General features: G+C 47.9%; 1 protein-coding gene across 3 annotated transcripts; it reads right to left on the bottom strand.

Annotated features, from left to right (window-relative positions):
- Window positions 1-86872: 86872 nt before the first annotated feature.
- NQO1 (NAD(P)H quinone dehydrogenase 1) lies at window positions 86873-269695 on the bottom strand. Of its 3 annotated transcripts, none has more exons than XM_069635519.1 (6): window positions 269430-269695; window positions 173672-173836; window positions 173461-173591; window positions 154320-154433; window positions 88356-88457; window positions 86873-87268 (listed from the first exon to the last, which is right to left on the bottom strand). In XM_069635519.1, the coding sequence occupies exons 1-6, from the start codon at window positions 269434-269436 to the stop codon at window positions 86954-86956; spliced, it is 834 nt and encodes a 277-aa protein (XP_069491620.1). In that variant the 5' UTR covers window positions 269437-269695; the 3' UTR covers window positions 86873-86953. The 3 variants fall into 3 exon arrangements, with proteins under 3 accessions (XP_069491620.1, XP_069491622.1, XP_069491621.1); XM_069635521.1 differs by lacking the exon at window positions 269430-269695 and adding an exon at window positions 191623-191646; XM_069635520.1 differs by lacking the exon at window positions 269430-269695 and adding an exon at window positions 191536-191557.
- Between the last annotated feature and the right edge of the window lie 18663 nt (window positions 269696-288358).

Raw genomic sequence — 288358 nt, 5'->3', positions numbered from 1 at the left:
AGTTGCATCCCGTGGCATTTTGGTCCCGCAAATTCTCGCCTCCTGAAATCAATGACACTATTACTGATAAGGAACTTCTAGCTATCAAGTCCGCCTTTAAGGCTTGGCGGCATTATCTTCTGGGGGCCCGACACACCGTTACTGTGATTACAGATCACCGAAACCTGCAATATTTGAAAACCGCAAAAGCTCAATCCTCTAGGCAACTCCGTTGGGCACTATTCTTTGCCGAGTTTGACTTCATAATTACCTATCGACCTGGTACAAAAAACGGTAAAGCTGATGCCCTTTCTCGGATGGGAGTGGAAGAACATTTGATCAATCCTAAACCGTACCTATCATTCCCGAACAAAGAATTCTAGGTGTATTCGCCACACAATCCATAGAGGAAGTTAAGGATAAAGCCAGGCTACTGGTAACTCCAGCAGACATACAGAATTGGCATCTGCAGGGAAAGGACTTTACGGTGAAGGACAACCTATTATATTTCCAAGAACGGTTATACCTGCCCAGCACAGATTTACAGAAAAAGGTAATCTCTTGTTATCACGATTCTTTAATGGAAGGACATCCCGGTATGACCAAGACCTCGGAAAAGATCAAGCGCTACTTCTGGTGGCCGTCTTGGAAAAAAGATATCAGAGACTTTATAATGTCCTGTGGAGTATGCGCCCAAAACAAGAGTCAAAAGGAAAAACCAGCCGGCCTCTTACGCCCTATTGACATCCCGCCTCGCCCTTGGCATACGCTTTCTATGGACTTCATCACCGATCTACCTCCATGCTCCGGATACAATACGATTCTAGTAATCGTGGACCTATTCTCCAAGATGGCGCATTTCATTCCACTTAAAGGCTTACCAACAGCAGCAACTCTGGCCCGAGAATTTCTCGAAAACATCGTCCGACTGCACGGTTTTCCTTCAGTTCTAATTTCGGATCGAGGTAGTCAATTTATTTCTCATTTTTGGCGAAGTTGCTGTCGGTCGGCTCAAATTGATGTGAGACTTTCGACCAGCCACCACCCTCAAACCGACGGACAAACCGAGAGGACCAATCAAACTCTGGAACAGTATTTGCGCTGCATGCTACAACAAACTGAAAAAACTTGGAAAGATATCCTTTGGATAGCCGAATATGCCTACAATAACTCTGTCCACTCGGGAACTGGGAAGACCCCGTTTTTTCTTTTATACGGTAGTCACCCTCGAACCTCGGAGTTGGATCCACTCCAAGATCTTGGAACACCAGCAGTAGACCACCTGCATTCTACAATCACCCAAGCCTTTAAGGAAGCCGTTTCTCACCTTCAAAGGGCTAAAGAACAATACAAGAAAGGAGCAGACCAACATCGGAAGGAAGCCCCCGAATATCAAGTAGGAGATCAAGTCTGGTTATCCACCAAATATCTACCTCTAAAAGGACCACGCACATTCAACCCAAGATACCTTGGTCCCTATTCCATCACTACCATAGTAAATCCAGTAGCGGTCAAGTTGGACTTGCCCCCTCACATGAAGATACATCCGGTCTTCCACGTCTCTCTATTAAAACCCGTGCAACCTCAAACCCGACTAACTACATCTCCAAAACCTATTCTAGTTGATGGAGAACTCGAGTTTGAAGTCAAAAGCATCCTGGATTCCAAGATCTCCAAATCTAAACTATTTTACCTGATTGACTGGAAAGGCTACGGTCTCCAAGAAAGATACTGGGAACCTGCAGAATATGTCCACGCGCCTCGTCTAATCAAAAGATTTCATCGAACATTTCCTAACAAGCCCAAACCCCCGGAGAAGCCCGGTTTGGGAGGGGCCTTGAGGGGGGGTGCTGTCATGATCTCTGCTTCCAAAAGATCAGGACTTGCCCGACTCCCTTGGAAGCAGACCCATAACCCCGGTTCCGATTGCCAGCCAGTCCCAATTGGGACCTTTTGGACCCTGTCCTGGTGCCAGTGGCACCAGGCTCATAAAGATGCCCAGTCCCAGCGCTGGAAGCGCCGGGCTCATAATGCTTGGGTGGACTTACCTGCAGCAGACCATGCTGCTTACTTACCTGCCAGTTGAACCCCTGATCCTCTTCTGTTTGGGACTACTTTTCCTGTTGGGTGGGGCAGGAGCCACTCCCTAGGTTCAGAACACTGGAACTCTTCTGGAAAGCAGGAACTCTTTTCTTACCTAGGCGTGGCTGTGGAAGGAGACACCTAAGCACTACAGGAGGCTATTTAAACCACACCCGATGGATGAATCTTGCTTTGCGTTATTCTGCATTCTCTGCAGCAGAACGCTCATTGTGTCTTCTGCTTCTGATCCTGGGCCTAAGGGAACAAAGGCTTACCATCCTGGAATCCAGTCTTCAGCAGCACCTGTAAAAACAAAGAAAGAACAGGTTAGCACTACGGTCTTCAGTGGCAGCGCATCTCTTACCTGGTCCATCGGCTGTCACCAATGCCTCGCGCTGCATTCCGGCATCTGAAAGACAAAGGCTTACCTACTCTTCGCATGCTCCGGAGGTCTTCGCACTGCATTCCGGCATCTGAAAGACAAAAGCTTACCAGCTCTTTGCACGCTCCGGAGGCCTTCGGCGCTGCATCCCGCATCTGAAAGACAAAAGAAGGTGTGTTTAAAGACATTGGGCAACTTTATTACTCACGTGCCATTACTCCTTCCCACGCCGAATCCAGTGGGTATTCCAGCACCCTTCAGCTTCTCTAAAGCTCCGAACTTGTACCTGCAAGATAAAAGGGACAGTTAGTGCGCATCGTGAAGCAGGCTACAAGCGCTTACTTACGTGCTTCCAGGCGCTTCTATTCCTCACGCGGGTTTGATCCTCAACTCTCATCAGCCCGCCATCCGCCATCGCCGGAACCCTGCAAAACAAGAGATATCATTACAAAAGACTTTTAAGACATTTGAAGTGCCCAGAACTTACCGTTCGTGCAGTTAACGACAGACAGCAGTCCTCTGAGGTCAAGAGGCCTGCACCCTTATCCAGTGAAGAAACTGGTTATGGCACCCTGCCCCGAGGCAGATGGAGAGCTCGGCGTTCACTTACCTAAGGTGAGGGCGTTAACCTTTGGGGTTCTACAGGAGAAGAGAAAGGGAAGAGGAGAGAGGCACCCAATAACCCCAGTTCATTAATCCCATATTTTCTATCTGCAGACATCTTACTCTTCGAGTCAGACATACAGTGCACAGAGGTCCAGCCCAAAGAGCCAACCGTGTGTTACACATCACCTTTGAAGATACGGCATTCACCCAGTCAAGACCGGCGCCTCTGCGGGAATCAGGTGAGCGTTACAGCATCTGCACGGACAATGCAGTATCCATGTTTTACTTCAACAAGCAGGGGGATACCAGGTCACCTCCCCTTGTAGATCTAAACATTCAGATTTGGGAATGGGCCATTCAGCAGTGTTTGGCTGTTGGCGGTACACATTCCCGGCCAGCTGAATGTAACGGCAGACTCTCAGCCAGCGAGCGGTGGTCAGCTACGAGTGGGAGCTGAACATGGAGATCCTCTCTGAACTTTTTCGCCATTGGGGCACTCCAGAAGTGGACCTCTTTGCGACTTCATTGAACAGGAAACTTCCTCTTTATGCTTCCAGGAACGGGCTTGGAACCTCTTCCCTGGGGGATGCTCTTGAGATTCCGTGGCACAACATGAGGGCCTACGCCTTTCCGCCTCTTCCTCTGATTCATCAGGCACTATGCAAGCTCAGGAACACATCAAAATGCACTCTCCTGTTCATAGCCCCGTGGTGGCCAGCCAGATTCTGGTTTTCGAGCTTCAGCATCTGTCAGTCTGCTCACCGATCAGGCTTACGCTGATTCCCGACCTGTTTCACCAGAGCGATCAGCAGTTGTGGCACCCCTCCCCACAATCTTTCAGCTTGGCGGCCTGGTTCCTGAGTTCAAATCTTTAGAGAGTTTCAATTTGTCTGCGGATAATATGCGTATTATCCAAGCAGCTAGAAAACCTTCGACCAGGTCTCAGTATAGGAACAAATGGCTCAGTTTCCGTCACTGGTGTTTAGCAAAAAAGCTGGACCCCAGAGAAGCTGCTATCGACAAGGTGATGTCTCTCATTTCTCATCTGGCAGCTTCAGGCATGCATGTTTTGTCTTGTAAGACTTATTTGTTGGCTATTGCCGCCTACCTGTCCACAGACTTTTCTTTGACAAACCCTGTCATTAAACGGTACTTAGCAGGTCTGTTGCATCTGAATCCACCTGTGCGCAGCCTGCATCCTAAGTGGGATCTGAATGTGGTCTTACTGCTTTATGTCATAAACCCTTCGAACCCATGGCTACGGCAGACTTGAAATTCCTTTAATGAAAAATGTCCTTTCTCATTGCGGTAACTTCGGCCAGGCGTGTAAGCGAGCTTCGTGCCTTGTTGGTAGAACATCCATTCCTCACCTTTCACAAGGATAAGGTTGTCCTCCGGACCAATCCCGCTTTCCTTTCAAAGGTGGTATCTGAGTTACATCTGAACCAGTCTATTTCCTTACCAGTTTTCTTCCCAGAACCGGCTTCAGATGCTGAGAGGGTTCTGCATAATTTGGATGAAAGGCGAGCTCTCAAGTTTTATTTGGACAGAACATCTAATCTTCGGAGCTCTTCCCAGCTCTTTGTGACCTTTGGAGACCCAAAAGGAAAGCTGGCATCGAAAGCAACAATCTCCCGATGGATTGCTTCCTGTATCTCTGAAGCGTGTTCCGTTCAGGGCCTTCAACCTCCAAAGGGAATTCATGCCTGTCTTGTGAGGGGCAAGGCAGCTGCCATTGCCTTCCAAAAATATATTCCCTGTGGAAACCATTGCCAAGGCAGCCACGTGGGCTTCCCCATCAGCTTTTGTGAAGCATTACTGCTTAGACCTGAGCTCCAGGGCTGATGCTCAGTTCGGGCAAGCTGTTCTTAAAAACCTCTTTCAGTAAAGGCGTTCCATCCACCCGTTATCCTGTAAGGAGTGCTTGGTAATCTCCCAAAAGTATGGAGGAAAGGGGACGGGACGTAGGAGTATAATAAAGTTACTCACCATAGTGACTACTTTACTCCTAGTCCATAGTCCTCTTTCCTCCATACGTCCGCCCGCCATCCCCTCTAATAGGTATCCTCTATTATTCCTTAAATGGTCTCAGACCTGGCAATAGAAAAGGACTGAAGGGCGATGCGTGATGCGGAGCTAAGGAGGGCGGGGTTACAGCCGCGTGCGGTACCCCGTGTAAAAAGAGGACACATTTTTCAATTTGATGCTTTTTTACAAAAAGTGCTCCGGTTGTCCCAAAAGTATGGAGGAAAGGGGACTATGGACTAGGAGTAAGGTAGTCACTACGGTGAGTAACTTTATTAGAATAAACTAAAGGAATTGGAGAAAAGGAGAGTTTTAGACAAGAGCGTCATCCCATAAGATACAAACACATAGTAATACACATTAAATTCAATGGCAAAACAAGACAAAAGGAAAAGTAATTTATTTGTTGTAGTGTGAACAAAGCATATGAAATGTAAGCAATCTGAGTGCTAATTGTCATGAAAGGAGAGGGAGAAACGTTGTTGCTGTGAAATTCTTGGTCAGCCCTCATTAAGTTCGAGGTTTGCAGGTGCAAGCCTAATCTCCTGCCAAATCCAGTACCAAGAGTAAACAATCGCCGTAATAGCCTGGCTCTTCCTTTGACAGCAGGCCATGGGCAGAGATCTTCTCAAGAAGATGATGAGCAGGCACAGTTCTAGCTGCACTCCAGTGCATGCACTTTGTACCTTCACTTTGGAGTATTGGATCTTGTTGACATGTGCATCACTTGATGCCAATGGCCTGTCACGTAGCCAGGTAGCAGACAGAGGGCAGAGTTCCTCTCATGAAGATGATGAGCAAGCACAGTTCTAGCTGCACTCCAGTGCATGCACTTTGTACCTTCACTTTGGATGCTTTGGAGTATTGGATCTTGTTGACATGTGCATCACTTGATGCCAATGGCCTGTCACATAGCCAGGTAGCAGGCAGAGGGCAGAGTTCCTCTCATGAAGATGATGAGCAGGCACAGTTTTAGCTGCACTCCAGTGCATGCACTTTGTACCTTCACTTTGGATGCTTTGGAGTATTGGATCTTGTTGACATGTGCATCACTTGATGCCAATGGCCTGTCACATAGCCAGGTAGCAGGCTAATGGCAGAGTTCCTCTCATGAAGATGATGAGCAGGCACAGTTCTAGCTGCACTCCAGTGCATGCACTTAGTACCTTCACTTTGGATGCTTTGGAGTATTGGATCTTGTTGACATGTGCATCACTTGATGCCAATGGCCTGTCACATAGCCAGGTAGCAGACAGAGGGCAGAGTTCCTCTCATGAAGATGATGGGCAGGCACAGTTCTAGCTGCACTCCAGTGCATGCACTTTGTACCTTCACTTTGGATGCTTTGGAGTATTGGATCTTGTTGACATGTGCATCACTTGATGCCAATGGCCTGTCTCATAGCCAGGTAGCAGGCTAATGGCAGAGTTCCTCTCATGGAGATGATGAGCAGGCACAGTTCTAGCTGCACTCCAGTGCATGCACTTTGTACCTTCACTTTGGATGCTTTGGAGTATTGGATCTTGTTGACATGTGCATCACTTGATGCCAATGGCCTGTCACATAGCCAGGTAGCAGGCAGAGGGCAGAGTTCCTCTCATGAAGATGATGAGCAGGCACAGTTCTAGCTGCACTCCAGTGCATGCACTTTGTACCTTCACTTTGGATGCTTTGGAGTATTGGATCTTGTTGACATGTGCATCACTTGATGCCAATGGCCTGCCACATAGCCAGGTAGCAGGCAGGGGGCAGAGTTCCTCTCATGAAGATGATGAGCAGGCACAGTTCTAGCTGCACTCCAGTGCATGCACTTTGTACCTTCACTTTGGATGCTTTGGAGTATTGGATCTTGTTGACATGTGCATCACTTGATGCCAATGGCCTGTCACATAGCCAGGTAGCAGCCAGGGGGCAGAGTTCCTCTCATGAAGATGATGCGCAGGCACAGTTTTAGCTGCACTCCAGTGCATGCACTTTGTACCTTCATTTTGGATGCTTTGGAGTATTGGATCTTGTTGACATGTGCATCACTTGATGCCAATGGCCTGTCACATAGCCAGGTAGCAGGCTAATGGCAGAGTTCCTCTCATGAAGATGATGAGCAGGCACAGTTCTAGCTGCACTCCAGTGCATGCACTTAGTACCTTCACCTTGGATGCTTTGGAGTATTGGATCTTGTTGACATGTGCATCACTTGATGCCAATGGCCTGTCACATAGCCAGGTAGCAGGCAGAGGGCAGAGTTCCTCTCATGAAGATGATGAGCAGGCACAGTTCTAGCTGCACTCCAGTGCATGCACGTTGTACCTTCACTTTGGATGCTTTGGAGTATTGGATCTTGTTGACATGTGCATCACTTGATGCCAATGGCCTGTCCCATAGCCAGGTAGCAGGCTAATGGCAGAGTTCCTCTCATGGAGATGATGAGCAGGCACAGTTCTAGCTGCACTCCAGTGCATGCACTTTGTACCTTCACTTTGGATGCTTTGGAGTATTGGATCTTGTTGACATGTGCATCACTTGATGCCAATGGTCTGTCACATAGCCAGGTAGCAGGCAGAGGGCAGAGTTCCTCTCATGAAGATGATGAGCAGGCACAGTTCTAGCTGCACTCCAGTGCATGCACTTTGTACCTTCACTTTGGATGCTTTGGAGTATTGGATCTTGTTGACATGTGCATCACTTGATGCCAATGGCCTGCCACATAGCCAGGTAGCAGGCAGGGGGCAGAGTTCCTCTCATGAAGATGATGAGCAGGCACAGTTCTAGCTGCACTCCAGTGCATGCACTTTGTACCTTCACTTTGGATGCTTTGGAGTATTGGATCTTGTTGACATGTGCATCACTTGATGCCAATGGCCTGTCACATAGCCAGGTAGCAGCCAGAGGGCAGAGTTCCTCTCATGAAGATGATGCGCAGGCACAGTTCTAGCTGCACTCCAGTGCATGCACTTTTTACCTTCACTTTGGATGCTTTGGAGTATTGGATCTTGTTGACATGTGCATCACTTGATGCCAATGGCCTGTCACATAGCCAGGTAGCAGGCAGAGGGCAGAGTTCCTCTCATGAAGATGATGAGCAGGCACAGTTCTAGCTGCACTCCAGTGCATGCACTTTGTACCTTCACTTTGGATGCTTTGGAGTATTGGATCTTGTTGACATGTGCATCACTTTATGCCAATGGCCTGTCACATAGCCAGGTAGCAGGCTAATGGCAGAGTTCCTCTCATGAAGATGATGAACAGGCACAGTTCTAGCTGCACTCCAGTGCATGCACTTTGCTGTGCACTACATATCTCCACATATGATGCTTTGGCGGGTTGGCTCTTGTTGACATGTCCACCACTTGATGCCAATAGCCTACTGCAAGGCCAGGTAGCAGGCAGAGTTCTTATTATGAAGGTGAGCAGGCACGGTTATAGCTGTAGTCCAGTACATGTAGTTTTGTTGTGCTATTCATGCATCTCTAATGAATACTTCTGAGCGTATGATCTTGTTAAAATGAGCCTTGCCTGAAGCCAATAGACTTGCTTGCCCTCCGGTACCAAGCCATGGGTAGGGTGTCCCTGTTTTAGCTGCAATCCAAAGCAGGTGTGCTTTTGTTATGCCCCCCTTTCCTCCACTTAGGATGATTTAGAGTACGGAATCTGGTTGGCATCAGGGGTGCTTTAAGCATGTAGCCAGCAACATGTACATGTACCAATGACGCGCATGCTGTGCTATATCTACAATCCAGTACTTGCACTTCGTTATGCACTGAATGCCACCACTTTGAATGCTTGAGTGTGGGATCTTATTAACATTAGCAGTGCCTGAAGCCAATAGCCAGTAGCATGTGCAAGTAGCAGGCCAAAGGCAGAGTTCTTCTTTTGGAGATGAGCATTTAGGCCTGCTTTCAAGGCTATCTGTTTTAGCCCTGTGACCATCATCCAGGAAGGATGGGCCCCTCATCATCTGGGAGCACTGGTTGCACTTCACCGTTCTTCAGATGCAGACCTCGCTGTCTTTAAGATGGGCGCCGCCTTTTTGTTGGATTTCCAAAGACCCGAATTGCCTGGTGAGAGTGGAGCACCTACCTACATGCAACCGCCTGATTGGCCGCTTTGTTTAACAAATACCAAGGCGCGGCTGAGCTGTGAGGCGAAGCCGGCCCGGCATTTAAGGCCCGCTTTCAAGGCCATCTGTCTTTGCCCTGTCCTTGGCCGGGAATTGCCAATTGCCCGATGCGTTAACAGCCGCCGTCCACTACCTGCGTGTGCCTTGGGGCACCCTGCTGTCTCCTAGGTAATATGCGTGCATTTCTAACCATGTCCTCTACTTTCTTGCGAAAGTTTTCTAACCATCCTCCTCCCGCTGGCTTCTGTGCCCATGTAGCACTCTTGCCTGCCTCGGCACGTGACTCTGTAGCTGCCTACTCTACCGCCACCTTATCCATGATTGCCCGTAAATCTTGGAACAATTTCCACCCGTTCCAGCAACATTGGCCGATAAGGCAAGCTGCAACTATTTTCCCCTTTCCTTTAAACGGACTGCGTACTGTGGTTGGTCTTTTGTGTTGCGTTACGAATGCCGATGTCGGCCTTCACTTACTAATACAACCGCATTGTCATCTCTGACGGATCCGGCCCCACAGGACGTTCCCTTTTCTATACTGGGTCACCTATGTACCATTACCTTACCTAAGCCCGTATCCATCGCTGCGCGTCTTAGTCACTACCAACAATGCAACTGTCACATTGCGATGCCAGCCGTTTGCCATTGCTACACCTTGCAGGTCTGTCCCTTCACTAGCACGCTTCATTTGACTCAACGGTAACCTAAACCATAGGTTTACTGTGTTATACTGCAGTCAAGGCTTAGCACTCCGTTTCTGTTTTCATGCATTCTCTACCGTCATACTGGCCCTCGAATCCCAGTTTGCGCCTTTCTATGTATGAATTTCATCGCGTTTAACGTTATTTCCTACATGTAGGCAAGTCCCTCATATGTACTCTGACTTAGTTCTGCGTAATAAGAGGTGAGCTGTCCTAAGTATGTATTCGTTGCTATGCACCAACATGGTCTTTCATATGTACTCTGTTGTAGTTCCCTGAGTCAAGAGGTGAGATCTCCCAAGTTTGTATTTTACGTATCTACTATGTCCCTCATATGTACTCTGACATAGTTCCCTGTTACAAGAGGCGAGCTTTCCTAAGTATGTATTCCTTGCATCTATGTCCTTCATATTTACTCAGTTTACTTTCCTTTAACAAGAGGTGAGCTTTCCTAAGTATGTATTCCATGCACCTACCATGTCCTTCATACATACACTGATGTACTTCCCCGTAACAAGAGGCTAGCTTTCCTAAGTATGTATTCCATGCACCTACCATGTCCTTCATACATACACTGATGTACTTCCCCGTAACAAGAGGTTAGCTTTCCTAAGTATGTATTCCATGCACCTACCATGTCCTTCATACATACACTGATGTACTTCCCCGTAACAAGATGTGAGCTTTCCTAAGTATGTATTCCATGCACCTACCATGTCCTTCATACATACACTGATGTACTTCCCCGTAACAAGATGTGAGCTTTCCTAAGTATGTATTCCATGCACCTACCATGTCCTTCATACATACACTGATGTACTTCCCCGTAACAAGAGGTGAGCTTTCCTAAGTATGTATTCCATGCACCTACCATGTCCTTCATACATACACTGATGTACTTCCCCGTAACAAGAGGTGAGCTTTCCTAAGTATGTATTCCATGCACCTACCATGTCCTTCATACATACACTGATGTACTTCCCCGTAACAAGAGGTGAGCTTTCCTAAGTATGTATTCCATGCACCTACCATGTCCTTCATACATACACTGATGTACTTTCCCGTAACAAGAGGTGAGCTTTCCTAAGTATGTATTCCATGGACCTACCATGTCCTTCATACATACACTGATGTACTTCCCCGTAACAAGAGGTGAGCTTTCCTAAGTATGTATTCCATGCACCTACCATGTCCTTCATACATACACTGATGTACTTCCCCGTAACAAGAGGTGAGCTTTCCTAAGTATGTATTCCATGCACCTACCATGTCCTTCATACATACACTGATGTACTTCCCCGTAACAAGAGGTTAGCTTTCCTAAGTATGTATTCCATGCACCTACCATGCCCTTCATACATACACTGATGTACTTCCCCGTAACAAGATGTGAGCTTTCCTAAGTATGTATTCCATGCACCTACCATGTCCTTCATACATACACTGATGTACTTCCCGTACCCTTCATACATACACTGATGTACTTCCCCGTAACAAGATGTGAGCTTTTCTAAGTATGTATTCCATGCACCTACCATGTCCTTCATACATACACTGATGTACTTCCCCGTAACAAGAGGTTAGCTTTCCTAAGTATGTACTCCATGCGCCTACCATGTCCTTCATACATACACTGATGTACTTCCCCGTAACAAGATGTGAGCTTTTCTAAGTATGTATTCCATGCGCCTACCATGTCCTTCATACATACACTGATGTACTTCCCCGTAACAAGATGTGAGCTTTTCTAAGTATGTATTCCATGCGCCTACCATGTCCTTCATACATACACTGATGTACTTTCCCGTAACAAGAGGTGAGCTTTCCTAAGTATGTATTCCATGCGCCTACCATGTCCTTCATACATACACTGATGTACTTCCCCGTAACAAGAGGTGAGCTTTCCTAAGTATGTATTCCATGCACCTACCATGCCCTTCATACATACACTGATGTACTTCCCGTACCCTTCATACATACACTGATGTACTTCCCCGTAACAAGATGTGAGCTTTCCTAAGCATGTATTCTTCTGCACTATCCATGCCCAAAGTACGCCTGTCATGCTATTATTGTAACTTGGCAATTACTGTAACCATTTCCTTAAGTTAAAGCGCCTAGATGCCTCTGGGCTTGGTGCGCTATATAAATAAAAATAAATGCGCATGATCTGTTATGATATTTATAACGCGCTTAATAACCAGAGGTTTCTAAGCGCGGACAAGGGATCGAACCTGTGGTGCTCCGTGTCGTCTTGCTTCTAAGGCAAGCGTGAGGCCCCTGAGCTATCCTCCCATGTCGATAGCTGCAATACATTGCCTGCCCTTTTGTTATGGACTGCTTGCCCCCAATGTTGATGTGCTTCCGAGTGCAGGATCTTGTTGACATGAGCAATGCTTTAAGCCTTTAGCTTTGGTATCTTGGCCATTGGTAGATTTTGTTTCATGAAGATGAGTAGGTTATTTTACAGCTGCAATCTAGTATATGCTCTTTTTATGTATTGCATTCCATTGCTTTGGATGCATCTGAGCGGAAGATCTTGTTGGCATGAGCAATGCTTGAGGCATGCAGTTTGGCCCACGCTTCGGTAGCAGGCAAATGGTAGGGTTGCTCTTATATAAAAATGATGGCTCTCCATCCAGTGCATGAACTTTGCCATACAGGCCTCTCCTTTAGATACTCCAGATTGCACGATCTTGTTGACAGAAGTAGTGCTCTCCCTGCACTAGCTGGCCAATAAGAGGGTCCCACTATTAAGATGATGAGCAAGTGCTGTCATAGCTGCAATCCAGTACATGTTCTTGGTTATGCACTATATGCCTCGGCTTTGGATCCATCAGAATGGAGGATCTTGTTGCTTGGAACCTGTAGCCATTAGCATGGCTAGATAGCAGGCCAAAGGCAGAGTTCCTCTTATGAAGATGGCGAGTGGGCTCTGGTATAGCTGCAAACCAGCACATGTGCTATTTTTAAGGACTACATGCCTCAAATTTGTATTTTTTGGTGTGTGGGATCTTGCTGAGAGCAACAGTGCTTGGGGCATGTAGTCTGGCTCTCCATTCGATAGCAGGTTAATGGTAAAGCTCCTCCTATGTAGATGAGTTGTTTCTGTTATAGCTTCAGAACAGCATTTCGATTGCACTATTATTATTCTATTGTATTTATTTAGCGCTGACCTAGATTCGGAAAGCACCAGAGCGCTTTACAGAGTCTAGGGATTGCTTTGCCACATCATCTTTCCATTGCATGGCATCATTGGGCCTTGGGCGTCTGCTTAGATTCACCGTAATTTGGTAATATGGGCCTATATACGCTGATATTAATGCTACATATGGTGATCCATTCTTGTATGAAATGTATATCCTATTACAGTGATTTCGTAACCATATTTTTCTGAGTGCACTGAGGAACAATGCTATGTGATGCCACTTCCTGTTTTGTCAAGGGGTCAAAGGGTGGGTGTCATCACTTCCCGTGATGTCACTTGGGGTGGGGTCAAATGACATCACTTGTGTTGATGTCATCTGAGATCAATTGTCATGTGATGTCACTTCCGCTACCACTGGCATTTTGGTGAATTTGTGTCCCTGGTGAAGTCCTGTGGTGATTGAGTTTTGAGTGAATGGCACTACAACCAAGAGACAGACATGGGCAAGAATCAGTCAGAACAGACGCCGATGCCACTTAAACGCTTGCCTGCACACTACACGTTCTCCAATGACAGTGCCACGTGCAAGTTTCTCAACTCTAAAAAAAAAACCTTTCATTTGGGATGGTCGGCTTGTTTGAGACACGTTTTGGAGTCAAGTAAAGAGAAGATGGGTCCAAGGGGGCATTCAAGAAAAAGAGCAAAATACTTGGAAGATACACAGGACAACGGAAATCGATAGTGTCCTTATTAATCTGCCCTCAAATTGTATGTAAAAAAGAGGCTGAGACTGCAGAAGATCTGATAGACTTTTTCACGAACATGCAGGTGCTTACTCTTCTGGGTACCTACCTGGTCTCTAGTGGCTGTTCCAACTTCACCTCTACCTCCACTGCCTCAGGCGGCACCAGTACTCGTAACGTCTAAGCCTACAGCAAGCACTCAAGAACCTTGCGGGTGGGGGGCCGCGGGGTGTGTGCTGTAGGTACTAGGTATGCACACATACTCATTTTACCTCCCTCTTACACTGCGTCTGTGAAAAGGGGTGGCAATGGGTATCAACAAGAGAGGTCAGTTTTTCAAGTGCACTTTAGGCATGCCCCTGGGGGCAGCCGGTGATGACAGATCTAATAATCAGTTTGTCACTGTCCATGTTCCGTGGACTCCTGGTGATCTGAGAAACTTGGCCAAAGATTTTTTGAATATACAGCTGGGAGGATAGCTCGGGGGCAATGGATTTGTCTTGGAAGCAAGACGTTACCGGTTTGAAACACTATTCCGTGCTTAGCGGCTGCTCTCTAGCATTATGTGCGATATAAAAGCTCAAATAGATTTTTTTTAACTGTGAGGAGCCTTGGCTTTTATCGAGGACCTCCAGACTGTGATCCAATGCTATAGCCCAGCGTGGTTTGATATGAATCAGCTCAAGTGTGGTTGTGCCCCAGGAAGACCAATTGAGACGAGGTAAGCATTTGTAGGTAGAACCGGGGAGAATCCCTGGCAGACAACTTAGACTGTTTACAAATAGTGTTCACTCAGAATTCATACATTGCTAAACCTGATCAGACCGCCGAGGAGGCGATTACCAATGCTTTGTCTCAGTCTAAATTACAAGCATATTTGAAAATCATCAGCATAGGGTAGAAAACAAGCTTTTGCCAGAGCTGGTGTTGGCATTGAATCACTGTGTTGCGTGCCAAGAACAAAAGAAGGAAAACCTTGAGAACAAGCGCCTAGCATTACAATTGCAGAACCTGTAGGACAGAGGGACCCTCAGCAGGTAGGGGCTGTATTAGAGGAGAATTTGGTCGCAGAGGGGAAGAACAGCCCCAGCAGGAAATTTGCCGTAGCAGCATTTGGAGTATGTAGATGCCATGGCTTTGAATATTTGCAAACTGGTGGAACTCTGGAAGAATGGATGCCTGTGCCAGATCTCCATGAAATGACTCTTCTCCACCTCCAAAACTGGGTTCATTCCCAAAACAGAGTGTGCCAAAGTTTGCTGCGAATAAGCTAGCCGAGCCCCTGAATGAGGCCAACACTGTTGCGAGTGAATAAGGGCAGAGCACCTTTAAGGAGAAGAGGTCACAAGACAAGGGGAGTGAGAGGGAAGAGGGAGGAAGGGGAGGAGCAGAGGAGGAGGAGGAAGGGCAGTAGGCAGAGAGAGAAATAAAGAGAAGGTTGAAATGTGTATGGTACGGCCGAAAGAGGGGCCAAAAACTGGCGACGAGGTGAAACGAACACCTGCAGTGCCACGAAGACAGCACCCTGCAATGAGGAGCCCAGCGGTAAGAACGCAGCAGAGAAATGAAGGCTCCAGCCAGAGGAGACACGCCGCATAAGAGGTGCAGTGTGGAACGGAGCCAAGGAAGAGGACGGGAAACAGCTGATGAGCCCACCTAAGCAGTATGGAACAGGAGACACTGTCATGCCCTGCAGTGGAGCGCAGCAAGAAGGTCTACACGACTAGCAGTGATGGAAGGACGTTATGCCCAGCAGTGAGGATCCGGCGGAAGTCTGCCCAACCAGCAGTGAAGAAGGGACGCTTTGCCCAGCAATGACTAGGTGAGCCGTACGCACCCAGCAAGAAGAGGAACGAACAGGAGAACATAGTAGGGCAGCGAGAAAGGTGAGCCCTGCTGTACGGAGCCTAGCAGGACACGCCACGTGTGGAACACAGCGGAGGAGCAGGGAGATTAAGAGCCCAGCAGTGCGGCACCTGGACGGTCACGCCGCAACTGAGGGAGCAGTGGAAGGCGAGGAGTGCCCAGCGCAACTGACACCAGCCTGCGGAGAGGATCAGTGAGTGACGCAGGCCCAGCAGAGTGACAGGCAGAAGGTGCGGGATGAAGACCTGTGCCATACAGGACGTGCGGCGGAGAAGGTCAAGACAGCAGCCCGCACCAAGGAGGAACCAGCAAACTGAGACAACCCAGCCACGAAAACACTGGACCAGGGAGAGGGCGAGAAGAGCCCAACAACACGTGCTGCAGCAGCAAGGCAGCAGATGAGTGGAAGACAGCAGCGCCCAAGCCCTACCCAGCTGCCAGAAACAGCAAAAGGCGCCGACAGCCCTTGCAGCGTAGCAGAGCATCCCAGACCCGGGAACAGCGAGAGACATTATGCACCACCTCCACCAGCACGAAGGGGTGGAGAGGGCACTGTAGACCAGGGACACCCTGAGAACGTGAACCGGCCCTCATTAGCACACAAGGGAAAGAGGGGCAGCACAAAAGGCTAACTCACAGAACTAAACCTGCCCAAGACCATACACAATCCGGATAAGCCACAAACGGTGGCCCACCTCAAACACTACCCAAGTGAAGGCCCACACACAGAGCGGCACCCGAGGATCTGCACCCAATGCCACATACCTCCGGCAAGGACACAGGAGCACATGCAAGCCTCCGGCAGAGCCCAAGCCACACCACCAACAGCCTGCGCTCCAACCAAAGAAACAAATACTGCCAAAGAGCCACAACCAACTGGTATAGCCTCAGGCACCACACTACGTGCGTGCAGAGGACCATGGAAAAGGCGCCGTGCACCTGAAGTAGAAAAGGATACGCTGCACAGGATACACTACGCACAGACAGACCATGGACAGCAACACCATGCACAGACCTAACGCACAAAGTGAACATCCACCACAACCCACCCACGTGTGGACCATGACCACGCCATAGGAAGACCAGAAGCGATGACAGACCACGTCATCGCAAGGACCCCTCACACAACCCCCCAATCAATCGAGCGCAAGTGTCTGCGGACGCAGGAACACCTGCCCTGGCCAACCTAGGACCCGTCTCACACACCATCCTTATGCAACGGCCCAACCCATTCGCATTGAACCCGCATCACGACCAGGAACAAAGATGGGAAGACTGCGTCGAGGACTTCCTAGAAGCAATTGGGGGGCAAGATTTACCCAACAAAATGAACATCTTCACCAACCTGGCAGGAAAAGAAATAAGAGGCATTATCAAGAAGATTCCAGCACAAGAAAGGACCACGTACCAACGCCTTCTCACTACAGTCAACGACAGGCTGATAGTCCCAACAAGGACTATGAACGCTACGCATTCAATCAACACGTGCAGCTTCCACATGAATCCGTTGGAGAATTTGACATCCGCCTCCAGAAGAACACTATGCACTGCGACTTCGCCAACTTCAATGATCAGGAGGCAATACGGCCGAGCATCATAGAAGGATGCACCTCGTCAACGCTCAGGACACATCTTCTCAAACAGCCCCTCCCCCTACTGAAAATACTCAAACTGGCAAGAACGTACGAGCAAAGTAGAAGCACAAAAAGCCGCCATCTTAAACAAACACAAGTGTGACTCCAATGTGGCCCTCACGGTAGGACGGACGGAATGCTCCAGGTCCCTGGAGGAGAAGGTGACTCAGACGCCACTGGCACCCAACCCTGAGCAACACCTGATGCCGCAAATGCAGATTTGAGGTCCCACACAGACAGTCATGAACGGCCTTAGAACAGAGATGCCGGCAATGTGGCCAAGAAGACCACTTCAAGGCAATATGCAGAGGGGACTGCCAACAAACTTTGCATGCCAACCAGCACCACTACCAAGCCTGCCCAGACGACCCGAACAATTAAATGGGCCCAACGAGTGGCCACGGTACTGGAGGATCCAGATACCACCACCCAAGGAAACTAGCAGATACTACTGATACGGCCGGATGTCAGGATGACCATCGAGGACATGGACACCTACCCAGACGGGGCGGGCATGGACACCCACCCTAACCAGAACTAAGTTGCCCACGGAAATATGGACCGGGGCAAGTACACGGCACACAAACTCCACCCGTCCTGCGAGAAGATCACATGTAATGCAAACACCCAGGACCCTACGGGATGTCGTACTGGGGGGGGCAACGAGGGGACCACAGTAAACATCAGCAACAGACAATGTTACCAGACAGGAGAGGAAGCACACCCCCTGGACAAACACCAAGCCTGCGTAGTCCAGCGAGGAACAACACAGCCGATACAGCCAAAAGGGCAGTCACATTGCGACCCAACACAGAAAGACTGCAGAGTACCCGCCGCCATCCACATGATACCAAGTCCTGCCATAGGGAACAGCCGTCTCGGCCATCGGACGGCACTACAGTGCACCTCCATCAACGTCCACTATAGATCATTTGAAGTCACCCAGATGAAGGACCACACGCCTGAGCAAGACATAGGAGAGACAAGGAGGGGCCAACAAACACTTCTGCAGGGTTCTAATTTGCCGGGTGCTGAGCGGTAATTCGCTCCTGCTGGTACTTAATCAGCTCCTGGCAATCTTTTTTCAGTGATTACGGGCGCGATTACCTGTGCCTGGTGTATTGCAGTTTTTTAGGCAGCAAAGCTACGAGAGAACTGAAAAGCATAGGCTTGCGCTGGATCTCTGGAACGCTGCTGGTGCCTGAAACCTGGTTGCTAAGCACTGTTGCTTCTGAATCCCACAGCAGCCTTACTCTACTGAAACCATGGTTGCCTCTGACTGCTTACTCTTCACATGCTAATGGGGTTGAGGGATCTGTGGCCAGGGGATGTTGTTACCAAGATACTCTTCGTGAACCACATTGCCCTGCACCAAAGAGCAGCTGCGGCCCTGAAATCCGCATTAAATGATGTGTTTCCCCCTCCCATGACTTCGCATTTATTCAGAACACCTATTAAAAAACATAAGGAAATTTTACAAATACCGTTTTGTGACAAATTATTCATTGGGCACTAATAAAAATCGTTTGGCAGAATAATTTATTTTCCCTTAAAGCAAAATCGGGCATGTTTGCATAATGTAAATACATTGCGTCTTGTAGAAAAGTCGACTGTGGATAGGCGTGCATGCACAATATTTAGGAAACTGTGTTGAATACCATGCCATTCAATTGTCTCTTAGTCCGATCTTTAAATGTTGAATTACTTTTGCAAACTGTAGTGGGCACATTCATGACTAAGAAAAAAAGATTATCACCTCGATGCTCTTATGGTAATGTGCATAGAAATCTGATTACATCATCTAAATTTGAACTAATGATTGAAAGGAAAAAAGGCACTGCTCAAACTTCAAAACAATAACCGTTTCACTCTACTTTTATGGTTTTGGTGTGTCTGCACGTTCTCCGAGATTTATGGTGCTAATTAGCAGGTCATTGCAAAGACATCATGAGTGACTCACCCAGATCAACTCTGCTGATTACCTGTGCCGTTGGAATCGGCAGAGTGGTCCAAGTGGGCGGGAGAGGCGCGCTTCTACATTTTTTAATGAAGCTTTACTGCTCCTATACTTTTATCTTAAAAAGAAACCGCGCAGACTGGTTGCGTTTTAAAATAAGTGTAGGAAGCAATTGAAACTTGTGCTTCACTGCACTGCGCATTCCCTTAAACAGCATGTGCATGTGATGTGTGCCCACAGCAGGGACTGGGCCTGCCGGGCCTTTGGAGCGCAGTGCGGGCTGGCGCGGGTCAAAAGGACACTGATATTCTGCAGCTCGGAGGTCCGAGCGGGAACTGCCCTTCACAGGCTTTTCTTGCACCTTTATTTCCTTGCCCACGTGGCAGGTGTCACGTGGACATCACATCCCTTTCCAGCTTTGGATGAACAGAACACACAAACAAATTAACAGTGATTGCTTCTCTCTCTTGTGGTAGTCTTTCTCTGCTGCTTCTCTGCCAACCTTCTTGGGTGCTCGGCTTTCTGCCCGAGTGTAGATGCCGTTCAAGACGTACCCTTGGAGGCGAGTGCACGGTGCTGGCCGCTTCCGGAGCAAATAGCATTCCCCTCCCTCCCGGGACAGGGTGTGTGCTTTAGGCAGGCTCCTGTCTCTCTCCATCGAAGTCCGGGATCTTTGAGTAGGTTCCTCCCCTTGTGTTTCATCTGGTGCTGCACTCTCCTCACTTGCAGGTAGAGTTTCTGCTGAGTTCCGGTTCTCTCGTGACTCCTCCCATAGGGCCGGAGTGGTCTTCTGGAAGTGAGATACGTTGTGTTTCACTGTTTCCCGCCCTCGGGTGGCAGTTGCTAGGCCATGTTCTTTGTAGTGATGGTCCACGGGAGCGACCCGTAAGGGAGCGGTATCTTCCCTTTCTGCGCTCTGTTCTTCATGAGTGCCGTGTCCCCTACTTGCAAGTCACTTGGCCGTTGGTCTTACCTTCCTAGCTCTGTCTTCCCTGGCATTGTGCTCTCATCATCGGCGTTCCATCAGTTCCAGGTCCACTGGGGGGGCCTCCATGAGTGGTGTAGGGGCAGGCCTGACTGGATTGGTACACCAAACATTCTGGCTGCAGGGCTGACTTGTGTTGCTGAGTGGGGTGTTAGCCGGTATGTCCGGAGGAATCTGTAGAGTTCGGGCAGCCATGGTTGCCCTTTGTTTGTTTGTTTTTTGGTATAGCGCGAAACCAAACCCAAAGGGTAGCTGGGTGCAGACAATACAAGAATACTTAAGAACTTAGTTACAGAAAAATACAGTTATACAGTTAACATTAATAACAAAGGTGCATGTACAAGCAAATGCAGAAATACAGTTAAGGCTAGTTGACCAGAAACCAATTAATCTAGTTACAATCATCAAAGGGTCTCTAGAGCAGGTGGCAATGGGAGAGGTCGAGCTAAGTGTCATTGGAACGTAACCAGGTGAGGACTTTCCGCCTGAAGCTAGGGTAGGGTTGGTCCATTCTGAGGTCCAGAGGGAGTCTGTTCCAAGTTTGCGCAGCTATGACTGGAAAACTGGAGCCGCCAGCTGTGCTCTTTTTGTATCTGGGCACCACTAAAGTATAGGCATTAGTTGATCTAGTGGGACAGTTTGAGATTCTCTTGTTGACTCTGTTTACCAGGTAGGGGGGAGCTATGTTGTTAAGACATTTAGAGGTAAGGGAGAGGTTTTTGAGGGCAATTCTGTCTTTGATTTTTAGCCAGTGGATATTTTTCCTAGAGGTGGAGATATGAGCTCTGTTAGGAATATTTAAAGCTACTCTAATAGCGTTATTTTTCAGAGTTTGGAGTTTATCAAGGATATACTTGTTAGATCCTGCATATCGAGCATTGCAGTAATCCAACTTGGATATGATGAGTGCATTAGCTAGTGTAATGCAGCTAATCTCAGTTAGAAATGGTCTACATGCTCGGATCAATTTACAAGTATATGCAGTGGAGGATGCTAGTGAGTTAGTATGTTTCTTGAATGTGAGCGCTGAGTCGAGATAGACCCCAAGGGTTTTGACTGCAGGCATCACTTTGATGACATTATTGTCGATGTTGAATGAGGCATAGTTTGGGTCAAGTTTTTTGATGGCCGACTCTGAGCCGAGGATCAGTAACTCAGTTTTGTCGTCATTCAGGCAGAGGCCGTGAGATGCCATCCATGCCTGAATGAGGAGATATATCTTATTTACTAAGGCCGTGTCTTCCAAGAAGTTAGTCGAAAGGGGGATAAGGATCTGAGTGTCATCTGCGTATTTAGTGTAGATGACACCGAGTCTGTCCAACTTGTCAAACAAAGGCTTAGTAAAGATGTTATACATCGTCGGAGATACACATGATCCTTGAGGGACACCGCATGAAACTTGTGTGGGATCAGCGGCTGCTAGGGGGGAGAAGACTCTCATTGTCCGGTTAGCAAGGAAGGATTGTACCCAGGTTATGGCATCACTTGAAAAATGAGCGGCAGAACTGAGGTGATTGCATAAGACTGCGTGATCTACCAAGTCGAAGGCCGCCAATAGGTCAAGGAGGAGTAGCATAGCTGATTTGCCATTGTCCTTCAAATCATCAATTTGGGTCTTAAGGTCAATCAGGGCTGTTTCAGTACCATGAAGGGGACGGAAGCCAGATTGACGTGAGCCTAGTAAATTGTTAGTTTCTAAGTAGTCCTGAATTTGCAGGTAAGATACCCTGTCAATAATTTTAAGCAGAAATGGGACGGTGGTGATGGGTCTGTAATTTGTCGGTATTGCAGGGTCAAGTGTTTGTTTTTTTAGCAAGGGAAGCACCCAAGATTGTTTTAGGTTATTGGGCACTAGGTTAGATTTAAAGGATGCATTGATGAGTTTAGAGATGAAGGGGGCTGGGTCTAGAGCTGCATCTTTTATAATTTGGGCAGGGCAATCATCTCCTTTGCAGTTGGATGGCTTTAGGGATAGTATGATTTTTTCTGTCTCTATTATAGATATTTGTCTGAAGCTAAATGGGTGAGGGGTGTTAGGCTGGTTTGGAGGAAGCTGTGGCTGAGGTGTAGGCTCCGTTGTCAGGAGCAGGGAAGCTTTTTTATTGGCAATTTTGGTTTGGAGCAAGCTAATTTTACCCACCAGGGCATTTTGTATATTAGTGCGCCAAAGCTTATTTTTAGGAATGTTATCAGTCGGGGGTATGGGTGATTCCATTTCACGGAGGATGGAGAATAGCTCCTTGGTATCTGATTTAGCCTTAGATATTCTATCATTAAAGGTGTTTCTTTTAGTGCTTATGATTTACTTTTTATACTGTTTGGCGAGAGTGGCTAATTTAATTTTGTTCTCCTCAGTGGGTGAGTGTTGCCAAATTGACTGCAGCTTTCTTTTTTGAATTCTGAGGTCTTTCAAGTGTGGTGTGAACCAGTTGTTTAGGTGACAAAGTTGTTTGCTTTTGCGTATTTTGGTAGGGGCAATCAAGTCAAGTGCCTTAATCATCGTGCTGTTGTAGGCTTCCACAAGCGATGTGCGGTCTGTACTGTTATCTAGATTGTTGAGAGTGGGGAGGAGGTGGGGTAAGAGTTGTTCTACTGTGATATCTTTTTTACTTCTGGTGGGAAGTGGCGGGCCATACGTATAGTTTTGGGTCGGATAAGGTAAAGTGAGGCATTGAATACAATTAAGTAGTGGTCAGACCAGGAGTGTGGTATTATGTTGGTAATGCTAATGTTGCAATTCCGATCAGCAACCCAGTCTAGGGTCCTACCTTTGGCATGAGTAGGGGAGGAGACTTTTTGTGTTAGGGCATAGTCATTCAAAAGTGAGGCGACAGAGAGGGCGTGTTTGTCATTAAAGCCCAGGTTAAAGTCTCCCAGTAGTAGAATTTGAGCGTGGTCTTTAGTGTTATTAGTTAGGATACTAGTTAGGTCATCTTTAAAGGTTCCTAGTGGTCCAGGTGGTCTGTAGATGACATACATGGTAAGGGTGCAGTTACAAGAGAGTTGAAGTTTAGCAGTAAGGAGCTCACATGATGGAAATAGCAAGGTAATAGCTAATCTGATAGGTAAGGTGGATTTGTGGATGATAGCTAGGCCAACTCCTTTGGTGTTAGGTCTGTCGACTCTTAGTATTTGGTAGCCATCAGGTATTGCTAGCTTGATGGCAGGGCCAGCCGCCTCATGGAGCCATGTTTCGGTTATGACCAATAGGTCTAAGTTCTCATTGGTTAAAGTGTCAGAGATCTCTGTAGCGTGGGCTACCATGGATCTAGCATTGATGAGTGACCCAGTTAGTGATAGGGTGCTAGTTGGTATAGTGGAGGGAGGTTGTTTATTTTTAGTTAGGGTGACTCTTTGTGAAGGTGACTGGTTAGTTGTTATGGGGACAGGTTGGAGAGGGGCAGATTTGAAGTATTGCGAACGTTTTTTAGCTAGGTCGATATAGCCTCTATAGTTGTGGAGGGATCATAGTTCATGGAGATGGAACAATCTTGCCCTCAGTCTCATGTTTCTGTCCTTAGGAGGGAATGAGGCAACAGATGCAAATGCCATGGTGGTGTGGAGGCTCAGTACAAGGTGTAATGTTTGGTATTGGGTGATTTTCATTATGGTCATGGGCAGGGAGGTGTTAATGATAGGCAAATCAAGTTTGGGCTATAGGTGTGGACTGATGCCGTGTGCAAAGACGTGTAACTATATAGGTTATGGCAATTCAGTCGCAAGGAAGTCTAAGCAATTTAGTAAGAGACCGTATACTGGTAGTTGGATAATCTAGGCAAGTACAAATAGGCTAGGACCTAGGTAGGCAGGCAAACTAGGCAGGTACAAGTAGTGGCAAACTAGACAGGTACAGATGAGCTAACTAGGGCAGTGTTTCACCTAGATGCGAGAATCACAGCGCAGCCAAAAACACATTGAATACATAGAGTAACTCGGGCAGTGTTTCACCTAGATGCGAGAATCACAGCGCAGCCAAGAACACATTGAAAACATAGAGTAACTCGGGCAGTGTTTCACCTAGATGCGAGAATCACAGCGCAGCCAAAAACACATTGAATACATAGAGTAACTCGGGCAGTGTTTCACCTAGATGCGAGAATCACAGCGCAGCCAAAAACACATTGAATACATAGAGTAACTCGGGCAGCGTTGTCTTTTGCTATCCTCACCAATTTGTTTATGGAGGCCATAAACCGTTCAGCATCTCTGTTGGCTTGTGGCCACTATGAGGTAATGTGGTAGTGCCGTATCCCTAGGCCCTCCACGAACCGTCTGAAGTGTTTGCTCCTGAAGGGTGGGCCATTGTCACTTTTTATGGAGGAGAGGATGCTGTAAACTGCGAATTCTTTTCTTTTTTTTTTCTCCCCATTGCAGTGGTCACTGACGCTGCGTCTTTTGAGTTGACTTGCTCCACTTCGGGATATCGGGTGTACTCGTCAATATCCATAAGGCGGTATGCTTTGCTCGCAATGGTGCAGCAGTCAATGCTTATGGCTTCCCAGCAGTGCTCACTCCTTGGGGGGCATTCCATGGGCTCAGATGTCCTGGCCGGCCAGTTGCCAAGCATGCGTTGCATGCTTCTACGAGTGCCATAACCTTCTGCTGGATTTGTGGCAGCCAGATGCAGAATTTCAGGAATGCCTGTGTGTGCCAGTTTGAGCGCTCTCTCCTGAAGGGCGGCGGGCAGTACTATACAATGGCATTTGAGAATGAGGCCTTCAAGCGACACTGATAGTTTGTGACGTATTCCCAACAGTGCTTGGAGCATTTCCTGCGCGTGTGGCGTCTTGTGGGAGACCGATGTGAGGAAGGTCTTCCACTCTCCTGTTAACATTGCCCTTTTGGTGAGCTGTAGGCAGGGGTCTCTGTCCGTTTCCTCAGCGATTTCGTCGATTTTCATGGCTTTGGGCCTCACGCAGGCAATGCCTTGGCACATGTGCTCCTCTGTCTCCTTTGCTGCTTCGCGTTCTGTGGCGGTGGCCAGTCGGGGGTGTCGTGACAGAAAGTCTGCTGGATTGTTGGCTCCTGCCCGGTACTGCACCTCGAGATCGAATTGTTGCAACTGGAGCATCCAGCGTTCGATCCTGGATGGGGGATGTGGCGCCAAGCCTTTGAAGATGGGGACCAATGGCTTGTTGTCTGTCAGCACCTTCACTGGGTGCCCCAGGATGTAGACATGGACGTGCTTGTATCCCCTTCTGATGGCTAGTGCCTCCTTTTGGATATGGGCATAGTTCCACTCATTCTGTGTCAGTGCTCTGCTGGCGAGGCGATCAGGAAGATGGTGCCATCTTTGTCTGTCTGGGTGAGCACTGCTCCTAGCCCCACTGGCCTGGCATCCACCAGCAGCTCCGTCGTTCGTGAGGTGTTGAACGCCATGGTGGCGTCACTGGAGAGGGTGTCCTTGATTTTTCGAAAGGCATTTTCTTGTGTTTCTCCCCACTCCCAGGGTGTTTTCGTAAGTTCCCGCAGCAGGATGGCGATGGTTGCTAAGTCGGGGATGAATCGCTTGCAGTATGTAGCCATCCCCAAGAAGCTCCGTACTTTGGTTGCTGTCGTTGGGGCTTGTGCATTCTTGATGTCTTCGAATTTTCCAGGGTTGGGGGGACACCCTTTTCGTTGAAGACGTAGACGAAGAAGCTCAGCGTCAACTTCCCGAACTCGCACTTTTCTTCATATAGCGTTAGTCCGGAGTCTTCCAGACGTTGCAGTGTTACTGCAAGCCTGATGTTGTGTTCTTTCTCAGTTTTTCTGTACACTAAGATGTCGTCACTGCCATTCGTTACTCCTGGGAGGTCTTGGAGGACCTTGCGTATCTCGTGCTGGAAGACTTTGGCCACTGATGATATGCCGAAGTTGAGACGGCAGTCCGTTCTCAGTCCAAGATGTGACGAAAACATTGTGATGTAGCGTGACTCTTTTGATAGGCGTATTTGATGGTAACCTGATCGCAGGTCCAGTTTGCTAAAGGCCGTGGAGCCGGTCAGGTCTGCGATCAGCTTGTCTATTGTGGGGGTTATGTGCCTTTCCCTTCTGATTGCCACATTCGGGAGGTGCATGTCGTTGCATATGTGCACCGCCTGCGGTTGTTTTGGCTTTGCCTTTATTACCATTGGTGAGACACAGGGCGTGGGGCTGGTGGTCTTCTCAATGATCCGGAGGTCTTCCAGCTTGTTTATTTCTGCTTCTACCGCTGCCCTCCTGTGGAACTGGACTCTCCGGTGTCGTACTGCTTGTGGTTCTTCCCTGGGGTCAATGTGGAGTTTCACTGACCTGCCTTTGAGGCATCCGATGCCCTTGAATAGTTATGCTTTGTTAGCAGGTGGTCCATGTCCTTAGACTGGATGGCGAAGTTGAATTGGATCTGTTCTAGCCGTTCTGCCATTGGGCAGCTCAGCAGGGTTTCTATCCCAGCGTCTACGACGTGGATCCGAGTCTTGCAGCTCATGCCATGATGTGTGATGATGGTCTTGAAGTACCCCAAAACTGGGAGGGGCTTTTTGCACCCGTAGGCATATAGTAGTTCGGATGTTTGCCGCAGCAGGGGGTCGGGGTCAAGTTGGTCAAATCTGGTGGCCTGCATGACATTTACTGTCGCCCCTGTGTCAATCATCATGGTGACGGGGATGTCATCTACTTGTACGGTGCAACGGCGTGATTTGTATTTGCCAGTTTTTCCGCCGTGCCTCGGCTTGACTGCCGATATCATGTGTACTTTTTTCCACTGGGGGTTTCTGTGTCTGTTTGAGTAGGCCGGGACTGCTCTCTGCTTGACTGTCTGTCATCACTGCTGTTGCTGTCTCCACTGTCTATTGCTCTGGCCCGTCCTTTCTTGCTTTCATGTGCTTTGCCATACTGCTTCTTCTGCCAGTGGTCGCGCTGTTTCCAGTGGTCTTGTTGTGCGTTGCGGTGCCTTGTGTCTTTGTTCTCGTCTGGAGTATATCTCCGGGGCGAGTGCTCTCTAGGCTTTTTTGGGAGCTCCGACACACCGCTGCATAATGGTTCCGTTTTCTGCATTTGAGGCACATGGTACCATATGCCGGGCATGGTTCGACTCTATGTTGCTGACCTCCGCATCACATGCAGGTTTTCTGTCTGGTGGCCCTTGTTGGGGTCTGTGCTGCTCTATGGCATTGACTGTGGACATGCTAATGTGTGACGTTTCGGTGTCCAGCGTCAGTCGGCTGATTATCCGCTCCATCTCCGACACGTGTTTCTCGGTTCTTTCGCGCAGTCGCCACATGGATAAGATGGTGTCCAGTGGTAGATCTGTCTGTGATAGGATGGACTGCCAGAGCTTGTCTCAGGACAGTCCATGAATTACTTGTCGCCGCGCAAACTCTTTGTTCAGGAAGTCGCATCCGAGGGCCATCTCCCGCAGTCTGCTGTGGAAGTCGTCGATGTTCTCTTGCGGGCATTGTCTGGCCTGACTCATTTTAAATCTTTCAAAGTCAGCGCTCACTTTTGGTTTGAACTTCTTGGTGAGGACGTCCTTTGCAGTCTCCTAGTCATCCGCGGTGCCCTGGTTTGGGAGTGGTTTGAACAATTGCAGGGCCATGGTACCCAGGTTGAGCATGAGGAAAGCACTTTTCTTTTCCTCGCTGGTGATATCGCGTGTCAGGATGCACAGCTCGAACGTCTGGATCCAGAGACCCAGCGGAGTCCTGTGCATGGCCCGAAGTGTTGAAAAGGCTGCATAAACGTTCCCTGTGTGGTGTCTAGCCATGTACTGGTGTCCGGGTTTCGTCTTTGTTGCCTCTGTGGCATCGTGGGGGGGGGATCATCCGCCATGTTTTGATGGGCTTGGGTTGTGCTTCTATGCTGGTGTTCCTCTGCGTGGCACTGGCCGTGTGTCTGGCGTGTGTGGGGCCTCCTAGCTGGTGTGGACGCTTGCTGGAGCGCTTGTGCTTCGTTCTGGTGGGCAGCTGCTTGCTGTGGGGGTCCCCACTGTTTTTCCCGGTGCTATGTTGCTTCCTGGAGCGCCCCTTGTTAATGTCAGCTGCCACCGCGAGGCTAAGGGGTGCGGCGAAGGGGCATGCCTACCTGTTGCAGGTTCCGTGTAGCGCTGCTCAGGCACCTCGGGGGTGGCCGCGATTTGATCAGCAGGTCCTGGGGGGTGCCTGGCGTGCAGCGCCGGTTTGCTCTGCCTCGCTGTGGGCAGGGGAGGCTGTGTCAGGTGGGCTTGTGGATCCGGCCCGTCGCCAGTGTGATGTGGGCCCATGTCAGGGTCTTGGCCTGCCGGTCCTTTGGAGCGCAGCGCAGGCAGACGCAGGACAAAAGAACAGACACCCTGCAGCTTGGAGGTCCGGTTCGTGGGCTTTTTTCGCACCTTATTTCCTTGCCCATGCGACAGGTGTCACGGGGACATCACAGTGCATTTGTGTGGGGATTTGTATTGTGCGTGGGGGGGAGTGTGGCAATGGGCTTTGTGGGGAGCTGGGCAGGCCAGCAGGGAACATCGTTCCAATACTTCTTTTCATGCACTTCAGCCAATGGTCATCGGCTGCAGCCTCCCTCCATGGCCACCACTCATGGCTATCAGTATAACATTTCACTCAATGTCTCCTGCCTGAAAGCTACTTCTATTTGCTCATCTAGGCAGCATTCAGTAATTGCAAGATCTCACCTAACGGGGCACTCGCTACACAGCTGGATTTGATATCCCTTTATGAAAAGTTGGCACGAAATGTATAACCGAACAGTATCATGAAGCTGAATGATCAGAAAAACGTGCTTCTAATTCAATAGTACACAGTATAACACAATTCATGATGCAACCACACACCTGCCTGAACTCTCTCACTAATTTCCACTACAGTGAAGATAGATGTTGTTTGAAATCCATGGAATATGTACAAGAATTGTATGGCCCCTGTCAAATCATTTTGTCATAACTATCATAGCACTATTGTAAAATACTTGCTAAAGCTTGATTTTGACACCTTTCAATGAGAACATATGTTTTGTGGATTTGTATTGATACTCTGATGGCACAGTAACCTATTTCCATAGGCCGCAGAACTAGGGGCAGACATGCAGCTCCTTAGAAATGCGATAGTGTCTGTACAGAACCATGCTTGCTTATGCTCACAGAGCCTAGTACAACATGGCTTCTGTATTTGTTTCTTGCATTTAATGCAGAAACTGTTAGCATTCAGAAAGTAGGAGTCCCTCCAAGACACCTACAAACGCCTTTCAATGCATATTTAATGGCTCCTGGCTAGAAGAGATGGCGCCTAAAATCCTGATGCCCAGGACCTTCTTTCAGCTCCTTTCCATCCCCTGCTTAGTAGACAACGGAGCTAGTAGGTCAACCATTCTAACTGACAGTTTACAAGATATCCTTGTGTCCTCTGAAATTGTGAAGTCAGTAGGTATATCTAATATTTCAGTTCTCCATAGTGGTTCTGAACTGAGTTAGTTTAGGTTCAATCATTGATATACACATGCTTTCTTCCTCAGTCTGACATCTCCTGATAATTTGCTTGGGAGAGATGTGTTCTACAAATTGAATTGCACCCAGATAGAGTGTTTTGAGCATCCCTAGTAAAGAACGCTGCAGCTGTTTTAGCCACTTTGCATGTGCTACAGGAGAAGCCGATTTTACACACAATTGGTAATTGGTCACCAGGTTTGTAAGGATTGATTGCTGTCCCTGCATCCCAATGGTAATTGCACACAAATGAAGTAGGCTGTATCAGAAATGCTGAACCAGTTACGGTTAGGATAGATCAGTCTAAGCAATTATCCCACATTCCCCAGTATCTTTTGAAAGCAAAAGAAGGCATAGCACCAGTGACCGAATCTCGAAACAAGAAATTCTAGTACCTACTACTACTCACTATAATATCTAGTTTTTTTATAGCGCTACAAGCCTGCAGGCATCTGAGCGCTGAGGTAACAGTTGATATTATTATGCCAGATTGTGGTACTCAATGTATCGATCCCGGGAGGATGAAAGGTTGAGTTGGCCCTGCCGGGATTCGAACCTGTATCAGCAGGCTGCACACAGATGTCAAAAATGAGCGCTCATCTCGCTATGCTCTCTGTAGAACTCTGATTTGTGACTGTCAAACTATCTGGAAAGTTTACATGCAGGTTTGAACACGTGGGGAATTTAATAATTATCCCGGCATTTCCAGTGGTATCAAATGCAGCTACGATCATGCCTTGTATCCCACCACCTGCGACATCTTATTGTAGTCAATGTATGGTCTGCATTCTTTTCAGTACCAATACATCCTGAGAGCCAGTTCCTATTCACGTTTTCCTATTGCATAATTCAGTACATGTGGACTAGACTTCCTGAGGGGTACACAATCACCTACAACTTAAGAAATAAAGAAATAAAAGATATCCATTTCCCCGGAATATTAGAGATGGATCAACATATAAATGACCTGTTAGCCTTCCCCTTTTGTGAAGTATGTAAGCAGGATGCCAATGTACTAACCATTCTAGCTAAGAAAGACATAAAGCCCCAGCTTTGTAGGGAAAGGGGGCGCTATTTGGGATATTTTATGATGGGCATAGATGTATTGCTTCTTCTAAGGAGGAAGGGGTACACAAGATTCCCAAACTGTCACTCAGAGGACAGCATTCTTAGATATGCTAGGTTACTGGAGGCAATGGATATGAAGGCCAACAAAATAGTACCTCTCTAGTGACATCTTAGATGGAGTAAGCGTTCAAAACAGTAAAAAAGAAGATGGGTGAAGAATCTGCTTTATATGTCCCAGATATATAAGGATCTTCACTCTGTTTTGTCATGAGAAGAATGGGTTTACATCTACAGTACGAACACAAACACATAGCTGTTGTCAGAGACCCATTGCATATTAATGTAGGGAATTTGATCCTGTAGCTCCTGGAATGCCTCCGCTCAGTGGTAGCTGCAGCCATACTTTTTGCAACAGTATAAACATATTGTTTTGAATCTCCCTTTAGACGTTGTAGCCCCTCGTTCAGTGGGACTGCAAGTATCACATTGTAGTGATCCTCCATCCAACACATATACAAATCCCCCTGAACATATCTTATTCTGAGGTCTTTGAGCAATGGTTCAAGCCATTTGTTTCTGTGCTATAGTGCACAAGGGACATTATACTAATGTTGATCCTCTTCAGAATTCTCAATGTGGACACATCTTAAAAACAACCTCTTATGAGCTATTGACAGTTTCCAAGTGTTGCATTTCTAGGTGATATTTCACAAATAACTACTACTGATAAAAAAAATTACATTTTGTTCAAATATTCTTTGATGCCCATTGCAGATTTAAGTTCTAAATCCTCTGTAGAAAACCAAAACCCAGCAGATGTCTTGGCAAATAGGTATGAGGTGTTGCTCCTGAAATCCCCCCCCACCTCATATATTACCCCGACTCGATGTCCTGTGTTGAATCCAGCATCCCTACTCCCACAACCATTTGATGGTGAGCCGCATAACAATGAAGCCACATGACTTTGTGGCAACTACAGATTTTCTCCTGACACCTAGGAATGTCTTGTCTACCAACCCCATAGACAATGCTGATTTTATATACTTTGTGGATGACTCTTGGTATGGTGATGTAGAGGGTTTGATGGTGGGCTAGGCACCATGTGTCCCTTGAGATGTGATAGAAAGTGGAAAATTACCGAATGTTACTTCCAGACTAGCAGCACGGATATGCGTGCGAAATGGCAGAACAACAATCAGTAAGCATACATACAGAATCGCAATGTGCATTTGGAGTTGCTCACACTTTTGGTCCATTAAGGAAGCTGCATGGCTTCCTGACATCATCTGGTTCCCCTATAAAGAAGCATGCTTATGTAGAAGCTTTACTGGTGACTGTTATGCTGCAAAACAAAAAGCCATCATCAAGGGTGCTGCGCGCCAACCGTTAGATTGTGAGATCAATTGTGGAAATGATTTTGCAGGCTGAACTACCAAATTGATGGTTGTTTCTGATACTGAGGCTGAATGTGCGTATTAAGAGTAAAAAAGGGTACATAAGCGGTCCCCTTTCAAAGCACTTGAGGAGCTTACACAATTATAAAAAGCTGTTCATTCGATAGAAAGACTTCTGGATATGCAAGGTTGTCATTTACACGACGACTCAATGGAGAGGGGAACTTGGTTCGCGGGTTTCTCCAAAGATCCGTTTATCCCTTGTGACTAGGCTGTACCATGGGTTGATTTCAAACTTAAATCCAGACGGATTTGCTGCTGAGGTCCCTCCCACGGCCAAGGATACAATGCAAAACAATACTAGTAAACCAGTGTGTAACGCACAGGGGGTGTATCCGCCACTCTATGTCCCTTCGTCAACTTGCAAGTGGACTTCATCCAGTTGTCCCATACTTGGGGTCCTGGATGTTTTCTCTGGCTGCATGGAGATATACCCAATGCGGAGGGCTGACACAATCTCAGTAGAAAAAGCTTTACTAACGGCTTTTATACCCAGGTTTGGGGTACCAGCAAGCATAAATAGTGACAGGGGGGACTCATTTTGTCAAACAACGCATGTAAGAGTTAGGTGCAGAACCAAATAATCGCCACTGTCCCCACCACCTTCAGCCAGGCGGAGCAGTAGAGCCTCAGAATGGGCGGATCATAATTATTCTAAATTACTTACAGGGACTGGACTCAAGTGGCCTGAGGCCCTGCTACTGCTTTGTATTTGGAGCACCATAAAGCGAAATACTGTATGAAGCCCCAGTGAGGTCTTGTATGGACGACCAATGCATCTGCCCTCATCACTGCCTGTGAAAAATGCATATCCCAATCTTCTTCTCACTGGTGACTGTTTCATTGCCTATTGTAGGAATCTGATTTCTGACATCAGGTCTATTCATATGCAGATGAAAGACTCTTTGCAGAATTTTTCACAGCCGGGTGATTTTGTTTTGTTCGATATTTACAGTAGAAATCGGCATTGGTGTTCCAGTGAAAGGGCTCCTACAATTGTTTGATCCCCGAAATCACTTCAATCTGGACATCACCGGTTTAAACTCTAATGAAGCCAAGAATAGGATTTCTTGATCTCAGTCAAACATAGATAAATATACTACTTTTATGATAAAACACTTGAAATGTACTTTTAAGGAGACCACAAGCATTAAAAAAATAATCATCACCATAAAACTTTATTTTGATTAATCAAACATAAAAGTACATACGAATACAGGAGATTAATTTATTATTAAACCGAACTCGAGCATAATAAGATCAACATATCAAATTTGGCATGTCCGCTAAAAGCATTCAAAGCCAACAAGACCAAAGGTAGAGAAGTGTGTGTGCTTAACATGTTCGAATAATTTTTATACAGCTACAACTGAAGGAGAGTAATCTCGTAGCCCCATCCACCAATGACTCCTTTCTATTTCAGGGGATATCTATAATACATGAGGTTTTGCCTGAAGCATCCATGCTATGTGGATGTAATGAGCTGTTGCCAGAACCCCCAGCATATCTGTGCACCGCCTCAAAAACCTCACGGCACTGACCATATGCCTCACCTCTGAATATTGGTTTCAGATACATTTTCCTCAGATTGAGGGTCCTGTTGTAGAGCAACAGAAAGTGTACGATTGACTCGTTGCACAATGGGCCCTTGCTGGTGTTAATTGGTAGCCGTTTTCAGTAAAGGAGGCCACCAGGAGAATCCCCAGTCGGAATCGCAAATACAAAGCCTTTTCATAGGTTGGATAAATCACATCCAAGTATGTTTTGTAACCCTGTTGATACCTCCAGTCAAGGTAGCCTGGCCCTAGTTACAGACTTGAAGCATCAATCAATAGGCAATCATCACTTTTCTGCTTGGGCCTTTTTAAAAAAAATATTCTCAATCATGGACAGCCTTAAAAAAGTAGGGTGCATCCACAGGTCAATCATATCGAGGTCCTTATACAGTAACCTATGTGTGATGCCCATTATTTACCCCTGCCTCCCACCATAGCTAGGAGGTGAAGAGCTGCATTGTGGTAGCCTGCCAAACCATCCTGTTTCTGTAGTCTAGCCCAACAAAGAGCTGGTCTTGCTCGGATCTGGTCCGCAACCGGAGTGCCACCCAGCTCCAGGAAGCCCAATGCTGTGGGGGAGTTGGCAGGGAACAACAACTATTTCTTCAGGAATGTATGTTGCTAGTACTGAGCTTCTGGAAAATCCCCATAGATCGGAGCCATATAACGCAGCAGGAATGGCTCGCTTCTGAAATAAGTCCAATGCAGGGGAAACTGTACCTCTACCATGCATTGCATGAAATGCCAACACAGGTTTGATCCCTGGGTCAGCACTTAGAAACCTCAGGGTATTAAGCACGTTATAAATAGCACATTGCATCACATTGCTCCACCTACCTTTTCCAAGGTGGCAGACGCTTTGGTAATCTGAGCAGCCCAGCTGCCAGAATCCTTAAATCAAACCTCGAAATAATCACAATACTTGACCTGTTCAAGCTCTGAGCCCTCTACTTCGATCTTCAATGCTCTACGTTTTGTTGATTTAGGGCAGAAAACCATCACCTATGATTTATTGATATTCAGGCTGAGATCGAGCTCTCTGCACTTCTTCAAAAATACAGACAGTGGGCCCCATCACGAGTTGGGCGGTAACGCCGGCGCTAATGGCACTGGCGCTATCTGCCCTACCGCCAAACCCACCGGCGCTATTAGCGCCGGATCACGAGTTTGGCGGATTTGGAAATCCCCATTCCCCATTGAGCCCATTCCCCATTGGGCTCTATGGGGAAATTTTGCGCTCATACCGCCGGCGGATTTCCCGCCGGCGGCATGAACACAAATTTTCGGCGGATTTCCCCCCAGCTCAGAGCTGGGGAGAAATCCGCCGAAGCCCTGATTTGGCGGACCCTTAAATCCGGCGGTAACAGCGCTACCGCCGGATTTAAGGGTTACTGCCAAACTCGTGATGAAGCCCAGTGTCTTTTTCAAGCCTTGGGATGAGGTACGGAAAAGAACCGCATCAACGGTGTAAAATAGGGCTGGATATATGTTAGATTCTATTTTAGGGCAATCTTGACATTCCCTTAGAACTGCATCTAGGATTTCCTGTATGTAGATGTTGAAAAGGAGGGGGGCCAAAATACAGCCCCATCTGACCCCCTTTTCAACCTCAAAGGGCTGTGTTAGATCGCCTCCTAGCCCAAACCGTATGCATGCCCTATTTCCAGTATATAACTGGTGTATTGTGTTAATCAAAACTCCTGGGGCTTTCCGTGCATTTAATATATGCCACAGTGTTTCTCTACAAACTGAATCAAAGGTGGTTTTCAGATCAACAAAAACTAAATAAAGGGGCATTTTCTTTAAAACTGTATATTTCTGTAAAAGTATAAAAAACATAAAACATTGGTGAATTGTGCCTCTGTTTTATCTAAAACCTGCCTAAGGATAGTGTATTATTGAATCTTTTTCATCCCAATCGTGTAAGCGTTTGAGGATAACTTTCCCGATAGTTTTACTTTACGATCTAAAAGCGAGATTGAGCTGTAATTGCCCGGATCATCTCTGCCACGCCTTTTATTGATTGGAATTATTACTGCCTGCCTCTAAAATTCTGGTACTTCCCACGTGCATAGAATAGCATTAAATACTCTACACAAGACTGGGGCCCAAATATCCACCTCATCTTTCAGAAGATCAATTGGAATGAGATCTGGGCCGGCTGCTTTACCACCTTTGAGAGAGTTTAGAGCTTCTTCAATAGATACTGTCAGAGCAGCAACATCCAGGGGAAGCTTTATTAGGAGAGATTGACGTTGCACATGCCACTGGAATACAATACAGGTTTGCAAAATGCTGGCACAAGCAATTTTCATTAATATGGCAAATCAGTGGTTGCGCACCTCTCTGGTTTTTGGCCAAAGCAAGTTTCCAAAACGGAGAATGATCCCTGATTACAGGGCAGCATGAGATTGTTCCATTCGTCCCGAATAAACTCCCTTTTTTTATTTTTTTTATTATTAGCATCAGATTTTTGTATTTTGCTCGGTGCTCACGAAGTTTCTGTCTGTCCAACTCCCCACTGGATTTTATACAATGGAGAATTCCGGCCTTAGCCTGGCAACATTCACAGTCATAACACCCTGATTTTTTTCAATGTTTTTTGAAAATATCTTTTACAGGCACTGAAATGTGAGGGATTGAATTTGTTGTGAGGAGCCTAAATTCCTCCAAGATCTCTTCGGCATCGGTTTTGTCATCACAGCTGGCTTCCTGGTTCACCAAAATTGAGTTATAAAGGTTGGGATTGATATCGGGCCTCATGGAATCAGACCACCAAATGGTTTTCCTAGCATGTCCGTTCACCATTACTGGGTGGAAGTGGGCGTTTGCCCTACCAGGGCCCTGAGTTAATTCACTACCCCTCATGCTCTGTGTCAATGGAAGGTGGTCACTTTCCATTCTCTCGACTACTTCAAGCCCTCAAATATAGGTTTGCAAACATACTACAAGACTCCAGGGCCAGGTGGTGCAGCTTGTTCGGGTTGGTAGCCATCAAAGTTGGGATTCCCCAAGCTAGTTCTTGATTTCCCAAGCTAGTTCTTGATTTCCCAAGCTAGGTCTTGATCATCCCGTAACTCCCCAACTACATCACATTGGGGGTTGATATCCCCCACGACAAGAATGCTGCTTTTAGAAAGCTTTGATGTTGGTCTATTGCTTTTGTGCTCTTCAAGCAATGGCAGTGTGGATTGGCCGAATGACGTGGACGGTCGATTGTAGATGATGTATAAATATATTAAATCGTTGGTATTTGTCTGAAGCAGGAGTGCTAACAAATCCACTGGGCTAAAATGTAAGAAAAACCCACTAACCCAAACTAGAAAACCTCAACTTTCCATACACAATTCTCACATATAAACCCACACAACCACTTCTCCGCACAGGAACCTGCACTTCACCACACCGCAACAACACACAAACAACGCATAACCGTACCAACAGCACATGGAACCTCTCACCGATCCGATAACCACACTCAAGCTCAGCGCATGGTGAAAACCGAACTGAAGCTGCAAACAGAACATCAGAGCTCTCGCTCTCCTACTCCAACTACAGCCTACTAACTACCCAGCCCCTCCTTTCTCAGATCCGTCAGAGCACCTGGGGACAACTTCCAGTGGGGACAGTGCGCAGTACAAATACCTTTAACAAACCATATATGCAATCACGTAAAGATATCACTATTGTTCTCGTGTATGGACATATAAACTGCCAATTACATTAGAGGTTCGTTTCTACACACAGGGGGCACCTTCTAAAGGTGTGTGCTTCTATAATTAACAGGCTAGGCCAAATGTTAATTCCCTCATAAAATGGAAGCAAGCCATTTTCTAATCATAGAAGAAAGACTGCTTAAACGGGACAGAAGGCCTCTGGCCTTCTTCAGTGTGCAGCATTGCAAGCATGTGAAACAGCATGGGACAGTTTAATAAACTGCAAACAACCTCTGCACTATAAAATCTTTCACCATTATACAAAGGTGCAAGACCCCGTTCTCTGACCCAGAAAGTCCAACCATACGTTGAAAGTCATTTTAACCAGGTAACATCTATTCAACACTCTGGTCTCCGCATGGATTAGAATCTGGACAATCTAATTGATTTGGTCTGCCAGAATCCAGTAAAAATAAACTGATGGTCAGTGGCCCCTGAAAGTACTTTTCCTCGGGGACCGATTTTACATAACATCTGAAAGGCATTATGAACAATCATGGCCCGTTTGTTTACCACTAGAACTGAGTCTTCGTTTTGAGGGCGATTAAAATTGATTGACGAGATGTTCCCCTGCGAAGCTGACTGAAATCTCACCCATAAAGGAAGAAACTACCAGTGCATCTGAAAGTCTTAAGTGCATTCCATTCAACAAATGGTGTCTGAGAAAAATGCAATACAAACTTCAAAAATAGACCTACGCTTAGCCCTAGGACACATCATTTAGAAGTGGCCGTAACTTTCAGAGATAAATGAAGCAGAGAGGATAACGAATAATAGAAGAAAGGTGTACGATGCTAGGAAGGAACCCATTTCTGCTTTCTGCATCCTAGGAACATAGCAATTATGTATATTTCCCAAGTAGCATGCTGTTACTTACACAGCTGCAATGATTTGTAAATCATGCTTATTAGGCAGTGGCTTGAACATAAATGTTGGCCTGATGAGGTTACTACAACAGGGAAGGGATTTCCTGGACATACAAAAGAAAGGGAAGTTTCAATAGCCGAACCCAAGCACACCGACTGCAGCCTCCCAAGAAATTAACCAACTGGGCGGTGATTTTAGTAATATCCCCCTGAAGGCCCCATCAAATCAGAAAAGGCAACCCAATGTATAACTATCCTACAGCACAATACCCCTTTTGCATCCAGCTTATTTTGCATGCACAGGAGAGGGCTTTACTGAGGGGGGTCCCCCAGATTGATCAGTCTGCGCAGAGCCCTACTAAATACCTACATAAACTGAGGCACTTGAAGAAACCAAAATGTTACATAGCGAAAGAACCCAAACTATAGTGCAGGGGATAGTTACTTAACTCTGCTAATTATAAATTCATAAATAAATTCCCCAGTCCACTGAAGAAGCCGAGGGTCCAGCCTGGGGGATCTGCAACCTTTTGCACTCCAGCTGTTTCGTACTGCAACTTTTGTCAGGCCTAGCAACCAGTCAATGGTGAGATTTCACGGGAGTCCTAATGCAGAACATCTGCAGAGGACAGGATGCAGAGCCCTGATCTTACCAGATGTGTGACCTCTGATCAGCAGCAGCATTAGATGTGATGCCCTCTAAATGCCTTAAATCTATTTTCTTTTTTTATTATGTTTTTAATGGTTGTATACATTCCAACCTTTAAACATGAGTTCACAGATGAAAGCAGAACTGAACTGACTTTTCTTTCCTTATTTGCAAAAGAACATTATCAACTTTCAATCATTTCTCAAGAAATTTCATAGCGTCAATTGTTTGCCCTATTTTCGTGGCCGACAAAATTCTCTCCCAGGTGAAATCTTCTCCTTATCGGTCAAGATCCAACTGTAGGAACTGTAGAGCCATATGTCTCATCAATTAATTTCGGGCAAAGCAGCAACATATGATTAGTTGTTTCAATCGACTCTGGGTCTGCACAAAAGCAAAACACTGCTTCTTGGGTCGTTATCTGCTTCCTTGCCAGACATTGGGGCTGATTCATGGAATTTATGCGCTGAAAAACGGGGATTTGTGCGCCATTCCGCCCGCAAATCCCTGTTTAAAAAACGGGGATTTGCTGTCATAATGGCGCACAAATCCTCGTTTTTCGGCGCACAAATTCCATGAATCAGCCCCATAGTTCCTTTGATGGTAAGATGTTTAGCCTGCACCTCAACAATAAATCTCTAAAGTATAGCGAGGGAAATTTTGTCAGGTAACCCGGCAGTTCGTTGACCTTATGATGTTCCCAGTTGATATTCAGACACATCTTAGTCTGTCATTTTAGTTCAATAGTTTCTATACAATCTCTTGTCAAGAAAGCCTTTTTTATCTTATTTGGATTATTCTTCAGAGTATCACAGTCAGTTCCTAAGTTTACCAAGAGCTCTTTGCAATGATCTTTCCATCTTGAGAGGGTTTTATTTTTGTATGCTACCATCCCTTTTAATATCTCGAAAGGGCCAAGGGATTATCAATGATACATTTCCAGAACATTGATAAGGTCTTTCAAAGTACGACTGACGTTAAGGCTTGCAGTCTCAGCTCATATTGTATTACCGCTGCAGAAACAGCATTCGGTAATCTTAGTATTTTCCTCTAGAAGAAGGCCTCACAAATCTCCCAGGTTTTCCAACACAGAGTTAGGAGTGCTTCCAATCCAGAGGTTATCACAGGCGTGACTTTATGCTTGAAAAAGATGGCAATCAGTTTTGCAAGTTTTTTCCTAATTAATGAATAATGAACCAATGCATTAATATATGTATATGATATAGGATGGACTCTACTGATTCCAGCAGACGATTATCTATTTTCCATGTAAAGGTTGCTCCTCTTTTTTTGTTGGTTCCTTGGGCTGATTGCATAATCATTATCTTTGACTTGTTGACATTTATTTTCTTGTCATATATATCCAAGTATATTTTGAATGCATTGACCCTTCGTTGCAGTCCGATTGGTGTTAGATCGACAAAGACTATATTGTCTCCGCATAAAATCCAATGGATTATGTCGTCTTCTGTTGTTGGAGGAAAAGCTCTAATTTGATTCTGTGAGCTAATCATGTCCGCCAGGTAGAGCATGAACAAGAAAGGGGCGAGGGTACATCCTTGCTTGAGTCCCCGAAAAGTTCTTATTTTCTTAGTAAGAGTTCCATCTTTAGTAAGTTGGATTTGAATGGAAGTCTCTGAGCACAAACCTTGGATTGCTTCCGGAATGTCTACTGGGCACCCCTAGTTCTCCAATTTTTCCCATAATCGTTTTCATTTATATAGTCAAAAGCTTGTTCGGGGTCAATAAACCCCAAATATACCTTGCTCTTTGTTTCCAGTGCCTTTGCTTTCAACAGGTTCAAAATGAATAAATTTAAGGAGGTGCCCACTCCAATCATGAAGGCAGATTGTCTCTTGTCTATGATATTTTCTTGTGATGCCCATTTCTTCAAGTCACGTAATAATATTGAGGCGAAAAGCTTCCCCATAGAGTGCAGAAAGGCTATGGGCTTATAATTCCTGGGCTCACTACGATCTCCCTTTTTTAAAATGGGTACCACAACGGCTTCTTTCCATGTTGATGGAATAGTTTTGGTTTTTACTATTTGTTCAAACAGTACATTGATGAAGTCTGCCCATGCGTCTCTTTTCTTTTGGAACTTGATTGGAGGTCCCGTCGGGTCCGGCTGCCCTGGATGAACTTAGCTTTCCAATCAGTGTTTAACAAGCCTATTTTTGCCTAGACCACTGTAAAGGGGAAAAAAGCTCAAAGTACTACAGCAATAAAGGCGCCAACAAGAGGTCACCACCTTAATCCCCAATAGTGAGCTGTTTGTAGATGCTTTGTCACTTAACATTTCACAAGCGCATGGTTTCACTGACTTCAAAAATCATTCAAAGGCAGAATTTTGATATTTTGGATGCAACTTTTTTAATGCTGTAATAATTAATTGCGCAAGTAAACTGTACTGAATTATTGGCAGCAAACATTACCGATTGCTGCAAGGTGGGTGCTTGTTTTGAATAAAGGATGTCGATTACATGCTGCATGATTCATTACGAAGATAAACCCAGTTACACCATCTTGTTTTTGGTGTGAATTCTATTGTGAAATTGTATGTGTCAAGAGTCTATAGCTGTAATTTTCTTCTATTGGGAGATTTGGATAATTTTATATTTTTCATAGAAATTACAGCATTTTTTTCTCTAAAGAGTGGGATGCATTTATATACGTCTTTTGCATGTGGCTGGATTCTGATATGAAAAACTAATAAAAAGGACAGCAGGGATGATGATAAAGATGGGCTGACTCCTCCCCCACTCAAACTATCCTATTCTGAGAATAGCCCTTGGGTGGCGGGGCAGGGGGGAATTACCATTTGAACACCAAGCATTCAGTTTATTCACCCGCTAAATTCCCTTTAGTCTCTGTAATTATAGGGCCTGGCTGTGTTTTCCGCAGCACGAGTAAAAGGGCCAAATAAAGGGTGCTGAAATACATTGAAGCAACACGCCACCTGCAGAGCCCAGTTTTACTGTTCTGTCCAGTGGCAAATGGTATAGTCATGTGGATCTTGCTCCTCCCTGCCATTGCCCCTGTATGTGTGGTCCTGAGGGAGTGATGTCATGTTGCGACACGCACGCGCTTCCCAGTGTTTTGCAGATCAGTTACCTGGGGGTTGGGCGCAGGTGGGTCGTACTTGTACACAGCTATTTGCAAGTTGTACCTAATAAAGTACTTACCTAGCAACCTATTGGAAACGTGGGGAACATTCGAGTAACTGCCTGCTGCGTCACTAAGGCTTCTTTCATAGTATATTCAATTCGGATTTTCCATGAACAATAGCTAGATCACGCATTTAAAGCAAACAAATACAAAGACAGTTCCAGTGACCACCACCATTTGATAAAACCTTGTGTAAACACTCCTCCCTACCATACGTTTGATAACTTTGTTAAATCTACCTAAAATCAGTACAGAAACTTAGCATTTCATGTATCTTGCTCCACGGGTTAACCCACGCCCAACATATTCGTACAAGTTGTAAATACAATCTACATTGTTGCAATTATATATAGCACCGCCTAATGTTATTCCGGATACAGTGCGGTTTCTTGAGCTGGTCCACAAAACAGTTACAAATCAGTAGAAAATGGCCAAGGCCATGTGGGACGGCCATATGACACAGTCAAGCATTAGTAATTGCGTGTGCGTTTAGAGGAAGCACATTTAGGCAGGTGAGCAGAACTATTCTTCTGCAATCAAGGGACATAACGTTACACACTTCAACTCCTTCACCCGAAGAGCGGCGTGCAACCGCAGGGATCTGAGGCTGCACGCCATGCTCCCATCTTTCTCCAAAAAAACATATTTGGCTCTTTGCTTTCAAACAGATCTTAGGTGAGCATAATTAGTTTGCTTCAAAATATGCCCATCTACAAAACCCCACTTTATAATGTACACCCCGAATTATACCAAGTGTATCTGTTTCATGTGGGGGAATTTCCCATAATGCTTTTTGGATATTCAGGTTCTCAGGCTCTCTCATTAGAGTATTGTTGACAAATCTGATACTTGTCCATGTTTCAAATTTTTGACACACCCAATTCCAAAGCAGATCACTATTAAGACTGCCCAGTGGGAGTCCTGTTAACTTTAAAAAAAATGTATTCTGTATAACGGTAAGTTTAGGGCATTTGAGTACCCCCAAATCTCGTTTCCGTGTAACAATGCAGTTCCCACCTTGATTTTGTAAACATTTAAACACTTATTTAAAATGCTCCCTCCAAATTTATAGTACAATCTTAATAGGCCTCCCATCCTTATCTGGGCTTTCTTGGCTACCATATCCATTTGTTTTGTCCATTTCCCATTTTTTTGCAAACAACAAACCTAAATTACAGAAGGTATCCAGAACCTCGTTTTTCGCACCATTTAAAAACCAAGAGTAAGTTTTTGCCTCTCCCGAAAATATTCAGCTTTAGAATATTAATTCTGAAATCGTTTTCTGCATAATTCAGACTTTGCTGCAGTCCTCCGGGAATTACATTAAGTAGGGCCATATCATTAGCATATCCAACAGGCATATTTTCCACCACTGGTAATGGCACTTATCATGGGGTTACAATCTGATCAAAATAGTATAAATAAAAGAGGCGCTAAAGAGCATTCTTGCTTAACCCCACTATTTATGATAAAATAAATAAGCTCCCTTTTGAACACCTAAATGCTATGTGAGTGGTCTTAGAACTTATTAGTTGTAGTAGGTAGGCCACCATCATCTGCCACATGGCCTCCCCGTCTACCAAATTGAAGGCTTTCTCAAGGTCTAAAAAGGGCTTCGTAAAACCTACCCCCCTCTAACAGACTAGTATTTAAATTAAGGGAATGATTGATGGTCGAAAACCACTTCCTGAACCCTGCTTGTGATGCTTTCAGAATGTTATTTGAACACACCCACTCCTCCAATCTATTTTTCAGGCTCTTATTAAAGATCTTGCTCGGTATATCTAAAAGAGAAATGGGACCATAGCCATGAAGAGCATAAATACAGCCCTTTTTAAAAATTGGGACTATTATGGCTCCTTTCTATGAGCTTGGGCTTACACCAGACCGGCTGATAGCATTAAAATGTTGTTTGAAAATCAACACACACCAATCTGGGAACTACTTAAAAATCTCACCTCAATTCATCCGGTCCAGCCATTTTCCAATTAGGCCTTAATGCAAGCAATTATTTTCTCCTTAGTGAAAACAATGTCACCAATTCTATAATCTACCCCTGTAGCCTTTTCTACCCTATCAGGGTCGAAAAGAACTTTATGGAAACGGTTTACCCAACTAAATGGGGGAATTACACCTTCATCTTGTTTGTTACGAGGTGCAAATCCACTTACTACCAACCTCCAGAAAAGCTTGCACTCTTTCAAAGACACAGCCTTCTCCATCAGCTCCCATTGCTTCATAGCATCTCTCTGTGTGTCCGTGGCAGCATTTTTATGTGATCTAACTTAAGTGTGTGTAGCTGACCTGCGTTCAGTCCCCCTTCCTTGACAGGGGGACTGAATGAAATGTTTCCCATTTCGTCCGTCTACACTCTTGGTCAAACCGATGTACACTTTTGACCCTTTCCCTTTATTGGTGTCTTGTGAAAACTATTACTAACATTTGTACTTTCCTAGCAGATTAGCTAAGAATTCATAACATTTGAATCGCATCAACACAGCAAATTTCAATTAGTCGGCAACAACACCAAAATTAGCTGAGAAAATAATATTTCCCAATTGTTCCTGCCACGACCCATGTGGTGTTATGTAAGAAACTTTGTATATCCACTTCGGGCTATGATAACTGTAAGGTACTTGATCTCCAAAATGAGTGGGAAATGATCGAGGTCAATGCACTTACTTACGAAAACATTTACCACCATTGGGAACATATAACCATCCACCAAGCAATCAATTATTTTTTATTTTTTAATTTTATTGGTTTAAATTCAAACCTTTAAAATATTACAAATAACAACAATCCCCAGCACAGCTCCCGCCCGACATCCATCCCTTCCTTGTCTCATTTTAATCTATATGTCCTGTTCATTTGGCTATTGCATCGATCTCTTATCCTGCTGTTCTTCGCCAGCCTTTAGCCTTACGTCAATCACTGCTAGGAAGGATGTCAGCGGCAATATTAGTTTCATGTCCCTGCCATTCCACATACGCCACCACCATTCTTCCGCGCATAACGTCGGATGGTCCTCATTCCAACGTGCCAAGTGAATAGAGCGCTCATCTTTCAATTTTGGACAAAACAATACCAAATGTTTAAGCGATTCAGTCTCACTCTTACAGAATCTGCACGAGAGATTAAAACCAGCATTGCAAGCCCAATGGCTGGACTGCTCTTTGGTTTGTAGAGCATTTAGTCGAAACAGCATAAACAGTCTTCGTGCCTTGGGGTTTGGAAATAGCTGCAGATATTTTTGTTGCACATTAAAACCTCTTGCTTCAGCTGGAGCATGCTCCATTGATCTCACAGCTAGTCATTCTTTACATGTAGCTTCCCAATCTGATCTCCACATCTTTATTTTTACTGCTGAGGGATTTGCATGGAGAGTTTCTACGCTGATGTCATATTCCAACAGCAGATCTTCACAGCATTTTAACCACCGGGCAACAATGTCCTTTCCATCCGATGAGGCATTGTGTAGAAAACGGAACTGCAAAATTCCCTCGTTAACTCTAGTTTTGCGATACAAAGCCAATAGATTCCAGCTAATCCGAGCGTGCAAAGAAATCAAAGCTAATTCATATCTTATACATGCTGTTGATATACCTGGTGGCAGACTTTAGTCCAAAACACATGTTCTAACGAAGCCCACTGCTTAGGTGAACATCCAAAGGCATTCTCGGCACCAAAAGTTAGTATTGGTGAAACTTTCTGTTCATAGAAGTCTCGCACTGGTCGCATTGAACATTTTTCCAAACTTTCTGTGCAGAAGTAATGCCTGACATGATAGTTGGCCACATTTCCTTTTAGGTTCAAGTACCCATGGTGCGTCGCAAATGCTGGAATTTAGCGTCATACCTAGGTACTTCGCACTTTTTACTGTTCGAAGTGACTCCTGGCCTAACTTCCATGCATACATACAACCCTTTGCATTTGGTCTCTTTCTCAAGTTATGCAACACCAGGATTTCGCTCTTAGCTGGATTTAGCTGCAGGTTGTTTGTAGTTACATTATTATGGACTGCCTCAAGTTTTCGTTGTAACCCGATCGGGGTTACATCCAGAATAACTAAATCGTCAGCATACAAAATTCAGCTTATTTTGGATGACTGGAGCTTAGGTGGAAAAGACCTCACTGAGTTTATTTACTCACCAATGTCTGAAATAAACAAGCTGAATATTGCTGCAGCCAAGGGGCAACCCTGTTTCACCCCCTTGTGTGTCCTAATTTGAGATGGCAGGGTGCCTGTGTGATCTAGACGAATAGAAATAGATGTTTCTGTATGCAGTTCTTTGATAGCCTCTATTAAACCAACAGGACAGCCCCACACCTTGAGCTTTTGCCACAAAAGCTCTCTATCAATCGTGTCAAAAGCACACGAGAAATCCAGAAAGGCAAGGTAAAAGGGGGTATCCATACAGATAGCTTCCATCTTTAATAGATTCAGGATTAATAGATTCAAGGAACATCCCACATATTTCACAAATCCTGTTTGTCATTCATCAACTCTATTTGCTGATTGGGCCCAAGCAGTTAGTTTTTTTTGGAGTAGTGCAGCATATATCTTGCCCAAAACATCTAACAAGGCCACGGGACGGTAATTTTTTGGAGACGTTCGATCACCTTTCTTAAATATTGGGACAATTATCCCCGTCTTCCATGAAGCCGGCGATTGTCGGTGTAGAATCATTTTCCCAAATAAATCAAAGCATAAGTCTGTCCAGACATCTGGTAGTTGTTTTATCGTGAAGTTCGTTAACCCGTCGGGACCAGGAGCCCTCGAGTTTTTCGCATTCATAATAACTTCACGAATGTCCTCTCTCGGGAACTGCAAATCCCATGAGATTATCTCATTCACCTATGGGGGGTTAAAACTCATCTTTTTGTTGTAAAGTGTTGTAAAGTGCCTTACCCACTCTATCTCTGGCACCGGGCATTTTGTAAGGCTCTTTGTGATGTTTCCATTTGATTAATGATGCGCCAAAATTCCCCACTGTTCTTATTTGAGAGAGTTTTCAGCATCACTTCTGCATCTTGTTGTTGTAGCTGGTATTTATGGCTCTTTAGCCAGTTTTTATAGGCTTGCTTACTGATTCTATTTTTCGATCTTCAATCAATTATAGAAGTGCTCATCCCACGTTGGAGCGCGCTTCCTGGCGGGCAGTCGCCTGCACATCTGCTATTTTACTCCGGTAGGGAGAACTCGTTCATCAACGGATCCAATGCCTTACCTCTCGCAACATACTTATTTAGGTGATTCCACAGTGTTGCCCAAACAAAAGTCTTTCTCTGCAGATGCTGTTCGTTGGGCACGGTTTTGCATTGAAGTCCCCCATCAATATAACATTAGTGTGATCGGTTTGCTTGAGGGTCTCCTCTAACCCCTTCTTCCATGTATCGCAGTCACTGGTACAATTTTTTGGGAGGCAAATGAACATTCACCACTAGCAGACTGCGTGTGTTAGTAGCTGGTTTAATACTATTGCAATTGTGTATTCCATTCCACCCTTAACTCTTTCAATCAGAAATGGGAGAGACTTACTGACCAGACACACACTATCATCGCCTTCAATGTAATTGACACACACTGCGTCAATGGCTTCATCCTGAAGTCCTGCCATATTCCAGGAGATCATCTTCAGGGCAGATGACCTACTTCTCACAGTCTTAACTAGAGGCACCCCAGGGTCGATGGTCTTATGCACCCAAATACTGGGCCGTTACCCCTTCTGAGAATATCTAGAGCACATGTTCTTTTATTAAATGGTTGCTCTTTGGGTGAAATGTCAATTAAAGGTGGGTAAAATAACTATTGACCACCTCCTGGGACTTCTAACAATCTCCCTATTATAATTAGGGCTATGCTTAAAACAATAAGTGTCATGAAGGTGGCATGCCTTGGTATCCAAGAAAACCTCTATGCCCATCTTGGCCATTATATCTCTAGAATGTATAACACAGTCCCTTATATATGGATTATTGAAACCAATTCTCAGATTGCACCCCCCCACAGAACATACAATCCGAAAGTATGTGTTGAGAAGATTTTAAAGGAAATATCAATGACCAAGAATTGAACGCAAGACATTTATAAAAGGATCTTGTTTTTATTGCCATGTGTTAATCCTTTAAATGTGCATATCAGGTTAATTGTATCTACCCTTCCAGTGGGTCCTTGATGTTGGCATTGATGTAATTCTGTGGGTGCTTCCGAGACTCCTGACAGGCAGCGACCTGAGGTACCAAATTAAGAGCCCAGGAAGCAGAATCTGCAATATTGCCCAACAGAGCACCCTTGTTGGTGTTCTTGCTTTTAACTGTGAGAAACCGGAGGGTATTCTCCCAAGCAAAACTTGAGAATCCCTTATTCAGGTTTCCTGGGAAGGACCGACGCTCTCAGACCCCAACCCTAGGGGCAAACGAGCGTGAAAGGATCACCTGGATGGGGGAAACCGGGGTTTTGCTCGGGGAAATACCCCAGTTGAGACGCGGTATTACACCAGGGAAGATGGGGTGGATGATATTCCATAAGACCTTTGTAGGCTGTACTACATCTGCCTCCCTTCCTCCTATGGACTCTCTCTTGCCCAGATCCAATAACCCCTCCGTATATAACAAATCTCCTGGGATCCCAAACCCTGTTGGACCCAGAAACTATCTCTCCCAGAATCCATGTTTTCCTGTTTCCTTTCGAAATACTCCCAATCGTTCTTCTTCACATCCCTCTGATTATTCTTTCCTGAACATCCAGTCTACTTTAACAAAACACTACTGTTCCCACAATCTCCCCGTTCATTTCACGATAATAATCCCGGTCATTCCCGTTTGTTTCGCAAACCCTATCAATCTCATCCTTCTGAGTTTACCAACCCTAGAACGAGGGTTGAAATCCCATGTAACACCATTTTCCCATCCTACCACGTAGGACACTCAGATACCCTAACCCCCTGCTCCCCTTTCCGACCCAAACACTTTCTTACCCCATGAAAGATAACAGACTAATACCAAAACTGTTTACCTGACATGTCCCAACCCAATGGTCAGGCAAAGTCAGGCAATTGACCAAAATCACACTCACCTGATGGCCCTTACCTCTCCCCACAGGGATAAAAGGTGGAACACGAGAGCCCAAGAAGAGAAAGGCAGACCGCACAATGAGACAGGTATCCAAACACAGCAATTCAAGAGGAAAATGGCGGGGAGAATCGAGAGGGTGATCAGGAGAAAAGCGACTCTGCCCTTTCCGACCCAGACCCGCAAAGCCTCTGTGGAAGGAATTGTAAGACCGCGAACAATGGTCAGCATGAGTTGCAGCAGATGTCAACGGTACACGGAGCATGCCTATGCTGATAAGCAGGATAAAGAGAGACAACTGCAACTGTGGTTCCGTCCTTGACTCCAGATCAAGAAAAGCCAAGCGGTTCATTACAGCCGGTGAGTCGAGGGGAGAACCAATATGAAACCAAAATGTGTTGAACAAAAGACACAAAGTGGCAGAATAAGGAACGTTCAAAGAACTGTTTACATTAAGGGAAAACCAGCTGCAGAGGGGTCCAGCACCACGTGGGTGCTCACTCGAAAGACTCTGGTTGATCCTGCGTTTGTAGAAACTACTGATACCAGAAGGCCTTAGGAGAGCTGCAAGGAAATTGTCAAAGTGGTCATACAGGGACCAGCAAAATCCTTTGTACAGTCGAAAGTCTTTGACCGACAATCCATTGGAAAGCTAAGGAAAATGACTTCTGAAAGGTGAGAAAGCAAAAGGAACATGGTGTTGACAGGAGTGAACCTGGAAGAGGGCGCTCCACAGTTAATTGTTTAAAAAGACATTTAAACTTGTGAATGCAACAGTTGAGATCGTTTGGAAAAAGCCGTAGTGAACCCGACAGAGGGAGGCTAACATTTGAGAGGGGTCTGAGCCCGGAAGAGGGGGAATCCAGGGGTGAAAAGCCATCACCCAACGACACGTAAAAGCCATAGTGAATCCGGCGGAGGGAGGCAAACAGTCGAGAAGGGTCTGAGCCTGGAATCATCACCCCAAGTGCAATCCGAAAGGAACTTGTGTTATTTTGAGCATACCAGGCCCTCGGAAGCAAGATACTTAAACCGTGAAGATCCTGATATCACAAGGAACATTTTGTGGATCTGAGCCCAGAAGACTGAGATCCAGGGGTGGAAAGCCATCACCCAAAGACAAGTGAATGCCGTAGTGAACCCGACGGAGGGAGGCAAACATATGAGAAGGGTCTGAGCCCGGAAGAGGGGGACCCAGGGGTGAAGTCATCACCCAACGTACACTGGAAAGGAACCTTTTGTTTGTTCTTTTTTTGAGCACATCAGGTCCTCAGAGGCAAGAGACTTTTTGTAGAAAAGAGACTTAACCACCAAAGATCCTGATACCCAAGAACGGAACTGTGGTATCCTGCTGGGAAAGCTCGAGCGTGTGCAATGCTCAGGAGTCCCGCCTTGTCCCGTGCTCAAGATGTGGGGAAGGGAGACACCCGGCTACCACATCCTGACTTATCATTTGTGAACACTTCTTTCTTACTTTCTTTCTTTATTATAAATTCTATCCCACACTCTTTTTGCATTTAGTTTTAGGGACTGGCAATAGTTTTTATTTTAGTATAGGCCCTTTTATATGACAAGACGCCACTAGGACTGCCTTATTTGATGGTCGTAGCTTGCTCCCATCTTAGATTTAGGTTTATATTAGGCGTTTTTCCAACCTGCATATACATTTTAATAAACACCCTTGAACTGTGATCACTTGTCTGTCTTTACTGTTGCCACCATGAGTTCCTTACATAACTCCCAATAAACGTAAGTGCTATTTTTGAATTTCCGAGGCAAACTAAGTGTGAAATCCTTCCCTTATTGCATAGCGCCTTGGTTAGCCACATTCTGCAACATTGTGCTGTGGTGGCCATCTCCTTTCTTTGTGGTAACTTCCCAAAGGCAGATGTTTTCATCTTCTGATTAATCCTTATGGCCATCTTTGCTTCCGCAGGGCAAACAATAACATCTTTTGGCTCAAGTGGGCACCCTTTTCTTATGCCTTGGTCTGTAAAATGAACTGGAAATTGGGTAGGATCTAGTGATGCCTCCGACTTCAGTCCTGTCGGATACTGCAGGGCAAGCATGTGTAAATAACAACAGTGAAGCCAATTTATTGATAGCACCCAGACATATTTCAAGGGTGGACTGTTAGTTGGATTTTCCAGTCTCAGAGCATAATAATTTCTTGATATCCACCAGAGTATCTTCAGTTGCTGAGAGTCGCGTCAAAATCAGTGTAGTTTTTGGCCATAAATACTCTCTGAAACAGCTCCTTGGCTCGGACTCCAATGCTCCTGTTACTGCCAAGAGGCCTCCGATTCAATATGCTTGTTTTCATTTTCAGTACCCCTTTTGGGTTTTGGTGAGCTATTGGGAACTTTTGGCATATGGGGTCAGAGAATCTTGAATTGCAGCCCCTAGTTCTGGGGGTAAAAATCATCACAGGCCGATGTTTACTCTTGTTCCAGCTTGAATAGGCCGCTCGCTCAACGTCATGTTCCCCTGTATCACAATGGGGGACAATCTGCCATGTTCTTCCTCTGCAGCAGCAATATCTTCTGGGATAATTGGACTGGGTGGTCAGGGTTTCTTTCCAGCAGTGATCTATCAGACAGCTCTTGAGTCAGCGAAGTCCCTGCTGTTATAAGGTTTACAGTATTCACCTTCTTTCCAGGCAACTCCTTAAGTGTGGAAGTGGAAATTGTGCTATCTGTGCCCCCTGTAGCGTCTCCCACATCAGGGCCCATATTTGTTATGTCATTCCTCCTGGTCAAGCCTTTAACGCAACCAAGTAAATGATCAATGATTCCTCCTCTCCTCCCCGGCTGCCATGATTGCTGGTTCCTGCAGCATATCAAGAAGTGTGAGAACATATTCCTCTTACTACACATAACCACTTGTATGGGTGGGTCATTTCTCAAGCCTGCACCACCTGGATCTCAAATGTTCGGCTGCCACCGTCTCTGGCGGCACCTAGTGCATCTCCTTGGTAGACTAACTAATCAAACCTTTGACTGCTTACAGCCCATTTTATTGAGTATTGTGGCAGGCCTCGAGACAAGCTTGTTATTGCTTTGGCCGCGTTTCTTGTGGGTACCGGATTTGTTCCTTAGCGGGATATTTGATCTCATTTCGCCACATTCCTTTCCTCGCCTAACCAACCATGAGCAAATTAATGGAAGCTGTAATAAACTTTAGTAGTTTAGCACAACTGCAATTCTAGGAATAGCACAAAGTTAATCACCACCCGAGGTACTTGGGGAATTAGAAGCCTAAAGTGTGTACCTTGCTGTTAAGTGCTAACTGGTGGGGGTGTATTGCCAGGTGATAGTAAAGGGAAAAAGCAAAAAGGGCTACTTTGAAACAAGTATACCCCCCACTAGCCTAAACAGATAAATACTGTCCGAATTGCGCATAAATAGAGGAGAGTACAGGAAAAACAAAATTATTGGGCTCCCATAAACCACCTCTAAGTGATTGAGTGAACAATAATAACCTTGAGTGAGAAATTAAATTGATTGGTGGCTCAAAAAATGTCTTAATGCTGCAGCCAGATCTCCCTTGTATCATAACAGAAAAACAGAATTGTGGGTATCCCAGCCCCACTAATCTAATCCAGCTGCTCACTACCAGCACCCCCAACCGACTACCTCCAGCCCTCCGCCACACCACCTTACTCGTTGCATTGAGCAGAGCAGTCAGGTAGATCAGTCTGGGGAAACCAGCAATGCTTCTCGTCTGGCCAAGTAGCTGCTCACGCAAAATGGCAAAAGCAGTAGCCTGGAACCCAGCCTGTCTCACTGCCGCTGGCAACTGCAACCCAGCCCTGCGTGCCAGCACTGACCAGCTCAATGCCCGAAGACCGGACCGAACGCTAGATGCTGGAGACTAGAGGAATGGACCTCTCAGCGGGAGCTCGATTGCACGCACAGTACACCGCTAGAGAGCTGTCAAGTGTCCAGCTGCATAGTGAGATCGGTGTCAACACTAGCAGTCACTCTTCAAACACTTCTAGGATCTGTAATGGATGGTGATCTAAGGAATTCAGGCTGAATAGGTCTTGGCATTTATTGTCCACAAACTAATTTACCAAAAATCCGTGAGATAGCAGACGTGCTATGTGATCATTGTAATAAATATATAGAGCAAAACATATTATTAGGCTTGGACAAATGCTAGTAGCGTAACTCTATTTTGGACTTTGCCAGGACATTTACGAATTGTGCCAACGCCTTAATGGAGCTTCATCAGACAGAGCATTTCATGTTTTCTTTTATACAATTGAAAGAACATACATAGGCCCTCATTACGACCCTTGCGGAAATCGGAAAACGATGGCGGAAATGCAATACCGCCATCGAATAGCGCTCGGTGCGACTATGACCCGTCACCGCAAAGTACGAAGCCATTAGCGACACCGTAGTGAACGCCAACGCTAACTGCAACAAGCACGCGCGCCATGCGAAACCGCAAACACCACCATGGCGCAACGGTACGCCAATTCCGACCCTAGCGGACATGTACCTAACGCCATCAGGCATGGCGTAATGTACCATTCCGCCATGGTGAGAAGTACGGCATCGCGAATCAACCGTAAACGGCCCCACTGAGTGCCTGTACACCGCTCCCTGCCCACAAAGTACAACTCCCCGTAGGTGCAATGAAGCCACAATGCAACCATTGAAATGTACAAGTCACCCATGCATGGCAACGAACAAAAGAAACACAAGAGGGGCCAATGGGAGCTGCAGGGCACAGATGGCACGAATACAGAAGCCATCCCAATGGACATGACCACAGTCCCCCACCAAGAAACGCACGCAAACACAGGCACCTGTGACCAGCCATATTCCGAGAATCACATCATTCCACCAGTCCACCTGGCTGACCGGCATCTGTTACACAAAACCCAATCCCCCGCCCCTGAGCATGACAACATTCAAACTGTCATATTGGCAGCCCCCATCCCTGACCTCACGGGCTTAGTAGGCAAACGCGCCCAGTACAGTACCACGCAACTAAACTCCGAAGCTGGAACCCAATGCAGATCTCCTCACAATACATCGCCCCCCAAATAGGCATATGCCACATCACTTGCAAAGAAAAACGCTACACGGGCCAAATCAGAATAGAAATTTAATGCACATCAAAGTCACCAAGCCCATACAGCCATCAGGCCATGAACTCCTAAACACCAATCACCATTGTGGGCTGCATCCGCAAGAAATGACCAGCCACTACTTGTGTGTCGTCCTGTTCCCTCATGGTACACAGAGCCACATTCACGTACGAAAAGGCAACATGGAAGCGCACAGAACCGCAGGGCCGTCCCAATGGGGAGGCACTAGTCCAGCTGAAAGGCCGAAATGTTGCTCCGAGCCACCAGTACTGCGTAAGGGCATGTGGGCCATTGGCGATCGTCCCATAAGATCGTAATGCTGCTCCACTGATTAACACGAAGCAGCAGGTGTCGGGAGTAAAACCCATCTGCAGGAGTGGCATACAGATGGCAGTGGCAAAAGGGGAGGAGATACCTGTCAACCAAAAGAAAAGAAAAAGAACAGAATGGCCATCAGAACTACATTCCAACAACTCACTTCAATGATCACACGAAATCCATAGCCATATGCATGCTAGCCCACTCCAAAGGATCATCACCACCCCAAAACCACTTGCGACTCCTAACCATCTATATCGAGGTGCAAACACCATCACAAACGAGTGTACCTGTGCATGCGTCTGTCAAAACAGAATCCATCAGATGGGAATGTTAATGTGCATGGACACAAGTGTCTGAGGGCGTGTCGAGACAGGGAGGGCTCAACAAGGCCAGATAGACGATGGTCCCACCATGGCAGCCCTGCATCACATAGCGTAGGGGAGGCGGATAGATCCCAAGAAGCCCTGTACATGGCAAACTCTGTATCAAATCACCTGCCCATGCATCCATTCATCATTCCCTCATCCCGGAATCAAAACGCCTGAATAATTACTCACATAACATTAGAAACATCCATTGAGTCTGTGCGTTATGCAGCCTGCAAAATCCACAGTGCCCCAGCCCGTAATTCCAGTGTTGTGAAGTAACATGTATGTGGGAACGGCCGGCCTCATCGCCCACGTAGCAATTGCGCATCCCAAACTATTCATATCAATCATTGCTTCCTCGCCATGGGCCCTGTCTCAAGGACATTGAACAACAGAACGTTATATTTGCAGTCAGACCTGTGGGCATCTCCTCGCCGCTAGCTGGAAACCGAAAGCGCCGCCCTTGGAATTCCACATTTGCAACATCACGCCGAAAAGGCATCTGTGGCCGTTTGAAATCACTAATTATTCCATCGAGTGCGGCTGTGTGTGAAAATGGCAACTGCCTTCACCCACAAATGGGACGCCCCGCCCGTCATTGCAACTCGGTACAGTGATGCATGAGGGCCCACCGTTACTCGAGTACTACGTTCCACTGACCCTTCACAAGTCTGTTCGCGACTGCACAGATAGTATGTGCAACAATGGGACCACAGCAGAATGAACATGTCAACCAATGTTACACGGCCATCGGGTACAAATACATGATTGCAATAGCAAGATGCCATTCCCAGATTTGCAGCGTTGTGCGCGGGACGTGCTCGGCCAAAGGGGAGAGCAGCTTGCACAGGTGGAATTAATCACCACAGGTGGAGGCCATACAGCCTGAAAACACATAAATTGCACAGCCAGTCTCCTCCCACAACCACACCGAAATGCTACCGGCAGGACTCGCGATGTTGGCCCTGGGGGACCTGATAGCACTGCAACTACTCCAACTCCAAGAAGAAGACGAACACCAAGTGCTACCGGCCGCACGAAGGAGACGCAGGAGGAGGAGGAGGCCAAGGCAGGGCCAGCAAGGGCCGCCAGCACAGCCACTACCACCACGCAGGCAGCCCGCAATCCCACGCCTCCGAGCACATCCGTTCAACCTCACTGATGAGCAGATCCACACCCTCTACCGTCTGGACCGGGACACCATAGCCGCCATTGTGGACATGACACAGGCTGACCTTGTCAGCATGATAGATAGCCCAACCGCCATCCCACCCCTACTGAAGGTGGTGTCTGTACTCCACTTCCTGGCCACAGGCACCTACCAGCACACAGTCGGACAATTGCATGGCATTTCTCAGCCACTGTTCTCACGGACACTATTGCAAGTGCTCGATGCCCTCCTGCAGCACGCAGACGACTACATCTCTCTACCACGCTCGGAGCAGGAAATTACCAACACAAAAGTGGGATTCCATGCACTTGCCGGCATACCGGGTTGCATTGGTGCCATCGACTGCACCCATGTGGAATTGGTCGTCCCACATGCCATGGAGGCCCAGTACCGCAACCGAAAACAATTTCATTCCCTGAATGTACAAATGGTGTGTGACTCCAACAGGATCATTACACATTGTTGTGCCCGATTCCCTGGATCAACCCATGATTCTATGGTCTTGAGGAACTCTACAATACCACGCTACATGGAGCGACACGCAGGGAACAGATCCTGGCTACTCGGTGAGTCTCATTACATGCATGATTATGTGGGGAATGTGATTTGGCAATGACCTGGCAGGAAGGGGGGGGGTGTGCGTACGTAGCAATGGCATTCCACATCATACGTTTCTCGTCCACATACAGGTGATGCTGGATATCCACTGAAGAGATGGCTCCTCACACCAGTCCGGAACCCACGGGACCAGCATGAGGAGGACTACAACCATGCCCACTCACGTACCCGTGTAGTCATTGAACAGGCATTCGGCCTACTGAAGACTCGTTTCCGCTGCCTCAGCAGGTCTGGCGGGGCACTCCTGTACCGCCATGAGAAGGTTGCAAAGATGGTCATGGCATGTGTCATGCTCCACAACATGTGCGTACGTAGAAATGTGCCCATGCCCCCTGACGCAGAACTGCAAGCACATGATGATGGTCATGATGAGGGTGGGGATGTGGCAGCACCTCATGGAGTCTGCGAGGCACCGGAGGCCCGTGACATTCGTCAGCATCTCATTGATGTATGCTTCTAGCACTCACGCCTGGTGGCTGATACATGGACACGGGACTCGTGGCACTGTGCGTGTCTGGGACATGCACAATATGGACTGTACGCCTATGATGGCCTAGTACACAGAAATCAATGTCCACACATCTCATTGGTTGATCGTGCACTTTTTATGGCATATGTGATGTCATGTTGAACACCCTATCGACCCGCCACCCAAGTGAGCCCAACACACCCCCTCCACCCTCCTACCTCCCCCACGAACCCCAGTGTCCAAAGATGCTCATTGTCAGTGGGCTGTCGCTATTGCAAGCCCCCTCTGCGGGTATCAGGGGCACCCCTGCCTGTGGAGCGCAGGTTCCTTCCAGATCTACGTTGGGGGCTGCCCTGGACGGAACTTGCAACGGATGATGTGTCTGCCTGCTCACGTCCATGCATGTCCCTAAGGGTTTGCGAGAGCTCAGTGAGCACACGGCGCACTGCGGCAAGTTCGGCACATACGTCTTTGGACGTCGCATGCAGTTCCCCCCTCAGGCTCTCGGTGCTTCTCTCCATTTGGACTCTCAGGCTCTCGGTGCTACTCTCCATTTGTGCCCTCAGCGTCTCTGTGCCTCTCTCCATTTCTGCCCTAAGTGTCTCAGTTGATGTTTCTATGTCTGCCTTAGTGCCCCCACATTCATCGGCATGGTCCTTGAGGAGCGTGGCCATTTGCTGCTGTTGCACGATTAACTGGTCGAGGGACTGTTGCCTCTGCTGGGCCATGCCCATTTGCGGGGGTGTCACAGAGGGGCTGTTGTCCTCATGTTGCCTTGCCACAGGGCTTGTGGGGGATGGCCAGTCGTTGTCTTGTGGGTGCCCCTGCGTGGTATCCTCATGTTGTACGGGATGGGACAGACAGGGGGATTGGGACAGGTCATGGATGGATCTGACTTCAACATCCCCGTTTTCTGTGTCGGAGCATGCTGCCATCAATGGGGTGTCACCTATGGTGCTGCTGCCACCAGAGGCAGTGCCTTCTGTGGCATCCATTGGGGGGACCTGTGGTGGTGGTGTTGTGGGCATGCTGGCTGCTGGGGTGCCTGTTGATGTTCCCTCCTCTGTGCTGCCACCTGATTTGTGCTGCTGCCGTGTCTTGATGCGTGCAGCTGAGGTGGAGGGTCTCTGGCCGTTGGTCTTGGCCCTCTTTGCAGGTGTGCTGGTAGGGGTGTCCTGTAGCTCGTCGTTTGGATCGGACCCTGTGGTGGAGTAAAGGAGGGCGAGGGTTAATGATGGGTCTGTGGGAATTGGAATGGCATTGTATCACATGCTCTGGGGTGGTACCTGAGGGTGATTTGGGTCGGGTCCTTGGAGGTGCTTTGATTTGTGTGTGGAGTGAGGGTGCAGTTGTTTGGCAGCCTGCAGTTAGGGTGTGCCTGCTGCACGTGTAGTGCGTGTATTAGGGGTTTTTAATTATTTATGTATTTATTGTGGGTTTTAACGTGCGCTATCAGGCCGATGTGTGTGGCCGTTCTCCTGGACATGTGTTTCTGTTGCACTATGTGGACGCATGGTACTTCACATGGATGGACTGTGTGGATTTGGCATTGTTTTATCTGGTACACCTACCTGAATCTTCGGATGTCTGCACTCCTTTCTCCATCCCTCCGACTCCCTCTATGCTCTCCATTCCGATGGTGGAGGCACAGATTTCTTCCCAGGGGGTCAACTTGATGGGTGATTCAGGACCTCCCCCGGTGGCTGTGGCAATGTTGCGGTTGGCAGAGAGTATGCTGCGGACGCGTATCCGCAGGTCGTCCCATCGCTTGCGGCATTGCTGTGGGGTGCGGGGTGCGGTCCCCACCGCACTTACCCGCTGTGCCACCAGAGCCCATATGGTCTTCTTGTTTGCAAGTGCCGTTCTGGTCATTTGCGTGGAGAAGACGACGGCAGCATTCTCCTGGAGGGTCTCTGTTAGCACGGTGAGTTCCTCGCGGGAGAAGTGGACCTGCCGCTTGCGGTCGCACGCTTTCTTCGCTACTTTTCCCATTTGTCTTGGTTTCGCTAGGGTGGGTGACGGGTTGGGGTGTGTTTCAGGGTAGTGATTTTAGTGGTTGTGTGGTTTTAGTGGTTTTATAGGTGTACGCCGGGATGTTTCCCGTTCCGGGCCCATGTTTTTACTTCCGTTTCCGTATATTTCCGGTCACCGTACTTTCCGGTAGGCGCACACTGCGGTGACCGCTAAGAGGGGTGGCGGTATTGCACCTAGGGCGCCGTACGGCGGCGGTGTGGGCCGTTTTGGGGTCATTTCCGCCATCGCGGACTTTGCACTTCCGCCGTGGCGTGGTGCTCGTGCCCGATGGGTCGGAATGGGCCGCACTTTGCTCCTTCGTGCAATGGCGGAAACGCTATTTACGCTGTGGCGCTCCGGTCAGTCGCTTTCCGCAAGGGTCGTAATGAGGGCCATAGTCTGCAATGGGATTTTATCTTCCGGTTGGTCGGTCGGAGTCGACTACACTCAAGCCTGGTGTGGGAAGAGCAGTGGCTGCAATGCGAGGTGTTCAGAGCTATATGCTGCATTCCTGAGCCAAGAGCTGCCCCTCAATTCAAAAGGAAGCTGCCTCCCCGTAGTGGTGAAGCCCGGTGTGGCAAGGGCGCTGTCTGGAACGCGAGGTGTTCGCAGACGCGGAGCTGCTATCGCTCCAATAGCCCTTTACTATACTTCACGGCTGAACACTTATTTTGGATAAGCAACTGGCTCCCGCCTATCAGCCGACCAAGCGTTACGCTCGGTATTGCGGATTTCGCTCTGGGCGCGGAGCTATTGGAGGTGTGCTCCATTAAATTTTTACTTTTGACTGTCTTCGTGGAAAAAAACAATGAGGGACATCTTATTTACATTGTTTATTGGGACATAATGAAATGCAAAAACACCATTTCCTACAATGCATGAACCACGATTTATCTGATTTGCCTGAATTGGCACGGCCCGGCATACCATTGGTACAGTTCTTTTTTGGACTGCCACCTGGGCGTGGGTGAGGGGAGGAGACCGACTAGGGCTGCCTCTGGAGCAGTCGAGTATGCCTCGCCCGGCATAGGGTTGTATGAGAAAGGCAGTTTTAACCTTTAGTCAGTAGGTACTTTGGCCTTGAAATGTAATAGGGCTCCAGCTGAAGGGTGAGTGGGCCACTTGATATGGCTAAAAGAAAGGGCGAATCCTCAATTTCTCCCAAGGACAGAGGAAATAAGATGCTGAAGGGGGTTCAGCCTATCACGGATGTGAGCCTTCTCATTTCTGAGATCCAAGGGCTGCTGTCAGACATTAAGGAGATTGAAGTCCTGTCCGGGAGAGGAATAAATGCTGAAGAAACCGCAAAGTTGGGGAAGGTAAATAATCATGTGGTCAAGCCTATAACAAAAACTTTCAACTTTGCTGTGACTGACACCACAGAGGATGTTGTAGGCATATGTGAATCCCAGGTCGGATTTTCAAATAAATATTTGTCGTCAATCTTTCATGCACACCAGAAAAATGATAAACTAGACCCCCGCTCCATTTGAAGTTAACTGACCTGGCCAGGAGGGCAGGAAGAAATGTGTTTTTAGCCAACAGGGCTGAAGTTAACAAAGATGAACCCGGCTCAGAGTGGAATTTTATAATGATCGTAGAGGTGTCGGAATTGGGCCCACTGCGCAAAATGAAACCCCCTCCATTTCAAACCAGCCTTTGTGGGCTAAGGAGGGCATTGCGGGTGAGGGCTTGGGAGAGCCATGTTTGGATAACAGGGGACCCACAATCGCTCTCTCAAAGACTTTTGCAGTACTAGCAGTGGATGTGGAAAGGTCTGGAGTGGCAAGGGTGGCTGAGGTAAATGCCACTATTAAGAAACCCAAGGTATCTAATACTAAAGAGCCACCTCAGAAGGGCAGAAGAATTAATTCCTGGGAGGATAGCTCAGCGGCAACGTGCTTGCCTTGGAAACAAGACGACAGGAAGCAACCCATGTTCAATCCCCGGGTCCGCTCTTAGAAACGTCTGCGTATTAAGCGCATTATAAATACGCAACTAAGACATATTCTTGTAACAGCGCCTTGATGCCCCCAGGATGTGTGAGCGCTTTAAAAATGCAAATAAATAAAAAATAAAACTTGGTTAGGCCCAAATTAAATAGAGTAACAAGTAGGGCTTGTCATTCTAACAAGGCTCCATCCGACCCCCGAAAAAATACCAGCAGTGCTGGAGTGCAGACTGAAATACTGGTATTGGACCGGTTAGCCAACACAAAAGAACACAGTATAGGTACTATGGGAGAGTGAACTTCACCTTTATATTGGACTCCTTAGAAAAGGGAAATATCTACGATTTGCTGAGAAGACTTCTGGAAGGGATAACTGCCCTGGCTGTGACCAAGGGGTACAGTAGCACTAGTGAATGCAGATCTAGCCATCAAAATATGGATCCAGTAGAGGGGTGATGTAAGGAGAAGGTTAGGGGATCTATAGTGGCTCCCCAAATGTGTGATAGCGGTTGAATGGGGACCAGGCTGGCTACTCTCCGGTAATGGCTAAGGGTCAAGGTCCACAAAAATCGTCATTACATGAAAGGGAGTATCTTTGGCCGTGGCCCCTTGATAATGGCCACAAGAACCACCTCTATAACAATGTGTGAGTGTGTGTATATATTTTACATGGCCACGGTAGTGGCCATGTAGTTATGGTTAAGTTGCTGTTTCCATAGGAAGAGCACTTTTTGGGCGGCTTATAACTTGGCCCCCCCTGGACGAATCCTTACCAAAGTTTGCAAAAAATGTATATGGGCCACTCTGAATTTTATTGCAAACGTTGGTAAGGATTCATCCAGGGGGGGCAAAGTTATGGGGGGGTCCCAAAACTTCTTCTTTTCCCCATAGACTGAATGGGGCAAAAACTTTGCACACGGCTACAGGCCAAAGCACTGGACGGATTTTTACCAATTTTGCGGCAGGGGCAGGGCCTTGTTCCCCAAACCATGCTTTTGTAAATTTTGTGACAAATCGTTCAGTACTTTCCTTTAAAACGATCAAAAAGTAGCAATCTAAGAATTAGTGATATCTAATTCCACTCCGCGTTCTCACTTCCCTGTTCGCTCAGTGGAGAAGATTTCTATTGGCTAATCGGTGGCATGCTGCACGTCAAGATGTTGCGCTTTCACCGATAGGTTCTGCCACAGCATCAAGTGCGTAGCATTCTTTTGATACGGCCGCCATGGTTATTTCGTTTTCTGTTGTACGCCGAAATCACTGCAAACAAACCCTTATGGAACACTGTGTCGAAAGGTAAGAATTACTTATATGTGGCAGCAGGAAGTGAAACAGTGCTTTACTCTTGTTACCACTATCATACCGTACAGTGGGACTTGGTAGGCAATGTACGAGAAGCCCTTACTGCATCTATGTAAAAAGCCATAACCAACAGTACTGCGGTCAGACTGGCGTCCTATAGTTTGCAATCTGAGGCAGCCACCTACACTGTTTCGTAAACACAGCGCTTCTGCACGTGTTCAGGAGTAACGGTTCTCATGAATGACTGCTGATATGTTGTTGCAAAATGAGAATGTATTTGCGTTCTGAGTGAAGGTCACTTAATTTCAATTTTTCAGTAGGCGCTCAGTATGGTCGCACATGTACCAAAACTCATAAGGGTCAATTTTTTTTCGACCTTGACGTACAGGGAAGACACAGAAAGAATGTAGGGAGGCACAGTTTGTGAAACATACCCTTTGATAAGTTATGCTTCAAAAAGGTTTGAAAGGTTTGTGAAGCACATGAAAAATCAGTTCCTGAGGACGTCTTCCTGCAAACAACCTACTGTGTGACTGCAGAGGCTGCAATGGAGCCGGTGCATTGCATGTAAGCTTATTTTTCAGGCCTGTACACTAAACTGCCATTAATTACTTAGTCTGCAAAAAAAAAAAAATTATTACTAGTAATGCATTTGGACGTTTCTGTGCCATTGAAATTTCAATGGCCATTATGCACGTTGCACATTGCTGCGGTTTGTAAGGTGGTACTATATTTCCCCATAAAAAGTTAATGTTTACTAAAAAAGGGTACGTTTTACACCTTTGATTCGTGCTGAGGTTGCGTACTGCTACATGTTTTAATTCCACTTCCCGCTTATCTAGTACAAAACACACAGGCCCTCATTACGACCCTGGCGGAAAGTGACTGACCGGACCGCCACAGCGTAAATAGCGTTTCCGCCATTGCACGAAGGAGCAAAGTGCGGCCCATTCCGACCCATCGGGCACGAGCACCACGCCATGGCGGAAGTGCAAAGTCCGCGATGGCGGAAATGACCCCAAAACGGCCCACACCGCCGCCGTACGGCGCCCTAGGTGCAATACCGCCACCCCTCTTAGCGGTCACCGCAGTGTGCGCCTACCGGAAAGTACGTTGACCGGAAATATACGGAAACGGAAGTAAAAACATGGGCCCGGAACGGGAAACATCCCGCCGTACACCTATAAAACCACTAAAACCACACAACCACTAAAATCACTACCCTGAAACACACCCCAACCCGTCACCCACCCTAGCGAAACCAAGACAAATGGGAAAAGTAGCGAAGAAAGCGTGCGACCGCAAGCGGCAGGTCCACTTCTCCCGTGAGGAACTCACCGTGCTAACAGAGACCCTCCAGGAGAATGCTGCCGTCGTCTTCTCCACGCAAATGACCAGAACGGCACTTGCAAACAAGAAGGCCATATGGGCTCTGGTGGCACAGCGGGTAAGTGCGGTGGGGACCGCACCCCGCACCCCACAGCAATGCCGCAAGCGATGGGACGACCTGCGGATACGCGTCCGCAGCATACTCTCTGCCAACCGCAACATTGCCACAGCCACCGGGGGAGGTCCTGAATCACCCATCAAGTTGACCCCCTGGGAAGAAATCTGTGCCTCCACCATCGGAATGGAGAGCATAGAGGGAGTCGGAGGGATGGAGAAAGGAGTGCAGACATCCGAAGATTCAGGTAGGTGGGCCAGATAAAACAATGCCAAATCCACACAGTCCATCCATGTGAAGTACCATGCGTCCACATAGTGCAACAGAAACACATGTCCAGGAGAACGTCCACACACATCGGCCTGATAGCGCACGTTAAAACCCACAATAAATACATAAATAATTAAAAACCCCTAATACACGCACTACACGTGCAGCAGGCACACCCTAACTGCAGGCTGCCAAACAACTGCACCCTCACTCCACACACAAATGAAAGCACCTCCAAGGCCCCGACCCAAATCACCCTCAGGTACCACCCCAAAGCATGTGATACAATGCCATTCAAATTCCCACAGACCCATCAATAACCCTCGCCCTCCTTTACTCCACCAGAGGGTCCGATCCAAACGACGAGCTTCAGGACACCCCTACCAGCACACCTGCAAAGAGGGCCAAGACCAACGGCCAGAGACCCTCCACCTCAGCTGCACGCATCAAGACACGGCAGCAGCACAAATCAGGTGGCAGCACAGAGGAGGGAACATCAACAGGCACCCCAGCAGCCAGCATGCCCACAACACCACCACCACAGGTCCCCCCAATGGATGCCACAGAAGGCACTGCCTCTGGTGGCAGCAGCACCATAGGTGACACCCCATTGATGGCAGCATGCTCGGACACAGAAAACGGGGATGTCGAAGTCAGATCCATCCATGACCTGTCCCAATCCCCCTGTCTGTCCCATCCCGTACAACATGAGGATACCACGCAGGGGCACCCACAAGACGACGACTGGCCATCCCCCACAAGCCCTGTGGCAAGGCAACATGAGGACAACAGCCCCTCTGTGACACCCCCGCAAATGGCCATGGCCCAGCAGAGGCAACAGTCCCTCGACCAGTTAATCGTACAACAGCAGCAACTGGCCACACTCCTCAAGGACCATGCCGATGAATGTGGGGGCACTAAGGCAGACATAGAAACATCAACTGAGACACTTAGGGCAGAAATGGAGAGAGGTACAGAGACGCTAAGGGCACAAATGGAGAGTAGCACCGAGAGCCTGAGGGGGGAACTGCATGCGACGTCCAAAGACGTATGTGCCGAACTTGCCGCAGTGCGCCGTGTGCTCACTGAGCTCTCGCAAACCCTTAGGGACATGCATGGACGTGAGCAGGCAGACACATCATCCGTTGCAAGTTCCGTCCAGGGCAGCCCCCAACGTAGATCTGGGAGGAACCTGCGCTCCACAGGCAGGGGTGCCCCTGATACCCGCAGAGGGGGCTTGCAATAGCGACAGCCCACTGACAATGAGCATCTTTGGACACTGGTGTTCGGGGGGGAGGTAGGAGGGTGGAGGGGGTGTGTTGGGCTCACTTGGGTGGCGGGTCGATAGGGTGTTCAACATGACATCACATATGCCATAAAAAGTGCACGATCAACCAATGAGATGTGTGGACATTGATCTTTGTGTACTAGGCCATCATAGGCGTACAGTCCATATTGTGCATGTCCCAGACACACGCAGTGCCACGAGTCCCGTGTCCATGTATCAGCCACCAGGCGTGAGTGCTAGAAGCATGCATCAATGAGATGCTGACGAATGTCACGGGCCTCCGGTGCCTCGCAGACTCCATGAGGTGCTGCCACATCCCCACCCTCATCATGACCATCATCAGGTGCTTGCAGTTCTGCGTCAGGGGGCATGGGCACATTTCTACGTACGCACATGTTGTGGAGCATGACACATGCCATGACCATCTTTGCAACCTTCTCATGGCGGTACAGGAGTGCCCCGCCAGACCTGCTGAGGCAGCGGAAACGAGTCTTCAGTAGGCCGAATGCCTGTTCAATGACTACACGGGTACGTGAGTGGGCATGGTTGTAGTCCTCCTCATGCTGGTCCCGTGGGTTCCGGACTGGTGTGAGGAGCCATCTCTTCAGTGGATATCCAGCATCACCTGTATGTGGACGAGAAACGTATGATGTGGAATGCCATTGCTACGTACGCACACCCCCCCCCCTTCCTGCCAGGTCATTGCCAAATCACATACCCCACATAATCATGCATGTAATGAGACTCACCGAGTAGCCAGGATCTGTTCCCTGCGTGTCGCTCCATGTAGCGTGGTATTGTAGAGTTCCTCAAGACCATAGAATCATGGGTTGATCCAGGGAATCGGGCACAACAATGTGTAATGATCCTGTTGGAGTCACACACCATTTGTACATTCAGGGAATGAAATTGTTTTCGGTTGCGGTACTGGGCCTCCATGGCATGTGGGACGACCAATTCCACATGGGTGCAGTCGATGGCACCAATGCAACCCGGTATGCCGGCAAGTGCATGGAATCCCACTTTTGTGTTGGTAATTTCCTGCTCCGAGCGTGGTAGAGAGATGTAGTCGTCTGCGTGCTGCAGGAGGGCATCGAGCACTTGAAATAGTGTCCGTGAGAACAGTGGCTGAGAAATGCCATGCAACTGTCCGACTGTGTGCTGGTAGGTGCCTGTGGCCAGGAAGTGGAGTACAGACACCACCTTCAGTAGGGGTGGGATGGCGGTTGGGCTATCTATCATGCTGACAAGGTCAGCCTGTGTCATGTCCACAATGGCGGCTATGGTGTCCCGGTCCAGACGGTAGAGGGTGTGGATCTGCTCATCAGTGAGGTTGAACGGATGTGCTCGGAGGCGTGGGATTGCGGGCTGCCTGCGTGGTGGTAGTGGCTGTGCTGGCGGCCCTTGCTGGCCCTGCCTTGGCCTCCTCCTCCTCCTGCGTCTCCTTCGTGCGGCCGGTTGTAGTTGGTGTTCGTCTTCTTCTTGGAGTTGGAGTACTTGCAGTGCTATCAGGTCCCCCAGGGCCAACATCGCGAGTCCTGCCGGTAGCATTTCGGTGTGGTTGTGGGAGAAGACTGGCTGTGCAATTTATGTGTTTTCAGGCTGTATGGCCTCCACCTGTGGTGATTCATTCCACCTGTGCAAAATGCTCTCCCCTTTGGCCGAGCACGTCCCGCGCACAACGCTGCAATTCGGGGAATGGCATCTTGCTATTGCAATCATGTATTTGTACCCGATGGCCGTGTAAGATTGGTTGATATGTTCATTCTGCTGTGGTCCCATTGTTTCACATACTATCTGTGCAGTCGCGAACAGACTTGTGAAGGGTCAGTGGAACGTAGTACTCGAGTAACGGTGGGCCCTCATGCATCACTGTACCGAGTTGCAACGACGGGCGGGGCGTCCCATTTGTGGGTGAAGGCAGTTGCCATTTTCACACACTGCCGCACTCGATGGAATAATTAGTGATTTCAAACGGCCACAGATGCCTCTTCGACGTGATGTTGCAAATGAGGAATTCGAAGGGCGGCGCTTTCGGTTTTCAGCTAGCGGCGAGGAAATGCCCACAGGTCTGACTGCAAATATAACGTACTATTGTTCAATGTCCTTGAGACAGGGGCCATGGCGAGGATGCAATGATTGATATGAATAGTTTGGGATGCGCAATAGCGACGTGGGCGAAGAGGCCGGACGTTCCCAAATACATGTTACTTCACTACACTGGAATTACGGCCTGGGGCACTGTGGATTTTGCAGGCTGCATAACGCACAGACTCAATGGATATTTCTAATGTAATGTGAGTAAATATTCAGGCGTTTTAATCCCGGGATGAGGGAATGATGAATGGATGCATGGCCAGGTGATTTGATACAGAGTTTGCCATGTACAGATCTATCCGCCTCCCCTACGCTATGTGATGCAGGGCTGCCATAGTGGGACCATCGTCTATCTGGCCTTGTTGAGCCCTCCCTGTCTCGACGCGCCCTCAGACACTTGTGTCCATGCACGTTAACATTCCCATCTGATGGATTCTGTTTTGACAGACGCATGCACAGGTACACTCGTTTGTGATGGTGTTTGCACCTCGATATAGATGGTTATGAGTCGCAAGTGGTTTTGGGGTGGTGATGATCCTTTGGAGTGGGCTAGCATGCATATGGCTGTGGATTTAGTGTGATCATTGAAGTGAGTTGTTCGAATGTAGTTCTGATTGCCATTCTGTTCTTTTTCTTTTCTTTTGGTTGACAGGTATCTCCTCCCCTTTTGCCACTGCCATCTGTATGCCACTCCTGCAGATGGGTTTTACTCCCGACACCTGCTGCTTCGTGTTAATCAGTGGAGCAGCATTACGATCTTATGGGACGATCGCCAATGGCCCACATGCCCTTACGCAGTACTGGTGGCTCGGAGCAACATTTCGGCCTTTCAGCTGGACTAGTGCCTCCCCATTGGGACGGCCCTGCGGTTCTGTGCGCTTCCATGTTGCCTTTTCGTACGTGAATGTGGCTCTGTGTACCATGAGGGAACAAGGCGACACACAAGTAGTGGCTGGTCATTTCTTGCGGATGCAGCCCACAATGGTGATAAGTGTTTTGGAGTTCATGGCCTGATGGCTGTATGGGCTTGGTGATTTTGATGTGCATTAAATTTCTATTCTGATTTGGCCCGTGTAGCGTTTTTCTTTGCAAGTGATGTGGCATATGCCTATTTGGGGGGCGATGTATTGTGAGGAGATCTGCATTGGGTTCCAGCTTCGGAGTTTAGTTGCGTGGTACTGTACTGGGCGCGTTTGCCTACGAAGCCCGTGAGGTCAGGGATGGGGGCTGCCAATATGACAGTTTGAATGCTGTCATGCTCAGGGGCGGGGGATTGGGTTTTGTGTAACAGATGCCGGTCAGCCAGGTGGACTGGTGGAATGATGTGATTCTCGGAATATTGCTGGTCACAGGTGCCTGTGTTTGCGTGCGTTTCTTGGTGGGGGACTGTGGTCATGTCCATTGGGATGGCTTCTGTATTCGTGCCATCTGTGCCCTGCAGCTCCCATTGGCCCCTCTTGTGTTTCTTTTGTTCGTTGCCATGCATGGGTGACTTGTACATTTCACTGGTTGCATTGTGACTTCATTGCACCTACGGGGAGTTGTACTTTGTGGGCAGGGAGCGGTGTACAGGCACTCAGTGGGGCCGTTTACGGTTGATTCGCGATGCCGTACTTCTCACCATGGCGGAATGGTACATTCCGCCATGCTTGATGGCGTTAGGTACATGTCCGCTAGGGTCGGAATTGGCGTACCCTTGCGCCATGGTGGTGTTTGCGGTTTGGCATGGCGCGCGCGCGCGTGCTTGGTGCAGTTAGGGTTGGCGTTCACTACGGTGTCGCTAATGGCTTCGTACTTTGCGGTGACAGGTCATAGTCGCACCGAGCGCTATTCGATGGCGGTATTGCATTTCCGCCATCATTTTCCGAATTCCGCAAGGGTCGTAATGAGGGCCACAGTCTTATATTAATAATGACGTACCACCACTATGGAGATTGCACATTACCGCCGTCTGTATGATGTCACTACAATTTGCACTATTTTCTACAAAATGTATGTGCCATTGATATTTTTTTTAGCAATTATGCACATTGCACATTGTCGCCATTTGTAGGGTGTCATTACATTTCCCCATATAACATGAATTGTTCATAGAAATGTTATGTGTTACACCTTTCATTAGGGAAAAGGCTTCGTATTGATAGATTTTTTTTTCATTTTCCCCTCAGCTACTTCCTTCCCTATTGTGATAGTCATGGATTGCAGTGCCCAAGTGACGTTTTTTAATCGTCAAGTGCAGCTATTCGTCACCGGTTGCATGTGCGTCATCATTGAATGGGATGACCACATCGGACCTCTGTCTGTATGCAGTTGTAGCACTAAGAAGCAACATACCATCCTTTCTGGTGTCATAGTTCAAAGCCATTCACGTCGACTTGTAAATCACTATGAGAGGAATACGACTACTGTGTCAACAACGCATATTTTCTGTGTGGTTAAACAACAACGTCACCATTACCACTAACATTTTAAGTAACATACCATGCTTTCTGATGGACTACATCACTGCGATTGATGCTGTCTTGGCGCTGAATGTGAGAGGAAACCGACTACTGTGTCGCCAATGCATACTGTGTGTGTGATAAAAACTGTGCCGCCAGCGCATGGTGACTGCATGGCAAAACATCAACGTCACCGTCAAAATTACTATTTTCATTGTGCAGCACAGACACAAACTTCCGATTTCTCTGCAAATGAGAATAGGGCGATGTTTTAGCGCTGTGCATTGTGAAATAAAAGTACCTTACTCATTTTTACCTGTTAGTGTGTTTTTTTAACAATTTAATCTTTCCCTTCACAATATGCCATGCTACGTTGGAGTATGTTCTTTAGTAGGGTCCGTATCACGGTACGTGAGTCTTTATGGAATCATTTCTTTACGCTGCCAAGGTACGTTATCCAGACCGCTATTGCACACCACTTGGTTTGGCTACCTAAAGCTCAGGCCCATTTATCATGCTTTCGTGCCGTCGGGCTACTTTCTGTCACCCAGATGCCCCAATTACCAAGATTAGTTCTGCATGAAGACGCTATGTTGTCAGATTTGGTATCTTTCTAAAAGTGAAAAAATTAGATCAGGTGCAGTGAAAGTGTTTGCTGTACAGAAACGTTTCCAAAGCAATGCTTCGTTATACCTTCCCACTACACATTTCTTCACCCCATTCAACCTGTGGCACTTACACAAAAATGTGTGCACAGGTCAGCGGTAATGGTGTTGCTTGCAATATTTCTGCCGTTATTGCACTTGACTTCACAGTTTGTTGTGATTTTGTCCAGACGTTAGAAGACTACTCCTTTGCCTTCTGTACGCATATTCTGCCAAACATATTTACTGTATGTTCCACATATTTATGTAAAGTTAATTGCGCACGACCAAACACCTTTGTGTTTTACATGTGGTAGTGTTTTCATATTTCACAAGTGTCGTCATGTACATAACAAATAAATGGTACGCCTTTCGTCTCTGAAGGGTAGGCTGTAGGTATGGTTACTGACCACAATGTCGGGGAGCTAAATACTGCCCTTTACTGGTTGGGACAAAACATTGCATTGAAGTCGACATGTCCCCAAGGCACTGCCTTTCTGTTAAAGGTGTTGCTGATAACGACACATTTTAGAACAAATACAAATGTCCTTTGACCACTACGGTCACACCTTTTCCTTTTTTCCTTTCTGGCAGCTGTAATGGAAAACGCAAAAAGAGTTTCTATGCAACACCCGCCTTCCTTTTTCATGGTGGCCACCTTGGAAAAGGATTTGTTTTCTTCAAACGGGAACGCCGGAGGCGTTCCGGTTGAAGATAAAAAAAATCCTTTTTTATGTTCCCACGGGTTAGTGCTGTAAAATCTCTATTGGTAATGGCATTCAACCCCCATTTTTTTTAGTGTGGAATGGGGTTTACTGATCCAAAGACCTTGGTATGCACTCTTGGTTCTATTGTGGTGCAACTTTCCCTGTTGAGTTCTGTACGAAAGTGTTGCAGTTACAAGTCCGTAGAACAACATAAAATGTCCTTCCGCACTATCAACGACTCACACATCTTATTGTGAAGTGTGTATGTGTTCTGCACCATGTGGCCATGCTGTGCAACAGCATATGCTACTGTGCAATTGGTAGGAAGATCGGCAGTGAAGTCAAATGTTCCTTTGCGGTATGCTTATGTGTTACTATTGGAATCCTTCTAAATGCTGAACAAAAATGTTGGTCAACTTATGTTATGAATCACTTACAGTAATGCAAACCTATGCAAATCATTGAAAAAACGTTTGTCAAAGGGACATTATGGTTACGTTGCCCTACTAAAACGTGCAAAATTCACTACAAAAAAACTTTGTTAAAGGGACGTTATGGTTAAGTTGCCCTATTAAATACCTATGCCATTCAGTACAAAAACTAAAAACCGCTGAAATTCGGCAGTTATGGTAGGCTAAGCACCCGTTTTTCCCCCATCAGTACTCTCCACTGCTTCCACTGCTACCACTACCACCCCGGACATGAAAGATGCAATCACACATGTCATTGCTGCCATCACTGACACCATCACATGTTTAGCCCCTTTGTTTTATGTCAGCTAAGCAACCATAACTCGCACCATCTACGTGCATTGCTAACACTAACGCCCAGGACATCAAAGATGACATCACAAATATCATTGAGGACATCACTGATGACATCACATGTGTGCCTCACTTATTTTGGTGCATTGAAAAATGTAGGCTAGGTGGTTTTATTCACTGACCAGCACAATATGAAAATTGAAAAGGTGCTGTATACCAAAACGTTACCCTTGTCGTGTGTTCTTAAAGTACTTTCCTTAGGGTCTGGTGACAGCTCATGATGCACATGCATGGGGCAATGGCAGTACTCAAACACACAATTAATTTGTATACAGGAAGATAAACTGTGGGATGCTGCTAGTCATTTCTACCCTACTTCAGTTTCCCTGTATGTGCCGCTCAGTTATATGCATTGGGTTGGCATATGTATTGTTTTTTTTAACATCTTTTTATTAATTTCAGCATATAAAAACATAACGAGCTCAACATCGAAAAACAAAAAACCAACACCAACAAAATTTGCCTCCCTCCCCCCAACCCCCATCGTAGCAAAAGCAGACTCTATAGTTCGGAGACCTCCAGCATCCTCATCCACAGGTGATGTCCAATAATCAGTCTTTGGGGGCACCATTGTTCCCTAAACTCCCCCTTCAAGTAGTCCAGCGTCTTGCCCCAATCTGCTGCGAAACTTGTCAACTTCCCCTCCCCCGCGTATGTTGCCCATTCCAGCGAGAGAATTTCCCACATTTTCCTGATCCAGTCCTGCTCCGCGGGAGCCTCCGAGCTCTTCCAGTTCCGAGCAATTAGACCCATTGCCGCGAGGGTGGAGACCACTCGTGCTTTGCATTTCCCCCGACTGCGCCCCTCCCCCTCCACACCAACCTTCCCTAGCAATATTTCCTGAGGGTCTTGGCTGTCTCCCAACCCCGAGGTTGCAGATTGGGCACGCGCCATGTCACACCAAAAAGGCCTAATGCGCGGGCAGTCCCACCATATATGTGCTGCTGTGCCCACCTCCCCACAACCCCTCCAGCAAGCATCTGAGGCTGTTGGGTACATTGCGCGGAGCCGGGCGGGGGTATAGTGCCAACCAAAAATATACTTATACCAAGCTTCCTGTAGTTGAGAAGCCCTAGCAAATTTTGGGATCAGCCTCCACAACACCTCCCAGTCTCCCCATGCCATGTCCATCCCCCCCAGCTGCTCCCAGCTCTTCATGTACGGCCAAGTAACCCTCGGGGTCGTGCTCTCCAACAGTTTATATAAGTCCGATATAAGACCTCTAGAACCGTTGTGGGTAGTGAGAAAACGCTCGAATTGTGTTAAATCGCGTGTTGCTGCTTCCCTAACTTCCGTTGACATGACCCAATGTCTAATCTGGAAGTACCTAAGTCTTTCCCCGTTCCCTACCCCGAATTGTGACTTACATTCCTCAAAGGTTTTCACTCCCTGGGTGGAGAACATATCCCTAAGAGTCCTACACCCTCCTTCCTCCCAGCTCCGGAACGCTCCCCTCTCCAGCCCTGGCGAGAAGTCTCTGTTAAAGATCGGCGTGAACGGGGACGGGAAAGACGAGATCCCTCGTCTCTCCACTGCCCCGTCCCATGCATCTACCAATCCCTTCGTGATATCGCTCAGATATATATGTGGTGGCCGCAGCCTCTGGGGGAGCCACAATACTTCACCCAGGTGGTGTCGAGCAACTGCTCTATCCATTTTCACCCAATGCTCGTCATAAATCGCTGCAAACCATTCCCTGATCACCCGGAGAAGCGCCGCCTCATGATATCGCCTGAAATCCGGTAGGCCCAAGCCCTCGCGTCCCCTAGACGCCGTGAGATGATGCCACGAGAGGCGCGGCCTCTTCCCATTCCAAATAAACTGCCTGGCCACCCGGTCCAATTCCTTAAAGAAGCCCCCAGGGACAGACAGAGGGATTGCCTGAAACAGGTAGAGTATACGGGGGAGGATCACCATTTTCAATACCGCCCTCCTCCCGAGCCACGAGATCCCCAGATTGCCCCCCATCTATTCAAGTCCTTTTTGATCGCCTTTAACATGGGAGGGTAATTCGCACCATACCAGCCACAAAGGGAGGGGGTCACCCGCACCCCGAGGTATCGCAGTCCACCCGGGCTCCACTTGAATGGAGAGAGAGCCTTCAGTGCCTTGGCCTCTTCCTCCCCAAGGGATAGATACATCAACTTGGACTTCTGCCAGTTAATCCGCAGGCCCGACACCTCCCCAAAATCGGTCAGCAGATCTATGCATGCCCTGACAGATTCCTTCGGATGCGTCAACATAAGAAGCATATCGTCCGCGAAGGCCGCAAGCTTATGCTGGTATCCCCCAAAAGATATGCCCTGAATCCCATCTGCCTCTCTTATAGCTATTAACAGAGGTTCCAGGTAAATAGCATAAATCAGTGGGGACAAAGGACACCCCTGCTTAGTTCCCCGTCGCAGGCTAATTGAGTGTGACACCTCCCCATTCACTAGGATCCGTGAGCTAGGGTTCCTATAGTTTGCCACCACCCTGTTGATGAATTTTGCTCCGAGGCCCATTGTTTCCATAACCCGAAACAGGAACGACCACTCCACCCGATCAAACGCTTTTTCGGCGTCGAGCGCCAATAAGATCGCCGGAGTGGTCGTCTTCCGTGCCTTCTCAACAACATGGGCTACCCTTCTGATGTTGTCAGCCGTCTGCCTCCCGGCCACAAACCCTGTCTGGTCTTGGTGTACCAGCGATGGCAGATACTTTTCCAGCCGACCGGCTAGTATTTTAGTATATATTTTTGCCTCCGTATTTATGAGGGCTATAGGCCGATAAGATGTGCACTCCTCCGGGTCCTTCCCTGTCTTGTGTATAAGCATTATTTTAGCCTCCTCCATCGATGGGGTTATCCCGCCTCTAAGCTCGAATGAGTTAAATAATTGTGTTAAATGTAGGACCAGCAGGTGGGAGTATGCCTTATAAAACGATGCGGGGTAGCCGTCCAGGACTGGAGCTTTCCCCCGAGGGAGAGCCGCTATAGTGGCTCTGACCTCGTCCTCTGTGATGTCTCTGCCTAACTCGCACCTCTCGTCCCTGGATAGTCGCGGGAGGGGAAGAGCCTCAATAAAATCCCTTTGTGGACCTGGCGCTACATTCTGCGAAGAGTAGAGTTCTTTATAGAACTCCGCCAACCTCCTCTTAATCTCTTCCGTCCGTATTGTTTGTTTTAGCACAAATGTGTATTAAGTGTAGATTTGTGAGGTAGTTATTACATGTGTAACATTACACAATCACCACTGACATCTTGCTACCAACATAATAGAAAGAACCCCTAGTAGCAGGGACTTTTTAGGAATATTATTTTCACATGTGATGTCATCAGTGATGTCATCAATGATATTTGTGATGTCATCTTTGATGTCCTGGGTGTTAGTCTTAGCAATGCACGTAGATGGTGCGAGTTATGGTTGCTTAGCTGACATAAAACAAAGCGGCTGAACATGTGATGGCGTCAGTGATGGCAGCAATGACATGTGTGATGGCATCTTTCATTCCTGGGGTGGTAGTGGGAGCAGTGGAGAGTGCTGATGGGAAAAATGGGTGCTTAGCCTACCATAACTGCCGAATTTCAGGGGTTTTTAGATTTTACTTGTAATCATAACGTCCTTTTAACAAAGTTTTTGTAATGAATGGCATAGGTTTTTTATAGGGCAATTTAACATAAAGTCCCTTTAACAAAGTTTTTTTTGTAGTATATATCGGCTACTGGTTACCCACGTAGAAGTAATTTGCAACAAAGAGGTACCTGCCCCCCACTTTCATGCCTGAATGTTTTTCCCTTAGGTGGGAGATATGTCTTAGGCTCTGCCCCTGGAATGTATGACAATGCTGGAAAAAACAGGGGCCCTTCGGTTTACATGACTAATGTCCCCGTTTACCCTTGGGTGCTTCTGAAGATGCTGATGCACTGAGAAACACATGTTTACATTGGTTAAGGGTGACCAGGGGTCGTTTATCAATCACTGGAAACAATATTATTAAATGTGTCAGGGGCTCACAATCAAACTCTAGTACTGATTAAATAGAGGTCCATTTGAAATCATGGAATTTGGTTGAATACATTTTGAGCATAGATATTTGCTGTGATCTGAACACTGCTAGATGGGAGTACGCAATTTTTCAGTTCCAATTTTAAGCGATACCAGCAGGTACGGCCGAGATTGGCCTATGCTGCTACTTTGAGGAACAATGGGTTAGGGAGAGGGGAGCGCAAGTAGACCTGCAGAAAGTGGTATGATCGTGACCCCGTGTGACTTAGATCTGGTAAACTGACTGAAGGGGCAAGGGAATGTAGAGTATTGCCCGACCCTGATTGGTGCCGTTTTGTTAGAAGGCATCAGGTAATAGTCTCAAGAAACATGGGCACTTGACCCTATTGAGTTTCCAGGTAATGAAAATTACATGGTCCCAGGTACTAAAGGCCCCAGGGGAAGACCAATGAGAGGTCTCCAGATTTGGATCGATGTAAACTTGGGTTGGAAGGTGGCCAATGTTGTGACAGACTCCCCAGATCTCCAGCTGCTAATTGTGCCAATAAATGAGATTGAACGGTTCCCGTTGTCTAATTTGTACAATAGACCTAATGTGGCAACCGGTGTGAGCGCGTTATTGAAGCTACAGGGACTGATTACTTTAAACGACCCGAAGATCTCAAAATGCCAACTCAGTCTGGTGGCAGGGCACATGAATCTTCAGATAGAACCCCTGGAAGCTACCAAAGATCTTTGGGATGACCAGGATACAGCCTGGTCTATTCCCACTCGATTGGCCAAACCCCCAAAGAGAACACAAAGCTGCAGCAGAATTAGCCTGTATCATTGCTAATCTAAATCTTAGGGCCTACAATGGCAGGCTATAAGAAGATCGCCCAGCAAAAATAACATTAAATGGCTGTCATGGGTCATCACACATTGACTATATTTTTATTTCAGTTAATAGTTGGGATTAAGTTAATGACTTTTAAGTGGTTGACAGAAGGGGAAGTGATCCTAATCCCCTTGTGCTTGGATTTCTTAGGCAGAGACCATCAATGCCATCTCAAGGAACACTCTGTGGCAGGTTTTAACTGATCGGAAATGCACATGTACCATTGGTGGAACTAATCAAATTGTTGTATTCCTATGGGCTAGGAGGGGAACAATCTAAGCCCTTTGCTGTGAATAAAGGGGTCCTCCAAGGGTGCGTCCTGGTGTCCCTCCTTTTTTTTTCCATTTACTTTCAGGGCATAGAGGCTGCACTGGAGGTTGGCGCACTTGACACATCTAGAATTGCGTCCAGGAAATTGCAAGCCCTTTTTTACAGAGACGATGCAGTGAATTTAAGAACATCTCCAAAGGGGCTAGATACATCACTGGATATTTTCAAGGCTAAGAGTAAAGAACTTGGTCTGTAGCTTAATATTAATAAAACAAAAGTTATGGTTTTTAAACCACGCTTTGTAAAGAGTAGTCCCTTGAGAACAGTAATTGTTGGTATAGGCTGGAACAAGTAAAATCATAATTTCTTTTTTTTTTTTTTAAAAAGGGACTAGGTTCCATGAATCAGGTGCTGAACTGAACAACTTCTTAAAGTTGAGAGGAGCCCGGGGAAATACAGTGGGGGGGAGTGTATTCTTTTTGTTCCCGCCATGGTAGCAGGGCAACCCCGCCAGCTCTGGATTTGTGTGAAAAACAAGCTTTGCCAGCATCCCTTTACGGGTTGGAACTTTGGGGTTATGCTAACGCGACATCTTTATCTATGCTGGAGAACAAATTTATGAAAGGAACATGTTACTTACCTGTAACTGTTGTTCTCCAGCATGGGTCTGGCATGGATTGATATGCTCATGAATATTCCCTGTCGTCAGGCTGGGAATCCTCGGTAAAGAAAAAAAAAAAATCAGTTTCAGTTTCGTTTCTGAACTGTCTTTCTACTAATAACCAATCACTGGTCTCTGAGTCATACCGCTCCCAGCCAATGACTGCCCTCTACCTAAGCCGCAGAGGGGTTGGAGGGAGGGTTCGCATTTGAATCCATGCCAGACCCATGCTGGAGAACAACAGTTAAAGGTAAGTAACTTGTTCCTTCTCCAGCATGGGGTCTGGCATGGATTCACATGCTCATGAATACAAGAATACATAGCAGTACACACATGCACAACCACGGGAGGTTGCAAGGCTCACCATTGAGCATTTCAACAACTCAACATTAAGCATCTCTTACCTCCTCACCAGGCTCACCTTCAAGCGAACAGGTTGCGCAGCACTGCCTGGCCTCCTCTGGACTCCTCCCTGGAATCCTGGTCGATGCAGTAGAATCTCGTGAAGATGTGTGTAGACCTCCATGTAGCAACCCTGCAGATGTCCAGCAGGGGCAGACCAGACAGGAAAGCCGTAGTAGCAGTGATCGCTCTGGTTGAATGGGCTCTCGGACGGTCGGGCAAAGGTCAGTTTGCCAACCGGTGACAGTGCATGATGCAGCCGGAGAGCCATCTGGAAATGGAAGTCTTCGAGAGGGCCTTCCCTTGGTTCACAGGTCCAAAGTTGACAAACAGCTGTGATGTTGTCCGAAAACTCTTTGTGCGTTCCACGTAGAACTTCAGCGCTCTAGCCACATCCAGCGAGTGCAAAGTCCTCTCAGCTGGCGACGAAGGTGACGGGAAGAAAACAGGTAACACCAAGGGCTCGTTGAGATGGAAGTCCGACGGCACCTTGGGCATGAAAGAGGGGTTCGTCCTCAGCACTACCCTAGTCTCGTGGAATGTCAGATATGAGGCTTACAGGAGAGGGCCTGGATCTCTCCCACTCGTCGTGCGGAGGTGATGGCCACAAGAAAAGCTGTCTTCCACGATAGGAACTTCAGCGGTGCCGAGTGCAGAGGCTCGAATGACGGACCCACGAGCCTGGAATTCCTTCACCAGGCGATGCAATCACAGCGATGACTGCCCCAGAGTTCTGGTGTAGCGGGAAATAGCCGCTAGATGGATTTTGATGGAGGCATGTGCCAGCCCCGCCTTGGCCAGCAACAGCAAGTACGGCAGCACTTGAGGGGCCGTGATCCGCAGGGGGTTGATCTTCTGTGCGCGGCACCAGACAGAGAACCTCTTCCACTTATGTCCATGGAACTTAAGAGTTGAGGATGCCGTGGCCTTTGCAAGGACTTCCTTGCAGTCCGCCGGGATGTCATAGCCTCCGAACTCTAGTACTGCAGGAGCCAGGCCTGCAGGTTCAGCGATCCCGGGTCGTGATGTAGGATGGCACCTCCTTCCCTGGCGAGAAGATCCGCGTCTGTCGGCAGTTTGACTGGGGGGGGATGCTGACAAGTCCAGAAGGTCTGGAACCATATCTGCCTCGGCCACGCCGATGCGCAGAGGATCATCCTGCACCGGGACCGTCTGAGTTGACTGATGAGTCACAGAAGCAATGGCAACGGTGGGAACGCATACAGGAACAGGCCGTCCCGGGGGAAGGAGAATGCATTGCCCATGCTCCCTGGCTGACGAAACCTGCTGGTGAACCTCCGGCACTTGGTGTTCTTCGCCGTCGCAAATAGATCAATCTGGGGACTGCCGCACCATCGGAATAGAAGATCCACTTGATCCTGCAAATGTTCCCGCTCGTGGCAGGAGCGCAGCTCCCTGCTGAGTGAGTCGGCGACAGTGTTTTTCACTCCTGCCAGATGAAAAGGTACCAGGAATATCCCCTGGGCGACGGCCCAGTGCCACAGATCCTGTGCTTCCCTGGATAGGGCTGGGGATTGGTACCCCCTGCTTCCGGATGTAGAACATCGTGGTGGTGTTGTCGGTGAAGACCCATACCACATTGCCCTTAATGGACGGAAGGAAAGATCTGAGGGCCCAGAACACGGCTTGCAGCTCCAGGACATTGATGTGCAGGGACCTCTCCTCCGGGAGCCAACGGCCTCTTGCGTGGAGATCTCCGGTGTGCGCTCCCCATCCCTCCAGGGAGGTATCCGTCGTCACAGTTTCCTGGTGCGCTGGGGCCTGGAAGTCCATGCCCGCCGCGAGATGCACGCGGGTGCCCCACCACCGTATCGCTTGATGGAAAGTCTCATTGAGTGGGATCTTGTCTTCGAAGCTTCCCGCCACTTGCATCCAACGGGCGTCGAGGAAATCCTGCAGTGCAAGCATCCGCAACTTGCAAAGACGCACGAGGTAGATGCACGATGACATCATGCCGAGCAGGGACTTGATGGCCCTCACCCTGGCCACTTCCATGGTCAACAGCCGTTGTACCTTGCCCAGGATGGCCCTCGTCCTTTCCTCCAACAGTGAGGCCAATCGTGCCACTGTCGAGTCTGGCTCCCAGGAACAGGGCGTCCTGCAACGGTACCAAGTGGGACTTCGCAAAGTTGATCGAGAATCCCAGTTCCGTGAGCAGGAGGACGGTCTTCGCTGTGTGGTCGACGGCAAGTTCTCTTGACTTTGCTCGGATGAGCCAATCGTCCAGATAGGGGTATACATTGATCCCCTGCAGGGGCAGCCACGCCGCCACTGGTGCTAGGCACTTGGTAGAGACCTTTGGAGCCGACTTCAACCCGAAGGGCAGGGCCTTGAACTGGTAGTGCCGCCCTTGGGCCACGAAACGTAGGAACTTTCGATGTCCTTTGTGTATGGGGATGTGTAAGTAGGCATCCTCCAAGTCCAGCGACGATAGGAAGCCGCCTTCCTCCAGCTGTCCCAGCACGTGCTGAAGGGTAACCATCCAGAACTTCTGGGCTTTGATGTATTTGTAGATGCGCCGAAGGTCCAGGATGGGCCGGCAGCCGCCGGTCTTCTTTTGGACGAGGAAGTACTGCGAGTATACTTCGAAGCCCCGGAGCCTCTTTGGGACGACTTCTATCACGCCCTTTCTCAGCATGGCTCGTACCTCCAGAAGCAGCTGTGGAACGTGGTTTTCTTTCCTGGCCACAGGTGGGAAACAGGGGCACTTCTTTTGGAACTCCAGAGTGTGCCCGTGGGCCAGGGCATCCAGCACCCAATGGTCGGTGGAGATGGACTCCCACACGCCGACGAAGTTCGCCAGCCAGCCTCCCACCGGGGTGGTTAGGTTGGGGCCCGACGTCACGGCCGGTTCAGTCCTGTTGCCACCCTGGGCTCCTTGGCGACGACGACGGTATCCACCGGCCTTGCTGTGGCCTCTGTAAGCGTCTTGTGACGAGGAACGGGCAGCTTGGCGGTACGACAAACTGCCGCCGAATCCTTTGGAGGCACCTTGGGATTTGCCTCCGGAGGTCCGAAAGGACGGCCGTCGTTGATGAAGAGTGCCTAGGGCATGGGCATTCTCGGTGTCTGCTTTGATGGCCTGTAGCGACTCGTCCACTGCTTTACCAAACAGGTTGTTATTGTCGAAGGGCATGTCTAGTACCCTGGCCTGCACATCCTGACGGAAGTCAGTGGCCCTGAGCCAACCGCGTCGGCGTAGGCAAACGCTGTTGCCCATCTGACGAAAACCGGTATCAGTGATGTCCGTAGCTACAGTGATGGCAGGATCTGATGCCACCTCGCCTTCTTTCAGGATTTCCAGGGCCTCCGCCCTCTTGTCGTCCGGGAGGAAGCCCAGGATAGGGGCCATCTTGAACCACAGCTCTGCATCATAGCGGGCCACGATCGCGAGGGCGTTGGCCGCCTTAATGGTCGTCGCTGCCGATGAGATGACTCGACGTCCTATGGCGTCTAGCTTCTTTCCCTCGCTGTCCGGCGGGGAAGTGGAGGATGACGCCGTCGTCCCTGCTGCTTTCTTCTTGACTGCTGCAGAGACTACAGAATCCGGGGTCGGTTGGCCCTGAGGCACATAGGAGCGGAATCTGGGACCCGGTACTTCTTCTCGTACCGGTCTCTCTTCGTAGGGGCCATGGAAAGGTTCTTCAGAAGGGACAGTCCTTCATCCCATGTGTCGTCCAACAGCAGGACCGAGAGTACAATTTTCCTCTTGGCTTCCCGTCGTTGGTAAAGAAATCCCTCCTTCTATTGTTCCTCGGGGGACAGCTGGAAAACTTCTGATGCCCTGGCGATCATGGCATGAAAGGAGCTAATTTCGTCGGGGGGGTGCGGGGGCGGGCGGGCGATCGACGACAGGAGATCCATTCCGTCGTCGCCACCCTCGTCAGTCGCCGTCGTCGCCGTCTCTGTCCCAGTCTTGTCTCTCGGAGGAGGGGATAGTGGTGAAGGCTGGAAGGGAGGGGGAGGAATGACTCGCCTCCGCTTGTTCGGTGGGCTCCCCGACGGGCCAGGCGCCGATGGATCATCAGATGGGGGTAAGGGCAACCTTGTACTTATCTCTGTACACAGGGTCTGCAAAGCCATCAAGATTGTCCCTGAATTGTCCTGTTGCGTAGGCATCGGTTGCGACGGCTGGGGCGTGGGGTCCTCCGTTTCCGTTTCCTCCACGGCCCGCGGCTCCTCATCGGTTCCACTGTTGCTCTGTACGTCTGCATCATCAGGATCCTTCCCGTAGGTCCTGACCTCCTCGAACTTCTTGTCCAGTATAGCTTTGAGGCCAGCCAGCTCATCCTCAGAGGTAGTATATATGTCCATTAGGGCTACTGTGCCCTCCCCTTTCTCGTCCCGGGGTTTCACAGGGGTCTTCTCGATAGGCTGAAAAGATATTTCCCTCCGGGGTGGCAGGGAAACTCTAGGCCCGGAAGTCGTCTCCACTGGGATAGCCCCCGCAGGCTTCACCAGGGCTGCCACGAGTCCTTCAATCGAGGCCTTTGCCGGGTGAATCAGGGCCTTCACTACCTTGGGCGCGTCTGAGGCATTCACCTTAGGGGGAGGGTCACCGCCTCGCACCCCCTTGGCTTTCTTCGTCGGAATCCACCGGGGCTTCTCCCGCAGCTTACCCGGGTTCTCCGACTTCCTTTTCACCGAGCCAGTGCATTGGCTCGTGGATGATGGTTTCGGTGACAATCGCACCCTGCCTGGCAGCCGAGGAGCCTGAGCCAACAGCGCTCCCAGTGCCCGCAGACTCGCAGTGCTTTGCCTTTTGTTGGGCTCCCGTCGTCGGAGCGCCCTCAAAGGTCTTAGAAGATAGCTCGGATTTCTTCTTCTCACCTGCTGCTGGGCTCTTTGCCTCCAGCCAGTCAGCAAGCCGTTTACGATGGTCCTTCATGGTCCGGACGGACATGTTCTTGCAGAACGCACAGTCCTCTTCCACATGCGTCTTGTCTGCGTGTAGGCAGTAGAGGCACCGGGAGTGCTCGTCCTCAAAGACGTTCTGCAGTCCACATCCTGGGCAGTTCCTAAACAGTTTGGATCCAGTAGGCATCAAATCTCCTTTGTCCTGGGCCATTTCTGAATCAGGGTAGGCCTCAAAGGTCTTCCGGAATCCTCAAAGAAGAGTAATTTGACGAAAATCCACCCTTGAGAGGCGTAGAAAATTCGGAAACGGGTCCGCGTTGATCGGAAGAAGAATCGGTGGAGCTTGAGGCTCGAATTGCCCGAAAAAATAAGAGTAAACTCTTCAAAAAAAACACAATACACAGTAAAAGCTCGAGAGCTACAGCACGAGGACTCCCAACACTTGAATGTGTGGTAAAAATCTGAAGATGGCTGTCAGAGGAGGGGCTTAGGTAGAGGGCAGTATGACCCAGAGACCAGTGATTGGTTATTAGAAAGAGTTCAGAAACAAAACTGAAACGGACGACGGGGAATATTCATGAGAATGTGAATCCATGCCAGACCCCATGCTGGAGAAAAGTTACTTTTGCTGCAAAACAATGTCCCCACCTCGCTGGTATTAATGGACCTTAGTGTCTTTCCTAAAGAAGAGCAGATTGCCCTTAAACCTGTGTTATATTGGGTTAGACTCTGGACTTTCACAGGGTTGGAATTGTATTGAGATGCCTTCAGAAATGTTTTGCTTTTGGACGGGGCCCAAAGTTGTGGTTAGTTGGTCAATATAACACATTGAATGCTGATCTTGTGGGATAACCCCACCGATTGTAAGAAGACTTCAAATATAGACCTCAAAGTAAGTGCAAAGAGAACATCTATAGAAAATGTGGACACCAAAAGGGCCCTACTTAAGGGCCCAGAATTCTTGCCCTGTGTTATGATGGGAAAGTGCAAGGGACTTCTGGACGAAATCCAACCACAATATGAATGCTCCTTATAGGTTTGACTGAGGCTAGGGAAACTATATACAGCATGGTACACTCGATCATGGTAATCTATGAGGTCTGGTCTATGCCGCCTGTGCAGACTCACAAATTAAACATTAACACATTATATGTTAATTTGCCCCATTACTTTGCAACTAAGGGGTATGTATTTGAAACCGCTATTGAACGATCAAATGGTAAGAAGCACACACAAAGCTGTGTAGTTTTTAATATGTCCAGTTGATATGAAAGTTATTTTTGCAACTGAAAGGTATGTGCATCAAGCCTGGCTATCAAGGCGGAGGCTCATGGGAAACTATTACACCAACATTTACTAAAGTATCCGCAAAGAGGCTGCCCGCTTGTTCGCCTCAAATGTTGTGGTAGCAGATAATAATGGCATAATCTGCATGCTGTAGTCATCTCATTTAATGATTCTGGTTTTTAACTGAATGAATGGATCTGTTTTTTAGTGTATATAATTATCTTTTTCGATTTTTCTCCTTTGGAATTTGTTGTCATGAATTTGTGCTAAAGGTTTAAAGCGAATAAAGCTTTTAAAATGAAATGAATGTCTACACTTAATATCCCAATTTTCTTTTATTTTTCTTCCAATATATTACTTGCTGGCCCAGTACCATACTTTGGGAATCGCCATTTCAAGAAACTCAATGGTAAAGTAAAACGTGTTTCATCATCCATCTTTAGGACTGGATTTTACTCTCAAGTTTGTATGCTTAAGACACTATCAAGTAAACAGTCCTAATGTTTATGTATGCCTCCTTAGTTCTGGGTTTTTGCATTCTAATTACTCTTTGGGATCGGTTGCACAGTAATGCTTTGAATTTGAGATAAACAGTCCAAATACTTTGGAGTGTGTCCTGGGTTGGGGAGTTCCCACTGCTGTACAGTGCAGTGTGGGTTGTCAACTCAGTGCGCACAAGCACTGTACAGCAGAGCAATCCTCTAAACTAGGACACTCGTAAGTAATTGGAATGTTAAAGCACTCCTGTGTGAATGATCCCAAACAATAAACAGAGCGCATGATTCCAGAATTAAAGAGACATGCATAAAACATTAGGACTGCTTACCAAACAGCATCTTCAACATAGACACTTGGGAGTAAGGGTTACTTATAAATAAATAAGGATCATCAACTGCGTATTACTTTACTATTACGTATCGCCATTTCAGTAATCCCAAACTACGGATTTGGCCAGCAAGTAATAAATAGAAGGAAAATAACAAATGTGGATATTAAGTGGATTCAAGAAAGACTGCACAACCGGAGGATTAAAATATCACTTTTGAGATCCTGTATGTTCTTTTAGTTCTAAGAGAGAATTACATGAAACGCCCTGACAAAGCTCCTTTGAGTGAAACACATGAGGGCACAATTCATACATTTTTTTGTTTTTTTTGTTTTATTGGTTAAATACAAATTTTCAACCTTTAACAATTCATAAATGTTCTGGCAAAGTCCAAAATTGATTTAGACTACTGGTATTTTTACACACCTACTAAATATCAAAATCATTCATATAAACATTAATTTCTTACAATGATAATGTGACACGTATGCTATATGAGATTTTTGAACAATTAGCTAGAAGTTTACCAGTTTCCTACTGATTCGGGAGTACCCACATATTGCAGTGTAGTGTAACCCAAACCAACTATTAAAAGCCACCTCCTTTGAACGTGCCAATATTGCGATAGTCACATGTTGATGACAAGGAACATAGCAGCCCCCGATGCGAACACGTGTCAGAGGAGATTGGCCCTTGTTATCTAAATTGTAATCAGTACCTTACTTGTTAGCAAGAATTCGCATTTTGTGTGAAGCGCTACATTTAAGGGATCTATGTGATCACCGAGACCACACATAATTGCGACGGCCGAAAATGCAGACTTTTTTTTTATTAAACCCTGTTTGCACCACATAGATATGCGGGGGGAGACCCCCCGCACCTCTATACTACTATAATATCCCATACCCCCCCACATATATATGTTGTTTTCATCCGTCGCAATTCTCAGGTCGACATTATTGTATGATTCCCATTTACGTATATCTCCATCCGCATGCACACAATGGGCCTCATTCCGAGTATGGCGGTAAGGGATAGCGGCCACCGGTAACGAGACCGGTGGCGGTAATCCCTTACCGCCATACTCCGAGGTTCCCTTTGCGCCCTCGCCCTTAACGCCTGCTTTGAGCAGGTGTTAAAGTCGAGGGCGCAAAGGGGCCTCCAAGCCAATAACGGTGACCGTAATGAACGGTCACCGTTGTTTGCATCTTCCCCATTCCCATTGAGCCCTATGGGGGCTCATTTGGGAATGGGGAAGAGCCTTGGTGAATGGGGAATTACCGCCCCGCCAACCTTGGAATGGGGCGGTAATTCCGCCATCCACCAAGGCGCTGCCGGTCCGGGTACGGCGTCAACCAAGGCGTTAATAGCGCCATTGGTTAGCGCCGTACTCGGAATGAGGCCCAATATCCCTCGAGAAAAAATTGTTGACGTAAAAAGACTGAAGAGTATTTTATATTATTTATTATGAAGGACAATGTCATACAGTTCCAAATTAATCCAGGTAATCAATTTTAAGAGTCCTTGTTCAGAGCTTGGTGCAGCCAGCTTTAACTTGGTTATCCGGCGGCAAAGCCTTCCCGAGGTGCTGGCCTACAGTTAAGCCGTATTTCGCACTAGAGTTTGCCTTCTGCACTTCCTTCTTCAGGGCAAAGCCTCCAGGAAATGTTAAATCAAAATCCCCATTTGGGACAAAGGAAATGGATTTCTCCTCCCAGATGCTCTCCAATCTTTTCTTCCAACCCTCCAAGATCTGTTCACGTGCCTCAGGGGGCGTGTGAGCGATGGAATACGCTATCTGGGGCTCTAGCACTTGAAAGCCACAGAAATGTAGGATGCCTTGCTGTAGGGAGAAGCAGAAAGGAAAAAGTCAAAAATAAGGTCTTCGCTTGATGGCACAAGCCAAGTTAAAAGAACTTCACTTTTACAAATCGCCTCAGTACATAGTCACACCTACTTATTAGCACCCCATTCTTTTAATGTGATTGTGCATCAGAAGCTTATTCCGCAATCATTTTTTCATGGACCTCATATGTTCCATCGCCTATAGTGCTTATTTAATCAAGTAAATCCTTATCACAGACCAAATTAAACGAACCCATTGTTGCAAAACAAATAACAAGAAAACACTTTTACACAGAGAAATTGACAAAAGAATAATGTCCCTGGGCATTGTGAAAGGAGATACATAAACACAGATAGCAGGTCATCTTACTGCACACTGGCCTAACCCTGGAGCATTCTGGGATAAAATGCTGTAGAACATGGGCAGTTAAAAGGGCTCCATGCTAACCGCCAAAAGACTTGGCTCACTGATCAGCTTTTAGACTGCTAGCTCGGTTCACTGTAAATAGGTCCTTCTGAGAAAGGGGTAGCCAAACTTTCACCCTCCAGATATTTTGTCCTACAATTCCCAAGATGCCTTATCACTAGCTATGGTGGCTGGGGTTGATGGTAAGTTTTGGCCAAAACATCCAGCGTGTGACAGTTTGGCCATCTCCCGGCCTAGAAATCATTTTAACCACATGGGACACAAAATAGGCCAGGCTTGTTTAAGAATAGCCATATTTAAATAAATAAAATTGCAACAGGTTCATCCAGTGACACCAAGTGAATCTATACAATTCTGGCCTGTCACATTTCTTTGCTTCTTCCCATTTTAGACGCAGGTGCTGCATCTTGGCGTGTGAAGAAGAAACACTGTGCTGTCAAGTGTAGGGGATGATGCATTTCCAATGGGAAGCCGAAATACGATTTTGCTGTTCAAGTCACCAGCGTGTTTGGCTGCATCAAAGTCAGGCAAAAGGTCCAAATGAGTGAATAATCTGGGAGTGCAGACCTTCACGGGGCTCGTTCCAATTTTTAAAATCACCTAGGCCAAAGCTTTTCTGTAACCTACACTTCAGTTTAGGCTCCCTCAAAAGCAGTACCTGCACTGGCCAGAGGAGAATGTTGATATCACCGTTCACGCCAGTAGGGGTGTACATAGAGCTCGTCCCTCCAGTGGTAAATGACAGTACAGCCTTCTTTTTCTGCAAGACAACAAAACATGTAATTGACACCAACTCGGCAGAAGTATTTATCCTTCTGCATTTTGAAACATACAATTTATGTCTTGTTCACCACAATCCTTTTCACGAATCACAACATACCATTTATAAAACTTACTACAAAGTAACTATACGTAAGCCCCCCCCAATACACTAATACTCTATGAATATCAGGGTAAAAAATGACATAATTGAGGTGGTTACCCACGCCCTAGGAGATAATGGAGTATGTAAGTGTTGTTGGATGCCGCAATTCGGAAAGATGGCTCTGAATTTTGGTGTAGGGTATCTCGGCCCAGGAAAGGCGATAATGAAGTTGCCCTGTTGCATTTCCAAGATTGAGTCAGTGCAGAATTTCTCCAAATTGTATGCCTTGACTGATGGAACTAGCGTTCCTGGCGAGGAGGTTCACCAATCAGGGGGGACAAGAGATCTGGCCTGAGATTTCTATTGCTAGAGATTAAAAAAAGGCGGTGGAGTTGCAGAAATTTAGCAAGGCCCCTGTAGATCTATTCAAGAGCGAAGCTGAGGTTTGGGCAGAGATTTTTTTCTATCCTTTATTCAATGCAGTTGCTATATCGGGCAAGATGCCAGAATCCTAGACAAAGGCCGTAATTATCCCATTGTACAAAAAAGGGGGCACAAATTCCCTGGGAATTACAGGTCAATTTCACTCCTCGCTGCATCCAGCAAAATATAGGCTAGGGTCTTACTATCGCATTTGGAAGAATGGATGAGTGAACAGAATATCATTAGCCATCTCCAGTCTGGTTTCCAGCTAGGCCTCAGCACCATAGACCAGGCCTTCAGACTTCAGTCGTCAGTCCAAAAGTATGTCCACCTGAGGAAGATGTGCCTGTATGCCATCTTTATCGACCTAAAACGCGCCTTTGACGCGTCCCACGGTCGAAGCTGTGGAAGGCCCTGCTAGAAATTAATATCCTTCTGCAGATTTTACATGGGAATCAGGGCCTTAACGGTAACACCACTAGGGTTAGGTGGAATTTAGCAGGCGATTTAACAGCCCTATTAGTATCGACCAAGGGGTGAGACAGGGAAGCGTTCTCACGTCAATTTCATTCTGAGTATTTATTAACAAGATCATCAAAATAGACACAGATAAAGTCCCGCTTTTATTATTTGCAGATGATGCTGTCTTGCTTTCCCTGAATCCTGCTGTACTTAGTCGTCTTCAGTCTGCCGACGATCTTATCATTTATAAGAAGGCCACAGCTTTTACATGCAATGGCTTTTCACACACCTGGGCAGAGGGGATCTAATATATTAAGGATTAGGATAGAAGGCCATGCAATTCAGCAGGTTGTCACTGGTGTATCAGGTTTCTGGGAATGGCAGTTAGGCAAGTCAAGTGGAATAAGGCTATGCTTACTCTTGAGAGGCAAAGTAACGCAATCTTGAAGTTCGGCCAAGATCATGTCACAGGCGCTTACTTACCAGACGGTTTTACAGCTCCATAACCCAAGCGCAAGAACTGCTGCCACTTTTGGCGCTGAGCTATTGTGCCATCTGCCCAGTTCTAAATTGGTAACCATAGAGAACAAATTTCTTAAAAAAGGGTTCTACATCCCAGATTCAACCCCTAATGTAATGTTACGCCTGGAACTTAATCAGCGCTGCATCTCTGATGTGATCTTCATTGCACCAGTCCAGTACTGGCTCAGTTTATGGACATCCTGCCTTCTGGGTAAATATAGAGAGGCAATGGACGATGTGCTGTTACAGCCTGGAGGCCCGGAGTTGAAATGGTGCTCTCATGTACGTGCTTCATTGCAGGAGCTAGACTTGGCTGAGCTCTGGCATAATCCACATCAAATAGCTATTGGCTCCAAGTGCATTGGCCACCGATTAGAATCTGTATTGATGGAGAGGGCTAACATAGCATGTTTTGGGTCTAAACTTTCCACAGATTATTGGGCCAATGGGATGGACTTTAGTTCTTTAGGACTTTTAACTAAGTTTTTTGCAAGTAACCGCGCCTCAATGCCCTTGGGCTGCTTGCGCGCTATATAAATATAAATAAATATGAAAATTATTTGAATGTAGTGTCTCACAGGTATCTTCGTGCCCTTTATATTACATTTCAACTAAGAATCCTCCTGTTGTGGGGTAGGAGCAATTCATTGCAAAAGGAGAACGCAGCACATTTTTCTTTTTATGCCCACTTATAATGTTCCCAGTGCATGATTACATAAGCTGCTTCTGAAAACACACTGTTCCAAATCTTATGGACGCTGTGATGAATCCGACAAAGTGCTAATGAAAACCCTACCTAAAGCCTCCTCCTAGGTGTCCAGGGAATGGTAGACACTTCCTGATCCTAACCCTGGGGGGTTGGGGGAGGGTCGGCGTTAGTCGACAGGATCACCTGGGAAATAAGAGGACTTTGTGGGATGAGACGCGGTATCTGTCTTCAAGGACGGGAATATCCTTAATACTGGAATATGTAATGGCTTGCTGTCTGAGAGAGCTTTTATTTTCTCAAACTGACTGTCGGGGATATAGATGAAAAATCACAAGCAGTTGTGTTCTGAGAGTCAGAAAAACCCTCTTAAAGTCACTGCCATTCATAGACATGAAAGCCCCTATGAGTCCCAGCATAGTAAGGAAGAAGAGTCTTTAAATGTTACAAATTTAAATCCGAAGAAACTACACACTTCTGTAAAGTCTGATAACTAAAAGGAATCCTTATAGTACTTTGGGGAATATGTTTAAGATGAATAGTGAACGTGGTGATGATAAATTCACTAAGAAAGCTGAATTTGATATTGTGGACTACAAGTCCCATAAATCCCAAAGTACTGGGATGAAGACGAAGCACAGGACTGCAGGTTGCATTCAAACAGGAATAATAATCCACACCTTAGAAGGACTGGGAGGCATAAAAAGCCCCTCAGGTGCAGGCCTTGGTATGGAGTAGTAGTAGAAGGGGTGGTCGTTTTCCTACCTCCACGTGGCAGCATAAGGAGAGGTTGTGTATGAGCAGAGACGCCGGGACCACAGTGTCGTGTGAAGTAGATGCCAGTCCTGAAAGGGCCTAAGACTGTAATTGCAGAGCTGGCACAGCAGGAAGCGTTGGGAGTAATGACTCTCCCTCTGAGGAATGCAGCTGCAGAGGTTGTGCAGCGGAAAGCACACCTTTTGATAACTTTCCCCCTCATCTGACAAGCACCGGTGGCAGGCGAGCACCAACATGTTGTGGGAGCCAGGAGAGCCCTGCTGGTGACAGACCCAAGCCATGGAAGACAGTGGAGCAGAGATCACCGGACCACGTGGGGCAAGTGAAGCAGAGGACCTGGAGGCAGCGAGGCGAACTGAAGCACATGCCAGACCTGTTGAATTCACTGTTAGTTAGTGACCTCGAAGCGCTCCATAACCGCCCGCTAGCCAAGTCCAGGGGCCTTAACCATAGAAACGTGGTAAATGCATAACAAAGCAATGTAAAGGAAGTTAATTTTTATATTGACATCCAAGCTGATTTAAAAGGGCACAGATGGCAAAATAGGAATCGGATTACCATACCAAAAGAATGCGATTGTGTGCTTAAGAGCCAACAACAAAAATGGGCAGTACCTATAAGAGAAAAGATAAACCATCATTAAAGAAGAACCAAAATTGCCAAAGCCAAAATTGCCAAAGCCAAAAGAAGGCAGTTGGTGTTTTCAGTTTTGGTAAAAACTATTGCTCATATGAAAAGGAGGTCCCGAGAGCGGACTTAAAACCACATTACCAAAGCCAAAGAAGTGTGAAATTGAAACAGAAACCTAATCAGCAGTTGGTTAGTGGAAAAGGGAAGAAACAAGAGTAGCTGCCGTTCTAAAGGAAGTTGTTCAAAGGGAGTGGAGCATAACCTGCAGAGAGTGTGGCCAACACATGGGTATAACAAATGGCCCCAGTGTGGTTCTAGTTTCCCTTGTAGTGTTTCTTATATTTGATGTGTGGAGCAAAGATATTACTAACCTGTTTGAGTTTTGGCAGGAGAGTACACCAGAGCACAGAACTTTGCCTTAATAAACCTGACAGGTGAGTAGACCAGGTGAAAGCCCTTGAAGTACTGTGGTATGGTTAAATGTCTTGAAGAAGAAGCTGAGGAACCACTGACATGTTTTGCAGATTAATGCAGAATCATCCTGACAAATTAATATTGTTGAAGCACGAGTTGTGTGAACTGCTGCAGAAGTATTTAATACTGTCAAACAAGTGGTTTTGTGAACTGGTGCAGACATATCCTGACAAAGATCTTTTTTTTGAAACCAATGAAATAAGGAAATATTCTGAGTTGTTGAACGGAAGTTGTTTTAAGAATTTTGTTGCAAATACCATGAGGAAAACTTTGTTGCACACTTGTGAATTATTGGTTGAAAGCAAGCTGGAACGTTATGTCATCAAGTTGGAACTTTTGTATTATCAGAATTGGAATCAAAAAGAGAACTGCAGTGGAACTTTGTTACGAGACAGGATTTCTTTAACCTTTTTGAACTATTGAACAAAATCCTGCTTGAATCTGGGGAAGGGGAATTGACCTCTAGAAGGAAAAACAGTTGTTACAATGTGAATATGACTTATATTTGTTGCTTTTAAACTGCCATATATATTGCCTCGTTAAATTGTGAATGTTCAAGTGCGAGGGACAGAATCCTTTTGTTAGAGTGTTTCTTTTAGTTTATTTTAGGCAGGGAAATCCTTGTCGGGTAGAGACAGTGAGGCATTTATGCAACCTTTTTGAGTTAATAAAATGGCATCTTTTGACAAATCTTCAGAAAATTGTCTGGCTCACATTTCTCACCCCTCAACACATTAGCCCTATGCAAGTCTACATTTAACACTGCTATTATTTTTACAGTGCCCTAATATTCATATGGCTTGAGCTATAAGAGCCAAGGCTCTTACTGTGCTTGCAATAGGCACAGAGGGCAGAATTGCCCATAATTCCAAGCAGGTAGCAAGTAATGAGTGTGGTATTATGGGAATTTAAGCTTGCATCGGGCATGGTTTTGATTGCATGTTGAAAGCTAAAATAGTGAAGGGCTATCGGTTTCCGTCATGCACCTACCTCTTAGTACCGCTGTGGTTTTATGAAATCTCGACTTTTTACTTTTATGTGATGAATACTGCTTGAAACTGCGTTGATTTGTATCCAAGAGGCGATTTATTATTTCCATTTTGCCATTTCTGTATAGTACTGACATATTTGGTATGTAGATTTTGCAAGTAGGTGTGTATTATTATTTTATGAGTGTGCTTTTAAGGTTTAGGTCAAAATAAAAAGTTTTACTAACTAACTAATATTCTAATAGAACACGAAGACCCTACCAATTTTAGGAAACATGACATCTTGTCATTGTAAGGTCTATGTGAAGTTATACCTTAGGAAACGACCTTTCAGGATGGGCAGTAGTGGTCAGAATGGCTGAACCTTTTACAATGCAATTTTTCTGGCACTTAATTGTGCAGACGAAACAGGATCCACTACCCAGTCTAGAAGTCAGTTAACCATAGTGAGTGTGCTCATGGTCTAAGAGGATGTACTCTGAGAACGTTCATAGGCACCATTCCCAGAGAAGACTCACTTTCCAGAAAGAGGTATATCATTCAGTTAAAAAGGACTCTACCTGGTTTTTCTATGGCCCATAGATTGCTGACTCCACACACCGTTTTCGTACACCCTACTATTCAGTGCGATCACAGGCACTCTCCAAGACAGATTTCTTCATCTTGATCAGATTACAGGGTTGGATATTTTTTTTAATTCATTATTTATATTGCACCAAAGCACACAAGCATCAGGGCACAGAACACGAACACGAAGAGCCAACACAAAAAGGACAGGACGGCCAGAGGGAAGCTATCTAACAGTGGGGCCCATAACAGGAAAGAAGCAGGATTTATTCAAACAGCCATGTTTTCAGATGTTTCTTTACCACCGAAAACAGTTACTATAGACTTAGATTCAGGGGAAGTGTGTTCCATGCTAAGGGGGTCCGAACCGCAAAAGTGCGACCAAGTCCTTTAGATTTGTTTGTTTTTGGTACAGTCAACTGTCCTTGAGTTCTGGAGCGTAAGTGTCTAGATGGAGTGTAGGAAATTAAACGTTTCTTAAGGTAAATAGGGGCAGTCCCAAACATGATCTTGGAGCTATAGAGAGAGCCTTGAATCTTAATCTGGCAGCTACAGGTAACAAGTGAAGTTCTCTTCTAGCCTGAGATATATGGTCTCTTTTTGGGATATCATTTATAATCCAAACTGCTTCATTTTGAAGACTCTGGAGTCTGGTTATGCATTGGTTATTAGCCCTTAGAGGAAGAGCGTTACAGTAGTCCAGCTGAGGTGCAATTATGGTTCAGAGCAGAATTTCACGATTATACTGTGACACAAAAGGGCTCGGCATGCCTCAATAGCTCTCAATACCATCTCAAGATTTTAACTACTCCATCCACCTGCACTTTTGAATTAAAAGAGGCTTCAAAATAGATACTCAAGGTTTTGACTTTGTCTAGGGTACTTATATGAATGCCTTCAAAGTCCATACTCTTGCATTAAGGACTACGTTTTGCTCCTACCTGCAGAGAGCCAGATATCATGAGCTCTGTCGAAGAAGGATTAAGGCAGAACCAATTGCTCGACAGCCTTTTATCAGGCCATAGATAGAATTCAGCATGTCTGTCTTATAGTCACCACTCCGCTCCATTACCAGTTGAGTATCGTCAGCGTAATTAGCAAAAGTAGACGCTGCAAGTGGTTAGCAGGTCACAAAAAGGCTTCAGATAAAGATTAAAAACAGGGCTGGAGACAGACAAGCTCTCTGCGGTACTCCATAGAGTGTTCTGTTTACAACCAAAGAAGGATCGCCCCAACATACCCGAGATTCTCTAATACTCAAAAAAGAGTGAATCCATTTAACAGCTTCTTCCAAGCAATTCCCTGTAGTATTCAAGACATCCTGCAAACGTTTGTGATCTAATAAATCAAACAAAGCTGATAAATCTAAAAGAATTAAGGGGCCAGCCTTACCTCTCTCCAGAAAATCGAGCATTTGTGCCATGAGAGGCCCGAAAACCTGATTGCATTGGATGCAAAATTACTGATTTTCAGAAGAAATTGTGAATTTGTTTTAGGACGGAGGTTGTTAGGGTCTGTTGGATTAAGATAAGGTTTATTTAGCGGGGGAGTAATTGCTACCTGTTTTATTACATCAGGAATCGTACTGCGTTCAAAAGTAGAATTTACAAAACACACTAAAAAAGGAGCAAAGATATTAAGATTGTTAAAAACAATTTTAGAGGGAAGAATTTCATCATGGCAGTAGGTTGGGTGCATAGAATTGAGAAATTAGAGCATTTCTTTGATCGTTATTGGCTGGAAATGTAGTGGGCAGGCAGATTCCACTTGGTTTTCCAACTGTGTTTGACATTCTATAACAAGACAGAGGCGAGCATTATGCTTAACTCTTTAATTTGCCACCAACACAGCAATTCAACATTTTTAATACACTTTTTCAAAACAAATGTTTCTTTCTGCTTTCAGTAAAAGAAATCTTTAGTTTAAAAGTTTGTTTCTCTTTCCAGAAGCTCTATATCGATCTCCTACAAATCCCAAGAGCCTCCTTGTAAACAGTAGTCCTTCCTCCACCAATCCGGTGCCTGCCTCCCCTATAAGGAGTCCCCGTACAAGGTTCCTTCCTCTTTCTTTTTGCTGCCAACATACGAGATAAGTGCTTATTTTCTCTATTAAATGTGACTCTAAAGTTAATTTTGTTTCTGAATTCGATTAAAACGACTATATTGAACGCTAGCGCGCAGCATATATATAAAAAAAAGAAAAAATATCTAGTTTTGAATATTATTATTTATATTATATTTCTTCCATGATTAGTACTCTTGCGAGTGTATCTATAGAGCGATGCCATTGCGCCTGCTCCACATCATATTAAAGCGGCTCGGAATAGAACTAACCCGAACTTTGGGAGACTGGAGGCGGAGCCGCGGGCGCTCTCGCCTGTGAGAGGCATCCGGCCCGCTCCACAGTGCGTCGCACGGCAGGCGTGCGCTAGGACCCTGGGGAAGCGGGAGGTCTCTAACCTTCCCGTCTTCCCCAGAGCCCCTCCGGCATTCGTATTACTATCGCAAGCGAGAGGAGAAAAGCTGCGTGGAGTGCCCTCTGGAGAGAGAGAAACCCCCCCCCCCGCCCCCCCAAAAAAAAAAAACATTACTTTCTGTCACAGAGCCCGTGCGATTACAGAAACTCTTGCGTGACTCCAGAAGGCCTGCAGTCTTACAGCTGCCTCATTTTGTGAGCCTGATCTTCTCAGTCGACAAAAAGAACGTTAGCTCTGCTAACTAAAGGACATTATGGCTCATTATGAAGGGGAACATTCTACAACTGCTCAGTATACCGAGGAAGAGTGGGAGGAGGAACCTTCTCTTCAAGAAACTGACCTGTGTCTCAGTTTTAAAAAAGTATTGGGTGACTCCCTTTCACTAGCAGTTTCGGAAGGAGTACAACTTATTCCTCAGAGACTTGACATGCTTGAAGCATGGATATTACAAAAAGAGCATGAATCCCCTAGGAAAAAGAGGGCGCTTAGCCCAGGCAAAGGCCCGTCGACTGGACATCCTCTTAGTGGGGTTGAACAGGGGTGTAAAGTCTCTTTGACCCCCCCCAAGCAAAGAAAGGAGGGTTGACCAAGACCCCCACAAGACAGACGACCCCGTCGCAAGATTGAAAAAGGCCTTCCTGGAAAAGTCAGCAGAATGTCTGCCCAGACCCACTGCCCCAGGGGTGAATAATTTAGGGGACATAGACGAAGGCTACTCGCCCGACGATGGAGGGGAAGAGGATGACCTTCCAGGGCACCCCGCAGCAGGAGAGGAGACTCTAGATCAAGAGGAGGACACGAACGATATGTTTGATCCGGAGGCCATTAGGCATCCAAAATCATCTGAGTGGATACCCTACCCAAAAGTGGCGCTCTACATGGCGCAACATATATGCAAACCACTTGAGGGAGAAGTAAGATCTCACATGAGAGCAGAATGTCCCCGCCCAGACCTCCCTGACAAGTTATCGGAGACCCCCGATCTAGACCCGAAGATGTTCACATTCGTAACGAAAGTTTCTAAAGACATTAGAAAGGGCGTAGATAGAGCGTGGAGAGGGTGCCAAGACAAGGTACTGGATTTAGCGGGTCCACTTGCGAAAATTATGGATCTGGCTGAGAAAGCCAAGGACACTGGGACCCCCATAGATCCTCTGGTACTAGCTAACTGGGCGCAGAGAGCCATGTGCTTCTTGGGAAATGCCAACTGCGCCCTCTCTTCTGAGAGGAGAAGAGGAGTGCTCCTAAAAATTGACTCAAAACGACTTAGCGTCGTATGAAGCAGGGCAAGGAGCAAAAGGTCTGCTTTTCGGTGAAGCATTTGCGAAGGAGATGTTGCAGTTCGTAGGAACCTACTCAGCCCTCGAAAAAGCGCAGAGCTCCATTAAAAGAATCTTTCCCGGAAGAGTTTTTGCCGGGACCGGACGACAAAGGGCCAGCGTCCGGTCGATATTCCTATCATCGCAGGCCCCAAGGTCACAGAGCACAATATTGGGAGGGAAGACAACAAGATGCCTTCTTCCCCTCCAGGACGAGGTTTCCGAGAGGTCGCAGGCAAAGAGGTTCCTACAGACATGCAGGCGCTACTGGTGGCAAGTACTTCGAGCGTGCAAGTGGGGCGCAGGACCCTACAATTTCTGGACGCTTGGCGCGCATTATCCAGCGATGCTTGGGTTTTAAACGCCGTAGCAGGCTTGCGCATGGACTTTTTAGGCGACCCCTTTCAATGCCAAGAGCCGCAAGCGATACACCCATCAGGGCAGGAAGCAGCGCTTCTTCAGAGCGAGCTAGTGAAGCTTCTCCAGAAAGGTGCGATAGAACGCCAGACGCAGTCTTCCCCTGGGTTTATAAGCAATATGTTCCTCGTCCACAGAAAAGAAAAAGTCCGTCCAGTTATCAATCTGAAAAACCTAAACGAATGGCTAAAGTACAATCACTTCAAGATGGAGGGAATCCATCTTCTCAGAGACTTGTTGCGCGAAAGAGATTGGCTAGCACGTCTAGACCTGAAAGACGCGTATCTTACAGTGCCCATAGCAGAAGCCCATCGCAGGTACCTACGCTTCCGCTGGAACAGGGCCTTCAAACTGATGAGGCCATAAGAGAAAGAGGTATTCGGATCATAATTTATCTAGACGATATTCTGATCCTAAACCAGAACAAATGCTCTCTAGTCAATGATGTGCGTTGGGTTTTCACCCTACTATCTTCGCTGGGATTCCTGGTGAACCTTGACAAGTCTCAATTACAGCCAATTCAAAGAATAGAATTCCTGGGGTTTATCATAGACACAGTGAAAGCAACACTGGAACTCCCGAACCAGAAAGTGAGAGCGATAAAGAAGGAGATCAAGACAGTCCTAACGAAGAAGATAATCTCTCTTCGATACCTAGCTAGAATAGTAGGGCTTCTGGCAGCTTCCATTCAGGCCATCTTCCAGGGCCCCCTACATTACAGAGCCCTTCAGAGGCTCAAGACCAGACACTTGCAAGGAGGTCTGGGCTACCATCAATTGATAACCTTAGACAGGGAAGCAATCTCAGAGCTTCACTGGTGGCTGCAAAACATGGAAGCCTGGAACGGTTGCGCCATCTTCGGCGACAGGCCAGAGCTCATAATAGAATCCGACGCGAGCAGAGCAGGGTGGGGAGCAAGATGTGGTCAGAGACCGGAGGAAAATGGTCAGAGGACGAATTACATCTGCACATAAACTGCCTCGAGCTATTAGCAGGCTTGTTCGCGGTTCAGTCTTTCACCAAGGGCACAGTCAAGTGCTCTGTACTGTTGAAGATGGACAACATCTCCGCAGAACGATAAACAAATTGGGGGGTACCGGATTGAGAATGCTTGCAGAACTAGCGAAAGACTTCTGGCACTATTGCCTTCAGCATCAGATAACAGTAGCGGCAGAATATCTTTCGGGAGTGCAGAACGATGTAGCAGACTGGAACTCTCGATACCCGACAGATTCCAGCAACTGGAAACTGCTTCCCCAAGTCTTTCACGAATTAAACAGAGTGTGGGGTCCCCTACACACAGATCTGTTTGCATCCAGACTGAATGCGCAGACAACCAATTACTTCAGTTGGAGGATGGACCCGGGTGCAGCGGGAACAGATGCGTTTCTACAGTTGTGGACAGGAGCAGTTCATTAAGCGTTCCCACCTTTCATAATGATCACGAGACTTCTAGCGAAGGTTCGCAGAGACCTAGCAGAGTTGGTACTAGTGGTCCCCCTTTGGAAATCTCAGCCCTGGTTTCCAGTAGTGATGGAACTTTCCTCGGATTTTCCGAGGAAGATTCTGCATCGCCCGGACCTCCTCCTCAGCCCATCCGGCCAGTATCACCCCCTAGTGGAGGCGGGCTCCCTGCAGCTCATAGCATGCAGAATTTCAGGAAGAGATGGGAACTGCCAGGAATTTCACAGATCGCTGCAGATTGCATCAGAGATTCCTGGGCACCTTCCACCTTTAGGTGCTATAGTTCGGCATGGGATGCCTGGGCACGATGGTGCGCAAACCTGCAGTTGGATCCCGTTTCAGCACCTGTAGTACAGGTCCTTAACTTCCTAGCGAACAAATTTCTCGAAGGCTGTGCTTACAGGACGCTGGGAGTTTATAGATCCGCCCTATCCGCAGGACGCGACAGGGTGGAAGGAGCTCCAGTAGGAGAACACCCAGCAGTCCACAGGCTACTGAGATGGATTAGATTAAAGAGGCCGCCGGAGCCCAAATATTCTACTTTATGGGACGTCCGTGACGTCCTACAGTTGTTTATGAGATGGCCAGAAAATAGTCAGCTATCCAGATCTCAGCTTTCAGGGAAACTGGCGATGTTACTCTGTCTGACAGCATGTCGGAGAGTTTCAGATGTAAAAGCATTAGAGATAGACAGAAAGAAAGATCTTTTATCCTGAAGGAATTGCATTTACTATTGTGCAGAGGACGAAATCCGATTCCAGAGTGATTTCCTATCCCTATTTTTCCGATAACAAAAAGCTATGCGTAGCGCAGTGCATTAAAGACTACGAGGCTGCTACAGCGCAGGTTAGGCCGCAAGGCGTCACTCAATTGCTAATTGTGCATAGGAAGCCCAATCATGCTATAGCTACAGCGACAATCGCTAGATGGGTGAAAGAAGTGATGCAGTGGGCAGGCATTGATTTAATCCTTTTTGGTGCACATTCTGTTAGAGGCACAATGGCCCTCATTACGACCCTGGCGGAAAGTGACTGACCGGACCGCCACAGCGTAAATAGCCTTTCCGCCATTGCACGAAGGAGCAAAGTGCGGCCCATTCCGACCCATCGGGCACGAGCACCACGCCATGGCGGAAGTGCAAAGTCCGCGATGGCGGAAATGACCCCAAAACGGCCCACACCGCCGCCGTACGGCGCCCTAGGTGCAATACCGCCACCCCTCTTAGCGGTCACCGCAGTGTGCGCCTACCGGAAAGTACGGTGACCGGAAATATACGGAAACGGAAGTTAAAACATGGCCCCGGAACGGGAAACATCCCGCCGTACACCTATAAAACCACTAAAACCACACAACCACTAAAATCACTACCCTGAAACACACCCCAACCCGTCATCCACCCTAGCGAAACCAAGAAAAATGGGAAAAGTAGCGAAGAAAGCGTGCGACCGCAAGCGGCAGGTCCACTTCTCCCGTGAGGAACTCACCCTGCTAACAGAGACCCTCCAGGAGAATGCTGCCGTCGTCTTCTCCACGCAAATGACCAGAACGGCACTTGCAAACAAGAAGGCCATATAGGCTCTGGTGGCACAGCGGGTAAGTGCGGTGGGGACCGCACCCCGCACCCCACAGCAATGCCGCAAGCGATGGGATGACCTGCGGATACGCGTCCGCAGCATACTCTCTGCCAACCGCAACATTGCCACAGCCACCGGGGGAGGTCCTGAATCACCCATCAAGTTGACCCCCTGGGAAGAAATCTGTGCGTCCACCATCGGAATGGAGAGCATAGAGGGAGTCGGAGGGATGGAGAAAGGAGTGCAGACATCCGAAGATTCAGGTAGGGGGGCCAAATAAAACAATGCCAAATCCACACAGTCCATCCATGTGAAGTACCATGCGTCCACATAGTGCTACAGAAACACATGTCCAGGAGAACGTCCACACACATAGGCCTGATAGCGCACGTTAAAACCCACAATAAATACATAAATAATTAAAAACCCCTAAAACACGCACTACACATGCAGCAGGCACACCCTAACTGCAGGCTGCCAAACAACTGCACCCTCACTCCACACACAAATGAAAGCACCTCCAAGGCCCCGACCCAAATCACCCTCAGGTACCACTCCAATGCATGTGATACAATGCCTTTCCAATTCCCACAGACCCATCAATAACCCTCGCCCTCCTTTACTCCACCACAGGGTCCGATCCAAACGACGAGCTTCAGGACACCCCTACCAGCACACCTGCAAAGAGGGCCAAGACCAACGGCCAGAGACCCTCCACCTCAGCTGCACGCATCAAGACACAGCAGCAGCACAAATCAGGTGGCAGCACAGAGGAGGGAACATCAACAGGCACCCCAGCTACCAGCATGCCCACACCACCACCACCACAGGTCCCCCCAATGGATGCCACAGAAGGCACTGCCTCTGGTGGCAGCAGCACCATAGGTGACACCCCATTGATGGCAGCATGCTCGGACACCGAAGACGGGGATGTCGAAGTCAGATCCATCCATGACCTGTCCCAATCCCCCTGTCTGTCCCATCCCGTACAACATGAGGATACCACGCAGGGGCACCCACAAGACGACGACTGGCCATCCCCCACAAGCCCTGTGGCAAGGCAACATGAGGACAACAGCCCCTCTGTGACACCCCCGCAAATGGCCATGGCCCAGCAGAGGCAACAGTCCCTCGACCAGTTAATCGTGCAACAGCAGCAAATGGCCACGCTCCTCAAGGACCATGCCGATGAATGTGGGGGCACTAAGGCAGACATAGAAACATCAACTGAGACACTTAGGGCAGAAATGGAGAGAGGTACAGAGACGCTAAGGGCACAAATGGAGAGAAGCACCGAGAGCCTGAGGGGGGAACTGCATGCGACGTCCAAAGACGTATGTGCCGAACTTGCCGCAGTGCGCCGTGTGCTCACTGAGCTCTCGCAAACCCTTAGGGACATGCATGGACGTGAGCAGGCAGAGACATCATCCGTTGCAAGTTCCGTCCAGGGCAGCCCCCAACGTAGATCTGGGAGGAACCTGCGCTCCACAGGCAGGGGTGCCCCTGATACCCGCAGAGGGGGCTTGCAATAGCGACTGCCCACTGACAATGAGCATCTTTGGACACTGGTGTTCGGGGGGGAGGTAGGAGGGTGGAGGGGGTGTGTTGGGCTCACTTGGGTGGCGGGTCGATAGGGTGTTCAACATGATATCACATATGCCATAAACAGTGCACGATCAACCAATGAGATGTGTGGACATTGATCTTTGTGTACTAGGCCATCATAGGCGTACAGTCCATATTGTGCATGTCCCAGACACACACAGTGCCACGAGTCCCGTGTCCATGTATCAGCCACCAGGCGTGAGTGCTAGAAGCATGCATCAATGAGATGCTGACGAATGTCACGGGCCTCCGGTGCCTCGCAGACTCCATGAGGTGCTGCCACATCCCCACCCTCATCATGACCATCATCAGGTGCTTGCAGTTCTGCGTCAGGGGGCATGGGCACATTTCTACGTACGCACATGTTGTGGAGCATGACACATGCCATGACCATCTTTGCAACCTTCTCATGGCGGTACAGGAGTGCCCCGCCAGACCTGCTGAGGCAGCGGAAACGAGTCTTCAGTAGGCCGAATGCCTGTTCAATGACTACACGGGTACGTGAGTGGGCATGGTTGTAGTCCTCCTCATGCTGGTCCCGTGGGTTCCGGACTGGTGTGAGGAGCCATCTCTTCAGTGGATACCCAGCATCACCTGTATGTGGACGAGAAACGCATGATGTGGAATGCCATTGCTACGTACGCACACCCCCCCCTTCCTGCCAGGTCATTGCCGAATCACATAGCCCACATTATCATGCATGTAATGAGACTCACCGAGTAGCCAGGATCTGTTCCCTGCGTGTCGCTCCATGTAGCGTGGTATTGTAGAGTTCCTCAAGACCATAGAATCATGGGTTGATCCAGGGAATCGGGCACAACAATGTGTAATGATCCTGTTGGAGTCACACACCATTTGTACATTCAGGGAATGAAATTGTTTTCGGTTGCGGTACTGGGCCTCCATGGCATGTGGGACGACCAATTCCACATGGGTGCAGTCGATGGCACCAATGCAACCCGGTATGCCGGCAAGTGCATGGAATCCCACTTTTGTGTTGGTAATTTCCTGCTCCGAGCGTGGTAGAGAGATGTAGTCGTCTGCGTGCTGCAGGAGGGCATCGAGCACTTGCAATAGTGTCCGTGAGAACAGTGGCTGAGAAATGCCATGCAACTGTCCGACTGTGTGCTGGTAGGTGCCTGTGGCCAGGAAGTGGAGTACAGACACCACCTTCAGTAGGGGTGGGATGGCGGTTGGGCTATCTATCATGCTGACAAGGTCAGCCTGTGTCATGTCCACAATGGCGGCTATGGTGTCCCGGTCCAGACGGTAGAGGGTGTGGATCTGCTCATCAGTGAGGTTGAACGGATGTGCTCGGAGGCGTGGGATTGCGGGCTGCCTGCGTGGTGGTAGTAGTGGCTGTGCTGGCGGCCCTTGCTGGCCCTGCCTTGGCCTCCTCCTCCTCCTGCGTCTCCTCCGTGCGGCCGGTTGTAGTTGGCGTTCGTCTTCTTCTTGGAGTTGGAGTACTTGCAGTGCTATCAGGTCCCCCAGGGCCAACATCGCGAGTCCTGCCGGTAGCATTTCGGTGTGGTTGTGGGAGGAGACTGGCTGTGCAATTTATGTGTTTTCAGGCTGTATGGCCTCCACCTGTGGTGATTAATTCCACCTGTGCAAACTGCTCTCCCCTTTGGCCGGGCACGTCCCGCGCACAACGCTGCAATTCGGGGAATGGCATCTTGCTATTGCAATCATGTATGGCCGTGTAAGATTGGTTGATATGTTCATTCTGCTGTGGTCCCATTGTTGCACATACTATCTGTGCAGTCGCGAACAGACTTGTGAAGGGTCAGTGGAACGTAGTACTCGAGTAACGGTGGGCCCTCATGCATCACTGTACCGAGTTGCAACGACGGGCGGGGCGTCCCATTTGTGGGTGAAGGCAGTTGCCATTTTCACACACAGCCGCACTCGATGGAATAATTAGTGATTTCAAACGGCCACAGATGCCTTTTCGACGTGATGTTGCAAATGAGGAATTCGAAGGGCGGCGCTTTCGGTTTCCAGCTAGCGGCGAGGAGATGCCCACAGGTCTGACTGCAAATATAACGTTCTATTGTTCAATGTCCTTGAGACAGGGGCCATGGCGAGGAAGCAATGATTGATATGAATAGTTTGGGATGCGCAATAGCTACATGGCCGATGAGGCCGGCCGTTCCCAAATACATGTTACTTCACGACACTGGAATTACGGGCTGGGGCACTGTGGATTTTGCAGGCTGCATAACGCACAGACTCAATGGATGTTTCTAATGTCATGTGAGTAATTATTCAGGCGTTTTGATCCCGGGATGAGGGAATGATGGATGGATGCATGGGCAGGTGATTTGATACAGAGTTTGCCATGTACAGGGCTTCTTGGGATCTATCCGCCTCCCCTACGCTATGTGATGCAGGGCTGCCATAGTGGGACCATCGTCTATCTGGCCTTGTTGAGCCCTCCCTGTCTCGACGCGCCCTCAGACACTTGTGTCCATGCACGTTAACATTCCCATCTGATGGATTCTGTTTTGACAGACGCATGCACAGGTACACTCGTTTGTGATGGTGTTTGCACCTCGATATAGATGGTTATGAGTCGCAAGTGGTTTTGGGGTGGTGATGATCCTTTGGAGTGGGCTAGCATGCATATGGCTGTGGATTTAGTGTGATCATTGAAGCGAGTTGTTGGAATGTAGTTCTGATGGCCATTCAGTTCTTTTTCTTTTCTTTTGGTTGACAGGTATCTCCTCCCCTTTTGCCACTGCCATCTGTATGCCACTCCTGCAGATGGATTTTACTCCCGACACCTGCTGCTTCGTGTTAATCAGTTGAGCAGCATTACGATCTTATGGGACGATCGCCAATGGCCCACATGCCCTTACGCAGTACTGGTGGCTCGGAGCAACATTTCGGCCTTTCAGCTGGACTAGTGCCTCCCCATTGGGACGGCCCTGCGGTTGTGTGCGCTTCCATGTTGCCTTTTCGTACGTGAATGTGGCTCTGTGTACCATGAGGGAACAGGGCGTCACACAAGTAGTGGCTGGTCATTTCTTGCGGATGCAGCACACAATGGTGAAAAGTGTTTTGGAGTTCATGGCCTGATGGCTGTATGGGCTTGGTGATTTTGATGTGCATTAAATTTCTATTCTGATTTGGCCCGTGTAGCGTTTTTCTTTGCAAGTGATGTGGAATATGCCTATTTGGGGGGCGATGTATTGTGAGGAGATCTGCATTGGGTTCCAGCTTCGGAGTTTAGTTGCGTGGTACTGTACTGGGCGCGTTTGCCTACGAAGCCCGTGAGGTCAGGGATGGGGGCTGCCAATATGACAGTTTGAATGTTGTCATGCTCAGGGGCGGGGGATTGGGTTTTGTGTGACAGATGCCGGTCAGCCAGGTGGACTGGTGGAATGATGTGATTCTCGGAATATTGCTGGTCACAGGTGCCTGTGTTTGCGTGCGTTTCTTGGTGGGGGACTGTGGTCATGTCCATTGGGATGGCTTCTGTATTCGTGCCATCTGTGCCCTGCAGCTCCCATTGGCCCCTGTTGTGTTTCTTTTGTTCGTTGGCATGCATGGGTGACTTGTACATTTCAATGGTTGCATTGTGACTTCATTGCACCTACGGGGAGTTGTACTTTGTGGGCAGGGAGCGGTGTACAGGCACTCAGTGGGGCCGTTTACGGTTGATTCGCGATGCCGTACTTCTCACCATGGCGGAATGGTACATTCCGCCATGCTTCATGGCGTTAGGTACATGTCCGCTAGGGTCGGAATTGGCGTACCCTTGCGCCATGGTGGTGTTTGCGGTTTGGCATGGCGCGCGCGCGCGTGCTTGGTGCAGTTAGCGTTGGCGTTCACTACGGTGTCGCTAATGGCTTCGTACTTTGCGGTGACGGGTCATAGTCGCACCGAGCGCTATTCGATGGCGGTATTGCATTTCCGCCATCGTTTTCCGAATTCCGCCAGGGTCGTAATGAGGGCCAATGGCTTCTAGAGCCTTTTCGGTAGTAGTGTCTTTACAAGACATCATGAAATCAGCTGATTGGTCCTCAGAATCTACTTTTAAGACTTTCTATTTTAAGCCAATGTCAGAAATGGCTAGTAGGGTGGTACAGAGCTTTGAACAAGCATAATGCTCGCCTCCCTCTTGTCATAGAATGAAGATTGCCCATGCTAACTGCACTGGTTTGTCTTGATTCTATTAAAGACAAGGAGGCGAGCATTATATCCCACCCAAATGAATGCAAAAAAGATTAATTAAGACTGACTTTGTAATGTATATGAAACTGTTCAGATTGAGTCAGAACCCGCATGAAAGCATCGCTGACTAAGGAAAAAGTGATCCCAGTTGTCCCGTTGGACCTTATGGATAGCAAGCCAAGACCGCAACTGCCTCGAGGAGGAATTTAAAGTTGGAAGGTTATTCAGACTTGAGATTTTCCGCAGACAAAGAAAGAGGAAGGAACCTTCTACGGGGACTCCTTATAGGGGAGGCAGGCACCGGATTGGTGGAGGAAGGACTACTGTTTACAAGGAGGCTCTTGGGATTTGTAGGAGATCGATATGAGCCTATGGAAAGAGAAACAAACTTTTAAACTAAAGATTTCTTTTACTGAAAGCAGAAAGAAACATTTGTTTTGAAAAAGTTTATTAAAAATGTTGAATTGGTGTGTTGGTGCCAAATTAAAGAGTTAAGCATAATGCTCGCCTCCCTGTCTTTAATAGAATCAAGACTGACCAGTGCAGTTAGCATGGGCAATCTTCATTGCATGTCACTATCTGGTGGATTACAGATCTTTGCCCGAGCTAATGAGATTGTCTTTTAGCAAAAACTTGCTGTACTTTAGTACAGTCGTCCCTAGATGTTTCAAAGTTCCAATAAGTTTCGAATACATTATGCAAATTCCCAGCCTTTGCAATCTCTCTATTGTAAAAGGTTTTTTTGCCTCTAGAATATTAGCTTTTTAGGTTTTCTGTAGTACTTTCTGTAATAAAGCTGCTTCTTAGACACTTTTTTAGGTTCCTTCAGTTAAGCTTTATTGTAAGTCTCTTTAAGATGGTACAGAGCGAACCACTGGGTGCCATCACCCAGGCTGACTTGTCCCAACTGACTCAGGCTGGAACCTTGACAGACACTCACACCCAAACATTCCACAGTGACACATCATTCTCTCAGCTCATGCATGCACAGCAAGCATGATACAACACATCTAGTTCCGTTACAAATGAACAAAACTGAACACACTCACTCTGCTTACTAACAAACCATCCACACGTCTCTCATAGCTCCCCTAGAACTTCACCAGAGAACAGATGCACCTAGCTAGGCTTAACAAACTTCCTACAAAATGCAGCAACAAAACCCACGCACTATACATTGTATTTATAAATAGGTCAGACTTATGCTTCTTTGAAAGTTCAATTGCCAGGCAGGCAATTGAACTTTCAAAGAAGCGCAAGTCTGACCTAGCTAAAAAAAAAGCCACTGCCTCCCATACCATGCTCATGTTTTTTCCCCAAAAAACTGAAACCAGAGAGAATAACCATACCTAGATTTGTGCCACTAGAGTATTTGAACCACCATGTTTCGGCTACGCACAACAGATCCAAGTCCTCTTCTTGAATGAAGTTGTGAATATTTTTAGCATGTTTGTTAAGGGAGCAGGTGTTAAGCAAAGACATCTTAATAAACAGTGTGGGTTTATTAACATATGGTGTAAACACTTCATTGCAATGAAGTGTATTTAATTGGACCATAGGCTCACAGATATAATGTTTCAGGTGTCTAAACTTTCAATTGAGCACTATTAACAGCAACTAGATACCGCTGTCCCGAAGAAACTAATGGAGTTAACAACTGAGAATTATTGTATGTCATGGACACACAAAAAGGGTCAGTGACACCAGAGTCTTTAGGGGCTATGTTAGTAACGTAAGGTGAGAGTTCCAACGGGCCGGGCCCTCTTTTAGCAGTGCAGTGTATAGGGATAGACATATTTTGTAATGTAGTCGGGGCACTATCATAGCGGTCTGATAAATGTATCGAATATTTTCTCACGTCTTGCTTTTTGTAGGGCGAGTAGTAAAGAAAGGTCTGGATGTAAGCTCATTGTACTTGGTGCCAGGCTCTAGAGGAGAATGTAACAGCAATATATATGCTAAAGCACCTACCGCAGAAACGGAGCTAGAAATGCCCTATGTAACAGTGCGGTCCACAGCACATCCGGCGTGGACCAGCGAAGGCCAGGTTGGCGCTGAAGCACCTGCCGTATCAGGAAATTGCCTCTGGGGGAGCTGTAAAATTTAGTTTTTAGAACAGAGTAGTCACCTCCATACTTCGTGAGAGTGCTTATCTCGCTACAAACGTCTTTTCTTCAACTTCCTTTTTGGTTTCAGCTCCAGTGGTCGACTTGTCAGCAGCTTCCAGGTTCAGAGTATTTTATCAGGAACTACAGCATACATTCTGCAATCTCTCCCTGCAGTTTACAGAAAGGAGCAGTCTGGCTGTTCAAACAGGATATCCAGCCCCTCATTGAGACTTGGTTCCTTTCAGGCAATATGAAAGACAAAGGGCTGCAGAGCACTCCTCCCTCGCTTCCTGCCTTCTCAGACACTCTGGAGCCTGGGCGTGGAATACAAAGGATTTCCACCGAAGACAAAAATTCCACCGACGTCGTTCCCACCTAGAATGGCAGGAGAATACCTCAGAAACAAGGATACTTAAAAATGGCAAAAAAGAAGGAACACAATTCTAGCAGAAAAGTGTCCTTTCTGTGCACTATCAAGGCTGAATTAACAGCCTGCGAGTAAGAAGACTAAAAAGTCACTATGGTAAAACCACTGCCACCAGGCATTCAAGTAAATTTGTAATTGTAACACAAATGTTACAGGTACGTAAGCAGGGGAATACATTGTATCCCCCCCAGCACTTCACATAAGGTGGGCTGTGCTGGCTCACTATTTAAAATGTAGAGGCGACGAAATTCCCCCTTTAATGTATTTGGGTGAACTCCTGTTCCCAAAAGGTAAAGAGAAATGAACAAGGAAGCCCAAAGGGGCAACCCAGCCGAAGCCCAAAATGTTATAGGAAACTTGAACTCCAATAACACACCATGGAGAGACATAAAAAGGTCACCCATAAAAAGAGTACACGATTCGGTGAGAGGGGAAAAAGATTCCCCTTCACCTAGGGACAAAGTAAATTAATCACCAAGTCCAAGAAAAATGTTCTGGGGTTGATTTAGGTCAGGAAGATTTATCACAAATATGAAAATCTTACCAAATAAAGAGCTCTTGAAACAAGAAAAAGTTACTGCAGAAGTAGTCATGGTTATTCTGGAAATGGCAGTCTATGTATGGACCTCCCTAACAGCCTTCACTTGTGTTTCGAACATATATGTCACTTGACTTTACTGTATTTCATTTCTTTTACAAATGTATTTTTCATCTTGCAATGTAGATTTCCTTTTCCCTGCCTATGAATCTTTACGGACACACCCCTGACTACAGTTTTGGCATTTATGTTGCCAGCACAACAAGCATGTTTTCCTGTATTTTATTTCAGTTTATGACAAGCCCTGGCTGCATTGCCTTTGCTTGTGGTTTATTTCTGCCAAGTGCTTGCGCATTCTACTGTGTTTGTATTTTGCCCATGACAGAAGCCTGGTCACTATACTGTGACCTCCTTGCCTTTTTGTTACTTCATTCTGGAATCTGCATTTGGTTACTGCATTGACGCTTTACTGTACTTGGTGACAACATTGCCTGCTCACTGCATTTTGAACTTTTACTTAATGATCTCTGTAAGTTGCTTTGGCTCCTGGCACACTGGACATTGCCCGCCTTTCATCCTGTGTTCCTGAACTGTATGGATAGCAGAGATTGAGTGTGTGAGTGTGTCTGAGACCTGTGTTGACTTATGTTGGTCCACTCTGTGTCCCCTGCCATGCTCCTGCCCCGACCAAGGTACTCCACTCCCTCCAAAAACTGACTAACCCTCCTGAAGACTAAACCTGTTCCAAGCCCAGGGAACACAAAACAAAAGAGGTGCTGGATGGAAGGTTTTGAATTAATCCCAATCTCTGGCTTTGCCTCTGTGCAGCCCTCCAGACCATTGTTCTTTGCCTGCCAAGCCACAGCTGCGGTGTTGCGTGCCGCAGGACCGCAAGAGATGCTTGCCGTTTGAGATGTTGCACGCTGCGTTACGTCTACGCAGAGTATCCTTTAAAAAACGAGGATCGGACCCTCTGTGGCAAAGGCCCATGCAGGACGAGGCCATGGTGTTGAGCGCCCCAGGACCACAGGTGACGCTGGCCTTTTGGTACTTCACACTACGTCCATGCAGCGTTCCCTTGAAAAAACAGACAATCTGACCCTCTGTGACAAAGCCAGCGCAGGACAAGGCTGCAGTATTGTGTGCCGCAGATGTTTGGCGATGAAGGGGTAGCGACTTAGTGTGCAAGTACGCTGCATAGTCGTTGACCAGCAGCGACTTTAATGTGAGTAAGTGTGTGCTTCCAACTATAGGCCTGACTTACCGTTCTCTGTCCCTGTGCAACCTTAGGCTTCCCTTCCCTTACGGTTAGCCATACATTGGGTTTCTGACTCCTTGCTGTGTCCCCATTCTGCTTTGCTAACTGTTTTGTTCTAGGTCTGTATCCCCCTCACCCACAAGTTTCCTACTCCTCTGACATTGTTGCTACTATATTACTGTAGCCACTGGGTTCTCTCCCTCCTCTAGGTTCCCACCCCTCTGCTGCTACAGTTACTGTGCCTCTGATGCTCCACTAGGCTCTCACACTCTCTAGGTCACCATTTCACTGTTACTGTGTCTCTGCTGTTCCATTAGGATCCCTCCCACTCTCTAGGTCCCCATTCTATTCCACTGCTGTCCCTGTTTCTCTGCTGTCCCACTAGGCTCTCTCCCACTTTCTAGGTCCCCATTCCACTTTGTTACTGCTGTTCTGTGCCTCACTTCCCCTGTTGTGTGCCCAGCCTTGCTTCTGTTGCATTTCCCTTCTGTTGTGCTCCCCTGTGTAACCCTCCCCACCCTTCTCCCGCATATCCTGTGGTGCATGGCACTAAGGCTGTGCACCCCACCGTTCTCTCTCACACCTCCTCTAACCCTATCACCTCCCCCAACTTCCTCCTCCTCACACCTCCTGTAGTGGTCTCCATTTCCCACCATCTTCTCTAACTGCTACTCTATCAACTATCCTATCCCTCTCACCAAGTCTGGAAGGAAAATGTTAAAGAGGGATATCCTGGTCTCCAACCGAGGCCACCCCATTGCGGATACCTACATCAGTGGTTCCTCCAGACAGACTCTTACCGAAATCCTATTTGTCGTTCCCTCTCCTGACCTATGCATCCCCTCATTTGGTCTCTGTTTTCTCTCTTATCTCCTCCTCTCCCATTAATGGTGGCACCCGATGGGAGGCCCTCTTGGCCTTTTTAAAGTCCTCCAAAACCATCATTAATGTTTATCTGAATGGCACGGTCTTGGTTCATGGCCCTCAGCCCAATCTCCCCCTTTTGAATAAGCACTTCCCGACCCTTATCAACTTCCTCTCTTCTCATGCTACTCCTAACACCTCTCTGACTGCTTTGCCACCTCCTTTGTCTCACTGGCACCTACCTCCTCCTCCTCACTGACCCTTGTCCCACCTCAATCTATTGCCTCTGACCACTCTAGTGTCCCTCTACAACCTCCGCTGGGTGTACCTCCCTCCTGTACCCCACCCCGGAAGTCTTTCAAATGTGGCAACCTGCTCCACGTCGCTCCTCTCAACTCTCGCTCTGCTGTCAACTCCTCCGACATCTGCCGCCTCCTTGAAGACCTTGACCTGGATGTGCTCACTCTAACCGAGACATAGTTCATGGGCAGCTCTGTCACATGTTTTGACACCCTCCTCCCGGAGGGTGTACAAGATCCTCTCTGAGCACAAAATCAATCGTCCCGGAGGTGGAGTGGCCCCGATCTTTCCAGAGCGGGTCCCTGATTCTGTCATTCCTACGCAGGCCTACTCCTCCATTGAATGCCTGGTCTGTAGGCTCTCTATCTGTCCTGGCCTCTCCCTTACTGTGGCCACCATGTGCAGGCCACCTGGCCAGGCCGCCCTCTTCCTCTCTGAATGGGCTGACCTTTCCTCCTCTCTCCTTGCCTCCACCTCTCAGCTTCTTCTCAGAGACATCAACATCCACCTGGATGCTTCTAATCCCTCCTCTGGAAAGAGAGAGAGTAACAAAGGTTGCAGAAGAGCCCAATCTTCCCTCTGGTTAGACACACTCTGCCAGCCACAACCTCGATGTTCTCGTCTCCTCAGACATCTCCCTCTCTAACCCTCTCACCCCTCCTCTCTCGTGGACTGACCACGTTCTGCTCTCCCTCCACCTGACACTGCGTGCCCCACATGCAAAGCCTACCCCAGAACTGCCATCTTCCTTCTCAATCATTCGGCCAATGAAGCGAGTGTCAGTAGATGCCTTTGCTATCTCTGCTTCTCCTACTCCTGCGGCTATCTCACACTCGGATACAGCCCTCTCTAACCTGCATCTGTCTATCGCCAACACTCTGGACATCCTTGCCCCTGCCATGAGAATCCGTCTGAAGCCTACCTCCAAGTGCAACTCTTGGTATGACTTCGACCTCGCCTCTCTGAAACGCAAGTGTAGGGTGGCTAAGAGGAAGTGGAGGGCTTCAGGTGCATCCTCCAACACCTGCCGCCTGCTCCAAAGGCAATACAGACTCTGTCTTCTCCAAGAAGAGAGTCCACATCCAAGACTGTATCAACGCGGCCTCTAACAACACAGACAAGCTCTTTAAAATCTGCAAGGAGCTGGGAAATACTACTGCAGTCTCCACCTCTCCTGTCCCCTCCCAGGCCCTCTGCACGGCACTGGCTTCTCATTTCAACACTAAAACTCAGGACATCCTGTCCTCACTTTCCTCTTCCTCTCCCTCTACCTCTACCTCTCTCATGCCACCCTTGGCCACCTCTCCTTCGCCTCTTCCTTTTTACTCCTCTCCGACACCTGATGATGTTTTGAGACAAGTCCAATCTGTGAATGTTTTGTCTAATGAGTTGCTCCCCTGCTCCTCCAGAACATTCAAGGACTACATTGACACCCTTGGCCGATTTCTGCAATCACTCTTGTCACTGGATCTTTCTCCGCTCTCCTCAAGCATTCTCTTTTGCATTCCCTCCTAAAAAAGCCTTCTGCTGATCCAACATGTCCGGCAAATTATCACCCAATTTCTATCACTTCTTTCCTGGGCAAACTCCTGGAAAAGTTGGCCATCTCGCAGCTTACTCTCCAGACTGAATATGTTGGTTGCCTCCACGACCAACAGTCTGGCTTCAGAGCAGTCAGAGGCACGGAAACTGCTCTCCTTAACGCCTGTGAATATCTGATCTCTAACTCTCCTTCTGTCCTCATCCTCCTTGACCTTTCTTCTGCTTTCAACATGGTAAATCACTCCACCTTGATCAATCGACTTTGTGAGAACTTGGGCATCATGGATCAGGCTCTGGCGTGGCTGACCCCCTTCCTGTTGGGCCAACCCGCCCAGGTCCAACTTGGGTCCTTCCTTTCCACCACCACTCTCTACATGTGGTGTCCCCCAGGGCTCTATTCTCTCACCCTGGCTCTTCCTTCTCCATCTGGCCCATTTGGCTCACCTGATCTCCCCCTTCTCCTCCAACTTTCAGTGTTATGCGGGTGACACTCGGCTCTCCTTCAGGTTTCCCTCAGCCGCCTCTCCTTCCTCGCTCATTCCTGACTGTCTATCTGCGATTCAGGATTGGTGCTCCTCCAACGATCTCTGTCTTAATGCCAATAATACAGAGAACCTTCTGATTGGGATCCCTGCTCCCGCTTTCGCTCTCTTACTCTGCCCGCCCTCCTTGGGCCCTCTACCCTCACCTTCCTGTGAGGCAGCAAATCTTGATGTCATCTTTGACTCCACTATCTCCTTCTCTCCTCACATCGCGGACCTTGCCAAGAAGGCCCACTTCCAGCTTCACCTACTCAGAGGTATTCTACCTTTTCTCACTTTCCACCAGAAACTGTCTCCAGAGTGGTGCTTCTCTCCAGGCTGGACTACTGCAACAGCCTCTTTCTCAATCTTCCTGCCTCTACTCTGTGCCATCTGACTAATTCAGAACAGGACTGGAAGTCTCATCCTTGACCTCAAGCCCAGGGACCATATCTCTCCAGCCCCGAAATCTCTCCACTGGCTCCCAGTGGCTGCAGAGATCAAGTTCAAGACTCTGCATCATCCACAAGGCTTTCTGGGGCCAAGGCCCGCACTACATCCAACCTTCTCTGCCCAAGTACCTTCCTTCTCGAGCCCTTAGCTCGGCTACCTCCAACTCTCGAAGGGTCAGACGCTTCTCCAGACAGAGTGGGTGATAGATCTCTCAACCCTGTAGGTGCCTCGATATGGACCGGCCTCCCTGGCCCTCTCAGACTTGAGCCAGACCACCTAAAGTTGCAGAAGCAGCTCAAAGCCCTCCTTTTCTACTCTGCCTTCTCTCTCTCTCGCTCCCCTGCTAACCTTCCTGTTGCTTGGTACCCTCAGAGTACCAGGCTCCTCTACAACCAGTCCTCCTTGCACTTTTGCCTGGCCTACTGTGCACTTACGGGCTGTAATCTGTGACCTCTGCAGCCCCCTTGCCGACTTGCACTTACCCAGAGCTGCGCTACCCTGGTTGCACTTACCCAGAGCCTTATAGGCCCTGACCACACTTCCCCCTTCCCCCACTGCCTCCCCATGCATCTCTCGTTGTCGCACTTGCACAATCTGAATGTCACAAGGCCTAGTAAGATAGTTTGTCTTGTCTTACTTCTGTCTTCCCTCCCTTGTCTCATGGCGCCTAGAAACACTTGTGTACAGGCGCGTTTATAAATGCAATATCATATCATTACAAAAGGGGAAAGACCATGTGCAAATCAAGCTTGGTCCCACCCCAAAAGTGGCAGTTCAGCCCCAACTGCTTGGTCACATCCCTTCTGCATGAGACCACAATCATCCCCGAGGCAACAGTGGACAGTTTTAGGCCAGTGTAATCTATAGCCAAAGTCTTGCCCTTTCAGCTCTTCCCGAGAACGGTTACGCTCACCTGGTCTCCACAGGGGCGTTGGGGCACGGTTGGAGCCCTACCTGGACCTAGCTCCCCTGGATCAGTTCTTCCCCCAGCCACTGCATTATCAATGACCCCGGATACCGGTTCTGCTCCTGAGAGAGGATGAGAGATGGTGAAAATGGCGTGAAGACATCAGGATTCTCCTCAACCCTTTCGTGCCAGAAGGTTGTGAGCAAGAGTTTGCCCATGCAGGCTCATCTGTTAATTGAAAGATGAGCTCTCCGTCCTGCTTTCTCCCAGCAGGGGCGCTGTAGATGGACCTAGTTGCGTCACTGGTCCTTCGCGTGAAGGTCCAGACCGGCTGCGACCATTCCGTCTTGAAGGTAAGTTTTGTAACTATGATTGTTTGTATTGCTTGTGTTAATCTTCCGTATTGTCCGTAACCCTATATTGTCCTTTCTCTCTTCCTTAGGTATGAAGATGACCCAGGAACGTGTGATGACAAAGTCTACTCCGGAGGAGCTACCAGAGGTAAGTGGCCTCCACCTGAAGGTCGCTGCTTATAGTATGAAAGTCTATGCAATCACCTTGTGTTCCTTTCCCTTTGCAGGTGCAGCTGATCGGTGCTTGATGGGCAGTTTCCGAACTACTACAGGTGGCAGGAGATGAAGATCCTCGAGGATGGTACATGGGAAGAAGATCGCATGTTGATGGAAGTTCTGGACTGGTAAGGATGCTGGGCAGCCCCCGCGAGGGGCTGCAGATCCAGGTAAGATATGTGCGTGGCTGCAGAAGGGAAGCGATGGCAGTGCTTCCAGCGATGGTGCAGCGGACTCAGGTAAGATGTGCGCGTAGCTGCAGAAGTGAAGCGATGGCCGTGATTCCAGCGATGGTGTGGCTGACTCGGGTAAGATGCGCGCGTAGCTGCAGAAGTGAAGCAATGGTGTGGCTGACTCAAGGTAAGATGCTGGAGGGTTCCAGAGTCTGAGGATACACGTGCTGAAACAGGTAAGGTCTTCTGAAGGGCGGTAAGCGTTACGCTGCTCTAGCAGACTAATGCGAAGCGCCAGCATGTGGGTGGGGCCGGCTTATATAGCCTGGCCCCAGCCACTCCCTTTAGGCCCCACCCTGAGGCCCCACCTTGCCATTTCTCCTGCCTTCTGCACGTGCCTTCAATGCAATGCTAGGGCCCCGCCCTGTCCAGATGCAGGTGCCTTCAACAGTCTGTGTGCCAAGCACACTTTATAATGAGCTTGGTGCCAAAGGCGCCAAGACTGGGTCCATTGGGACCCTGTAGGATGTGAAGTAAATGGCCATTGACCAGTGGCCAGGACAAGAACTTCCTCACCTCCCCAGTAACAGCATCTACTGTCCCTGCATTTGCCCACCTGTCCTACACCCTGTAATTTCCTTCTCTTCACTAAGCCTCCTTGGCCTTGAGAACAGCAGAGAAACCAGTTAAACCTGTTCCTAGCCCAGGCAACAGCTGCCAGCATTACAGCCAGAATAATCTGCAGCCCAGAGCTGGCCCCTTCATTTCTTCCTGAGAACTTCCTCCCCTCGCCAGTATTACCCGTGCCTGTGTTTGTCAACTTGTCCTGCACACTGCGATGTTCTTCCCCCTTCCTGTCACCAAGCCTCCTTGAGCCCTGGGAACAGCCCAGAAACAAATTCCCTCTGCTGTGTTCATCATAGGGGTGGGGTGGGCTTCAGGGTGGGGGCGGAGCAACAGCCTCATAACGTGTGGAGAGAGGACCTCAGGACTCTTTGTTTGGTTGCTGGCAGTGGTGTGCTGGACGTGTAAGTGGAGGCAGAGAATCTGCAGAGGCCCTTCTGCAGTCAGTCTTTCTCTGTCCATTTTCTCCCCACCAGCTATTTTTCTCCCTCCGCACTACCTCTAATCGCTCCCCATTCTTTCTCCCTCTCTCCCGCCCCTTCTTGTACTTCTTAGCAGCCTCCCCTATCAGCTTGTCCCTCTCCAACTCTTCCCTTCTTCCCTTGGTGTCCCTTCTCACGCTCTGCATCCAAGGGTACACCACAGGCCCCCTGGTCCCATGAAGGTGGATGTGCCTAGTCGGGGTGCCTGCCATTGATGTTCCACATTGTGCCCCCAACCCTGTCCAGACAATCATCCTTGTCCAGTGTGCCTAGCGTACTCTGCTGGCAAGAAGTCTACCTCTCCGCCAGTATTAAATTGTTTCCTAATTTCCAACCTGAACAAAGACTCTAGTGAATTCTCTTTGGTGTAGCCTGCCTGTTATTGCCAGGGGGGGACCCAATCCGCATGCATACACAATGCACTCTCACCAGGTCCGTTAATTCCTGTCCCAAAGCTGTGGCTCTGTCGGGGGTCTCCCACACGGCCTTCCCCATTTCAGCCTGCCTCCCAAGTCAACATTCTCAACATGGAAAACAAACTTCAGTCGTATAGCGATCCCTTTGTAAGTTTTGTGTTTTTTTATTTTTATTTCAAAAGGAGCACTTAACACCAGTATGGTCTGCCTGTATATCAATAGTGATAAAAGGCCACTTTGCAAAGTCCATGAGCTGTTACAACCTTCCCACCCATTAATCCACCCACCTACCCAGGAATTCTATCGCCTCTATCAGAAACAGGTGTCCATGGCGCTTCACAAAGTTCATGAAGCTGGTGGTGGCACCCTTAAAGGCCAGGGGAATATGGGTGATTGTCAATCTGGAAAACATTCTTTCAAAGTCCCAAACAAAGATCTATTGCAATCCCGAGAAGTGTGATAAATCACAACAAATTTCAGTTGATTCAAATTCAGTTTGAGGAATTTCTGGGACTTCAGATCACTCCTGTTTGACTGAGATCTCAAAGCTCAAACAATTTCCTTTGAGATGTTGGCACGTAGCTTAGTCTTCCTTAAGTATCTATGTAAGCAATATTTTTTTTCCTGAGCACTTTACCACAGAACTCACCAGCAAATGAAGGTAATTTAATCTCATAACAGAGGCTGCGAGTAGGGTAGTGGGGGAGGATGGGCCTAGGACTACTAAACAGGTTGGTTTTAGTGCATGAAGGTTTAGAAAGACTCCCTTTATTAACAGGGTTTCCGGATTGATATTCACAATCTTGCATTACTCACTCATATGGTGGGGGCTTGGTGTGGCGACATTTCCACTGGAGGAAGGAATTCTTCACAGGAGAAGCGTCACAAACTGTTTTGAATGCATGTCAGGTTCTTTCACTCTGAGGAGTATTGGCAGCAGTAAACAGTTGCAGTCAGAGGATGGGCCTTGTGGCATAAATTCAAACGGTTTATGGTGTACCAGCTTTCATAATTTAGCAAGCCTAGCTAAGGATTCTTGGGACCCACAGGGAACTCTGTGAATTGTCCAATCTCTATTCCAGGAACGTTGCGGCAGAACAGAAATCTAGACTGCGATCGGAGGCCTGTAATTGCTTTTTGAAAAGGAACATTTCTGATGTTTTCTAGCACAATGGAAGTCCCTTAAAGGTGGATTTGAACGAGCCTCATTCCAAAACTCAGCTCTTCCACTAGACTGACTCTGCATGCCTTCCTCCAGAGTTGGTGCAGGATCCTCCATTTGCAAGGTGAATTCGTTAGAGGGGTGTTAAAAGCAGCTGACTGGTTCCAATAACTCTGTGCTGGTCATCTCTGATGTAGTAGCTTCCCCTTCTAGCAGGAGCAGCTCGTCCATAATGGGGGGCTACCCCCCATCAAGCCACCTATTATGGATGAGTCGACAGGCAAAGAGCAAAAAACAGATCAGCACTCTCTACCTGCACGAATACTGCTTTCTAGCGCAGGCCCAACAGGCCATGCCTGGCTGGGGCGTACAGCTCTACCATCCAGGCATGACCATTGGGAATGCTGGCTGGGTCACTGCAGCGAGAGGTGGCACTCTGGTACACCCATCTACATTGCGACTTCGAGCCTCGGGGCATTCATTTTTCAGAGCCACGACCTGCGCCATGTCTGCATGCCCGGGACTCTGAAACTTGTCACCACGACGATTTCTGGTGACGTGGTTCCTGGCAGGATACTGGAGGTAGAGCACCAGGGGGGCTAGGCCGAACTACAGGTAAGCTGTTTTTCTTGCCAAGTGAGTGCGTGTTTGGGTGTGAGGGGGGGGCAGCAGGGGTGGGGGGATGAGCAGCATGTGTATATGAACGTGTGTGACCGGGTGAGTGGAGCTGCAGGAGTAGTTGTGTGTGTGTGTGTCTGTGCGCGCGCAAGTGACTTTGCATATGTGCACCCAACTATATTTGTGCATGGGGTAGAGCGAAGGGTACCTGGGGCAAGGATGTGTGTGTATGTGTGAGCGGGAAGTGGGCAGATTGCCAAGTCTCCAGCAGCTGGCACCACTTGCTGAAAAATACACATGCAACGGTTTCTCAATGTCGGCTAGCCAATGTGTGCCCATTATTTGAAAAGGGTAGGCCATCGGTATGCTTTTAGTGGACCAAATAAATTCATCTAGAAAAAGATACTGATGAACTAAAAAGGTGCCCCTTTTATTCATTACGCCCCACGCAGATATGTAAAATACATCCTGCTGTGTTGCACCCCTTTGGTGCTGTGCTCTGAATGCCGCGTGAGGCAGAAGAATGGGGCAGTTCGTATCAAGTAGCTCACAAACACGAAAGGCAGTTTAAGGTGCTACATATCTGCACAGGGCCATCTTAAGCACTTTTGAGGCCTTGGGCACGGACATCTTTGCCCCCCCGCCCCCACCAAACTAAACAAATTAAGCGATCAAGAATAATGGTCGCACCCCCACCCATTGCGCTCACAACCTATAGGTTGATATGCTGTCTCGCAGCATAATAAGCACAGTTACTCCCTTTAAGTCCCCTTGCCTTCTTCATTCTTGCTCTAATCAGAATGATCAACAAGTAGCATTTGAAGACCAACATTAGCAGTCTACGAATAGGTTACTGCTCTAGTACATACAGGATAATTGTTATCAATAACATCCAGGAACGTGTGCAGCCTGTAGTATTAATGCAGGACCGTATGTAAAAGGTACACGTCACCCACAGAGAACTCACATTACCTGCGTCACAGAATGCAAAAGTGCTCATGCATGGACAGAGGAGACCATTTGGAAGGAGGGAGAACGTTACACATACCGTAGCATGGATAGTGGATGCAGATTAGAAGCTACCAGAAAGGTGTCTTTATCCAGACAGATTGAGATTAGAAGTGGGATATGGTTTTCAAATAGTGTTGCCATTATATATCAAAGGAACAAATGCCTGTGGTGTGCAATGTGAATATGCTCACTATTAAAGTGAAAGCAACCCTATAGCCAGTGAAACCATGAATCAGTCTTTTGAATATCATACCATGAGAAGGAAATCACTCTGAAGGGCTGACAATTTTGAAGGGTTTGGGGACTGGCAATATAAAAATTAAATGAGATGCGCAGGATCACACACTGGTTAAGGGCTGAAGGGGTGAAGCTGGGATTTCTGCCAACACTGCACTTTCTACATTACAACACTTTCTTTTCCAGTTCTTACCATTAACTAAAAAAATCTCATTTTATAAAAATGGACTTGGAATGTACACAAATCACATTACAAAACCTGACCATTTTTAACAAAATATTATAGAAGGGTTCTATGCAAAATGGGAATGGTTCTAGCTTCATTCTCTCCATCATCAAGGGAAGTAAATGAGTACCAGAATACCAATTGATGTGATTGAACAAATGTAATATGGGTTTGTCTTTTGTATTTTAAAGCTTTAAATACTTCCAAAACAATGGCGTGTGACATTTTCATTTATAAACGTGCACAAAAACCTTTGACTTTTACCAAAAAGCTAACCGCTTTTTGTGTCAAACAAGCAGACCTTGAAATATTCTTGTCTAAGGCCTGCAACATCTGGTCCGCTCTCTTCTGCCACCCCTTCCATTCAAATGGTCTACATAAGAAGAAAGATCAAGTAATGGGCTCAACGATGCCAGAAGCATGCAAGAAGGCAAACCTCACAGAAGACAGCAAGTCATGTAAGATATATTAGATGATTTGACAAGGATCACTGTATCGTCTGCTGGCAAAGCCAGGATACAAGCATGAACGCTTTTGTTCCATAGTCTTGAATTTGGATAGTTATTCACCTCTTGGACTAACAGTTTATGCCATCGTTGGAGAGGATTGCCTAGGTTTTACAACAAATAGTTTAACAAAGGTAGCGGGCGCCCCTCTCTCGCAAGAACAGACATGATAACCTGTTCAGTGGTTATTAACCACTTGAGAGTTCGCAGCCACTGCTTTTACTCACTGTGCCTTTCACAGATGGGAAATATCCATTTGCATATCAGTCTTTGTCCTGCCCAGGGGCAGTCCAGCACCGAAATACAATGGCAATTCCAATCTGAACGAGAGTACCACCAGCAACCCCATACACGTGTTTCACCCTTGTTGGGGATCATCAGTGAGGTGAAGCTGATGCCTCTCTAAGCACAGTGAGAGGGAGACCACGTCTGGTTGCCCCCAGGAGACCTAGGGTTACCAATCCCAGGTTCCTTAACAAATAGTTTAACAAAGGTAGCGGGCGCCCCTCTCTCGCAAGAACAGACATGATAACCTGTTCAGTGGTTATTAACCACTTGAGAGTTCGCAGCCACTGCTTTTACTCACTGTGCCTTTCACAGATGGGAAATATCCATTTGCATATCAGTCTTTGTCCTGCCCAGGGGCAGTCCAGCACCGAAATACAATGGCAATTCCAATCTGAACGAGAGTACCACCAGCAACCCCATACACGTGTTTCACCCTTGTTGGGGATCATCAGTGAGGTGAAGCTAATGCCTCTCTAAGCACAGTGAGAGGGAGACCACGTCTGGTTGCCCCCAGGAGACCTAGGGTTACCAATCCCAGGTTCCTTAACAAATAGTTTAACAAAGGTAGCGGGCGCCCCTCTCTCGCAAGAACAGACATGATAACCTGTTCAGTGGTTATTAACCACTTGAGAGTTCGCAGCCACTGCTTTTACTCACTGTGCCTTTCACAGATGGGAAATATCCATTTGCATATCAGTCTTTGTCCTGCCCAGGGGCAGTCCAGCACCGAAATACAATGGCAATTCCAATCTGAACGAGAGTACCACCAGCAACCCCATACACGTGTTTCACCCTTGTTGGGGATCATCAGTGAGGTGAAGCTGATGCCTCTCTAAGCACAGTGAGAGGGAGACCACGTCTGGTTGCCCCCAGGAGACCTAGGGTTACCAATCCCAGGTTCCTTAACAAATAGTTTAACAAAGGTAGCGGGCGCCCCTCTCTCGCAAGAACAGACATGATAACCTGTTCAGTGGTTATTAACCACTTGAGAGTTCGCAGCCACTGCTTTTACTCACTGTGCCTTTCACAGATGGGAAATATCCATTTGCATATCAGTCTTTGTCCTGCCCAGGGGCAGTCCAGCACCGAAATACAATGGCAATTCCAATCTGAACGAGAGTACCACCAGCAACCCCATACACGTGTTTCACCCTTGTTGGGGATCATCAGTGAGGTGAAGCTGATGCCTCTCTAAGCACAGTGAGAGGGAGACCACGTCTGGTTGCCCCCAGGAGACCTAGGGTTACCAATCCCAGGTTCCTTAACAAATAGTTTAACAAAGGTAGCGGGCGCCCCTCTCTCGCAAGAACAGACATGATAACCTGTTCAGTGGTTATTAACCACTTGAGAGTTCGCAGCCACTGCTTTTACTCACTGTGCCTTTCACAGATGGGAAATATCCATTTGCATATCAGTCTTTGTCCTGCCCAGGGGCAGTCCAGCACCGAAATACAATGGCAGGTTATCATGTCTGTTCTTGCGAGAGAGGGGCGCCCGCTACCTTTGTATAACTATTTTTTAAGGAACCTGGGATTGGTAACCCTAGGTCTCCTGGGGGCAACCAGACGTGGTCTCCCTCTCACTGTGCTTAGAGAGGCATCAGCTTCACCTCACTGATGATCCCCAACAAGGGTGAAACACGTGTATGGGGTTGCTGGTGGTACTCTCGTTCAGATTGGAGTTGCCATTGTATTTCGGTGCTGGACTGCCCCTGGGCAGGACAAAGACTGATATGCAAATGGATATTTCCCATCTGTAAAAGGCACAGTGAGTAAAAGCAGTGGCTGCGAACTCTCAAGTGGTTAATAACCACTGAACAGGTTATCATGTCTGTTCTTGCGAGAGAGGGGCGCCCGCTACCTTTGTATAACTATTTTTTAAGGAACCTGGGATTGGTAACCCTAGGTCTCCTGGGGGCAACCAGACGTGGTCTCCCTCTCACTGTGCTTAGAGAGGCATCAGCTTCACCTCACTGATGATCCCCAACAAGGGTGAAACACGTGTATGGGGTTGCTGGTGGTACTCTCGTTCAGATTGGAGTTGCCATTGTATTTCGGTGCTGGACTGCCCCTGGGCAGGACAAAGACTGATATGCAAATGGATAATTCCCATCTGTAAAAGGCACAGTGAGTAAAAGCAGTGGCTGCGAACTCTCAAGTGGTTAATAACCACTGAACAGGTTATCATGTCTGTTCTTGCGAGAGAGGGGCGCCCGCTACCTTTGTATAACTATTTTTTAAGGAACCTGGGATTGGTAACCCTAGGTCTCCTGGGGGCAACCAGACGTGGTCTCCCTCTCACTGTGCTTAGAGAGGCATCAGCTTCACCTCACTGATGATCCCCAACAAGGGTGAAACACGTGTATGGGGTTGCTGGTGGTACTCTCGTTCAGATTGGAGTTGCCATTGTATTTCGGTGCTGGACTGCCCCTGGGCAGGACAAAGACTGATATGCAAATGGATATTTCCCATCTGTAAAAGGCACAGTGAGTAAAAGCAGTGGCTGCGAACTCTCAAGTGGTTAATAACCACTGAACAGGTTATCATGTCTGTTCTTGCGAGAGAGGGGCGCCCGCTACCTTTGTATAACTATTTTTTAAGGAACCTGGGATTGGTAACCCTAGGTCTCCTGGGGGCAACCAGACGTGGTCTCCCTCTCACTGTGCTTAGAGAGGCATCAGCTTCACCTCACTGATGATCCCCAACAAGGGTGAAACACGTGTATGGGGTTGCTGGTGGTACTCTCGTTCAGATTGGAGTTGCCATTGTATTTCGGTGCTGGACTGCCCCTGGGCAGGACAAAGACTGATATGCAAATGGATATTTCCCATCTGTAAAAGGCACAGTGAGTAAAAGCAGTGGCTGCGAACTCTCAAGTGGTTAATAACCACTGAACAGGTTATCATGTCTGTTCTTGCGAGAGAGGGGCGCCCGCTACCTTTGTATAACTAGGTTTTACAACACTTCATCTGAACAAACCAATTTCTCAACCTTCACCATACGGATGACATGTTAGTTTTTATAGCATTCCCCATCTGGTACAGGTACATTGCTGATACCAGTAGATGGTGTTCTGCAAAACCAAGCAAATATGCAGGCAGTTTTATAAACTTCAGACATAGGAAAGGCTCAGCCAGCCTTGCTGGAATATGATATTCTAATTTTGCATATGAACAAATATCTCTGCAATGGGTGCTTTACACACTGAGCTAACTTCTGAACCATTGTTGCTCAATTTATCAATATGCATTTCACTGTTGCTTATTGCACATGATCAACATAATTCCCACAGGAAGGAAAGAATGCTACAGAGTTGTGCCATAAGGAACACACAAACTATGTATACCACAGTGAACACAGAAAGCAATACATGATGAATTGATCAAGGCAGAATGTACTTGACAAAACAGAAAGGCAATGGGTTTAAGGACTCAGCAGCACCCCATAAAATATCCTGATGTGTGCTATTTAAGACTGGTTAACAATGTAATCTTACTTCTTCAGATCAGGCATCCTTTTTGGGGCCCCTCTCCAAGGTGGGGGCCCTGGGCAAGTGCCCCTTTTGCCCTCCCATAAAGACGTCTCTCTGCAGCACAAAGACATGCGCTCAAATTCACCCCTCATACGGATCACGTTTGAAGTGAACACATTTACACGAGTAATCGTGGCAGGTTTAAAACCCAGGGAAGTATCCTTGTGTAGAGTGGTTTGGGTCTACAGTGTGCACATCAATTGCAGTATATATTGGACTCTCGTGATATTCTGTATTTAATCAAGTGACAGGCTCCAAATACGCATGACCAGGTGCAGCACTGGGAAATGGTCAGCCATTTAGCCCACAACGTTAGAAAAAAAGGAGTACAGCCGAGCTTGGTAGCAATAAAACCTACAGTGAAAATCTCCCAAAGCCATCGTTTCTGGCGGCACTATATAATAGGTGGGAGGGGGGAAAAGACAAGGGAGATGCAGTCCTCATGGTGATGGAGGGCGGGCAGTGGTGCTGATGCCGAGAAGGGAGATGCCAGTGGGACTCCTTCAGCCAATAAGCGTGCACGGAAAAGTGGCATGGTTTACCGAAATTACAGTGGATATTAGATCCAGCTCTCAGGCCATCATAAGCTGAGGGGCATCCAGTGCGTCTGCCTTTCTACGAGGCTGGCATGGAATGGCAGCCTACCGTGGCACTGGGCACTGCAGCGCAATTGCAGTCCAGTGCCTGTGACCTCGTCGTAGCCGTGTATAGGCTGGTTGTGTGTCCCACAGTTGCATGTGGTGCTGCAAACGGGGGTAACATTATGGGGGGCCCAGATAATGACATTCACTGCATAAGGAACTGTTTCTAAAAGAAAAGGCCATAACAACACAACGATGTCCCAATTTGTTTATACAACACAGATGCATACTTTTTGGGGCAACCACAGAGTGTTTTCAGGAAAACATTTCCCTCAAAATGTGATCTGCCCCATCCTAGTAGCTGCCGCAAGACTGAAAAGTGACTGCAGACTTGCATGGTCTTGACCCCTTTCAATAGAAAGCTAAAGAACGTTTCCGGGTGGTGGACTGGATGGTACAGGAGGTCATCTGGAGTCACTAGGAGGGGGACTGCCAAACCAAATACCAACCTTGCCATCTCTTCGTGGGTGAGCGAGAAGGGCGCCCCTAGGGCAAGTCCACTTTCACTTTAGCAAATAGTTTACATGAGACAACATCCTCTTTGCAAAGTGAGGTACATAAGGTCCCCCACCTCCTTAGAATATCCCAGTTCCCTACGAGTTAAAGTGCATCAAATCAATGGGTACCTAAAAGGGGTGGTCAGTGGCGGGCAATAACACCAATCATGTTAATGACTGCATCAAAACACACTCCACCGATGCCTTCTACAGCCGTATCTGCGAAATGCATGTGGTATGGATGTCTCGTTGGACAATTTCTGATTGTGGGCTCTTTTAATCTGGGGCGATGCCTACATCTCTTCAGGACATCATGAAGTACCTAATTGGTCGAATAGTTGCATGTTAGCGCCCTTTTACTGTGAGTGGATACAATGCTGCTTCACAATCAGCCTCAGAAGTGCTATGAACTTGCAAAACTGTAGCCTCTGAATCAAAGGCTCAGCTGAGAAGAGGACCTCTTCATTTCATTATAGGCATACGTTCGACCTTCACGCCCACTCATTCGGGATATTACATTTGTCTGTAGACATTCTCTTCCATCAGCTAATGGTGCATTAAATTGGAAAGAGGACCGTCCGCGGAGTACATGGCGGTATCCTGGTTGTCTGGTTAGCTTTTCATTCTGCTTCATGTCTCAAGTTCAGATCCGTCTGGAACACGCACTGTTCACTAGAGCGGATTAGCAAAGGTTACACAAAGACGGAAGACAGTTTGCCAGACGGAAGACAGTTTGCCGACCGACTAAGATCAATCTTCGGCTTCAGTATTCATTCCCGCTTCACTGCTGGCCAGAAGTCAACCCATGCCCCAGACTAATCGAGTTGATGTTCTCTCATCAGAGGAAGCTTGCTAAATCCTCATGTCCACAAAAGCTCCCCTGCCTCAGAGTCACCAGATCTGCTACCTCTTGATGGGGACAGTGGGGTGTCTGGGTAGATATTCAGAAGCAGCCCTGTGGGAGGGGTCCGAGAGGCCAGCTTAGTCTCTGAACACAGCACTAAACACAGTCCAGACAAATGTAGTCCAAGTAACGTGAGCAGAGCAGTGAGGCAGACTTCAGGAGCTGTATGTGGGGTACAGTTAACCGCACAGTCGGTCAAGTATTGGAGTCCACATAGAAGTACAAAGCTATGTTAACTTGGCCTTAAAATACTAAGCGGGTACAAGAAATCGCATAGAGTTAGGCAATGCACTACATCAAACCATATAACCTGCCTTCGAAAGATAAAACTGTCCCGCAACATTACCAGTCCTTCCCCTTTTAGGCAAGAAGGCCTAGAGCCTCAGAGTCAAAGTACAATGTAAGTACCCAAGAGTGGTGTTACGGAGTCTCAAAGCTTTGCTTGCACAAGCTTTGGCAAAACAACCCTGCTGGGGAAGGATGTACTTTAAAAGCAGCACCTTTGGATTTAACAGGGATTTAAGAATTGTAGTGATTTTAGGGATTTTTTTATTTATTTATTGTGCAGTTGTACATCAAGTAGATTGTGTTTCAAAGCGCACGCAGGGCAACAGGGAGAGGACATGGGGATGAAGAAGAAATACAACAGTGAAGATAAGAGGTGAACCTACTAGGCCTTGTGAGCATTCAGAACTTGCAAGTGCAGGGCACTCAATCCCACCACAGTAGGGGTTTCCAGAGTTGGTGGGGGGCTGTAGGGTGGCACGTGGGTGAAGTTGGGTATGTGCGGGGGGAGGTGAGTAGGTGGGAATTCGAGTCATTTTGAACTTCAATCACAGCCAGGCAAAACTATTAGGAAGTGGGCTTTTTGCCCAATACAATCAAACAGCCAAGCACTCTTAAGCCAAGTGACCAGACATGGGGATAATGGGAAACGCCCGGAACAATTCTGCCACTGCTCCAATCGATGGAGCTCTGGAGGCGGGCAGGTAGAGGTGTAGGTGCAGTGGCTGAAAACTAGAACCCCTGCCTAGTTTGACCCAATCCCAACATATTACCAGTTCTGGGTCAGCTCTGACAGACTCGCAGCTGAACAGGACAGACACCTCAGGACAGAAACCACAGCAGTTACTGTGATGTGAATAGGACATAAGCAGAGCAGAAGCGAAGGGGCACCAGTCAGGGGTCAGCAAGCGAGATTTCTGAAGGAGCTCAAAGTCCCAAGCTCCAGCTTGGACAGCAACCAGTGCAGGAGAGAGGCCTTCTCTCTGGATTGCCAGCAGAAAAGATGGTCCCAGTACACTTACAAAAGAATCAGGCTTCTGGTTCAGGGCTGGTTGGTCCTATAAATCCAGTGGTCGAATCACTGACTACAGTATTTTGCGATCGCTGCAGAGGCAGCACGGCTTCACTGGTAGATGGCTTCAGCAGCAGTCCAAGTCTTCAGCATGGGCTCATCTGTGGATTCTTGGCCCCAGTGATTGACCTACGAAACCGCTACAGGGCTCTCATCGTCCCAGATTCGGGCTGCGGTATGCCCCTTCCCACCAATGGCAAGGATCTGCACCATTCTAACATTTAAGGATTGACCAATCAGACAGCCACAAACCCCACATATGCCAGCAACTGGGCTGCATTGTAGACCAGGGATAGCATTGGTATATGCGTCCACTCAAATATTTGAAAAGGGGCATTTTGTAGCCCTATGGGTAGCCGTCCCTTGGCCCTGGAGATATGTCCAAAAAATCAAAAAGTACATTTTTCTTCCAGAGGCAAGAATATCAGATTTCCCTTTTAATATACAGACTAGGCCTACCTTGCTAATGGTCGCCCGCTGGCCCATAATGGCTCCTGGAAGTCATGCACCAGGCAAAACAGTGACTGCCCATGCCCAGTGGGCACAATGGGTTTCTGGAAGGTCTTTGGGGAATGGGCGATGGTCATATCCAGTGCCCACATTAGGGCTCTGGGAGGAGCCTGGGTCAAGGCTGAAGGCATATCGAAGGCAGTGTCCACTGGGCGGCGTGAAGGTGTGATCAAAGTCCACACAGTATATTAGTGTAGCTCATTAAAGTCCCCCCATCCCCCTCAGAACAATCTGGTCGCAGTGCAAAACAAAAGCCCCCAAAAGTCATCACACCAGTTTGCTTTGCACGTCTTAAACCACAAATTAAACTATTAAGGTGACCTGCACACTCCCGCAATTCCTACAAGACATTAAGGGCCTGATTCCCAGCGCATTTTCCAATGGGATTGCACCACTATGAAACACTTCTGTGAATCAGGACCGAAGACTCAAAAGCAGTAAGGAAATGCATATTCCCGATTGGTTACACATTTTGAATATCATTTGAGGCCCGCCACACAAAAAGCCCAACTAGGGCTACACATTATTTTATTTCAGTGAGCACAACTTCAGAAGACCTAAAAGGTACATCGCAGTGGCTTAGTTATTGTTCGTTTAAGAACTACAATGGGCAAATATATGGAATTGTGTTTTGCGATGCACGATAACATCGCAATTAATCAAAGTTTTAATTAATTGTATACTTGCCGACCCCTTCTGTTGTACATACACATTCTCTGGCATCTGGCCCCCACCTGCCACGCCGCCGCTGCAGCCACCTGCTGGTTCCAACCCTCAGCCGCCCTTGTGTCCTCCTCACAGATCAGTCGAGGGCGCTCCCCCAAATGACTCCAGGTTACCGCGTGGCTGAATGCTTTCCACCACCCCTTGTAACGGGCTGCGAATGCAGGCGACCTTCACTTTATTACCTCTTTCAAGAAACGCGTACAAACGGGAAGACCCGTTCCTCACCCGGACGCCTACTATTGCCCCTTTCTCCTCCCGCTTCACACCTAGTGTCTCGGCTGTGCCTTAAGGACAGAGGCTTGTAACATCACCCCCGGAAAAATTTTCTGAGGTCAGGTTTAGCATTCCTCTACTAGGCACATGGGTTTCCTTATAACCTGTTGCGGCCGAACCCATGTTTCACTTTGTCCGGCAATCTCTGGAACTCTGCGCAGGTCTGGTGGTGTTTTCGCTATTCCTTCCGAAGGGGTCCACGGGTCATCACTGTTTTTTTGTCTCCGGTACACGGCCCAGCGGGGGTGCATAGGTTTCCGGTTATTTCCCGAGTTGCATTCTGTGCGGTCACCATGGATCCTTTGAGGGGTACTATCTTGAAGGGGTTTGGCGAGTACCTTGCATCCGTTTTCCTGTTTATTGTCCGTCTTACTCAGACCTTGTCCCCTATTGGGAATTCTTTGGGCACTGCTTTCCTTCTGATGTCTATCACGCTTTGCCCAGTTCTTTCCCAATGCTGTCCCTCAGTAGGATCTCTTCGTCATCTTTCTCCTGGTCGTCTGTGTTTCTCACAATCCTAGTGTGAACCTTGTAGTGCATCATTATTTCTGCTGGTGACTTGTTGGTGGCTTCGTTGGGTGTATTTCGATAATGAGCATCCTGCAAAAGCTTGATGTGGGTTCATAGCTTCAATGTATTACCTTTGGATGGTCTTCTTGATCGAGGCCATGAAGGGCTCTGCCATCCCGTTGGCTTGGGGCCACCTGGGCATGATTTTCTGGTGGATGAAACCCATGTGCTTTGCATATGCTGTGAAATCGAGCCCGTTGAACTGTGGCCCACTGTCTGACTTGATTGTGCGGGGTATGCCCCATTCGCTGAGTACCACATTGAAGATGGAGGCCACCTGAGAGTATGCTGTTGTTGCCGCTTTCTTTACAATGGGGAATCGCGAGTACTAGTCAATGAATACAATTAGGTAATCTCACAACTCCATGGCTCCATAGAAATCGACAGCCACTTGGTCCCATTGTTGATCTGGTATGCGTGTTGTTTGCAATAGTGTGGGGCTTCTGCCCTTGTGGTGCATTGGCATAGTAAACAGCTCTTTACCCAGCTATCCAGTAGGGAGTCCATGAATGGGAACCAGACGTCGCCTCGAAATTGTTTCTTCGTGTTATTAGTCCCCAATGTCCCTCATGTGCTGTTTTTATGACTTTAGCTCTGAGCGTTACGGGGATGATTAGCTTGCAACCACTTAGCAGCATGGAGTGATCCTTGACCGCTAGTTCATTGGGTATTTGTGCTAGTCTCACTATTTCTTCTTTGCTCACAGGTGACTCTTGATGGCATGGCGGTAGTCCCTCCACTTGTTGTTTGTCAGGGCAATGGCCAGGGCCATGGATGGGTCAGCTGCCGATGCATTTGCAATGGATTCCAATGACAGTGCGGGTGGCAAAGCGTTGGCCGCATCGTAATTGATATATTCTTGTGTCTCCTTTCCTTATTGTCGGCGTACCAGACAGGTGGCGCAAGATGTAATCCACAGAATTTTGGTCTCTCCCCGGTCTGTGGAGGATTGTGTACTCCTATACCGGTAGGCAAATGCCACATCTTTCAATCCTGGGTGGCATTTTTGTGTGAGGGTTCCCAAATAGAGAAAGCTAAGCCTCATGTCAGTTATCAGTGTGAACCTCTTGCCGATGATGAAATTGTGGAAATGCTCACATGCCCAGACTGCAGCGAGGCTTTCTTTTTCAGCCTGGGAATATGCTAACTCCGTGTCGGAGAGGGCCCTACTTGGTTGGTGACTATGTGCCTGGAGTGCGTATCTGCTTCACTAGTTTGGGCGAGGATGGCACCCAGTCCTACCAGGCTGGCATCTTCAATGATCTCCATGTGCCACGTAGGATTAAAATATGCTAGTCGCCTAGCTTCTGCAAGTGTCTTTTTGACGTTTTCGAAAGTGGCTTGGCACTCCTTGGACCAGTTGAAGTTAGTGTCCTTTTGTAGTACTTGGTGTCTGGATTTTTTCTTTTTTTATCAGTTATCCTTGCCCAGCGACTTATTCTGTTGTGTGTCTTGTGTTACTCCTTTAAGAGTAGTGGGAGAATAAAACCAACTCTGATATGCACAATTTGGAATGGAACTCTTAAAGTAAAGCGCCAATTCCATTTATAGGTTTCACTGTTTTTAATTGTTTACACATCAGTGTCCTCCACCTTCACACCCGGTGACAGGCACAATCTCCAGAACTGCAGTGTCTTCCCGTAGCCCGGCGCTTCCATCTGCTTGCACGGGTGACAGATCAGCGAATTGCACCCGCACCTCTACGGGCCACCCACCTGCAGCTCCAGCTTTACCCCTGCCTCAGTCTCAGCCCGCCAGGCGGCCAGCACAATCCTCAGGTCCTCAGTGCCCTCACACAGCCTGGCACCTCCATCTCCTACAACAGGAGACGCCACCTCTGCCCGGGGCTTCCATCTATCTTTGCTACTGGATCCTCCAATCATCCTCCATTCATCCAGTCCGGTGCTTCCTTCCTGCACGGGACTGTAAGGGCTCTCCGGACTTCCGTATCTCCCAGCCCGCTTCTACTCCTAAGGGCTCTCATCTAGCTATGGCGGAAAGCGCTGCTTCCTGTACCCCAAGCCAGGGGTGACTGCTAGGGGCTCCCTTCTGGCAGCGGCAGGAGACACTGCATTCTACATCTGTTCCAGTCTTATCTCCTCGGCTGCCTGCGCCCCCTAGCCATTTCAGCCCTATTGCGGGCCCAGTAAAGACTACACTTGACTTTCACCTGCTACACTGCCCCCCCTGCCACTAGTCCTCCTCCCCTTCCTCATCCTATCCCATTCCATCATACCATAGGGTAGCATCCCTACCCTACCACACAGTCTGTCCTGCAGAAACCATTCCCGCCATCTGGGTTCAGCTGGCACACGCTAACTGCTCTAGCTCTTACCCTTCCCTCGCCTTACCCGACTCATCCCACACTCTCCACAGCCAAGCCTCTTCCCACCTCATTTCCTCCTTGGCCCCAACAATACTACCCCTCCTTGCCCTCCACCTACCACACAGTCCATACAATTGTGCCTTTCTCGCTTCCACCCTAGCCTGGCCCAACCACTCCTCATTGCATGCTCCTAATTTAGGTGCCCTGACTCTCAACCGCCTTCCGTACAGGCTCAGCAATCTGAGCCTCTTCCAACCCCCTTCCAGCTTGGTCCCAACCACTTCCCTCCGCCTACTCCTGATCCTATGCACCCTGCCTTTCTGTGCCTCCTCACTCTCCTAGTCCAGTGCGGTCTCCACTAAGATCTACTATATTGCTCCCTGTTCTTACCATCTTAAGACTCATCTGCAACAGATCATCATATCTCCCCGCCTCACCTGACCCCTCTGTTATGCGTTCTGCCAAAACTCATTCTCACCGCCATCTCTTCCCTCCCCCCTGTCACTCACCCCCACCTTCCCCTCTCCCTCCTACTCTCCTTTTCCATCCTCCTCATGCCCAGTCCCCTCTTCCATCCATTCCTCCACTCTTCCTTTCCTGCACCTTCCCTTTCTCACCGCCCTAACCTTCTTTACCCCCCCCCCCACTGCTCATCACTCCACCCTAATGAACATTGCTCTCTGGAACGCCAGATCCATCTGTAACAAGACCGCATCAGTTCTAGACATGTTCTTTCGCCTCAACCTTCATTTCCTTTGACTGAAACCTGGATCCCCCCCACAACACCTCTGTACCCGCTTTTCTTACCACCTCCTCTTCCTCCTTCTCCCATATCTCTTGCGCTACTGGCCGCGGTGGAGGTATTGGTCTCCTCTACCACCCTAAATACCTTTCCCCTACCTCCTCACCACCTCTTCCTTCTTTCCCTTCCTTCGAATTTCTTTACAAATCTTTCTCCTCTCCTCACCCTTCCTAATCATCTGGTCCTATTTCTTACTTCTATGATGACCTCAACCACCTTCTTTCGCTTATCTCTCCCTCCCCCTCTCCTCTAACTGTACTTGGTGACTTTAATCTTCACCTCACTTCTCCCCCTCATTCCTCATCACTCTTCTCCATCCTTACCTCTTACCTCCTTTCCCCTCTTCCTTCTTCTCCCACTCACTCCTCTGGCTCCACTCTAGACCTCATCTTCAATTCTTCCTACCCTTCTTCCCCTGTCTCTACTCTTCCCATCTACCTCTCCGATCATGCCCGACTCTCCTCCCTTAATCCCCTTCCACATCCCTTCTCTACTAGGCCTTCTCCTCCCATCTTCTCCCGCCGTGACTTTCGAAACTTTGATCCCTCCCTCTTTATTGACACTTGCTCTTCTTCTCTTCCCTCTCTCCAAGATTTCTCTTCATTGTCAACCAATGATGCTCTATCCACTCTCTCCTCTTCTATTTCCTCCTCCCTTGATCAACTTTATCCCCTTTCTTTCTTCTGTCCAACCCGAAAACCCTCTCAACCGTGGCTCACTCCTCAACTTCTTTCTATGCGGCATCTCCTCCGACGTCTTGAGAGACTCTGGCTCAAATCTCCTTCGCTTTCCAACCAAACCTTTTATTTCTCCTACCACTCTCTTTTTGACTCTTGTCTTGCCTCGGCTAAATGATCCTACTACTCTAACCTTCTTCACTCCCAAGCCTCCCACCCTCTCAGCATCTTCCAAACTCTCTCGGCTTCTCTCCCCTCCTGCCCCTATCCCTCTACCTCTTCTACCCTTTCTCTTTCTGACTTTGCTAACTTCTTCTCTTCCAAGATTCTTACCCTTTTGCAAAAAATCAACTGCTCCTCGTTTCCCCTCTTCTCCTTCCACCCCCCCCATCTTCCTGCATGTCCGACTTCTCATCTGTCTGCCCCTCTGACGTTTCCACCCTCCTGTCCAAAGCCCACCCCACTTCCGCCCCCACTGACCTTCTTCCATCCCTTCTTATCCCTAAGACCTACCCTCTTCTTATTCCCTACCTAACTTCCTTCTTCAACATCTGCCTTTCATCAGCCACCTTCCCCTCTGCTTTCAAGCACGCTACTATCATGTCTATTTTGAAGAAACCTTCTGCCGATCCCCTTCTAACCTCTAACTTCTGCCCTATCTCTCTTCTTCCATTCCTCTCTAAGCTTCTCAAGCGCCTCACCTACTCCCAGCTCTCAGCCTTTGTCACCAACCACTCTCTTCTACCCCACTCCCAATCTGGCTTCCGTCCTAAACACTCTCCTGAAACTGCCCTTACCTACATCCTTAACTCCCCCCTCTCTGCTGCCTTCGACATCGTCGATCACCCCCTTCTTCTTAACACGCTTTCTTCCTTTGGATTTAAAGGCGCTGTTCTTAACTGGCTATCCTCTTACCTCTCCTCCCGCTCGTTCACCATCTCCTGGGGTGGCCGGACTCTCCAACCCAGCCTCTTGAATGTGGCGTACCTCAAGGATCAGTGCTTAAAGTGCAAGCCGTTTTCTATTTCTACTATTTGGAAATCCGCCATCTTTTGGGAATCGGGTTACGGTCCATAATTGGAGTTCTATTACAGGAGCCCAACTTGATATTTACATGATGTCATACACCTCATTAGTTTGCATGTGGTTTCATGTTTTTCATGCAATATAATACTCGATTATTAATGCCGCAAACAATATTTTAGTATTGCTGTGCGCCTAATTGTCTTTTTTAATTGCCATGCTTTTTAGTCATTAGAATTCTAGATTGCTCATTTATTACAACAATTAGGTCAAAATGTGCCTAATAAAGTTAATTCCTTACAAATAACATCCTCATTGTGCATCCTGTTTAGAGATGGCAATTACATTCTATTCTCTCAGCATATATCACATGTGCTGAATGCATAACTTCTGCATTTGTCCATTTGTCCTTCTTGTCAATTAGCCCTTTTGCGCACGTTCTTTTCGCTGCGCCTTATTTTCTTTCTTCCCCAGCAAAGAATTGGCATGAAACAGTATTTTCAAATAGCAAACTTGGCCGCAGTTTTATTTCCATAACAACAGAATTATTGCACACATTTTGCAAACTTCGGTTTGTAAGTGTGGCGCTTGCTCTGTGTCGGATCTCACCTGCTTCCCCCTATGCCTTTGTATAGTTTACAAAGTAGGCCCCCAACTCCCCCAACACTTTGTACCTGAGCCTATCCTGCCCATGCAGGTGTCAGTGGGTGGGGAGAGCGCCGTTTCTTTTTTGGGGGAAGCTGAGCCTTAGTTGTTACCACCAGACGCCCCCGCCGTTAGGCCCCCCAAGAGGCGCTAGTCCTGAAGAGCGAAGACCCATTCTGGTTTCCTTCTGGCTCATCCGGAGTCTATCATTTGTGCTTGGTCGCCCAAACACTGCCACGCCACTTGCTGGGTTACCGCCCACCGTGGCTCCCCTTCTTCCTGTCTCCCTTTCATAACTCCATCAATTTGGTACATATGTTCCAGAAAAAGAGCTCCATTCCAATTGCAGATAGGTGCACCCCATCCTTCACAAAGTATTTGGGAGTTTTCCAGTTGATCAGGCCATGTCTGATTTGATGGAAGCGTCTGCCCCTGCAGAATTTCGCCACGGCCCCATTCAGTTTTCTCCTTGATTTTTCGACTGCTGAATGGTTCTCGGATCCCTTCCATTCTGCTCTGGGAATTACCTCTGACCATACAATCTCCGTTTCGCCCAACTGTGATGAGATCTCCTGTAACAAGCACGTAATGTCCATCAACAAAACCCCCCTCCCCAGGCTGGTCAAGTCGTTCCCGCCCAAGTGGATTACCAGCACCTCAGGCTTCTGCTGCCTACCCAGCAATTTTCGCAGCAGCCCCTGTAGCTGTGCCCCTTTCCTCCCCGGCACCCCGTGCCACTCAATCCGGAATTCGCCGGCTGTCAGCTCTTCCTGCTGCTGAGTCCAGCTCCCATTGGCCCTTGATACGAATGAGTGCCCCACTACCCACACGGTGCGCTTTCTCTTTCTTTGTACCGCTGGGAAACGGGAAGTGGAGGGAATGGCATGGTTAATCAACTCTTTTCTGGCTTGATATATCTTTTGTAACATCCCGAAGTCCATCTTCCCAATCTCATGATGTCCTCCGCCCCCACGCCCCCGGCTGCCACGGGAGTGGCGGCCCCTATTCGAAATGGGTGTGTCCCAAACCGGCCCTCCGTTAACCCAATCTTTGTCAGGCCTTGGCCCATCACTTTCTTAAACCGGCAGCAGCTCAATGCGGACCCGTTTCATGCAAGAGCCACGGAGCCTCCACCTCTGACGGCTGCGGGAGGAAGTTGGCCACCGCTGCCACCGGGCATACTCTGCTTGCTTGGATGGCCTGTAGCGTTAATGCCGTCCTTTTTCCCTTCTGATCAGTCTTTGACCTTCTCACATAGATGACCACCTGGGAGCCGCTCACTTGCACGTCCCTCAACCGCTGCGCTCGGTCACTTACAACCTGCTTAATACCCAGAGGTTTCTCCGAGCTGTCCCGGCGTTTGACCCTGAGACGATTCGTGTCTTCTAGCTCTCCAAGCGAGATAATAATTCACCATTTTTACAGGGCTAGGACCCCTCCTGCCTCTGGGCACTGATCATTATTCCTGAAAGGCTGTGTTTGGATGTGAACCCGTGTCAGCAGGTTCTACACAGATGACAAAAGCGAGCGCTCACTCCTTTTAAGCAGTTCTACCTGGAAACCGGCATCCTGCGAATGCCCGTGACCCTGTACTGCAATTGTAATGCGGTAACGTTTTATCCCCCTGGGCATTGCCAGCCCTGCCCACATTCACCCGCCAATCCTTAGCAACTTGTACGATAGTTTTGGGGAACCCCCTCAGCCAGAACCATCCTGTACTTGTGTAACCGCTGATTGCTACCGTATTTTAACCACATACAGCATATGTCCCCCTACTATCGGCTCAGGGCATTGACCCGCTGCCCAATTGCTTCTCCTAACTCCGCAAGCTTTCACTTCTCCCATTCTATCCTTCTAGCTTCCACACCACTTCTGTATTAAACCCACAGTGGTTGGGAGCCGGCGGGTCATGATCAAAACCTAGTGGATGTTGCTCAAGCCCCATTAATTGCCTGTTTCCCTTTGACCTCTTTCGCTACCCATTCCTTCCCTTGGCCTCTCGGACGGATTTGCGCCGCCCCTGTGTGTATTAATTACCATTCTGGGGAGCCCTCCGCTGCCCCAATCCTGAGCAGCCATACTTTCCCAGACATCTACCAACTCTTGCCCCTAACCCCGATATATTTCCCATGACGCCCAACCAACAGCGGAGTTTACCAAAATGGTTTACCAAGCCCTGTTACCCGTTTTCCGTGGTATCCCCTTGACAAAGAGACCCTACGGGTGGACCACACCTGACCACTAAACCCCCCAGGTCTTGGTATTGCCCGATAAACCCATACCCTAGCTGACTGTAACCGAGACCCCACTATAACCTTGTGGGTGCTGCAAGGCCACAAAGGCGTTTTTGTTTCCTCAGCATTTTTAGATTCATGCAATTTTACAGAGCAACATTCCACACTGTTCCTTCTTCAAAGCATACTGACAATTTAGGAGAAGTAACATCAGTATGTGATTGATCCTTTGAAGCCACCACACTTACAATAGATGTAAAGGCTTGACCTCTGGGGATTTGTAGGCGTTCTCAGATTAGTCTGTCATGACATGCAGCTTGGTACCTAAAACCGGTAAAAGAAACGTCTGGTTACCTCCTTGCTCAAATCTGCCCAGACAATGGCTCCTCTGCCTATCCTTTCAGCTTTACTGCACATTTTAGGTGGCCTTACAATACCTGAGCTCCAACACCCTAGCACATGTTTTTCCAGTGCAAGAGTGCACTCGGGACACGAAGTACCCAATCATCGTGGAAACATCAATCAAACCCAAAATGACTCTGGGAAAATGCATCCATATGTGCTGCTCATCCCCATGCACGTAACCAAGGCCTTAGCTGGCTGTGAAGCCCGAAACAATACAAACGGCAGCCCACAAGCAAGGTTCTTGCAGAAATTGCCTGCCCCTGCTTGGCGGCTTCAGCCTACCCGCCAAAAGCCGTTCCTGCCGTCCACCGAAAACAAAAGCAACGTTAACATGATTCACAAACCCTTGAGCCCCATTCGGCCATTCCTGGAAGCAATGCATTCGCGCTCATCTCCCAGTTAAGTAAATTGCCTTGCCATTGGCCACACAGCACAACTGCCAAGCCACGCGATGGCATCGCGGGACACCCATATGGTACAACAGCAGTCCCCCAGCAAGGTTCTTGCAGAAATCGTCTGCCCCCCCCCTTGGCGGCTTCAGGCCACCCGCCCAAAGCCATTACTGTCGTCCACCGAAAACAACTGCAACGTTAACATGATTCATAAACCATTGAGCCCTATTAGGGCATTCCTGGCTTGTAGAACCCTTACTACACACCCAAACCCCGAGCCATGGGGCCACTACACCCAACATCCTCATGCTCACCACTTCAGCATGTCCTGCCTATCCAGTAATCTGGATCAGTATTTTATGCATAACCACTGCAGAGTAACTAGCAATACCTTTCCCAATCAAACTGCCTTCTGGCAGGTGTGCCTAAACCGGCATCAATGGAGTGTATACGAGTGGTAACCTCTCCCAGAGATCCCCCTGCCACTGCCACCTCCTATTCCGTACTGCCATTCTTAGATTACATACCATGCCCAACTTTACTGTATCCCTGAACAGTAAAGCTACTCCCCCCTGATATCCTTGTTCTCGTGCTGCTTGCTTCCCCTCAGTGTCCCCAGTTGAAAACCAGGGTCTGCCTCACACCGCTTCACAGGAAGGTGCGTGATAGTCAACCCAGCGGCTGTTTAACATACCCATGAACACTATCCTCCAGTCGTCCTCCCGAGACCAGTATTACATCCCCCTAGTGCAAGAGGCCCGTTCAAATCCCAGAAAACCCGGCTGGTGGGTTTGTACTTTTGCAAGTGACAACCTTTCATGAAAAATACCTCTGCCTGGGAGCTCCCACTGCGCTACAGACACCCAGCATTTTATAATCGCGGACCCGAAGATCCACCTGCGTCGTTATGTTGGGGGCCATTCCGCCTGCAAGATGATGGCACACAGAACGTCCCGCCTGGTGACTTCTCTAACCTGCACCACCTCACTCTTTACTGCTAAGAACACCTCGAAGGCACCCGTCAACCTCTGCACTAAACTATTTCAACGTAGCTGTGTAGGCCGTACCCGTACCTCGCCTCTAAAGTACCAGCACCTGTTCAATGGAAAGGTACAAAATTTGTTATCCGCCCGTCTTGCCTCAAACCCAATTCCTCACTGTCCCATCCGATAAACATACCAATTTGTCTTCCCTAAATTACATCACTTGACTTCCATAAATTACATATTACATCCTACGCTGTAAAATTGCTTTATCCCCCCGGCGTAATATTGTCATACTCAGCACGCCACCGGGCAAGGGCATGCCGCTCAGTAAGCTATGCATATTAAGCAGTCCGTAACGCGTTCTACTGGGCCTTTATTTCGAATCATCTCACCACTACCAAAACACCTCGCATTGCTCTTTACAACCCATCTGGGGCCAGCTGGCCATCTCTCCACACATGGCGCTCTCGCCTACCCCCACTATGAATACAAAGCGTTCGCCCCATTAGGCAAAGGCGACTACGAATTCCAGAATGCAGTTGGGCAAACAATCAGGTAACGTTATACTAGAAGGCGGCCTGTAACTGGCCTACCCTACTGTGTCTGCAAATTCCTTTCAATTTCAATTCAGTGTTAACCCGGCTGCCTCTATACTGCGGCCGTGTAATAGTTAAATTGTGTGCTGTTTCCCTGGGCTTTCTTTACAATCGGTTGCCCTAACTTACAACCCCCATTCCCCTTCGCACACCACGTTACACTTTCCGACCTCTGTACTGGCCGAAGAATGCCTTTCAATTTAAATGACTTCCTACGTTTCACGAAGCATGCAAGTATGTTATCTACTAAGCCTTACCAGTCTTTGGCGCAATCCCGCCAGTACCTAGAAACACCAAAACGGCACGGGACCACAAAATCCCCCATCTTTTTCCATGTATTTATTTTGCGAGAGTTAAAAGGACCTTCTTATTGCCTCAACCCATACACATCTCCCGAAGGGAAACGCAGCATACTTTCCTAATCACAAGCAGGACTCAAAGCGGCACAGCGACCGTCCTTCCATAATGCATAACGACTACTCTTTTGCCCTCCAATACATCCGCCTCGTGTACCCTGCCTGTAAGTGACCCGCCGTACGCATACTTATTACAGCTAAAATAACTATTACGCCAAAACATACGCACAACCGCACCTTTCCTCCCTGACTGAAGACATATCCTTCACCAATCCCAAACGGTGCGGTCATTACCTTTGCTCTCTCTAAATCCCTCGAACTCATCTGCCAGGAACCAAAAACACCCTCACTGGAACACTGGAACCACCGTGCTGCATCACACGAACAAGAGCAGCCTTCCTTCCATCCATCTGGGCAGCAAAAACGAAATCCTTCTTCCAGCACGGCGAGTCTGCAGGGTCCTACTGCAGGAGCGAGATGTCTCTGTAGTCGGACCCTGCTGATTATAAAGGGGCTCGCCCCGCCCCTTTCCTTTGTTTTGCCCTTCGCGGGCTTTGGGGTGTTCTTGGCGCCGTTCTGCCCCCTCCCAGGGGGAGGGGAACAAGTTGTGTGAGGACCCTGCAGCGGTTACCATGCTGCCTCCTCCATTTTCTTTGGGTCTTTCCCGTCGTCAGCGGCATTTCTGTTGCCCCATTGGCCAGAGTGATTTTCCTTTTATTTTGGATTTCGTAGTTCCCAGGGACCGTGGATATTATGGTACTTATCCATTCTAAACTCCCTAGTATATATGGTAAACTAGACCACTGGTTGGAGTGTGCCCGTTTTATGAGCGCTATATGGACATTGTCATCTGTGTTGTGTGCCTGGAGTGAAAGAAAGGCACAGCTGTAAAAATGTTCCCCAATATATGGTTTTAGCAATTGCTGTCCAGAGTACGTGTGGGTCGAGTGACCTTAACGTTTCGTTCATGTCCTTGATATCAATGTATCATATTACAGACTATCTCCCAATGTTCTGTATTATTTCCTTAATTGCGCTTTTCTCACAGAAATGAGGCCATTTTATTGTCCTGGTTTAAATCAACTTCTGTGGCTTTATATCTGCAAATCAGTCTCGCCTCAGCATGTCTGTTGGTGTTCGTGTTGACCTAAAGGAAATTTGGGGCCTGACTCCCAATAGTCGACATGTGCTCTCTTATTCTTGTCCTTAGCTCTCTAATTGTGCTACCTATATAGATGTGTTTACAAATACAGATTATCCCATATACAACAAATTTCGTTCTGCAGTTTATACATTCCTGAATTTTGGTTTTAGTGCCACAGTTGTCCACAAACATTTCAGCACTTTTGTGCGTGTTCCACATTTTCTAAACCCTTTCTTACTGGGTTGTATCCATGGTTTGTGTGATGTTTCTTGTTCCTCGGGCAGTAACGTTGGGCTAAGGCAATTTTTTTGTGTTCTTGCTTTTCTGAACATAATTCGAGGTTTGTCTTCTATATGCTCTTGCACATGTGTCCAACTTGAGTAGGTGCCATGTTTTCTTTAACATTTTATGTATCTCATAGTGGTTGCTGCAAAATGTAGACACAAATGCAACTTTGTCAAAGCCTCCCTTTTTTTCCTTGTTCACCTGTGTCAATGTGTGTTCTCTTGATAGCTTCTTTGCCTTATCCTGAGCATTGCTGATGTAATTGCTTCCATATGCCCTCTGCCAAAATCACTTAGTTAATAACTTGCACTCTTTATCAAATATTTGGGGGCTCTTGACAATTGTCATGCTCTAATAAATTCTCCTACTGGCCCATTCCTTTTTGTGGGTTCATAGTGACAACTCGTTGCATACAGTGTAGAGTTAGCTTCAGTCCCTTTCCTATATGTACATGTTTCCAAATGGTCCCCAACTACATATATTCTCAAGTCCAAGAAATGTATTTCAGTCTTCCTGCTTTTCCCTGTTAGTTCGATTTCAAAGTCGTTTGTGTTGATTCTGGTAACAAATTCATCCAATTACTGTGCGGTTTTCTTCCATATTAGGAATACATCATCGATATACCGTGACCATGGAACAATTTTTCCCGAGAAAGCCACGTCTGTCTATACCACCACATCTTCAAATAGACCCATAAATAAGTTAGCCATGGCTGGCGCGTACTTAGTGCCCATTGCAATCCCTTTTATTTGTTGAAAAAAGATGTTGTTGAAGATTAATATATTGTCATCTAGTGACCTATAGAAAGAGATGCAACAATACCCAGATTTCAAAAAGGCACCCATGCCGAAACATGTACTATGAAAAGGTCAACCCAAGATGGTGGAGGACACTGATGTGCAAACAATAAAAAACAGTGAAATCCTAAAATAGAGTTGGCGCTTCACTTAAGAGTTCCATGCCAAATTAAGCTTTTGTAGTAGTCTTTTCAGCGGCTCGTGTGGGTCGCGTAGTGCGGGATGTATCTTGCACAGTAGCCGGCCATGCTAAGGAACGATCTTACGTCTGCCACCTGCGTTGGGACTTGAAGGTTGGTAATGGTTTCAACCTCATCTGTGTCTGGAGTCACCCCTTTGTCCAAACAGATGTGATCAAAGAACCTGAGTTTCTTCTTGCTGAATCTATATTTCTCCAGATTTAGCACCAGGCCAGCATTGTGCAGAGCGGGGCTGGTCTCCAGTAGGGCCGCGTCATGCTCTTCCTGTGACATGCCGAAGACCAGGATGTCGTTGCTGTAATTGAGCGCCGATTTGATTGGGCAGATGACTTGCCTGATGGCCTCCTGGAAGATTTCTGCTGCGGAGGAGATGCCAAAGTTCAGCTGGTGGTAACGGAAAAGACCCTCATGTGTGGCGAAAGTGGGGATGCTTCTCGACTGCGGGTGTAGTTGAAGCTGGTGGTACCCCTGCACAAGGACTAGATTGGAGAATGTAGTTGCTCTGTTCAACTGCACTACCATGTCGCTACACAGGCCTGAGTGTCATTCACGCTGGATAGCAGTGTTGGCCATTTTCATGTCGACACAGAGCCTAATGCAGCCACCTTCCTTTGGGACAATTACTAGCAGTGAGACCGACGGGGTGGGTCCAGTGGCAGGTTCAATTATCTCATTTTGGAGTAGCTAGTCCAGCTCCTGTGAGACAGCATTTTAAAAGATGGACCTCCATTCTCTTGGGGTGTTGAGGGACTGGTCGGATATTCTCATTGACATGTAGCTTGATAAGTACACCTTTGAGCTTCCTGAGCCCTTCCCGAGGTCAGGAAACTTAGTTTGGATTACCTCTTTTGTGATGGCACCATTTTCCTCCGGATTTCTGTTGATTGCACACACCATTTCTCCATTTCCTGTGGGTGCTGTGGCCGACTGGATCACCTTGTCCTCCTGGAATCGGATATCAATGAGTCTGAGACAGCTCACTGTGTGATAATTGAGTAGGCAGCAGCCTTTCATTGGGCTTCTTATGACATGAATGGTGGTGTTGAGGGTTAACCCATTGTGAATCAACCTTCGCAGGAACTGCCCGATTGAGTGTAGGGGCAGTGCCAGGCCCCACTAGAATAGCCTCGTGTTCTTTGAAAGTTCCGGTTTCTCCAGCATCCGTAGGAATTCCTGTTCTCTCATAATGTTCACTGTCGCACCCAAATCAATCAGGAAGCAGTAGAGTATTCCCTGCATTGATAGAGATCATGGGTGCTTCTTTTGCCTCTCGATCGTCTTGAATGAGGTTGATGTATTCATCAGGTTGTGTCTGGTCATATTCAGTGCTATAGTCATATTGGTAGTTGTGCTGTTGCTCCCCATAGAACTGATACTGGTGCGATGGCTCATCGTATGCAGCACCGTAACTGGTGTACAGGTTGTGTAGTTCATAGCCCTAACACGGGTCTTGGAACTGCGTCTCTTCCAGCGCCCTTACATATCTTCTTTGGCCCTGGTGGTGTGCTTGGTTGGACCTTGGCGGGTAGACTGAAGGTCGGGGCTGGCAGTTGTAGGGTCGCCCCTGTGGTTGAATGTTCATTCGGGGTGTGGGAAATGGTCTCCTTCCCTGCAGATGGATTGGAAATGCCCTTCTCTCCCGCATTTGGAGCACTTTTTGGTAAGGACTGGGCAAGCTGCGGAGTGCGGGAAGTTCATACCACACCGGTAACATAGTCTGTGTGTCCTGAAAGGTAACTGGCTGTATGGTCTTCCAATGGGCATCCCCAGGTCTCTGTGGTTGGATTGTCACAATTATTTTGTTTTTGGGTCCCGGGTTGCCTTTGATGGAGGCAGCCTGTTTGGCAACCCTCTCGAATATTCTGGCCAGTTTGCTCACTTCATCGATGGGCAACTGCTTTTTGAGTAGTTGCTTCCGGAATGTGGGTGATGCGCATCCTTCAATCACACGCAATCTAATTGCCTCATCTGTGGAAAACCGGTGAAATTGGCAGCGAGCGCTCTTATGGTGAAGGCGTGTGATGAACTTGTCAATGGTCTCTTTGGGTTTTTGTGTGCATTGGTTAAACACATAGCGCTCATAGTCACGGTTAGGTTCAATGATGAGTTTTCTGGTAAGAGCGTTGATCAGGGAGGCGTAGTCATTTTTCTCTTCTGGGAGTATTGTCTTGATTATGGTTTTAATTCCCCCCCCCCACCACCACCAGGTTGATGAACAGTCACTCAGCGCAGGAGTTTTATCATCACCGGCCGCTTTGACAAAGTGGTTAAAGTCTTCCACCCACTCAATCCATCTTGGCCCTTTGTCACTCTGTGGCATCAGTGTGCAGGGAAGTGGTTTTCGGAGTAGGGCCGCTTTGGAGGCGAGCAGCGTGGCAGGGGTTTGTGCCCCAGAGCAGACCAGGGAATCTGGACCGCTCATTGTGGGTGCTGTGTGAAGCAGGGGGTTTAGGGCCTAGTGCTGTAATTTCAGCGTGTGATAGGCTATGGGTGGTGTGTTCACTGTACCTCTGGTACTGCCTGTTGCATGGTATCACTTTGTGGGTGTGTCCTTTGTTTCTTCCCCGCGGGGTGTGCGTACAGTTGCTGCAGGCTGTGTGCTTTGCCTCCCTGGTTCCTCTTGGGAGCCAGCACGTGGTTGTGCCGCACCAGATGCGTTGTATGCTTGAGCGGCGGGATCGCCATGGGAGTTGTGCCCCTCAGGATGAGACCGGTGGGTCACCACTGGAGATGGCAGGACAGCTGACAGCTGGGATTATGAAGCGGCGGATTGCCGTGGAATGGGTGCAAGGCGGGATCGCCGAGCACACCAAGGAAGTTGAGTTGGGGTGGGATCACCCTGCTCACAGCCAGAGGTATGAGGCGGCAGTCTGCCGTGAAATGGGTGCGAGACAAGATCACCTGGCGCACCAATGAAGTTGTGTTGGGGGCGGGATCGGATGCAGGAGCGGAGGCGGGACCGATTTCGCGAGAGCGGGCACAGTGGGATAAACACCCTGGAGCCAGTGGAGAAGGTGCACGGGAAACGCTTTCAGCACCAGTTGTTGGGCTTACACCACAATGCGGAAGTGACACCGGTTGAGGAGGACCTTCACTTTCTTACCTCCTCATGAAACACGTACAGACAGGAACTCCCATTCCTCACCCTGACTCCTGCTGCTCCTCCTCCTCCTCATCATCCTCTTCCTCCTCCTCTTCCTGCTTCCCGCCTGGTGACTCGGCTGTCCCTTAAAGGCACAGAGGCTTGTCACAAAGACCACGCGCACTTCCGCCGGGACAACGCCCCCTTCTTCCCCCCCCCCCCCCAAGACTACCCAATCCAGAATCAATCTAAAAATCACAGAAGAATGAAGCTGAACCTCAAACGCATTCTGGGGACTCTGCGAGGTGGGAGCACTAAAGGGAACTGTTTCTATACATATAGCTTTTAATTTGTTCATGGCGTAGCACAAGTACTCCTGTTCTCGCAGTAAAAAAAGGTATCTTCGCACAGACAACGATGCAAGAGTTACAAGAGTTAGGCAGACATAGGTTTCATCATATGATTTTGGTATTAGAGAAGCTAGTGCAGCAGGGGTTGGAGACGTTGTGGTCAATATAAATATAAAACCTCAAATGCAAGTTTATAAAAACAAGCGAGGGCAGCTTAGAATGAAATGCTGCCAATCTGCAATGTTGGATAACAGCCTGTTAAACTCATCCCATCATCCTTCAGGAGGTAGATGCCTGGCGACCGACTTCGCAGACACCCAATCTTTTCTATATAACCAGGATGTCTTGCGATTCTGCAGGGTTAAATTATGGGGGTAGAGCTCTCACAATCACAGGTGAAGTGTATAAAAAGTAGAATGGGCGGGAGGCTGGAGTGGCACAGTAACTAAAGGTGGGTGTAGAGCGTAATCTCGCGAGAGTTCACCCGACCTCTCACGAGAGGACAGAATGAAAAGGGCAGGCGCACGAAAGCTATTCGCAGCACAGGCTACTGAGGGTCAGCACCGCAGCCCTAGCACTCTGACTGCCCCATCTCCTGCCAGCCCACCACCAACTATAACCCCTCTTAACCACTCGCAAAATAAGCCATGTACTAGAATTTCCACAGTGAAGCAACTGTGTGCAAGCCGTATTACTTTGTTGGCAATAAAGGCAGTGTCATACTATAAAGTATCTGTGTGATCATTGGGAGGCCACAACATAACTGGTGACGAGGACAGAAGTGACGACCCACAGCAGACATCATGCGAGGTGCCACACCACCACCAGCATTTCTCCAGTCCCAGGAAGGCCAACCATACCATGGCTGCAGTGGGAACCCATGTTTGTAATGTACATGGAAGCACTGGGTGGCGTAAACTTCACAGCAGCAAGGAAGAGGGCCATTCTGGTGAACGCACTAGGGGTGGAAGGCCAGAGAATCTTTGCAGGATTGAAATCCGAGGCGGCAGAAGGTGATGACGACAATGTCTATAAAGAGGCAGTTTGTGGTGAGGTTTTCATCTAGTGAGAATGTCGTACTGCACAAAATTAGGTTCTACAGTAAGAAACAAGAGCTGATTGAGCCAGTGGATGATTATGTTATGAAACTGAGAGAACTGGTTGCATTGTGTGCCTTAGGAGATACGTCTGAGGAAAGAATATGCGACATGTTGACCCTGCACACCAACAGCCGCAAGATACAGGATAGGTTCATCCTGGGAAAAACGCTGCAGCTGGACAAGGTGATACAAATAGCCAGAGTGGTGGAGGGTACCTCCGGGAGGGGGAAAGAATTTAGGGGGTGGAAGGGGAGCTGCCTCGAGCCGGATGTACAAGCACTACAATTCAAAGGGAGACGGGAGACATGGCAGCCAGACACCACGGACAGCAGATCAGGGAGAAGAGAACCAGCCAAATGGTACAGGTGTGCCAGCACCAGTCACCTTGCCAATGACAAGCAGTGTCCAGCCAGGAACATGGTGTTCAAAGTGCGGCAGATTCGGACACGTGGCTGCTGCCTGCACATGGAGAGGTAGGAAAATGGCCACAGCGATACTCAGCGACACAGCTAGGACGGAATAGTCATCGGAAGATGAGGGATGTCCCACCGTAATCATGGCCAACAGCATCACTCCTCGCAGGGAAAAGCTGCACTGGGTCATCAAAGTTGACGACAACGAAAAACAAGGGTCATGGCCAACTCTGGATCTGATCTAACCATAGTACCTCTTGCCGTGTACAAAGAAATGGTAGGGAAAGACTGAGTAGAAGTACGCACGACGAAGCACAGACCAACCATCTTTGGCTGAGCAACTGTAAACTTGCTGGGCTATATACGAAGCACCATTGAATTTAAAGGGACGGTAACGTAGAGCAAAGTATACCTTTCTAAAAGAGTACCAGCCGTGCTCGGTTGGGATGATCAAGCAAAATTGCAGATGCAACTTGATGCCAGCGTGGAAGGACAAATGCCATCACTCATCTCGGAAGGCCCACCAGTATCCAGAGAAGATTTTCGCGAGCTGTTCTCCGACGACCCAGGAAAAATAAGGAATTATGTACATAAAATAAAGCTAAAGCATGAAGCTGTCTCAATCAAAAAAAGTGAGGCCAGTCCCTGCAACGGCAAGAGAAGCACTACAGGAACAGCTAGCCAGAATTCTCAAAGACGGCACAATAGAAATTATAAAGTCGTCCGAGTGGTTGAACCTGGTGGTCCTGATCAAGAAACAATACTTGAACGGCCTGCACATATGCATAGATCTCCGCTGCCTGAACCTCAAGGTGATAACGGATAGCTACCCACTCCCCAGTATTAATGAATTACACCTCCTAATGAAATGAAGTGACATGAGGGACGCATACCACCAAATTTGCCTACACAAAGAGTCGAGGTCCCTGACGGCATTCATAACCCCATTCGGCACATACCAGTTCACCCGCATACCATTTGGTCTGTCGGCTGCCTCAGCTTTCCAATGCATGATGGACTCGCTACTGGAGGACAATTGGCAATGTAGTGTACTTCCAGGATGCCATTCTAGTATATGCAGCCAACGTCCAAATGCACACTAGGGTGCTTCGTGAAGTGTGGACACGTATACAAGAAGCAGGAGTCGGTCTACGATTCGACAAGTGCATCTTAAGGTCAGATGAAGTAGAGTCCTTAGGCTACAAAACCTCAAGAGCGGGCATCAGCCCGAAGAAGGACCTGCTCCAGGCTATCGTGAAAGCACCTGATCCGTCCAACAGGGACGAACTGAGTTGGTTTCTGGGAATGGCCAAATAATATGCCATGTTTGTACAGAACTTTTCAGAAACCACAGCTCCTATGCGCAAATTAATGAAAAAGGGGTTGGAGTACAAGTGGGGAGCAGAGCAGCAGGAGGTCATCTAAAAAAGAGAATGATTGCATCACACATGCCCCCTGCCTACAGCCTTTCAACCCACAATGGAAGACCATCAGTACCGCAGATGCCAGTTCCTATGGCCTAGGAGCGACACTGACCCAAAGGAAAGGCGACGTGGAGCAGGTTGTGGCGTTTGCCTCAAAGGCACAGTCACAAGCAGAGAAAACTACTCAACAACTGAAAAAGAAATGCTGGCTTGCGCATGGGCAGCCGATTATTTCCGGACATACGTCTGGGGCACCAAATTCCAACTGGTGACGGACCATAAACTGTTGGTATACATGTTTAGCCCAGGAGGGACGAGAACCTCCACCCATCGCCTTGCCTGCATAGCAGCAAACTGCAAGAATATATATATACATACAAAGTGGTACATACTCAGGGATGGCGAAATGCACAGGCGGATTGCATGACCAGACCGCCGGAGTGGAACAGATTAAACGAGAACTTCCTAAGGACGAGTGCATCGTAGCTTCATTGGAAGATCTCCGAAGCAAAGAATACCTGGAGATGAGTGAGAAACACTGGAGAGAGGAAGCAGCTAACGACGCCACAACTGCAAAACACTCACGAGTTTGAAACGGCTGGCCCGATGAAAGAATGATCCCAGAAGGCCTGCGGCCATACTGGAAACCATCCGTTGAGAAATTTGAGGACCAAGGCATGCTGATGAGAGGCCACCAAGCCATCCCCCCTGTTGCGTTGAGAAGAACTATCATGTGCAGGGCACTTGAGGAGAAGAGTGAGAGAGTCGTACTGGGGGCCGACATGGACCTCGACATAAGAATGACTGAAAGGTGCCACAAGAATACCGACAAGAGATTGAAAGTGAGGCAAGCGCCTTTCCATCACACAGATCCCAGGATTGTGGCCGAAGCTAGGACTGGACTTCATAGGCCCACTGGAACTGATGAGACCTGAGCACAAATATGGCTTTGTGCTAATAAACTTCCTATCGAAGTGGGTGAAGTGGAGTTTGTCACAGACATTACGTCATCCACAGTAATTGAAGTGTTGAACAATATCTTTCAGAGAGAAGGCCTGCCCAATGAATTGGTGTCCAACTAGTTTCTCGCGCGATGGACACATTTCAGAGGGAAAACAACATTCACCAAGTAAAAGTGGTGCTGTATCACCCTCAAGCAAATGGCTTTGTTGGAACGGGACAATTGGTTCCTCAAGGGAGTGATGCAACTAGCCACAGTATCAGGGATGGATCCCTTTTCCACAGTCAAGGAAGCAGTGGCAGCCCACCGACTGACCCCCAACGGGATCACCAACTTTTCACCGTTTCTGATGCTATGAGGACACAGGGCAGCATCCACATTGGACCCTCCGTGTATGTCACAAGTAATGGAAGACGATGAAGTCAACATGGAAGAATTGGTATGGAGAAGATCAAGGCACTCATGAAGGAGTGCAATGACAAGAGAAGGGCGCCCCAGGGCAGCAGAATTCGAGAAGGCGACTGGGTAAAGATAAAGCTGACACAGAGAGACCCCGTCACAAGGTCCAAATTCAGCAGACCCATCTGGGTGTGTAAACAGGGACTACAGGCCGGGAGAAGATGGAACCTGGAACAAGACGCGCTGTTTGAGAGAAGTCCTGAGGAAACATCAGGCCCCACCGCTCGGGACGAGGTGCACGAAAGCAAGGAGAAGGGAGAGGAAAGAAGGATGGACAAAAGGCAGCAAACTCTGAGCAAGGAGATGGCACGGAGCCTGGATTAGCAGGAGTACAGTCAAACATCCAGGAAGGCAGAAACGAACTGGAAGGAGGAAAGAGGACATGCAAGAAAGAAAAGAAAGCTGAGAAGGTTGACCGCAGAGGGGGAAAAAGAGGCTTACATGATTCACAGACTTTGTCATGGAGTAGCGGCACCTGCTTTCGTCTTCTAACAAAAGGAGGCATGTAGAGCATAATCTTGAGAGATTTCACCAGACCTCTCGCAAGAGGACAGAATGAAAGGAAAAGTGCGGGCACGCAAAAGCAATTTGCGGCACAGGCTACTGAGGGACCGCACTGCAGCCCTAGCGCTCTGACCAGCAGGTCAGGCCCCATCACCTGCCAGCCCACCACCCCAATTATAACCCCTCTTAACCACTCACAAAATAAGCCATGGATTAGAATTACCACAGTGAAGCAACAGTGTGCAAGCAGTATGACTTTTTTCGCAATAAAGGCAGTGTCACACTAGAAAGTGTCTGTGCGATCATTGGGAGGCCACAACAGTAGGGCGCAGTTGCTTGTGCACAGGCACAATGGCAGCGAGACTGACCAGTCATCTCAGATTCACTAGTGGCATCTCAGAAATATAATACATTAAAATAAATGAGGCCACCAATGGTATTACATTTTCCTTGACTTTGCCTGGCCATTCATAGTTGCCAACATAATTGAAATATGAGTTTCCATCAATAAAGCGCTACACAAATATAGTATAGTGCCATAGAAAACTAATATTGTCTTTCAAGATGGACACCCAGTTTGCCAGCATTGCGTTCAGATGAAACTAAAAGGCCTCTGGGCGGAGCATGGTAAAGGGTGTTGAATGGTTGCCTACGTAGCTAAAAGGTCACCTGCAGACTGACGCCTCTTCTATTAGGCCATCTGAAGTGCCACATCGGACAAGAATTGTGCAAGCGTGTGTTTAGGCATGGCCGCAGCGCTTTCCAGGCACTGTCAAAATAGAAACAGCGTGTAACTGGTGGGCACACTATGGCAGTGCGCAGCAAATATAAAAATTGCCACGTTTTTGACAGGAATTCAGTGCAATGAACAGATGCAAACACACACACACACACACACACACACACAAAACAAGGAACTGGTTTGTAGTTGCAATTATGCCAATAACTTTCAAGAGATTGCTCATAAAGCACAGGGAGAACACAAATATATCATTGGGGGTGTGCTTTGGACAGGCGTGCATGGTAAGTGGTTGTACATGGCGACAGAAGTTAACATGATCGTGGATGGGTGAAAGTCAAAACATCCACGGGCTGTGCACCCCTTTGCATGCCATCTCGCTCCTATATTCGATGCCCATCTTAACAGTTTCGGCTGATAATTCAAGTTTACCCAGCAACCCAACAGCCAAAACTTAAAACGAAAATTAGGGAGGAGTGACATACAGGAACCCAGGCCCTTGCACGGACAGAAACAGAAGGACAGCCCATGCATTTTTCAAGCTCACTACTGGATATTCATGGGCAAAGGCAGCACTGTCCACCACCAGTTGGGAGTTTTCCAACTATTTCATGCAGGGGGAACTCTGTAGAGTGAGGATATGATTCACAGTCTCAATGCCTCCTGTAGTGTTATGGACTCATACACCCTTGGACACATATTAAAGGTTACAGGTGATTTTATCGAATGAGAAAACAAAATAATCATTTTTCAACGAATATACATCTAAATAACCCAACAAATGTTGTTTTTCATTGTTTTTGGGATGGCTGCTCCCCCTCAAGTCCCTACCCCTTTTTTAAAAAATACTTTTTCTCCCCACACCAAAAACTACTATTCCCCTTCCCAACCACAATTTTCCCGATGTTTTGGGTTAATTGCATTCTTTGTAATTTATTCGATAACATCATTGCATAACATCTCAACCTTGTATGTGAAGCAAACCCAAGAGCCTTAGTTACCTGGAACATGTGAGATTCATCGAGTTTACTTACGTTAAAATGGCCGTTGTCAAACATGGTCTGAAGGGAGTATGCAAAGCCCTGGGTCAAAACTCGATCAAACCAGCCCTTCATCATGGCAGGTAACGCAAACCAGTACATCGGGAACTGCAGGGACAGAAACAAAGAGACATGGCTTTAGTGACACAATACAGAGAGCGCATTGCCAAAGCATCCAGGTGTGGCCTTTGCATGGTTCTGCTGCCCCCCTCCACATCTAGGCCTACAAACACAAAGGGGTCAGATGCTAGAAATGCCCAACGTGGCATGTTCAGAACCTAAAAACAGGAGTACAACTTAATGTTCGGCACTTCACCTAGAAGGGATTGCATCTGGAAAAAATGTACAACTAACTTAGCAGGTCTGATGAAGCCTATTGTTTCACAAGTTCACTACTTAAACGATGCACAGTTCTTTCAATTTGTCATTTCGCAACCAGGTATTTGGCTTGCTGCTCCCTGCTCTTAACACCTGAACGAAGATCACACGACCCAGGCACAATATCACGAGATTTGATGACCTCCCTCCCAGCCCGCCAACCACCCTTTCCCCTGTCCCTGGTGGATGGTTTGCGGAACTTTCGAAACTAGATTTCAAACAAGATTTCGAAAGCAGAACGCGTGAGCTATTTATCTGCATTTATAAAGCGCCCAACAGCCTTTGGGCATCGCGACGCTGTTATAGAAGGCTTATTTCGTTGCATAAGTACTAGCAAAAACATACAAGAACATACATGTGGCCTACCCCATGTTGCAGGGCGGAATACTTAGTTACGTAAGTGCTTGCAAAAAACATACAGGCTGCCTACCCCCATGTTACAGGGCGGCAGCAGCATACACATGCAGAGTCAGTTTAGGCGAGGGTGGCTTGGAGGAGAGGAAAAGGGAGCGGGGCATCAAAGGGGGGGGTAGCTGACACACCCATCAACACAGGCGACCAAGGGGGTGGGGGCACACCCATCAAAACAAGCGACCGTAGGGAGGGATTGGGGGGAGCACACAGCAACACAGGCGACCAAAGGGGGTGGGGCACACACAGCAACACAGGCGACCAAGGGGAGTGGGGGTTTGGGGGGCACACAGCAACACAAACGACCAAAGGACGCACACACAGCAACACAGGCGACCGAGGGGAGTGGGGGTTTGGGGGGCACACAGCAACACAAACGACCAAGGGGGGCACACACAGCAACACAGGCGACCAAGGTGGGGTGCGGTGTGGCGGGCACACACAGCAACACAGGTGACCAAGGGGGGGCACACACAGCAACACAGGTGACCAAGGGGGGGCACACACAGCAACACAGGCGACCAAGGGGATTGGGGGGCACACACAGCAACACAGGTGACCAAGGTGGTGTGGGGGGCGCACACAGCAACACAGGTGACCAAGGTGGTGTGGGGGGCGCACACAGCAACACAGGTGACCAAGGGGGGGCACACACAGCAACACAGGCGACCAAGGGGATTGGAGGCACACACAGCAACACAGGTGACCAAGGTGGTGTGGGGGGCGCACACAGCAACACAGGTGACCAAGGTGGTGTGGGGGGCACACACAGCAACACAGGCGACCAAGGGTATTGGGGGGCACACACAGCAACACAGGCGACCAAGGTGAGGTGGGGTGTGGGGGGCACACACAGCAACACAGGTGACCAAGGGGGGGGCACGCACACCAACACAGGTGACCGGGGGGGCACACACAGCAACACATGGGACCAAGGGGGGGGCACACACACCAACACAGGTGACGGGGGGGGCACACAGCAACACATGTGACCGGGGGGGGCACACAGCAACACAGGTGACCAAGGTGGGGGGAAACACACAGCAACACAGGCGACCAATGGGAGGGGTGTAGGGGGCCCACAGCAACACAGGCGACCGGGGGGGGCACACAGCTGACAAAGGGGGGGCACGCACAGCAACACAGGCGGAACAAGGTGAGGGGGTGGGGTACACACAGAACACAGGCGACCAAGGTAGAGGGCACACACAGCAACACAGGCGACCAAGGTGGGTGGAGGGCACACACAGCAACAAAGGCAACCAAGGTGGGTTGGTGGGGGGCACACACAGCAACAAAGGCGACCAAGGTGTGGGTCACACAGCAACACAGGCGACCATGGTGGGGGGGTGGGGGATCCACACAGCAACACAGGTGACCGGGGGGGTACACACAGCAACACCGGCAACAAAGGTGGTGGGAGGCACACACAGAAACACAGGTGACCGAGGTGGGTAGGGGTGGGGGGCACACAGCAACACAGGCGACCAAGGTGGGTGGAGGGCACACACAGCAACAAAGGCAACCAAGGTGGGGTGGTGGGGGGGCACACACAGCAACAAAGGCGACCAAGGTGTAGGTCACAAAGCAACACAGGCGACCATGGTGGGGGGTCCACACAGCAACACAGGTGACCGGGGGGGGCGCACACAGCAACACAGGCGACCAAGGTGGGGTGGGTTGTGGGGGGCACACACAGCAACATATTCGACCAAGGGTGGGAGGGCACACACAGCAACACAGGTGACCAAGGGGGGCACACACAGCAACAAAGGTGACCAAGGGGGGGGCACACACAGCAACACAGGTGACCAAGGTTGAGGGGGGGCACACACAGCAACAAAGGTGACTGGGGGGGGCACAAACAGCAACACAGGTGATCCGGGGGGGGACACACAGCAACACAGGTGACCAGGGGGGGGGCACACACAGCAACACAGGCGACCAAGGTGGGGGGGCAATCACAGCAACACAGGCAACCAAGGTGGGGGGTGGTGGGGGGCACACACAGAAACACAGGCGACCAAGATTGGGGGGTGGGGGCACACAGCAACACAGGTGACCTGGGGGAGGGCACACACAGCAACACAGGCGACCAAGATGGGAGGTGGTGGGGGGCACACGCAGCAATACATGCGACCAAGGTGGGGGGCACACAGCAACACAGGTAACCAAGGGGTGGGGGTGGGGGAAACACACAGCAACACATGCGACCCGGGGGGGGGGGGCACACACAGCAACAAAGGCGACCCAAGGGGGGGCACACACAGCAACACAGGCGACCAAGGCGTACCTGTAGTAGACAGGGGCCTTAGGAGTGTGCCTTGAGAGGAGGGCCGGCCAAGCATGCCGGCTCTCCAATAGGCCACTTGAATGACGCTCCGGCGAATCAGATCGCAGCATAGCATGGCCCCAAGCACTCCGGTGCACAAGGCACAGGCGGCCATCATGGAATGGTCAGCCCGAAAAAAATAACAATGCTAAAGAATTTGCTGCCTCCAGGCATCACGAGGAGGATGTAGAGCAATTCTAATACAGCCATTGGTATCATCACAGAACAGCTGATGGTTGTAAATGCAGAATCCTGCCACCCCCAACCCAGCATCCCATGCTCGGATATATAGAAGGACAGCAAGCCCTTAACACAGTTAACGATTCCCAAGCAAGTGTGGCTAGTGGGCTGAAATGGCCTAGGGTACGACATTGTTACATCGGCAGGATTTTTTTTCGACTGAGCTTTTTGCTGAAAAAAACTGGAAACATATGGGGGGACTAAGGGGGATACAAGGGGTACGAGGCATGGGGAAAAGGGACTAGATAATAGAGGTGGGGGAGTAAGGGGATCCAAGGGTTAGGGGAGTGGGAAATAGGGACTTGATAATAGGGAAGCAGGGGTTTTGGGGGGGGAACACCCCCCAAATGTAAAAAGTTTTGCCAAAAAACTCTGAGAAAATAAACCTTGCAATCTAAGAACATAGAGCCTCGCCAAGTGTACTCCAAGTAGCAGGGGAAGGTGGAGGAGTGTTATCACCAGCACGGGGGATTTCAGTCATTTGCTTTAAGAGGCGAGACCAATGACCTCGTGAATACACTTGACAAAGAATACAAGAAAAGCGGTACACCTGGCTCTGGTGAGGGGGAACAAAATGGGCAAAAACCAACAGTTTTGGATTGCATAGGAGTCGGATCAGCATTTTCCAGGCACGGTCATAAAGGCACCACCTAGCCATGAGATACCAAGAGCTGGCAAATGGTGCTAGTACGTGAGACTATCAAGGCAGTACCAAGCAAATGACTATCGAAGGCCTACGCAAGAGCCAACACGGCTGGCTTTCCCAGTGCTGGTTTAAACAGGAATGGAGTGCAAGGACGCACATGCTGCTCATACATCAACAAGTAGAGGACACTTGTTTAAGATGTTTTGAGTACACCAGAAACTGGGTTATAAGTGCAATGAAGACAGAAGCCTGCTAAGAAAGCACAACTAGCTCTAAGATAAACCAGGTGGGATGTGTTTAGACTGGGCTGGGGAGAAAATCGACATAGGCACTACCATTTCTGTGGACAGTCAATGGGTGGGTAAATAACCAGAGACCCACAGTCTAGGTCATTCCTCGCATGTCACTCGCTCCCATTTCTTAAGTTCCCACGTCAATGGAGTTGGCTTACAGCGCCACCCAATAGCCAAAACTAAAAAGGATCAAATACTTTAGATGCATTAAGATTTCTTCCTATTTACAATGCTAAAGAGCAATGGGCTCTCTGGGCTGGTGGGCTCTCTGGGCTGGCATCATTATTTTTGTCTCCAGTGCCAGGAAGAATCCCTAGCGTACTAAATTAACAAATACCCGCTCAAGCAGTTCAGATAAGTTAGATGCTATGGGTCATTCAGCGGTCATGGCATTGCTTTAGCTCACAATGAGATCTGCAAAAGGATCCGGTTTATCAACACAAAGTGTTGGTGACTGGTGGCTGGAACCACCTAGCCCAATGTGGGGCTCCGTTAGCCTCAAAGTCCTGTTCCGGCTTCACACCATACCCCAGCAGGGCCCTAAATCCCAAATTCCTCCCACCTCTGCGCTCGCTCCTAAGGACAGCCACTGCGGACAAAGCCAGACAGCCGAACATGCAGCGAGCCATCAGTCGCTGGCATTCATGGCAAGTTCCCAACAGTCCATTATCCATGACCCCTCCTGATGCGGTCTGAACGGCAAGATCAAACAACCCTGTGGTCCACAGATGTCAGCCAGGTCTTTTGCTATCCTTTAAACTACTCTTTGTGGGGAATAGGGTCCCTTTGTATTCTTGCAACCTTCTTGCCATGTTTTGAGCTTGGAGAAGGGCCATGTTGGGTAGGCGATCGTCCAGCAGAGCAAGAGGACTATGGGAACTTTAGTGCCAACTTCTAAATTATCAATTCAGATTGGTTGGTGGAAAGACTGAGGCGTATGAAGTCTGCTGGATTTGTAATTGCTCGGTGGGCAATGCCAGGGTTTACTCTTCAGCCATGATCTGTAGGTTGATAAAAGTGCTGTCACGGTAGTTGAAGTGTGCTCCAATTCGCGGAGCACTACAGAGTAGGGTGCTGGTCAGCTGTGAATGTTGCAGACAGTCCAGTGGGCCCCCGAAGTCATACGCGGCCTGACATACAATGTTAAGGATGGACCATATGTAGCAACTAGAAGAGCAAGAAGGGGGTGGTGGGATTGTATTTCAGAGGGTAGTTTATGTTTAAAAAAATTAAATAAAGCAAGTTAAGTATTGCACAAGTTGTCATTGTTGTGACTTCACAGGCCCTTACCAGTCTGAGAGTGCAATCGCTCAACAGCGTACGCTTCTGGTACAGGACACTACGTGTGTTGCTTGTACGTCACTCTATGGAACTTCACAGCAGTGAGGGTAAAGAGCGGACAGGGAGTATTGAGGCTGCACACAAAGAACAAACACCAGTGCACCAAAACGCCTGTATTAGAGGACTCCCAAGCGCTAAATGACAATTTCGGCATTAGGGGCAACTTGGTGACCGCAAAGGCACTCCTGGATCCCAAAGAGAACAGAGGCGCCTGTGCAAGTTACAGGTCAGGCTAGTGGGAGTTATTGCTATCTGGCAATGGTATAAAATCGCTGGCTTTTTTTATTTGTATCAACTAAGAAAAGAATGCAGGTAATTCCATGTCAGAAAAGGGTAAACCTCCATATGCATGTTCCCGGTTGAGAATACAGCCCTGAACCTGTTGCCCGTATAATCCTATGCAATGAATGAACGCCAGAGACCCTTTTCTTGCAGTGCGCCCAATAGCAATGGTATAAAAGCCCTGGATTTTTTAATTTGTATCAACTAATAAAACGATGCAGGTTTCCATGTCATAAAAGGGTGACCTGCCAACAAGGTCCCACTTTCGGAAGGTTCATGCCAAAAGCATAGTGTATACCTATGCCCTGCTGAATCAGTGGCCCGATTTGCTGTGCCTGCTTTCAAGTGGCACAGAGCAGGTTCTAGTGACAGCTGCCATAATTACAACTGCAGTGACAACCAAGTCTCTGCAGTGTAGGGGCTGCATTTGAGATTTGCACCTCTGGTTCAAAAACTACATACCTATGTGATTTGCTATCCTCTTGGCACAATAAACTGCAAATCTAAGCCAAGCCTGAGTTTGAGGTATGGTGGCTGACATCTCTCAATTATCCAAGTAACATCAATTTGATATCACACACGTCAGCCCAACTGTGGAAGGGTTACATGTATTCCCCTAGCCAGCCTGTATCTGCCACTCCCAGAAATAACATAGCCTTGGGGTTTACCTCTTTGATCCTTTGTGAGGGTAGGGTAATGAACACCCTCTCCAGTGAGACAGCTACTCCACAGGAAGCTGTCCTAGGATCAGTTATCAATGGGCACATCCTTCACAAAAGGACTGGCCTCAAACTAGGGTGCTGCGTACCAAAAGAGCCTTTGATGACATTGACAAGCGAAGGAGTGGGGTTAGTGTAGACAGAGGGAACTCAGACCAGCTGGAGGAAGGTTCCACCATCTTGTTCATTCTCCCTCTCCCCTCCTCTTTCTTAACCCAAAGCACTTTCTGTGAGCTGTCAGAAGGCCAAGTCCACTTGACACAAGAACAGAGATTGGGCTCTTAAAGCAAGCCTGCTTTAGTCCAATGACCAGTAGACTTTTGCCTTTAAAAAGAAGATTTTCCCACTCCTTCTCTGAACCATCTCTATACTTCAAACCTTGGAGATTTGTTTTGGACCTTTTCGTAAAGCAGTCTTTTCGCAAGTCCACCAGTTGAGAAGTGGTGACAGAAAGTCCAAAGCAAAGGCAAGCTGCACTCCCTACCCATCATTAGGGAACACTGTGGGTGACCTGCTCATCGAGAAAGACCAGCCTCTCTGCCAGCCTCACTGGTACTTATTTATTTAAAATTGTTTTTTTATTACACACCTAATACCATACCTGTGTTTGGTTTCTAAGCGCGGATCCGGAATTCAAACCTCTGTTGCTCTGCGTGGTCTTGCGTCCAACACCAGCGCATTGCCCCTGTGCTATCCTCCGTTCACCCATGACCTCACTGTCCTGAAGGACCCCTGCGGGTGTTTGGGAGCCAGAGAACAAGGACTACTCTTGCCCCGAGACCCCGGAATAGGCCTTGCAGCTTCCGAGAGCCAAGACAACCAGGATTTCTGAAGATTAGCGGTCGAACTACTGTTGGCTGCGATCCGAGCACATACAACCAATTTCAAACCAACAGGACCATCCAGAGCTGCCTTTGACACTCACTGACCTTCGAAATGCAGTACCTCATTTGTTAACAAGATCGCCCCTGCACCGCACCAGCTGAAGCGCTTTGTTGCCTCGGATAAAGTAGCATTGCTGCAGCTCTACTGCTCAAACCAATGTTCGAACTGCCAGCCTCTTCATCGCTGATTGAACCGATCATGGTGTTCTTCCTGAGGTCTGACCCGGGAAGCTAAAACCAACTCCTCTTGTGCATCCTGAAATCAGTCCGTCCACTATCGAACCTTGACCTGAATATGGTGATCTGCATGATCCACATCTCTTTGAACCGCAAACTCCTTCAGTACAACCCCAACTTGACATCTGTTAGCCCTCCGGACTACTGCAACTGGCACATTAGAGGCAGAATTGGACTGCCAGCACAGCGCTAAGAAACCTGGTTCACCCAGGTCGAATCGCCAATACACAGCAGTGGTATTATTGCCTGATAATACCCCTCCCAGGTCCATTTTCTAGCCCTAGAGAGTGGCAAGGCCAGTTTAATCCCTTTTGCTACAAGATCAGATCCTTTTTGAAGAACATTGTGGTTTTTATTGCCTTTACTCATTACCAAGAGTGCTACATCTAGCATATTCTTTGTTGTAGCGTTTTCTATTTAGTTATTATTGCATATGTTGCGTTTAAATAAAGTGTATATGTATATTTGTATAGAACCTTGAATGGATTGTTGTACTGTGCTGTTTGGGTTGCTACAGTTTCACATTCACACCTCTCCAGAGTATAGCCTTCCCTCGGGCCACGTTACCACAAAACACAAAGGAGGGATCTCTCTTAACTAAGCCCATTTTATCTTTATGATTGGATTCACGCTTGGGTTTGTATATGGGTGAGGGCTGAATAGATGCTGTGGCAAGTCAGATATAGAAGGCAGACAAGAAGACATGGTTCAACACATTTTATTAAAGAAAAAGAAAAGCTAACTATCCCTATAACAAAGATGATGGGCAACTAACTTCAAAGAAGAAAAATAAAAATTCTGGTGCTAGTTAGGAGGTCTCACAAAAAACATGTCCTCTGTCCAAAACCTATTGTAGCCTATGCTCAGCCTACCACTACAACTAAACAATATAACTTAGCCTAAGTAAGTTGACTCACACTTTACTTGGCTCCTGGTGGCTGGTTTCTGACCCCTCCCCGTCCCCCGCCACCCCAGTTGTAACTCTAGCTCTCGCTCAGGCACAGGCCTGCTGATAGAGTTCAAATTTGGGTCCCAACAGCCTTTCTCTGTTCCTGGAGATGATTATTCGGGACACCCATGGAGTCTGCCGCAAAAGTTCAAAAAGTTCCTTTCCACATAAGAGTGGCTGGTGCTCTTAACCTTGCCTTCCTTGACAATCACAATGAGTCAATCTCTTGTTCACTCTGGTACTGTTGTTATATCTTGTAGCTCTGTTTGAGCCGTCTGCCCCTTCAGGCTGTTGCTTTCTTGGTGTGCCTTCACCCCCCCATTGTGGAGTATCCTCAGTGTCAGCCTGGTGTGGGCTTGCCGGCTTCTCAGGTCTTTGGATTCTTGGATTACATTCAACCCCTTGTAGGGGTACTCTCCATGTCAGCCCCTCATAGGCTTCTTTGGAACCTCTCTCCCCTCCTCCTGCTTCCTCTGCCCGCCTAGCAGTTTTCCTGCAGCGTTGTGGAGCAGCTTCTCCCGGTGCTGCGGAACTTCGACTCCATGGTCAGGTCTTCCTCCTGTCGTCAACCACCAGGACTTCGGGATTGCAGGACGCCGGAAGGCTGATTCAGCGGTGGTTTGTTCTATCAGTAAGCTGGGTCTGGAATCTCCACCTTCTCCCTGGGTTCAGCAGCGTTCCATGGGCCCCCCGCCGATCACGCCTCCAACATGGTCCTGCCACCCAGGTCCTGGAAGGGAGACGTCTCCCCTGGCGCAGATTGCTGGTTTTCATTGCCCGGCTATCTCTTTCCTACTTTATAGTCTTATAAACTCCTTCCTGGAACTTCAGGGGAGATGCCATTCAGGTATGGGGTCAACAGAACCCAAGTCACTCCCTTTTAAAGGTTCCTGAACATTAGGATACTTCTCAAGTGCCATATAACCAACCAATAATTGCAAGTCTGAATAACAGCGAGGTACGGTAGCATCTCTGCTTGAGGATGCCTTGTTCCCTCTTGCAGCGAGGGAGGGGAGAAAAGTGGGGGGATCATCACCAGTGACATCCCACTTTCCCTGTCTCCTAGAGTTTGCGTAGCTGGCTCACCTCCCTAGTCCCAAAGGAGGTGGCTCCCACTTGGGGAGAAAGGACAAATTCCTTGGATTCATCCCAGTGCTTTAGTCCCTACTCATCCTTGTACTCCAGCAGGGCAGAAGTCTACTTGTCACAACTAGTCTTACTGGACTTCTCAAAGTGACTACATTAGCCCGTAGGATGTAACTGGACAAACCCAATAGTTCTCTTGCAGATATGATTAAAGGGTGAATCTTGCTTGCAACGGCGGCTAAAACCATCAAGCTCAGGCACTTGAGGGAACCCTCCAGAAATGCCCAGCACCATGTACCACCACCAGGGACCCACGTGGATGACTGCAGAGACCAGCTCACTTGGAAAAAAAAGATAAGTTTCAGTTGGACGATGTTGGATTAAGCTTCTGGGAACTACTGTCTCCTTACCATCTGAGTCAGCCCCCGGTTATCTCCCCTAGCGCTGCTAGCCGGTCGCTGTTTAATGATGCCATAGGCAAACTTAAGATGCTGCCTAGCGTGACTACCAATACACTGCCTGTACCTGAAAGTAGTACCAATATGTTGCCTGTACCTAGAACTAGTACCAATGCACTGCCTGTACCTGAAAGTAGTACCAATATGTTGCCCGTACCTAGAATTAGTACCAATGCACTGCCTGTACCTGAAAGTAGTACCAATATGTTGCCTGTACCTAGAATTAGTACCAATGCACTGCCTGTACCTGAGGTTAGTGCCTATGTGCTCTCCAGTCATGGTGACCATCAGGTGATATTGGGAGGAAACAATTCGAGTGCCCATCCTAGTCCTCCACCACAGATTAGGGCCACCACCCCATTGCATTTCACCAAATAAGCCGCTCCTAGACCTGATGGTAATTGCCCCATCCCACAGCACCACACATATCTATTTAGGTGTGCCCTAATCAATGCAAGGTCCCTTCCAGCTCATGCCTTGGACATTCATGACCTCATCACGATAGGAAACCTAGATCTTTTGGTCATTACTGAGACCTGGCTCCATGACGACTCCGGACCCTCTTCAGCCCTAGCCCTCCAACTTGGTTACACCATCTTTAGGCAAGACCGCCCACTGCTCAAGGGTGGAGGAGTAGCCCTTATCGCCAAAGAATCCATCAATGTTAGAAAGGCTCAAGGTGAACTAGGACTCAACAGTTATTATCTGGTTGTGAAAGTCTCCCCCTTCACCCAACTGTACCATTACCTTCCAGATTGTGTACCGTCCCCATGCACCGGCATTAGATTTTCAAGACTCCCTCTTACACGCCATCTCGGGCAACCTTAAAATAATCCACAAAATCTATCATTCTGGATGACCTGAATTAAGGTCTGAATGACGCCTCGGACTCTCAGGCAGCCACACTTAACCATGCCCTCTCCACTCTAGAGTTCAAGCTAGCAGTCACGAAGCCAACCCACATAAAAGGTTGCACCCTTCATTGGATTGCCCATCACAATTGCCCTGCACATATCACCTGCATCACTCCCATCACGTGGTCAGACCATTACGCCATCCGCTTTGAACTCAATTTGACTAAAGAGCCCTCGGCCAGGGTCCCCCCCTCCCACCAGCCCATGCTAGAAGCTCCTGCCTTCTCACCAAAGAGAGACTTCTTCCGCACCTACTCGTACCTGCTCTTCAACCAGCATTCTCCACTAACTCAGATACGCAGGCCACTAACTATATCAAAGCCATCTCCCAGACGGTTGACACCATTGCGCCACTTACCCTCAGAAAGGGTAAACGCTCCAAAAACACCAACTCCTCGTTCTCACCCCCAACTCCTCGAACTACGAAAAATAACTGCACTGACCTCATGGCAAATCAAACCAAATGACTCCACTAGACTTGCACTCAAAACCTTATCCAGAGAATACAAAAATGCTATAATTAAAGCAAAATCAGACTCCTTCAACACTAGGATTTCTAACGCCAAATCAGGCTCAAGAGAGATATTCTCCATCTTCAGAGAACTTGAGTCTCCAGCTCAGGACACACATACCCTCTCAAAGGATAAAGAATGGTGTAATAGTGTCCAAGAAGCCATGCTAAACAAACTCAACTTGTTGCAAAACAAAATTACTGAACACCAACAAGCGTTGGGAAAGCTTATCTCATCTATCTCGCATAAACCCTCACCAAAGGTTCCGCTATTCTCGTTTAAGGAAATGAGCGAACTAGAAGTGGCAGCACTCATCAAATCCATCAAACCCTCTAATTGCAAAGGAGACTCATGTCCAGCGCAGCTTATTAAAGAATGCGCAACCACGCTAACACCATTCATTACAGCCTTCATCAATGCCTCCTTCTCAAATGGCCAGGTCCAGGCCTGCCTTAAAGAAGCCTGGGTCTGACCAGTCTTAAAGAAACCAACTTCGACCCTAACACCCCAACGAATTACCAGCCCATTAGGACACTGTACCCTTTTTACTAAAAAATACTTGACAAAGCAGCTTACCTGCAAGTTCACCATTTCCATGAAACCAACAGCCTGCTAGATCTCAGGCAGTCCGGTTTCAGACCCGGCCATGGGACCGAAACCGCCCTACTAGACTTACAAAAACAGATTGACGGCCTTAGGGACGCAGGAAAACCAGCCATTCTTCTGCTCTTAGACCTCTCAGCTGCATCTGACTTGGTGAACCATGACACACTCTGCCACCACCTCTCATCTGCTGCTAACTTCTCTCCAGCAGCAACAGCCTGGATCACTTCATTTCTTCAAGAAAGAGTGATGAAAGTATTTTCAGATAAAGCGTGTGCCAACCCCAACGTCATTAAGTGTGGGGTCCCTCAAGGATCTTGCATGTCGCCCACCCTATACAACCTTCTAATACGGCCCCTCTTTAGCTTCCTGGACAAGCGTGGCATCACATACACTAATTATGCAGATGACACGCAGATCCTCATACCCTTCACAGGGGACTACGAAGCAGACAGCAAATCTCTTAACTCCATATATGCTGAAACCCAAATCTGGATGGCAGATAATTGGCTATGCATTAATGGTGAAAAGACAGAGATTCTACTTTGGAGCACACCAGGCACCCTTAAAAAACTAGACGTGATATACAAATCTTTCTCGGATGACAACACACCCATCAAAGTTGCTCTTACTGTTAAAACACTAGCAGTCTTCCTTGACTCAAACCTATCTATGAATCGGCAGGTTAGTGCCATCTCTTCCGCAGCAGCTTACCACTCAAAATTGATCACTGTAGCCAGACCATTCCTAACAAAAGATAACTGCATTACCATAGCCAGAGCAATTGTGGGGTCTACGCTAGATTATTGCAATGCACTCCTGGCTGGCACCTCCCCTAGAAACATTAGGAAACTCCAGACAGTACAGAATAATGCACTGAGAGCAGCCATGGGCATAGTCAAACGTGAACATATATCAGCAACCAGAAAACTTGTCCACTGGCTACCGTTAGGGAATGTATCCTGTTTAAAACCCTAGCACTTACAGATAAGTGTCTGCACGACACCGGTCTCCTGTACCTATCTCAGAGGATTACCAAACCCTCTTCGGATAGACCAACAAGAATGGCCTATGTAAACAGGATCACCATCCCTAAAACACTCAGAGCAAGTGCGGGAGGAACCTGCTTTCCAGTCATTGCAGCCTCTAATTGGAACCTGCTCTGCTCCCTACACACATCAGAATCATTGACTCTTACACAGCATTCAGAAAAGCTATCAAGACACTTATATTTTTATAACCACTGTATTGTGTGCATTTACCTTCCTCCGTACACACAAAGCAAGGCCTATGCTTTTTGTACGTTTTGTAAACCTGCATTTCCAATAACAAAGTCATTTTCTTGCAACAGTGCCTCGAAGCCCTTGTTGTAGTGCGTTATACAAATTCAAATAAATACATGTGCAATCATTTGGGCTGGTCACAGGTGACCGTGCAGCTCAGCAACACATTAAGCAGCTAAGCCTTCTTAGCAGGTTGGGAAAGAGTTCTGCAGCCGGAGCATGAACAATGCAGAACTCTTACTGGGATTGGAATCTGTAACTGCTGATCTATCTCACCAGCTTGCCCTAGGTGATTTATAGAATATGCAGAGTCCTTGAGATTTTGTTAGGTCTGGAGGGCTACGGTTTACCAGCATTCTTTGCAGAACTTCATAGAAGAACCGGGGCAGTTAGAGGAATTATAATGTGTGACGTACATTTGAACAGAACTCACTTGAGGCCATTCCTAGCAGGTGCTTGTACCCTCCGAATAGCCCAGATTTGCCCCCCTGTAAAGACCGGAAGCCGGACCTGTGAACCCCAGGGAATTGGATCTATGAGAAGTTTGCAGCTTCTGACATTGTAATAGTGATGTCAAAGAAAAACAAAGCTGGACACTAGTAGTGCATATAGTGGCAGGGCAGAGAGCAAAGGCACAGTTTCACTACAAAGTCCACCTCTGCAGAGCGCCTGAATTTGTAATAAGTGACATCACCTTGACGCCATCTCCAAGGCTCTCCCGTTCTCTGGATTGTGGTATGCAGACTGCTGTGCTGAAGAGCAACAAACAGAATGGCAAGGGTGTAAGACTTAAAACCCATTAGTACCCATCTAATAGCATCACATTGACAGTCTTTTGGCTAACATGGCAAAAAGCCTACAGCACCGTGCAGCCCAAAGCAGCCATCATCCTACTCCCCAGTAAACTTTCTGGGTGAGAGAATTCAACCCAGTATAAAATGAAGTGCTCAAGAGAGCCCCACAATATCCCCCCCCCCACCCTGGAAGTGAAATGGGCTACTGCATGAGGCACTTGAGTAGATGTCAACCTCACAGAATGCATTTCATTTTTAAAAAGCTAAATGTTCAGGGATTTCAAATTTGCAAAAGGAGCCCCAAAACTGGAATTCCGACCCGGCATTGTGGCCTTTCTACATGCCCTAAATATAATATTCATAAGAGCAGAGTTGACGTGCTCCATTACCTTCAGAAAAATATAGAAAAGTTGTGATCTACAAGTAGTTCGTCACAGCAAAGAGCTGGATGGACATTGGAAAGATCTTTTTTTCCCCTTTACCCTTTGTTGCCCAAACATTGACAAGGGTTGCAGTTTGAAGTTTCTCTACTACTATGGAAGTGAAAAGCCATTTTTGCTGAGAGGATTTCTAGATTAGCAGTGTTAATGTTTAGTAATGTACATGGGCTTGTTTACTTCACATCCAAGGTGCTTCTAGACAACATATACAGTGACATGGGTCCAAAGCCAGAAAAGAAAAGAAAAAAAAAACACAATGAAAAATGTTACACTCCTCCCGATTCCATCGCTGTTGCACGGGGTCTTTTACTGTAGAAGCACTCTGCTGGCCCACTATGTTTACAGATGTGTAGCCCCTCATCTGCTTTTACTGAATATAGACAGCAACATTTATAGACACAAATAAATGCATCAGTCCTACTCCTGGGAACCCCAGTCAAGCAGCTTTCAGTTTACAACCATTTCTCATGCAGATGGTAACTTCAGTGTACCTCCCATTCACAGCATACCCGCCTAAATGCCCACAAAAGGTGTAGTGGTTACTGTTCCTTCAAGCGTCCCCGCCCATCCCCCTCTTGCCTGTTTTAGTTTCTAGGTAACGGGCCGGGAGTGTGGGGCTAGTGATGGCAGCTAGCTCCACTCAACCACGAGTCCCTCCATCCACTTGGCTAAGGTACCTAGGAGTGCAAACATGACATTTTAACAATTTTGAAAGTTCAATTGAAACAAAACAGTTGCAAAATCAGGCATCAACTGTAGGACATGGCAACAACTTTGGCTACCTTTGGTTCCGTAGGAGAGTCGCTATGTAACGAGATTTAATATGCATTCTGAAGTTCTAAACTTAGAGCCCTATATCATTCAATTTCCTTTTAAGGCTGCGTCACAGGGTTGTCTGAGACCAATACAAAAAATACCAAAGGGCCAGTTTAGAGTAGAAATGGGATCTTCCCAAAGCACAAGTCACCAGGATGGCCCTCACCTTAACATGGCCTCAGCCCCTGCAGGACCCTCTCCGGGTTCTTCCTGGTGGCACAGGCTCTCGGCCCGCTTCAACGTCCTGCCCAGTCCTTATAGTTTAGAAGGTTGTTTAGTGCCTCGCCACCCTCCGTTTACTGGGAGTTGCAGTCTTCGGGGTTTCCTAAACCCTTCCGAGTTCTAGTTCGACTTCCCACGATCTGACGAAGCGTCCTTTGGTCTCTGTTAACTGGGGGCCTCTTGCTCCTTGCCTCTCCTATCCTACAAAACCCACTCCTGTTCGTCCTACCACTGTGTCCTGAACAGCGCCGATCTGGTCGAATGGAATGTTTGTGTCCTGGCTGACCATGGCACGGTGTTCAGTCCCCTCCTCACCACTTGATGTTATCACTGGCAGCTCTTAGCGTTATCCCTTCCAGGATATGACCTTTTTCCCTTTGAGTTATCACTTCCACCTCTTTAAAGCCACTGCTGTTCTCAGCGCCTCCTATCCTTTTGGTCTTACCAACTCTTCCAGACTACCTCCCTCTCCAGGTTTCCGCCCCCTACTTCAACCTCCGAGTACTCCCCGCCATTTCCTGCTCTCAACACCTGCCACCGTCAGCCTTTGCTTTCTTTCACTCTCTCCAATCTAACGCCACTGGCAACTTTGCACCTCCTGCTTTTCCAACACCACACTGTATGACTGGCGTGTACGCTTTTTATAGTGCTCTCCCACCTCGCCTGGGGTTAGGACTTCTGGTATACTTCTGCACCTGCGTCTTATCATATGGGCATAGTCTGGATTGGCGGCTGCTCCCAGGTGCACCTGGCCATGCTAAGAGTGAAGACCAAGTCTTCATCTGACCTGATTGAACCCAAGTTTCCTAATATCTCAGCGTGGAGTTGTGTGACCTTTATAATACAAGGTATTTTAGGAAGTGTCTGTTCGCAGTAAATGTGCACATTGCATCCTTTGTGAAGGAATGCACTGCTGGGAGACCATGGATTCACACACTTGCATCTGCATCAGGCAAACGTCGGGCAGGCAACGGTGTGTCAAGTGCAGGGTTCTAGAGCACGCACACAATAATCTGTGAATTTGCAACAATATTGAGAGCAGGTCTCTGGATATCACAGAGCATTTCATTTGGGTCTGGATGGGAGTTCTCCAATGTTGGGTAAGTGGTAATAGTATCAAAACATGCCCAGGTAGTTTTGGTGAATGAAACAGACTGTGCATGAAAGGAAAACAGGAGTTTCGCTTACTATGACGTGGGGTCTGCCTAGAGAGCACCATGGCTATCGCGGCCGCCCTATTATGCTCTGAGGAGGGTGAAGACTACCCAGACGGTCCTGTGCTGACCCACAGAGTGTGTGGAAGGGTCAACGATACCTGGCCGATCCTGAACTGGGGTGGTGGGACTGTCCCCTGCCTTGTGACGGGGACCAAGAAAGGGTGATTGGGGGATCCTCCCTGCCACCTCCGGGTCCAACATTTACTGGCACCTAGTCCGGTCCAACATTTACTGGCACCCAGCCCTGACTCAGCCCATTGGTGGTCCCGAGAGCCAAGTTAGATGGGTTTAAAAAGGCTTAGAAAATGTGCAAGTCAAATAATCATTTGAACCAAGTCAGACATGCTACAAGTCCACCTCTAGTTCAGAGCCACACCAGCAAGGAATTGCGGGTATTCAAATTAGCCCAAACCAGTAGCTTATACTACACTAACGATCCCTAAAAAGGGTGGAACCAGGTATGTTGTTCTCAGCCGTTTTGACAAAGTTCTGTCTTGGGTTGATTAAGCCATGTATGAAGTAACACTGCCACGTAAGACAAAGGCAATCAATTTTCTGGAGGAAAAGTCTTGCATTTGGGATAATTTGCATCCCCACAATGCCTTGCTGATGTGGCACTGAATTAGCGGGACCTCTAGTGGGGGAGTTGTGGTATGTGCGACTTGGCTGAAATTCTTATATTTGACCACACACAGGTTTGGGGGAGCAAACTGCGTGCCCACTCAAGCACTCCTTCCCACCCCAAACCCCTCCTTCAGTCCCATAGCCCAAGATATTTTAGCCACAGCAGTCTGGGGGTTAAGCAATCGAGGAATTAATAAGCAGAAGCGAAAAAGCTGGCAAGCAAAACATTACAATCTTCGTACAACACAGAAAAACATCACCACCACTTCTGTAGAAACGTTCCTACGCTCCCCTCACCAATCTGCAGCCTAGGACTCAACCACATGCAGAAACAGAAGCTGAGGCAGCATCGCAACATTCCATTTTAGGCCAGGCTGGTTTAACCCATGTTCTCCCCGCTGAGCTCTCCTCTGACAGTTAATAGAACCAGTTCTCCCCAGAACCAGCAAGTATGGGGAATATAGGAGTTCATATGATTTGGTATAATATAGAGCTTTCGCCAAAGCTCTGTACATAGGAAATTTTACATACAATTATCACCCAACAAAAGGTGGTACTCCTTTATTGACTTTGGAATGATTAAAGTCTGAGTTGGCCATGTGGGGATTCAAACCTGCCGATCGCAGCGGCAACCCACTGAGCTATCTTTCCGGCAGTAGTCGGGGATCGTTAATAAAAGGGTGCCATGAGAAAAATGATTGCGAAGTCAGTTCTGTAAAAAGATTGATCCCAAGAAGTGTGCTTGTTGGCTCCTAGAATGCCCTCCACTTTTAACTTTTAAGAGGTGTGGGAAGGGGGGGGGGTGGGAGTCGATCTACTTATGTGTGGCCTGATGATGAATTAGTATTTTGCCGCCTAAACTGCTGTGATGTAACATCGGTTTGAAAAAAAAGCACCTTTCCACAGTGTTAGTCCAGTGGTGCAATATTTGGCACACCTCTTACCCGAGGAAGGTGGAACCCAAACTCAGTCCCAGAATATCCCCGCCACCACCACCTCCCGAGCATCAGTGAACAAACACAATGGCTGGTACGGCTTCCGGTTTCTGCAATGCTAGTGGGCAAGGCTACACCATGGGGAAAAGCGGCAGTGACTTATGGATTGGGCTGCTCTCGTCTCAAAGCGTGGGCTCTCCTGGCTGAAAGAAAATGCCAGGCTCGTGTGATGCCATTCCAGTTTTCGGCGTTCTACATTTGCGAAGGATTCCACCCAGAGTCACAAATATCAGCATACATTTTATAATTGCCATATTAGAAAAGAAAGAGGATTTCCCGCGACGTGCCAATTTCCGCCATGCTCTACGCTTCCAGGGATAGCTGGAATTAATCTTAATATACCCAGTTAGACCCTGCTCCAAGTCATGCACACAGAACGACGAATGCTTGGACACCGATGGCTCAAAAGTCCAATACGAGCAAACCTGGAGCTTGGTAGCCCCCATGGTTGAACAGTACCTGGAATACTACAAGGTCGGCAGACTCCAGTTTCTTCTGCTCTTCCACAATATCTGGGCTGAGGCGACCTTCTTTCCACGCCTGCAGGGACTCTGCCCCGTACTTGAAGTTATCAGGCTCCTTGGGATCACCTGAGGAAAGAGTGACATCTTGTGAAACGCAGCCTCAGAGAGAAACACAACAGATGCGCTAATACAGCCAGGTTCATTACCTAATATATCGTCTCGCGACACCAGCGGGTTAAACTTCATGGCGTAAAGATCCGACACCATCACCTCCCAGCCTTTCTTCTTCAGCGCTTCCAAGGTAGCGTCCTTCATGGCATGGCTGAAGGACGTCTTCTCCTGGTGGGCAAGAACGACCAGAGCCCTCTTGACTGCAGAACAAAACAGAAGCTACTATGAGTGCTTAAAGCAGGGGGTCCACAGGTCCTTACGTTTTAAACCACACCAATCGCAGCAAAACAGACATTTATGGGACTAAACAGGGCAAATGGACCTATCAAAACAATACAAGTAAGCAAAAGCACCCAGTGGCTTGGGAGGAGTGGAACATTGCTTATCTGCACAACATTATCTTTCGGCAGTTGCCTCTTGTGCATTGGATTAAAAGATTGAGGCAGGAGTATTTTTATGAGCACTTTTGAAAGTTTCGAGAGAAAGGGTATTTTGAGGAGTAAACAAGAAAAAAAGACAAATCACATTAGACTGGAATGCTTTGAAGCTTACACATTTTTGGAGGATTAAGAAAGACATTTTTGTTCAGCTTATTTCGAATCTTGGAAAGACTCAAAACATTACACCAAAAAAGTAAAATCATACAGCAATTCAACCATTACACATCTATTGATGAAATATACCGAGTACCCAACAGAGGGCAACATCCAGCACACAGATAAATCCCTAACACACAATGTAAATCCTCCTGTGCGTTCACTCAGGAAGAGATGAGGTCATGCATGAAGTCCAGTGTAGTGGTCTGTTTGATGGTGCTCCCTGCGCAAAAGTAACTCGGGCAGCAGCTTGCATACCCAAGATAAAGCGCGTAGATGTGTTTGAGGCAAAATGCAAAGCCAGAATGATATCACTTTAGTCCATAAAAGGATGGATATTGATATCCCTTTAGTTTGTAAAGGATGGATATTCAATGTACAGCCCCAGACGCGGCACGGCCCTCAACAGGTTTCATGAAACAAGAACTCAAAGACTAAGTTGTCCAGAACAAAATCCGATGGGGAAAAACCCGACCAATTGCACAATCTAGGCTTGGGGCAGATCCTACAAACAAGCACATCAGAGTATATCTTGGAATCTGAATAATTATCCAAATCTCAGGATCCATAGTACCAAATACTGCATCTCCCGGAGAGTATGCTGCTCTACTTAGCTCCCAGCATATTCACACAGATTACACATATACAAGCAGGCTACACATTTAAAGAGGAACAAGTCAGTACATAATAAATGGGAACATTTTCTATTCATGCGGTCAAACGAGTACATTTTTTGGGTAGAGTGTAAGCGTGATTGAGAAAGTTTGCATTTGACAGGCTCACATGGTTACATAACATTTGAGATATTAAGCATCAAACCCATGTCTTTACTGTATAACATTTGTAACGCAGAACCAGGGACCCAAAACAAACGTACATCTAGGACAAAAGTTATAACATCAGCCTAGAAAAGCTAACAGTTCAGCAGAGTAGCAGAGACTGGAAGGGGAACTAGGAGAATAGGAATGTTTTCAATTTTTTCCTAAATACTTCTGTTGATTTTATCTCTCTTAAGTCAATCGGAGGGCATTCCATGCTGGTGTTACATGTGGGTATCTTCAATTGATGCGTGCTGTTGGATCTAAGAAGTCTTACATTAGATTTCTCAATAAGCAACTCCTTCAAATATACTGGCATCCGTCCTGTACGGCATTTATGAGTGACCAGAAGTAGGCAATACATTAATCTGGATTCCACTGGGAGCTAGTGCAAACTCCTTCTGGCCTCCGAAACTTGATCTCTCCAGCTGAGGCATTTAACCACTCTAACCGCAGTTTTGGATCACCTGTAGGCGGTTACATTCAGATTTTGTAGCGCAAATCAGGAAATTACAGCAATCTTCGACCCTACAATGGCCCTAGCAATAGTTTCTGCATTAATCTGGGAGATATATGGCCAGAGGTGGGCTAGCAATTGTATGTAGTAGGCTGAAGATGAGGCCAAACTACTAACATCTGCCTTCATATTTAAGTGCTGATCGAGTACAATGCCTAGACATTCACGTTCTTTTTAGTGACAATTTTACACTCTGCGATTGAAAAACAATCATACGTGGGTCCCAGCTTCTTTATCTTGTTCTGCGTGCCGATCACCATGAGTTCTGCCTTTTCTTTATTCAGGACCAGACTGCAAGATCCAGGTTTGTCTGAGGTCATATACCTTGTTTATGGAGATTTCATCCTCTGCATGTGATCCTTTCACAGGGATGACATATTGAGTGCCGGGGTGACAACTTCCAAAAACAATGAACAATTGCAGTATCCGTAGACAAAGCTTGGTCACCAGCACGCTTGACCCAGGTCATCAACCGATAAATCTTTCCAGCCCAAACTCATTGCAAATACAAGAACTTGAGTGATTCTTTAAAAAAGAAATGGCTCCATTAGAAGCATGCCAAGATCTAATGGTTGCTACAAGAAACTAAACAACCACCTCAAAGAACCCCAACCCTCTCTATGAAGGGTACAGTGAGCTATAATGTGGTTGTAGACCCTGCAAAGTGGGAACCTACCCAGAGTTTTTGGCTGCACTGGTTCCGAGTAGTGGGGATGCACTTGTTCTCCCACACATTTGTTTATTATTCACATACTTTGTTAGACTAGCGCTAAAATAATTGTCCAAGGCAAATAGTTCAACGCTGGCCATTAGGTTTTCACTTGCCACCCACTGGGATACTCAGCAACTCCTTTTCGTGTGGGTTTGCAGAAAGGTGGGCACCCTTTTTAATACACTGGAGAGTAGATGCCCTACTCTTCCAGGATGGAGTGCCAATCTGCAGCAGCCATTTGATTACGTATTCAAACGCCCCAACCGTAATATAAGACCCCCCATCCCACATGTATTTGCACTGATGCCCAACCATCCAATCAAGGCAGCAATCTACTATGATGAGGTCGCTGCCATCAGGATGAGAAGGGTCTACCAAGTTGGCTTTAGAGGAGTCTTTAGTTCGTGCAGAAGAAGTGATGGGTGCATATTGTATTTATCTTAGGAGGGCCCAAATATGTTGTGGGTTCATTACTTGCATTGACCGATAAATACTTACTGCCTAGCTTGGAATTCCATTTGTTGGTCTCGTCACAGATGGCTTCAAGGAAAGTCACGGATTTGAGATGTGGTAGAAGGGTTTGTCGCATGGAGACGTTCTGGACTGAGGGGGTGATGGATCTTAGGGGGTAATCGAGCTGATCCCTCAGCTTCCCCAGGGGGCTCCCTCCATCCAAACCTAGACTTCTCTGACATCAAAGGTTAACTTAAACACTAGAGATCAGTACCCCCCTGCCCCATCACCATCATCACAGCTTTAGCATGGGACGTCCTAAAGACTGAGGCCTTCTCTACCAGACTCGCCCTCCCCCACGGGACTTACCAAGGGGTACCCTACTCTAATCTATCTCCAATGACGGTATTTCTTGGTCCCTCTCCCTCTTGCCTCCTCTGTACCTCTGGTTTCGTATACACCCCCCTCTGCTCTCAAACCTACCTACTATATACCTTCAACTACACCACCCTGCTCCAGCCTCCCCCTTCCCTGCCACACTCTTCCCTTTCACTGCCCCCCTATTCCCACTCCCTCCCCTACCATTTACTCCTCCAAGCACTCTTTCAGTCACAGCTAGAGACTAGGTACCACGCCCTCTCTCTTTCGCTCACACACAGAAGACCTCACCTGCACTCCTATCCAGCTGCCTGAAAGGTTCCTCACCACTTTGCTTCAACTTTGGTCCTCCTTGTGGTCTCTCGGTCCACATGACCGCACCCGAACATCCCACACATTCGTGGTAGATTCAAAGGCTTTTTATGCTACTGTTTTTCTGGTTTTGTGTGCCCCTTTTCTTAACACTCACCCCCAACCTCTTCTCCGATTGCACATTTGTCCCACCCGACTATCAGGCCCTGTCAATATTTATCTTTTTGCCCTTGGTGTGGTTCTTTTCACCTTTCCAGAACAAATACTAGTTTTAGCCCTGCCCCCTTTTGTTATGCAGCCAATTCAACAGTATTTGGGCCCCCGCTGGAAATTGGGTCGGCATCTCCCTGGTGCGAGTACTTTTCCTGCTCTGGGCAGGCGCGTGTTACTGGAGTCCATCGGGACGGTGTGGGTTTCATACTGCAGCGTGCCGAGTAAGTTCAATCTGGCTAGGCCAGAGGTCTGTTCAATTGTGCTCCAGGTGGTCCTGAAAGAATGCACAAAGAACTCCGACCAATATGGAGCGAGCATGGCATTAGGTGACTGAAGTGATGCACTCATCGCATTCACTGCATGCTCAAGAGGGCTGGGGTTCATGGACTGCCCCGCCTCGCCTGCTTTCTCCAAACCACCCCCACTCCACCTCCACCTCCACCTCTCCTCTGCGATGCGTTCTGGTAGGCCACCTACCTGAGGTTGAGATGGGTCCTGTTCTCCCCTGAAAGGGTCAAGCCCTTGTCACAGTCTGCTCTGCTACATGTGAAAGAGCCTGATGGGATTGTTAGGTGGTCGGAGACCTACTAGCTGGTGCCTTTGGTGGTAGAGTTGTTCGTGGTGTTATGGTGCAGCCCTCTTAGGAACCCCTCACCTGAACAGATGAACCGGGTGGTGGTAGGGGCGCAAAATCAACAACTACAAGGCTGTCGGGCAAATCACTACTCCGTAGCTCAACAATGAATAGACCAAAACATGTCAAAAGAATCAGGGCACCGTGTGGCACAAGGAATGTCCGAGTATATGAGAGAACGGCGTCCACGTCTGTCTAAACCAGCATAGACCTTTGTTAACTAAGAAATCCTTGTATTCTCCTTTAGTGTCCTTTACCTTTGGTAAACACAGGGTGTGCTAATTTGCTGCAGCCCTTTAAATATGCAGATAAAAGTTATGCATTAACTCGGTTTCCTGCAAACTCCACTGTGGGTCTGTTTAGAGGGCAATTTGCTGACATGGCCATTACTTTGTGGTTGTTCGAATTATCATCACTTTTCTCGGTTTCTGGATTTATTAGAGGGTACAGGATTCAATACTCTGGTGGGGTGGCCTCCTATTAGCTTTGCTGGTCCCAGAAATAAGGAGGATTCAGGCTTAAGAGATCTGGAGGATAAAGTAAGGACCGCAGCGGATTAGACCTTACTTTCTGCTCGCAGTCCTATCATTCTTTGGGTTTTGAGAAATACCAAGGTATGTAGAGAGCACATTCCCTGATCCACCTTCAGGGACTGCCAAGATTCTGTGCATAATCTTCAGTGGGAACAGGGGAGCGAGGGGGTGGTGTTTCTTGTGGACCGTTGCACATTTGCACAGAGTTTGCTCTGACATGGGTTGTTCTAGGGTTTAAGGCAGGGTTTGTGGCATATTGTCCATAAGGCTGGGCTCGTGGTGCACCAAAGCCCTGAGATTCCTTTGATTCCAGAGGATAATCGGCCAAGCGGCAAATCTGTTGGAACAGGGAGCACCCTTGTGCATCTGAATCTTCAGAAATATGGTCTCCTTTAATCCCTTGGGCCCTGCAACTCTATCATGCCCCTGGTCCTCTTCGCCTCTCCCTTCCATTGATTCATGGTGTAAAATTGAAGGGGCCTGAGGCAGTCCTTATTTATTTATTTATTTATTACATTTGTACAGCGCACATGCAGCCCACGGGCATCAAGGCGCTGCTACTTGCAAGATCCTTAGTTACAGAGTTACAGAGATGGTTAGACATTTGTGGGATGCATTTGCAGGTAGTACATAGATACATTTAGTACATTTTGCAATGGGTCGCGGGTTAGTCTTTCATAGCCGATGGGTTGAATGTTGTGTAAAGAGAAGAGTTTTCATAGCTTTGCGGAAAGAGAGGAGGGAAACCTCACCTCAGAGCATGGGAGGTAGGGCATTCCAATGTGTGTGTGCGAGATATGGGAAGCTGGAGCCACCTGCTTTGGTTCTCTTTATTAGGGGCACACAGAGCATATTGGTATAAGGTGATCTGGTTGGTCTTGAAGAGGTGGCGGGGCGAATCCTTTGGGAAAGGTAGTCCGGTCCGGTGAAATGGATGCACTTATGGGCCAGAGTCAGAGCTTTGAAAATCATTCTTTCCTTAATTGGGAACCAGTGAGCTGATTTTCTGGCCTCTGAAATGTGTTCTCTTGGAGATGCTTTGGGCTGCACGGAGAGCATTGTTCTGTATGACTTGGAGCCTCTCCATGTTTTTAGCAGAAGTCCCTAGAAAGAGTATGTTGCAGTAGTCTGGCTTTGAACCAGTGATGGCTCTGACTATGTTAGTGCAGTTCTCTTTGGAGAGAAAAGGCCTGGCTGCATTGATTAATTTAGCATGATAGGCAGCAGAGGAGGCAATTGCACTGATTTGCCTATCGATGGATAGGTTAGAGTCTAGATAGACTCCAAGGGTTTTGACTGAGTCTGAGACTGGTATTTTGATGGAGTCAATGGTGAAGTGACTGAATTGTGAATTAAGGTTTTTTTATGTGTTGGGATAACCTACCAGGAGAAGTTCAGTCATGTCAGAGTTAAGGCATAGCCTTAAGATACGGATGGACTACCAATGTTACAATGAAATTGGGTCCCCACTGTTGGTTAGCACCTACAGTACATCTGAGGAGGTTGCGGTTGATCTGTCCACCCCCGGAATGTACCTCTTTCAGTGGTTACTAACAGCCTTAATATAATGAGTCTACGGTTAACTAACTGAGAATTTCTAGATCCGGAAGCAGCATCTCAATGTCACCAACAGTATATATTGACTAATCATATGGGTGAAAGAGCAGACCGGGCTTTTCATTTGGTCATTATTTGTGCCACTACTTCACACGTCTCCTTGTGCTTGGTCCTCCTAACCGAACAACGCCAAACACTTGAACTGGGCTGTTAGTCTAAAAGCCCTTTAAAGAGTCACATGGTTTGAATCACCTTCGGTAAACGATAGGGAAGGAAAGGAGAAGAAAATGTTGCTGTACCTGCTCAAATTCGCTCCGCTGCCCGTTTCAATGCGAAGCAGGATACAAAGGTTGCAGATGAAAAGTGGCTACACTGTCGCACAGGCCCAATCTGCCGAACACCCTTACCTGTGAGATGGCGGGGTGGGTCGGCGGGGGGACGAGACACTGTTTTAAAAAGCTGGCAAAGGTTTTCTAGGTCCACAGTGGATTGCAGGCGTCAGCGTCAAAGCTTTCCAATCCCTCTCCTGTTACTCCCAGACCCTCCTAGGGGTTCTTGGTTGAAATCCAGACTGTAAAATCAAGAACCAAATTAAATGAAGCATTTAGTATTTAAGGCAGTTGAAGACAATGAAATGAAAATGCAGAGCTCCAGTTTGTGGAACGCTGTATGGATGCTGCTGATCTGGGGGGGGTGGGTGGGTGGTATGAGCGGTGCAAAAAGTATCAAGGAAGGAGGGGAAACCAACCACGAGCCAGCTGTGTACTGTTAATCCCATTTTATTTTCTTGGGAGAATTAGCCTGGTTTTTTGGAATATAGTGGCCGGATATGCTGCTTATCTGGAGCTACGCTCAGACCTAGGCGCCTTCTTGTTCCAGGTAGGTCTTCCCATTGGTCGATCATTACACCTCGAACGGATTGCTTCACCTGGGACTATCCTATGTTTACAACAGAGACAAATGGTTTGATCATAGGACTAGGTGTGCCTTTATTTCACTCCTCCTTATGTTCCATCTACTGAGAACAGAGTGCTCGGAAAACCACCAAGTTTCTGGTGCTTTGCAAATGCCGACGTTGGGCAAAGCTACTTACTTGCAGATCTTGGCTATATAGCTTTGAGTATGCATCGTAACATGCTCAGTTGGTTAAGAAAAATAGAGCACTGCCCCCGGCCCCCCCATCCCTGTTATGAAACTTCTGTACAGACTTATGCTGCACCATTGTGCATGCATGATCATGCCTTAACATTGGAAAGGTCTCTGGACTAAGCTTTAGGTCACCGTCACATGTGGGGCCATGTCAAGCCTGCGTCCAAACATGGTATATATTTTACACTTCGTATTCTTCTGTTCTCTGACAGCCTGACATATACCACTGGGTGGCACAAACATTCTGAGTGCTCAACTCATCAAAGGACCAAAGCTATCTGCATGAAGGCTCAACGGCCCATTATTTCCCACCCCATAGCCAACCTTGGAGTCTATGATCACTGCTCAACTGCTGGTCGGGTATTTGCCATGCACTTCATGTGGGCTTTAGGACTGGTATTGGGATGGAATCTGCCCAGCTTGCCTGGTTTCACAACGTCCACATGGCCACCAAAGCCAGTGATGATATAAGCTCAGTCAGGCTGGACCTCTCGGTGGCGTTTGACACTCTGGATCACGGTTCTTTTCCAGCACCATGACTATTTCCTGCCTATATATCCAACCAATCACGTTGCAGTCTCTCTCTATCCTTTTTCCCCCTTTTTCTCCACTCGAATATGTGGTGTCCCGCAGGATTTCTAACAGACTGCCTCCAATGCTCCTTAATCTCTACGTACAACCTCTTTCCGGTCTGATTTGCCTTTTTTCGACCTGAGCTGACGAGATGTACATCCTCAATTGCAGAGACTGTGACCCACTGCCTCCAAATTCCAGTGCTGTATGTCAGGAGGACCAAACTCGATTACCAAAAAAACAGTTTTGAGAGAATTGCTATTTAGGTCTGATAAGACCAATCACACTGCGTGGCCTTAGCACCCCCTCTGACCCCCCCCCCTCCTCCCCCACCCCAGCTCCCATTCCCCTCATTGCTGGGTTGCCTCTATAAAAAAAAATTATAATAATAATTCTTGGTATTTAATCATTCTGTCTCAAGTTTCTTCATGCTGTTCCGATCAGTGATAGCAATTACCAAAAAAGTAGTGGAACTGTGACGCCGGCCGGAGATGGAGTCGAAAATAAAGGAGCAACGTGCAACACATTTTTCAAGGGTTGCAGCCATGCTGGTTGCCCGCCAATTGAGTTGAAATAGATTTCAGTTTAGCGGGAACTGATATCCGATGGTGAAGTGGAGAAGTGTAATTCAACTTCATAAGAACAGTTCTGGAAGTGTGAAAATGGTTGCAAAAAGTAGTGGAGCTGTTGAACAGTAAAAAATAACAGTAGTGGAGCATCGCTCCCGATCATTCTCGCTCACTTCGTCTACTGGTTCCGATAAGATTTCCTCTTTTACAAGTCTTCCCTTTCCTTACTCTACCTACCTACCTACATTTCTGCTGCTCGGCTCTTATCCCATCTTGTCGACGATGCCAACTCCCTCCACCTGGGTCGCAGTGCTTTAGTATTCGCAACCTGCTAGTCGATCCTCGCATATCACCCCTTTTCTGGCCAAAATCCACAGATCCCCTGCTGAAGAGTAATTTTCAATACTTGATGTAAGCTTCATCAGGACCTAGCTAATCTTTGTACCGGCTTCTTATCCTATTGCCTTAAGTGGTATGCCCCCACCAGATCACTTCCCTCGGTTGGTTGTTCGTTGTTCAACATTACAAAGTTCCGCTCAAACTGCAAAGGTGCCAGGGCCTTCTCTGTCCTTTGCCCCCACTCCGGAACTCTTGGAGGACTCATCTCTTTCAAACTCATATGCTGGAGCCATGGCTCTTTTGTACTGCCTTTCCGCACTACGGCCCAACTGTTCGCACTAGTGCTAGCGCCAAGAAATCGCTAAAGGGATAACCGGAAATAGAAAGCAGAGTAGTGGGAGCATGAAAAAGCATTCGAATTCCGCTTGCCCAGAAACGGGAGTGGCGACCCACGCCCATCCTCCAAAGCCACTGTCATCTGGAAACGCATGCAGTTCTAACACGTGAGCCAGACAGACTAGGAGCAGTATTATAGTAAAAAACCGGTACGCAAACGTCCAAAGAGATAGAGTTTATAATCCCAAATGGGAGATTTGGCCGAAAAGTTTGACCAAATCCCCTCTTCAGTGGCAAGGGCTGTGGGGGGGGGAAGAAGGAGGGGAGGGGGGGAGTCCCCTGCACCCTTGTTAACCATACTGTGAGCATGGGGGTTCCATGTGTTAATATTCCCGGAAAAATATTGCCATATTTTTCTGACGATATTGAGCCATGGAGTCTGCGGGGGACAACCCCTGCAATTTTTAAATGTGCGGGGGACACCCCCGCTCCCACAAATTATCCCCCCAAAAATATCACCTATGGCGAGACAAACGACCATATGTACGGCAATATTTTTGGTGGGGATAATATGTAGGGACACCAGCGTGGGTTGCGGGGGTGTCCCCCGCAGCCGATCCCGTAAAAACTAAAAATGCAATTTTTAAAAAAGGAAAGGACCCATGCAGGGCCGGTTCCCGCTAACGGAAGTGGAAGGGAACAGGCGTTGCAGGGACACAGTGAGTCAGCGGCACACAGCAAAGTGTGCCGCCCCAAGACAAGTAAGGGGGTGGGGAGGTGAAAAGTTTGAAATGATCAGGGAGAAAAGACCGAAGGTTTTTTTCTGAAAAATAACTGTCTTTTCTCCCTCAAACATTTCCACCAGGGGCTTCCAACCCCAATCCACCTGGTACGCTCTGCATCAGAACTGGCACACAAGACTTTACACAAGTCATTTGGTCATTATTTGACCATACACCTCCCCCCACCCTCATCTAGTGTGTTATATTGACTTGTGGCAGAGAGTTGGACTAGGAGGACCGAAGTTTGTAAATTATAAAAGTGTTATCGTTTCCTACCAGGTTGAAATGCAGAAAGCTACTTTTATTTTCTCCCAATGCAATAATGGTGTCCAGATTAGGACAAAAGGCCTTAACCTCTGCGGGCCGTAAGATACAGTGAGCCAGTCTCGCCCGCTTTGCCTTCTTAAGGCCCCCGAGGTCATCCTGCCGAGCTCGCGAGTGAGCCAGCTGCGTAACTTGCATAAAGTTAAGAATTCCAGGTTTGAGAAGGCAGCAAGCCAGAGTCCCAGCGAGTGTGGAGGAGGAACGAAGGTTGCACTCCTGGAAAAGCAGAAGCGGCCTTGCAGGGTATACTGCAGACCGGGAGCCTGAGTGGCCTCTAAAATTCAGGCTACATACTTATTATCATATACCCATCTTAAAATCACTGGGTGTTCCCTATTGCAAAGCAAGCCCGCTTGTACTAGAGTACAAATTGATATTGCTAAACAGGAATCAAAAGGACGCAAGCAGGAGCTAAAAAGTATCTCCTCAAGAACCGGCATGCCCAACTCTGGGGAGCGAGGAACTGGTACAGAGCGTGCCAAAAATGTGACATCCTCATGTTACTCGAACTAGAGCTTGGTCATATGATGACAAGCTTCAGAAGGCAAAGGAGTGGGAGGCTAAACGATGTCCCTCTAGCTTTTGCAAATGTACTTCCGAGACTTGCCAACAACAAAAGATACAGGGATACTCTCACCTGCTTGTAGTTGTTCCTGGACACGGATATGCTGCTTATTTGATCTAGTGAGAAATCCCACAAAACTATAACCATGCGTGTGTCAAATAAGAGCAATCATAATAATTATTTTTTTTTATTTATTTATTTTTTTTTAATGGTAGGACTTACATTTCCTTGCAATAAAACTCAGATTTGGGTAACTAACAGGAGCTTTTTGCAAGCTTTTAGATGCAAAAGCTACAAGCTACCATCAGCACTTTTCAACCAGTCATTAACACATTAAGGTCAAGAGCTTCCTATTGAAATGATCAAATGATCTGACATTACGAGGAGGTGTAACTCCTCTGCCCCCTCTAGTTGGAGTGCTGTTGAATTTGCTGGTACTGGTGTCCAGCAACAGTCACATATGTTCTTTGATCAGTGCTTCCATGTTGATGAAGCAAGGCTGCTGCTGCACAGTTCACAGTTGAAGCTCTCCCGAGACCTTGAGAAAAGCTTGAAACGACAAGCTAACCATACCTACCCTAACACCTAGCCACCTCGCCCCTGCTCCTCTGTGACTCAACTGCTCTACTATTCCTTACTGCATTAACTGAACATGCAAAAAAAGTCCTTGATCAGCGATTACTTTCACGCAAGCTCCCACCACCGGAACTCCGTTCTATCACTGATACCCGATTTCTCCATCCAACACTGCCACTCTGGTGGCCCTATATGACTATCCTTCATTCACTCTTCGTCTGACACCTACTCTCTCGCCTCAATGCCTCTCAAATCACCAATGCCAGGTCCGCTCCTACCTCTTTTGAATTCACCATCTCCAATATGGCTCTGCCTCACTCGGTTCACATGTCTCCATCTACTGCCGCTGGACCGTTCTTTGATGAACTTGGGCAACTCCTTGATTCTCTTTCCACTAAACATCACCTCATTCTCTTAGGTGACCTTAACGTTTCCTCCCCAACCACTTTCAAGAAATCTGAACTTCAGTCTTTTCTTGTTGGCCACACTCTTTCCATAACCTACCTACCCACACCGGGGGTAACTCTTTGGATCTCTTAATTCATCTCCACCTCTCTCTCTCAGCCACTAATACTACTGTCACACCATCCCCATCGGATCACTCCATTGCCTCCACCATCATCCACTTTCCACCCTCCGACCTCTCCTCACCGCATTCCTCCTTTTCTCTCGGAACTACATTTGTCACTCTCCTCCATACCCGATACCTCCTCTACCAACACTGCCTTCTCCAGCTTCCAATCCCTACTATATGACTCATTCCCCCTCCTCCCCAAGTCTCGGCATTTCAACCATGTGTCACCCCATTAATACACAGGCTTCAAACAGACATGTGTCAGCTGCCGCACAAAGAGAGGTGTACCCCTCACATGAGGACATGCAACTCTACCCCTCTACCCTGAACTGTACCCTGAACTGTCTTAAGTCACCTCTTGATAGAGCAAAAACAGAATGCTGCCTCACCCTCATTGATTCTCACTCTAATCATCCTCGCTGGCTACAAGGCAACCTAAACTCCGTCCTAAACCTGTAACTATCAACTCCACTCTGACAGCTAATGACCTAATGGAATACTTTGCTGCAAAGATTTCCAAATTAGAGACTCTTTCCTGACCTTCTGCACACCCCCTTCTCCTGCATTCTACACTCATCATCCTCTGCCTCAATCTCCCACTTTAGTCACACTAACATCTGACTAAAGAAAAGGTCCAAGCTCTAGTAGCTCTACTAATGAAGGCTAACCCCTTTTGTATACTATCAGACCCTCTTGCTCCACAGCTAGTCAATCCGAATGCCCCATTAATGGCCTCTCACCACACTGAACTCTTCAATTCCTCTTGCTTTCCCACAATTTTCAAACAGCCACGGTCCTCCCTCTCCCAAAAATGCAAGGGGCTGGCTTGAACCTACTGGCTAACTTTTGCCCTGTGTCTCTCCGCCCGCCCTACTCCAAAGTCCTTGTAAAAAGTTGAGTTCAACAGTCCTGCAAATTCGGGCATCCCTAACCTTCGAGGCCCCCTACAAGCAGGTTTCCGCTCCAGTCACTTCACGTAAACTGCTCTCATGAATGTCTCCAACTTCATCACCTCTGCTAAGTAATTCCATCTATCCTTTAGCTCAATTCACCTTGACCTGTCCACTGCCTTTGACACAGTCGATCACTTGGATCTCCTTAATACTCTCTTTTCTTGGGATTTGTATTTGTATTGATTTTTAATTTATATAGCGCTTTAATTCAAGGCGCTTTACATGAGGAACAAGAAAATACAGCAAGCAATACATAACATTAAATCTAAACCAGAAAAAAGTACAAGGAAAAATTTACATTATTTATGAGGTTAAGTGCAAATGGAGAGGGATCAGAGTGAGAGAGCGGGGGTAGGGGGTGGAGGTGGCTTCAATGGAGAAAAAGGAAGAAAAAGAAGCTAAGGGGTGAGTGGAAGAGATAGGATTTTAGAGAAGTGCGAAATGAAGGGTAGGAGGTAATAGAGCGGATGGGGAGAGGAAGGTGGTTCCAATGGAAAGGAGCGAGAAGTTGGAAGGAGCAGAAGCGGGAAGGGGCACAGGGTGAAGGAGGAGAAGAGAGAAGGAAGTGATCTGCAGAATGGAGAGAACGAGAAGGAGTATAGAAATTAAGAAGGGAGGATACATAGGGAGGGGCAAGACCATAGAGGGCTTTGAAAACTAGGCAGAGGAAGTTGAATTTGAGCTGGGAGTGAAATGGGAGCCATCCTAATGAGTTAAGCGAAGAGGCGATGGAGTCGTGAGGTGAGAGAAGGCAGAGGGAGCGGATAGCAGAGTGGTGGATGGATTTGAGGGGGGAGAAGCTCTTGCCTGGATTGAATCCTACCTGGCACCTCAACAATTCGGTCTCCTGGAAAAACAACACCTCAGCTCATTCCTCTAAGTGTTGGTGTTCTACAAGGCTCTGAGACTTGGGTCCTCTCCTCTTCACACTGTAAACCTCTGCTCTTGGGGCACTGATCTTCTCCTTTGGGTTCTCGCACCAACCCTTCACCAACGGGGCCCAAATCTTCTTCTCTTTTCCTGAACTCTCCCCGGATCGATGTATCAAAATGTCCAACTGTCCCTCTGTCAGTAAATATTGGATGGCTTTGTACTCTTGGATGTTAAACCATACCAAATCAGAGGTGCTCTTCATTGCCCAATACTCTCACCTCTTCCCCTGCCTATCCAGTTCCCACCTGCCACTCTTCCCCCCTACTCTTCTTCAGCTAGAAACCTTGGCATCATCTATAACCCTTCCCACACCTCTACTTTAATTTCCAAAACTGGAGCTCACCTCAACCTCATTAGGAAAGGAAAATCAGGCATCTCCTTCCTTTCAACACCCCCAAGCATCTCTTAACCACTCTTGTCTTCTCTAAACAGGACTATGGTGCCAGCATCCTCCGTGGTCTCTACTTTGCTTTCTGTCCCCTCGACAAGATCATTAACTTCGCTATCAGGCCTCTCTGAACTCCCTCACTTCACACCTACTTCCTCATACCATCACCAGGCTGATTAGCTGATTATGCAAAACAGGGCCAGATTTAAATGTCTTCTCATGTCTTCTCATGGTTTGCAATCTATCCATGGTAAGGCACCGCTGTATCGATCCTCTGCAAGCCTTCCCATAACCTGCGCTCTTCCTCCTCGACTACCCTTTTGGAACCTCACCCTCCCTGTGATTCTGACATTTCTCTCTTCTTGCTCCACTTTCATGGAATTCTTTTTCCCCAGATATTTGAGAAACAGTCCACACTGATGCATTCAAAACCAAATTAAAACCCTACCTCCTCGTCTCAGAGTACCCACCATGACCTACCTCTCATCTGCCTTCGAAGATTTGTCCCCCTCTCCTCCAACATGTCTCTGTCCTGCACTTTCTCTGCCTCCACTCGAGCACTTCTTCCATCATGGTCATATGCCTACCACAGCTGGCCGCATGGCCTACCTACACTTAAAAAAGTCTAATGTCGATTGGTCTTAACCTATGTAAATCCACCCATGTATTGCCCCTGGTGACTGTTCCATTTACTACCGTCCACAACCTGTGCAGACTGTCACTCCAACTCACACCATTGTAAGACACTCAGTTTCCTGTAAAATAATCTGATTTCTTATCTATTGTTCATTCTTTTATGATCGAAAGAGCATTGTTCCTTCCTGAATACATATATATATACATATATATCGCAGAGACATGGGCCCAGTCCTCAGAGGTTAGGCAGATATGAAACCAGGTGAGTGAGGAGTACCTTCTAGCACCAGACTCTTCCGGTCAGTTAAGAGCTAAACAGCACACACTCCAAAACTGCACTATGGGTCATGGAGCCGATGGCATGACCAGTCCACTCCCCCCCCCCCCACCCAATCAGCGCAGGCAACTAACACCAATTGCCTGGAGATTTATAAAGAAGTAACCCATCTGGCACGGCATCTGTGATTACTAAATGGAACGCACGTCGACATGCAAATTTAAGAGGACGGATGGATGGCCAGACTCGCCATAGAACTGCAGGGCTTTGCAGATTTTGCCGAGTCACGGTGACTTGCAGAGTGTTACCTCAGCCCTGCCGGAGCATGGGGAGGTCGCGGCAATTCTCTAGCGGCTGATCAGAGGAATTACAGCAGATGCTGTGCTCGGAATTCCACCCCAAGTACAGCGGTTCCTTTCTTTCCAGGCGCTGATGGCAAATGAGTGGCACTGTTTGTATTCAGGCTGGCGACATCGTGGTGAGGCAGAAGCAGGTTAAAGGACGCTCGGTGGCCTTGGCTCTGTGGCTTAATCTGGCGCGCCTTTCACCCCACAAAAAGCCTTGGTGAAAGACGAGATGAGGGCAGTTTGGTTTTGCAGAGGGACGTGGCCTGTTCTAGGTCTAAACGTTTTCCATTCCCTGCTCAAAGATCAAAAGCACATGGTTAGCGAGCGCTATACCTACCGTGAATGAAACTATAAACGATGCAAAGTATTAACCCGTAGAAACAGCTACTGTGCTCTGCACAGAACCCCCCATTTGTCTAAAATTGGTGGTATGATTTCATTCTGGGACAGTCCCTGCAAAACCGGGACGTCTGGTCACCCTATGATATGGCCTCGACAGGCGGAGGAATATGAGATTAGCGATTCCAGGGGCCCTTGGGCCAAATTGCATTACAATCGATCCGAAAGGGTTACATTGGGAGACAAGAACACACCTTTCAATATCGATCACTCAGACGAAACACATTTGAGACGATAACCTAGAAGGTGAACATGCCTGCTGCAGAGATCGAGGTTTAAATCTGGTGCGGGCTGGGGGAAAGTTCAGACTTTCATCCTGCTGTGGTATCGCTGCCAAACGGTGCCCCAAGTTAAGAGCATTGGGTTAGAGGATTCCCGAAAAGTTTTGGTAGCCAAAAGGGAACCGCTGTGCAGCAAAAAACCCTGGGAATTGTGCACTATGGCAAACTGCCACCCCAGGGCCCACAGGACCTTACTAAATGCAAAGCAGTCTATATTGCACCCAGCAGTTCAAGGGTCTACAAAGGGATACGTTACACGTGCAAAACAACTACTGGGCGCGCTTTTGTGCAGCAATTTGTTGAGCGTAGGGTTTATTTTTTGCATTTTTAAAGCACTCACACAGCACGCGGACCTCGAGGCATGCTTGCTCCGGCCCCAACTACCAAAACTATAGGGAGAGGCAAGATAACAGAGCAAGAATGGGGCTAAACCTGCAGGACCCAGACCCCCACTAATGGTTTCTGCACCTCATTGGGTTCTTTATCCATGCTTTTGTTTGATCACATGATGAGATGCACTGCCATTGTTCCAGGCTTCTCTTTGAAGAGGGGGGCATTTGCGCTCAAATTAATCTAACCCTATATTTTCTAATCACACATTTCAGGAATATCAGAGCATAGGGTGGTGCTTGGCTCTATGTACAACTAGCCTTTGTGACTGTGCATTGAACATGTACACTGCAGAACCAAACCAGTGAAGGACGCCCAGGTATGAAGAAAGCAGCATCACAAGTTGGGAATGCCGGAGTAGTTTGGAGTGTAAAAACGAAGACATTACAGGTTTAATTAGCACATTCTAAAATGATTAAGCCTTGGTTAATTTATATAGCATGAGAGCAATATAACAATAATGCAGCGAACACCACAGGGCTGTAAGATCTATCACTCTCTGTGCTTGCTCGGCCATGAATGGGGACCAATGCTGGAGTTTCATCCTCGGAGCCATGTGAAACCTCAGCAGAAGTTACGCCTCTTATTAGGAACCAGTCTGAGAAGGAAAGGGAGCAAGAGGGGCGAGGGTTTAATAAAGTCACCATTCCAAACAAGTAGGCGAGCCTTAGGGGACAAAGGGGGCGTTAGTCTCATTTGTCGGGGACTTGCACTATCACAGCCCTGCCATTTGGCCATTTGATTACAAACTGAATTGTCTTTGAAATCATTCAATGTATACTTACCAAAGAGCGTTCCAGTGTGTCTGACGTTCACTCCATTCCCCTAGGATAATCATTTCCTTAAAAACTAAAATTAAATCTAATGCATACCGTTATTTTGATGATCGCATTTGAAATGAATGTGGTGTTTGATAATCTGCAGCCCCGTGGCAGGATGATGGGCTGTTCGGCAGTCTTCGGGCGTTCGGCAATCTTCGGGCGTTCGGGAGTCTTCGGCTCCACGCCACCTGGCTGCCCATCACTCTGCCGCGGGGATGCAGAACATCAAACACCGGCAAAGCAACATGCGAAACCAACACGGGATCGACACTAGGCGGCTTTTGCGGCCGCATTCTTCCGAAACAGCCTGGGCAGGGGCTCTGGCACGAGTTAAGATTCAGGTCACGGTGGGAAGGGCCCCTTCAAACCTCAGCGTGATGCTGCTGTACAGGCTCCTTGCTGCCCGTCACGCGACGCCCAGCCACATTCCAAAGGTCACGCAATCCGCGCGCCCCTGAGGAAACCTCGCGCGAGACAGCGAAGCCGCCCGAGGGCATTGGCATGGATTGGCTGCGTGTTTAACACGGCTCCAGTGAGAGAAGCCAATTTGTACCAGTGTTTAATCAAGGCGGGAGGAGCGTGTTTATTCCGCCGGATAGTTGCCAAGACGCGCAGCGGATATTAAAACGAGGGGGGTATTGTTCAAGCACTTCTGTGGATACCGGACTGGGCTGTTCGCCAGGTATACCCCGCCTCTCCTCCACTGGACAGACTGAAGAGCTCATGGAATAAAGAAATAATTTTAAAGTCAGCAATTCGCCTTACCCTGAAACTAAGCCATATGCATAAAAGGGAAGCCGGGACAAACGTCTTCAGAGCTCAGCAGGCAACCACGGCACGGACATAGAGTATATGAGCCTCTGCTGCCTTACAGACCAGTCCACATTCTCGCCACAATCTTATCAGTCTGCTCTGGCACAATATGATATGATAGGTTATTTATAACGCGCTTAATACCCAGAGGTTTCTAAGCACAGACCCGGGGATCGAACCTGTGTTGCTCCGTGATGTCTTGCTTCCAAGGCGACCATGTTGCCCATGAGCTATCCCGCCCCTCCCCCCGACGATGCGCTATAATACATTGTGCAATATGTATGCTGCGTCCATCGCCACTGTAGTGGTCTTACAGTGGCTGACCTTGTCCAAATGGTGATGTATTGTGACCCCACCAAGGTGTCGTCAAACATTGGCCATGTTATTCAATAGTTACACTGCACCCATCACCACGATAGTGGTCTTACAGGACCTCACCTTTACCAAGAAGTGGCTAATTGCGACACCGCCATGGTATCGCCAGCCCGTGGTCTGGGATTAGATGTAGCAGAAAGGGTCGGAGAGCGGAGTCCAATAGGAAAGTGGGATTAGCCAATAGCCACATTGGTGGGGGGGGAAAGCTCAGAGGAGGAGTTGAGACTGTTTTTTTGGTAGCTGGGATGCGTGTTTAACTGCGATTAGTTATTGGGCAGCCAAGATAACATTTCAGCAATTTGCAGCGAGGTTTAACTGCAAAGCTTACTGTGAGGGCAGTATCTACACCCGAAGACACACAGTGCTAGAAATAGTTGGTGTGTGGTTGTAAGAAGGACTTCGAAGAGCACAAGCAGGCCGAAGTAACATGAAGGCTTGCACCATCTTAGTTTTCCAAGAAACACACAGCAAACAAGGGAGAGAAGTGGGTTTGCCAAACCAGCCGACAGATTTGTCAGTGCCCAGAGTGCGACGTGCATAGATGAATGTGTGAGGGGAGAAACAATAAGGAAATTGTTAAGACTAGATGGGAAGGAGCTTCACAAATAACACGAGCCATAATATTTTATTCCTAAACTTTGAGCTGTTATAATTCTCTGTAGCCTTTAAGGTGGTTGATCTATACAGATAAAGAATGGAATGTCCTGTTAAAGAAGGATTGAATTATGGTCCGAGAGATTGTTGTCTCCTGAGCGGCAAGGGAGAAAATATGTAGAAACTAATCGTAGATCTCAGCTTGTGGGTGAAGATATAACCTAACGGTGATTGTTGACAAAGAGCATAAGTGACATGATTTTGACTTCACAGATGGGATAATCCTTTGGATCACTTGGGCAGCAACACTCACCCACTTTCCGAGAATTTTTTTCAAAGAGTATCCTTGAAAGCTGGTTATGCAAGGCTTGGCCTAAGGCCCAACAACAATGCAGCTTAAAAAATCTGAAGTTCTTATAAGAACATTTAGTGGCCAGATGGGAAAACAGCCAAAACAATTTGATCTTTAAATTCGGGAAGCACATGTAAAGCTGGTCATGGTCGCAGGTTCAGCACTCACTTTCTTACCAATCAATTGCTTGTCTGAAGTCTTCAACGAGAAGTCTTATGATGGAACAGGCTTGCTGCTGAAAAGCACCAATTCGGGTAGATTTTACATCTCTGAGCCCTTCGCACCAAACACCTGGATTGTGCTCATTAGCAGGGATAGCTTACTGCCCAGATGCAGTCAAAACCAAGAGGAGTCTACCGCTAATATTGGATACATTTGTGCAGATATCCTAAGTGTCCCATGAAAAACACAGAAGCAAATATCAATGTGCAGGACAATTTTAATACCCACCCAGCTAGTGGGTGAGATAACACGAACATGCCCAGAGGGCATGGGGATCCCCACTCTAGGAATCATGCTCAAATGAGCACTTTAGCGAAAACTGAAACTATCGGGTTATTAAAGCAAAAATCTTCTGTTATGTGGAAAAATAAAAAAAGTCTGATGGCAGAGCAGCCGGCACAGGTTTAAACAATGGGGCTAGCTGGGAACCAATCTTAAAACACCAGAACAGCAGTTGTTAGACTTTATGATGATGTGCCATGCACCCCCCACCCTAAGTAGCCCCAAGCATATATTCAATACACCAGGAAATTAACCTCGCTCACAATTAAATGTGTTGATGTTTCATAAGACCTTAGATCGGTCCCAAAACACAAGATGAGATATATGTTTAAGTTGGGCTGCCTCTAGAAACATATTTCAGCTGCTCAACAAGGCTGAAATATGCCTTGCCTACGGATGCTTGTGGTCTCGTGCATGAGGGATGTGACCTAGCAGTTCGAGCTAGGCTGCCTCTTTTGGGGTTGGACCAAGCCCAATTTGTATATGGTCTTTTCCTCTTTCTGTAATAGTTGGCAGGCAAAAGAACATGGTTTGCAGGGTTGCCCAAAGCAATGCCAGAGGTTGAGATTAATTCTAAACCTTCCAGCCATCACCTTTTGTTTTTCTATTGAGTTGTAGTCCTGTTTCGTGCTAGATTTAGATTCTGATCTAGTATACTGAGAAAGTTGATTTGACTGTCCAGTTCAGGGAGGGACAGAAGTGGGCAAAGGGAGAGGAAATGGAGCTTCCATTAAACTATTTCAAATACTATTGCTTAGAGAGCCAACCTACCTGCAGGATTTCTAAGGCACTTCTACTGTGTTGATGTATGTCACGTTACATTATATGCATACTGAGGCTGAGCGCTACAAAGCTACTCCCACACATGTATTGGAAAGCTCAAAGAACTTAGTGTCCTTATCACATCTGTATATAGTCAAAGAATGGCAGGCAAGCAAAGGCAAATGTAAAACGAAAACAGCCCCTTGCCTTTGAACAAAATGATTAATTCCAAAGAACTAACTAACCCTTTGCGCCACAATCCACAGTATATAAATGCCTTTATAATTCTAAGAAGCAGAACATTGTAAGGATTTAAGAATACATGCGGATCATGCCGTTACTCTAAACCCATATTGTTGGGCATGAACTGTACCAGAACAGCCATTAATATACATTCAATTAAAGTTAAGCTGGAACTTCAGCCTTCAACCTTTTGTAAATGATGCACATATGACAACTTTACAGGTATAGGGAAGAATGTTGTTTTTGGATCCCACATGGGATAGATTACTTGGATCAAATTGGAAGCCCTGAAGAAGACCATTCTGAATATGGTCGAAACAGGTGTCGGCAGATTTTGCCTTGTTTGACTAACCATGAAAATCGTGTACTTCCTGGATACCACCAGGGGGCGTGGAAGAAGATGGCCGCTAGAGAGGAGCTCCGCACTTGGCCTTGAAACAAAGTAATATAGAGGTCCCGACATTACTAGCGTGGACACCTGGAAGGTTATCGGAGTGTTGAGGAGTCGAGCCCCCAACCCCAGAGCCCCGATTGTAGTGCGAACAGTGAGAGACAGATCCAGCCCCGGACCGCTGCAGGGTTGCAATCTTGGGAGTGCAGACTGCAAAGCAGAGTGACCTACACGCCCACCCACGATCCATGGAAAGGACCGCGGCAGTGGTGCAGGGAAGACTGGAGGATCCGGGGAGGAGACTGCAAATCTCCCTCCCCGCCTGCAAGCCTAGGTGATAAGAAGCACCAGCACCGTTGAGCACCCGACGGAGAGGGCGGCAGGGAGAGGACCCGGTAGAGGAGGTGCTCCTTACCCGCAATACAATGCCGCAGACTGTTGGAGAGTGAAGTGGTGAACCCGATATGCCCCGGCCCGTTGGCAGCCCCTGGCCCGTAGTGACCTCTGGTGAAGGATCGGGGGGTGCGGCCCAGACCAGCTGGAAGTGTGAAGAGAGCAGTAGTGGCCCAGACAAGACCCGAGCCCAGTGGGGGCCCCAGACCCACAGCGCCCCGTGGCAGAGGAACAGGACAAGTGGTCCGGTTCCACCAGTATAGCCCCCTGGACCCACAGCAAAGTTGCAGCAAAGGCGGCCATACCCTGGTGAAGCCCTGGGAGAGCACAGAGGCCTGAAGAGGACTTCTAAGAGGTGAGGAGTGGGCCCAGAAAGGACTTGGTTGAAGTGGCCTTACCGGCCACAAAAGTGATGAAGCCCCACATACCCGACAAGGCAGAGCAAGAGGGCACCATGGCAGATGTGGTTGGGGCCAGACATGATGGGGCCCTGGGTGGCATACACCAGGATATCCACGCTGTCCTCATGGAGTTATGAACATTTCGGGCAGAGGTCCAGGGTTCACTGGGGGCCCTCACGGAAAGAGTCAAAAAGGTGGAGGGCCGGGTGGAGGCACTGGAGCACCCACAGAAGACACAGTGGATGTCGAGGTAGAGATAAGGCTAAAGAAGCTTGAACGAAGGGACAGAGTAGTCCGGTGCAATGTGGATGACATTGAAAACAGGGAAAGGAGGAATAACCTGCGTATTTGGGGGCTCACCGGCAGAGACACGGAAACGCCACAAGACCTGGAGAAGCCCTTATAGTGGATGCTTCGCAACCTACTAGAGGCCCCAGCAGAGAGAGACATCAAATTCGATGGGGTCCACCGGGGCGCAGTGTCTGGCGAGGGACTGCGCTCACTGGTGGCAATGTACCACTATTCCAGCGACAAGGAGGAAATCTTGCAAGAGGCACGCAAGCTGGGCGTGATAGAATGGGAAGGAGTCCAGGTAAAAATGTATCAAGACCTATCAGTTTATACCCTGGACCAACGCCGAAAATGTAGAGCCCCAACGAGATAACTCCAGGAAAAGGGGGTGAGATATTGCTGGTGCTTCCCCTTTGCACTGGCCTTTGAGCTTAAGCGGGTGAATTAGGTCTTACACCAGGGAAAAGAAGCAGGTAACCTCCTTAAGGAATTGCAGAGTGAAGAAGCGCAACCAGAAAGGGCACGTCAGTGCCAGCTGAGGGAGCGTTTCAAGAATATAGTTGCCCAGCCTAAGGAACACAGGAAGAAGGGGAGCCACAAGACGAACGAGAAAGCTCAGGGTGCATCAGTCACCGCCTCCAAAATGAACGGGGATGATGAAATTATGACCCAATGGAGGGGTCATGAACAAGACTGTTGTCCTCCCGCCTACTAGTCAGGGTAGAGAAGGCAATGCCCACCACTAGCCTCCACAAACCCTGGTGACCTGGAGATATCCAGGTGTCTCTACCTAGTTGGGCTATATGCCCTGAGTTTTCACAATTTCATTGTGGGAGTTTTGTCATGGGGTAGACAGGGTGGGGGGAGAAAAAGAGGAGGAGGGAGGGCGGATCCAGCACACACACACACACACACACACACACACAGTGGGAGCAGCGGGTGCTCCAAGCGGGCGGAGGCTTCTGGTTTTGAAGAATTGCCCAGAAAAGGAAACGGTTGAGCTAAAAGTGGCAACTCGTAATCTTAAGGGTTTTAACTTCCCAAACAACAGTCACTGACATATATATGTCTCCAGTTATCCGTCTTGTTTCTACAGGAAACGCACTTTAGGCAAGGAATGGAGCGGCCATTGAGGAGAGGGGTGGTGGGGCAAATGTTTTGGGCTCCTGATAAAGACCATAAAATGGAAGGGGTGGGAATTGTGTTGGCAAGATCCTTCCAGATAAAAGGGCTCCAGGTTAAGACTGGGTTTGGCGGGGGGGGGGGGGGAATTCCTCACTCTCAAGGGACAGGTAGATGCAGTAATGTTCGCCCTGGTCACTGTCTACGCACCGAATGTGGGCCAGTTACCCTTCTTAAGAAGTATCCTTGAGCATTAGAAGAATGGGGGGTGGGACTCATGATAGTAGGGGGGGAATTTTAACCTAGTGGCCGACCCGAGGTTGGATTGGTGGTCAGCGAGAGGAGGTGCGGCCATGCAAAATGGGAAAAGAGAATAGGGACTTTGCTAGCTTCCTGGAAGATGACTTCTGCGTTGATGTTTGGAGGGCTTCCCACCCTCCTGCGGGTGGCTACATTCTCTTTTCGCCAACCCCACATGGTCTATACTAGGATCGACCTGCTCATCCCGAAAGAACAGATGAGGGACACTGCCCCCCCCAAGGTAGAAACAGTCACGTGAGCGGAGCATGAGATGGTCATTGCTTCATTGCAGTTCGACACTAAAAGAAAGGCTACCCCAGGATGGTGCTGTAATGACGTCTAGCTTAGAGACACAGTTGTCGGAGTTTCTGGGAAAGGAGATCTGCTCATTCTTCGAGACCAATAATACAGGGGAAGTCCACCCCAATCTGGTGTGGGACGCTGCCAAGAAAAAGCGGGAAAGGGGGCTCATTAAAAACAGATTACGAGAGGAAATCCAGGGGCTCAGGGCAAGGCTGACTGGGAGATTCGGTGACAGGACAGCCCTATTGCAAGATATTCGAGACAAGAGACAGTCATTACATGCTACAGTAATGGGGGAGGTAGTCGAGAAAATGAGATATGCCCAACAATGGTACTTTGAAAAAGGGGACTGGGGGGTTCACTGCTTGCCAACAGGGTCCGGGTAGTAGAGGGGACAGGCAGGTGGAAAAGATCAGGGACAAAGATGGGGGACGGGCGGGACTGCAGGAAGGGATCCCTGGATGCTTTGCGGAATACTATGAGGCACTACAGAAAAGCCCCAGATCGAGGGGAAGAAGTGGTTAAGGCATACTTGGAAAGACTGGCAAACCCGAAGCTCTCCACGGAAGCCAAGATTACAGCAGAGGTAGTAGTGACAGCAGTAGTGAAATTGAAGGCCGGCAAAGCCCTGGGAGACGATGGGTATACTGCAGATTTTTATAAGCAATTTCAAGAATTACTGGCAGGACAGCTGGCAAAGGTCTTCAATACTCATTACTGATAGCGGTGAGGTCCCCCCCCTCCTTTTTAGAAGCAAGAATAGTAGTAATACCAAAACCGGGGAAAGACCTGATGTATTGTCCGGCATACAAGCCCATCTCGCTCCTCAATGTCCATGCCAAGCTTTTTGCACAAGTATTGGCAACAAGGTTGGAAAGATACCTCCCGAAGCTGATCAACCCCGATCAGACAGGTTTTATCAGGAAAAGGCAGAGGGCAGACAACCTGCAAAAAAAAAACACCACGTGCTGCACTCGCCTGGGGTCAAGGAACAAGGAGCACTGATAATATTGCGCAACACCAAAAAGGCCTTTGACTGCGTTAGCTGGTCGTTCTTGCGGGAGGTTTTCGCATCGGTAGGAATGGGAGAGAAATAGGCAAACTGGGTCTCGGACCTATATTCAAGTCCAAGGGCGAAAGCTGTACTAAATGGGGCGGAATCACAACTGTTCAGGCTGGGAGAGGCACTCGACAGGGCTGCCCATTGTCGCCTCTCCTATACGCGCTGTTAATGGAACCATGGGTAATAGATGTTAGGCGGATAGCCAGATCCATGGGGCCCGGGTGGGAGCAATGGTATATAAACCTAGTCTTTTCGCGGATGGCGCCCTCCTATACATAACACTCCCAGGTGTCCCTCCCGAGATTATTAGACTGGCTGGAGGTCTACAGGCAACTATCCAGGTTCAAAGTGAATCTCAATAAATCAGTGGGCCACCCGGAGAGACCAGATTGGAGAGTACACAAAGGAACTGGTGTTTAAAGTTACAAGCAATGGGTTTCGGCACCTAGGGGTGCAGATCCCAAGGGACCTTGGTAATCTGTTCAGTAAAAACACTCCCCTCCCCCCCATGGGATAAAGTTAAAAACAGATCTCGACCGATTGTCCAGGTTTAACCGGTCCTGGATGGCTAGACTAGATGGAAGTCCTCACGAAATTCCTCTTCCTGTTCCAAATGCTCCCAATAGTGGTTCCCCTGGCCTTCTTAGAGATGGTCAAACGAAGACTTCTGCAGTTCTTGTGGGCAGGGGAAAGGCCCAGGATAGCATATAAGACACTTAAAGGACAAGGCACTTCCCGACCTGGAGACCTACTATAAGTCAGTCCAGCTACAGATACTCATTGACCATTTACAGCCGCAATCTGAGAAACAATGTGTTGCCATGGACAATTCGATTTTCAGCACAGTCTCTCTGGGTGAATGGCTGTGGGTGCCCCAGAAGGAGATCCTGAATAGGGTGCTGCTGCATCCCCTGCTAGCGATGATGTGGTCGATTTGGAAGGAGGGAAGCAGGATTAGATGGATCACGACATGGCCTTCCCCACTAAGTTGCATTTGGGCCCCCACTAAGGAATCTGATAGCGGAACCCCTGCAATTTGAGAAATGTTATGAGGCTGGCTCAGTAGAGCGGGTCAGATGTGGGAGAAGGGGGGGGGGGTCCCATATATTGGGGCACTGGAGAACTGTCTCCCCATTTCGCTATTTACAGTTGAAGGGCGCTCTTCACGACACGGGATGGGGAAATAATTTGCGGATGGACCACGTAACATTTAAATTATTACTTTTGCAGGGCAGAGACAGGAAGGGTTGTATAGTGAGCCTCTATAAGGCATTGCTAATGGCAGACCTCATACAGTGCCCAGCAGCCGGGGGACAATGGGCCAGGGATTTTCAGCCAGAGATGCCCAGTGAGTTAAGGGGGACTACATGCAAAAGGGTCACACATTTCACAAGCTCCATCCAGGCGATCAAAATTCTTCATCGGTGCCACCACCGATCCGCCCTTCTGGCTAAAATGTACCCAGGTGCAGGCTTGCGGTGCTGGAGATGCCGACACCCTTGCATAGATTACTATCACATGTGGTGGGGTTATTCCCATATACAGATTTATTGGGGGGAGGTCCTCTCATGGATTAAGGGGATTGATGGGATTTCACGGCAACTGTCCCCATGGGGCCTCTTGTTTGGGGGAATGGCATAAAAATGAAGGGGGAAGACCAGTGAAAATCACATGAACCGCACCATGATGGTAGCAGCCAGGTGTATGTGGCACAATTTTGGAAACGGAACAGAACTCCCCCCTCCCACCCCCACGGAAAAGGAATGGTTGTGGAAAGTAAAGGGGAATTTATGAAATGGAATATTTGACGTATATCCTCAATGTGTTCAGGGTCAAGATTGGAGAGATGTGGTTACCCTTTTTTGCTAAATATGGCAGCTAACTGGATGGACAGGCCGAATTAGGGAGGGAAAGCAATGGAAATGAAGCTGCCTCTAACCGCTGATAGTTTAATGTTGTTCTAGGGGCTGGGTGCCGGAGGGGAGGGGGGCAGAGACATACTGGGAGTCGCGACTAGCAATCTGTTAATCTCTGCATTGTCCTTCTCCATGTTATAAAATGCTGATAAAACTTGATTTTCAAAAAAATAAAATTGTATAAAGGCCCGTATATACTGTGAATTGTGGCGTAAAGGGCTAGTTGGTTCTTTGGAATTAATAACGTTACATTATATGTTTATGCTACTGTATTACAGTCAATCATAATTCCTTTAGTCAAGATTGTGTCTTGGGGGACATAGCAAAGATAATAACAATCATACTAAGAAGTACACCCAAAATAGAATTTTAAACATTGTAATAAGTAGTAAAAAAAGTCATAAAACAATAAAAACTCAGCATCAATGCTCCCAACATTCATAAAACCTTCTATTCATTGGCTAAAAACAGTTATATCATGACCGTATATGGTTATTTCAATACCCTTTTCCTCTGTAGCCAGGCTCTATGAATGCATCGGGCCATAGCAAAAACTACAGGCAAATCGGAAGGCTGCATCAAAAAGTACATGGCAGATTTTAGTGTACGAACGCCAGCCTCCTGTAGTATAGGCCTCAAATACTTGCGCCTCAGCCGAGTAGTCGAAGGGCAAGTTAACAGATAATAGGAGACAGTTTCTTGAACAAGACCACACAATGGGCATAGCTCAAAATCATGTCCCTTCTATGAGGATGCAAAGACTGCAACTGGGAGAATACCTAACATAAAGCAGGCATACAATGATTTCTCGTATGCAGGGGAAATTACATCCAAATAAGCTTTAAACACCATCATTGGCTTTTAATTAAAATACTCAGGACTCAGCTTCTACCTGAAGGCGTCTAGCAGTAGCCGTTGCGATGTCTAAGACCTTATTAGTGATTTTAAAGCAGCAAGGTCAGACAAAGAAATAGACTGTGGATCTGCTCAGAGTTCGGCAGCATTTCGCGCCTACAAACACTTGTGTGCAGGTGCGTTATAAATGACATATCATCTAATTTAGTTCAAAGAGCATTTTCTTAACGTGAGCCAGCCATTTCAAACTGCTCCCCCCTTCCCCATCCAATGATGAAAGATGTAACATTGCATCCCTGTACTGGCTCACATCTGGTTGAGTCCATATTCTGACCCAGAACAGCACCGGCTTACTCATAGCTTCCACGTCAACTAGGCGAGTACCAAGTTCATGGTGAGTCAGTGCTGTAGGGGCACTCCGGGGAAGTAAGAATAATTTATTCAGAAATGTATTTTCTCCTATGACCCATTTCCCAGCATCAGAGTGTCCCCAGAACTGTGCACCATACAGTGCTGCAGGCAAAACTTGCCTGTTGTATACGTTTAATGCCGGGGATATGGCGCCACTCCTGTGTCGCTTATTAAAAGACAGGGTAGCTCTTCATACTTTTCTAGGGTTAAAGCAGCCTCATCTACCTCGTCCACCCATCCAGAGGTCTCATGGAACCTCACTCCCAAACAGTCGAAGCAACCAACCTGCTCAATTGGAACACCCCCACATCCATTCTGATTGCCGCAAATTTTGTAGATTGTGGTCTAAATACCATTGATTTGGACTTGCTGGTGTTCAGTTCCAGCTGCAAGTCTTCACACTTGCCCCAAAAAATAGCTATTGATTTCTGCAGACCGCGCTTTGTGATGGCAATCAAAACCACATTGTCTGCATAAAATAGAGATGGAAAACTAACCGAGGAGATTTTCGAGCAGTCCTGAGCCCCACTTGCCAAAGCATCTAAAATGTCATGGATATAGATGTTGAATAATAGTGGGGCCAGGGCGCAGCCCTGTCTAAAACCCCTCACAACCTCAACGATGCTAGTTAGCTCCACGCCGACCACATACTGAACACATGCCTGGGTCTCCAAGTAAAGTTTACAGATTATAGAAATCAAATAGAGGAGCCTTACGTGCCAATGAAATCTGCCACAGTTTTTTTTGTTTACTTTTATTTTTGGTGGCAGAGGTTTACAACAAACACGCATGTTAAAGCGAATGATGCATCCAATATACACATGAACAGCATTGCAGTAACTACAAAGGCAATAGCATAGCACACGGGGAATTAGTAGAGCATAGTGTGTCATAGCGATCAAGTAATTTCCAATGGGGCTGGAGATGAGCCACTCGCAGATGTTTCAGAGTCTATGATTGTTGAGGAAGCTGTTGAATGCCGTCCATATGTCCTTGGGGCGGAAGTGAGCAGGGAGCATAATAATTTATTCTTCTTCTCAGTTTCGAGACCATGTGAGCAAGCTTAGCCACTTTTAAACGTCGGGGGGAGAGGTGCTCTTCCTGCTTTGAAGTATATATTTTAGTTTTACCCTGGAGACTGTGACGAAAGCGGTCATTAGATCCAAAAAATAGGACATACACCTTCATCTTCCACAGCACAGTATACCATTTGAGAACAAAATAAAACATTGGTCCACTGTACCTCTACCCATCCTGAAACCTGCTTGGAGGTCACTATTAATACTGTTGCTGTCCGTCCCCCAGACCTGTAGGGGGTTTAATATAACCTTTCCAAACAGCTTCCCTGAGCCGTCTAAAAGGGAGATTGGCCTATAATTAGACGGGATGTCCCTACTACCTTTCTTGTACAGGCGAACCATCACTGCATTATGCAGGATTCAGGATAATCTCCCTGTAACAGGACAGCATTAAATAATTTACACAGCACAGGTGCCAAAACAGAAATCTCGTCCTTGAATAAATCAGAAGGAATTAACTCAGCACCTGCAGCCTTCCCAATTTTCAAAATAAGAATAGTATCCACTACCTCTTTTTCCGCGGTAGTAGGTATTTCTGTAATTGCCAGATTGTGCGTGATCTCTGGGTGGGACAATGTAGAAGGTGTGCAACAGAGATCCGAGAAGTGTGACGTCCAAGCTTCTCCAGTTATACAACAGCCCAAAAACCGCTCGCCCTTCAATTCCCTGTCTGTTACCTTTTTCCAAAATAGAACAGTGTCCCTGCATTGCAGGGCGTTGCGAAGGGCCTCCCACTTTTCCTCAACATAAGCTTTCTTTTTACTATCAAATTCTTGTAGCTCGCTCTTAATTGACATAGCTTAACTCTGTCCGCCCTCGGTTCGGAGGCAACACGTTTTTCTATTTCTCTCTTGGCCGCACCACAGGCGCCATCATACCAACTATCAAGTCTCAGCGCTTTCCGATTATACTTTGTCCGACGAGACAGTAACTTGGGGAAGAATGTTAAGTATCAGTTTTTCGAACTGTACCAAGATTACCGGATCTGCTAAATAGAGTTCATAAATAGTTCTTAAATTATCAACTATCGAAAGGTAGATGAGGGTTTTGCTTAGAGGGACATAAGATTGACCCACTTCACTGCTTTACGTGCATGGCCTATGACTTCCATCTGCTGTGTATCAGGAGTGGCCTTGATGGTATCTGCCCCAAAGTGATTCTCCCTTCCTTCGACATACAGATCGTGACAAATGGTCATTTCCTGATCGTTTGAAAATCCTAAACGCCCTGATTCTCTCCCAATCAGCTGCCGAGACAAAGATACAATCAATTAAAGATTTACCTGCCTGTTAGTGGATATATGTGTGTGTGTAGAAGGTCAGGGTTTTGATGGGCGCTGGTAGAGCTGTGGGTAGCCCCATTTATCTAAACTGGCGAGTGGCTCATGGGAGTACTGCAAGGTCAATCATTGCCTTTTTTTGGCTTGGTTTATATGAAGGCACGCACGCAGAAAGATTATCTTATGGAGGCTACAAATACGTTTATGAAGAAAAGTTTACCCTGGAAATCAGTCTTATTGGAATAAAAAAAAGGACAAAAGAGGTTAAATGGAGGTCGGAGGGGAGACTGCCCACCAGGGAACGCTAGAATACGCAGAGAGGCAAAAAGGTAAGGATAGAAAAAGAAACGGCATTGCGATGCAAATAGGACAAGAGAAACTGATTTGGATGAAGCAGGCCAGAGAGCCGGGGTATATAGAAGGAAGAAGGAGTGTGCTTTATTAGAGATCAGATGGAGAGACAATTACGAGAACGTTTAGCTGGTTTAAAAGCAAGGCGTTTACTCAATCGCAGTATCCAGTCCTGGAGATGCATGGTACCAGATCCATGTAATGTGTGGTTGCTTGATATGTGCTCAAGATGGCCCTTGTATTTTGGAGGCTTTTACCAGTTTCGTTATAAGAAGCCATCCCTGTATCCAGGGAGGAAGCAAGTTTTGCTCAGCCAGCTGCACAGATGCATCGGTGCCAAGATTTGGGCGTGAAGATGTTTGCACTGGGAAAACATGGGGTAAGGGGTACAGAAGGGGAAGAATCATCATGCTGGATTTGGGTTCTATTAAATTAGCTTCTGCAAGCAAAGACCCGATTGAAATCCATTGTGCGTCAAAGTGCATGAGATATAAGATATGCTAGTAATATACTCCTAGAATAGGACTGCAGTAAGGTAGGAAAGTCTGCCTGGAGTCACAAGAGGTAAGCAGATTGACCTTGGCATCGAACTGTAAACCTCCATATTCAGATAATTGGAATATAGTGTATTCGCACCCGGGGCCATCAGCCAGTCAGGTGGCTCGAAAGGCGGAAGAGAATAGACATTCTCTGCCCGCTGCTTCCAGCCACCCGAGGCCCTTGCCCAGGTGGTGCCATTTTTGTGGGGGAGGCAACAGGGAGCCGGTAACTGCACACAGCCATAGCTGAGGCCCTTGCTACCTTAGCTCAGCTGGCAGGATGTTACCAGCCATGTCTGCCCCCCTGCCAGGGGCGTGAAAGTCATAGTATACCCGCTGTCTGTATTTAACATATGTACAATACTACGTAAATCAGGCCTGTAAGCATTGTATGAGAATAAATATGTGCTAAGGTGCGGACTAAGTCGGCCTAGTCCTGATGTTAGGTGTGCAAGAAGTCCATTCTAGGTAGGATGAGGAAGATCCTCCCAGTTTATTTTTAGAAAAGAGGTGGACCGGTAGCGTCAGTTGCAAGGATGACTTCAGTGTACGGGAGGGATTGTATGATGAGTTTTTCTCAAAGGTTCTGGTTCTGATCCATGCACAGCTCTGAAAGTAAGAGAAAGGGTTTGAAAGCTTCTCCTCCCTACTGGAAGCCAGTGGAGGGAGACCAGGACTAGAGAGATGAGCTATCTGCATCCAGGGTGCAGTAGCAATCGTGCATGCGGCTGCGTGTTAGACTCTGGAGTATGCAGGGGCTTCCAAGAAGAGATTGTTGGTATGGTTCATTCTAGAGGTGTGGATCGCATTTATGGCAGTGTATTTCTTGGGAATGCCAGAAAGGGGAAGATTCTCCAAATATCCAAACGCTTGGCTGGCTACTGCTGTCATTTGTGGGCCAAGAGTATGGTCTACATCTATTACGAGTCCTGACTTGTGGTGCAGGGGAGAGGATGAATGCTTTATTTCAATTGTCTATCAAGAAAGGAAATAAGGTAGGTTTGCCAGCCAAAGTATTTCATTTTTTTCTGGGTTTAGTAGTCTGTAGTTGTGTGTAATACATACAGTGTTTTTTCATGCAATCCTCACGTTAATAGAGCGCATCCAATAATTACTAATTTGTAGGAGAAACAGTGTCATCTGCATAGTTGTTGACTGAAAGATGTCGACCGGGTTCAAAACTTGGTCTTTGGCTGGATCCTCCCTTTGGCAGAGTGCCTCCCCCAAAGCAAGGGCAGAGCACCAGCTCCACTTGATTGGGCATGGCCCAATAAGAGAACGCAATTATACTGACACAGGAATTTGATATCCCTGGTGTCAGCTCGGTGAGCAGGGCCCGGTTATGACCAGACTGATGTGTACTGGTGCCTGGTCAGTCTCCAAATTTGCCAAGTGTAACAACGGACAATATCCGGTCTTTTGTTCTTCCGCTGGAAGGGCAACACCTTCCTCCCAGGGCAGAGGACCGCTCACCAGGAGATCTCCTGGGAGTCAGTGCTTAAAAGGCAGCACTGATCAAGCCATGCCCATCATCTGTTTACACGTTTAAAACACCGACTAGGGTTCAACCAACCAAGACCATCCCTGCCCCATGGCTGCATCTTTGTGTCACAGTATTACTCCATAACAAGGTGGACTGCTTCCAATCCAAAAATGTAAGCCCACTAACTTCATGGTTATTTGCAATGCTTCGAACACTGACATTTACTGCAGCCAGTACTGAAATAACATAACATAATATTTGTAAAGCGTACGTTCATCCCCAGAGGGGTATCTTGGCGCTATTGACTGATAACAGATGTTTATTATTGTTTCCCAACTTACTAGTACTCATTTTATCGACCTCAGAAGGATGAACGGCCTAAAGGATCTGCCGGGACTCGAACCTGTGACATGAGGTCAAACAGTAGTAGTGCATTAGCCACAGACCCGGCTGTAAATAGACAAACGAAATACAAAAGCAAAGCCAGAAACGGTTCTCCTGAAAACCCCCTTGCAATTGGCAACCTTACAAGTTGGGTTCAGTACAGGGCTCTACTGGAATAAAGCAAAAGTACACGCCACATAACCTAGTCACTGGGTCAGTGGCACTGGCTATATACCTGCCACGACGCAGTCAGCCACACCCTTTACCCGCTTACCTTGCCCCGGCATCGCCCTACACAAACAGCTCTTATGCAAAAGCTATACAACTGGTTTATTAGCCAATCATACTGGAGATCTCCAACAAGTTACTTTGCGGCCTTCAATTTAGGATGGTGGCCAAGCAGTTGCATCTTACAAAGGGATGCTCATTTACATCCAGAGCGAGCTTCACCCCACACCCCCCTCCCATGCCTTCATGTTTCAATAGCGAGCATGGCAAAGAAATAGGTGCGGTCCAAAAGCTCTTTGCCTGTCACAGTTTCCTTTTTCTTGGCACAAGAAAAATGCGCTTTGCCAGCAAGGCACAGCATGAACAGAGCTCATGATGGGCCCGTCAATGCAGGCTTGGACTGCACTGTGGGGCAATTCCTGAAGTGCCAGCTCATGATTCTAGGATGGACGCCAGTTATTTTTCACAGAATGGACCACTGCATGGGCCAGTTTCAAAAGATAACATACTCGTTTCAACCAATGTTACTAAGCAAATAGGTTTTTCAAATGCATTGCTTGCAAGATATTTTACCAAAAGCACCACCCACTTGCATAGGACCGAGTCAGTTCTGGATACTAATGAATTGTAATGGTCGCTCGTGGGCCACTTTTTCCTTTGGTCCCTGGATGGATTTTATGCCCCAGTGCAACCCTGCAATAATGGTTAGATTGTATGTTATTAAAATGTATATGTGTAAAGTTTATTACTTAAACTAAAACACATTAAAGATATTATTATAATGGTCAAGTAATGCAACAGTATATCGAAAAAAATCATTCTGAAGCACCAACGTGGCGTGGCGGTGAGCGCAACGCACAGTTAAGGTCCAAGACTCACGGTGGCTCTTAGGAAAAAGGCCTGTGCAGCACCCGAGTAAGCAGACCAGTGGATGAATTCAGTAAAGAATTTGGCCTTGATGCACTGACCAGAAAACGCAGACTCAGGGGTTAGCAGTCGTGTTGCCTTGGCAGTACTTCTACAGCCAGCCTGATCCCCTACACCTCTCGAGCCTGACCATTTTAGGTGAGAGCCAGCATCAAGTACAGCCGCTTTACCACTAACCAAACCCATCCCAATTCTCTTCTAGGTTCCAAGTGCAAATCACAGCAGTGCACGCTATGCCTCTGAACAGAACCTTACAGAAAGAACTAGAGCAAAGCCTCATGGAGCCGAAGTAATTGACAAGTCGTCAAGAACGTTAACCTAGCCAAGATTCAATAAATGTGTCCAGCTTTGGGATGGGAGCAGGAAAGATTAGTAAAAAAAAGGAGGCTGTTAGACACAGTTGGGTCTAGGCTATCGCCCAGTAGGCAACCAGTGGTAGCACTATAGGGATCTGCATGGTCCATGGCTATTTTAAATTCACAAGCAATACTTCAGAAGAGTTTCAGAAGAGAAAGCAAGAAATGTCATTTGATAAAGTGTATCCGTCATATGATGGTTACCCCAGGAATGGGTGAGGAGGGGAACTTGGGGGTGGGGGGAAATTAGGTGTCATATATTAACGCCTCACATGCCCAGGAAGTGCAGCTGGAAGCCAACACAGCAAAGCCATACATGGAGTGTGCATAAACCACGTAGCACAGCGCAGGAAGTTCAATCTCGTTTTATTGAGGCATATTAACTTCACAATGAATGGCACTTGGTCGCAAGCTATAAAACCAGATGGCACCAAATTAAACATCTGAGCTGTGAGGTTCAGTGCGAATGTGGAGCCAGCTCTGCAGACATGTAGCGTCCCAGCCACTTTTACTCCCTAAGGACAGACAATGACTTTTACATTCCGTAAAAAAAAAAAAAAAAAAAAAATTATATATATATATATATATATATATATATATATACTCCCGCCATCAAGACACAGGGAGCACAATAATCCTGTTTCAAAATATCTGGAGCACTGCTTAGACAGATTACATTACAACAACTGAGGGTATCCGAGGCAAGGCTGTGTGTGTGGGGGGGGGGGGCAAAGGGAAGGTTAGGATGCATCCCTGTAATGTCCTGTCTCTATGCCCATGGTCGCCCCTGCAGGGACAGGCAGTCACCTGTCCCCTTTTACTGTTTGTTGTGGGTTGCAGCCCACTATGTATTTGGTAGGCGGGGTTACCACCTAAAAGGGTTAGTCTGCGCCTGTAGAATAAGGAACAAGTTACTTACCTGTAACTGTTGTTCTTCAGCATGGGTCTGGCATGGATTCACATGCTCATGAATATTCCCCGTCGTCAAGCTGGGAATCCTCGGTAAAGAAAAATCAGTTTCGTTTCTGATCTGTCTTTCGTAGTAGTAACCAATCACTGATCTCTGCGTCATACTGACCACAGCCAATGACTGCCCTCTCCCTAAGCCCCGCCTCTGGCAGCCATCTTCAGATTTGGTAGCACGTGAAGTGGCAGTATGACCAAGTGAAGAGCCGCAGAGGGGTAGGTGGGAGGGTTCGCATGTGAATCCATGCCAGACCCATGCTGGAGAACAACAGTTACAGGTAAGTAACTTGTTCCTTCTCCAGCATGGGGTCTGGCATGGATTCACATGCTCATGAATAAAAGAATACATAGCAGTACACACATGCACAACCACGGGAGGTGGCAAAGGCTCAACATTAAGCATTATATCCAAAACTCAACATTAAGCAATTCTTACCTCCTCACCAGGCTCACCTTAGGCGAACAGGTTGCGCAGCACTGCTTGGCGGACCCTGGACTCCTCCCTGGAATCCCGATCGACGCAGTAGAATTTCGTGAAGGTGTGCGTCGACCTCCACGTAGCAGCCCTGCAGATGTCCAGCAAGGGCACACCAGATAGGAACGCCGTGGTAGCTGCGATCGCTCTGGTGGAATGGGCTTTCGGACAGCCAGGCAGCGGTCGGTTTGCCAACCGATGACAGTACATGATACAGCCGGAGAGCCATCTGGAAATGGAGACCTTCGATAGAGCCTTCCCCTGATTGACAGGTCCAAAGTTCACAAAAAGTTGTGACGTCTTCCGAAAACACTTCGTGCGGTCCACGTAGAACTTCAGCGCTCTAGCCACATCCAGCGAGTGCAAAGTCCTTTCAGCCGGCGATGAAGGCGACGGGAAGAAAACAGGCAACACCAAGGGTTTGTTGAGGTGGCAGTCTGACGGCACCTTGGGCATGAAGGAGGGGTGCGTCCTGAGCAGTGCAGAGGCTCGAACGGAGGTCCCATGAGCTTGGTCAGCACCACGTTGAGCTCCCACGCCGGGGCCGGAGCCTTCACCGGCGGGAACGATCTGAACAGTCCCTTCATGAATTCTCTCACCAGACGATGCGACCACAAAGACGTCCGCCCCGTGGTTCTGGTGTATCGGGAGATCGCAGCAAGATGAATCTTGATGGACGCGTGCGCCAGTCCAGCCTTGGCCAGCGTCAGTAGGTACGGCAGTACCTGGGGAGCCGTAATCCATAGAGGGTTAATCTTCTGTGCGTGGCACCAGACAGAGAACCTCTTCCATTTGTGTCTATAGCATTTAAGAGTTGAGGACGCCCTGGCCTTTGCAAGAACCTCTCTGCAGTCGGCCGGTATGTCGTAGCCTCCAAACTCTAACACTGCAGGAGCCAGGCCTGCAAGTTCAGCGACTCCGGGTCGTGATGGAGGATGGCGCCTCCTTCCCTGGAGAGAAGATCCGCGCCCACTGGCAGCTTGATTGACGGGGACGCTGACAAGTCCAGAAGGTCCGGGAACCATATATGCCTCGGCCACGCAGGTGCGACGAGGATCATACTGCACCGTGACCTCTTGAGCTGGTTGATGAGCCGGATCAGCAACGGCAATGGAGGGAACGCGTATAGAAACAGGCCCTCCCAGGGGAACGAGAAAGCATCGCCCATGCTCCTCGGCTGGGGAAACCTGCTGGCGAACCTCTGGCACTTGGAGTTCATCGCCGTCGCGAACAGATCGATCTGGGGTGTGCCCCACCGTCGGAAGAGGCGGTCGTAGTTCCCACTCGTGGCACGAGCGCAGCTCTCTGCTGAGCGAGTCGGCGATGGTGTTTTTTATTCCTGCCAGATGAAACGGCACCAGAAACATCCCTTGGGCGACGGCCCAATGCCACAGATCCTGCGCCTCCTTGGACAGGGCTGGGGATCTGGTACCGCCCTGCTTCCTGATGTAGAACATGGTGGTGGTGTTGTCGGTGAAGATCCTCACCACCTTTCCCTTGAGGGACGGAAGAAAGGACCTGAGGGCCCAAAACACTGCACGGAGCTCCAGGACGTTGATATGGAGGGACTTCTCCGTCGGAAGCCAAAGGCCTCTCGCGTGCAGATTTTCGGTGTGCGCTCCCCACCCTTCCAGGGAGGCATCCGTGGTCACGGTCTCCTGGTGGCCGGGGGTCTGGAAGTCGATGCCTGCCGTCAGATGCGCGCGGGTGCCCCACCACCTGATCGCTCGTCGGAAACTCTCGTCGAGTGTGATCCTCTCCTCGAAGCTGCCCGTCGTCTGGATCCAGCGCGCGTCCAGGAACTCCTGCAACGGGCGCATCCGGAGCCTGCACAGGCGGATGAGATAAATGCAAGAAGACATCATTCCGAGGAGGGACTTGATGGACCTCACCCTGGCCACGTCCGCAACCAGCATCCGCTGCACCTTGCCCAAGATGGCCCTCGTCCTTTCCTCCGACGGAGGCGCCATAGCGACACTGTCGAGCTTCGCTCCCAGAAACAGTGCGTCTTGCACGGGCACCAGGTGGGACTTGGCGTAGTTTATGGAGAATCCCAGGTCCGTGAGTAGTTGGACAGTCCTTGCCGTGTGCTGCACGGCGAGCTCCTTTGTCTTTGCTCGGATGAGCCAGCCGTCCAGGTAGGGTTAGACGTGGATCCCCTCTAGGCGCAGCCGCGCCGCCACCGGTGCGAGGCACTTGGTGAACACCCTGGGTGCTGACCTCAATCCGAAGGGAAAGGCTCTGAACTGGTAGTGACGCCCTTGGACCACGAACCTGAGAAACTTTCGGTGTCCCTTTAGGATGGGGATATGGAAGTAGGCATCCTCCAAATCCAACGACGCCAGGAAATCGCCCTCCTCCAGTTGATCCAGGACGTGTTGGAGGGTGACCATCCGGAACTTCTGTGCCTTGATGAATTTGTTCAGTCGTCATAGGTCCAGGATGGGACGCCATCCTCCCGTCTTCTTCTTCACGAGGAAGTATCTTGAGTAAACTCCGGAGCCCCGAAGACTCTTTGGGAGACGAGCTCGATGGCGCCCTTCCTGAGCATCGCCCTTACCTCCAATAGAAGTTGAGGGACGTGATGTTCCTTCCTGGCCACAGGGGGGACGCGCGGGCACCTCTTTAGAAACTCGAGCGTGTGACCCCGAGCCAGGGCGTCCAGCAGCCTACTGGCGGTGGAGATGGACTCCCACACGCTGACGAAGCTCGCCAGCCGGCCTCCCACCGGGGTACTTCGGTGGGGGCCCAACCCCACGGCCAGTTCAGCCCTGCTTCGACGAGGCTTTGCCGCCTTGTCCTCCTTGGCGATGACGGCAGGGTCCGCCCGACTTGCCTCGTCCCCTGTAGGCTTCCTGTGACGACGAACGGGCCGCTTGACGATAGGTGGAAAATCCGCCGCTGGTACCTTTGGAGGCACCCTGTTTGCCTCCACCGCTCCGAAAGGGCGGCCGCCGTTGCTGGAGAACACCAAGAGCCCGGGCCGTCTCCGTGTCCGCCTTGATGGCTTGTAGGGAATCTTCCACTGTTTTCCCAAACAGGTTGCTCCCGTCGAACGGCATGTCCAAGACTCTGGTCTGCACGTCCTGACGGAAGTCAGTAGCCTTGAGCCATCCACGCCGCCTAAGGCACACGCCGTTGCCCAACTGGCGAAATCCAGTGTCAGCGATGTCCGTCGCTATAGTGATGGTGTGGTCCGACGCCACTTCTCCTTCCTGCAAGATCTCTAGGGCCTCCGCCCTCTTGTCGTCTGGTAGGAAGTCCAGAAGGGGGCAAGTTTGTACCACAACTCCCTGTCGTAGCGGGCTATGATAGCAAAGGCGTTGGCAGCCTTAATCGTCGTCGCTGCCGTTGAGATGACTCTGCGTCCCATAGTGTCCAATTTCTTTCCCTCGCCGTCCGGCGGGGAGGTTGACGTAGAGGCCGCGCCCCCCCCCGCTTTCTTCCTGGCCGCCGCGGAGACGACAGAGTCCGGGGTCGGCTGTGCCCGAAGGCACAAGGGGGCCGCGTCCGGGACCCGGTACTTCTTCTCGTACCGATCCCTTCTAGCCGGCGTTGTGGATGGGTTCTTGAGGCGGGAGAGACCCTCATCCCAGATATCGTCCAGTAGAGGTACAGCGAGGACCGTCTTCCTCTTGGTCTCGCGCTGTTGATAAAGGAAACCTTCCTTCTTCTCTTCCGGGCAGAGCTGGAAAAGCTCGGATGCCCTGGCGATCATGGCGTGAAACGATCCAATCTCGTCGGGCGGGGAAGCCCGGGTGGGAGGTGACGACGGGAGATCCTCGTCGTAAACCTCGTCGTCTGTACCCGTCGCGGCCGTGTCAGTCCCCGTATCATCCCCACGTGTCGTGGACGGGGAGGAGGGCTGAGCAGGGCGCGATGGTTGAAAAGGAGGTGGTGGATGAATCCTTCTTCTCTTAAGAGGAGGGCTCCCAGAAGGGCCTGGCTCCGGGTCCCCCGTCGGGAGCGGTTCCTCCGTTGGTGCGGTTCCTCCGTTGGTGGTAACGGCAGTCTCGTCCTTATCTCCGAGCATAAGGACTGTATAGCCAACAAAATAGCCGCCGAGTTGTCTTGCGGCACTGGTTGAGGGGGTTCCGACGGGCGATCAGGAGCCCCGTCGGCACCCTCAACGTTCTCGTCGTCTCCCACGTCGGGGCCCCTCCCGACAGGATGGTCTTCTTCCACGTCAGCACCGTGGCCTAAGACTTCGATCAGCTCCTCCTCAGAGGTTGAGGCCGAATCCACGACGACCTCCTGCCCCCCCCCCTTTTTCTTCTCCGTCGGAGGTTTCACGGGGGTCCTGTCGATGGGCATGAAAGAGGACTCCCTCCGCGGTGGCAGGGAGATTCTGGGCCCGAGGTCGCCACCACTGGTGTAGCCTCCACAGGCTGAGCCAGGGCCGCCGCGACTGTCTCGATAGAGGCCTTGGCCGGATGGATCAAGGCTTTCACCACCTTAGGTGCGCTCACCGCCTTCTCCTTGGGGGGAGGGTCACCACCTCGCTCCCCCTCCGATAGGGCCTTCGAGCACGACCGGGTCTCTCCAGGAGCTTCGCCGGGTGCTCGGCCTTCCTCTTACCCGAGCCAGAGCATTGGCTCGTGGTTGATGGCGCCGGGGAGGATGCGCCCTGCCTGGCGCCCCTAGAGCCCGACCGTTCGCCAGCGGACTCGCGGTGCTTGGCCTTCTGTTGGACCCCCGTCGCCAGGGCGCCCTCAAAGGTCTTAGAAGACCGCTCGGACTTCTTCTTCTTCTTCGCGCCTGACGGGCTCTTTCCTTCCAGCCAGTTGGCGAGACGCTGATGGCGGTCCTTCATGGTCCGCTCCGACATATTGCCGCAAAACGCACAGTTGAGAGGCGTAGAAGAATCCAACACGGGTCCCCGTGGATCGGATAAAGAAACGGTGGAGCTTGAGGCTCTTTTGACCGAAAAAGAGAACATTTCCCTAAGAAAAAGCGCGAAAAAAAGCACTAACGCCCGAGAGCAATAGCACGAGGATCCCAACAATTGAACGTGCGGTAAAAATCTGAAGATGGCTGCCAGAGGTGGGGCTTAGGGAGAGGGCAGTCATTGGCTGTGGTCAGTATGACGCAGAGATCAGTGATTGGTTACTACTACGAAAGACAGATCAGAAACAAAACTGATACTGATTTTTCTTTACCGAGGATTCCCAGCCTGACAACAGGGAATATTCATGAGCATTTGAATCCATGCCAGACCCCATGCTAGAGAAAAAGGTGCGCCACGACATTCCAGTCTCCTGCGTCTCATTATATTTGGTGCGTTTAATTGGTTCTATTGCTTCCATCCGCTCTCGCGGATTTAACAATCCCCAGCGAGAGGTACAACGAGCTGAAAGAGACTGCATTGCCAAGACATCACTGGCGTCATCAGACACATTTGAAAGATATGGCACACACCAGTGGGGTGCAGGCACTGGGAGCACGGGCAGTGCGGTCACCTGTTCTAGTTTTGTCCAGGCAGCCCAGGTTGTTTCCTCCCGAGCCCCTTAGAGTTTACATGGGAAATATATTTGGAAAATGGAGCACCAATTCGTCTTAAGGTCTACAGCCATTCGACAAGGAAGCAGACTAGTCAAATACAGGAAATAGATGAACGTGGAAATAAAACCTTGTGTGGCAATTGGCCTCTCCAAGTTGAAAATGAAGGGATGACAATATAGAAAGGGGAGACCTGGAGGCAGCCCCGCCTACCCATTGCATCACCCAACTACACTGTAGTGTTGCCTGGCAACATGCAACACCAAGCATACATAGCAGCAACAAACGAACAAAAATGCAGTGTCAACATGACATGGCCAGTGAACGTGCGAGAAACAACAAGCACTAACTGCAGTGAATGAATGTAAACCACAAAAGACCAGTGCAGGAACTAATAAAAGCGAAGCAGGCAGGTCTTACGGTAAAGGACTAAACTATAAAAGATCAACGCACAATTAAAGACCTTCGGACACAAAGGAACCGAATAAAAGTACAGCGAGAGTGAAGACAGTAGACACCAAGGGAGACACGCGCAGCATAGGCCCTGGCACACATTCAGCTCTGGAGACGCCAGCATACCACCACCCAGCTTTCCACCTACCAATTGCTTCTAAGCCATGCCAAGAGAGTCTCCAGTGCCCTGAACACCATGCCCAGGCCGTTTATGTGACTGAAAGAAGAATATGACGTAAGGCGTCACTTTTGCTACATTGCCTGGGCACAGCCGGACAACAACAATTCGAGAATCTTCCACAACTAATAAGCACGGCACAATCTCAGGGTTTCAATGAATTCGACAAATGTTTGAAGAGGTTCCATTAACACAACGACAAAATACTGAATGTCATACGACGCCACCAACTTTGGAAAAGGTCAGAAGAGATGGAAACTCTGGAACAATATCACAGTTTTGAGGTTTGGCCACCAGTGCCAACACACGAGAGTTCAGAGCGACCGTTTATTGTTATTTATTGTGCATTGCGTAAGGCGCTTATATAGCAAGTAAATTGTGTTTCAAAGTGCCCACAGGGCAGCAGGGAGGGAACATGGGAAAGAAAGGCAAAATCAAAATGAAGAAAGAGAGCCGTCCTACTAATCCTTGTGAGCATTCAGAACTTGTAAGTGCAGGGAGAGAGAGGGAGGGGGGTGGAGGGTAAGTGATAGGAGTGACACAGAGGAAGTGCTAGGGGGTCAAGTGCCTGGCAGAGATCACTTGGTAAGAGTGGTCAACTGACAGAAAATAAGTGCAGGCCTGTGAGAAAGCACAGGATTGTTCACGATATGTTCTTGACAAAATGAATAATGAAACGTTGATTGTGAAAACGTTCACTGAAAATCTTTTTCCCAATTGTTTTCAATGTCTCCTAATTAGATGTACTTATGTTGTTTTACGCTATGTTTTTGCACAAACATCTATTCACCAAATGTCTTGTGTTTTAAGAATATAGCACCTCAAGTAAAACTTTATGCATATACAAAAAGGTATAAAAGAAATAAAACCAGGCTAATTTAAAACGGTCACAATAAGCATTATAATTGTAATGTATTAGTAGTATAGGGTTATGAAGGGTACCAGGGATTCAAGTACCTCAGTAAATAGAGACTCATAAACAGGCCAGATTGACACATGAAAAATGTGACAATGGCATGACATCATTTGTTACAGCAGCGGGAGCCCAACTGCAAGTGCTGGGAGTGGGTGGAGGCTGAAGGCTATTGGGGGGGTGAATACAGGGCGAAAATAAACGGTGCAGGCAACAGCATAGACAAGGGGATAAATTCTGGAGCCAACAACACACAACTTCCCAAAATGATATATGATGCAGTATTTGGGTCCATCGCACCACTCAACAAGAGAAATACAAGGCCTGTTGCTTTGTACCCTGGACAAGAACCAAATACTAATCCATGTTCAACTTGAAATCAGAGTAGCAAGTCAAACTCCAATTGACATCAAGAAGTGGAACTGCCTTTGTAACGCCAGATGGTGTATTCCAATGCACTTAGGAAGCGATCCAATTAGCCATGGCAGACTTTCAAAGAATTCTGCATCAATTTTTCTGTGATAAACATGGAATAACAATTATTTATTCATTTATTTTAAAATCGAGAATACATTTTTTTTTTAACACCCTGAAAAGTAAAGTAACTGCCATTCCCAATGGGTGCATTTATTTAGGCAGGTAAATGGTATTTCAACTCTGAAATATATATTTTTGTAATCCATGCTCCATTGCTCCTACTGGGTACCAGCATCTACCTTAAAGTTCCTCTTTCGACTGAAGCAGTGATAATCGTAAAGAGCCTTTCTGCGACAGCACTGCCAGTACACCTGGATGGACCATATCCATGGAGTAGAGCGGTCATAGGCAGGCTCCTATGTCGGTTTACCCTTTTTTTGGGAACATTTACCTGGTCATAGCGAGTGCAAGTAACCCTTATATGTAGGGCTGTGTAAAGGTCTATGGCATTCTGCACACTGTATTTAACAAGACATTTTTGGTAAAATGGTTTCAAAAAGGCAGGCATTGGTAAAATAACAAAAGTTATAGTTTTCTCTGACCATCTGAGGCAGGAGAAAATGGATTACATTGTTTCTATACTCCGTGTAGCTTCTGCCCTCCCTCCCAGTCATACTAGAGAGGGCCAAGGATTTTACTGTGGCTTCAATCTCCCTCATAGGGCTTCACCCTGGTGCCCCATCTTAGGATCAGAGGGCTGCTGCTAGGCAATGGCCCATGAACTGCCATGTAAGAAACGGTGTGCTCTGTCCAGGTGTAGAATTGAGGTTGAGGCTTGTTTGGCTGGCTATTGCCTTGCAGCTGGACAGGTTTGCTCCAGTGCTAGGCCATGCACTCGGCCTCCATGTTCTGTCCCTCAGGAAAACACCCTGCTTCTGCAGCTCCCTCTCAAGGTGCTTTGTGGGCTGCGGACACTGATATAGCAGAACCTCTGGAGAGAGAAGTTAGATAGGGAGGTAAGGCTCGAATTAACAGACGGCGTTTGCCCAGTGTCCTCACTGCCCCTGCATGCCTGGCTCACCGACTAACAAAGCAACATTCCTCCCTTGATTGTGGACACCCGCTGCGTCCTTTTAGTTCTTGCCAAGGCAGGCAAAGCCTTTCAGAATTGTCAAGCCGATTATTTATTGGGACATATTCGTTGGGAAGGTCCATGCATTCTTCATCTCCAGCTTCTATGAGTGAGTCCTACCAACTCAGCGCCCAAACAGGCTCCAGAGGAATGAAGTTCAGAAAGCGCTTTAATGTCAGGTCCAGCCTGCCACAGGCCCATTCGCAAATTGGGCCTAGTTTGTCTCAACTATCATTAAGACTGATCCTGTCCTTAAGTTAACTCAAAGGCAACTTTCTGAAAGGGGGTTTACTAGACATTATTGCATACTCTGCACGCCCTTGTATTTTGTGCACGTGCAGGCAGGGTGCCCCTTTTGGTTGATCATAGCTTTACAATGACACCATAGTAAGTGCTCCCCAGCTGCCAGCCCGCGACAGCTGGCTGCCGGGTAGGCTTTAGTTACAGCCAAGAGTTCATACATTATCCTGTAACTGATACAGCTAGCCCAATAAATGAAACATTGGCGAACATCTCTGGTGACTTGCAAGTATTGAAACGCATTGCGATTGGATGCATTTGCTAGTTGACACTACAGAGAAGAACAGAGAACTGCTATATCAACATTTTTAAAAAGTCATTTCCACGCAACACGTTCGATACAAATCGGCCGCAGCCATTTTAACAGCAGCATTGCAAAAAGCGATCTTTCTTTGTGGTGCGTTGTCGATTTAGTCGAACGCACAAGTTTGAAAAAGTTTGCATTTTAACCTGTAATTAAGCTATTAAAGATATTGAATATAAAAAAGGGGATAAGTGCAAGGATACATAAACACACACAGAGTGTTAAAATACTATTCATATGTAGCATCAAGAGACAACAAACCGATACGTTCAACACTCAAGGGCACAGTTAGGTCTACATTCAAAACCAAAACCAACAGTAGACAGACACACTCCTTATATCCAAGTCAGGTAATTTGGTTGCTTACAAATGGCATCAATAAATTACCAAATCAACACACATCACACATACCGAGTACTAGGAAATCGTTAGCCATTTACACACGCGCTTATTATCCTTTATTTAAACCAACCGAAACGTGCGCAAATGTAGAAGGATAGCACAGGGGTAAACGCGCTGTTCTTGGACGCAAAACCACGCAAAGCAACAGAGATTCGAATCCAGAAGCCATGCTTAGAAATCGAGCTCAGGTATCAAGGGCGTTATAAAAACCAATAAAATACCTTAAAACAAATACATAAATGCTTCATAACCAAACGGTAAAAAAATAAGTTTTAAAAAGATACATTTAGGCTACTTTTTGCACAAGCAGCAACCCTTCCCCCGTGCATAGTAAAGGGGAAAGCTTCGAGCATGCTATGCATGCTAAGGGCGCTCAAACAATTCAAAGCAATTTAGCATAACTCATTCATTATAGCCTTGTAGACGAAGGGAGGAGTCCTAAGCGATAATGGGAATTCAGGCTATTACCACATTGTCTAACAGCAATACAGGTTGTGGTGTTGCATGCTAGTTTAATATGGCCTTATAGACAGAGGGGTCATTATCGTTACACAAGTTACGTCCCTAGGACCGGTAACGCATAGGGCCATACATTGGGAAAGGGCCATTATCCCAAGTGATAACTGCCCCTCACGAGTTCTAAAAGGCCAATAGCAAATATACTTAGAAGCAATACAGGTTGTGCAGTTGTGGTGGTGAAGTTACAATAAACAGTAACAGGTGGTTTCATTTTTTAATATTCGAATAACTTGTCTTTACAAGGTAAGCATTTTAATTGGTTGAACTAGAGCAGTTTCAGCTTGAACTTCGTTTAAGTGCAATTTTAAACGTTTTTCTTTGCAAAAGCGTTGTTCCATGATTTAGCACTCACTTGGTTGTGTTAAATTAGGTTGGAGTGTCTTGTTGAGAGAAATCTTGTTGGAAATCCCATTGCGGTTTCTTGAATGCAGGTAAACGCCTTCTGTCACTTCCCTGGCTGCTTCTGAAGTCAAAGTCTTGCTGGGGTGGCGGGCAAAGGAGCAAGCACAGACCTGGAGTGCAAGAAAGCCGCCTTGATCTCCTTGGAAATGCAGAATTAGGAATCATTGCCCACATTCCAAGGATCCAGACTGGCTACCAAGCTGCCCGCTTTCCGCAAGCTATTTCCATTAATAATGTCACTCCTTTGGAGATCAAAAGGGAGGTAGAACGGCCCAGTCAGACCTAGAATTTCCAGGATTCTATTTGCAGCCCATAAATACTCTTGCAAATAAATATTTTTCGATTGGGTGCCAAGTGAACATTAAGCGATCTTTAGAGTGTCTGGACACAAATGAGGGCCTTGGAGAATGTGGGGGTTAGAAGTGCTTCCAAAAACATACTACAATAGGTCAGGATTGGCTTCAGATCGGGGATAAAGATCATCAGATTTACCCTCCTTTGATTGGGGGCGCAGGAGTTAAAGTAGTATCTGGATGGCCCATAACGCCTGCCACTTACTGCTCCAATCTCCATCACCATCTCCGGCCATAAACCTTACTCCTAGTTATTTTTACTCAGTTTTCCTACTCTCCTCGAATCCCAAACTTAACCCTCCAAACCCCTATCTTTTCATTTCACTTCCCTTGATAGTTTAGGAATTTGTCAATTTCTCCCCACCCCCCTTTAGTCAGGGTATTTGTCATGTCACGGCCAAGGATTCAGAATGTGGCATATGGCTACTCTGAACACACTTTTGGAAGTTGTTGCTATGAGCAACAGCGTACTCGGGTCGGCATAGAGCCAGCTACTGCAATGGTAGACTTCTTTTGGCGTCATTGTAAGATACAACTGTGAGGCCTTTTGAAAGTTAAGGAAACTGCTTTGAACTGGATATAAAATGTCCATTTGCAGCGTGGTTCCTCAGGACCAAGTACAGGATTTTTAAGCAGTCGACAAGACAATCAACGTTTCCCAGTATCCTTTGGAAGTGGCCCAGGAGCCAATCCAATGCGTGCCAAGTCACATGAATCAAAAAGGTTAACCTGTGCTATATGCTCAGTGAACGCTACATATGCATGAAATGGGCTTCACCTGTCCAATCAAGACCTTGCCCCATACACTGCCTGTATGGATGACATACCCCCCACACCACCATAATGTCATGCATCTCCTTAAAGTGCATGCTCCTCTCTTTGCTTATTTTCTATGTGTTGAAGGGCAGATGAAAGCTTAATCCCAGAGGTAGGTAAAAAGGTAAGGCGGGACTTGCTGGCCTGGATGTAGCCATGAAGCAAGCAGCACGAAAATGTTCAATTGGCACAGTCAGGATATAGACTGTGGCTAGACACCCTACACGCCGCTCTACTTTACTCTCAAAGCACATCAACTAGATCACAACTAACACCCAACAAAATGTAAGGCCGTTACATTGGGCCAGTGACTAAACCGCTGCCTACAAATCGTTTGTGAAGTTTGGTGCAGCGTTGCAATGAGACTTTGCACGCTTATTAACTGGGCCACTAGAGCAAAACATTGTTTACATAGAATGAAGTTGTTCGGGAGAGGTAGAAGAATGAAGGTGGGGTCATGAAGATTACCACCAAGTAATCTAGATATCGGCACCCCCTCTACTTCCTACCCTCAATCATTTTTAAATTGAGGATTCCAAGCTACACCCCCTTGCTTCAAATCACATAAAGCAGTGCCACCTCATGCCAATCTAAAGTCCAATGAACAGCGGATTAATGAACCAGAGACCCAAACACCGCCTTCTTTTTAGATTTTTTTTATAACATCTTTTTATTAGCATGTCAACAAATAAATGACATAACAGTATAATACAGAGGCGAATAGCAAACCAAAAAGAACAATTCAAAAATATTTAGTCGATTGCATATCAATTAACAAACATCACAATCAAGTAATCCCCCTAGACATACTAAGAAACCTTTAATTTATGCAGACAATAAAAAAAGAGCAAATTACAAATTAACCACATCTAGTCTGTAGGGAGGGGTCAATGATGGGGGGGCAAGGGAGCTAGTTGTGTGGGGGGGGAGGATAGCTTAGGGGCACTGCGTTTGTCTTGGAAGCAAGGCAATGCAGAGTAACACAGGTTCGATTCCCATGCTAGGAACCACTCACTGGGAATAAGCGCGTTATAAAATAATAATAATAATAATAATTAGCCAGCCTACGAACGTCAGTCAAGAAAGCCCCCGACATAACTAGTGCTGGCCTGCCACTGGTAGAACAGCTGTATCAGGGCAGTAATGGGAGCCAGGGACATAGCAGAGCTGACCCATCTAGCCAGGGTACCCATTGAAGTTTCCTTGCATTTGATAGCAGATCTACAAATTGCCCAAAAGTACAGCTAAACGTTCGGAAAGGAAAGTGTGTTTGCAAAAAGACTTCTGTCCCTCTTTAAGTAGGTAAAAACATGCCGGCACAAACAAAATGACCAAGTGAACCCGTTTCACGGCACTACACAGATAATACAGCAAACAAACGAGCAATTCATATCAAAATAAACACTATTCAAACATGCTATTCCCAATACTGTCTTGATTCATCAACTATGGATTGGAGTAACAGCATCGATTGTATCCAGTTATGTGGACAGCATCAGTGTGTATAAACAGTGGCCCACGGACTACGCAGTATTTTCCATCACCTCGGACAGAGCCCACCTGAAGAGGTTCTTGCACTGCTGCCCTCACCCTGTCCACGTTTCCTCCAGTTTCAAGCTTACTCGAGGTGAAAGTGCACGTCTATTTGATTAGTTCCGGTTTTGTTGGTTCCCCTCTTCAGGTTGGATCGCTGTTGGGTCCTCCTATTGTCACTGAGCGCTCTCCAGTCCCTGCAGGTCACATTTCAAAATCAGGAACAGCTTTGGGTTTGCGGCACAGAAGTGGAGAGGGTACGTTTCCCGAAATTAGGCTTGGCTAAGGATTCACAATAACCAACGTGTCATATCACACCTCTATCCATATGGTATCTGCCACACAGTAGCTGTTGATTGGTGGCCTGGGCCCTTATGTGGCCTCCTGGGTCCTGGCCTTCTGCCCAATCGCCTGCAGCATCCACCCTCCCCTGCACTTGCCTTCGGGTACCACTTGGCCTGTTGCCTCACATGTCTGCACTTATTGATGGGCTGGTGACCCCCCCCCCTCCATCTTGTGGTCACTGCCTAGCACTTCTTGTTGCCTTCACAACCGACTCCTGCACGTACCGGTTGCCTGCAACGATCCCCCTGGCATTTCACCCCTCTGTGGATCCTCTAGCACTTACCCCCTTTTCCCCTGTCCATTCTCTCTCCCTGCAGTTGCACGATCCAAATGTTCACAAGGCCTAGTAGTGCCGCCTTCTGTATTTTGGATTCTCCATTGTCTTGCTGTTTCCCTCCTTCCCTTCCCTTTGCCCTGTGGGCGCTTTGAAACACAATTTTCTTGATGTATAAGCTCCTCACAAATGTCAAATAAATTAAAATTCAGGTTACCAAAATCAATAAAGAGTTCTCGAAAGCAGACCCAGCTTCGCCAAACGAACCACAAAGATAGCGATTCACCTGCAATATTAACTATTAATCAATGGTTACAATCATAGACCCTTTGGGATCAACCATTGTCTTGACTGAAATAAGCTTAAAATAAAGCTCAGCAAATATCCCTTCACTCTGAACCAATTATTTGCAGTAACTGAAGAGTAAGCCATTGCCTCAATCCTTCCGCTCTTTCTACAGGAATAGAAGCGCTCCATTTTAGAGTCTAAAAATCTAATTCTCATGATTATTGAATCCTGCAAAGCCCTCCTTCAAGTCTAATAAAACAGCAAAATGCCCCGGAAAATATTCATATTAGTCCTGAATCCCTCCCTTTGGTTTACCAAGAAATGCGAGCAGAGATGGAGTGTAATGTGTGTAATATAAATCATTGGTACGCTGTACCACTAGTTCTTTTAATTTTTACAGAGCATACTGTTAGAAATCTGAAGGGGTCCCAGGGGATCTGTCATCCAGGTGACAGGGACACAGTCATCGCTTTTGGATCCAGTTCCTGAGGGTGGACCAGTGCGGGACGATCACCTGGATGAGGGGTCTTCGGGGAGTGGGAGAACAGATAGATGGCGAGACGCTGTATCCTCTTCCCTGTAACACCTTTACCCCATCCTACCAGGTAGGACACAGGGGCTAAACCCCCCCCACCCTTTGTCAGCCTTCTTGTCCCGTTTGCTCGGAATGTCCCAACTCCCCTCCTCCTCCTCCTCCTCTGTGTTGTCACAATCTTCTTCCACTGGGTTGAGGGATCAGTGGGCTCTGTAGTCCTTTTCTTTTTTTATTTGCGGCTTGTGTCTCACACGGGAGGAAGCCACAGTGAAGGCTATTGAAAAGCACCCACCTGTGACCCCTTTCCCGGGAGGTACCAAAAAGGGGAAAAGGCCAAATTTGGCAGAAAAAACCCATATGGTGGTAAGGTCACGGCAGGACTCCTTGTAGAAATTGGGCTCGTGATAGTTGTCAAAATGCAATGAAAACGGACCAGTATCCGTGAAAAATAAGGGCTCCAATATGATCACAATGGTAGTAGTGAAGCAAGCAACAAGTATTCAAAAGACACGCCAGCGAAGCTAGCGGGTAGGAAAACAGGAGGCGCCAAGAGCACAAGCAAAGAAGAGGAGGAAAGAGGGGCACCGAACGGGAGAAAGCCGACCGGTGTAAGGCAGAGTGAGAGAAAGAGAGGGCACAAGAGAGAAATGAAGCGGAAAGCAGAAAAATGCACCGAGGTGAAATGGAGAGAGAACAGCGTAGCGCAACTGCGGCAGCGAGGAAACACAGCTGACCGTAATGGTTGCAACGCAGAGAACGGAAAGGGGGGCGTGTCTAAAGTAGACCTACGTACATCCAGAGCGGGAAAGAACTAGACCGCTGGATGTACGTAGAGTACTAAGCGTAATGGGAGTCAGGAAGTGAGTAAACACACACGGGGCCACAGGGCGCCAATTACGAAGACGGCGCATGACACCCTTTTCCAACATAAACACGTTCTCACTGACAACTCATTGTGAGGGAAAACACACTAACACCTGAGCCATATACCTGACATGTCCCAATACAATGGTCAGGCTGAGTCATGCAATTATTGATCATTACACACACCCGACTTCCATCCCACTTCAGAACGCTGATAAAAGGCAGAGCACGAAAGCACACTCTGAGCGAGGCAAAGTATACAAGGAAGCAACAGTTCCAAGTGGCAGTGTAATACAAGGCGAAAGACGGCGAGATCAAAGAGGATTGCAAGGAGGGAAGTGCCCTTACCTTTTCACCGAAAGACCATAACTTTCATGAGCCTTCGAGAATAGGAAACGTAAGACCTGGAATTAAAGCTGAAGAATCCTACATTGTGTGTTTGAGGTACCCGGGGCTTGATCGCGTCAATAGTCAAGGCCGGGAGAATCGTTTGCTGCCGTGGTATTGCACTTGGCTCCTACAACAAACCAACACCAGCGAAGTCAGCACAGCCGGTGAGTTGGGGAGATTGATACTAGCCCGGGCTGTGCAGAAACCAAGGTTGCAAGCAGCAACACTCTTTAAATGAAATTGAAGAGAAGAGTGCATGAAGCATATTTGGCAAGCAATGCAAATATAATTAAAGCAGCAGTGTACATTCAAAAGTCTCTGTTAGGTATGATATTAGGGGTTATTTATAACACGCTTACTACCCAAAGGTTTTTAAGCGTGGACCTGGGGTCAAACCTCTGGTGCTCCGTGTCATCTTGCTTCCAAGGCAAGCACATTGCCCCTGAGCTATCCTCCCAAAACCTATCCAACTGAAAGGTGATAAAGGTTAAAGAGAAGGAACTGTAAAATCGAAGTGGTCCTGCAACAAGTCAAGCCAAACCCTGTGCACATTCGAAAGTCTTCGATACCTTATGTAAATTGAAATTGGTCCCAGCCCGGCTGAAGGAGACCAATTGTGTGAAAAAAGGGATCAGAGCCCAGCTGAGGGGGATCTGGGGTGAACTGTGAATCACCCCCAAAACGAATACCCTGCAAACTTTGTGGAAAAAGGATTTGAGCCTGAATGAGGGGGGATCTGAAGGGAACGAACATTGTACTAAAAGAGATCGGAGCCCGACTGAGGGGGGTTCGGGTGAATAGTGAATCACCTAAAGTGAATACTTGTGAAAATCCCAAGAGGGAAAGAACTTTTTTTTGTTTGGTTGCATCAGGCCCTCTGAATGAAGATACTTTAAGAAGTAAAGAGATTGGCGTACACAAGAGTGAACTGCCTTGTCCAGTCCTAAAAACGCTGGGAAGGGAGGCCTAAACATCCTGACATATCATTTTGCCCACTTCTTTCTTTTTCATAACATTATTCTGCACACTATTTGTATATAGAGGTAAGGATTGGCAATAGGTTTTTTAGTATAGGCCCTTTTATTTTGACAAGACACCACTAGGACCGCAGTATTATTGTTTGATGGTCGTAGCTTGCTCCCATCTGTAGATTTAGGATTAGATGGGCGTTTATCAAACCCTTATTGAAGTTCAATAAACACCCTTCAACTGTGCTCACTTGTGTCAGTCTAACTGTTGATATCATGCCTTCCTTACAGTACTTCTAGGTCAAAGGCACAAGAAACGCGTCCTGGATGCTTTTTCTTTCTCCTGAGCTAAATATAGAATCTGCTCAGGCTGGAAATTCCAGCACTGCACGTTTCTCAAGTCACAGCTAGGCAGACACACACACACACACACACCACAACACAGCATTGGTGGCTTTGCAGGTCGTTATGGTGCTCAGGCTGCAACCAGATTTCTTTCATCAGTGGCACAGCCTTTCATATGGATGGAACATTTCCAGCTGAAAGACCAAGCAAAGCACCAGTTGTTAACTTGCAAATCTGTGACAGTTAAAGTGAGCAACACAAAGCGCCCATTTAAAGATTTATATCCATGATGTCTACTATCTTGACATGCAAAAAAATAAATTTGCTTTAGGTCACTAATCAAATGTTTTCAACATCATGAATAACAACATGCTGGAAGTCTGTGACAAAGAACCTGTATATCTATTTTTGTTTATTACACAACTTCTTTTATTAGCGGTCTTAAATCCCTGAACGTACAATGGGGCTAACAAGATATTTAAGGTTGGCATCATCTTGCATTCTTTGACTTGTAGTTTACCATTCAAGATGTGAAAATGAAAAAGTCAGTGATATTCTTTTGGCTCAACATGTTGCTATAAGGATTTACATGTCATGTGGCTTTATTATACAATGTGTAAATGTGTGTTTGTTGTAAGTAAACTCTATAAGACATTTTTACTGTAGACCTTGAAATCCAACTATGTTAGCCAAAGTGTGTGATCCTGATACCCCCCCCATCCCCTGCCATCTATCCGAGCTTCCCTCTGCCTCCTTTTTGGATGCAGCCAAAGTACCACTAGTTCCTTTTTCCACTTCCACTCCAGGGTGCCGGTGAACCCGCCAGTCCAAGCATGGATGACTATTGGGGCTCCTGCAATGAGGGACCACCACTAACGGGCTTAAACTTCAGCAGGTCTCCCCCCGAGTGGCCTATTCTGGAATTGGAAGGGTAGCCGTCTCTTCACAAACCTAACTGCTGACAAACATGGGCAATGGCTACGAGGATATAGGCGTTCAAATCTATGGATGCGAAGAAATAGCTGTGTGGTCCTAGCAAGAATGGCATATACAAGCTTGTCCTTAAAGGCTCGATCCACCAAGCCCTCTTCATCAAAGAACAAATGACACAGATTAGACAGCTTAAGTCACTGGCTTTGTTTCAAATCCTGCAACCTACAACCTTTTGCATTGGGTGGTCCTCCTAGCTCCTGCTACATCTGCAACCAAAGAAGAGGAGCGCACCATAGCAAAAGATTGATCGGACAGAAACTGAGGCTGTATCTTCAGCAGGTCAAAACCATCCATATGCTCCAGAAATCCATCAGCCAAAGTCCTAAATCCTAGACCGGTGAATGTGAAGGGTAGATTAGCCACAATGTACAAAGTGCACACAACACACAGGGAAACGCAAGCAGCTAAAGAATACAGTTGTCAACAATCTAGACAGCAAAGGCTTGTCGATGCCCCTTATTGAGCACACATGCAATATTTGACAATTGGAACATTTGGGCATTTAGCAAAAAAGTGATACATTAGATATATAGTGCACTGGGTGTGGGGCAAGCTACAGGTTGAACTTACTCTACCTGAATTTATATGTTCAGCGATTTACTGTAGCAATAAAGAAAAAAGTATTGAGGCACACGCACCTTTATGATCTCCCCACAATCTTGGCCTCGTCCTCATACGTGGGTGAACGCCATAGAGGGAGAGGCCATCCAAGCACCAGGGTGGAAGTGGGAAACGAGCCCCAACATCGCTGCTCTGCTGCAGGCCTCATCCTGGCTAATCCGGCTACCAACCTTAGACCAGAGACAGGTGCCGAGGAGCAAGGTCGGCCTTAGGGTAGGGAGGGAGGGCCAGCCAACCACCCGGGGCACCGTGTCACACAGGGCACCTTTAGCCCCCTGCCACGCCAGCTCGTGGGGGGGGGGGACGACGACTTTCAAGGGGTCCCCCGAGTTGGAGCAGTGGGAGAAGGTGCAGTAGGCGCCCTTTTGTTATTAAATGCGCTCCGCCGCTGTGTTCAAAGATATTAGTGGTTAGTTCAATTTTTCTTTCTGGGTGCCCCATTTCCATAGGATAGTGTCCACAGGTAGCTTCTGGCTCGGGGGCTTAGCTAGTTAGCTGCAGGGGCATAATCTTTGTGCACATTAAGAATAGTAGTGCACAATGGTGGGGCAGGGAGCAAGTAAGAAGGGGCTGGTGGATGCTAGGGCGCTGAGGGAGGCCTTGGAAATTATTAGCAGGGCATCTAAGGCCCAATTGGAAGGGGCGGTAGGGGAAGTAACTAGGGAAGGGAAGGGAAGGGAGGTGAGGCCAGGCCGCAGCGTAGAGCAGCGGCAGGTGGGGCTCTCGCGGCAGTGGTGGCTTGCACCCCCGCGGCAGGGAGAGGGGAGGTTTGGGAATCCAGGGACAGGAAGTTAAGGAGGGAGATCGATAGGAGGGCATCTAGGGAGGGGGGAAATGATTTCGGGTCGGGAGCCAGAGAAGGAGGGAGTTACTGATAGAAGAGGAGAGGTTAGGAGTGTGCAAAAAGAGGTGGGTCAAGGGAACCGCGATGGGGGCACTGATGGGGCAAAGGGTGAAAATGCCTGTGTAAGAGTGCAGGTGGGAGAAGGAGAGAGAGGTTCCCTTCAATTGAGGAGGTTAAAGTGGGGTGCAGAACAGCCCCCCTGGTTAGGAGTGAGGGCAGAGGGCGCTGTGCAGCCCCTGCTGTTCAAGTGGAGGTAGAGGGTTTTAGTACGACCCCTCCTCGGTCAGCACAAGGAGAGCCTAGAGGGTGCAGCACGGCCCTAGCGAGGAGGATTACAGGGCGGAGGACTCCACGCCTCACCCGAGAGAAGACGACCAGGCAGGGGTTGCTGCGGCCCCGCCAAGAAGACGTCAAAGGAGTGGCGGGGCAGACGCCCCGGGCTCGCAGGAAGAAGATCGACTCAACTCAGGCATGAGCTCGCATCCACAATGGTATTTAAGGGGTGATGAAGTGGGATTGCAGGTTTATGTGGGGCAGTGGGAGGAAGGAGGTTACAGGGCTGTAAGGGAAAGTGGGGGAGGAGATTAGCAGTTTGAGGGGGGATTGGGATAAACAGGTTCAGGGCGGTTGGAGGGAAAGAGGTCGGGGGAGCAATTGGCTGGGTGAGTCTGCTGACATGTTTTGTCCCCGCAGTAGGAGCCCTCTCAGAAAAGAGATGAGGAGCATCGGTGTGGACGACAGACCGCAGACGGGCTGTGTGGAAAGAGGTGAGCAGGAAAGGGAATGGTCATCTGCATGGCAGAGAGTGGACACGGAAAGGGGGACGGGAAATGAAGGGATTGGTCTACAAAGGGTAAGGAAAGAAGTTGGTGTACAGGCCATTGTTGGTCTTGGTCACCCCGCCCATGAGGGGGTGGGGGGAGGAGGCAGAGGATAGTCCTCAGCAGCATGCTGGGCATTTAATAAGGACGGCTGCACAAGGAACATATGTAGGTTCAGGCATGAGTGTAGCAAATGTGGAGGAAAACACCCTATCACTCAGTGTTTCCAACAGGGAGACAGGGGGAGGGGGAGAGGATCCGGTAGAGGGGTTGTGGGGAAAAGCTTTTACTCCAATTAAAGTGGAGGTGCTGCAGAAATGGTTGCAATTTTATCCGGACAGGGAAGGGGCTAAGATTTTGAGTGAAGGGTTTTGTCAGGGTTTCAGACTGGGGTACCAGGGCCCAAAGGTGCGGCGGTAGGCTGAAAACTTGAAGTCAGCCAAGGAAAATGTTGAGGTGGTAAGGTAAAAATTGAGTAAGAAAATAGCAGCAGGAAGGATAGTAGGGCCATTTGATGACATGCCGGGTGACTTTGTTATATCCCCACTGGGGGTGGTGCCAAGAAAGCCCCGGGAGAGTTCAGATTGATACACCATTTGTCATGGCCTGAGGGCATGTCGGTCAATGATTTCATTGCCCCAGAGGAATGTGGGGTTATATATGCAAGTGTAGACCAGGCGGTGGAGTTGGTGAGGAAAGAAGGGCGAGGGGCCTTCATGGCTAAGGGTGACATTAAGGCGGCTTTCAGGTTGTTGCCGGTGCACCCAGAGGATTTTTGGCTGTTAGGTATGCCATTTGAGGACCGCATATACATAGACAAAGCCTCGCTAATGGGGTGCGCAATTTCCTGCGCTTTGTTTGAACGGTTCAGTTCTTTCTTACAGTGGGTTTTCTCATTTAGCTCAGGATGGGAGAGTGTTCTGCATTAACTGGATGATTTTCTGTTCATTAGTGGGGCAGAAAGAGAGAGGGAGTGCAAGGAAATGCTAAAGTTGTTTGAGGAGTTGATGGGAGGATTGGGGGTGCCTTTAGCGGAAGACAAAACAGAAGGGCCAGCAGTGGTTTTGACATTTCTAGGAATTGAACTTGATTCAGTGGCCATGACCTCATGCTTGCCGCACGACAATGTGAGCAAATTGGTAGGACTGCTGGAGATGGCGGTAGGGGCCAAGAAAATGATGCTGGTTGAAATGCAAAGACTGGTGGGGCATCTGAATTTTGCATGCAAAGTTGTGGCCCCAGGACGGACTTTTTGTAGGAACATGGCGAGGTCTATGGTGGGAGCGAAATGCCCACATCATCGGATAAGAGTATCGGGTGCAGTGAGGGAGGATTGCAGAATTTGGCTGCGTTTTTTGGAGAGCTTTAACGGAGTGTCAATGTGGTTGCAGGGAGACCCGGTGACATGGGAGGTACAGATATTTTCTGATGCAGCAGGAGCTGCAGGTTTCGGTGTTTTCTGGGGAGGAAAGTGGTGTGCAGGGAAGTGGCCATCTCTGTGGTTGAAAGAAGCAAGGAGTATAGCATTTCTTGAATGTTTCCCTTTGCTGGTGGCATTGGAGTTTTGGGGGAAGGATTTGCAGAATAAAAAAGTGAATTTCAACATTGACAACAAATGTGTGGTTCATGTAGTGAACAGGCAGTCAGCAAGGGATCAGAGGGTGGCAGGACTGATGAGTGTTTGTTCTGCGCTGCATGGAATTTAATGTGATGTTCAAGGCAACACATGTGCCAGGGAAGGATAATGGCATCGCTGATGCATTATCTCGTTTTCAATGGCAAAGATTCCGTGGATTGGCTCCAGATGCGGATCAGGAGGGGCAGCAGATTCCAGAGATAGGAAGCTGAGAGCGCTTGCTTTGGTGGAGGGTTCACTGGCCTCGGAATCTGAGGAGTCATACAGAAGGGCTTGGGAGGATTTTATAGGGGGGGAGCTTGTAGCTGGAATGATAGATGGGATGCGGAAGAGCAGAGGAGGGATGATGTCATGAACTTTCTCTTTAGGTGCATGGTCAGGGGCTGGTCTAGGGCAACTATTGCGGGGAAGCTGGCCGGGATTGCTTTCTATGGGAAATGGTTTTGGGGTTTTCAGACGAGCGGCGGGGAAATGGCGAGCAGGATGTTGGAAGGATGGGCAAGGGAGAGTAAGAGGGAGAAGGATAAGAGGAGACAGATATTGGCAGAATTGCTAAAGAGGTTGATTAAGGTGGTGGGGGGGGTTGCTGGTAGGTATGGGAAGGGGAGCTGTTTGTAACTTGTTTTACTTGGTTATTCTTTGGGACTTTTCGGGTTTCTGAGTTGGTGGGGGGAAAAGGTGGGTTAAGGGGACTGCAATGGGAAGATGTTCAGATTACAGAATCAGGTTTGGACATCAAGATAAGAAGGTCTAAAACGGATCAAAAGGGAAAGGGCTCTTGGGTTTTGCTGGGTCGAGGGAGCAAGGATTTATGCCCAGTTCAGGCGGGCGGGGTGTGGAAGGAGCGTTGTGGGGGAAAGGACAGGTCTGGTTTTTCAGCATGTAGATGGGGCGCTGGTTTCAGCGGCACAAGTTCTGGGGGTACTGCGAAAGGCTCTGGTATCGGTGGGGGAAAAGGCAAAGGATTTTGGGACACATTCTTTTAGGATGGGTGCAGCATCTGAAGGCAGTAGGTTCGGTTTTTCAGAGGATAAGGTGAAAAGTTTGGGGCATTGGAGGTCTGGGAGATATAAGGGATTTTGGAAAAGGGCAATTTTGAAGGAAGGTGTCAGACGACCTTTTTGAGAATGTTTTGGCAGGATGTTTTAATTTGTAAGTGATTTTGTAATTTCTTTTTCAGATGCTGTGCGAAAGGAGGGGGAGTTGGCGCAAATATGGATTGTCGGCCACTCAATTGTTAAATGGTCTGGGAAAGAAGCAGAGAAAAGGGTTGTTGGCAGGCAATTGGGGTGTAGCTATAAGGATGTGGTGGTAAGATGGTACGGGTTAGGGGGTCTGCGTTGGGATCAGTTGCTACCTATGTTGGCAGGTTTGAGGGAACGTTATGGGGCTCCAGAGGCAGTGATTATTCATGCTGGGGAGAATGACCTGGTAAGGGATACGGTGGTGGCTCTTCTGAGGAAAATGAAAAGGGATCCAGTATGGGTTCGTGAAATGTGGCTTAAAGCAGTTGTAGTGTGGAATAAATTGTTGCCTCGGAGAGTGGGGGGAGCGAGAAGTGAGGGAGCAATAGAGCGGGCTACGAAAAGAATAAACAGAGAGATGGTAAAGTTTTGCGCTTCGGTGGCAGTACAGGTTATGGACCATAAGGAAATGGTCTATGAGGGATTCATGATCTTTAGAGAGGATGGTGTACACTTGTTGATTTATGGGAATAATCATTATCTGGCGGAATTGGGCTCTTGGCTGGGAGATTGGTTAAGGAGTTGGAGGTAGAGAACTGGTGGGAGGGTTGGGGCAGAGAGAACACCTCGGGGGAGGGTTTTTCTGGTGCCGGGGGCATGGCCCCTTTGGATGGGGGGGGGAGCACAATGGGGGAATGGCACGGGAAAGGATGGGGTGGTGCTGTTTGCACAAGTGGGCCACACCGCGGGAACAGGTATTGAGCCTGGGGGGGCATGGCCCCGGGGAGAAAGCGGGACGCCTGGAAAAGGGGTAAGGAGACGTTAGGGTCCAAGGGATAGTTAAGGAGGAAGTGGTTATATTTAATTATTTAATTGTTGGGGGAAAATGAAAATGTTTAATTATTTAATTGGTTGTTTAAAATAGTTCTTTAGTTTGTAAGGCCATGGAGTCAGGTAAGCGTTTAATTGTAAGCTGTGGCCTGTCACATTAAAGCAACCTTTTCCACTTTTAAATGAGTCTGGGTTTTTGTGCAGTAAGCCAAAAGGGGTGGGGGGAACTTGGGGGGGAACGCGAAGCGTTTCCCCCTGGGGATTATTTTGGCGCTGCACACGGCCAGCGAGTGGCTGTGGGGGGGGGAATAGAGCGCCACCTGGGGTATTTAAGCGGCCATGGAAGGTTCGGGAGTCAGGCGGCGGTTGGACTTGGAGATTGTCACGTCCTCCCACCCCTTTCTTTTGTTAGGTCTGTTATATGGTTTAGTAAGGGTGGGGGGGACCATGTACTTGTGGTTCTTCAGGGTTTTTCTGTCCATGTTAAATTTTACGGGGCGTTTTGTTGTCTGTAAAGATCAATTTTTCTGGTAGTTTTGTGTGACAGGTCTGGGGCACTAGTGAAGTTGTATTGTAAAATTTCTGTTGCTGATGTGGCAGGTCAGACTGGCTGCAGGTCATTGGAAGGGGGAGATTGGTGTAGAGGGGAGTCTGATGGGTCTTGAAGTGGTTCTGTTTGCTGGGGGCATGGCCCCTTTGGATGGGGGGAGGGAAGCACAATGGGGTCATTGGCACGGGAAAGGATGGGGTGGTGCTGTTTGCACAAGCGGGCCACCCAGCTGGAACAGGTATTGAGCCTGGAGGGGCATGGCCCCGGGGAGAAAGCGGTACACCTGGAAAAAGGGGTAAGGAGACAGTAGGGTCCAAGGGATAATTAAGGAGGCAGTGGTTTTATTTAATTATTTAATTGTTGGGAGAAAATGAAAATGTTTAATTAGTTGTTTAAAATAGTTCTTTAGTTTGTAAGGCCATGGAGCCAGGTAAGCGTTTAATTGTAAGCTTTGGCCTGTCACATTAAAGCGACCTTTTCCACTTTTAAATGAGTCTGGGTTTTTGTGCAGTAAGCCAAAACACTGGTTTCTGTGTGCTGCGAATTAGTGCAGTTCTGCGGCTTCTTGAAAGACGCTACAAATAAACAACGCTAAGATCGGAAACACCCTTTTCGACCTTCCACAAAGGCATTAAAACCCGACTCTTTGCACACGACCTATAACCTAATACTTACTCACTCCTGGGGTAATGCACTACCAATGATACTAAAGTTTAATCTGTGACCGCACTATGGTTAAATGTCTTACACAACCGCGCCTTCTGTAACCAGCGCCTTGATATGAACCGGGTTTGGTGCACTTTACAAACTACAAAATAAATTAACTCCATATGGTTCCTTTCATTGACTGGGGAAGATGAAAGGTAAAGAGCGCTGAGCGCTCTGCTGTAGCAATTCCAACATACTCGGAGGTTGCTCATCCTTGCATATCTCCAGAGATTTTACACACATGTGAACATGGGGAAAAGATATGAACCCTTTTCATGTTCCATGTGAGTTTATACATGGGGATGGGAGGATAGCTCAGGGGCAACGCGTTTGTCTTGGAAGCAAGACAACGCATAGCAACACAGGATCGACTCCCGCTCTGAATTGTAATGTCGCCTGGCAAAAGTCGCCACCTAGGCGACTTTTATCCCTGACCCCTAAAATACTTGCACCAAATATTCTTGGAGGGGTATATTTTTATATTAAAAACTGCCATCGTATTTGGGGAAAGTGTTGGATTTTAATGAGGGTGCATTTTTCGCCCCCAGGCAGCCATTTCCCAGGCAACTTTACTTCATTGTGTGCAGTAAATATTTGTGTTGACCCACAACTGTAATCTGTATCTGAAGTACCCTAACTCCGAGTGCGAAAATTCAAAAAACATACATGCTAGTAATGCCGAAAAAGCATTGCCAACCTTCTACACCAAACATCACGAACGTAACGCAGTAGTCATGAGCAAACGTGCAATAAAGCTTGCTAATAGCATTCTGAAGTCATGGATTTTTTTTAACACTTCATTTTGCTTCTTGTAGACTGCACATTTCCTGCACCTCAGTGATGGATATTGACATTTACTGGGGGGGGAACTCCCTTCTTGCGCGGAGGAGTCTTGGCGGGGCAGCACTGGGTGTCAAAAAATGTGGGTGGCTGATAAAACAAAGTGCATTTTGGGGCTCAGATCTATAAGGAACGGTGCTTCATCAAGACAATTTTTGCTGGCGCACAGGTCCATCTTGTTCAGGCCCAATTCCTTCCCCGCTTTACCTCGTCCCAGTACTTACTTGCGAGTACACCCACCTCCATCGAGGAAACAGTCTCTATTGTTTTCTCCTTGTCTCGCCTCCGGAGGTGTCGCATCCTTCGTTTCCCGGCATGCTTTAGTAACATTGGTTCTGCTGTACATCAAAAGAGCGGTTTCTTCTTGTACCCTCCCTGCTGGGCAACAAACAGTGGTCCTCAGTGAACAGCTCCCCGATTGGCGTGGGGCACTCACAGCTACTGACATGGCTCCCAGTTCCCATGCTGGGTGGGGGGGGCGCCAGTTTAACAGGATTTCACAGGGGCGCAATGCTGCTGAGCTCCTGGTGCGGGCCCTGCCAGGAGGCGTTCCACATATGAGGAGCGGAACACTAGTCTGGGCAAATAGGACCCAGGCAGCGGAGAACCGACCCAGGGCAATGGTAAAGAGACAGGGGAGGGTGGGAAAGTAGGAAGCATTGCTTTGTTAAGGAAAGCATGCCGCTCTCACTCTACGACATATGATAATGGTAAGAGTGGGTTGCGGTACGTGTACCAAGAGCAGGTAATCTAAGCACGGTCTGTAGGAGAACATGGTAAGACATGCAGAGAACGGACACCACCTGGAATCAAATTACTCCTTCACTCTCAGTCACCAGAAAGGCCCGAGGAGAGGTGTAGGAGACAGCATGGGCTCTCCCAGAAAAGGCTTGCGCCATTTAGACAATCAATTATGGTCAAGAGTAGAAAGCACAAAGGATCACCCTCCTGATCCTCAGTCTTCTTCCTGGTGCTCTGATCACTCCTCAAGCTCCATGTCTTCCTTAGAAGAAGGGAAAGAAATACCTGGACAAAGCAGCAGTGGCCTCAGTTTTAATTCAGGTAGCCCTCTACATGGGTTTCTCAGGCGCATGACCTTCAACCTACTGAGAAAGTCACCAGGGTGCCTCCGCCCCAATTTAAGCAGACCTTTGATTCAGACCTTCCCCTTCTTACCGGAAGTAAAGGATGAGATTTTGAGGGAATGGACAGAACCCGAGAAAACGGCTACCAGATTTTTTGCTACATCAGATCCCTCTGAGGTGTCGGAAGCAGCCGTTATGCTATTGGTTTTTCCAGTTTCCCGATTTCCAGTGCAGTGCGGCTTCACGCCGAGAGGTGCTTTCCTTTGCTGCATCGACGAGTGAGCAGAGCACAGAGGGGAGCTGTGGTGTACTCCACAGTACGTGAGGCATTGAAGGCATCACAGTTGCTGGGCCCTCTTGTCCTCCTTCTTTGAGATATTTGTGCAACTACTACAGAAGCTGCTGGGGGGGTGGGCCATGTACTTGGCCCTGTGAGTGGGACTCAAATGTGTGTCTAACCTCTATGTGCAGGGCCAGCCTTAGCGGCAGCAGCGCCCTAAGCAAGTTAGCGCGCCCCCTCCCCGCATGCCCCTGGTGAACAGGGCAAGGGGGCAGACAGGAGCGCCACATTTTATTTTTAAACTCTCCATTTCAGTGCCTTAGCAAGGGGTTAGTAACTGGAATAGGACACATGTTAATGCACAAGCGCCCTATTCCAATGCAAAAACCCCTCGCTCCTGCGTTGGGGTGGGGAGGTAATTATCTCAATAGGGCGCTGATGCATCAGCACCCTATTGTTCTTAAATACGCCCAGCCGCCGCATGCGCATTTAATAACAGGCGCCTTCTCCCACTATGCGAGCCCCTGAAAGACTCCCCCGAGCTGGTGTGGCAGTGGGCTAATGGTGCCCTGGAGGGTATGGCGCCCCGGGCGGTCGCCCGGCCCGCCCTGCCCTAAGGCCGACCCTGTCGGTGTGACGGTGCAGGTGCGTCTCTGGGAAAAAAAGTCTTGTAGGTTGCGGGCAGCGAGTGGGAGCTGTAAACTGCTGGTGGTGTTGACGTGATTAGAGAACTGCTACCCTCCCACCCGCTCCATGTCGCCCCCCATTGGCTGGAAGAAGGAGGTGGTCTCAGGCACTTAATAAACTACTGATGTCAGCATGGTTGCGAAGTACTGATGGAGTATTAGTCGTTTGCTCCTTCGAGTTTTCCTCTTTATAACTGCTGGTGAGCTATATGTGTGGCACTCGCTTTCTGTTAACACTTTGTTAACTTGAAAACCGGGATTGAGTCCTGAACATGTATGACCTTGTAGTAATGCCAAGGTGGGACAATCCAACTTGAGGGTGTCTGTAACCCCTTTGCTAGTTCAGCTGCAGTAATTGTTTCATCAACTCCAACCCCTTCACCCCCGCACCCCTGTGGTGGCACTCTCAGTTTAAAGTAGTACCCATGCTCTTCTCAATTTTTAAAAAACACCCCCTTTCCTTGTTTTCAACACATCAAAAAAGAAAGAAAGCAGCCTTTCCCTGTTATTGGGGACGAGGATGCCTACCAGAGAGCAGTTTAAGTGCCACCAAAGCCCCCTCGCCACCCGCTGCCAACCTCCCGGAAGAGAACAAACTGTTCCTGGCTGCCTCCAGGTTGCCGTCCTCTGAACTCGAGGGCGTATGTAATCCGTTTGATCTTTCAGCTATAATAAATGTTCCATCAACTTCTTCCCCTAAAGAGAACGTACTGTCCCAGGCTGCTCTCAGCTCGCAGGCGCAGGTTCTGTAAGGCCTGGATTACACACCAACGGCCATTAATACAAAGAAAAAGATCTTAGGGTGCTTTTCCCTGCGAAGGGAGCACCATAGTGTGCTCAAGTGCGCATGATTTTACTCCGCGCAATTGCCAGGAGGAAAGTGTGTCCGGTCCCAGTGGAATGTTCCTTGAACCTTCTAGCGAACAAGGAGAAGCTAATAAAAAGAGGCTGGAACACAACAGTAATAGCGGGAAATCAGTGGGGGGTTGAGGTTGGAATATGAGGAGAAAGTTATGTACTTAGCTGGCAAGATTGTCTTTCTAATACGCCTGATCTTCTCAATTCTCCTGCTCCTGATGCGGAACATGACTCCTCAAACTCTTCTGTTCTATCCAGATCCACAGAATACACCAATCATCCCAGAGTGGATATGGGACCATCTACTGTATGTGCCTTACACTTTCTACCGACTTCCTTAGCAAAAGTGTATGAGCTCTGGAAAGTGGAAGTCCGTGAAAATACTGTAAAATCACATACTCTCCAGGGAAATCTTTGTTTGCTTCCCCAGAAAGAGGAAGTTAGACATGTTTTAAGATGGAAATGAGTGAAATAGTGATGAACTTCGATATTCATGAATTTTGGCAGTTACTCTTCCACAAACAAATCCAGGAGACTGTGTTGAGGGTGCTAAATATAGAGGAAAATCTGGCTGTCGTATTACAGCAAACCGAGGGGATTAGTAAAACTTTAAGCCCAATACCCAATAATAAATCGGTCTTTGATGACACGCCCCCTTTGTCAGAATTTAAGGAGGAATTTGTTTGTATGGGAGCAATTACAACTGTAGCAGGAGAGTCAGTGCAAATCGTCAGCCATATAAGTGTGGATCCGCCGCCACAGGGATTGAAGAAAGGGAAAAAGAATAAGGGTAATCAGGCCACCGGGCAGGCTGCTAAAAAGACGAAAAAGCAGAGATCTAAAGAATTAAAAAGGGAATTCCTCATTGAAGTTTGGGAGATCTCTCAACTCGCAAGAAGAACACGATGCAGAGCTGCGACCAGCAACAGAAAAGAGCCATTGAATCTGGCGCTGATCTTTAAGAAAGTAAATAAATCAAACCAGAATGAGATCCCTACATCAATGCCTGAGAAACGAAAACCTGTCCTTGAAAGTTCCAGGTATAGGGCTGGTCAACCTTATTGAATACTGCTAGTCCAACTGACTTCGAAGGCCAGAAATCAAGAAGCCTGATAGTTTCTGGTATTACGCCCGATGACGGGTCAGGGGACTGAAGAACCATCGGGAGGTTTGATCCCTGATTTGCAACAGCAATTGACACTGTTAGGCATACTTTTGAGAAACTTGCCTTCCACAAGTAGAAATATTGGCCTTAACAACATCCTCTCGTATAATTAGAGACTACATCTTGGCCTCAGTGGATGAGGAACGGCAACAAGGCTTTGATATTTTTACATGTTCGGAAAATGCTCTCAGTGCCCTCCTGCTGGAAGTGAACTTTAAATATCCAAAACTTCCATTGAAAATATCTGGCTCTGCGTATTTTAGTGCTTCCCGCACTGTCACGATGCCACCCACCTCAGGAAAAACATATGATTCCCTGGAAGATTGGTCCTGGTCAATTGGTTCACTAAGAGACACTAGTGCCACTAATCATGTGAAAAGACAGGCTTGTTAGTATTTGTTCTTGGAACACAAGAGGTTTTAAATCTATTTTTGAAAATGAGGAATTTTGCTGCACTTTAATGTTGTGTAACTATGATTTAATCCTCATGCAGGAAACCGTTTTAATGGAACAGGTTGTCATGGTTGGTTATTCAATATGTCAGCAATTGGGCATTAAGGGCTCCTTGGGGAGACCTAAGAGGGGGGAGGGATTGCCAAGAGCTGTCCGGTCAACCTGTATCACCAATATGTAAATAGTGAATACAGATACACCTGGTATCCTGGACACTCATACAGTATTTCCTAACACTATAAAGCAGCTTTTGGTGATACACCTATATTGTAATTATACGGACCATCCTCAAAAATATCATTGCTCAGGTGCAGAAAAGGCTATTGTCCTGGTTGGGAAAATGTTGTCATGGTTCAATTTTACTGGCTGGCGATTTTAATACTGATTGTATAGGATCACAAACAGAGAATGTAATTGGTAAATAAATGGGTAAAAGAGCCTGTGGTTACATTTGATGTGAAGGGTGAAAAGGGGGAAGATTTTTTTTTAAAACAGGGATCTGCATAACATTGATGGTTGTATGAAAGAAGAGTTTGAATCTGTGCTCCACATGATATTTTGAAGTGGGAGTATGTTACTCCCCATTTTTGAAAGTTAATGTAAGTCCAATTCCCAAAGGGAGCATTATATAAGCAAGTAAAAATATGCTGGGAAACAGGAATGTTTTTTGTAAAAATGATTTATTTGCATATAGTTAGGCATACACATTAAAGGATTCAAGTTCACTTCTTCCGATCAGGCAGTAATAGCAGTTTCTTCCTGTGGTATTACATGCAATGCTGGCCCAAACATAGCCATGTAGCTGTGGGAGTGAAAGCATGGGCACATGCTCAGATATGTCTGTTAGAAATTATGCCCCAGAAACCTATGGGGTAAAACCCTGCTCACTCTAATCAAGAAAAATCTCTTTGTGGTTATTTAAACGTGTAGAGATAAGTTTAAAGAAAAAGGACATACAGATATGTCCGTTTCCCATTTTTGGTTGGGAGCATTTTTACTCCCCATTGTTTTGGGGGGGGAGGGGGAGTATTTGCCTTTTTTGGGGAGTAAAAGTAAAAGCTACCTGACAGCGGGGGGGGGGGGGCAAATGTCACACATTGACTTTATAATAGCTTTGGAGAACTTATGGATAGATCATTGTAGTTTTACTGCGAAGAGGAAGCGCCCATAGGAGTGAGTTTCCTGGCTTTAACGAATACATATTTTAGATCTAAAATGGGAGAGGTGGTAGTGATAAGTGGAAAAAATAGGAGTATGCTGGGCTGCTCGTGACATTATTAAATATAATTGTGGCTTAAAGTAGAAGCTTTTAGATATGTTTAGTAGAGTTAATAGAGAGCACTGAACAATAAACTCTTTACCATTCTTTTTACAAAGTAGTCTCTCGCCTCAGAAACCCATTAAGATCTCACACCAGGTTATTTTAATAAAGATCTACAAACCCTGAAAATTATTCTCAGGAATGGTGTAAATAAGATAGAGAGAGATGGCTGGGCTTGAGAGAGACGGCCAGGATAGCCCAGTAACAGGCCTAACGATAGAGAAACTAAAACAAGGCTATATAAATAAAATAAAGTCTTTGAAATCTTTGGCCGATCAAAACGAAGGTGAGATTTTGCTTAAATGTGTCATCGACAAAAGCAATGTAAATTATTAGAAGTGAATGCGAGACAAAGATAACTCAAGTGCTAACCCAACTCAATCCAGTGTCTGAGCAAGAATGGATAGTTTGTTTCACAGAATTATATAAGACGCCAGAGGAAGGCGAGGGGTCCTTTGTTAACGCGAGAGACACAGTTAGGTGCTAGTCTTTATAATTTTGACGAGGTTGTAAACTTGATTAGGAAGGGTAGTAACTCGAGAGCACCAGGTCCGAACAGTCTATGTAATAGAGTACTAAAGAATAATCTTAACTCTGGGCGGAAATAGTATGCAATCTCTTTGATTCAATTATTGCATCAAAGAGAATGCTGGATACCTGGAAAATAGCTCATGTGGTCCCCATCTTCAAAAAGGGAGACAGAGGGTTGCCGGACAATTATAGCCAATAGCCTTGTTCGATGTTGAATCAAAAATGTGTTCAACTGTATTATTAGATTAATTGCAATCCTGGGTGCGAACCAAAAAAATCCTCAAAGGAAATCAGGTAGGATTTCATGAGGGAGTGGGTACAACTTTGGCCAGATGGGTGATGGATTACACCAAATGTTTGGCGTAGGAGGGGTCAGTCAAGGACATTTTCGTTGCCACTATGGACCTCTCCCTCCCTTTTAATAGGGTAAACCAGCGAAAGCTCTTGGCCAAACTGAAGAATTGGGGGCTACTAAGAGAGCTTTTGGCCATTCTGATGTACCTTAATGAAGATTCTGTGTTAAAATTCTGGTCGACTATGGAGGGTGATCCACCTTCCGAGGTCTGTACAGTCTGCATTTCAGCACTTTTTTCTCTTGAATATATATTTGTGGAACCATTTAGTCCAGGCGTCCTTTCTTGTTCCATTTATCTTGAGGGTTAAAACGTAGTCTCAAATATGCAGATGATATTCTTTTAGACTGTTCATTGGCCTTCACTGCTTATTGAATGGATTTAATGAATATTGTAAACAATAATTTAAAAAAAGAAATGAATGAGGTGTTTCTCAATGTGAACAAAACACAGATATTGACATGGAAGGCGAGTAATGTGGCAACCAAGGGGGCTGGTGGTTGGCTGGACGGAAAATAGAGAGGGTGGATACCTTCAGGGACTAAGGTTTCCAAATGTTTGCAAGACCAGCAAAGAAGGCGATCTTATCGATAATATCTGAAAAACCAAAACTGTTGATTTCCAAAATTAATTATTTTATCTATAGGTACAGGAAGTTCTCCATCCTCCCGCTATTAAAATCTTATAATGCCAAAGTTGTTCCAGCCATCACGTATGGTCTAGAAATACACCATTAGAATAGGGCTTCACCTACTTGGAAGATTTAATTTGGAAAAGTGTCCCCTCTGTACCGAAATCCATTCCTACGAGTGTGATAAGGTATAAAATGGGTCTTATATCATTGGAGATGTTGGTTTTCTAGAAAATAATTCTGTTGTGCCATAAATTTGTTAATCCCCCAAAAGGGCTCTTTATTCGAATGTTTTAAAGAAGGCTATTCGAAGTTAACCAATTTCCATCTGATTAATAGTGCGACTAAACTTGAACATTGGGGCTGTGAAAGTGCTCCCATTTTTGCAAATCCTGTGCGATTTAAGAAGCGAATGTAACTCAAAGATTGGTGGCACACATCTGATTCTTTGAAGGGGAGGGGGTTACAGCACTTTAGCAAATTAACAAGAGGCCATACGGGTCGGGAGACGTGTGCATCATATTTAAAGTGCTTCCCTACCTGGAAATAGCATTTTAAGATAAACATTTGATATTTTATCTACAAAGGCCAGTCATTACTTATGGAATAGAGCTGATAATGATGGTTGTAGATCCTGTGTGCAGGAAGTGGAAACAATGGAGCATTTGATATTAAAGTGTCATGTGCTGGAAGATAAACATGGTCAATGATTTGGACAATTCATAAATGATTTCGGGTTGAATTCTTGGGAGAGTCAAAGGCTGGAAACCTGGGCTTCTTCGTTTTTTAGTTTGCGTAAAGCGTTAGATCAATCTATATGCATGATTGGACACATCTATATATTTATAACAATGACATGAATTATTTTAGGAACTGTCTTAGAAACAATGAAATGTAATTTTTGAAATGTTATTTGGAAGTATTTAAGAAATTGATAATGATGGAACGTGATTTTATTACATCTGTAAATGTGTTGTGTAGAGACGTACGAGGAAGTTTTGAATTGTGTTAAGGTTTCTGCAATAAAAAACAAACGAATGCACAATAAAGGAAAATGCAGTCTGTACAAGTGAACAGCCTGCTGGGAAGATTATCTATAGCCCCAGAGAAGCCATCAGACGCCAAACAGAAAAGTAGATGGGGCATTAAAAAAGCCTTTACAGGGACACCTGCTTAACATTGAGAGCAGCCATCTTTTTCCTCAGACATAGCTGAGACAGCCCAGAGGGCCTTAACAATCTTTCTTTCCAAAAGCTTACATGAAGGGACAGATCCTGTACTGGCAGTCAGGTCTGAGGGGAATCTTTGACTGTGTGTTAAGGCCTCTGCTATGACGTCGCCTTACACATAAGGGACTGGCATACAGGCTCCTCAGAAATCTAATGGCGTGAAGATTCCATTTGTAGTTAAATGTTATTGGGCGACACCCTGGAGGACATGGTCCATAAAGTTTTCAAAGCAGTTACAACGTGGGGAAACTAAAGAAAAAGACTGATCCAGATACAAGTCCTTTTGTACCTGCAATAGGATTGCCAAGCAGTAGACACCATGATATGGCACACAAAGACATTCAGAAGTGCAAAAGAGTCTCCCATTTCCCCCTAAAATGCAGAAGTCCTGACGCCAGACAAGTGGGGATCGGTGGGGTTATCTGAAATGGTCCTGGGAGGAATGATTCGAGTGTCCAGGGATAATATAGGTCAGACTAGTTTGATGGAGATATTGATTAAACAATTATTTTTAAAATATATCTTTATTAGTTTGCATGGATACAACGAGAATTAACTTTGAAACTTTGGTTAATAAACCCTTCTACCCCCCCCCCCTCCCTCCCCCTGTATCGGAGAGCTCTAATTGACTCTGGCTTTTATTAGGCATTGAAAATATCTGAGACTTTAATATTGTGGGGGCACCACTGTTCCATAAAGTCTGACTGGAGGTATTGCAGGGTTCCTTCCCATTCTTTTCCGAATTTGTCTCCGGAACCTTGTATTTTGTGGGTGATTTTCTCCATTGTAATGTGAGCCCAGACTTTTTGCAACCATGTGAATTTCAGTGGAGTATCCTTGCTCTTCCACTTCTGTGCTATGGTGGTCCATGCCGCGATGAGTAGACCTGTGAATGCTCTCCATTGTGATCTACTGTATAGTCTTGCAGTGCCATCCCTGAGTCCACATAGCCAGACCTCTTCCCCAAGCAGCCCCACATCTGGGAATACTTTGTCCAAGTCGTTTCTGATTTCTTCCCAGAATGGTTTAATACCCTCACAGTCCCACCAAATATGTCTCCAGGTACCCACTTCATCACATCCTCTCCAGCATAGATTTGACACATTTGGGTACATGGAGTGGAGTCGCTCTGGGGTGTAGTGCCATTGAGTCATAACTTTGACCCACATCTCCCTGGTTTGTGCCGAGCGGGTCATCTTGGGGATCTGCTTCCATAGGTCCTCCCATTGTCTATCCGTTGGTTCTTTCCCTAATGTTCTGCCCCACCTTATTCTATAGGACCATTTAATATCCTCCCCTTGTGTGTTTATGAATTTATAAAGAGTTGCCACCCACTTTTTTTCCCCCGTGTTGGATATGAGGTATGTCTCAAAGGCAGTGAGATCTCTGGTTGCTGCTTCCGTGATATTCGGGGAACTTAGCCAGTGTTTCAGCTGCTCATATCTATATCTCTCTCCTTTTGGGGGGTTTGAGCCAGTAAAACAGTAAAACAGGATTCCAGTGGGATAATTTCTTTGTCTGCAAACATTTCCCCTATTTTGGTTATGCCCTCCTCTTCCCATCTGTCATATGCCCCTTGTTCCATCCCCGGGGGAAATTGTGGATTTCTACAAATGGGAGTAAAGGGTCCGAGTTCCGTGGTCATAATACCTGTTCGTGTTTGGTGGTCCCATGCTTTTAGCGTGGTCCTCATAATTTCGCTAATCCTCAGATTTTCATGTCTGTATTGCCTCTGTTTCCAAAGGAGTTCAACCAGTGGGGTCCTAGCTACTGCCCTATCTTGCTTGGCCCATATCCTCTGCGGGTTCTCCCTTACCCATTCCCTCAGGACTTTGAGCTGTGCTGCCTGATAATATTTTTTAAAATGTGGGAGCGCCATCCCCCCCTCCCTGGTTGGGGCCGTTAGGACCATTTTTGCTATCCTGGGGGTTTTCCCTTTCCAAATAAAGGATGATATTAATTTGGTCAGGGTCTTGAAAAAGGTGTCGGGGACTCCCACCGGGATAGCCTGGAAATAGTATAGGACCCTTGGGAGGATCGTCATTTTGACAGTTTGTATTCTGCCCCACCACGAAATCTGTAGCGGGTTCCATTTTGCTAGTTCCTTTCTAATGTTTGCGATTAGTGATGGGTAGTTTTCCCCGTAGAATAACTCGATGTTATGTGGAACCACTATTCCCAGATATTTTATGCTACTTTTTACTATCTTAAGGTCCTGCAACTTGGCTTCCCTTTCTATGTTTGCGGTGTCTCCTGCCAGGATCAGGATCTCTGATTTTTTCCTATTGATTTTTAGACCCGAGATGGTTCCATAGTGTTCTAATTCCCTCACCGCTACTGCTAAGGTTAATTCGGGGTCCTCTAGGGTTATTAGCATGTCATCCGCGTAAGCGATCACTTTATGTTGTTGTCCCGCCATGTCTATCCCTTTGATGTTGGTTGACCCCCGTATTTTTATTAGGAGTGGTTCTAAAAATAGAGCATAGAGTAAGGGTGAGAGGGGGCATCCCTGTTTCGTGCCTCTTGATATGATTACCTTATCCGTAACCTCGCCGTTAATGACAATTCTACTGGATGGGGAGTTATAGTTCGCTCTGATGCTCGCTATGTACTGTTCCCCAAACCCCATACACTTCAAGATTTTGAATAGAAGAGACCATTCTACTCTGTCAAAGGCCTTCTCCGCGTCTACAGACAGGAGAATCGCAGGGGTGTGGGATATGCCTATTTTTTCCACCAGGTGGGCGAGTCTCCTTGTATTGTCATGCGTTTGTCTACCGGGGATGAAGCCTGATTGATCTTCGCCGATTAGTTTCGGGAGTAGTTGGGACAATATTGTGGCCAGAATCTTTGTGTAGATTTTTGCATCCAAGTTAATCAGGGAGATTGGTCTATATGACGCCGGATTCGTTGGATCCTTACCTGGTTTGTGGAAAACTAATACTTTCGCTTCGTTCATTGTGGGAGTTATATTGCCCTTCTCTCTAAAGGAGTTTAAGAGCCTGGTTAATATCGGGGTCAGTATGTCAGAATATTTTTTATAGAATTGGGCCGTAAACCCATCTGGGCCTGGGGCTTTGTTAACTGGGAGTTCTTTTATTGCTTTCCTGATTTCCTCTTCACTAATAGGGGACTCTAATGTCTGTTTCTCTTCTTCTGATATTTTCGGAATCGGTAGGGCCTCTAAATATGAGTCTTGGGCGGAAGTGTCTGGGCGTTCTGTGGAGTAGAGAGTTTGATAGAATTGTCTCAGTGTTTCCCCCATGTCGTGTGTGCGTGTATGAATGTCCCCCTTCGCATCGCGTATGGCCTTGATCGTTGTTTCTTTCTGTTTTGTCCTGAGCTGTCTCGCCAAGAGTCTATCCGCTTTGTTTGCTTTAATGTAATATCTCTGTTTCAGATAGAGTAGGTTTTTTTCTGCGCCTCTCGTCCGTAGCATCTCTAGTTGGCCCTGTGTGTGTTTTAGTGATTTTTTCAGTATCTTCGTGGGATGTGTTAGCATTTTTTCTTGAATGTCCTCAATTGCCTTTTCCAATTCCCTTTCCCACTGAAACCTTTGTTTGTCTCTCGTAGATTTCAGCGCAATCATCTTTCCCCGCAGTACTGCTTTGAACGCGTCCCAGACTGCGCTCAGTGCTACCTCCCATGTGTCGTTTTGAATAAAGTACTCTTCGATCGCTTCCCTGATTGCCTCCCCGGTTATAGGGTCCTGGATCAGATCCTGGGGTAGCTTCCATCTCCACAGCCCATTCTTTCTCCCTGGGAAAGTCACGTCTAGCCAAAGGGGGGCATGGTCTGAGAGGGCTATTGCTCCCTTGTCTACATCTTGTATTTTTCCCAGCAGGCCCACTGACACCCAGAAGTAGTCAATCCTGGACATGGTGTTATGGACATGTGAGAAGTGGGTGTAGCCCCTTTGTTCGCCTTTTCTCTCCCTCCATACATCATTTAGGGCCAATTGGTCCATTTGTTGTCGCAGGCGCTTTGTAGGTGCCCCCTGGCCTTGTGTTTTACCTGTACTCCTATCTAATTGTGGGTTCCACGTCATGTTAAGGTCCCCTCCCAGGATCACATCCCCCCTCGCGAAGACCTCCAGTTTTGACAGAGTGTCCCTGAGGAAGCCATCCTGCCCCTGATTTGGTGCGTATATCGAGGCTAGTGTGACGAGAGATCCCTCGATTTCTGCATTGGCGAAAGCGAATCTGCCTTCTTTATCAACTGTTATGTCCAGAAGTTTGAAATCTTTCCCTTCCTTCGCCGCGATCAGGACCCCTGCCTTTTTTTCCTTTGCCGTCGCTTGTGCCCATATTTTGTAGCCTTTTATCCTTGTTTTCTGTTTGTCCCTTGTTCTGATATGGGTTTCTTGAAGGAGTAGGATGTCGGCCTTCCCCCTTTTGAACTGTTGCTCCAGTTTCGCTCTTTTCGTTGGGTGGTTCATCCCCCTAATATTGTATGAAACAAGGCGTATCATCCCCATGTTGTATTGTTCAAGTGCCGTTGCTTCGGTGCGCCTGTGATGTATGATTCATTAATCAGAGCTCTCCGACTTTTCCCCCTTCCTTGAACTCCCTCTCCCCCCCAACCATTAACTTTAAACCCCAACAAAAACTGTCCCCCGAGTGGGGCAAGGGTTCCTATTGACGCTAGGGCGTTGCGCCCTTCGCTCCCTGCCCTCCCCTCTCTCAGGGGGTATGTGGTGGGGATTCCTAAACCCCATTGTTCCATTGGACTTTACCGAGTTCCAAGCCGCCTGGACTCCGCCAGACCGCCTTCAGTGTATTGTCCGTTCGACGCAGCATCCGCGCCCCCCCCCACCCGGTTCCGGTGTCTCCATACCCGAATCCGTTCCCTCAGATATACTTTTATTGAGATCTTCAAGGTATTTTCCTCCTCGTCTCCCTCCCCGTCATTGCCTTCTTCTGTTTGGTTGTTTCCCAGCCCATAAGCCTTTTCGTGCGCTCACTCCTTTTAGCAGCTTCCCCCCGCTCCGTCTCCCCTTCCGGTAGCCCCAAGGTGCTTAGGCCTTCTTCCAATGTTGTCACCCTCCTCTGTTTCCCTTCCCAGGAAAATAGGAGTCCGAATGGGAACGTCCATTTGTAGCGGATTTGTTTTTCCGTAAGCACTTTCACCAATGGGGCCATTGCTCTTCTTTTTTGAAGGGTAATCAGAGCCAGATCCTGGTACAGTTGGATGTCTTGCCCATTCATTTTGATATGTTCCATTTCCCTGGCCCTTCTGAGTATCTGTTCTTTCTGCGGGTAAGAGGAGAGGGCCACTAGGACATCGCGTGGTCTTTCCCCTGGGGCCCCCGTTCTTTTTGGTCCAACCCTATGGACTCTGTCGACTCCAATGTCTTCTGTTTCTTGTACCCCCAGAATGTCTCTAAACACTTCCTTTACCGCCAATTTCAGATCTTTGTCTAGTACTGTCTCCGCCATGTTCTTGATTCTGATGTTGGAGCGTCTTGAGCGGTTCTCCAGATCTTCACATTGTAGTTCCATGTTATGTGTGAGCGTCACCAATTGTTCTTGTGTCTCGCTAATCTGTCTCGTGTCTTCTTCAAGACCTTGTACTGCTTTCTCCACCACGTCGGTTCTCTCCTCGAGGTTATTTATGTCTATTCTCATGTCTTGCACCACTTGTTTTAGTTCATCCTTCATGGTCGTAAACTGCTCTTGGACTGTTGACATGAGATTTTCCTGCAGGTTCATGAGCCAGCTTTGCATGTCTCCCTTGGTCAGTGGTTGTTGACTCTGGGAGTTAGCCTCTGCTTCTCCCATCGGTTCTCCCTGAGTTCTCCCCCTTGATTGCGTTGACCCTTCTGTTGACCACAGTTGAAGTATATCTGCACCTTGTTTCGACGTTTGGGGTGTCTGTGGGGTGGGGTTCCCCTTACCTTTTGCTCTTGACATTGTATTGTGCTTCGTTGGGGTGCCTGTGGGGGGGGGGCGTTGCGTCGTCGTGTCCCCCTCCGGCTCTGTTCCCCTATTGTGCTGTTGTGGGTGGGGGGGGGAACCCTGGCTTGGAGTGGAGACTGCTCCTTCCCACGTCAGCCTGTCAGAGGATTCTCTTGTGGCTGATTGTGGTTGCTTCTCGGGTTTTCCCCTCCCTAGGCCCCCTCCCCGGTTGCCGTGCCCTCTTGGGTCGGGCTTTGTGGGTGGTCGGTCGTACAAGCCCTTAGTGGGCAAGTCCTTCTGTCTGCCTAGGCCTTGGTGGGCCTTTGTTGTGCAAGATCCCTTCTATGGGCCCCGGTGGAAGCCCAGTCCATGTGAGGGCGGATGGGAGGTTAATTTGTGCCCCCCCTCCCCGGGCAGGCTCACCTCTATTTTTCCGGCTTCTGTTCAGGGCGGCCCCCGCTCCTCCTCTCCAGCGGTCCGCCCCGATCTCCTTGATGCCGCTTCTCCCTCCCGGGGCGAGGTCCCGCTCTGCCTCCGCGACTGTAGCGCCGCGGGCCGCTTCCCTGCGTCGCTTTGCCCTGCGCGTCTATCCCCGCGCGGGAGAGCCGGTCCCACTCGACCCCAGTGGGGGAGGGGGCGGCCGCGCTTCTCCTGGGGCCCCCGGAGCGAGGCCCCGCTCTGCCTCCGCGATCGTAGTGTCGCGGGCCGCTTCCCTGCGTAGCTTTGCAGTGCTCGTCGATCCCCGCGCGGGAGAGCCGGTCCCACTCGACCCCGGTGGGGGAGGGGGCGGCCGCGCTTCTCCTCGCTTCCTTCTTCGCGCGTCCGCTCGATCGGCGCTCCAGCACCCCCCGGGGGAGAAGGGCGGGGAGGCCTTCAGCAGTCCGTGGGGGGGTGCGGGGGGGGCGCGAAGCCGGCCGCTGCTGCTGTGGGTAGTGCTTTAGATTGGCGGCCCCGGCGGAGCGCCGATTATGTGCGACTGCTCTCGCCGGCGGCCATCTTGGATGTTGATGGAGATATTGAATACAGTTTTCCACTGCATCCAACATTCATACACCCTAGCCCAAAGGACAAACCGAGGAGGGACGCCATGTTGTATACCAACAAGGAGTTGCTCCTGAATAGGACCAGCAGGAGAGAGCCATCAATGGAAAGGGGAAATAACATTCACTCCCTAGTGTAAGACAAACTCTTTAGCATCACTATGGATGCCCACTTCCACATACCGATGTGGAATAATAACCAGCAGTTCCTGACATTCGCTCTGGGCAGGAGCTGTTTTCAATTCAGAGCTCTCCCACTTGGGCTAAAATGGTCCTGGGAACAATAGTAGTATTGCTCGACCTGGAAGGGGTAGAAGTGTTACCTTACTTTGACTAGTAGTTCATCATAGGTCCATCAGGGAAATTGCAGGTGCAACATGTGGACCAGACCTGCAGTTTACTGGAATCAGTGCAAGGCATAAAACAAGCAGTGTCGCATAGCAATTTGCTATGCAATTCTGTAGGTTTGCTAATTAAAGTGATACTTGTTTGCTGTTTACTGTGCAATGAAAGTACTGCAAGATCAAAGCGGCTAATGGAGAAAAAGTGTAGCAGTAATCATCTTGTTAGATGATCCTCTGCACACCAGAACACTGCTAACATCTCTGCACACCAGAACACTGCTAACATCTCCACAACACCTTCCTCGGGTTCCCACACGCCTCCCTCCAGGGTTCGAGACTCATGTGATTTGGTTTACCCAAAGGACCGAAAGTTCCGTACCAGGTACAATTTACGTGCTCGGTTGCAGCCCTTCCTGCATTGGCAGTTGCCATGGAGATCATACAGCAGAAGGGACGGCGGAACACCTCCGCATCGATCGTTCATTTGCTCACGTGATTCAGAGCGGCGTTTCCCACGTGACCTTGGTGGACGTCACATGACCCCGAATCGCACAGTATATAAAGCTTGATGCACTGAGCACTCATCGCTTCTCAGCTGTCTTCAGACCCTGTTTGGCGCTACGTTTGATAACTCTATTGGTTTACCTTGATCTTGGAACTCTCACCTGGACTCCCTTGGATTATCCTTTTGTACCTTTGCTTGGAACTGCTTACCTATTGCTGAATTTCGACACGACCCCCACCTGTCTTCGGATCATCCCTTGGTACTTTGTTGTACTTCTACGCCATTGCCCTTTTGGGAACTCAAGTTACGCCCTCAGCTCTACAGGTGGCTTATCCTGTATCCACGCTTGTCTGCGTTCCCTCTTGTTCTGGGGACCGCCTCTCATCTGAGTCTCGAACCTCCCTCCTAGGTTTCCCGGGTTTTCCAAACACCGAATGGTAAGAATATTCAGATCCTTTGGTTCTTGTGCTATATTGTATTTGCCTGGTACTTAGCCTCGTTCTTTTTGCAGCAGCATCGGTGTTCCAGAGGTTCCGTGGATCCGGGAAGTAACATCTCCCTCCCTGTGGCCCCAAAGGTCGCACAGTGGGTTTCTTTTGGTTCCCCTGTGCGTCACTTGGGGACGGAGGTCTCAACGGTCTACACGACACTCAAGTCAGAACAGACTGAGAAGCCATATAGTCGTGTTAGATAATGCAGGGGTCCACGGAAGAACCCATAGCTGCTTTAGTTCAGGCAATTACAGTATTAAGGGCAGATATGGCCGCCGCTAACACGGTGATTCACCAAAGGCTAGATTCCATACAGAGTGTCCAGCATTCCCTTCCTGCAGACTCTGAATTCGGGGATGCTGCCACTTCAACCACACCTCCTCCGTTGGCAAGTACCCTCCGGTGGTCCTCCCAACCCCTTCTCCTTTGTCCGCTCCTGAACGTTATCAAGGCGACCCCAAGAAGTTCAGGACTTTCATCAATCAGTGCAAGTTACACTTCCTGTGTAGACCTCTGGCCTTTCCTAATTCCACTGCTAAAGCGGCCTTTGCCCTTTCCCACCTTGCCGGAACGGCTGCCGCTTGGGCTAATCCTTTACTGGAGAACAATAGCCCGGTTCTCTATGATTTTGATTTGTTAGTTATAGAGATGTCTCGAGTCTTCGACACCCGACACAAGGCACAGTCTAGGGATCTGGAGTTGTTAGAGCTAACCCAGGGTAGAGGGACCTTGATAGATTACATCACCCGCTTCAACCAATTGGTCGTCGAGACATCATGGCCAGAAAGTAAGCGGGCGGTCATATTCTATAGGGGGTTGAATAACTCAATGAAAGATGCCTTAGCAGTGATTCCTTCCGTGCCCACTCAGTATCAGGAACTAGTGGATCTCGCCCTGCAGGTAGATGCACGTCGATCAGAGCGCAGAGCTGAGTTGGGTCTTTCTCATCCTACAGCCGTCAGTACTCCTGCTTCCAGCACTGAGGAACCTATGCAAGTGGGAGGTTTACGTAGCCCTATCACGACATCCGAGAGAGAACGTAGGAGGGTGGATAATGCATGCTTTTACTTGGTACCACGGGACATTATGTTAAGGAATGCCCTCGTCGTCCCAAGAAGTCCCAGGTTTTTCGGACAGCTCGACCTTAGATCCGGAGACCAGGTCGAGTTTCCAGTCCTCATCTCCGGGTACCACTCTTGCTTTTGCTCGTGTCCAGCCCATCTTTGTACACGCCACTCTTTGTCCCTCTACGGGTATTTCTCACGCAGTCACGATCATCATTGACTCTGGTGCCACTGGGAACTACATAGACATTGCTTTAGCTCATTCTCTCAATCTACCTTTAGTGGTAAAAACCCGACCTGAACCGGTTCAGGCCGTAGATGGCACTGCACTAGTCTCTGGTCCCGTTAGACACCAAACTGCTCCTCTATTATTGACCATTTAAAACATTCACACAGAGACGCTAAGTTTTGACTTGATCACCACACCTCAATTCGGTATCATATTAGGAATACCATGGTTGCGTGAACACAATCCTCTGATTAATTGGCAAACAGGCACGGTGCTCTTTGAGTCGGATATCTGTCAGAACTATTGTCTCCCATTCCATCAAGAAACAGATACTCCTTCACGGGCCTTGGGAGCTCTTGCTCAACTCACATTGAATGATGGTGGATCAGAGGTTGTGAATTCCCACACCGTCGGAGGGGTAGTTACCGGGATTCCCTCTGAGTACAAAGCATTCGAGTCAGTTTGCGATCGCGGTTCTTCCGAGGTGCTTCCTCCACACAGACATATGACTGCCCGATTGACCTAATCCCGGATTCTACCATTCCTTCGGGCAGGATTTATTCTCTGTCCCCCTCGGAAGAACAAGCTTTGAAACAGTATGTACAGAACGCCCTACGACTAGGACACATCCGCCCCTCTACTTCACCAGCTGCAAGTCCCATTTTCTTTGTACCTAAGAAAGAGGGGGACTTACGTTCTTGTGTGGATTACCGGCGTCTTAACGCCATCACGAAAAAGTATAGGTATCCAATTCCTTTGATCACCCCTCTTCTGGACCACTTATCCCATGCCTCCGTTTTCACCAAGCTGGATCTTCGCGGCACATACAATCTAGTGCGCGTTCGCGAGGGCGATGAGAGGAAAACCGCCTTTTGCACCCGTTACGGCTTGTATGAATATCTAGTCATGCCCTTCGGTCTATGCAACGCCCCGGCAACATTCCAGCATTTTATGAATGACATATTCAGGGACATTCTGGACGTATACATGGTTGTTTATTTGGACGACATCTTGATCTTTTCACGGAATCTTGATGACCATGTAAAGCATGTTCGGGAGGTCTTATCCCGTCTGAGGGAACATTCACTATTTGCCAAACCCGAGAAATGTCAATTCCATAAAACGTCTGTTGAGTTTCTGGGCTTCCACATTACCCCTGGGGCACTATCCATGAACGAATCCAAGGTTAAGGCAGTCCTAGATTGGCCAGTTCCTCAGACACTTAAGGCCTTGCAGGCCTTTTTGGGCTTCGCCAATTTTTACAGGCGCTTAATTTTTCGTCCTTTTCCACAATTGTGTCCCCACCTACGGCTCTGACCAGCCCTCAAGTACCCTATCAGTGGCAAAAGGAACATCAGGAATCCTTTGAGGCTTTGAAAACCGCTTTCACCACTGCACCGATTCTCCGGCACCCCAATCCCGATCTTCCATTCATAGTCGAGGCGGATGCCTCTTCTTTTGCCCTCGGTGCGGTGTTGTCTCAGACATGTCCTACGACAGGCAAGTTGCATCCGGTGGCATACCACTCCCGCAAGTTTTCCAATACTGAGACCCATTATACAGTAACGGAGAAGGAACTTCTGGCCGTCATGGACACCTTTCGTGTCTGGCGCCATCACCTCCTGGGGGCTAAGCATCCAATCACTGTCTACTCCGATCATCGGAATCTCCAGGATCTGGCTTCCTTAAAGTGCATCAAAAGCAGACAGGTCCGGTGGCATCTCTTCTTTTCCGCCTTTGATTTTCACATTACTCATCGTCCTGGAATCACTCATGGAAAAGCGGACGCCTTGTCACGCTCTCCGGGTGGAGTCGAGTTGCCAACCTTCCCCGATGCTGTTCTTGGTAAGAGTCATGTGATTTGTCTCTGCACTCCCTCTCTGTCACTGTTGGATTCTGTGCGAGCATGGACGAGCAATCATTCTGACCAACTGCGGGTTTGGGATCCCGTATATTGTGATGGTTTGCCTTTCGTGCATGATCGCCTGTTCCTTCCCACGCCTGACACCCGTAACCTGGCCCTTGAATGGTCTCATGATGCCCCCTTTAATGCCCATCCCGGCCAGGAGCGTACTATGGATCTCCTAAAGCGCTGGTGATGGTGGCCCTCTATGAAGTGCGACGTGGAATGCTAGGTCAACTCTTGCTCTGTTTGCGCTCAGGCCAAACATCGAAGAGGTCGTCCAATTGGCCTGCTGCTTCCGCTTCCGGTACCCCCAAGACCTTGGCATACACTGACTATGGATTTCGAGACCGATCTCCCCAAGGTACGGGGTTTTGACACCATCTGGGTGGTGGCGGACACATTCACTAAAATGGCTTGCTTTGTTCCTTGTAAGGGGATCCCTTCGGCCCCGGCCGAGTTGTTTTTTGAATCTGTGTTCATGTTGTTTGGGCTTCCTTCTGTCATTGTTTCTGATCGTGGGTCGCAGTTCACCTCTCGTTTTTGGAGATCTTTGACTAAGCTACTTGGCCTCGATACCAGGTATTCTTCGGCCTATCACCCTGAGACTGATGGGCAGACTGAAAGGACGAATGGAGCAGTATCTTCGGTGTCTTATCCTGTAGCAGCGGTCCTCCTGGTTGAGTGCTTTACGGCTTGCCGAGTTCGTATACAATACCGCGGCTCACTCTGCTACAGGTTTTTCTCCTTTCTATGCCCTCTATGGCCAACACCCCAAGGTCTTGCCTGTCCCTGGCGCCTCTGTCTCTTTGAATCCTGCGGCCACGGCCTGTCTTAGGGATCTGTCTGCTGTTCATGCTAGTACTTTGGTCCATCTTACTGAAGCAAAGGCCTCTATGAAGTCCCGTGTTGACAGCAAGCGCTTGGCTGCTCCTCCCCTTGCGGTGGGTTCCAGGGTGTGGTTGTCTTCCTGTCACCTTCGCCTGGTGGGTTGTCGGAAACTTCTGCCTCGCTTTGTTGGCCCGTATGTGATCTCTCAGGTTGTGAATCCAGTGGCTTTTCGTCTGGTTCTCCCGAGTTCTTGGCGAATCCATCCTGTTTTTCATGTCTCTCTCCTCAAGCCATGTCCTGATTCTTCCCGCCTTCGGGCCCCAGCAGCCCGTGTCCCTGGCCTCCCCTGATGTTTTTGAAGTGTCAGCTATTTTGGGTTCCTGTTGGTTTAGGGGTAGGCTCCAGTATTTGGTGGATTGGAAGGGTTATGGACCGGAGGAGCGTTCTTGGGTTTCCGCCTTGGATGTTAACGCTCCTCGGTTGGTAGCCCGGTTCCATAGGGATCACCCGTCCTGCCCACGAGGTCGCGGGCCGTTGGGAGGGGGCTATGTTAGACGATCCTCTGCACACCAGAACACTGCTAACATCTCTGCACACCAGAACACTGCTAACATCTCCACAACACCTTCCTCGGGTTCCCACACGACTCCCTCCAGGGTTCGAGACTCATGTGATTTGGTTTACCCAAAGGACCGAAAGTTCCGTACCAGGTACAATTTACGTGCTCGGTTGCAGCCCTTCCTGCATTGGCAGTTGCCATGGAGAACATACAGCAGAAGGGGCGGCGGAACACCTCCGTGTCGATCGTTCATTTGCTCACGTGATTCAGAGCGGCGTTTCCCACGTGACCTTGGTGGACGTCACATGACCCCGAAGCGCACAGTATATAAAGCCTGATGCACGGAGCACTCATCGCTTCTCAGCTGTCTTCAGACCCTGTTTGGCGCTACGTTTGATAACTCTATTGGTTTACCTTGATCTTGGAACTCTCACCTGGACTCCCTTGGATTATCCTTTTGTACCTTTGCTTGGAACTGCTTACCTATTGCTGAATTTCGACACGACCCCCACCTGTCTTCGGATCATCCCTTGGTACTTTGTTGGACTTCTACGCCATTGCCCTTTTGGGACTCAAGTTACGCCCTCAGCTCTACAGGTGGCTTATCCTGTATCCACGCTTGTCTGCGTTCCCTCTTGTTCTGGGGACCACCTCTCACCTGAGTCTCGAACCTCCCTCCTAGGTTTCCCGGGTTTTCCAAACACCGGATAGGTAAGACTATTCAGATCCTTTGGTTCTTGTGCTATATTGTATTTGCCTGGTACTTAACCTCGTTCTTTTTGTAGCAGCATCGGTGTTCCAGAAGTTCCGTGGATCCGGGAAGTAACATCTCCCACCTGTGGCCCCAAAGGTCGCACAGCGGGTTTCTTTTGGTTCCCCTGTGCGTCACTTGGGGACGGAGGTCTCAACGGTCTACACGACACTCAAGTCAGAACACATCTGCACTCTGAAAGTACCAAAGGCCTGTGTAGAAGTCATATGCAGGAAAAAAGTTTAAATAATTGCAAACCAGAAGATATTATGGTGATTATTAAGCCAACTATATCCTGTTTGGCAAAGACATTTTTTAAAAAGACAATACTGCAATTACAGTCCTAAAGAATTAAGTTGTTAATTAATGCATAATTACAGTATTGCTACTATAAAAAACTGCATTGTCAACACATTTATTTTGGTAAAGTTTAGTGTATCTAAATCTAATGGGGTCTATATATTTCATTTTGTTGGGGAAGGTGTATCATATGGCAGATTAAAACACATTTGAATATGTACATGATCACACAGCTAAATGTTTTTGATGGCAACCCTAGTTGTGTGACCTACTGGTTGCATTCATCTGTGCAAGTGGTGCTCAACCCATGAGCTGATCCCAAACTCCTTTTTTTTTTTTTTTTTTTAAAAGTTTATTGATTTTTCAACACAAACAACAATACAAACCAAACCGTAGTGCAATTAACAATATTACAATAAAGCATTTAACCATTAGTGCGCACTACCTCCCTGATCCCTCCCCCCTCGCGAGCCAGTTTCCATGTCACATTCCGTATCTGCCGCACATGAGCGGGCCTCGTTGTCATCCGACCCTCCCGAAGCCATCCCTGTCCCAAATATGCAAGATACCAAAGTCCTCCATGCCATCAAAGAGGCCAGTTCCTCCTCCCAAGACATACAACTCGCCTCCTGCCACACTGCTGTCTCGGCCTCCGCCCATTTCTGTAGGTCATTCCACCACACCTCAACCCGTGGCTTGCTACATTTTTTCCAGCCCATGGCTATTCTCCGTTTGGCCAGCACATACGCCAAGTCTTTCAGTTTACACACATGTTTCTGCTTCCTAGGTCTGGAAAACCCACCCAGCAGGCATGCCCAGGCGGTATCTATGGCAAGCGTGACCCCTTTCTCTCCTAGCTTGCGCGCCACCTCCCTCCAGAACCCCTCGATCACTGGGCATGCCCAGAACATATGCGTCATGTCCGCATTTTCTTCGTCACATTTAGGGCACGCCTGTCTGCCCGCATTCCGGAATTTGGATATCCGCAGTGGGGTCATATACGCTCTGTGCGTGACATATAGCTGTACCTGCTGCAGTCTGGCATTTCGAGATACTTTCCTGTGATATCTTAGAGCCCGTTCCCACATCCCATCTCCCATCTGGGTCCCCACCTCGCACTCCCATTCCGATCGTAGGCCTGTCAGTTCCTTCCCAACCTTCAACATCACCATCTCATACAGCCTAGAGATCTCATGTCCCCCTTCCGTCGTTTCGTATATCCCTTCCAGCGTAACCTCCGATTCATCTGCCAAGGTAAATTCAGGCCATAGTTCCCGAATTTTCCTCCCCAATCTGTGGTATGTTACATATTGGCCTCCATGTAATCCAACCTCCCCGCTAAGTTCCTCAAACGCTCTAATGGCACCCTCCTGCCACACATCACCCAATGTCACCAACCCCACCGATTCCCAATAGGTCCTAATAATCCCCCTCAGCTGTCCGTCTACCCCCGCCAGGGCAACCAGTGGAATCTGCGGAGAACACGGGAGTGGGTCTCCCATCAGTTTGCATGCTCGTCTCCACACCTTCCATCCCAGCCTCACCATCGCCGGGTACTTCCTCGTAACAGTCTCGGGCAACCAAATGACTTCCTTCAGGAAAAATGGGGCACAATCATGCCCGAATAATCTAAGTTCTAGGGTCTCTTCGTCGGAAAGCCATTTGGATACAAACTGTAGTTGGCTCGCTATGTAATAAGCCTCAAAGTTTGGGAGTCTAACTCCCCCTTTTTCATGAGAGTTCTGCAACTTCCAGAGTGCCACTCTGTTTCGAGTGCCATGCCACAGGAACTCTCTGCAAACCCCATTTATTTTAGCAAAAAAACCCTTAGGGATCATGTATGGGATGTTACTAAAGTAGTGTAGCAGCCTAGGCAGAACCACCATTTTAATCATTGCTCCACGCCCCATCATCGCCAGGGGCAACTTCTGCCAGAAACTCATGCATGCGCGTATCTTCTCAACAGCCATCTCAGTGTTACACTTATGTTCTTTCTCTACCGTGTGGTAGACATCTATTCCCAGGTAACGAAACGTGTTAACTGCCCAGGGCACCTGTAGCACCGGCAGCCTCTCTATGGGGACACCCTTATAGCAGCCCAATGGGAAAATGTTCGACTTCTGGGGGTTGACCGCTATGCCTGACAACCTCGCATATCTCCCCATCACGTCCAGGATATGCTGTAAATTCTCCTCCGGATGACTCAGGTACAATAACAAGTCGTCCGCATACAGGGATATCAGATGCTTTTCCCTCCCAATCTCAATACCCACGATGTCGTACTGCTGCCGCAGGTACAGTGCCAGGGGTTCCAGGGCCAGGATATACAGCATCGGGGACCAAGGACACCCCTGTCTAGTGCCTCTGCTGAGTTGCCATCTCTCGGATATGATTGCCCCCGTCCGGACCCTGGCCAGTGGAGCACTATACAGCAGCTCCGCCCATCTAACGTATCCTGGACCCAGTCCGTATTCTCTCAAGGCCGTCAGCAGCCACCCCCAATTAACCGAATCGAAGGCCTTTACAGCATCCAACGACACTATCGCCATTTCCCCGTCGCTAATGGATCCCATCTCTATCACCCGGTGGAGGCGTCTGTGGTTTTGGGTAATATTCCTCCCCGGGACATACCCTGTTTGGTCCGGGTGTACCAGTTTGCCTATCACCCTCCGCAGTCTGTTTGCCAGGACAGCCGTTAGTATCTTGCTGTCCTGATTCAGCATAGATACTGGCCTGTACGACCCACAACTATGCCCGGGTTTATTGGGCTTAGGGAGCGGTACAATGACCGCCTCTCTGAGCGATTCCGGCAACCTCCCCGTCTCGAACGCCTCATTGAGCATATCAAGCATCGGGGGGAGCACTTCCGCCCCAAAGGTTTTGTAAAATTCGCTGGGCAGGCCGTCCGTCCCTGGGGTCTTGCCAGTGGGTAGTTGCCGGACAACCGCATCCAGCTCCTCCAATGTTATCGGGGCATCCAATTCCTCTCTTTCTTCCGTGCTTATCCTGGGCAGCCCAATATCTTGCAGGGTCTCCAGCATATCCTCCCGGTCACCGCCACCCGGATCCCCGTATAATTCCCTATAGTAATTCACAAATTGTTCGTTTATGCCCTCTTGGGTATCTATCTGCTTCCCATCCTCTCTGGTAATCGTCCTAATCGGGGGTCTCGGGGTTTCTCTCTTATATAGCCATGCCAGGAGACGGCCCGTTTTGTCTCCTCCCGCGTGTTGTCTCTCAATATATTTTTTATAGTTTAGATTACAGAGCCTCCCCCAATGTTCCGTACACTGCTGTTGCAGTTTAAGCACCAGCTCGTTGTCTATGGGCTCGCTCTTCAGCGCCTGTTCCAACTCGCTTTCTGCCCTCTGTAAATCAACCAGGACCCCATTCTGCAAGCCTTTCGATTTGGCAATCGCCACCCCTCGCACCACAACCTTAAAAGCCTCCCACAGAGTTCCCGCCGAATCAACGCTGCCAGTATTGGTATCGAAATAACTAGCTATTTCCTCCCGCATATCTTCCCTAAAAACCTGGTCTTTAAGCGCCTCTGCGCGCAGACGCCACGTCGGGATCCGCGCTCTGGGGCGGCCATATTGCCAACCCACCACCAATGGCGAGTGGTCCGATAGGACCCTCGCTTTATATTCCGCCCTGGACACCTCTATCAAGACATCCGATGTGGCAAAGATATAATCAAGCCTGGTGTGCAACTGCTGCGGGGCCGAGTAGTGTGAGTACTGTCTCACATTGGGGTGCTTAGTCCTCCACACATCCTCGAGCTCGAAGTCTCGCAGCAGCGTCCGCAGCGCCCGGGCTGCCGGGGCGGGCCTAGTCACTTTATCGTCGGATCTATCCATCCCCGGATCCAACACACAGTTAAAATCCCCTCCCCAGAACACCGCACTCCCAACACACCAGCTCAGGCTGGCACTCATAGTCCGATAGTACTCTGCCGTGCCCTGGTTCGGGGCATACGTGTTCACTACACACATCTCTTTATTCTCGATTGCCCCTCTTACCATTGCCAGGCGCCCCTCAGTATCCAGGATTTCCTGCCTCAGCTGAAACGGGACATGCGGCGCCACCCAGATCAGCACACCTCTGGCATAAGCCGAGTACGTGGATCCCACCACCGTTCCACCCCACTTTTTCTTCACCAGCTCCAGTTTATCTCGGGTCAAATGCGTTTCTTGCAACAATGCGATGTCTATCTTTTGCCTTCTCAAATATAGCATGACTTTATTCCGTTTTAGATAGCTATTGAGACCCCTGACGTTCCATGTTAGCAATTTTAGCTCCCCCATAATTCACTGGTATCCTGCCCACTCCCCCCCAACCCGCCCCGCTCATCCGTGCCGTCCAGATATCCCATCCAAAATGTACTCCCAGGGCTCGCGGTCAAACTTAAACTCCCCAACGCTATGTACACCCCAACTTTCCCCACACCCCCCATTCCCCCCACCCGTCCCCCCAACACCCTCCCCAACTGTTGCCCAGCTCCACCTCGGGAACTCAGGCCCCCCCACATCTAGTTCTGGCTGTTACACACAGAGCCCAGTAGGGTAAAGTCGCCCTAACGGCCACTTAACTAAAAAAACACTAAATGGGGGTGAATGGACTAGCCCCGAAAGGCTCCTTCGTATAACCACAGGTACAGTGCAAACAGTGCATTGATCATTCAGTTCCAGGCCCGACCTCCCCCGGCCATAACAGTAACTATATTCAAGTCCCATAGTCTCTGGCTGCACTCTTTATCGTCGTAGCGCACTTAACTCTTATTGCTGCCTTCATCAGCCTGGACCTCCGGCTCCTGGAGGCTGCCTTGCATGTCCAACCAACCCATGGCTTCCTCAGGCGACTCGAAAAACAAGGATCTGTTGTTGTGGATCACCTTTAATTTGGCCGGGTAGAGGAGCATATACTTCTTCCCCGCCTCTCTAAGTCTCCTTTTGACCGCTGCAAAGTTCATCCGACTCCTCTGCACCATCATGGTGTAGTCTGGGTAGGCCGTTATGGTGGCCTCCCCCCTCTTGATGGTTCCTCCTTTGCGAAAATGCTCCAAAATCCTCTCTCTGTCTCGGTAGTTAAGGATTTTGGCTATCATTGGCCTGGGCGGACCGCCCGGCGGAGGCCTCCTGGCCGATGCTCTATGCGCTCGCTCCACCGCAAAACCCTGCGACAGCGCACCCCCAGTGATCTCTTGGAGCAACATATTCTCAATGAAGTCCGTGGGGTTATGACCCTCCAATCCTTCCGGGATGCCCACTACACGGATATTATTCCTCCGGGCGCGCCCTTCTGCTTCTTCGGCCCTGTTCTCCAGGTTGCGCACTTTCTGTTCCAAGACATGCAGGTCGGCCTTGTGTGAGGCACAATCTGCCGTGTTGGCGCTCCCCTCCTTTTCCAGGCTCTCCGTGCGCTCCGACAGAGTCCTCACATCTTGTCGAAGTAGGTTCACCTCCTCCCGAACTTCTCCCACTTTGAGGTCAAGCACTGTTTTCAGGTCCGCCACCACCATTTCAAGCTTGGCTTCCCAAGCGGTTTTCAAATCCGCTTTCAATTCTGCGAGCGCAATTAACACGTCCTGATTTGGGCTAGCGGCGGCCATGCCGCCTGCAGATGGCTTCTCCTTGCTCCGAGCACTTTCTGAGCCTGGCGGTGTCTTGGTAAACTCATCCAATGTGGGTTGTTTCACTTTCTGTCTGACGGATTTATTCGCCATTCCACCACCACTGTATGTCGTGGGCCCGTACACTCCCGCCTCACCCCCACCCCGGGAGAGAGGAGCCCACCTTCCGTTCGCAATGGAGCGAGTCGCTTCTCCCGCACCAAGTGTACCTTCGCAGCCACTCCTTCCGCCACTTGACTGGGTCCCCACTAGCGAGTTCCTACAAAATGTGGGCCCTCCGTCCCAAGGCTGCCGCGTGACCAGCACGCGATACTCCGGCACCTAAGGCGAGTGGTCCGTTTCACTGGTCAGCTCGGGTGAGTCCTAGTGCCGACCGCTGACCGTCACTGTCCAAAGCCCGTGATAAGTAATCGGTGCCCACCGAGACTCGCCGGTTCTCTCCCAGTGGCCATTCGCACACTTCACAGCTTACTTTGCCACCGATCACTACGAGAATGCCTCTTCTTCGCCCCGCATGTATCTCCTCCGTTGTCCGGCATGGCCGCCATTTTCCCTCCGTCCGGGCCGTGACTCCTGGATCTTCGATCGCAATTTTCTGTTGTTGCCGGGCTTACGAAGGATTCAGCTCCTCAATATTTATGCAGCATACATTCATGGGCGGGTTCCTTCGTTCCTGACTCGCGAAAGTTAGTCTCAATGCACTTTTACACAGGATAAATGCAGGATCTTCAGGAGCTCTTCCAAGAGCGCGTCCTCTCACATGGCTTCCAAGCCACGCCCCCAGCTGATCCCAAACTCCTTGGCATTCGATCTTATCTCCCTGCTTTATACCAGCAACCCTGAAATTAAGATGGCTGCAAACTACAATTGCCCAGTTCTCTGCCTGCTACGGCATCCACTATGCTTAGTCTCTACATTTCATTCCTCTTACATAATAAATACACACAGCTAACTAGATAGTTCATTCCAGTCTATACATCTACAGATCTACTGCAATACAATACAGTGCAGTTAGCCTCCAGAGTTCAGATTTTCTTATACATTAGCACCTGCGGGAGAGAGCTGGCCGTTCCGGAAGACGGGAACTCATGCAGATTCTGCAAGTAGATGCCACATTTCATGCTGCGTCACTGTATCCCTGCCCAGCATTTACCCTGTCCTTGGAGGCTGTGCCCCAGGACAAGTGTCCTATGGAGTGCCACACCTCATTTCTCCCCCGCCCACTCAGCTGCACACCTCCTGCCTCAACGCCAGGTCATGGAAATAGTTACTTCCAATAGCAGAAATATGTGTAATTCCTTTTTAAGGAAAGCATGAATTGCGCAGGGCCGGATTACCTTAAAAATAAACAAAAATAAGTATCGGCACCCCAGATGGTGGCTCAGAGCGCTAGTAGTGATAATAAATACCACGTTCATGTGGGCAGGGCTCGAGAACAGTTTGCGGCACTGACCCCTCTGTTGTCCTTCCCCTCAAAGTGGTGTTTAACCCTATATAGAACCAGTTGGTACAACTGAAGTTGACAATTACCCTGTCTGCCGCAAAGCCATACTAAGTCTCAGGCTATGATTTTCTTTTAACATTGTTAACCTTTTGATTGATGAAACGTCTTCAAATGATGAGTCAAGTGTACAGGGCACTGCCCTGTGCAGCATTGGCTGCACCCATGTGCACAGAGCCTTGCACTGAAAACTGTTTTCACTGCCTTTTCTGTTTATTTATGTCCATTCATGCAGCTAACCTTTGCATTTTATAGGCACTCATCTCACTAATGTCTTACTTTAGCAGTACACAAAAATGCAGGGTTCGAAATTGCTCAGTTATTTAGCTCCTGCTTGTAGCATAGAGGAGACTGGTTAGCTTGACACAAACGCTACCAGGAGCTACTTTTGGCTCCCCAAGCCAAATGGTGCTAAACATATCTGATGTTCACTGTGTGTCTTGGTAAATTGTATAAAGGTGGTTTAGGAAACCTCTAAGAGACATTGGATGCATGAATGGTCCTAGGTACTTTACACAAAACAGCAGCATGGAGAGCGGGAGGTGGCGGCAGAGCTAGAAATGTGACAGTGAAAAGACAGCAGTGATTGGTGTAATAAAATACATATGTTCTAACCGGGCCATGGATGCAGTAGGGAAGATAATTACTAAATGAAGGGTAGCAAAACAAAAACAGAGGAAAAATGTACAGAGGAAAAGCAATATAAATAGTATGTGAAAAATGTGAAGCAACGTTGCAAGAGACTGCGAAAAGTGAACAGTGTATCATTAGAAAAAGGGGTTATGGCATGTGCATGCCACAGTTTGAAAATAAAAAAAAAAAACATCTGACAGTTCGGAGTAGCCATTCTAACATGTATGCATCTCTCGCTATACAAAAGTAGCATTTACTTCAATCGCTACATTTATTTTACTCTTCTTGTGTGTTGAAAGTTTTAAACATCCATTAAACCCGCACCATCTTGAGAACTCATTTATGACACTTTGCGTTAACAGCTCCGGGTCACAATCACAAGCTTCGTGTCAGGGAAATCATTCCACACCCAGGAACTACTTCCAGCTCCTGCTTCATGAATTCCAATTTCAACCCCAGAAAAGTTGTATTATTGCTCTTTTTAAGTCTTGGGTATTGAAAAACATATGTTGATATTAAAAATATGAGTACAAAATTGCTAATCAAATACTTTTGTTTGCTAATGAAGAACTATTTAATTAGCAAACTCTGCTAATCAATTTTTGAAAACGAATTAATGCTTTGCAGTGGGGTTTTAGCAACAATCCAAAGCCCCATTTTCTTCCCATTAAGAACCTTCAGTTTATCGGGGCAAAATTCTGGTTGGAAGATGGAAGGTAACGCTCCTTGAGGACAGGACAGTAAAGCTCCATGCATCACAGAGGAACCTGCTAGCCACTAGCCGGGGGCTGCGAAAGAATTCCTGCAATTGCAGGGTCACATGGCATCACATGTTTCTAGTTCCCCGAGCTCGCCTGCATAGAAGACCATTGTTACATCTCCACAAGTTCTGGAAGGAACAACTAGAGGATTTTGAGGCCTTGATCCCAGCTCCCCCAATTCTGGGATTTGAATTGAAATGTAGACTTCAATTGGGCAACCTCTAAAAAGAATTCTTGTGAACCAGCAGCCCTCCCGAACCATTCTTACTACAGAGGCCAGCAATAAAGGGTTGGGGCCAGTAGTGGAGAACCAGGAAGCAAAAGGCAACCCACCCGTTCCTCTAATTGGAGAGCATTGGCGGCAGCAGCGTGGGTCGTACAGTTTTTCATTCCCCAGCTCGGGTGGAAAGTAGCATAGCTCCAAGCGGACAAGATCACAGGTGTAGCCTAAATCAGACGGCCGGGAGCGGCGAGGTGGAAAGTGTAGCTTTTGGTGCTATAGAGTATCCCCCAACCCCCAATTCATTCAACGTCAGTAGGCGAGGAACGGCATCTGCTGCAGCCCCATAATACGGGACCACTGCTTGATATAATGGGGCTCGAAACCGGGTTATTGATGACAAGGTGCGGGCGATGATGCTACAGGCAGGGGCATAATGTTAGGGGGGACAGGGGTGTTTGTCCCCCCCCCCCTCTTTTATGTCACGCCATTTTGTCCCCATTCCTTTGGCTTGGGCACCTTTTCTTCAGATATCATGTCCCCCCCCCAATATTTTCAACAAAGTTACTCCACTGGCTGCAGGCTTGGGACGGGTCTGCGTCTGCTTTGGGATATTGAAAATGTACTAGCATGGGTGGCCGGCATACCCATAGGTCAAACCTCTTCATCCGAGCAACCAGCAATTCCCATCTCGCGTGCGTTTCGAAAAGCAGCGTAGAACAGATTAATAAACACAGGGGGAGACTGTATGCGAACAGTACACAGCAACATTTAAAACCAGGGTAGCTCTTTCAGCGACTATTTTCAATTACATTCTGTAATTTATAGCCCTGCGGTGCACGCGTAGAATTCAAAAGCACACCTACAAATGCAAAAGGAAAGCACACCGTTGATCAGTATTCACGCAGACCACGGGCACTCGTGGAAGAGATGCAAAGAGAACCGCGCAGCCGCTTATCCCGCCTCCAACTCAAAGAACCCAGTCATTCCTCTCCCGCAGAAGTCACGGGAGCTCCCTGCCGGAAAAATAGAAGCCATGGGGGCAACAAATGAAACATGCAAGAGCCAGGACCCCGTCCTGCTGCGTACCACGGCGGGCCAGTGACACCCGGCGGACGCTCTACACGGGCTCGAACTAAGCAGGCAACGCCGGAGCTCGGGAACAACCAAGGGGCTAGGTTCTGGACCTACCGGACATTGCGACTGCGCTGCTGTGGTGATTTTGCAGTTAGGGCGCTTCTACCCTCGGACTGTCGACAGCCGGCTCCTGGTTTTGCAGTTACCGGTGCTTCTACCCCTTGGACTGTCGACAGCCTTTGCCTGCTCGCTCTCTCCTCAAGGACCAGTGGAGATGAAGAAGATACGCGAGTACGTTCGTCTTGTCCCTCCTGCTGATTTTTTTAAAGGGGCGGGGCAAGGCTGGCACGAAACTGCCACCCGCTGGAAATCCCGGAAGTAGAGTGGGTAGGTTCGTTATACTTTCTTTCAATCCGTCAGTGTTGCGCACTTATTAATTTCACGGTCAATACCCTATAAGACTACAAGCTGAACAAAAGGGGAAAGCATCTTTCAACAAGCAATGGCAATGCCAATAGTTTTTTGCGTTTGTAGTGGGGGCAAGGAGTGGGGAATGACAGTATGGGAGCGTATGAAGGGTAGTGCTGGGGACTCAGGGCAACACTTGTTTAAGTGTATTTCACTGTGTGCACCCGGCTTCACACACATCTACTGAGATTTAGCCTTGACCACTCTCCACGCTTACCCTGATTGGATTTCTCTAAACTACCAGAGTCCCTGTTCACTATAATTAAGGGGGGGGGGCTCTATCTGTCCACCAGGCAAGAATACAAAAAATCCACCCTAACACCTATTTCCATTGTGACTCTATTCAGAATCTTTTTGAGTTCAGATCATTAAAAAAGCATATCTGAACAAAATTCAAGCACTGTCCCCACAATTCCTAACTTTGAAGAGGTCTGCACAAATCGACTTAATCGAGAACACCACCATCTTCATTGTTTCTACAGTTAGACTCAAATGTGTAGTTACATTAGTGTGAAGAGAGTGTGAGAAACTCATGGTGACAACAAGTAAGACAAGTCATCACAGTTCAAGGGTGTTTATTGAACAATTCATTCTGCAGGTGGGTTGGAAAAATACCTATTCTATATCTATGAAAGGAGCAAGCGTCAACCATTTAATGAAAAATAAGCCAGTCCCAGTAGTGTTGTGTCAAAAGAAAAAGAGCCTATACTATGAAACCTATTACCAAACCTCCCAACTAATACAAAAAGGGGTGTGGGATAGTTCTCAAGAAAAGAAAGAAGTGTTCTCAAATAATATGTCAGGATGCAGTAGCCTGCGTCTCCATTCCCCATGTTTTGGACACGCGGTACGATGGGATCGTGAAGTACAATACAGTCTCGGGCTTCTTCAGCACGAGACGACAGTTCCAATAGCAGCTCTCAGGACACACTCTCGGGCACGTGTTCAAACAACAAAACAAAAGTTCCTTTAACAAATAAAAATTCCTTCCAATGTTCATCGGGTGATGGGTTCACCCCTGGATTCCCCTCTTCTGGGAGTCGACCTTCTCAATTGTTTATCACATTTTCACGCAGGGTGACAATTTCACCTCTGGGTCACCTGGGTCCCCCTCTTCTGGGTGCTGATCCTTGTATCATATTTCACAAATGTATATCCCAATTCTCTTCTTACTTGAAATTTGGATGATAGCTTCACCCCTGGATCTCCCTCCGTCGTGCTCGGACCCCTCTTGACTGGTGGTATTCAGGGGAGGACTTCACCCTTGGATCTCCTGTTGCCAGGCTTGGACCTTTCTTGTCTACTAGTACTTGGTTGGGAGCCTCATCTCTGGCATCCTTCCATCAGGTTAATTCTTGCTGTCTCTTTACTTTGCTTTCACTTTCAATCTTGGGCTAACAACTTTTCCCCCTTGGATCCCCCTGTGCAGGGCTCCGACCCCTCTCGATTCTTAGCCTCTCCTCACCGGGTTTACTGTGGCTCTCTATCAAGGTGAATGTGGCTCACCACTGGGTCCCCCTCTTCCGGGCCCTGACCTCTCTTTACTTTTAATGTTTTCTTTTTACACAGTTCTATGTTTGCGGGATTCACTTCCCTTGCTTCACAATGCTTGTAGATCAAAGTCTTTCAATTGTACAGGGATTTAGCTTGACCCTCAGTATGACCACTTTGACCTACTCTGCTGGCTCTCCTATGGCCTTCTGGTACTTTTAGTTTCTCTCATATGAGTTAGAACCCATGGGTGCTGGTTTCCCCCTGCAGCTGGTCTGCTCTTCACACCATTAACAGTCTATTCACAGTTCATCATCTTTGGTTAAAAAACTTGCCTCTCTGAGATTCTCACACAACACAGCCCGGTTCTTATCGGTTCTTCCCTCGACTCACCGGCTGTGATGAACCGCTTGGCTTTTGGCTTTCTGGGAGTCAAGGTCGGTACTACAGACTCGGGGAGCTTCCGTCGCTCCTGCTTATCGGCATAGGTTTGCCCCGTGTAGCACTGACATCTACTGCAGGACACTTGTACTATTGTTTGCGGTCTTAGGCTCTCTTCCACGAAGGTTCCACGGATCTGGGACGAAAAGGGAAATGTCCTTCTCTCCTCGCCACCCTCTCGATTCCTGCCGCCTTTCTCCTCCAATTGAACTGCCGAATGTATAGCCGTCTGGTCGTGCTGTCTGTCGTGCTCGCCTTGCTTGTACTGCACTCTCCTGCTCCACCTTTTATCCTTGTGGAGAAAAGGAAGGGCCATCAGATGTGTGTGATTTGAGTCAATTGCCTGACTTTGCCTGACCCTCAGGTTGGGACATGTCAGGCAAACAGGTTTTACATCAATTCATTGTTCTGGGTGCGAAAAAGTATTCGTATCAGAAAAGGGGTGAGGGGTTGGAGTGTCAGAATATCCTACAGGACTGGCTAAGAAAGGTTTTTGTAAGGGACGAGAATGACCGGGATGAAGAACAGAACATGGGGGGATGGTGATGACGGTAGTGTTCTGTTATAGTAGGTTGGGATTTTGGAAAATGACAATCAGAGTTTAAGTAAAACAAAAATAGTGGTCTTCGGTACAAATAAACGGAAATCTAGCTGGTCTATAAACAATTTCAGTATTAATGTAGCTGATTCATATTGGTACTTAGGGGTGCAATTCTCAAGTAACTGCACATGGTCGGCGTACTTGGAGTCACTTAAGAATCGGTTACGCTCAGCCTTGGGTGGCTTGATGAGATTTTCGCCTTGATAAATGTATTCAGGCTCTTGAAGTAAAGTTACACTCCTCTGTCTTTTACAGTAGCGAAATTTGGGAGAGTGTGAATAGCTTGTCCCTGGATCGTATTTTACAAAATTACCTAAGGATGCTGTTGGGCTTGGGCCTGAGTGCCCCAGGTCTTGCCCTCACCCGTGAAGTGGGGGCCCCAAGTATGGGCTGAATTCAGATTTTCTGAATACTTCAGGGAAGTACATTCAAGCCCCTCAGAAAATCCAAATATTATGAATGTAATGGAAGAATTAGAAAGAGATTCTTCTTGCGATGTTTATCCTTGGTATAGGAAATGCTCCACATTATGCAGAAAGTGAGCCCTAGATATTAATGAAATGAAATGAAATAATATTTTATTTATATCGCGCTCGTACACAAGTGTTTCAGAGCGCGACCAGGCAGAAAGGGAGGGGAATAAAGAAAAAACAGAAAACAGCGATCTTACTAGGCCCAGTGACATTTAAGAAAGTGCAAGGGAAAGGAAAATGGGCAAGAAGGATGGGGGGAGTGGAAAGTGCGAAGCAGAGGAGAGGAAACATAAATAAATATTAAATAGAATAAATAATAAATAAGGGCTTTAAACCATGGTAGTGCAGCCAGCAAGTGGCAGGTGAAAGTTAGTCAGAAAGGTAGAACTGATAAATGCAGAAGAAATGTGGGTGGGGGACTGTATGGGTACAGATACAGAACTCTAGTGCAGATGGTGGCCTGGAGGCCGTGCAGGAGGGTGTCAGGAGGAGCAGATACCTGGGCCCGAAAGAACAGAGGGTGGCCAGGTGCACAATGCCATGAGAAGAAACAGATCAACAGGGGAGAAGGGGGACAAAGGCAGAGGCAAAGAGGAAGGTCTTGAGAAGTTTCCGGAACCGAAGATGTTTTTCCTCAAGTTTCAAGGTGGCCGGGAGGCTGTTCCAAAGGGAGGCACCAGCCGAAGACAGAGATCTACCCCCAGCTCGTTTTTCAGCAAAACAACTAACCCTGAGGGAGTTTGAAGTAGAGGAGCGAAGGGCTCGAGAGGGAAGGTATTTACGGAGGGATAGCAAGCATTTCAGGGAGGGTTAGATCACTAGGCAACATCTAAAAATGAAAGCAAGAAAGTTAGAACTCGACAAAGTCATGAATAGTATGACAAACCTTTGCTCACTGAGACATTTAACGATGGCATGTTGTACCCTCAATGAGAATGTCTCTGTGAGCTCTATTCGGTTACCTATTCAAAGACGTATTCTGGCTATTCAAAGTTTTGCCATTAACGGGTCGGATGTCATGTCAATTTAAGACGAGGGTGCCTCATCACAAGTTGGGCAGAGTGGTAAAAACATGACGGTAACGCTATTACCCCTAAATATGAGTTGGACGAAAAGTTGGGGTCTCACCTCCAGCTCTGAGCTGGGGTAAATCTGCCGAATTCACCCATTTTTGGTGTAATTATGCACCATTGCAAATTGGCACCTGGTGTTAATAGCGCCAGACCAAGTTGCGGTAACGCTAATTGCATTGGGCAGTATCTTAACAGATTTTCCGCCAGGATACCACCCAACTCGTGAGGAGGCCCCAAGTATTGTGCCTAAATTTTTGCTTATTTGAACACAATTATTAGATTTAAGAAGGCCGAGGTTGAGAAGGCATTTTATATGTAATATTAGGTCAGTTTCGGATGCAATGGTTTTTGTTTTGTCTTGTGTTGATGCACATTTTGTCATTGATTTATGCAAGTATGTCTCCTCCTTTTTAACTCCGTTTTAGTAGCAGGGCAATTGTTTTAGGTGCCTGTAGCACATTTTCAGACAATAATTGTAATTACTTGTTTTAATGTGTCTCTATTTGTGTATGTTTGTACTGAGAGTTTATTTTGTAAATGGCGCAAGCTGAAAATAAAGTATTCCTTATTGCCCACTGTACTCCTGCAGGCAATCCCTAGACCTGCTCCCAATACACTCGCAAAGCGCATCTTTCAAACTTTGGGCTGGACTGCAGGGAATACTGGGCTTAGGGCCCCAAATACATATGGAAACTACATCTTGCCACGGAATCGCAGAGCCACCTGGGAAGGGAAAATAACTCTAGCATCATTCAGGCACAAGCGTTTAGGAGTCGTTAGTGTGGGTGTATTAGCTGCATGGAAAAACGTTGCCACACATTGATATTACAACAGAGGTGGGCGAGAGAAGTGAGATCTTTGGGGAGAGGAGGGAGAGAAGGCGAAAGTGTAGGTTTCGGTGTAGCTTGTAATTTCTGTACCTGTTTTGCATGAAAGAACCTTTCCCTTCTGCTGCACATGCTGCCTCTGCTACACTAAACCATATCTTATTCTGTCAGAGGTGGCGGGGTACTAGTAGTAATCCTGCCTATGCAGCAATGAAGATTATCTTGTGTTAGCCGACCTCTTCCACCCTGGACTGCCCTTAGAGGGGTTTAGCTTGCTTTCCACATGCACACTGATTATTTTCAGATATTTCTAGACGTGTGTCAGCAAAGGCGGTCAACTATCGTGACCAGATGCTACATGCCACTGATGTTAAGAAAGTCTCACCGGAACTCGCGCAGTGAACAATGATAATGCAATCCTGACCCATAGCTAGGACCACAGCTCACCAATATGGTGGAGTAGCCTGCCTGTTGGATTGTACCACTGTCAGGAACGTCCTGGAGATAGAAAAACATTGCTACTCAATGGTGAGGATGCGTGGAAAGCAAGCAGGTTTGGCAACGAGCAGTTGTACTGAGGAAAGAAGAGAAGACCATTATGAACTACGCCTAGGGTGAATGTGACCCTCCTCGCCCATTCCCTATCCATCCTTGAGATGGAAAAAAATGGCTTTCCAATGGTAAGGATGTTTTGAAAGTAAGAATCATCACCAAGTAGTTGGGCTAAGGAATCAAGAAAATACGATTAGGACCTGAGCCTAGGGTGCATGCATCCCCCTTCTCGTAGCCACACACGGAGGCCCCCCCAGAAGTGGAACACGTACCAGGATTGGCGGATCGGGAAGGGGCCATCACTACTGGATGCAGGGGTGGATCAGCCACCAACACCTTCTCGGCATTGTGAGCAGAATGATCCGGGAGAGGGGCAGAACTGTAGGCACAGGAGAAGGGGACCGAAGCAAGAGACCCGCCCCCGTGTAGAGGCAGACTCGAAAGGCCTATTTCCCCCTCAGGCCATACCCCAGTAACCAAGGAAGGCAAAAGACTTATGTAGGAACTTCTTTAGCACCCTCGTGGGTTCTCACACACCTAGCATGCTCAGTTGAGCAAAGAAATAACTGCACAGGACAAATAGCTAGCCCCTCTCAAAGACTCATACATATAGAACACCTCATTAAACAAAGCCTCAAATTACGATTTCAACACAGCATAAATATACATGTAGATCAAAATCGGGAGTCTCCCGCCTAAATCGGGAGGGTTGCCATGTATGAGATCTCGCTGTCTCTAGTGTATGCATGTCACATTGATGCACTGACAAATATTGTGTCTTATCATATTTCCAATTCTTATTTTCTGAAGGACTGCAAACTGAGATTTCTATTTGGTTTCTCTAGCCATCAACTTATTCCATTGCATCAATAATGTGTTCAACATATTGCTATATGTATTCTTTTAACAATAAGGATAGATCTACATGTTTCAACACTTGTATTGGGTTAATTGCTTTGTGTCGCAATTGGGTCTTCCTCAGGATCAGAATATTCAACAGGAGGATTCGTTCCTTAGTTCCGAATAATTGTCATGTTTAAAACTTCATTTGCAACCATTTTCCAACAGCTGATTAATCTATTCATCTCAACAGTGTTGTTTAGTCAATTTCAACATTGGGATACTGTTTCATTTTCCACAGTGTCATATTTCTTCTTGTGGTGACTAAGCATCAAAGGATTATTTTTCTTAATCATTGGTAAGGATAGTGTATATTATTCAGCCTTTTTTCAAAGAGTGCTAGCTTGTACAAATAATTTTTTTGAATGACGCCCCTGGTTTTCACCTCTTGAGAAGTTATTTTTTCTATATTATATTTATCTCTTGCACCTTGCTTGAGGATGGATTTGAATTCTCCTCACTCGTTTGGGATGGCATCCAAAATGAAAAAGAACACATAATGAGGAGAAAACAAGGAGTAAGGTGCAAGGAAAGCATGGTATCAAAGTAAGACAGACACAAGTGATTACAGTTCAAGGGTGTTTATTGAACTTGATCAGGTGTGTGTAAAACACCTGATCTAAACCTAAATCTAAGATGGGAGCAAGCTACGACCATCAAATAATAATAATACATTCCTAGTGGAGTCTAATCAAATAAAAAGGGCCTATTCTAAAAAAAAAAAAAACTTTTGCCAATCCTTACCGCTATGCTACAAATAGTGTGGGATAATTTCCACAAAAAGAAATAAGTGTTCACAAAATGATAAGTCAGGATGTTTTAGGCCATTGACCTCCCTTCCACAAGTTTTTAGCACGGGACAAGGTGGGTCACTCCAACACAGCACACTTTTGGGCTTCCTTTACCAACATCAGGCCCTTCTGTGCCCAAGTCTCTTTTATTCAAAGTCTCTTGCCTCAGAGGGCCTGATGTACCAGAAACAACGAAGAAAAATACCTCTCCATATATTCAAATCAGGCGATTCACTCTTCACCCTGGATCCACGGATGTCATTACACCAAAACGCCAAGGGTAGCGGCAGTTACATCACAAGACCCTTGACCTCTGATGACAACACAGGAAGTGATGTTATTTGACCCAACCCCAAAGTGACATCAGAGAAAGCGAAGAAACACAACCTTTCACCCCTTGATAAAACAGGAAGGGGCATCATGTAGCATTATTCCTACATATACAACACAAAATATGTTTACGATATCTCTATAATGTGATATACATTTCATACAAGAATGGATCACCATATGTATCATTAATATCATTATGTATAGACCCATATCACCAAATTACTGTGAATGCAAGAAGACAACCAAGGCCAAATGATAATGTTATTATAAAGCACTTATATAGAACAAATATACATACGCCCAATCAGTGTCGGTACTCATTTATCAACCTCAGAAGGATGAAAGGCTGAGTTGAGGTGTTTAAGAACAGACTAAATCAGGGACTCAACCCCTGAAGTGTGCCTGAAATAAACCTTTAATGAGTCTAGCAATTAATGTATAGAATTCAGGAAAGACAAATTATTTGTTATTCCTATTCATTCTTATTTAGGGTCGCTACTCAAAATGTTACACTAGTGCAACCCCCTGTTTTTTAGGAGGCCTGAACAAGAAAGCCAGCCACTCCAAAAACTAAGAGCCATATGGCACTGGCCACAGCCAGCTCTGGAGCTTACATTGAAAAAATAAAAAAAAACTTTTTTTTTTAGGGGTAGCAAGGGAGACCCCAGGGGTCACAGTTGCGACCCCCAAATGACATCCCTGCCTGTATCCCCCTCAGCTGGGCTGATATCCTATTTTCACAATTAGCTTCCCTCGGTCAGGTTCAGACCAACTTTTTTCGCAGGCATCCCTCAGTCGGGTTCACATTTGCCACAGCAATATCTTCTCGGGTGTGTTATCCTTCACCCAGGATCCCCCTCTTCCGTGCTCAGACCCCTTTTCTACAATTACTCCCCCTCACCCAGGCTCAGACCAATTTCCATTCTTAGGCACCCCTCCGTCGGGTTCACATTTGCCACAATAGTATCTTCTTTTGTGAGTTACTGTTCTCCTAGGAGCCCCATTTTCTGGGCTCAGATCCCTTGTCTACAATTAGTTCCTCTCAGCTGGGCTCAGACCAATTTCAGTTTGCAGACAATCAAAGACTTTCGAATGTGCACAGGATTCAAATTAACCCGCTGCAGAACCACTTTGATTTCGCAGTTCAATCATTTTTACATGCTCAGGGGGGTACCAAACAAAGACCTTTGACCGAGCACCCAGGTGGCACCGGAACACTGTATCTGGTACCTATTTTGGTTTCATAAAGTTCAATTGTATATAAGTTCTCTTTCTTATACAATGTTGCCGCTTGCAACCTTGAGCAGAACACAGTCCGTTCTGCTATCAGTTTCTCCAACTCAGCGGCTGAGCTGAACTCGCTGGCGTTGCTTTGCTGTCGGAATCAAGGACAGTACCACGGTGGCTATCGCTTCTCCCCGCCTTGGCTATCAATGTGGGAAGGCCCCGTGAACCTTTGACACACACTACACCATTCAGCAGCTGCAATTCCTGGTCTTATGTTTCTTTTCCTTGAGGCTTCTTGAAAGTGACAGTCTTTTGATGAAAAGGGCAAGGGTAATTCCCTCCTGGTCATCCTCTCTGGTCTCGCCGCCTTTCTCCTTGGTTTAAACTGCCATCTTGGAATTGCTGCTTCTTTGTGCGTTTTGCCTTGCTCAGTGTGTGCTTTCGTGCTATGCCTTTTATCCGTGTGAGGAAATGTGATGGAAGTCTGGTGTGTTTAATTATCAGTAAGTGCCTGTCTCTACCTGACCCTTGCGTTGGGACATGTCAGGTATACGGTTCTGGTGTTAGTCTGTTGTCGCACACGATGAACTCTCCATTGTGTCAGGAACGGGGTGGGGGGGTTGAGTTTCTAGGTATCCTACCTGGTAGGATGGGGGAAAAGGTGTTATAAGGAAGGGGATACCGCGTCTCACCCTTTGGTGTCCCACTTACACTCCCCGACGACCCCCCATCCAGGTGATCCTCCCACACTGGTCCACCCCCAGAAACTGGATCCATTAGTGATGGCTATGTACTGGTTACCTGGATGACAGAGCCCCGGGGACTATCGGGTGAGACACCTTCAGGTTTCTCACAAAGGGGAGCTTGCCGGAAAGCGAGAAACACTGGCCTATGCAACCTTGTAGTAGCGGGAGGCCCTCACTCACAGGAAGAGCCGGGAGGATGAGGAGCCGTGCCAACAGATTGGTGGGCCAGGAGCCTTTGAAGCCAGCGGAATGCTCAGATAGCTTGGAGGCAAGGAACCCCCAAAATCACCAGTCCCACCGAAGCGGAGCAGAGAAGATCCAAGCAAGGAGCAGTGGTGTGACAGACCGCGAAGCAACAACCAGATCAGATGTGGTGCCTGCAGCCCAGCCACCTAGAAACCAGGTTGGCATTGCGGAACCGTATCAGGCCGAGACACCGAAGCGGCAGAGGAGCCCCGATGGTGGAGGAGGTGTGTGTGTGTGTGAATACACAGCGCGGATTGAGCGTGGCGAGGCCACAACAGAGCCCTGGTCAGGCTGAAGAATACAATATCCCACAAGGGGGTGAAGTACTTGATATGGGAGGGGCTGTGAGAGCCATAATCCAAAGAGGAACTGAGACTACAAATACCACACTTGGGAGTGAAGCAATTGACACACAAAGGGATGTGAAAACCTATTCTTCCTTTGTGTCAGGGGTAAGACTGGCCTTGGGCCCAGTACTATTGGGTCTGTGGGGCAAGGGACCATGAAGAATCCCGGATCCAGAGGGTTTCCGTACTTTAAAGGGCTGTTGTGCCCTTTCTGCAGACTGATCCAGCGTTCAGCCCGCCGGAACTACAATTCCCAGCAGGCTTCACGGGCCCGTGAGCCAATGGGAAGCCGCGCTGGGTGTGGCGCGCGACGAACACGCAAGCTCCAAGGCACGGGGCTTGTGCTCGAGACGCCGAGGAGAGAGGACGTAAGCCCAGCAGCTCCCCGGAATCCATACGCGAGGGGCCTTGAGCCACAGGAACAACGACCCGGCCCCTCGCTGACACAAGATAAGTGCTGCTCGGCCCAGGCAGAGTCTGGGATCCTAGGGGAAGCGCAGGGGGCATACCCCGACCCCTTCCAGAGCCCTTGCGCATCACGCAAAAGTTAAGTGGGCGGATTCACGGGGAAAGTCGTGTTTGCTAACTGAAGGAAGTGTGCATGGTTTCGAGTGCATTCGTCTCATGGGAAAAGCGCCGGAAGGGCGCGTGAGATGAAGGAGCACTAGCTTGGGGAACCCGGTCTGAGGAAAGACCGCGCTCTGACACCCGGTCTGAGGGAAGACCGTGTTTTTGGGCAAGAAGTAACATTGGTGCTTGATAAGCCACGTGCAGCAGCGCACCCTAAGATTCCTGGAATTTTTATATTAAAAACGCTGAATGCGTGTTGAGAGAGTTTGTGAGAGAGTTTTTGAGAGAGTGTGAGACCAGCAGAACGTAAGACAAACGCTAATCTTTGCCCTTTGTTTTCTTTTAGTTTGAACCTGATTCGAACCTGAATCTCGGACTGCAAGGACGTGGCACAGGACTTGACAGCCTTTGCAGGACAGGACTTCAAAGACTAAAGCAAAGCTAAGTGTGCTAGTGCATGTGACTGTGTTCATGAAAATGTAAATGGGCAAATGTCAACAATTGTTTGTTGCTAATCCTGGTATGCTGCTGAAGAGCTCAAAAGGGCACCTTCATGTTTGTTCAAGGGGTCTGGTGAAGGTGGCGGCACCTTTACATGTAGAGGTGTTACGGCAGTTCCATCAGCCAGTTTGAGGAAAGTGTGCAGACATCGTTTACCCTAAAATCCCCAGTCCTATCCATAACTTCTTCCCAACCCTCGATCCGGTTATCCTAAAATCCCTCTACCTATCCACTCATCGAGATCCTAACCCTCCTTCCCCGCTCTGGTTAAGGAGGTCTGTGTAAAGCTCTGTCTTGCAGGCACTGAAACCATTGAGGGGGTGGTTGGTACTGCGTCGCTCCTGCGCCTAGGACCTGAGCATCTCTGACAGAAGCACAAGCCCACGTAATATTCAGGCGCCTGAGTGGTGTAGCCAACCCCCATCACCATTATGGAAGAGATCGCCAAGGTTTTGCAGGACCTGCAAAGCGAACGAGCGGCGTCCAGACAGGACTATGCCACGCTGTCAGCGCAGGTTCGAAGTTTGGCCGCGCAAACAGCACCTTTGCCGGGTCACGCACCAGTACAGGTGCAAGTCACCCCAGAGCCAATGATTCCTCTGGCTCCACCTGAGCAGTATGCAGAAGACCCGCAGAAATTCTCTACCTTTATTACGCAATGCCGCCTCCATTTCCTTACGAAACCGGCAGCATTCCGATCCAATCAGTCTAGGACTGCATTCGTTATCTCCTATCTCACAGGAGATGCAGCAGCATGGGCAAATCCCCTAGTCCAAAAGGACAATACTATCCTTTATGATTGGGACAAGTTTCTCAGTGAATTTGAGAAGATATTCAATCGTAGGGCTGCCACCCTGTGTAAGGATCGGGAATTGCTGACATTGAGGCAGGGAAATAAGGAACTAGTGACGTATGTCACTCAGTTCAATCGATTGATAGCCGAAGCCGAATGGCCACGCGACAAATGCATGTCCCTATTTTATCAGGGATTGAGGGATGATTTGAAAGATCTTATTGTCCAAGTTGACCCCCAACCCCAAGAATGCTCGGATATGATTGATCTGGCGATGCGGTTGGATCATCGTCAGGCGGAGCGACGGGGGGATAGGAAGAAAGGAGAGTCACGTCCAGCGGCAAGGTTTGACCAATTTAAAGGGGCACGAGGGTCAATGGACAGGTCCGATGGAGACGAGCCGATGCAAATTGGGTCGGTTCGTGGTCCCCTATCAAAGGAAGAAAAAGAACGAAGGAGAAAGGATGGTGCATGCATGTACTGTGGGAAGTCCGGACACTTTGTTCGTGAATGCCCCACAAAGCCCAAGACTCAGGGAAACGCCTCGGCTCGTCGGTAGTGGGGGTCACCCGGTCGAGCCTGACTGATTGCAGGGCCCTGATAGAAGGTAGTTCCAATTTTGCCCCACACATTTCGGTAAGGGGGTGTCTTGGTTTTCAGGGTATATCAAAAGAGGTCACCATTTTGATTGACTCAGGGGCAACGGGTAATTTTATAGATATCCAGTTTGCGGCCAGGTTGGGTATCCCTATCCAGCAAAAGGCAAAACCTGAGCCCGTACGCGCTGTAGATGGTACACCTCTATGCTCGGGACCCATCACACATAACACTTATTTAGTGACCCTGAGTTGTGGTATTGGGCATTGGGAATACACTGCCTTTGACTTAATTGCTGCCCCGCAGTTCGGCCTTATCTTAGGGTTACCTTGGTTGAGAAAACACGATCCTCAGGTTTGTTGGACCACCGGTTTGATAGAATTTAGCTCTCCTTATTGTCGGGAGCATTGTAAACAGCCGGTGGCTGCAGCCTTTCAAGTCGCAGGCGTTACCAGTGTTCAACCCGAAGCGCGCTTAGAAGAACTACCCACAGAGTATTCAGACTTTGTAGACGTCTTCAATAAGAAAGCCGCTGAAACTCTGCCCCCACATCGGCCATTTGATTGCCGGATCGATCTTGAGCCAGGGGCAACGTTACCGTGCAGCCGTATATACGCCTTGACCGAGGCTGAAAACAAAAACCTTCGGGAGTATATAACAGCCAACTTACAAAATGGCTTTATTAGACACTCTAATTCTCCAGTATCTTCTCCCTTGTTCTTCGTACCGAAGAAGTCCGGAGAACTCAGGACTTGCATAGATTACCGCGGGGTGAATCGGATAACCATCAAAAACCGTTACCCACTTCCACTCATCCCCGTCCTTCTAGATCAGGTTAGGGACGCGGTTATCTATACTAAGCTGGATCTTCGTGGGGCTTACCATCTTGTACGGGTGCGCGAAGGTGACGAGTGGAAAACCGCCTTCCGAACAAAATTCAGATTGTATGAATATCAGGTTATGCCATTTGGTCTCTGTAACGCACCTGCTGCCTTCCAGCATTTCCTAGATGAGGTTCTTCGGGAATATTTGGACGTATGTGCTGTCGTGTACATCGATGACATCCTCATTTATTCCCATAGCCTAGAAGATCACGTTCAGCATGTACGTGCTGTCTTACAAAAGTTAAGGGAATACCACCTATATGCCAAACTTGAGAAATGTGAATTCCACCGTACTACCGTGGAATTCTTGGGGTACTACCTTACTCCGACAGGCGTACAAATGGATACAAAAAAGGTGAAGGCCATTCTTGATTGGCCCCCGCCAGCCAATGTCAAAGACGTACAATCCTTTCTAGGATTTGCAAATTTCTACAGACGGTTTGTCAAGAATTTCTCTGAGCTGGTTACACCAATCACAAGACTTCTTCGCAAAGGCTGCCCGTTTATTTGGGACGCCTCGGCTGAGCAGGGATTTCAACGGCTCAAGAAGGCCTTTACCGATGCACCGGTATTGAAACATCCGGACTTGTCCCAACCATTTGTGGTGGAAACGGACGCTTCCAGCCATGCGCTGGGAGCTGTTCTGTCCCAACGTGATCCTCAGACGGGGCTCTTACACCCAGTAGCCTACTATTCAAGGAAACTGCTTCCAGCAGAAGTCAACTACGTCATTGCAGATAGGGAACTATTGGCCATAAAGGCAGCCTTTGGCGACTGGCGGCACTACTTGATGGGGGCACGTCACACAGTGACGGTTATTACCGACCATCGCAATCTTCAGTTCATTAGGACTGCCAACACCTTGAGTCCACGTCATCTGCGTTGGGCCCAATATTTCGCAGAATTTGATTTTATAATCACATACAGACCTGGAACGAACAATCGGAAAGCTGACATTTTGTCCCGCTATCCAGATAAGGTCTCTGAGGAAATAAAAACTGTGTCTCGGCCAATAGTCTCTCCGGTGCAAATAGTGGGCTTAACTACCAACATCTTTGAGAGCATCCAAAAAGAACTTTCCGTGCATGACCTTCATCAATGGTGCAAGCAGGACCCTCAGCACACCATTTTGGATGGGCTCCCATATCATGGGCAAGCATTGTACTTGCCTACACCCCAGCTACAAGAACAGGCGATGTCATGGTGCCACGATTCCTCCCTAGCGGGTCATCCCGGTAAAGCAAAAACTCTAGAATTGGTGGGAAGACATTTTTGGTGGCCAAAGTGGCGGCTTGATGTCCAGCAATATGTACAACAGTGTGCAGTATGCGCTCGGAACAAAGCCAATCACCAGAAACCGACAGGCCTCCTACGTCCCCTGCCAACACCAACTGCTCCATGGCATACAGTTACCATGGACCTAATAGTTGAATTTCCACAAGTGCAGGGCTTTACCTCCATACTGGTGGTAGTGGATGCCTTTTCTAAAATGGCCCATTTCATCCCCTGCAAAGGGGTTCCAACAGCTAAAGAAATCGCTGAATTATTCCTGCAAAACGTGGTTCGGCTTCATGGCCTTCCGTGCCGTATAATCACAGATGGGGGTCCTCAGTTCACCTCCAAGTTCTGGCGCGAATTTTGTAACATTATTGGTATGGAAGTTCGGTTATCCTCGGGATATCATCCCGAGACGGACGGCCAAACCAAACGCGTGAACCAGGGGCTTGAGCAGTTCCTGCGTTGTTTAGCCGCAGGACGAGAGACAACATGGGTTCAACACACTTGGCTAGCAGAAATGGCATATAATAATGCTGTTCATTCTTCCACAAAACGATCCCCGTTCTTCTGCTTGTATGGAAGACATCCACGGATTTTACCTTCATCCGTCCCAACAGCAGAAACGGCACTGCCTACATTAGCAGGACAACGGATCGGAATAGAGCAGGTTTGGAAGGAGGTGCAGGATAATCTCGTAAAAGCCAAAAAAAAGTACAAAACTTATGCCGATAAACATCGACGTGCTAGCCCTGTATACCATAAAAACGATTTGGTGTGGTTGTCCACTCGTAATTTACGATTAGAGGGACCCAAAAAGTTGCAACCTCGCTATCTAGGCCCATTTAGCATTGAAAAAGTTATCAACCCAGTAGCGGTACGACTGGCCCTGCCGTCTCAGATGAAAATCCATCCAACTTTCCATACGTCACTGTTGAAGCCAGCCCCACCTGGGGTACGCACTCAAAAAGCACCCCCGGTACTTGTACAGGGGGAGCCAGAGTATGAAGTCCGAGCAATTTTGAACTCTAAAAAAAAGAATGGCCAAATCTATTATTTAATAGACTGGGTGGGGTATGGGCCTGAAGACCCGCTCCTGGGAACCCTCACACCATGTACATGCCCCACGATTGCTGCGCACCTTTCACAAAAACTACCCTGGGAAACCTGGGGGACCTGCCTTCCGTGGGAGGGGGAGTGCTGTCAGGGGTAAGACTGGCCTTGGGCCCAGTACTATTGGGACTGTGGGGCCAGGGACCATGAAGAAACCCGGATCCAGAGGGTTTCCGTACTTTAAAGGGCTGTTGTGCCCTTTCTGCAGACTGATCCAGCGTTCAGCCCGCCGGAACTACAATTCCCAGCAGGCTTCACGTGCCCATGAGCCAATGGGAAGCCGCGCTGGGTGTGGCGCGCGACGAACGTGCATGCGCAAGCTCCAAGGCACAGGGCTTGTGCTCGAGACGCCGAGGAGAGAGGACATAAGCCCAGCAGCTCCCCGGAATCCATACGCGAGGGGCCTTGAGCCACAGGAACAACAACCCGGCCCCTCGCTGACACAAGATAAGTGCTGCTCGGCCCAGGCAGAGTCTGGGATCCTAGGGGAAGCGCAGGGGGCATACCCCGACCCCTTCCAGAGCCCCTGCGCATCACGCAAAAGCTAAGTGGGCGGATTCACGGGGAAAGTCGTGTTTGCTAACTGAAGGAAGTGTGCATGGTTTCGAGTGCATTCGTCTCATGGGAAAAGCGCCGGAAGGGCGCGTGAGATGAAGGAGCACTAGCTTGGGGAACCCGGTCTGAGTAAAGACCGCGCTCTGACACCCGGTCTGAGGGAAGACCGTGTTTTTGGGCAAAAAGTAACATTGGTGCTTGATAAGCCACGTGCAGCAGCGCACCCTAAGATTCCTGGAATTTTTATATTAAAAACGCTGAATGCGTGTTGAGAGAGTTTGTGAGAGAGTTTTTGAGAGAGTGTGAGACCAGCAGAACGTAAGACAAACGCTAATCCTTGCCCTTTGTTTTCTTTTAGTTTGAACCTGATTCGAACCTGAATCTCGGACTGCAAGGACGTGGCACAGGACTTGACAGCCTTTGCAGGACAGGACTTCAAAGACTAAAGCAAAGCTAAGTGTGCTAGTGCATGTGACTGTGTTCATGAAAATGTAAATGGGCAAATGTCAACAATTGTTTGTTGCTAATCCTGGTATGCTGCTGTAGAGCTCAAAAGGGCACCTTCATGTTTGTTCAAGGGGTCTGGTGAAGGTGGCGGCACCTTTACATGTAGAGGTGTTATGGCAGTTCCATCAGCCAGTTTGAGGAAAGTGTGCAGACATCGTTTACCCTAAAATCCCCAGTCCTATCCATAACTTCTTCCCAACCCTCGATCCGGTTATCCTAAAATCCCTCTACCTATCCACTCATCGAGATCCTAACCCTCCTTCCCCGCTCTGGGTAAGGAGGTCTGTGTAAAGCTCTGTCTTGCAGGCACTGAAACCATTGAGGGGGTGGTTGGTACTGCGTCGCTCCTGCACCTAGGACCCGAGCATCTCTGACACTTTGCCGGTACCTATCTTGATGATATAGGGACTCATAGCAGTAGTTGGTTGGGACGAAAACCTACACCACCTCTATGAAATCACCAAGGCATTAAGAAGAGTGGGACTTTGGGACAACACGAACAAATGCATTCTATTCCAAAATGCTGTTAAGTACCTTGGCAGTTTTGTGGACAACAGCCTTATACAACCTCAGACCGAGAAGGGCAAGGCAGTGAAGTTGATACCCCCTCTGAAAACCAAAAGGGAACTCAGAGCCTTTCTTGGACTAGTGGGATATTACAGCAGATTTAGCCCCAACTTCTAGACCATCATGGCAGGTTTCACTGATAAGCTGAAAAACGCCTTACCCAACAAGCTTATCTGGACTGGTCACAATCAGGAGAGTTTTGATGGGCTGAAACATATACTTTGCAGCGAAGCCATCCTGGAAATGCCTGATTTCAATTAAGCCTGAAAACAGGCACATCAAAAGTAGGCCTGTGAGCCGTGCTCTCACAGTTGCATGATAGCTAAGAACATCTGATCCTATACACCAGTAGGAAATCGTTTGCTCACAAATAAGCCTATGCAACTCTGGAGCTAGAGGCTCTCGCTATTAATTGGGTTGTCTCCACTCTGCAGTACTATTTAACAGGGAGAGCATTTATTCTGACTTATCAATGACCACTCCCCCTAACATGGATGTGTCTGAGAAAGGACTCCAATGCTGTAATGATGTGTTTTCCGTAGACCTACAGCCTTTTTGTTTTTCTGTGGAAAACCAAAAAGGGAAAGCAACAGGAAAATATTAACTTGCTCAGTCGATTCCTGCTAGGTCGACTAGAGGAAGGCTCCACACCAACAGGAGTGACATATGACAAATCTAGGGAATTCGTCCCTTATCCTCAAGGGGGAGCCAACCCCCTGGGACTGGGTGAGCCTGCAACATTATACTGGGAATCAAAGATAGCACCATTTAGAGGCGATTTGAGGTGACTGCATGTCCCAACATAGCAAACAAACAAGCGAATCAGTAAAGGGATGTGTGGTCTGCAGGTTACACATTGATCACTACAGTAGGTGTGTTAACTCATTTTGTTGTAGACCTCTCCCCTTCATCTGAGACTAGGAGGCTGATGCCTTACATGCCTTCTGTGACAAATCTAGAGAACTCATCCCTTCTCCCCAGCAGGGAGCCACCCCCTTTGGGATTAGGTAGGGGAGTCTGCTATGCAAAACTCTCCCTAGGGGACAGGACAAGAGGGATCCCACTGGGTGTGACCTTCTCTTTGTTAACAAGGTATACCCAAATAAAAGGTTTTACTGCAACTTCCCTTTCCTCCAAACTCCCAAGTATTCATTGGTTATTTAGG

The sequence above is a fragment of the Ambystoma mexicanum genome, chromosome 1q, assembly GCF_040938575.1.
Source record: "Ambystoma mexicanum isolate Mex_15411 chromosome 1q, UKY_AmexF1_1, whole genome shotgun sequence".
NCBI classification, from domain to species: Eukaryota; Metazoa; Chordata; class Amphibia; order Caudata; family Ambystomatidae; genus Ambystoma; species Ambystoma mexicanum.
This window is presented reverse-complemented; position numbering and strand designations above follow the sequence as displayed.

Bases quoted from the DNA above. Each gene is read 5' to 3' on its own strand.
- NQO1 (XM_069635519.1), bottom strand. The intron at 154,434-173,460 runs GTACTGTTCAAC...CTGTCCCTGCAG, and splicing joins CCGACCTTGTAGTATTCCAG to TTCCCGATGTACTGGTTTGC. The intron at 88,458-154,319 runs GTAAGTAAACTC...GTTGTCTTGCAG, and splicing joins TTGACAACGGCCATTTTAAC to AAAAAGAAGGCTGTACTGTC.